Source organism: Paramisgurnus dabryanus, chromosome 5 (genome assembly GCF_030506205.2).
Source record: "Paramisgurnus dabryanus chromosome 5, PD_genome_1.1, whole genome shotgun sequence".
NCBI lineage: Eukaryota > Metazoa > Chordata > Actinopteri > Cypriniformes > Cobitidae > Paramisgurnus > Paramisgurnus dabryanus.
The window spans coordinates 46,639,364-46,927,721 of record NC_133341.1 but is presented as its reverse complement, the minus strand read 5'-3'; the positions used below and the strand labels follow the sequence as shown (position 1 = coordinate 46,927,721).

At 38.5% G+C, this 288,358-nt stretch overlaps 8 protein-coding genes across 13 annotated transcripts; 3 read left to right on the top strand and 5 right to left on the bottom strand.

The window, feature by feature from the left end:
- Positions 1-32,453: 32,453 nt before the first annotated feature.
- On the bottom strand, positions 32,454-40,153 carry slc14a2 (solute carrier family 14 member 2). Of its 6 annotated transcripts, none has more exons than XM_065284501.2 (11): positions 39,756-40,153; positions 38,931-39,064; positions 37,713-37,787; positions 37,425-37,584; positions 36,404-36,593; positions 36,196-36,324; positions 34,294-34,486; positions 33,879-34,026; positions 33,666-33,800; positions 33,394-33,443; positions 32,454-33,313 (listed from the first exon to the last, which is right to left on the bottom strand). In XM_065284501.2, exons 2-11 carry the CDS (start codon positions 38,946-38,948, stop codon positions 32,990-32,992), a joined length of 1,422 nt encoding a protein of 473 aa, XP_065140573.1. In that variant the 5' UTR covers positions 38,949-39,064; positions 39,756-40,153; the 3' UTR covers positions 32,454-32,989. The 6 variants fall into 6 exon arrangements, with proteins under 6 accessions (XP_065140573.1, XP_065140575.1, XP_065140572.1 ...); XM_065284503.1 differs by having other exon boundaries at positions 37,425-37,542; XM_065284500.1 differs by having other exon boundaries at positions 37,713-37,784; positions 38,925-39,064; positions 39,749-40,152.
- A 23,819-nt stretch (positions 40,154-63,972) lies between these two features.
- setbp1 (SET binding protein 1) lies at positions 63,973-160,382 on the bottom strand. The gene is made up of 4 exons (XM_065284497.1): positions 159,848-160,382; positions 119,635-120,246; positions 71,881-75,205; positions 63,973-67,418 (listed from the first exon to the last, which is right to left on the bottom strand). Exons 2-4 carry the CDS (start codon positions 120,103-120,105, stop codon positions 66,925-66,927), a joined length of 4,290 nt encoding a protein of 1,429 aa, XP_065140569.1. The 5' UTR covers positions 120,106-120,246; positions 159,848-160,382; the 3' UTR covers positions 63,973-66,924.
- Positions 160,383-165,023: 4,641 nt separating this feature from the next.
- On the top strand, positions 165,024-170,274 carry cdk7 (cyclin-dependent kinase 7). Its single transcript, XM_065284684.1, has 12 exons — positions 165,024-165,153; positions 165,300-165,359; positions 165,568-165,601; positions 165,695-165,762; positions 165,850-165,918; positions 168,308-168,418; positions 168,511-168,629; positions 168,717-168,816; positions 168,893-168,979; positions 169,071-169,220; positions 169,475-169,619; positions 170,122-170,274. The coding sequence occupies exons 1-12, from the start codon at positions 165,088-165,090 to the stop codon at positions 170,148-170,150; spliced, it is 1,038 nt and encodes a 345-aa protein (XP_065140756.1). The 5' UTR covers positions 165,024-165,087; the 3' UTR covers positions 170,151-170,274.
- A 740-nt stretch (positions 170,275-171,014) lies between these two features.
- On the top strand, positions 171,015-205,644 carry serinc5 (serine incorporator 5). Its single transcript, XM_065284496.2, has 12 exons — positions 171,015-171,301; positions 178,416-178,583; positions 186,965-187,143; positions 188,042-188,124; positions 190,160-190,253; positions 194,093-194,304; positions 198,213-198,305; positions 198,531-198,657; positions 199,939-200,008; positions 200,094-200,130; positions 200,237-200,381; positions 202,090-205,644. The coding sequence occupies exons 1-12, from the start codon at positions 171,275-171,277 to the stop codon at positions 202,232-202,234; spliced, it is 1,380 nt and encodes a 459-aa protein (XP_065140568.1). The 5' UTR covers positions 171,015-171,274; the 3' UTR covers positions 202,235-205,644.
- Positions 205,645-205,700: 56 nt separating this feature from the next.
- thbs4a (thrombospondin 4a) lies at positions 205,701-221,116 on the bottom strand. Its single transcript, XM_065284495.2, has 21 exons — positions 220,850-221,116; positions 219,899-220,096; positions 219,545-219,792; positions 218,993-219,140; positions 218,798-218,880; positions 218,624-218,678; positions 218,141-218,301; positions 217,542-217,679; positions 217,349-217,423; positions 217,048-217,230; positions 216,845-216,949; positions 216,660-216,767; positions 216,084-216,243; positions 215,253-215,371; positions 214,435-214,487; positions 214,183-214,364; positions 213,436-213,663; positions 211,368-211,564; positions 210,613-210,785; positions 210,388-210,527; positions 205,701-206,227 (listed from the first exon to the last, which is right to left on the bottom strand). Exons 1-21 carry the CDS (start codon positions 220,926-220,928, stop codon positions 206,175-206,177), a joined length of 2,886 nt encoding a protein of 961 aa, XP_065140567.1. The 5' UTR covers positions 220,929-221,116; the 3' UTR covers positions 205,701-206,174.
- Positions 221,117-223,215: 2,099 nt separating this feature from the next.
- On the top strand, positions 223,216-227,592 carry kmt5ab (lysine methyltransferase 5Ab). The gene is made up of 8 exons (XM_065284493.2): positions 223,216-223,308; positions 223,450-223,553; positions 223,899-224,025; positions 224,630-224,777; positions 224,875-224,965; positions 226,484-226,543; positions 226,733-226,923; positions 227,119-227,592. Exons 1-8 carry the CDS (start codon positions 223,299-223,301, stop codon positions 227,327-227,329), a joined length of 942 nt encoding a protein of 313 aa, XP_065140565.1. The 5' UTR covers positions 223,216-223,298; the 3' UTR covers positions 227,330-227,592.
- Positions 227,593-227,801: 209 nt separating this feature from the next.
- rilpl2 (Rab interacting lysosomal protein-like 2) lies at positions 227,802-232,127 on the bottom strand. The gene is made up of 4 exons (XM_065284494.2): positions 231,673-232,127; positions 230,591-230,742; positions 230,324-230,443; positions 227,802-228,422 (listed from the first exon to the last, which is right to left on the bottom strand). Exons 1-4 carry the CDS (start codon positions 231,958-231,960, stop codon positions 228,401-228,403), a joined length of 582 nt encoding a protein of 193 aa, XP_065140566.1. The 5' UTR covers positions 231,961-232,127; the 3' UTR covers positions 227,802-228,400.
- Positions 232,128-233,879: 1,752 nt separating this feature from the next.
- hip1rb (huntingtin interacting protein 1 related b) lies at positions 233,880-288,095 on the bottom strand. The gene is made up of 33 exons (XM_065284491.2): positions 287,979-288,095; positions 287,318-287,560; positions 260,605-260,668; positions 259,989-260,131; positions 255,910-255,966; positions 255,738-255,824; positions 254,943-255,019; positions 254,082-254,143; positions 251,464-251,604; positions 250,393-250,450; positions 250,191-250,266; positions 249,940-250,092; positions 249,747-249,799; positions 249,553-249,625; positions 247,368-247,551; positions 247,200-247,288; positions 246,325-246,441; positions 246,134-246,235; positions 242,880-243,074; positions 242,377-242,524; positions 241,362-241,448; positions 241,152-241,259; positions 240,226-240,362; positions 239,704-239,814; positions 239,156-239,214; positions 238,984-239,014; positions 238,642-238,704; positions 237,120-237,220; positions 236,828-236,933; positions 235,227-235,350; positions 235,033-235,094; positions 234,666-234,896; positions 233,880-234,551 (listed from the first exon to the last, which is right to left on the bottom strand). Exons 2-33 carry the CDS (start codon positions 287,408-287,410, stop codon positions 234,522-234,524), a joined length of 3,222 nt encoding a protein of 1,073 aa, XP_065140563.1. The 5' UTR covers positions 287,411-287,560; positions 287,979-288,095; the 3' UTR covers positions 233,880-234,521.
- Positions 288,096-288,358: the final 263 nt, after the last annotated feature.

Below are 288,358 nucleotides of genomic sequence, written 5' to 3'. Positions count from 1 at the left end.
CAACAAACAACGAAGAGGTTCCATTTAAGCGTGTAAGCCTGTCTCGTAGACAGCGCTTCCGCTGCAGCGATAGTGTTAGATACCTCTTGCGGTAAATCACTTAGAACCTCCGCGCCCCATCCAGAGAAGATTTGCTTTGCCGAAACGTTTCCAAATCAGCTGTACCGACAGGGGATGGAGACGCCATTCGCCGAGACGTGCAGCTCGTGAGAACGCATCTGCGGCTGTGTTGAGTGAGCCTAGGATGTGAATGGCACAAAGAGACCTCAGATTCTTCTGACTGCAAAGGAGGAGATGCTGGGCAAGATGCGACAGGTGACGAGAGTGTAAACCACCTTGGCGATTGATATATGCAACAGTCACAGTGTTGTCTGTGCGCACTAATACGTCATTGCCCGGTAACTTGTTGCTAAAATGGACAAGCACAAGATATACAGCCCACATTTCTCTGCAGTTAATGTGCCAATGCAGCTGGGGTGTTGTCCAGACCCCCGAAGCCACACGCCCATCGTACGTGGCCCCCCACCCCATATTGGAGGCATCTGTGCATACTATTGCATATCTGGAGACCTGTCTCATAGGCACACTGGCCCGGAGAAACGAGCGGTCTATCCACGGAGTGAAAGCGCGAGACATGCAGGTGTAATGATAAATATACACAGGGCTCGGAACTTGGTCGTGAAGCCAACGCTAAAGTGGTCTCATATGGAGCAGCTCGAGCGGTGTCACGAGAGCTGCTGCTGCCATATGCCCCAGGAGCTTCTGAAATATTTTCAGCGCGCACTTGCTCTTGAATGTATTCAGGCAAGTCAGTATTGACTGTGCACGTGCATCTGTTAGACGTGCCATTAAATCAGTCCAGTTCCATACCGAGAAAATAGATTCTCTGCACGGGGCAGAGTTTGCTCTTTTCCAAATTGACCCGAAGACCCAAACGAGCAAGGTGTTTGAGAGTTAAGTCACTGTGATCGCACAGCATCTGACGTGATTGAGCTTTTATGAGCCAATCATCTAGATATGCGAGAATGCGCACACCTTTCTCTTTCAGAAGTTTTAAAGCCCCCACCACTAGGGGTGTGCCGGTTTCAGAATTGGTGATGACGGTTATGACGTGATTCAAATGTGACGGTTCGTAACATAACCGTCTGTTTGGGGCGTTTTGCTCGTTTAAATGCTTGTGGATTGACGCGAAAGTGTCATTTTACCATAAAATCATGAATGTGATGCCAAGTGTGTTTTAAACAGTAATGATTTCAAGCAATTTAACAGAAAGCAATGAAATATTTAAAAACACACTGTTGACAGAAGACTGCGCTGTCACTCTCTGCTCAGCATAAATGAATCCTCTCTCATCTATTTTGATAATCTTCAGAGAAACAGATTTAATTGTGTCTATATCTGTCATTACGTGGACCAGAATGTGGGTTAAAAAGCGTCTTGAAGAGGTTTTGCTCATAATGCATGTAAAGTAAAGTAATATGAACTTGAGATTTTTATACTGTTATTAAACTGCACAGTATGCGCTGCAAACGCAGCCGACAATGGCCACGTGCGGCAAACGCTCTCCACATACAGTACGCGCTGTTCAGTGCTCACAATTGCGAAGTAAACCGGCGTTTGAATAAACAAGACACTGATTAGCTACTTACTCTACGTTTATTTAAAATTAACAGCAAGACAAGCAGTGAATGTGCTTTCAGGAGAGTTAGTAGATTAGCATGGGAGGATTTAAACTTGAAAAGCGGAGTGTACTGACGCCTTTCCAAGGTTAAAACAACATTCCTTCTTATGGTCATTCATTTTTATTTGATGCTATAAATTAACTAGAAGAAAGAGATGATTTGAAAGGTGAGACTTTGTTTAATACGTTTAATCTCAAAAGTAACCGAAAAGTAACCTGGTCTGTCCTGTATGTCAGCGCGTTGTCAGTGTCTGCTCCGCTCTGTATTTTTCACTGCGTGAGAACATGGTGAGGCGTATAACACAGACTGTTAACAATTGTTTTAAATAGTATTTAAAAATTCTTTATGATAAAAATGTTTTTTAAATATTTTAATAACACGGTTTTGCCGGTTATAGAGTTCTAATGACGGTGTTCAACTATAACCGTCGGTCTCACGGTTATATAATGACCGTCACAGCCCTACCCCCACTACTGTGGTGAATACACGGGGCGAGAGAGAGAGCCCGAATGGGAGAACTTTATACTGGTATGCTCGCCCCTCGAACGCAAAGCGAAGAAACGGCCTGTGTCGGGGGAGAATCGATACATGAAAGTACGCGTTTGGACGAATGCATTGAAATATGCGTTTGGCCATCAGCATTTTGAACGGCATTTTGCATTCAGAGTATGCAGGTCCAGGATCTGTCGCAACCCTCCGCTTTTCTTGGGTACAATAAAGTAAGGGCTGTAAAACCCTAACCTCATCTCGCCTGGAAGGACCGGGTCACTCGCGTCCTTCGCCAATAGGACATTGATCTCCGCACAAAGTATGTGCACATTGGCAGCTTTCAAAGTAGTGAAACGAACGCTTGAGAATTTTGGGGGGTGCTGGAAGAACTGAATCGCATAGCCAAGACAAAAGCCAACGCGACAGGCTGGGAAGCTGTTTCCACGTCCCCATATTCCGTGCGAGAGGGACTAAAAGCATGACCGGTGTACCCGCGGTGAGAGAAGGTGATTCTGGTGTGTGCGTATCGGCCACACAGATAGCAGTGTTGTGTGTAGTAACACTCAACTGAGTCCGCTGATGGGTGGATGAGAAGGTGAGACTCTGTTGAGGATGTCCTAAGCCGCTCGATGCATCTGCTGGCAAAAGAGGAGGAGGACAATGGTTTATGAGCCTGTACGTGTCTCCAATGCTCCTCTGGAGAGCTGGAGAAAGAGGATGGATTATGAACCCGGGTGTTTCTCCAGCATTTCTATGAAGAGGTGGAGGACAAGAAGGGGTTATGAGCCCCAGGGCCGGATTAACAAATTCTGGGCCCCTGGGCACAAAGGAATCATGGGCCCCTCCCACCCCTCTTCCTATCAACTCAACCTCAGCTAGTTATATATTTAAAACTTTGTCGGTCACAAAATGCAATTGATTGTTCAGTAGGCTACAGCAGCCAATGAAAAATGAACAACACACCATCTATAAATGTAATTAAAGGGATAGTTCACCCAAAAATGAAAATTCTGTCATCATTTACTCACCCTTATGTTGTTACAAACCTGTATAAATTTCTTTGTTCTGATGAACACAACATAAGATATTGTGAGAAATGTTAGTAACCAAACAGTTTGTGGACCCCATTTACTTTCATAGTTTTCTTTTTTCATACTATGGAAGTGAATAGGATCCACTAATGGTTTGGTTACAAACATTTCTCACAATATCTTATGTTGTGTTCATCAGAACAAAGAAATTTATACAGGTTTGTAACGACATGAGAGTGAGTAAATGATGACCGAATTTTTATTTTGGGGTGAACTATCCCTTTAAATCATACACACCAGTAGCAAGCATAATAGCATGTAATAATAAATAAATGTCACAAGGTGACGATCTTTTCAGGGGCGGAACCAAAAATTTGGGGAAGTTTGGTTCCGCCCGGAAGTTTCCACCCGGACCGGGAAAGATTTCCGGTAGCGCCGCGAGGGAAGAAATCAACAAATCGAGCGCAGCTGTGTGCAGTTAGGAGGAGCGGCTGGCGATTGGAGGACACGCTATACAGGGCAGTACTTAAGACCAGTGTAAATCACAGTTTGGGGTTGAGTTTTTGGTGTGTTGAAGCGCTGTGTTGTGCTCGTCTGGTGCGCCGCTGGTGGCTGTCTAACTCTCTCTCTCTCAGGCTGAAGTTGCATGTTGGTGAGGACCTCGTGAACCTTAAAGGTTGAGGAACGATCGGAACACGTTGTACACAGAGACAAAACAAAGGAGAAGAAAACGGCGTTGATGTGAGTACATACCTGTGGAAAGAGTGTGAGTACCGGAAGTTGCAGTATAACCCGGTCGGGGGAAAGAGTCGCCCTGTCAGTGAGGTTGGTGTGTTTACAGCGTGAACTGAAGCAGAGAATAGTGGGACGAAGAAATTGAAATCAGCCCAATTCTTTATGATAAAAATGTTTTTTAAATATTTTAATAACACGGTTTTGCCGGTTATAGAGTTCTAATGACGGTGTTCAACTATAACCGTCGGTCTCACGGTTATATAATGACCGTCACAGCCCTACCCCCACTACTGTGGTGAATACACGGGGCGAGAGAGAGAGCCCGAATGGGAGAACTTTATACTGGTATGCTCGCCCCTCGAACGCAAAGCGAAGAAACGGCCTGTGTCGGGGGAGAATCGATACATGAAAGTACGCGTTTGGACGAATGCATTGAAATATGCGTTTGGCCATCAGCATTTTGAACGGCATTTTGCATTCAGAGTATGCAGGTCCAGGATCTGTCGCAACCCTCCGCTTTTCTTGGGTACAATAAAGTAAGGGCTGTAAAACCCTAACCTCATCTCGCCTGGAAGGACCGGGTCACTCGCGTCCTTCGCCAATAGGACATTGATCTCCGCACAAAGTATGTGCACATTGGCAGCTTTCAAAGTAGTGAAACGAACGCTTGAGAATTTTGGGGGGTGCTGGAAGAACTGAATCGCATAGCCAAGACAAAAGCCAACGCGACAGGCTGGGAAGCTGTTTCCACGTCCCCATATTCCGTGCGAGAGGGACTAAAAGCATGACCGGTGTACCCGCGGTGAGAGAAGGTGATTCTGGTGTGTGCGTATCGGCCACACAGATAGCAGTGTTGTGTGTAGTAACACTCAACTGAGTCCGCTGATGGGTGGATGAGAAGGTGAGACTCTGTTGAGGATGTCCTAAGCCGCTCGATGCATCTGCTGGCAAAAGAGGAGGAGGACAATGGTTTATGAGCCTGTACGTGTCTCCAATGCTCCTCTGGAGAGCTGGAGAAAGAGGATGGATTATGAACCCGGGTGTTTCTCCAGCATTTCTATGAAGAGGTGGAGGACAAGAAGGGGTTATGAGCCCCAGGGCCGGATTAACAAATTCTGGGCCCCTGGGCACAAAGGAATCATGGGCCCCTCCCACCCCTCTTCCTATCAACTCAACCTCAGCTAGTTATATATTTAAAACTTTGTCGGTCACAAAATGCAATTGATTGTTCAGTAGGCTACAGCAGCCAATGAAAAATGAACAACACACCATCTATAAATGTAATTAAAGGGATAGTTCACCCAAAAATGAAAATTCTGTCATCATTTACTCACCCTTATGTTGTTACAAACCTGTATAAATTTCTTTGTTCTGATGAACACAACATAAGATATTGTGAGAAATGTTAGTAACCAAACAGTTTGTGGACCCCATTTACTTTCATAGTTTTCTTTTTTCATACTATGGAAGTGAATAGGATCCACTAATGGTTTGGTTACAAACATTTCTCACAATATCTTATGTTGTGTTCATCAGAACAAAGAAATTTATACAGGTTTGTAACGACATGAGAGTGAGTAAATGATGACCGAATTTTTATTTTGGGGTGAACTATCCCTTTAAATCATACACACCAGTAGCAAGCATAATAGCATGTAATAATAAATAAATGTCACAAGGTGACGATCTTTTCAGGGGCGGAACCAAAAATTTGGGGAAGTTTGGTTCCGCCCGGAAGTTTCCACCCGGACCGGGAAAGATTTCCGGTAGCGCCGCGAGGGAAGAAATCAACAAATCGAGCGCAGCTGTGTGCAGTTAGGAGGAGCGGCTGGCGATTGGAGGACACGCTATACAGGGCAGTACTTAAGACCAGTGTAAATCACATTTTGGGGTTGAGTTTTTGGTGTGTTGAAGCGCTGTGTTGTGCTCGTCTGGTGCGCCGCTGGTGGCTGTCTAACTCTCTCTCTCTCAGGCTGAAGTTGCATGTTGGTGAGGACCTCGTGAACCTTAAAGGTTGAGGAACGATCGGAACACGTTGTACACCGAGACAAAACAAAGGAGAAGAAAACGGCGTTGATGTGAGTACATACCTGTGGAAAGAGTGTGAGTACCGGAAGTTGCAGTATAACCCGGTCGGGGGAAAGAGTCGCCCTGTCAGTGAGGTTGGTGTGTTTACAGCGTGAACTGAAGCAGAGAATAGTGGGACGAAGAAATTGAAATCAGCCGTGAGTACCAGTATTCTATTGAAAACGTATTGTATACTAACTTGAATTTATACGGAATACCTCCAGGAGAGGGAGGGCGGCCCTACCCCTAAGCTAGTGTGGTGGGTGAGTCCTTGTGCTGTAGTAACTTTCACTTTGACGTGGTGCTGTGTATTGCTGTGGATTGCTGTGCATTGCTGTGTGTCTTGTTAGACGAACCCCCGCCTTCACTCACTTCGTCGAGGAAGGACGAAGAGGCTATCGGTCCTAGAGAAACTAGTACATATATGTTGTGAACGTGCTTCAGGCCCTAAAGTAACGGTGTGGTGCCCCGGAACGACTTCCCGTCGGAACATTGGGCGGATTGGAGAGTGGCGGTGAAGAACAGGAAAATTGGCAGTTGTGTGAGTACGATCAGGGGCCACTATAGACCCTTTTACTGTTTGTACACAATGATGACGTGGCAGCGTATGCGCGCGCATTTAGGCAACGGAAGTATCGTAAGAATCAACAGTGAAGCAACACAAACAGTAAGTTATTTAAAAAAAAATGACTTTATCAACATTTTCAACACAGCTACCAGATCCGTGTACTATAGTGGAGTGGATAAAAGACGTTAGCAGATGGCCAAAAATAAAGTTGCCAGATACATATATACGTATATTAGTATATTATATTAGTGCAACCAAACGCAACAACTGGACATTTTGATGTTGAGAAACCGTTTTAATAAACTTTCTGAGTTGCTACCACATTAGAACCAATGGGGAATAACACCACTTCTGTTGCCCAAATGCGCGCGCAGGCTATTTGATCACGTGAGCTGTAAAAGGGTCTATTGTTGATGCTTTATCTGTGTCGTATTTACTGTTGCTGAGAGAGAAAGGTGTAGGAACTCCGCCGTCCCGAGGTCTCTACAAAGGGGCGCCCCGTCCAGTGTTCGATCACCCAACGGGTAGCGAGGAGAGGGCAGCGCTCGACCCGGTGAGACGGTGTGACGTCCGCCCCTCTGCAACCATCGAGCTCGCCAAGAGGGTTCGCCCCGGCGCCACATAAGAACTGCTGCCCCATCTGACACATCGTAAAGACCAATTGTTGTTAGTCCGCCACCTTGAAAATTCGTATACTAACCCCCTTTAAGCCGTTGATTGACAGAGACGGAGAACGCGCTGTACACGACTGGCACGTGAGGAGCACCACGAGAGGAACCACTATTGCTAATCCCGTACTTACTGTACGTTGCACCTAGCGAAGAGGTGAGAGCCATCCAAGTCAGATTAACTGTGTCTTTGTGTCCCAGCCGCTGCCTGTGGAGAAAGAGAGTAAGCACCAAGAGAACGAACTGTGTGAAACCTGTACTTACCGGGAGCTGTAGCCAGCGAAGAGGTGATAGCCATCCAAGTCAGATTAACTGTGTCTTTGTGTCCTAGCCGCTGCCTGTGGAGAAAGAGCAAGAGAGTAAGCACCAAGAGAACGAACTGTGTGCAGCCTGTACTTACCGGGAGCTGTAGCCAGCGAAGAGGTGGGAGCCATCCCAGTCAGATTACCGTGTCTTTGTGTCCCAGCCGCTGCCTGTGGAGAAGGAGAGAGAGAAAGAGAATAAGCACCAAGAGGACAAACTGTGTGAAGCCTGTACTTACCGGGAGCTGTAGCCAGCGAAGAGGTGAAAGCCATCCCAGTCAGATAACTGTGTCTTTGTGTCCGCAGCCGCTGCCTGTGGAGAAAGAGAAAAGAAGAGTGAACGACACGATAGGGAACTGTAAAAGCACGTGCAGTGAAGTCCCCACGAGGAGACATCCAGGTACGCAGACAGGAAAATAACTTCGACACTCATACTGCTTTTAACTCTGCCTCCAGGAAAGAAAAGGAGGGCGCCACGGATAGAAGGGACAGGCAGGAGCCTGATTTCTGCCCCCCCCCCTTGGTCTAAAGTGCCCTGGACCCCCGTTGCCCCCCCTCCTTCTGTCACTCCCTTGGCCGCAGCCTACCTGGAGGGCAGAGCTGGAGATCTTAGTTTTTATTACTGTAGCTGCCATCAAAGCAATTCATATCTCATTTTAATATAGTTCATAGTTAAAAAATATAAGGTTAAAATTCATATGATTAAATCATGTTTTATAGTCAATAAATAATAATTTCATGTTCATTTCTTTTTGTTAAAATACTTGTGTAAAAAGGGGGGAACTCATTTTTTGGTTCCGTGTGGAATTTGTTATTAGGGTGACGTTATTTTTGGGTGCACTCACTGTGATTAGAGAGACATCTGCTGTGGCTTGCCAGCCTGTTGTTTGAAAGCTTAAGGAAAGGTGTAAAGCTGAGTACAAGTTGTCCTAAGGTGTGAAGATGAATATCCCTTAAGTTATTCTCTCGGGTTCATGCGGCCAATGAGGTATTTGATCTGTCTTTGTGATTTATTTGTGTTGTGTGCTGTGTTTGTAACAAGCCAATTATGATGTAATTTTACATGGCATAAATGTATGTTTGTTTATTTAGTTTCTATGTAATTTTGTCTTAATATTGTCTGCAAGTATGTTTATAATTTAAGGTTAATGTATGTTTTTGTGCTTTGTTTATACCAGTTCTGACGGCAATTAAGTATTAAAAGGGACACGTGAAGACATGTTTGAAGATTCTGTCATCAAATAAATGCCCGTTAAAACCCAGGAACGACTTGAGCCTTTATTTAAACTCGAGAGGAGTAACAGTCAGAACTCAGCCTGCTTCGTGCTGGAGGAGAAGAGCAACGGAGCCATTAACGAGCGGCTCGTTACATCGTTAACTACGCTAACAAGCATCAAAGACAGACAACACAAACTGCATGCACGGAAAACCCGACAAGTGGCAAACGGAGTCCAGAGTGTGGTGGGGTCAAGCTACAAAGAAGTAACACATTTAAACAAGTTAAATGTTAAGAAGTAGTTTAATCCTGCTAACTTAAAGGGACAGTAAAGTGTCAAAAGAGGTTGAAGTGTATGTTTCTTGCAATTCAAATTTGAGTTTAAGTGTATGTTTATATTTTGTAAGGTGATTATTGCAAAACTAGTTGTAAGACTAATCACAAGTAATTTTCTAAGTTAAAGGTGCCCTAAGGTATTTTTAAAGAGCAAGTTATATTGGGTTTCTTTGATATTGAATGCCTTTTCTTTATTTCATACAAGGTGAAAACAGTTCATAATTAGCTTAAGGTGTTTTTAACACATCTAACTTAATTTACAAGTTCATAATTACAATTAAAGTATATTATATTCCATAGTTCATTACAATAATTTAGGTCATCTTACAAATTCACAAGTAATTTGATCTTAAGTCAATACATATACATCAGCTCAAGTAGTGAAATGACTGAGCCTGACCAAGGAAGTGAAGCTGTGCAGTTGCATGAGCAAGTAAGCCCGGATGAAGAATCTGTAGACTCAAGTTCACAGCAAGAGGCAAATTCAAGTCAAGCAGCTGAAGATGTTGGTTTGAGGAAAAGTCAAAGAACCAGAAAGCTTACTAAAAAGGGCCAAGCTCTACATGAAGAAAGGATGAATAAGCTTCAGTGTCGCTTTAAGACCAAATATGACAAATGGAAATCTATGGCCAAACAAGCTAAGAAAGCACTTGATGCACCTAGTACTGCAAGTTTACAGGATCACATTGTAAAGGTCCAGAGTGCTTCAGAAGAAGTAAAGCAAATCTATCACGAGTTGCGCAGGTACGACACTCCTGAGAGTGATACTCGTCGTAGAGTAGACACATGTCATGCTGTTTCGTTAAGGATAATAGAACAAGCAACAGAGTTTCTTAAAGAAGAGGAAAGTGGTAAATACCCAGCTAAAAGATCCATTCACTGGAGTGAGGCTGGCTCTGTGTTCCAATCAGCAGCATCTTTCAGGTCCAAAAGTGTGGGTAGCGCAATTACACGTTCAAGCCATTCAAGTAAGTCCTCTGTGAAGAAACAAGAAGCAGCAGCAGAACTGGCTGCAACTGAAGCCACTTTGAAAGTGATGCAAGAAATGGAAAGTGAGCAAAGGGAACTTGAAAATCTTGAAGCTGAAAGCAGAAAACGACTTGCACAACAAGAAGCAGAGAATGCTGAAACGCAAAGGAAATTAGAAGAAAAGCGAAGGCAGATAGAACGCTTTGAAACTGTCAAGAAAATGGAAGCCGCCAAAGCACGTCTGAAAGTCTACAAACAAGAATCAACTTCAGATGAAGAAATATCAGAATTTCTGCACAGTGAGTCCAAGCCTAAGAAAGCAGTACCCTACATGGTTAGTTTGCCTGAATCTCATCTTGGACCACCTGCTGCTAACTTACAACAACGCATTGTGCCACAAGAGGTCACAAGCCGGCAACATGTAACCAATACTTCACAAGAAGATAACACTACTGCATTAGCTAGAGCGTTAGCAGAATCAATTAACATAAGCCGTTTACCAGTACCAGAACCTTCAGTCTTTATTGGAGACCCCCTCAGGTACAAAGATTGGGAAATGTCCTTTCAAACCCTGATAGACAGGAAGAACATCCCAGCAAATGAAAACTCTACTACCTCCGCAAATATATTGGTGGGCCAGCAAAGAAAGCAATTGAGAGCTATTTTCTGTTGGGGACTGACACAGCGTATCTTGCAGCATGGAACATTCTGGAGGAAAGGTATGGAAACTGATTTGTAATCGCCAAAGCGTTCAGGGATAAGCTTACATCATGGCCAAGGATAGGACCAAAGGACAGTGCTGAATTACGAGAGTTCTCAGACTTCCTCAGAGGCTGTGAAGCAGCAATGTTCCAGATTAAAAATCTTGAAGTTCTCAACGACTGCTGTGAAAATCAGAAAATGCTCAGCAAGCTTCCTGATTGGTTAATAGCAAGCTGGAATAGAAAGGTAATTGAGATTCAAGAGCAAAGCGGGTCATTTCCAACATTCAGCAACTTTGTCAACTTCATTACAAGAGAGGCCAAGATAGCTTGTAATCCAGTAACATCGCTTCATGCACTAAAGGCAAGTGATTCTGAAAAAATGAAGAACCCAAAGATACGAAGTGTTGGTGCAAAGGTGCTAGCAAGCAGTTCAGAAGAGAAACCAGACATTAAGAGGTGTATATTCTGTGAAAGGCCAAACCATGGAATTCATGTTTGCAGAAAGTTTATGGACAAGTCAATTACTGAACGAGTTAAGTTTGTACAAACAAAAGGCTTGTGTTTTGGATGTCTCAGCCCTGGACACTATTCAAGGAAATGTGAAAGTAGAAGTGTTTGTAACACATGCAAAGGAAAGCATCCAACATGTTTACATCAGGAACGTGACAGGGAAGTCAAAAGGACAAAGGATACTGACAAGGAACAAAAGGACACCAGGGACACCAAACAACCAAGTACAGAAACACCAAACAAGGCAATATCCAATCGTGTTGTACAAAATATTAACTGTGATTTCACATCCACAATCAATCCAGTTTGGTTATCCACAACAAGTGATCCAGAACATGAGGTTCTTGTCTATGCCCTTCAGGACAGTCAGAGCGACACCACATTCATTCTTCAAGAAAAGGCGGATGCTCTAGTCACAGAAAGGGAGCAAGTACAGTTGAAGCTTTCCACGCTGACATCCAGGGACACAGTCATTCCAAGTCAAAAGCTCTTTGGGCTACAAGTTAGAGGCTTTTACACATCCAAGAGAATCCCTCTCCCAACGACATACACAAGAGACTTTATCCCTGTCAATTTAAGTCATATTCCCACACCTAAGATAGCAAGAGCATGGCCTCACTTAGAGCACCTTGCTGAAGAGATCGCTCCCATGATAGAGTGTGATGTCGGCCTGCTTATAGGGTACAACTGTTCGCAAGCTTTGATACCCAGACAAGTGGTGTTGGGAAAGGACAATGAACCATTCGCTCAAAGAACAGACCTTGGCTGGACTATAGTCGGAGGTATTGACCCCTGTGTGGATTATGGTGATGCTATAGGAAGTAGCTATAGAGTCATAGTTAAAGAAGTGACACCTTCTGTTCAGTCACCAACTCCCTTAACAAATGAAGTCATGTATGTCTGTCGTACACAAGTCAAAGAGCTAGTCACACCATTTGATGTGATCAAAGTTTTGGAGTCCGATTTCAATGAACGCCGCATGGAGGAGACTCATTTCTCCCAGGAGGATTTGCGTTTCATTTCCATAATGGAGGAAGGAGTGAAAATGAAAGCAAATGGTCATTGTGAGTTGCCTTTGCCCTTTAAGAAGGATAGACCAAATCTGCCAGACAATAAAATCTGTGCCGTACATAGACTTAAATGTCTAAAGAAAAGATTTGAGAAAGACACGCAATACCACAAAGACTACACAACATTCATGAATGAAACAATAACCCGTGGAGATGCGGAAAAGGTTCCATTTGACGAACTGGACAAAAGTCCCTCCTGGTACATCCCTCACCATGGTGTTTACCACCCCCAGAAACCTGGAAAAATAAGAATTGTGTTTGACTGCTCGGCAAAGTATGAAGGTGTGTCATTAAATGACTTCCTGCTCACTGGGCCAGAGTTGACCAACAGCCTGGTAGGTGTTCTATGTCGGTTTCGTAAGGGTCAAATAGCGGTGATGTGTGACATAGAACGCATGTTTCATCAATTCCATGTCAAGCCAGAAGATCAAGACTACTTCCGCTTTCTGTGGTGGGATAATGGAGACTTCTGTTCCAACGCCTCTGTCTATCGTATGCGTGTTCATCTTTTTGGAGCTGCTTCATCACCCGGCTGTGCAAATTACGGTCTCAATTACATCGCAGCTCAAGGGCAAGGTCATTTCAGTGAAGCTACAATCAGTTTCATTGAGAGAAATTTCTATGTGGATGATGGCCTAATAAGTGTCCAATCAGAAGAAGAGGCTATCCAGTTGGTAAACAAAGTAAGACAACTCTGCAGTACAGGCAAGTTGCGACTTCATAAGTTCATATCAAACAGCCAACAAGTATTGGCATCCCTACAAAAGGAAGACTGTGCAGAGACAGTAATGAAACGAGACCTAGCTCTTGGCGAACAACAAATTGAGAGGGCTTTGGGCGTCAAATGGTGTGTTGCCTCAGACCATTTTCAGTTTCGAGAAGTCGTAAATGAGCGCCCTCCCTCCAGAAGAGGAGTTTTGTCCACAGTTGCCTCGTTCTTCGATCCACTTGGCTTTGTGGCACCTTTCATCTTACTTGGGAAACAAATACTTCAACAAATGTGTCGTGAGAAGGTCAGCTGGGATGAGCCACTGTCAAATGAGTTAAGGCCACGGTGGGAGTCCTGGCTACTGGATCTACAAAACTTAGCCAATGTCAAGATTGAGCGATGCTACCTACCAGATGATTTCAAGACAGTTCACAAGTATGAAGTCCATCATTTTTCAGACGCAAGTGTCAATGGGTATGGAGTCTGTACCTATCTAAGAGCAATCAGCACAACAGGAAAGATACACTGTGTCTTAGTAATAGCTAAATCCAGAGTATCCCCCACAAAGGTAACCACGGTGCCAAGACTCGAGCTGTCTGCAGCAGTGGTAGCAGTACGCACAAGTGACATGCTCAGAGGAGAATTGGAGCTTGAAAACGTCCAAGAGTTCTTCTGGACCGATTCAAATGTTGTCTTAGGATACATCAACAATGATGCAAAACGATTTCATATCTATGTAGCCAACCGCATACAGCGCATCAAGGAAAGTACAAACCCAACCCAGTGGAAATATGTGACATCAGAAGACAATCCCGCTGATCATGCGTCATGAGGGCTTAAGGCAAAGGAGCTCATTGCTTCCAATTGGTTTAGTGGCCCAGATTTTCTCTGGCAGGAAGAACTTCCAGGTGGTGAGGTAAAGGTGGGAGAAATTGATGCCAAAGATCCAGAAGTGCGCAGAGTCATTGTGCACCAGACCTCAACCACAAAGGATTTACTAACTAATCGTTTCCTTAAGTTTTCAAGCTGGACAAGACTAGTGAAAGCAGTTGCCAGACTTCAAAGATTTGTCAAGGAGTTTAAGGGTACAATACAGAGAACCAATGAAGCCACAAGTCTTGAGGAAAGACAGGAGGTAGAGCTTACCATCATGCTCATGGTACAAAGGGAAGTCTTCTCCAAGGAGATCAATGATCTTGAATCACAAAGGGAGATGACCAAAGACAAAACCAGTAGGTTGTACCGACTCAATCCCTTTTTGGACCACAGGGGTATCCTTAGAGTGGGAGGTCGATTCGAACATGCTGCCATGCATTCACATATCAAACATCCAGTCATTTTACCAAAAAACAGTCACATAACAAGATTACTGATCGATCACTATCACAGACAAGTGCAACATCAAGGGCGTGGCATGACCATAAATGAGTTGAGATCAAATGGTATTTGGATCCTTGGATGTAGTCAAGCTGTGTCATCAGTCATCTACCACTGCGTTAAGTGCAGACGATTCAGACGTAATACAGAAGAGCAGAAAATGGCAGACCTGTCACGTGAGAGAATGGAGACAACTTCTCCCTTCACGTATTGTGGGATGGATTGTTTCGGTCCATTTTACATCAAAGAAGGTCGAAAGGAGTTGAAACGTTATGGACTATTGTTCACATGCTTGTGCTCTCGTGCAGTGCACATAGAGTTACTTGATGATCTTTCAACCGATGCATTCATCAGCTCACTTCGTGCCTTCATTGCCCTACGTGGAAATGTTCGTCAACTGCAATCAGATCAGGGCACCAATTTTGTTGGAGCGAGGCGTGAATTCCTAGAAGCAGTGAAGGAAATGAATCAAGAATGCCTTAAACAATAAGCTGTGAGTTTGTGATGAACCCTCCTTCTGCTAGCCATATGGGCGGAGTTTGGGAAAGACAAATCCGGACCATCAGAAGTGTATTAACATCTATACTAGATCAGTCATCCCGAACACTCGACAGTTCATCCTTAGGGACCTATCTTTATGAAGTGATGGCCATCATAAACAGCCGACCTATGACAACACACTTGCTCAACGACCCAACAGGTCCTCAGCCTCTCACGCCCAACCTGCTTCTGACAATGAAGTCCTCAATAATATTGCCTCCACCTGGAAACTTTGTGAAGGAAGACCTTTACCTCCGCAAGAGATGGCGTAAGGTCCAATACCTTGCCAATGAGTTTTGGCACAGATGGAAAAGGGAGTACCTACTGAGTTTACAACAAAGACAGAAATGGCAAAAGACAAAAAGAAATGCAAAAGTCAATGACATAGTAATTGTACAAGACGATACCGCACCCAGAAACGAATGGAAGCTGGCTAAAGTTGCCAACGTGTATCCAGCTGAAGATGGATGTGTGCGGAAGGTTCAGTTGCTGATCAGCAACTCTGCATTAGATGAACAAGGAAAGAGACTCAGCAAGCCAGTCTATTTGGAGAGACCTATTCACAAGACAGTCACATTACTTGAAGCTGACTAAAATAATTTTAACTTGCAGTAATCGCTCACACATAGTTAATTGGTTAAAATCACAAGTGATTTGGTGGGAGTGTAGCTGCCATCAAAGCAATTCATATCTCATTTTAATATAGTTCATAGTTAAAAAATATAAGGTTAAAATTCATATGATTAAATCATGTTTTATAGTCAATAAATAATAATTTCATGTTCATTTCTTTTTGTTAAAATACTTGTGTAAAAAGGGGGGAACTTATTTTTTGGTTCCGTGTGGAATTTGTTATTAGGGTGACGTTATTTTTGGGTGCACTCACTGTGATTAGAGAGACATCTGCTGTGGCTTGCCAGCCTGTTGTTTGAAAGCTTAAGGAAAGGTGTAAAGCTGAGTACAAGTTGTCCTAAGGTGTGAAGATGAATATCCCTTAAGTTATTCTCTCGGGTTCATGCGGCCAATGAGGTATTTGATCTGTCTTTGTGATTTATTTGTGTTGTGTGCTGTGTTTGTAACAAGCCAATTATGATGTAATTTTACATGGCATAAATGTATGTTTGTTTATTTAGTTTCTATGTAATTTTGTCTTAATATTGTCTGCAAGTATGTTTATAATTTAAGGTTAATGTATGTTTTTGTGCTTTGTTTATACCAGTTCTGACGGCAATTTAGTATTAAAAGGGACACGTGAAGACATGTTTGAAGATTCTGTCATCAAATAAATGCCCGTTAAAACCCAGGAACGACTTGAGCCTTTATTTAACCCTTGTATTGTGTTCGATTTTTGTGACGATTTTGATGGAGCGGGTCAAATTGACCCGCATTGGATTCAATGCAATTCCTTAAATATCACATTATGAAAAACAAGAAGGAATTAGGTATGAACAAAACCATTTTAGTATCAGTCTTTGTCACACATTACAAACATTTAAAATTAAAAAGTATGATTTTAAAAAAATGCATTTAACCACAATTTTTAACATGTTTGTTTTAACAAATGTTGCACAAAAACTGTTGCAACATTTAACATTTTAAATTTTATTTCAACATGTTTTTTTTAACATACCTATGTTTAAGACATCCTAAATGAACTATTTAATATTGCTTTGAAATGAAATGAAGCTTTTCTTTTTCTAAATAGGCTCATCTTTTGTTCTTGAGGCTCATTGTACAAATTCAAGAAATCACTGTTTACATGATCTGCATACATGAAGCATGTGCTTTCTGACTTCTTGCATTTTACACAAATGGTGCTTATTTTGGTGTCATGTTTTATGGGGCACAGCTAGCATCACCTGTATTCACCTCTGGATTTTCTGTGGGTCTGAATTCATCAGCTATACATAGTATTTCATTTACATTGAAAATAGAAATGATAGTTTACATTTACTTTTCTGTGTCTGAGGAAGTCTTTATCAGTAAAAAAAAAGTGGGAAAAGCTCACTTTTCCCTTTCCAGGGTAGTAAAACACCAAAATATATGCAATAAATGTATTTAATTTGTGTCTGTACAGTTGCCTTGGAACAAACAAATATGGGTCAAATTGACCCGCGAACATCAAAATCGTACCAAAAATCATTATTTATGCTAAAAAAAACCACTTCAAAACACATCAGTGTATCCTAACTTTGCATGTATGTTCATGGCCCTAAATGAGAAAAAGTGACAAAATTTCTGGAAGAAAACTTTAACTTAAGTAGTATTTCATATAAATTGTAAATAGAAATTATAGCTCACTTTTACCATCTGTGTCTGTAAAAGTCTTTTTCAGTACTCAAAATAGTGAGGAAAAGCATTTTTACCCCCATTTTAGGGTAGGTAAACACCAATATAACAACAAACACTAAAAATATATATTTAATTTAGGTCTATACAGTTGCTTTGGCGCAAAACAAAATGCGGGTCAAATTGACCCGCGAACCTCAAAATCGTTACAAAATTATTTTGGTACACTTCAAAACATATCAGCATGTCTAAACTTTGCATGCATGTTCATGGCCATAAATGAGAAAAAGTCACAAAATTTCAAGAATAGAATCACAGGTTAACTGGTTTATCCGACAGCTTAAAAATCAAAACGGGTCAAATTGACCCGGAACATAATATGAGGGTTAAACTCGAGAGGAGTAACAATTACCCTTTCCCCATTTCCCCAAGTCATTTTAAATATTTAAATAAATAAAGATTATTTTTATACTTACCTATCCTCATTGTTGTCTGGTCATTGGGTTGGCTTTGGGGACCTCCTCAAGGTGGAAGTTGAAAAGGGGCATGGCTCTAGCCAAACCATAGCCAGCCCCTGGGTGGGACATAAACATGCCTAACCTTAGAAGATTGGCCTCTTTCTTGATTTCTTCCTTGAGAATTCAGTCACCACGTCATCAAAGTCCAGTTCTCTGACAAGTTCAGACTCAATAGCCATCAATGAAAGCGCACTAAGGCGTTTCTGACACATACTTGTTCTGAGTTCATTTTTAATTCTTGCCATTTGCGAAAAGGATCGTTCACCCTCACAATTAGTTACAGGTAGAGTCAAAAAAAGTCTTAGGGCAACAAACACGTTTGGAAAGGTTGATTGTAGGCCATTTCTTAACACAATCTGCAAAAGTTTTGAGGGTGAATTTTTCTGCTCATCTCTTACAAAGAATTTAAATTGAATGAGCTCGTCTGCAAAGCTCTGATCCAAATCAGTTGGGTAAGCAGAGGAAAGTGTATTGGCAGGCTTACGAATATCACTGGTGTCAGACTCCTTGCCATCAAACAGAACTCCAAAGCAATCATTTAGAGGCCTGTATGCATCCAGTCGTTGATTGAGACAGCTGAGTAACTGATCAATAATCACGTTGAAAGTCTCAACTTGAAATTTGTGGCTCCCCTCAATTGTGACTTCATGCTCCCTGGTTTCATCTGCAAATGCTTTCCGTTTCCTTAACCGATGAAGGTCATGCTGATAGGTCTGGCACACATCTCTTACACCCATGGCAGTCTTTTCAAAGTCTGAAAACTGATCCCTAAGTGATGCCACAAATGAAAGCAAAGACTCCAGTAGTCACACCGCAGTCTTTAAATCAATGTCACTTTTCTGCAACAGCTCACTTGTCATCTTAAACCTGTGTAGGACGGCATCCCAGAAATGGGCCATGAAGGCTGTTTCCAAGCGTTCCATTTTGTCACACAACGAAGCTGCCTCACGTTGTGTATCAAAAGCTTCATGCATGTCACCTGACAAACTGATCAAAGCATCCCTTATTGAGCTGTAGTTCTTCCAAAGTGCTGATGTTGAGTCAGCACGACAGCTCCATCGCGTGCTTGATAGGGATTTCAGAGTCATATTTACTTTGATGTCAGCATTGTGAAAAACTTTATTCCACCGGTGAGTTGACGCAGCGCAAAAACTGTACATGGACTGCAGTATACCAAAAAAATTTCTAGCCTCTTGACAGCTGTTTTCAATGGTATTGACACCAACCAAATTCAAAGAATGTGCAGCGCACGGTATGTAATGAATTAAATGGGCCTGAAGACCATTGTATCGGCCGGACATGTTACTGGCATTATCATATGATTGGCCACGACAATTATAGAGATCCAAGCCCAGGTCACTGATCATTGCAAGTACACTTTCAGCCAGGCTCACTCCAGTATGGCTTTCAATAGGCTCGAAACCAATAAATCGTTCAACAACGTTCCCCTCATTATTGACAAACCTGAAAATAAAAGTAAGCTGGTCCACATGAGATAGGTCCGGGGTTGAATCAACAATCACTGAAAAATATTTGGCATGCTGCAGCTCGGCTGCAATGACCCGCTTTATTTTCTCCCCCATTAGCACAATGAATTCCTCGCATATTGTAGAAGACAAATAAGAGGTACTGCCTCTACCCTTCTGACCATATTTCTGAATGTGATCAGCCAAAAAGGGATCAAACTGTGAAATCAGCTCCAAAATCCCCAAATAGTTTCCATTGTGCGCTGACCCTAGAAGCTCATCGTCGCCACGGAATGGTAGGCCTCTCTCACTTAAAAACTTTATCACGGCAACAACGCGCCTCAGCACCTCTTTCCAATACTTGCTCTCTCCCTCCACTTGCCGCACAAGTGATGCATCAACAGTACCAGTTGCATTACATCGCTGTGATAATGCAATCATGTTGGTTCTATGCTGTAAGCTCTTCTCATGTTCAGTTATACGATCAGAGTGTTTCCAATCGCTAAATCCTGTTGTAAACACATTTGTTTTTGTAGACAAAACCTTGCAGGCAAAGCAGAACACATGTCCAGTACTAGGTGAGTAAATTAGCCAATCCCTTGAAACTATTTCTCCATTTTGTAAGTGGCAAGAAAATAAATCATTAGTTAGTGAACGTGTCCTACCGCCAGCAACGTCCCGTGTTGACGCTGGATATTTGGCCGCTCTGTTTTGGAAGGCAGACACCCCGCTTTCAATTAACACTGTTCGAAGTCTCTCGTCCATCGTGCCCCACAAAGACGGGTCATTTATATTTCCACGGGTTGTGCTTGAGCTGGTTGCACTAACCTCTGTGTCGTGTGTAGCATTGCTTGGTCCAGGTGGTGGCGAGAGCGTCTCCGGCGGTGGCGAGAGACTCTCCGGCGGCGGCGAGAGACAGTCCGGCGGCTCGGGCTCGCAAGCGGGACTGGTGGTCTGACTGGTCTCACAATCAGCCTCATTGCTTACATTAGCCACAGGTGCCTTGTCTAACGAGCAACTAGCAGCAACCTCCTTTTTAAAAAAGCTGTCGATAGACGGCACACTTTGTAAAAGAGCTGCTCCTCTCGCGTCTTTCTCCTTTTTTTGCTTTCTCTTAATATATCCGCTAGGAGTGCGTCGATCCATTTTTTTTCTAGCTACGTTTGTTTCTTAATTTAGTCAAGAATTGACATTAAACCCGCCCTCCCTTACGATTGTACCAATCGTAAAGGGCATGTCTTCTGGTAGAAAATATTCACACTATTTAATTGGTCAATTTGTCACGCTTATACAGTGACTCACTGTCAGTGAGTGTGTAAACATTAGACTGTTGACATGCACGTTTAATTTATTTTAGTGACATAAATGCACATTACATCAAAATATGTTTTATGTACAAAATGTGTTTTTTGTATTTGATGTCGTTGTGCAAAAAAAGCATGTTACATGACATGTCGTCGAGGGCCCCCTGGTGGCCAGAGGCCCTGGGGCAACTGCCCCAGTTGCCCGTATGGTAATCCGGCCATGATGAGCCCGCTTGAAATTCCGGTTCTCTTCTGAGGATGAAGGTAGAATTTGCACTTTTTGTGACTGAGTGGGTGCCGGCCATCTCCAGGTCTCCCCATTTTCCACCTCTAGAGGCGGGCTGAGCAGGTGGGGCGGGCTGCTGGCGACGGTTCCTTGCTTCTTTGTAAATAAGCCCCGGGGAGGAACGGAGCTAGCCGCTGCAGCTGAAGCGTCGACGTCGAGGGGGCAGGAGCGGAGCGCTTCCAATGCGGCATGATGTGGCTGATGCTTCTGGACTGCAGAGAATTGCTGGGAAAACTCCTCGACCGACTCCCCGAACAGGCCGGCCTGGAAAACCAGAGCATTCAGTAGTCAGGCTTTATCGGCGTCCCTCATGTCCGCCAGGCACAGCCAGAGATGGCATTCCTGGACCACAAGGGTGGACCTAGCATCAGAGGCGCACCTTGTCAACAGAGCCCCGAGCCACTAGAGGGCCCCCGAGTTTGTTTCTCGGATGGCCAGCTACACCCGGTAGATGAACAACATGACTGCATATCAAAATTCCGATTGGATGGAATGTTGATTGACATTGGCTTAGCCCAGTCAAAATCCAACCCAGGTGGATAACTTGCCAGTTTCGAAAATGAACGTAGCGAATGGGTGACGTTGTATCGTTCAGTCGTGATGTCGCTGACTGTATGGATCACAACCCACGGTTTGGCTCGCATGTGATTGCCAGATTAATACGCAAATTTAAATAGGAAAAGTTTATCATTTGCACGTGTTTCAAAGGCTTGCAAATGCTAAACTCAAGTGATTTAAAACAATTTAACCGCATATAAAAGGCGCTAAAGTGAGCAGCCCTCTGTACCCACATGTGGTTTAATGTGCCCGGTCCAGCTCCAGTCAGGCACGTGCCCAAGTGTAAATCTCAAGTTAAAATTTTAACGGTTAACTAGTGCAATCCTTTACAAAGACAATCGCGGCAAAAACGGATATATGCAATGTAGTTACCCAATTTACGCTTGTAAAAGCGAAGCAGTCGCAATGACGCGTGCACGCACGTATTGATGTCCGCGCGCGTCTGTGCGTTCATTCGCGCACAACCGCATTCAAAAGACGCCACGCGAGTGAGTTAGCTTATGAAAACATGACGAGACTAAAGGAAGTTTCTAAATAACAATGCTAATCTTATTTTGACTCGATCATTATTGGCTTCTGTAGATATACATCAGAAATGTTTTGTGCAAAGCATGGAAAGGGAAGCAGAAAGGAGAGATGATGAGTTCATTAAGGGAGGTAAGACAAACTACATCCTCATCCTGTCAGGTCTCAAACATTAACAAACAAATCTCTGGAAAACCTTTTGTCAAGTCGGTAGAATTGCATTGTTGCTGAGAAAATCAATAGATGTATGTGTTATACTGTTCTGTATTTTCAGATATGAAATTAATATTTAGTTTACTAATATTTAACTGGACACTAACTTACATAACAGTTAGCAGTAACTATGACTGAGATTATTTAGTAGCAGTCATAAAATGACTGGTTTCTTAAAATATTCTTGTAAAAATAAGTTATTAATCATTGCTATCATTGTATAATGTAGAAAATATTTCTCTGCTGTCATTATTTCCAAACATGTTATGCCATTTATGCATCCAAACATGTTAATAGTGTTAGGTATGATGAGGATTATATGTATCTTTCGCAGTAACTATTGCACTGTAGAATAGTGGCTTAAGCAAAGGATATTGTATAGAAGTATTGCACACTTCTTGCACACAGGGAATTTTCTGCTTGGGGCCCCCATAGACCCTAGAATCGCCTCTGCATAGCATGACCAACGGCACGTGTGGTGACTTTGTTCACACGAAGCGCCAAGTCGGTGGCCGCACAGAGATCGGTGAAGGCCGGTTGGTCGTGACCTCCCTCATGCAGATCCCTCAGAGCCTTAGCCTGGTAAACCTGCACAAATGCCATAACATGCAGGGCTGAAGCTGCCTCCCCACAGGTAAGCAGCTCCGGTAAGCAGCTGTGGTCAGACCAGAGGACTGCTTACAAGCCTGTGAGGGGATAGTTGGCTGATCCCTGTAGGAGGAAGCGACACCAGGCTGGACACAACTCGAGAGAGGTGAGTGGTCAGTACTGATATGGCCGGTTCCGCCCGAGCACCCCCGAAGTACCAGTCAATGAGGTGGGATGGTTCAGGTGGCGGAGATTCAGTCCACTCCAAGCCGACCGCCGGCGCCGCCTGAGCGAGCATGGCTGTCATCTCGGGGTCGAACCCAGGCTCCACAACTCTAACCAAAGGAGGTTGACAGCCCCCCCTCCAATGTTACGGTGGACAACATGTCAGGTGGAGGCCCAACAGAGAGCCAGGACACTGTAGACTACCGGCCACTAATCTCCATCGGAACCTCCGCTGACAATGGATCAGGGCACTGATGGCCGCTGGACAAACCAGCGGACCGATTCAGCACCGTTATACGGAGGTCATCCTTCGCAAGCCTCGTTGCTGCACCCTTGGCAGCACTTGACTTGGAAGGCAGGAGCCGTTCCCGGAGAAACGACACCCTTCTCCGCAAATCCAACATAGACATATTTTAGCCACTAAATATTGACATCTGAGATATCGGTATGGTTAAAAACTTTGGTAAAAACAGTTTTTTCATGGTAAGGTTGACATTTGCATGATATTTCCTCATTTCCATTGCAGATGCAAATTTTCTTTTACATTTTTATCAGCAAACAGGTGCAAGCAATATTATTGTGCATTTCTTTCTAACTTGCTGTCTTCTTCAATAATATTTGCTGATCCAATAGTCTCAGCAAAGAGTCTGTAAGTTGCCTGGCAATGCACATTCTTTTAATAGTCTCAATTTCAATATTTATTTATAAGAGATTTTTTTATATTAGCTTGGCATCTTTTATGTATGTTAACATTTTAAACAATGATGAAACATATCAAGTAACATAAAATAAAATCAACAAGTAAAACAATTTTTTTTTAAGTATACTATATCAAAAAAGTAGCCCTTGCTCACAAAAAGATTGAAGACCCCTATTCTGATCAATATCACACACAATTTTTACTGGTTCACAAACCCTCAAGAGTACAACAATTGATACTCCGTTCATTTATTTGGCTAGGCTACTATGTTATGTCATTGGCATTTGTAAGGAATAACACGAGATCACTGACTTTTCTAGGTTTTTCTACCAGAATCTGACAACATAATCATAAAAACTGTTTTCGTGTGAGAATGTGAGAAACATTGATCAAAGATTGCCAAAAACGATGGCTATGTAAAAGAATCACAATGACTGGAATGACTGAAATGAAATCATTTTCTGTAGGAGGGGTGTTTTAAAGATTATGTAATCATTGCATGTGTGCAAAAAACAATAAGTAGAATTTACCTAATTTTTTTTTTTGCAAGTTTTTGCACTAATATTTTCCAAGTAAATTTCACATATATGGAATTTATGTAAATCTACTTGTCTAAGTAAAATTATACTCTAAAAATATGTAATATTTAAATTGGTAACAATATTATACATAATATTTTAATTACTTTTTAAAGGCAGGTTGCATGATTTTTTAAAATAAGTGTCAGGCAGAGTACAAAAAACACACTTGTAGCCAATCAGCAGTAAGATGAATGTCTACTTACTGACATCATTGCCTGGGTGGGTTGCGTATGTGTGGGGCGGGTCTAACAAAAGAAGGTCAAGATTCTATTGGGGTAAGGGCATGTTTGTTTAGGTGATTTCAAATATCAACATTGGCTTTCAAAGATCATGCACCCCACCTTTAAGTCTTACCTTTTAATGGAATCTTCCTGATTTAATCATGTACAATTACCGCTTTCTTTACATATTTATATCACATTATGATAAGCAAGTAAGAAGAGACTGATCTCAGAAGTGGCATTAGCACAATTATTGCTCATTGAGTGAATTAACACACACCATGATTTTTATTGTGTCACTAAGAGTCTAAAAACAAGCACCACTCTTCTGAACAAAGGTAATACAAAACTTTTCTAAATCTCAAAGATAAGTCTTTCTTTTTTGGTTAATAAACACATAAAATAGTGTTTAATTTCAAATTATACTCTCCAAATGCAGTCCCATGCAAAGCATGCTGCACTACAAGTACACTGCCAAGTTAGTTATGTCTACAAAAATCAATCATGTAGTCGACACAAAATGTTTATGGTATTTTAACTAAAATTTTGGATAAAAACAAGAAATCTATTTTTTTTTATATTGACAGTTTCATCGGAAAAACGTGCGATGGCGCGATTACGCGTCGGTTGGAACTTTACTTCCGGTTTCTGTTTGTTTAATGGTTTGAATAGTTGCTAAGCTGAACTCTTGAACAAATACCTCGTCGGAAAAAAAATAAAAAAATTGTATGTTTATGTTATATAAATAAACTACTTTAAAATTACTTTGTTGTTATTTATTCTTAGCAAGTTTATCGGAAGTTACGTGTGTTCCACGAAAGCTGCTTGTTTATGTTGTTACTGCTGAAACCATCTATAGTTTACTCATTTTATTTTGTTACATCTACTAAGGCACCTAATTATTTTTACAGTGCAGAAATCCCAACAGTACATGATTTAAAGCACTTCACCATCATATATTTTGTTATAAGTATGCTTTGGTACTACTGCCCCTGACATTCACCTTAATGGAGATGGTTTTGCAAGAGATCTTCTGATAAATACTCTGCGATAAAACAAAGCGTTCGTAATTGTTTTCCTAACATGATACAATTATTTGGTTTGGTATGTAGGCAGTGACACCTTAAAGTCACAAAGAAAAGGTTGTAATGAGGACAGGCTGTTGTGACTGTGCCATTTGAAAGTGAATTTAAGGCGACTCTAAAATGTAACAACTCCCCTTTTACCAAATACATTACAGGGTTGTTTTCCGGACAGGGTTTAGTTTAATCCAAGACAAGGCGTTAGTTATATAAGGATATTAAAGTAGTTTAGTAGTTAAAAACCTTAAAAAACAATACTGGGCTTAAGACAAAATAATGGCAGTGATATACGGCATGGTAAGATATGTCATTGCAAGATGTTTTAAGTTAAGGCAGCTCAAACATGCATTTTAGTCTGGGTCTAGGATAAGTCCTGTCTGGGACACTGCCTCTACATGAATGCCCCTCTTTGTTGGATTATTTCTTAGTACAGACTAACAGATATTTATTAGTAACTTTAAGTCAAACATTCAAATGATACAGCATGATAAAATACCTAATAATAACTAATTAGGTTCTGCTATCTTATATTACTTATAAGAATGTTTGAAATCTATATTAATCTAAACTTACTTTCATGCATTTGACAGATGCCTTTATTCAAAGTGATTTACAGTGCATTACAGTTATTTTTGTTTACTAAGAATCAAACCTACGATAACTTTAAATATGGAGTGTATGCAGATGCTACAAGAGTACATAATGAGAATATATTGCTTTCAGTTTTGCCATTGTGAAATTTGTCAGTCATCCTAATTAGCCCACACTAATTAAACTTCTGTAAACACTGACATCAATAGACAAAACGCATGCACACACGGAATGTAACAAACTCAGTGCACACACCCTCATCTTTGAAAAAACAAATCATATAGACTACAGAAAACAGGTTTCGAAAATGACTGAAGGGGTCAGAGACACGTAAGAGATGAGGATGGATCAAGTGAATATAGCGGTTTCAAAGACATGATACCCGATACAGGTCTTTAACCCCGAAATAAACATCATGCCATTATTTACTCACCCTTATGTTGTTCCCAAACATTACTTTTATTTGTTAGATCAGGAATAAACTTTATGACGATATTCAAAGTGGGATACTCCCCAAAAAGCACGACTGAGGAACATTTGGTACATTTGTTTGCCTCGGTATGCCTTAAGGAATCTAACAAGGCCACTCTCATGTTTTTTGATCAAAGTTTGCAAGTTACAAGCAAAAATAGCAATGTACACTCCTTGTGTATATATGGGTACCACCTGGTGTAGATTTAACACAGGTGATTTTGCTGTGTAGGTGGCAATGTAAGAAAACTGCATGCAACCTCGCATTAAGTGTTTCTCAATGTCAAGAAAGGATCCTCGGAAGCCAGAATTTTGAACAGGCTAGCAAGTGCACATCATTGCATCATTACGTCAGTAAAAAGGTGTGCAATCCTGTAAAATCTAGAAAAACGGCATGGCGTAGACCATGAAGCCACTGCACAGATATCAGGTGCTGCCACACTCAAAAAAGTAGCCACACTCCTGGTAGAGTGAGCCCTTGTACCTGGAGGGACCGGTATCCCCTGAGCCCTATAAGCGTGGGAAATAACCTCCACCAGCCAATAAGACAGCCTTTGTTTGTTAAGCGTCAGTCCCTGCCTTGCCGCCCTGTAACAGACAAACAGTTGTGGGTGTGTTCTTCTCAAAGACTGTGTACGGGTCTTTAAGGCCCTGACTGGGCACAACGTGAGCAACTTGTTTTGGTCTGCCTGTAAGGCAGAGGAAGGCTGGAATTGGTCCAGCTCCAAACCCTTGTTTATGGACTGCTGATCAAGAATTTTTGGCAAGAAAGCTGGATTTGGCCAAAGTGACACGCCAGTGCCCCCCATCTGCCACCTTAGACAGTCGTCACTAACGGAGAGAGCACATAGCTCCCCGACCCGTTTGGCTGAACAGAGAGCCAAGAGGAATGCAGTCTTAAGAGACAAAGACCATAGATCTGCGTCTGAAATAGGCTCATAAGGACCTTCAGTGAGAGATGATAGTACTGTAGGCAGGTCCCAGCTCTGTGCCCCGCAAGGTGCGACCTGGATGTAACCGGCGGGCTCCCTTCAAGAACTGGCTAATCAGAGGGTGTTTACTCAGGGATGTGTTGTCTGCACCCTGGAGAAAGGCTGAAATGACCGAAGCATAGACCTTTATCATACTGACTGCCTTTCCTTGATCAAAATGGGACAGCAAGAAGCATAAGACTTGTGGCACAGGGCAGACTGCTGACTCAAGACCCCTGCCAGAACACCACTTTGAAAAGATCCTCCATCTGAGTGTTTAGCCAGCTCTAGTAGATGGAGCCCTGGCATTATTGTGTGTCTCTTGTACAGCCTTATCTAGCTGCCCATTGATGGACTCTGCAGGGGCCAAACCCATAGACGCAGGGCTCCCGGGTTTGTATGCCAAATCCGCCTGTCTGCTTGCAACAGAAGATCCACGCTGCAAAGTAACAGCCATGGCTGATCCTGCAGCAGCTGAAGAAGTTCCAGGAACCAAGGCCTCGCCGGCCACCGTGGCGCAATCAGCAGGACTGAGTGGTGGCCCTCTCTGATCCGCCGGAGGACCTGAGCTATATGAGGGAGTGGAGGAAAAGCGTATAACAAGCCTGTTGGCCAGTCTTGTGACAAAGCATCCAGGCCCAAACTGCCCTCTTGCCCCTTGAGGGAGTACCATTCTGGGCAGTGTGTTGTCTCCTCTGACACAAAGAGATCCATCTGGGCCACACCGTACCGCATCCAGATCTGGCCGATTACGTCAGTGTGTTCAATCTCCATTCTCCTAGGAGTGGCCCCGTCCTGGAGAGAATATCGGACGCCCTGTTCTCCACACCTGGGATGTGCACTGCCCTCAGATACACCGTTATGATACACCACTAAGGTGGTATCTGTTCTCACAAGAACATGTAGGTCTTGCAACACCGGCAGGAATCTCCAAAGGGCAAGATGTATGGCCTTTAACTCAAGGACATTTATGTGCTCCTTCATCCACAGGGCTGCCATGTGCCCATCACCAACTGTCCTTCCCAGACAGCACCCCAGCCTGTCAGGGATGCGTCCGTCAAGACAACCTGTCTCTTGTGGGGAAGGCCCCCCAGTAGGACACCTTGTAGAAGGAACTCCCGGTCGTTCCAAGAACGTAGGGCTTGGATACAGGCCCGAGATACAAGCAGCCTCACCTGCCTGTCATCTCTGGGATGGAGACAGAAAGCATTGAACCAGCACTGTAGGGGGGCATGCCCTCAGCTGGCCAAGAGGAATCACTGCTGCTGCTGCAGCCCTTAAGCCCAGCAGCTTCTGAACTCTGTGAGCTGTAACAAGGCTGCATAAGTGGAAATGCTTCGTCATCTTGATCAAGCTGTCCACTCTTTGTGGAGTGAGAATTACGTCTTGCCGACTGTGTCCAGAAGGATGCCGAGGAACTCTGCCTGTTGGCGGGGTTAGCAGGTTGCTCTTTTTGTGGTTGACAGTGAAGTCTAGGAGTTGAATTTCGGCCAGAAGTCTGTCTGCGTCGCGCACTACCTGCTTCCGAGAGGGGGCGCAAATGAGCCATTCGGGCAAGATTTGTAATCCTCGAGTCTGGAAGGGGGACATTGCAGCTTACACCACTCGAGTAAAGACTCTTGGGGCCAGAGAAAGGCCAAAAGGAAGGACCTGGAACTGGAACACCCTACCTCGAAAGGCAAAGCGCAGGAAGAAATATGCATCTTTCAGTCCAGGGATGTGTACCACTCCCCCTGTTGGATAGACTGCATCACCACTCTTGTGTGGACCATCTTGAAAGGCAGCACCTTGAGGTATCGGTTCAAGGGCCTGAGGTCTAGAACAGGGCGATAGGACAGTAGTTATTTACAGCATAAAGGTTACATGGGTTAAAAACAATAACCAGGAATGTTTTATGAACATCATCGTCTACCTCCATGTTTAAACTAAAGAGATATATCGAAGAGAGTAGTCAGGAGATTAGTTATGATGACAGCATGTAGGATGTCTGTGCCATGAATAGTGTGAGTACCAAGCAACATCTCCAGGTGCTCCTTTGAGAACAAGGAAAAAAATGTATGTGCACCCCTGTTGCATTTTAATACAGTTAAGTTTTGCGAAGATACAGCTGTATTAGTGTAGACCCATCACCTGTTTTGTGTGTCCTCAGACTGTGCCCATAAATCAGCATGTCAAATCTGGTGAACATATTTCATTTTGTTTAGGAAATGTAAATGTATTTTTCGGCCACTTGCAATGAAAATTTTGACATTACCGTATTGTAAAGTATCTTTGATTTCATGTTTTTTATAATGGTTTAGTCATGATCGGAGTAATGCTCGCAGAGATATTCGTGAATGTTTTTTTGTTTGTTATTGTTGATCTCGGCAATGTTTCAGGAATCTTAGAAAACAACTCCCATGACAATATATCAAATGAAGGCTATGCCTATAAACCAAAGTTATAGGCATGTAAATCATTTGACAAAACCTAAGGCACCCTGAGGTCAGAAACAGTTTGTGCGTGCTCGACATCAGATTCGTTGGCGTGGCATATGAGAACAAATTGAGTTAATCGCAATTGAATCGTCATAAGCCACTGGGAAGAAAAAATAATTTAGGTTTTATTACTGATCAGAAGCTTTGAACTGGTGACACCAGAGGGTTTGAGATAGACTCCAAATCTGGCGTGTAACTATTTGGACTGTCAAACTGTTACCATTAGTGAGCCAAATTTCATAACTTTCCCTATGTATGATTCTATGGGCTGCCATAGACTGCAAATGGCAGAAGAAAGACACCTTCAGTGCATGGCCCTTAAAAATAGGTTTAAAAAAATGGTTTTATTAGAGTTTGTAATTGTTTTTTTACTGGACTGTCTCTAGATGCTTTGCAACAAATTTTAAGCAAATCAGACAACCCTCTAGGAGGAGTTTATTAAAGTACGTTTTTATTTTAATTTAAAACGGCAAACAAGAAGTAGTCCTGACTGTCATATTTGATACCATCATATTCAGTCAAAAAATAAACATGGTGATGTCTGATGAAAACGTGGCAACTATTAATGCTATAAGCATTTAAATTATGGATTTAGTTGTATCCCTTGACCACTAGGGGGCATTGGCCTAAAACTGCAAGTGGTTTTGTTTGTAGCCAGTTTTGTAGTGATATGTTGTTGCATTGTAAAACACTGCACTTAACAACAAAATTCAAAATGGCCGATGCCTCAAAATGGCAGAGTTTAGTATTGTTCAACTCTGCATGCCTAAAGAAATCTAAGAAGGCCACTCATGATTTTAGGCTGTTTTAGTATGTTTGCACTTTACAGTAGTTATAAGCAAAAATTGCAATTGTTCAAATCTCAAGACCACTGGGTGGCACTGTGATGAAGCCGTGCATGGGCCCTTAAAGGGTTAGTTCACCCCAAAATGATAATTTGATCATAAATCACTTACCCCTGTGTTGTTCCAAACCACCAAGTGCTCAGATTGTCTTCAAAACACGTTTTTAGATATTTTTTATTAAAACGGGGAGGCTTTTGTCTGTCACGCTGACTTTGACAGTAACTGTGCATTCACACCGTCACCGGCGAGAGCGTCAATAAAAGCTCTGGCTGCCCTGCCAACGACACTAAAGAAAAGGTGTAGTGGACGCTCAGATGCTCGAATGCATTCTCTGAACTCCTCTCAGGCGGAGGTTTCCACCTTCTCATTGGTTGCCGCCGAACATTTCCGCCTTCCGATTGGTTGCCGCCGAACTGCGTCATATCTCATTACAATAAAGTTGAGCTGATTTCAACTCTCCTCGACGCTCACACTGTACATGACGCGACGCACCGCTGCTCGCCGGAGCTCGTCGCCGGCTCTCATTGAAAATGAATGACTTCCAGCCACTTTGACGCTCTCGCCGGTGGCGGTCTGAATGCACAGTTAGAGTCACAATCCATTTCCCAGAAAAGAATGAAAGACATCATCAAACAGGTCCATGTTCCATCAGTCGTTCAATAATAATATTATGAAGTAACAAGAACATTTTTGTGCTCAAAGGAAACAAAACAAACAATTTGTTTCAACAACTTGTTCTTCTCCTTGATTGTTCAGAGCGCGTTCGCGACCAGATTACAGCACATACCGTAGCAAGTAATTTGCGCATTTATACGGGCTGATTACATAATGCCTTAAAAAAGCGGCAAAAAATATTAAAACATTGGCAACTACGTCATGTCTGTGATGACATAGACCAAGTTTCGAGTCATTACACAAAACTTTGGAACCCCTGGTGGTTGCAGGGGATTCACGAGTTGATGAGAAATAATTACAATCAAATCATAAAATGTTAATTAAAAAAATAAATGATCTGAATGAAACATTATTTACACAAAATATATATTTTAATTGTTTAATTTGAATGTTGTGTGACCAGTTCACACCACTACAATATCAGAAACCTAAAAACTCAAATAGGAATATTACCAGATGAAGGTCCAATAACAGCTAAAAATAACAATAACTATGTAAAATACTACTGATAGAAACTTTGAAACGTATGAAAATAAATGTTTTGAAGTTAAACATGCAAATGTGCTATTAAATTATTGAAATATTTAATTAAAATCTCAGGGGGTACTTCCAGTAAATAATATAGATCAAGGGGGTTCTACTGACAAAAAAGTTTGAAACCCTCTACTCTACATAATACATAATATATTTCATACAAATGGGACAAAAACTTGGAGAAAAATTCAAAATGGGGGGATATATGATGAGAAAATGTGGTGCATGACCAAAACTGGTGTGGTAGCTATTTGGACTGTCCTTTATTTGTGTGCCAAATTTAATAAATTTGTATTATGTGGTTTTATGGGCTGCCAGACGCAATGGAAAAATAATCATAAAAATAATCATAAAAATATAAAAATAATAATAAGAAAACTAACAAATACAATAGGGGTCTTTACAGATGATAAAACATTGATCTTAGCAGACCAGCCATCATATTGAAAATCATCATCTATTTTTGTATCTTCATTACGGTTAAAAAATAAGCTTGTATCGGGTAAGGCATTAAAAAATCAAGTATTCTTCATCCCAACAGGTTACAGACCTGCATCTGTCTCTCCCTGCCTGCAAGCTAAATATGTGAAATACTCTCATGCTTTTGTTATACAAAAAATTAATGCCAGTTTGTGAAGCATCAATCAAAATGATAGGATTGGACCATATCCAAAGAACATTCCTAGATGAAATATGGACAATAAATCATTGTAAATTCCTAGTTTATGTGCAAACTTTCTTAATTTAATTATTGTTTTAGATTGTACACAAACATAATGCTTATATAAAGGAAAAACTGTTGGATCCTTGAAAAATAAATGTGGTAAATATCAAAAAATATATATATTATACATTAACTTTCATAATAATGAGACTTATACTCAAGTTAAATGAAATCACATCTGGTCTGTTAGATTTTCTCTCTTAGCATCGACCTCTTCCTGTACGGCCACAGTGCAAATGTCCGGTTTATCCTTCTCCATTGTAACCAATATTTCCTCGTCTTTCTTTATCTGCGAGTCTAACTGCATTTTCTCTTGTTTTTTCTTTTCTTTAGCGGCCCTCTCCTCTTTCTTCATCTTCCAGAAATATATCAGGTTTTTTTCAGGGTAGGTAACCTTAGCAAGAGGCAATTTATAAATGCCTTTTGTCTCCGTAGTGATCAAAAGAAACGTAAGGGCGGACAGGCAGAAGGGCCAGGTGCATGCTGGGAGCCCAAACTGTTAAAAAAACAAATAAAAAAATTAAATTGACTTTTTTACACACTTGTATGTTATTTTGAGTGTATGATACTACTTACATTAGACATCACATTTGCTATTGCCGAGCCCAGGTATGCACAGAAGAACGCTAAAATAAAAATAAACACCATTAGTGTAGTTTTTTCACAACTGTGTTAAAGGAACCTGGAAATGTAGCTGACGCCAAACATAACATTTACATTTATGGATTTGGCACATCCTTTTATCTCACAGTGCATTCAAGGTATATTTTTAACATATTCTGAACCTGCAAAGCCACAATCTTTGTGTTGTAAACATGCTCTACCAATCAAATTACAGGAACACTTACCGCATGCCACAGCCAGAAGATGCGTCTGCCATGTAAGGGCGTAAAACATCCCACCGATCGCGATGCATGCCAACACGCAATTATAACCCCACAGACCAAAGTAGATGTTCTCAAACGGTGCGGCAAGAGCAAGACCTGAAATTTACGAAAACTTAATCAGCTTAAAAATGATTGCAATATTTTTTAGCACTGATTCAATGTTCAATGTCTCACCTGACACCATACCAATGGCCGAACCAATGGTAGCATGTGCACACGTTACGGGTGAGGAGATGAACAAGGCGATCATGAAGATCCCACCCGTCCAAGGATTGTCACAGCCGTATACCTGTCCGATTCCCACCGGGATCGAGCGGAAGAGCTGGATGAAAAATACAAGAAGGTGTTTTTTTTGCTTTCTGGAACTTTAGGTGAATGGTATGTGATGCAGGTAAGTCTAGCATTTCTCGCTCGATTGAATTCCACGTTGACAGTTGCAGTATCTTCTCTGTGTGACCTGCTCTGCAATGTGACCTCAATGTCGAAGACATCGCGCTCTTACACAATCACCCTTCGTCTGAACTCTAAATAAATAACACCATCCTTTTTTGAACTTTCGAGAAGCTTCCTTCAATTTTTCAATTTTTACCTTTGCGTAATCCATCTCAGACCAGGTGATGTTAGGCAAGGATGTGCGTGGCTGGATGAGAACTTGAGGGAAGTAATGATTGTAATGGCCTGTGGCCACCATGTGTAGACACACAAGGATGTTAAACGGCAGGGTGAATACAGGAAGATCCCACCTACTGTTGATAGAAGCCAAAGCACTTGACACTATAGGGCTACAGAAATAAAACAATGGTAATTGGTCACTTTTGCAAATTCAGCACTAAATCTAGCACAGTGATTCTTAACCAAGAGCCGAAGGCCACCTGAAAAAATACAAATGTAGGCCACCCATGTCATACGCAGTATAAGATATGAGGATGTACATCAGTGTGCAACCTAATAAGGATTTCTAACAAAATAACAAAACAGATAACTTAAATAAGTGCAAATATAGATTTTCACTGAACAACAGCCAGTTGCAAAACACACAAAACTTTTAAAAGTTCAATCTTTAAATGTTATATAAACGTTACATAATATAATTCAACATTGAGTTTTTAGATACTGTACTGTTTAAATATATAAATCAAAACAATGGCATTAAGCCATAACTTAAGAATCATTGTTTAAAGCCTCGTGCAATTACTGATGACAAACTAATACAATAATAGCCTAATAAAATATTACATTTTTTAATTAAAAAATTGTTACATAACAAAAAAATGAAATTGTTAAAAAGTTTTTTTTTTTAAGCTTTAAATGCTTTCACAACTTCTCGTCTTGCACTAGCCCTGTGATGCGCGTCCTTGACCTTACGTATACGTGATCCTGTCGAAAGGTCACGAATGATGTATGCGAAATGCACACCTTCGGACCATTTTAAACAATAAACTGACACAAAGACATTAGTGTCATTCCACATACAACAACTTGAGCGATAGACACTGGAGCGGTAGTTTCCCATGCGTCATCCATGACCTTCAATGTGATTGCGTAAGGTCGCGCACGCACATCACAGGGCTAGTGCAAGATGTAAAGTTGTGGTTAAAAAGTACATATTTTTCATTTCTGGTGAAAATGACGATCGATTTGCTAGACAACAAGACCTTTATGCCTTGGTTAGGATCAGTTAGAGCTGCATTGAAACTACAATTTGGACCTTCAAACCGTTGGGTTCAATTGAAGTCCACTATATGTAGAAAATTTCTGGAATGTTTTCCTCAAAAGAGTTTCCTAAAAAAATCCTGGAATGTTTTCCTCAAAAGAGTTTTCCTCAAAAGACCTGATAATTGACTAACCCCCATGTCATCTCGAGTGAAGAAAGAAATATATAAACATCTTGGATGACACGGGGGTTAGTCAATTATCAGGAAATGTTCTTATATAAAAGTGGATTAATCCTTTAAATTACTTTTTGTCTCCATTTTTAATGAAGATATTATGGTACAGCATAACAAAGATAATAAATGTATCATTCCCAGAACAGCATTGTATTTGTGTTTTCTATACTGTAATAAATCGCAGGTCTGTAATGCTTCTGACAGGTCTGTAATTACTGCAATAAATCGTAGGTCTATAATTTCTGTAATGCTTGCTGTAATGCGTCCCTTCTCCCAGTTGGGTATTGAAAACAAATTGATTTACAACAGCGCAAAAAAGATGGGGATTTTGGTACCGTAATGAGAAAATGCCGGCAGCGCTAGTCTTAATGTTCCCACAAAGTAAATCAGGTAGCGATATGACAATACACTAAAATGTCTTATTAAAAAACATCTTAATAGACTGAGAAAGGATTAGGATAAAAGCAGCGCTCATCTGGCGAGATTTTGGCCGCTGTTGTATACCTCCTAGCCACAAACCTATAAAAATGACAAGCAGCTGGTGTGGAAAGTAAGGATGAATCGTGTTAGTTAAAGAACCAGGACAAACTCTCAAAACTCACCAAGCCATTGACATGAAGATGTTTGGAAAAAGAAGCCACCAATACCAATCTCCTGCATTAGAGAAAACGGCCATCAGAAGTCCAACCAGGATCCCATTATATCCATAAAGACCCGCTGCGATAGCGCCTCTGAGGATGATATAATACATTAAAATTGGAACACCAACATGTAAATGCACCGTTCAAGTTCATGACCTACAACAAATACCTGTTTTGACAGAGGATGAGAGCAGAGATCGTAGCGAACAACGTGCCGACAAAACCATTCAGTGCCCACCATCTGTTCTGGAGGATGAGTCCGGCGAATATGATGAGTCCACTGAGAGGATTGTTTACAAACATCACTTGAGCCGCACCACGTAATACCCAATCTATAATCTGTAGTAATATAAACTGTCCTACGTGAAAAAAGTATGATATTGTTTTATGTTGGTAAAACAAAAAATGTAAGCGACGACAAATGAAACAAAATAACATTTTCTATAGTTTTAAAATATCGATCCAATAAATAAAATCTGTTAAAAGATCAATAGACTGTTTTATTGGACGAACGCGCAAACAAAGGTGCATTGTGTGATCTCTCGACAGAAATGCAATATAACATACATATCTATATTATTAGTGATGTATAAAGAACTTACAAAATAAACTGTGTTGTTTTTATCTACATACACCGGGATTCCCTTACATGGACGTCAACATTTTGTGCCGCCATGTTTCTACAGTAGCCCTATGCGGACATACTGATCTGTAGAGCGCGTTTCATCTCTACGTTGACTTATACGGTGACGTGTTTGTCCTGTGGCGGGTACCGTAGCTTCTCTATGCGTTTCGAAAAGGAGGGTGAACTTTGGAAAGAGCCATTGGTTGCAATTCACTAGATGCCGCTTAAAATCTACACAGTGTAATGGTTATGCTTTAGATATGATTTGAACTGAGGTAATTTATTTGTTATTTATTTTGCATGTTATCAGAAATAATCTACTCTACAGGGTCTGTGTTGTTATTGATCTTATGCGGAAGTCTACTGGAAGTTAAGTTTGAGATGCAAAAGGCGTTTGTTTATGTTGTTGCCGTCTATAGATTCAGCTCTGTTCAAGCATGTTTGTTTTTTTGGGGGGTGTGGATCACACATTATTTAGATATAAATAGTCTTGGTATCTACACAAATCACGTAGATGTATCAAACTCATTATTGCATACTGCATTATTTTGGCTTAATCACATACTTTTCATCCATTTACCAAACGCAGTCATGTCACCAGCGATATAAGAGACCCAACGGATGAGCTTTCTTTTCATTTTCTGATGTGAAGGTGACTGTTCCGGACGCTGTGCGTCATTTTCCTGTTGATCAGAGAGTGGATTGGCCATGAGTGGTAGAAGCTCCTGTACATTCAACAGAAGACTGAAAATTAATAAAGGCTTACAAATAAAACTCTTTGCAAGATTTAAGGATCGTTTGTCTTTCCGACGCAAGCATTTGCTTATCATAAGAGAAACAGATATGATCTCACTTTTATATTTTGAGTGCTGGAACACAGAGACGTCGATGTTCTGGAGAGATGTGTGGTGGTCTGAGAAATAGCCTTAATGTGAAGAAAACCATTTACATACGTCAGAATCTGATTTATTGATTACACTTTACAATAAGGTTGTATTTGTTATCAACTAGTAAATGCTTTATCTGACATGATCATGTTAACTTATATGTATTTTTGTACTGATGTCTATATGTTTTTAGCTTTGATTTTATGTTATTGTCTTAATTGATGGAGCTTGTATTGCAAGAAATATTTCCGTGTACACGGACAAAAAAGTGCTACCTAACTTTAGCATGTGCTAATAATTTTTTTTTTTTTATACTGTTAATGCACCCTGAACTAACATGAACATTTGTATTGACATAACTAAGATTAACAAATGCCGAAAAACATTGTTCATTGTTAGTTCATGCTAGTTAATTCATTTACTAATGTTTACTAATACAGTTTTATTGTAAAGTGTCAATAATTCATTCAGTAAATGTGCATACATACACGGGACATTTGTTTTGGTTTCAGGAGTTCAGGGTACTTTCATAACATACAGCACAGTGTATACATATACAAAAGAAGTAATAAATTATATATGTAGATTCTAACTACAATAATATACAAAAGTCTGAGAGATCATTTTATTGACATGCATGATAAGGAGTGCATATTACAACTGTAAAAAAATAAAACAAGTATTTACAACCCTATACTTAACTTAGTATTTACAACCCTTTAACCCCATGTGTATAGTACTGCAACACAGAATATTGCTCTTTACATTACAGTACATTTACAGTATGTATTTGGCAATATATATATATATATATATATATATATATATGCATACATTTTAAAATTTAATCAATTTGAATTTACTGGTCATTTTAACTTTCTTGACTAGTAAGAAGTTGCTCTAAATTATAAAAATAAAGTTGAATCAGCTGAAGTTATTACAACTTTATTTCTATAATTTATAGCAACTCCTCACTATTCAAGAAATTTGAAATAAATTGTAAATTCAACTTAAAAATTTAAGTGCAACAAGGAATTTTATATTTATTGTATTTATTGATTATTTCACTATTCCGCCAATATTATTATGTGTGTATGAAATGCCATAAAACAAAATTACACAACATCTTAACTGATGTACTAACTTGATGTAGTGAGAAAGATGAAAAGATGATTTACCTTGGTGATTTGTGTTCCAGGCATAAATGAGACAAATGTTGTTAAAATCTTCTGTAAACCAGCAGCCTTCAAGGCATCCAGAGTCAGACCACTTCGCTGTTAAGTTTTTATACCAATGTAAAGCATGCATCGCTCCACCCCTGTTCATGAATAATTAACACTGATAAATGACTGATAAAACTTTCTCTCAACATACCTTTAACATACAGTCCTGACCTTTACGCTTGAGAAGGTTTTACAGATTATGTAGCTGTTAAAAGCAGTATTTTCTGGTTTCTAGTACCGCACTGTTAAATACTAACTGATATCTTTTAATATCTTGCAATAGTTAAAAAAGTAAACACTTTTAAAAGCAGATCAAATAGAATGTTCAGGCTGTCAAACAGCCACTGTTGTCATTACTGTAACTACTGTATTCACAAATGCAGTCCAACAGGAGATTTGCAGACCAACAAATCTCTTTATATTTAAGGGGTTACTATTAAATAAGAGTCTAATCAAATACTTTTATCAGAAACCTGTATTTTAAACACATCTATAATTTCGTTATAGTATTATATATACGTTTTTGTGACAACCATTTAGGTATATATAAGGGCTGTCAAAAGATTAATCGCATACAATTTTTTTTTGCATAATATTATGTGTGAGCACTTTATGTAATTATTATTGAAATACACACACATTCATGCATACATTTAAGAATATACATATACATATATACATAATTTTTTTCTTAAATTCATAAATATACTAATTATTAATATATTAATCATAATAATATACTATCAAACTCTTATTCAAATTAGTTTTTATATTTATACCTCCTACCGGTTCATCGTTGTTCTTAGTGATGCTTTCCATCATCTCGTCGATTTGTTTTTACAGTTAAAAAGTTACGTTTTACGTTTACTATAAAAGTATTACTCAAGTCCCGGATGTCTGTAATAAAGTGGTAACTGTTTCTGTCGCCAGTTACGGTGCCTTTCTTAAATAAAGTGTACCGTATGAAACACAAGAGGCTAAAGTAGATCCTGTCAGAACGACAGCACAGAGATTGGTGCGTTGCGCGGACAACGGTCCCAATACTGACCACTGAATGATGACACTGGCCAATAAGAATCATGCATTCCAGAGAGCACGTGGGCTGTAAGGAACATAAGTCTCCAAATGCTTTTTTTCTCAACAAATGCACACGCTGAGCTTTCTTCATCAGGGTGCTGCTGGGAACAAGCTTGTTTGTTCAGGATCTTCCGGGGAAAAACAGCGTGTTATGTAACTGCAGCACTATGAATGTCCCAGTTTTTCTACTAAAAATGACTTTAAAAGTTTTTGGCTTTGGCTCCATCATTAAAAAAAATATTTAAGCTAGATTAATATATTTTTACACAATCAAATCACATCTCTGCAACAGATGAACAATGTAAGTTTGTTTGTGGGACCTACCGTTATCAAAAAATACACGAAAGACAGTTACAGTGCAAATTACTCCAGAGGTGGGGCTAATTACAAACAGAGAATTTGTTGTTGTGCTAAAAAAAGTGTTATTTAAACACAAATAATTTAATAAAATTCTGTCTATGTAATAAAAGTTTAAATTGTTTATACACCATGTTTCAATTATTGTGCATATGCCATTTTTATTTATTTTCCAATAAAGTCTGTAAGTTTACAAATTTTGTTTTACCCTCAGCAGTTATATGAGTGTGGATATTATTATATTTAAATGAAAAAAAAATGTCAAAAGATACTTTAATACTTTGAAAAATATGCAAATTATGCTTTTCCCAATTATTAAGCAAGTTCTAATACCATTTGGGTAAGAAAAAAGATCTTTCTAAAGACAAAAAAGTGTGCATTATCTTAAAAAAGATAATTATTTCCTATAAAATGTATATTTGATGGACCTAAACAGAAATCATTGAACTATTATAAGATAGTGCAAAAAGATTGGACTATTTAAAGGCTTTTTAAAATATTTTTATATATATTATTTTTAGGAAAATATTAGACAAAGGCATCAATAAAAAGCCCAGTTAAGAAGCAAACTTGTATTTAAACCTGCTGGTGTCTCTGGAATCCAGAACCCCTCAATACAGGATCCTTCAGTGCATAATGTTGTATTTTTACCCCTCTACCAAACCAAAACTTGCAAAACATTAAACATTTGCTGTGAGCTCAGAATACAAGAAGACTATTTTCAAACAGATTTATTCATTGCCATGCCATAATACACTGAATAGTAGAGATAAATGTCATTCTGGATTGTTGGTGAATAGCCACTATGTTTAAACAAGACTGTAACATCATCATGTCTTCTGAAGTAAATGTACTTTCATGCAGGATAATACACCATCCCATGCTGCAAAAAAGCACCACTGACTATTTTAATTCATATGGGCATAAAATAAGAAAGAAATCAATGTGTGACCACCATCATCCTCTGACCTTAGTCCTTTTAAGAGCCTGTGGAGCATCTTTATATGAAAGATCTTTGAGGTGGACAGCACTATAATTCAAACATCAACTTATGGATGCAATACTAAATAAATACAAAATCTATACCTGTATACTGTACGTACAAATGAATGGGAGAGTTAAAGGCATGTCAAAGATATGCTCATTTATTACACGGCTCTCTGGAATGCTTGATTCTGATTGGTCAGTTGAGACATTTGCAGGTTCGTTCTTTTCAAATAATAACCGCTCCAAAATAATAACGCATAGCCGGACTACTTTCACGAGTAAAATCGCTCCGCGCCAATATAGATCAATAAAGATTACTGTCTGTTTGGCGCCATCTTGTGACAAACACTCGACAACCACGACAAGACACAGAGAGCTTACTGAGACTGAACTTGACAAAATAGAGCATGACAGCTACGAAGCCAACACACAAAAAAATACAGAATGGGCATTAAAACTTCTCAAAGACTGGCTAAAAGAGAAAAAATGGAGACAAGTATGAAGCAGAGGATCTTAATAAGGTATTACGATCATTTTATGCATCTGTGCAAAGTTTCGCGGAAGGATAAAAATGTTAATTTAAAACAAATATGCCAATAAAATGTTTCAAATTCATATTCATGTCCAGTTTTTTTTTCTTATGTGGCAAGTAGCCGTGTAATAAGCGGGATAATGTAGAGGCAGCCGGTAGTTATTGGGAAATAAGCCCCTTCAGTGTGATACAAGACCCTCCGCTTCGCGTCGGGTCCTGATCACACTGTCGGGGCTTATTTCCCGATAACTACCGGCTGCCTCTACATTATCCCTTACATATTATTATGTAACTTGTGTAAATACCTTATTTATTTTACTATGGGACAATTTCCCAGACAGGGATTAGACTAGTCCTAGACTAAAATGAATGTAAGAGCATGTCCAAACTAAAAACAACTTGCACCGACATATCTTGGTTGTAGTGCCCTTTGTTTTGCCTCAAAAAGGGGACAAAAGTAATGTTTTTAGTAAGGCATGTTTGTTAAAACTAGTTATAAGGTGTAGTCCTAGCTTTCGAAAACCCCTGTCCGGGAAACCACCCCATCGTGAGTTTTTTGTTGTTGTTGTTTTGGGAAAAAAATCCATCTATGCAGCACATTTGACAGATATCTGTTTTTGGATCATTTTAATCCATTATATCATTATAAATGTGGTTAAAATGCATCATGCATAATAATTTGGAACAGCATATTTTGCATATTTTTCAAAGTATTAAAGTATCTTTTGACATTTCTATTTCTTTTAAATAGATTAACATCCACATTTTCATATAACTGTTGAGGGTAAAATAACATTTGTAAACTTACTGACTGTATTGGAAAAATAAACAAAAATGGCATGTGCATAATAATTTGGATATCATAATAGTTATTTTCCCTGATTTTATATTAACAGTTATCATTTTGATTAGGATTTACATTGCTTTCATTATCATTGTAATACCTGAGGCTTAATTGTAACACTGTGTTACAACTAACCTCACTGTGTAAAAATGTTTTCAATCCCAGCTATCAGTTACTAGGAGTTGTTGATATCAAAATGTTTTTATGTTTTAGGTAACAAGACTGTGATAGAAATAATATAAGGTTGGAGTTGGTGACTTACACACCCAAATCAGAAATCAAAGAAGAAAAAAAACATAAGATGATGAAGAAATTTACTTTCATGCTTCCAAAACACTCTTTGTCAATATCTTAATGAAAACACATCAAAACTTTTTAAAAATTCACAGGAGATCATCTTCTGACAGTAAGAGAAAAAGACCAAAAGCAGATTGCTCGGCCCTGTAGAAATAGGCAAAGTAGCCGTGTCACAATTAACCCTCGGTTAGTTTCTGCCCCTCTTACCCCTACATATTTCTATTATTACTCAGAACTTAATAATAATGATAATTATAAAATAAAACAAAGTGTAACCATGGTATTTATTTTGAAGACTGTTACACAACCAGTATAAACAATTCCACTTTTCTTGTTTTAATGTATTGTGTACATTAATATCAAGCTGCATCTCTCCCATATTCATCTTAAAGTACAATTCCTTGACCAATTGTATACCCTGCCTCTGCCTGGACCCCAAAACCAGTCATAAGGACCAAAAAGTTTTTGAAATTGAGATTTATACATAATATGAAAGTTGAATAAATAAGCTTTCCATTGATGTATGGTTTGTTAGGATAAGACAATATTTGGCTGAGATACAATTTGAAAATCTAAGGGTGCAAAAAAAAATAATGAGAAGATCGCCTTTAAAGTCTCCTTTATTTTTTTCTTTCTTTTAAACAAGAGGCATGGCTCCACCTACTGGTGGGTAATAAAAATTTAAATCCAGCAAAGGGAATACTGGACACATTTAAACACTAGAGGTCAGAAAAGATTCACTGATCGTGTAGAGTATGCAAACTTAAGTACAAATAAACTAAAAGAACTCGTTGCATTTCTATCTAGACAGATCTTAAAGAAAGATCTGCACTTTCTCTTTAACTTTCGATTCAATCTCCTGAGACCTGGATGTCTACATATGTGGACATCACTTTTTTTGTTGTTTGCACCATAACACTTAATTCTAAAAAAAATTGGTTATTATTTTTATTGGTTCTTCCTAACCCCAAAATAGCTGGTAGAAATCTGGAAAAAAAACGAACCTCGGGTCTTAGGAGGTTAATGATGCATTTGAGCATTTGGTCACATACAGTACAGATCTGTGGGTCAGCAGTACTCACTATAAACCCCTCCATCTGTGTTTTTCAATCCAACCAGAAACAACTGAATTTGATACATGGTGACACTCAACAGGAATGCAAGTTTTTATTTTTTGAAAGGCTTTGGCAGACGACATGATGAGATTTCCATGTGGAAGTTCAGCTTTAAAAGCAAATGCAATATTCTGTCCAGACAATTATACTGTATGCAAACAACGGCTGATTGTGGTTAATTCATTACTAACTGACTTGCTCTTTTGGGGGTTTTCATGTATACTGGATTTACCAACCAATCAATTGTCTCCACTATCTGACTCATGCTTAAAATCAATTCTTCGTAGAAAACGCCAGATTTTTATGTGCACGGCACCATTAAAGTTAACTGGATTAAAAACACATGTTGTGTAAAAGGCTGCTTTGCCGAATTTCTAACAGGCATCGTGAAATGGATGCACTCAACATGCAGTTGTTTTCAATAGCATGGATTAGAACAGCTATTTGCTCACTTTAAATAACAAATTATTATTTTAAATTGTATAGGAAATGTGGTTGTAAATTCTGACACTTGTGTTATGTTTGCAAAATGGAAGTGCCCTTCAAAAAGTGAACTCCTCTAGCATGTGTAATGGATTGTTACGTTGCAGACAGTTAGACCACCTGCGCAAACATTTATGTTTTGCTCTGAATTGCATGGGTAAGCAGTTGAGCTGACAGCTCTGGAGAATGTACAATCCCCAAATGGATAGCTTTTATGTTTATGGGCAAAATTCTGCCATTGCATTGAAGTTTCAGGTAGTAATGGTCGCTTCACAGCAATGCTGTAGAAGAACCATTTTTTGATCACATAACCCCAATTTAAGCTTTTTAACACTGGTTACTAATTAAAGGGCACCTATTATGCAAAATCTACTTTGGTAATGTGTTTGGACATACATGTGTTGGTAGTGTGTAAACACACCCAGTATATATAAAATAATCACCCTATCCTTTTTATTTCCCATTGAACAAAAGCAGTTTCATTAGACGTGCTGTTTTAATTCTCCTTTAAATGTGATGTCACACTGATAAAGCCCCGCCCAGGGCCAGTGAGTTGCTTTCTGCCATATCTCAATAGTGAGGTACTAGTGTCTCAGACTGTATTCACAGGAATCAAATCTATTTTAACTCTTTTAGAGGAGCTGTCGCTTATTTGCATTTAAAGGTACAGACACGAAAACAGAACAATTTTTTTGCTCCCACCCAGGGGCGGCCGGTGACTTCTTTTTTCGAGGGGGCGCGATGCGAAGTTCATCACAACATGTATGTAGATCCTGTGTGTATCACGTGTTTTGTCAAAATAAGTGCCGCTTAATAAATAAGAGACTTTCGTGTTTGCCAGATACTCACATAATCTAATGCGTAATCAGAGTTTACTGTTAAGGGAGTGTCTTGCATGTATTTTGTGAACGTGAGCGTCTCTTTTATCATAAACGGTTTTGACGCGTGTGCAGCAGGCACTTATTTTTAACAAACCGTGATGCACAAAGAATCTCTCAACGCGCAAAAAACACATAATTTGAAAAAAGGAACCACACACATGACACTCAGAACACTGTTGACCTCTGCTCTAATTGGATGTTTCACAAGCAGCACCTTTAGTATATCTGTGTGTGTGTGTGTGTGTGTGTGTGTGTGTAAACATACCTTATGTTTGAGCCTGTATCAGACGAAGATACAGAATAATCAATAGCTTTTTGATTGTTAATGAACGTTTCTGAGTGGTAAGTTTGTTTGTTTTTTCAGCATGGACTTGCCAATGTAATATCAATAGTAGAACTTCAGCCTAAACACTAGCATATAGCATTAACTAGCATAAAGTGCTAACTCAGCAGTCCTAGGGCCTCATGAAATCTGTTTTATTTTTCCCAAATTCCGTATTATTTATTCTCAAATTCCGTTTTACCTCAGTAATCAAAACCATATCTTATAAACTGAAAACATTAAACGAATACAATTTAACAACAATTTATTGAAAGTTTTTTATTACATAGGCAGATGTATTTTGGCTGTCATTACAACAAGTTGCTACTGACAAGCAATCAAATGTTTAGTTTTTCCTTTTAATCATAAGACTCAGTCTACTCATCTTGTTTTACTTTTCATGACATCTGTATTAATGTAAATATATAAGATATGAAATTTTCTGTCAACATTCTATGATTTAAAGCGGACATTTCACAATTTTTTACATTTAAAATAAATCTTTGCTGTCCCCAGAATACATATTTGAAGTTTTAACTCAAAATATCATATAGATAATTTAGTATAGCATGTTAAAATTGCCACTTTGTAAGTCTGAGCCAAATGTGCGGTTTTTGGTTGTGTCCTTTTAAATGCAAATGAGCTGATCTCTCCTGTAAATGGCAGTGCCGTGGTTGGATAGTGCAGATTAAGGGGCGGTATTATCCACTTCTGACATCACAGGGGGAGCCAAATTTCAATTACCTATTTTTCACATGCTTGCAAAGAATGGTTAAAAAGAACAACCCAGTAACTTAGTTTTGGTTTTTACATTTTCTAGGTTTATTAGGTTTATTCTAGCCTGCCTATTAATGTGAGGCTTGCTCCTTCGATTATATGTTTTAAATCTGCTCTTAAATTTCATTTTTATTCTTTAGCATTTTATTAAGTTTTGTTGTCTTGTTGTAATTGTGTCGTTTGCCTTGTTTTAAATGTACAGCACTTTGGTGCAACGTTGTTGCTTTTGAATCTGCCTTAAAAATAAAAATGACTTAACGTGTATGTGTTGCAAGTAAATAGATGTCAAGAGCATCGCACACTCATACAGTATATTCACTGCAGTAGTAAATCCACTACTTTTCTTCATAATTTGTTAATGTCTTGTTAATATACGTTCAAAACTGTGCAGACGTTGAAAGAAAGTATACTGTACCACTTTTGGCTGCCGTGTTACGGGCTTTAACAAAACCTGCTTGCGCTCTGATGGGGCGCTTGTCATTGTTTGCAATGCATGACGAGAAACAGACGTACCTTTCTTTAAAGGTGCAGTTTGTAAATTTTAAAAAGATCTATTGACAAAATTTTTTATATAATATAGATTATGTTTTCAGTGGTGTATAAAGACCTTGCATAATAAACTGCTATGGTTTTATTACACTAAAATGAGCTGTTTTTATCTATATACACGGCGGGTCCCCTTACATGGAAGTCGCCATTTTGCACCACCATGTTTCTACAATAGCCCTTAAAGGAGCATTTCACCCGTAGAAACATTAATCTTTATTGAAAGTGTGTCATATTTGTAGTTGAAATGTAACATACATTTAGAATTTGGTGCCTATTTGACAGAGAAAAGGGGTGTTTGCAGTCTCACTCCCTCAACAAAGACATTGCACTTCCTTCTTTCAATGATGCAAAATGATGATTTTTACATCATTGAAAGAAGGAAGTGCAACACTGAAATCTGTATTTCTCCTGTCTCAGCGGCAACTGAGGAAATGATGCATGACCATTCAAAAACATGACTGGGGTTCTAACTATACAACGCTTAATGCAAATGGGTGAAGTGTCCCTTTAAGTTTCGTCACTAAATTGTCTCAGATGACGACATGTTTGTCCTGTGGTGACTACCGTAGATTCTCAATATGCTTTGAAAGGGAAGGGTCAGCGGCGGAACTGAGCTGTTGGTTGCAGTTCACAACCTCACCACCAGATTCCGCTAAAATCTACACACTGCACCTTTAAGTCCAATAGGATATGTTTCTGCTTATTTCTGTTTTCTTTGTTTTTTTGCCGAAAAATGAGTTGTTATGGGTTTTAAAAATGACTTAATCTAAAATATTTGCCAAATTCCGTGACATTCGGCGTTGTTATCGCATTGCGGAAATCATAGCGCCCTACAGTCACAACTTTGTTTTTAGCATTGTAACAACATTCAATCAATTGAATGTGCAATTTGATGTTGGGGGGCGTACATCTCGACTGTAACGTCACAGTCGGTGTAATATTGAGATTGGCCTGTTTTTCAGTGGTGTTTTGTATGCACAAGATTTACATTAGAAGGAGGAAACAATGCATTTAAGGCTCACTATATGTCATTCCCATGTACAGAGCTCTTATTATTCATCTATTCCTAGGTAAAAATACAGTTTTACATTCTACGGCACCTTTAAACAAGGTTCTTTAAGGTCAAATCCAGAAGATTAAACCACAAGTGCCTGTTCTCAAAAGCGTACACCCCTGCGGTTCTTCACAGTCGTGATCGAGACCCCTACCAACATTCGAGCAATTTATTATAATTGATGGATCCGTCGAGTCATTTACTTGATGTCCAGGATAAAGTGAAAGAGATCTTGTCCCCGTCTACACCACTGTCCCCACATTCCATATACAATAGGTTGGCTATATATGGCCAAGTGCCTAACGCCGTGATGCAGACAGCCAAAGAAGCAGAAGTGGTTTCCAGATGTTGACATAGACAGACAGTAATTGGAGTTTGTGATGGCTTCCAGCTGCAGTGGAACACAGCCAGTGAATTCTCTGAAGGGAGTGAATGTTCAGTGCCATAACTCACACAGCAAGGTTTACAATAATAATAACAACATACTTTGCCATCTTGTGGGGGAAAATGACATCGTGATTGTGATATATATGTATGTATGTATGTTTGTATGTATGTATATATACCTAGTTTTTCTACAGCCCAAGAGAGATGACTTACAAGAGTCAATGCTGATCGACATGTAGAAACTGGTTCAGGTTTGAGGTGAGCTATTACTGTACAGTATATACACTCTGGGTAATTTTCGACTCATAATAGGGAAATATTAGACAGAATACATGTTGGGTTAAAAATGACCCAACATTGGGTTGTTGTTATGCAACCATGGGGTATAATACCCAGGAATTGGGTTAAAACAAACCAGCATCGGGTCAATTTTAACCCAGCTGTGTGTTCTGTCCAATATTTATTCATTATGGGTCAAAAATAACCCAGACATTTTTAGAGTGTATGATAAACACTATCAGTCATTTTACCACCAATATAACAGTCATTATTCTTGAACAATATTGTGTACTTACATTATCCTAAAAGTTCCCAAGGATTTGTTAATCCAGAGAAATCCTTTTTTAAATAATGCCTCACTTTTAATTGTCACCCTGTCTTCAATTTTTGGTTGGAGAAACTGGCAGCCCAAGTGGACAAACACGGAAGTGGTGGTTATACAGCATCTAACATGCAGCTGTTGTGCGTCGCAGCTGTGATTAAACACACAGGTAATGAAACATTAATTATTACATTATCTGTGAACATAATTAGCAAATTCAATGCATCTCTGGATGGTGAAAAAAAAATCTCCCATCTTTCCACTCTCCTTCATGTCATCAAACGTTTTGCTTTTGTTATTGTGTAATAGCAACCTCTAGTGGTGAAAATCTCACATATTGTGACTTTAAACAAAACAATGAACATTCAACAAACATTCGTTCACACACATTCGAGTGAATGCAATTCTTGTCGCTCATTTGGTAGAGCATTGCATTAGCAGTTCAAGGGTCCCGAAAATAGTCCTCTTCTATTGAAAGTTACTAAGGGAACTATTTTCGGCTGCTGCGTATTCCGTAATAGGGACTTTAAGCAACAGCCTCTGGTGGAACGGCAACGGCATTCTGGCGTTGTATTGCGCATTCGCGAATTTAACTGCTACTTTGCAACGTTCTACTGTAACGGTCTACTACGGGAGAACAGCTGATTTGCCGTAGTCGGTACAACGTGAGAGTTTGTGTAAATAAATGTTATGTTTTATGGCATATGACATTGTAATTGCATCAGTTTATGATTGTACCACATGTCTTTTATATAATATCTGTTAAAATATTTTAAATTTAAGCTAATTTTAAAGTTTTTTAAGTATTCAATGTTTTCAAGTATTGCTTAAATCTAGGTTTTTAGACTTATTTACATCATACAATAGTAAAAACTCATCTTCTGACAAAAGATTCTCCAACCCTTCTCTTGCTTTTTTAAATGACATTTTTTTGTTTCTCAATAAATGAATTAATACCGCGTTGCGCTGTCCTGTTTACGGTTGCTTAGTGATTTTTACATTCTTGGCTACGCGGCGTGACAGCATACTTCCGGTCTCCGTAGCCGTTCCATTCCCAGCTGTTGCTTAAAGTCCCTATTATCATTGCGCCTCCTGCAGTTATGTTACAGCAGCAAAGTTCTAAATTATTACGCCAAAATGAGAGTATAGTTCCAAGCCATATCTACCTAGAAAATCGCAACTTTTAATTTTCCGTCGGTGTTAGTGCACAATGTAACTACAGAAGAGTCAAGTTTAAATAATAAAAATATAGAAACTCTGGCTATTTTTGAGCACGATGCTAATGATCTAATCAGATTCAATGGGTTGTGCTACGCTATGCTAAAAGTGGTAGATCGGAGATCGGCTAAATGGATTCCAAAACGGTAAAAATCTAATATTTACCTCTACAGGAGCTGGAAAATAAGAATACTTTTTTAAAAAGTGGAGTGTCCCTTTAAATTTCTGACACACAAACCTATAAATCGAGTAGGCTAAGTAAAATTGTTTAGTAAAAACTAGGGCTGCACGATAAATCGCATTCGATTGTCACACGTATTTCGTCAGTAAAGCCGGTTCCTTGATCAGTAATAAATCGCCATTACCTGATTTCATATGGAGCGGCGTTTACTACACAGAGCCGTAGTTTACTGAAAAGCTAGGCAATATTGCATTCATAATCACAGACAATTAGTTCGCGATCATGAATGCGATATTTCCCAACTTGTCAGTGAACTACGGCTCAAGGGTGCGTTTCCCAACGACGTAACTCGCTGCTAAACCACCATAGTATGATGCATAGTTGGATAAACTAACTACCTTGTCACTGTTTCCTGAAAGCATAGTAACTTTGTCGCACATTCGTCGTTTAAACCATGTTGGTTTAACAACATAGTTGATGATGTCACGTGGGAGGTGAAGAACTAATTAATCTGTGCAAATTGATTTGATGTCAGATTACTGCTGTAAATAACATATATTGCATCGGAAGACTGATTTTGTTATCGTGATTTAGTTATCTGTTGTTTATTTTCAAGATATTAAATTCATGCACACGTTCCCTCTTATGTCACTCCTCCAAGGGATTCCCCAGGGTCTTAAAGCTCATCGGACTGCGCACATGCGCAGGTTTCAAATGCAGCACTTTAATTCTGTTTACAAACTTAAAGACGTAAGATAAAATGTTTATATATTTAGAATGATGGATATAGAATGTACCACATGCTTATTTTGTTCAAAAGCATGATCAACGCAAGTCTAAATATTACAATAACAAGGAACTATGCTTCTAACGACAGGTGAAGAAATGTCGTTCAAACCACACAAGTAAGTTTGCGATGCAGCTTTGGAATGTTCGTTTGAACTATGGTTTCGGGAAACCCCAAATCCTTGACCTTCGTCAGTAACGACGTAACTTAAGACAGTAGTTGGCTAATGATTCTTTTAGGAAACGCACCCCTGTGTAGTAAATGCTGCTTCATCTGAAAGCTGGTGATTTACCACTAACCAAGGAACCGGCTTTACCGACGAAATGCGTGTGTTAATCGTGTGCGATTAATCGTGCAGCCCTAGTAAAAACTCACCAAAAATCGTCTTTTTACATCTACTCATAAACAAAGAAAAAAGGCCATATGAAATTTGTAAAATACATGGCAATGAATGACTAATATTCTTCATAGACAAGTGTTTGCAATATAATGTGAGCCTGAAATATGTAGTGCCTTTATGGATGGCATGAAACATTTTTAAAAGCAGATCCAAGATTTGTTGAGCGTTTGTCTTCTTAAATCTTAAAAGTTTATGATTGCAAATTGCACCTGACCTCCTATCTCCATCCCTACATGTACATTTATGCATTTGGTAGACGCTTTTATCCAAAGCGATTTACAGTGCATTATTTTTTATCAGTATGTGTAAACCCATGACCTTTGGCGCTACTAATGTAATGTTCTACCAATGTAGCCTGCTTGTATTTTTCTTACTCCTAGGCAACATTTATTCGTTTTTGCAGAATAATAAACACTGTGACCAAATTTGCAAAACCGACTTTTTTTGATCTTCGTAGCCATTTGGGTCATCATAACATGTAAATGTGTGATTAATATCTGCTTACAGTACCATAACACCTTGTGATTGGGGACGCTCTAGATTGCGCTGAGAACCGGGGCCCTCACGATTAAAGCCGGGCCCCCGATTAATCACAAAAACCTGCTTTGTATCCCGAGTCCTGGCAGCTGAGTCCAGTTTGAGGGGCCATGGCAAGAAACCCTTAACGCTGACATAGACCAGATGTTGGCTACATCCCCAGTTTTAGTCGAAATGAAATGGCGGCAAACAGCCAACAACCTGAGCCGCTTTCACTATGAAATTATATGTTTACAATAATGTGCTATTGCTGGGGCACAGGGGTGCAGTTTCTCAAGGAGAGGGAAAACGAAAACAGCTGCGAAGAGTCAGAACCAGTTTGGGTACGGATGAAAAATCGGAGGTACTGACGGGTGGAAAGAAGACGCTTTCATTAAAGTCGTCAGTGTCGAATCTTTATGGATGTAGCTTGCATTAGTTTTGCGTGTTTGTTTGTTTGTTTGTTGCACGTTTGGTTTCCTTTGTGATGTGTTTCTGGTGGCATTAAGTGAAATAAAAGTGTATGAACAAATCCAGAGGGTTATATAATGGATTAGATCAGAGAGCTTTTGAATCCCAAACAATAAAGAGAAGCACACAGTGCCCTGAAGTGGAGAGAATACAATAAAATCAACACTCATCACTGTGATGGAACATACGCAATATAAACAGCAACATATTACCTTCCTCAATGTCTGACTTCAATACCATTACATAACCTTACAGCTATCCACCGTTTCAAATTCGATTAATTCTCCAGAGCCACTGAAAAGCCTGTAGTCTCACGAAACCTCTCCAAAAAACCGAACCTGCAACTTTTGTCTTAATAGCCTGCGTGTAATAAGGGATAGCTCACCCGAAATAAATCATTTTGTCATCATTTACTCACCTTCATGTCATTCGAAGCATGCAATGAATTAACAGAAAAAACATTTTTATTGTGTATGATGTAATGACAATGCATAGTGATCACATCTGTCAATAATGTTCGTCTGAGACTGTCGCTCGATGGGCAGAGCATTGCATTTGCACTGTAAAGGTCATGGGTTTGATTTCTAGGAAACAAAAGATGCTAAAATAAATGCACTGTTAGTCATTTTGGATAAAAATATCTGCCAAATGCATAAAGAGAAATCAGTTTAAATCAGTTTAATCTGAAAACAAGCATGACTGATTCATAAGAAGAAAATGGTAACACCTGTTGTATTAGCTTGCATAAACAATATTTTTTAGCAAAGTCCTGGAAGAAAAATGTGAAACGACCATGAATTACAATCAAACATTTGTCCCTTGTGAGTACTTGGACCTGAATACAACCTAAATGCTAGGGGTGTGCATTGGCGCTGCCCTCACAATTCAATTCAATTACGATTCACCAGGTAACGATTCAATTCAATTCGATTCTACGATGCATTGCAATGCATCAGAATTCTACTGTACACAACAAGGCACATTTTTTATAAGTCAAGTAGTAAACTCAAGTGCAACTATTCTCAACAAAAACGAAAGCTGACCAGGGCTCGCAAAATTTTAAAAATCCCTGGTAGCCCTTCGGGCAGACACTCTTTAATTTTTGGTAGCCCGAAATGAAAATAAGTAGCCCGAATAAAAAAAAATACACTGTTTAATGTAGAATATTGATAAATCCTGGATTTCCATGTAAGCCAAATATTCCTGCCCATCCCCAGCTAACAATTTGGTTCCCAAAACGTTCCCCTATTTTCCAAGGTTTGTGGTTAGCTAGGAATGTTTTCTTTAAGAAAATAAACATTCCCCTAATGTTATTTTTAGGTTATTTTAACGTTCCCCTAACGTTAGAATAATTTAATTGTTATATTACTGAAATATTATATGAATGTATTATAACACAGGTTATTTTTTATAAAAAATACCTCAACACATCACACATTGTATTTAGATAACATGGTATTTTATCAAATATATAAACAACCAGTGACTTTAACACAATTTAGAAGACTTAAAGCAACACTATGTAGTTTCCATGTAAAAATGACTTACAGCTCCCCCATGTGGTTGAAAAGCGCAACAGTGCCTGGTATCAGACACTCTTCTGCAGGCAGGGGGAGGGGCGGGGCTGTGTTTCCTACCCTCCACCGCCACTTTCAGAGTGTGCTTGTAGCAGCTAGGAGGCTGCTCAGGTTGCAGCAACAGTACAATTTGTCTAGTTAAAAGTTATTCTATCACTGAAATAATTTTAGAGACATTATTTAAAGGTAAAAAAAACTACATAGTGTTGCTTTAAAGCAGATATTTCTAGGTCTGGCAACTCTTCACACAAACGGCTCAATGCAAGGGGCGGGATATAAGGTTGTCCCTCAAAATGCCTCTGCACGCAATAGGATAGCGCTATGACGGATCAGAGCAACGAAGAAGGTGACGTAGTTACCGTAACCAGTCGGCAAAACTCCAAACACATCTTTCTTGCTTAAAAAGGACTTCAGTAGGGTTTATTTGCTCTTCTCTCAAAGAAAAACATAAGTCTAAGTCCTCCAGAGTCACGGCCAAAGCCGCTTCAAAAGAAAGCTGTTCGCCAGCAGCAGCAGCCATTCTCTGTTTTCAAGTAGGAACCGTTGCAGCTCTGTCGTCATCATGTTAAGCCCGCCCCACAGACGCTACACACGATGTGATTGGCCTGACCAAATTTTGGTTTTTGGACCGGTTAAGTGTATTGTGAGTGCCTAGACTAAACCCTGGCAGCAAATATATTTTGCGGCCGCTAGGGTGCGTCTAGATTTCTAGGCTACTAATGTTAGACTCTGAGGTAAAACGAAATGACAAACACACATTCTATTCGCTTTAGGTAAACATATCTTACCACTGCTGTTTAGTCACCTATCAGCTTGTAATATCATACTCTCAATAGCCTAGACGTAAATCACTCAAACATATTTTCCTTCTCACATTTAAGTTACTAACTGAAGAAAGAAAAAAAATACGATAAAACAATGTCGTTATTTTATTAAATGACTTGAGTTCGCGCAAGCAGGTGCTCGTGAAGAATCTAGCCGGTAGAAGTGCGTGCAGAGGGTCGCGCGCATATATCAGACGTGCACATTAGAGGATGAGTTTATTTATGCTTTCACTTCATTTCCTGACAGTTTCACTTGGTACGTGAGGATAATGACTGACAAGAGGACACCGAAATACATACACTATAATTACCTAACTAAAACTGAGACATAGCAAAAACATTAAAATATTATTTCCTCCCCAAGATAGCCCGACAGGCAGGGTGGAGATACATTTTGGTACCCCGACAGGAATTCACAATAGAAACGAGACGTCGGGCTAGCGATTTTGCGAGCCCTGCCCGAGATGAGAATTTTAACACACAGCGTAAGTCTTGTTCCCCATTAACTTCATAGAATCCGAAATGTGCTCATATGTCCACTTTCCATGGAAAAGGGTGCGTTTTTATTTACCCGTCTATCACGGTCATCTCCAGAAAATAAACAGTGACATAAACGATTATGGCATTTGCTGCATCGATGCTGAATCGTGCATGTGCGCATTGCGATGCATTGCCGAATCGATTATTGTTGACACCTCTACTAAATGCAGCCATATGCATAACAGCGCCACCTAATGTGTGCTTCTGTTTTTTCATTTTTACCTTTTTAATTTCATCCTTTGTAATGTTTCTAGTTGCTCTATTGGTTTTGCAATTGTTTACTGTGTCTTGGATGCACTTTGAGGGTTTTGCAGGAAAAGACCGTCAAATTTTTAAATAAATAATGCTGTAAAAGTGTTGTTCATTGTTAGTTCATATTACCTAATGCAATAACTGACGTTAACAAATACAACCTTATTCTATGTGTTACTAAAAACGTAATTCAGACCGATCTATTCTCAAAGTTATTCTCTAGCTTCATGAGAATAGAAGTCATATGGCCCTTATTGATGATACTTTAATGCTTTCATGGAGCTTGACTGATGCAGTTTCCACGAACTGTCATGTAAAACACAAGTGCATGAAATTTCTCCTTATGATCCATGAATCCATGGAAAAATCGCAGAAAGGTTTGGAGCGACATGAAATGAGCAAAGGAGGACAGATTTTTGAGTGAACTAACCTTTTAAACATTATTATTAGCGGACTTTGAGATAGCACTGAGCAACTTTAGCAAAGTCATTGTTAAAAAATACAAATTTCCCCTGCAAAAGTCTAAAAAGCCAAAAAAGAGAGGGGGGTTTCCAAAACAAAACAGACACGCGACACTACCAAAACACCGTAGTTATAATGTTTTAAGAGCTGTGCCATAGGAAAAATGTCTCACCTCAGCGTCTGAGGACCTACACAAGCTTTCAGATCCTCCCTGTATGTTTGGAAAGTGAGAGCGGCAGAAGGAGACTTGCGTGTCTCGGGTTAGCCTCACTAATTACTGGGAATAAAAGCGCCTTTTTACTAAACAGTAACCTGAGAGCTCCGTTGGGAGAGCTTTCCTGTAAGACCCGGAGAAACAAAGAACGAGAAAAAGTTACAAGAAAGTAAATCTCAAGTTCAAGTGACTATGTCATGCAGGAAAAATTGTCGAAGGAAAAGAGGTGAAGGTTTGATTGATGAGTTTCCTTTACGGCAGCAGAGCGAGGGAGGGATGAGGGATGCGCTCAGCATCCACATCCAAACGCTCCAGCTTGGCTGCTAACTACATCAAATAAATAACCAGTGTGGTCTTTAATCATGAAAGCGACAAACCATCTGGAAATCTTATTGTTCAAATCATTATTAAACCGGTTCGTTTGATTGTGTCTATTGAGCCATACATTTATTTTATGGTATTATATATTATTAATATCATTTAGGCCTTTTAGGAAGCATAAATATAGTTTACTAACCTTGAATGAGTACATTTAGGAAATCCTGTACATTCCTACTGTACTGTAAGTATCTGAGGGCCACAGGCCAGGTGATGTTTTCATCACTAACAAACACAAATGTTTTTACAACCATAAATTTGTACTATATATAGTTATCAGTGGAGTTAGTGTAGACGCACACCCAAACAGTTTTGACATATGTGCGAACAGAAAGACTTGTTTGTTGTCATGAATTAAGCTGCTGTTACTGTATGTACTGACAGTCTCAATGATGGCTTATCCCTCTAATAGACCTCAAATAAGTTTTTAAAGAGCGGGGCTAGTTGTCACATCATTTCTCAGGTTTATTTCTTTACTGGCTATTAAACATTTTCAGGTTTTTGCCAAACATAAAGTTTATTTCTTTACCGGAACACATGTTCACATTTTCAGAATATAAAAGAATACATTTCATATTTTTTATTTCTGTATGGTTTAGGGTAGGGTTATGGTGGTAACGTTTGTCGATAAAAACACGAAAATATACAGCAATCTTTATGATATGAAAGATTTGTAAATATTTTATGAATTTGTAGCTGTAAAAACGTAATAATGCTACAATTAAATGTTGCAAATATGCACACTCCAGAGTCTATTCAAACAGAAGTTTTGTTGAAAGTTAAGTAGAAAGTTAAGTAATAACAGTGAGACAAGGCTGGTTGGTCGAGCATTGTGTTAGCAACACTTAGTTCAGGGGTTCGATCCCTGGAGCCCAATCTCATTAAGTGCATATTAATAGCACGTAGTGTGAAAAGTCGTGCAATACATACGAAATTCCAATTTTGCATGCATATGATATGCCAGTCCGTCCCGTTCACCTAACACGGCGGATCTTTTTGTTTCATCATGTATTGGTTTTTCAAAATTTTCAGTTTTTTTAACTATTGTCGCTTGGTTTTGGGGTAAGAACGACTTTTTGTTACATACAATATAGGCCTGTCGATTAATTGCGATTAATAGCATACAAAATAAATGTTTTTGTATAATATATATGTATGCACTGTGTGTGTAATTATTTTGTATATATAACTACACCCACATGCATATATGTATTTAAAAAATTATTACATGTATATAAATATTTATTTAGATTTTAATATATTTTATATTATATACAATTCTTAAATGTATACATGATTGTGTGTATTTATATACGGTATGATAATTATACACAATACACACACAAATATATTTTGTGCAAACAAACTTTTATTTTGTATGCGATTATTCGCGATTATTCGTTTGACAGCCCTTATAAAATTACATCCTAACCCAAACCCTAATTCTAACCCCAGAAAGGGGTTGAAAGATTTGTTAATATTTTTCGTTTTTCTACTATTGTCACTCGGGTTTGGGGTTAGAACGACTTTTTGTAACATAAATTTACATCCTATCCCAAACCCCAATTCTAACCCCAACTTGAATCGACCATGGTTTAAAAATAGACAAAAACACGTAGAAACCTATATATTAAATGACATCCTAAAACAAATCCCAAATCTAACCCCAAATCCAGGTAACAATAATAAAAGAACTGAAAAAATATGAATTTTCTTTCACATCCTGAATATATGCCAGTTGCTTTAGCTGGAAATTTTCTATTTTAGTTCAATTTAAACTTTTGTGTGGAAGACAACAATTAATAAAGATTAGGGTTGTGACGAGATCTCGCGAGATTAAATATGTATCATGAAATTAATTATGTCATGAGATTTCTCATGGAGGTGAATTGCTGGCCGTTTCTCAAACAAAAGGCTGCATCCTTTGGAGGTCGCATTTGTAGACTGCATACGTCATAAAGTCTTATTACAGAATATAAAGACAATTATGAAGTTTAATATTATTTTAAGTTTATCGTAAATTGACTTGACTTGCCATGACTTGTCAATGTAATGCTCGGTAACTGAAATAAACCAGGCTTGATGACGTATGCTGTCTGAATATGTGACCTCCGGAGGATGGAGCTTTCTGTTTGAGAAATGGCCATTGTCCTAATATCAGCACAAAGTTAAGTTTCTGGCTAAACCTTTTCCAGTGCAATGTGCACGTATTATATTCTGTCTTTTATTGCGTGTGCTTTTTTATTTGGGTTTCCAATAATGTTCGTCTGAGACGCGTTGTGTTTGTCTGTGGATCAGTGAAGCGTCTCAGCAGATGAAACCCTCACGATTTTATCTTTGCATGTTCTTGCTCAAGAATAACAGTGGCTTTATCATTTCTATTGCAAAGAATTATACACATATTAAAGATTTAAATGGATTTAAACATTATTCGGCTAAAAGTAAGCATCTAAAGTGAAAGTAACAGATGCGGGTCCATTAGCGCCCCCTACAGGCATTTGTTGTAATACATTATGCTGTTTTTTATTACAAAGGCTACATACACTCACCTTAAGGATTATTGGGAACACCTGTTCAATTTCTCATTAATGCAATTATTGAATCAACCAATCGCATGGCAGTTCCTTCAATGCATTTAGGGGTGTGGTCCTGGTCAAGACAATCTCCTGAACTCCAAACTAAATGTCAGAATGGGAAAGAAAGTTGATTTAAGCAATTTTGAGTGTGGCATGGTTGTTGGTGCCAGACGGGCCGGTCTGAGTATTTCACAATCTGCTCAGTTACTGGGATTTTCACGCACAACCATTTCTAGGGTTTACAAAGAATGGTGTGAAAAGGGAAAAACATCCAGTATGCGGCAGTCCTGTGGGCAAAAATGCCTTGTTGATGCTAGAGGTCAGAGGAGAATGGACCGACTGATTCAAGCTGATAGAAGGGCAACTTTGACTGAAATAACCACTCGTTACAATCGAGGTATGCAGCAAAGCATTTGTGAAGCCACAACACGCACAACCTTGATGGGCTACAACAGCAGAAGACCCCACCAGGTACCACTCATCTCCACTATAAATAGGAAAAAGAGGCTACAATTTGCACAAGCTCACCAAAATTGGACCGTGAAAGACTGGAAAAATTTTGCCTGGCTGGATGAGTCTCGATTTCTGTTGAGATATTCAGATGGTAGAGAAAGAATTTGCCGTAAACAGAATGAGAACATGGAACCATCATTGCATCGTCATTATTATGTCATTTTAGGTTATTGCTTACTGGTTCTATTTTTATTACCAAAAATATCAAAATACTTCATTATCAATTAGCAAAATAATTGTTAGGGACAGTCCTAGATTAGTTTAAAGATTTCAAAATAATGTGATTTCAGTTTTCCATTCATTTATTTTATCATTGAGGATAAAAAAAAAAAGTAAAAATCCTGTCTTGTTCTCGTGAACCTAATCTCATGTCTTGTCTTGTGGATTAAGTGTCTCTTCACACCCCTAATTGAGATTAAATCAATTTAAGACTATCTGAAATTAACACCAGTGCGAAAAATAACACTTCTGTAATAGACCTATCAACTCACAGTCCCTGCAGAAAAAGCCCAAGTGACACTTTAACAATGTTTGGGTTACTAACCCCCATCTCTTTAGTCATGCATTACAATTAGATGTCCATGAACTCCACCAACAAGTTTTACCCTAATACCCCACAAGCTAAATCTTGTTTCTCTGGTGAACTTGCAACCTTCGATTTCACACGTTATCTGTCATCTGCATGGGTTTGTGTAGAAGCAGTCATTTTAAGCATTCACCCCTATAAATAAGGATTTCTCTGGTCTTATTTTCTCTATGCTCTGCCATGTAAATCACAAATTCTTCTGCTGACATATTCTGGAGCAAGCGCGTTTTAAAACCCCCATCACGTAGTCTGCAAAACACTAACAGCTTCATTCGCTAACCAAATTGGTGTGACTCGGGCTGTCACCGTAGCAACTGCAGCCCTGCCAGTTGCCAATCATAGAGAACAGCATCCTTTGCGACGTATACGCACAGACATATCCTAAATTGTAAATGGTGCTTCAGAGCAATGGCTGGGTTTATTACATGCTGAGGTATATCAGATGCCTGAAGAGGAAACAATTAAATATTTGTTCTTTATTGAAGGATTTTGATGCAATGTGCATCTTAAATCTTTAGAAATTTAAATTTGAACAACATGAAGTAAATAAATCAGTATTTAGGCTTTGGTTGCAGCCGAAAGGCAATGACACATCTGAGAATCATTGGACACCAGTGAAAGTCTTGGCTGTCATCCCAAAAATAATGACAGGCTGTGGTTACAAACACCGAACTAGTACTCTAGAGTATGTCTGCAGTGTTAAGGGATTCAAAGAGTGAAGGTAAGGTTGATAGTTAACAGTGTTTAGGATGACAGATTAATATTCAGTAGATATTACAGTGCCAACAGCAGATGAATATCAGTGAAGAACAACTAGAGAAGTAATTTATCTGTTTGTAGGAACGTCGAAACCGACATGGAGGATTCATTTCATGTCTGTGATAAACACAAAAAGCCGCATTCTCATCTGCACCCCATTATCTGTAAACAGCCAGACTTTTGTCATCTGCTCTTATTTCCAAGCAAAACCTCCCATTTTCGGCAGAAATTACAGCCTCAGATTTTCCGCCCTACGCACGTTGCGATGTCATACGTGCTCGCATTCACCAGACTGACTCGAGATATTTTATTCAAGCCAAGTGGAGCACTGGAGTATTTGGGCAGTTCCTCCAGCTGCCATGGCAACAGGAATTTTACAGAGGCACAGGCCTATGGTTAGACGCTTTTCACTTTGCCTTCACCAACCAATGGCTGGGACTCCGGCCAATCCGTTTATCTCTGCTGTGCAGTGTTGTGGTAATGCAGTGAATGCCACTATATGCACAGGAATGCCCTTAACTACACTACACACTGCTAAATGATGATATACACAAAATCTGCGCAAAATTTGCAACTCAAAAGAGAGAGAGACAGGGAGAGATTTTTTTTTGCATTTAAAAAATAAACACGTACACATGACAGCAGTGCTGTCAAAAACATCAGTGTTTATGAAATATGCTAAAAAGGCATGCATTATGCATGCCAGGCCAGTAGATGGCAATGTCGCTTTTTAAAGAAACACTATACGCCTGCGCACAGCACATACAAATAGACGTGCTGAGTCCCAATTCGCCTACTTATACTACGACCTAAAATTATGTACTGTTTTTGTGAGGAAAATGTACATACTTTTGAATGTGTAGCAAAAGAGTATGCACGTTCTGGGACGTACTTCGATGACGTCATGCAAAGTGAACGAAAACGTGGTTGCCTAGTTACGCACACCACGACTGTTAACAATATTTCATTCATTCTTATAACTTATGTCAAATATAATTTTATTTACTATTCCCATCTTTATTTCTCATCGTTTTTTTCACAATACATTTTACAATCTGTTCTACCAAGTTAAGGAGTGAAGCAGAGCGTCATTAGAACCAAACGCAGGTCGTTTGTGAGGCTGCTGGTTCTGTCGTTCATGTGCAATGTGTGTAACAAAAGCTACTTATTTTAAAGTCCAAATATTAAAAAGTTTATAGTATAACTATTGTTTAACGTATTTTATACTTACATATAACTCAAAAATACTCAGATGAAAATGAACCATGCTTTTACTACAGTAAAAGTGTAGTAACCATGTTTCTTTCGCTGGACTGATAAAGTTAACAATTCTACAGCCACAGTATTACTACAAATAAGCAAGAGGGTCGGTGTGGTTAAGCTCCTCCCTCCCGCACGCAATGGGTTGTGGGCATTATTAGCCGTTAGAGTGTGCATTGATCTGCATTCTAACCGGAAATAGTAGACCATCCGGGTATCTTTGGGATACTCATTTCAACATACTACGATTTGGGACGTACTAATTCTAGTTTCGAATACTATTTCGGACGGATAGTATGCGAATTGGGACTCAGCAACGGTTTCATCGGACGCACGTGCTGTGACGCGATTACGCGTCTGTTCAGAACTTTACTTCCGGTTTCATCTTTTTTTATGGTCTGACTAGTTGCTAAACTGAACTCTTTAAGAAATACACTTAATCGAAAATAACAAATGTTTTGGTTTCCTAGGTAATCTACGTGTTGTTTATTTTGCTTGTTATAGAAATAAACTATTTTAAAAGGACTTTGTTGTTATTTATTCTTAGCAGAGTTTATCGGAAGTTACGTTGACCACCATAGCCACTTGTTTATGTTGTTACTGCTATACAGAGTGATAGGTACAAAAAATCAAGATGGGGAAAACACCTAGCAGTTTTGTTTTGGACAGAAAATAAGGAAGGTTTATTACTATGTGACCCTTGACAAAATGTGTAAACTTTTTTGGAGAAGCGTATATAAACTATTTATCTTGAACAGCACAAAATACAGCCGCCATTGTTGTTTTGGTTATACTCATGCATGCCTATAAACTGAATTAACATGTGTGCTTAACGTCACAGTTATTCACGGTTACATAATTTTTACAGCAATGACAAGGTGTCATGTTCACAAACTTGCACTTTGAAACCTGTCATCAAAAGTTTGCTTTTAGGACCCCCAAAAACATTACTGAGTAAATGTGTAAACAAACTAAATAAAATGTTTTTCATTTTTAGTTAAAAACTTAGAGAGAGACAGAGATAGAAATAGATAGACAGACAGACAGACAGATAAACTAAATACTACATTTGTATAAAAAACTATTATAGTAGTATAGCAGCAATATAATAAATATTTGCGCAAAAAATTGTGCAAAACTTTTTTATGTATAAATGTATAAGGGTTTAAATATTAGGACTTAAATATCAACACAAATACACAAAAAAGACAAACGATAAACCGATGTGTGTTCTCGATAAATTCATTTATTATTTTTTTGCACAATAAATGACATGAACAAGATCGACTGTATTTTAAGCTCGCAAGACTGCTCACCAGCAACGGTGCACAACATGAGCTTAACAGTAAGGGAAAGAGAAATAAAAAAATAAAACTACAAGATCATGAACGGCAAACGTGACCAAACACATGCAAGCTTACATGTATGTACATATGTACAGTGCGGTATTATAAACACGTCTGTATACACCGTTACACGACACACAAATGTGTATACATACATTCTATGTACAATGCATATGTTTGTGTGTACATCAGGTATTTATTCTTTTGTATATACGTCCATTATTTGCTGTTTTTAATATCCATACAATGTACAAAATGCTTTATGAATTTAAAATCCATTACAAAAAACCATATCAAACAATGTATAAGATCGTATCTAAATCGAAATATTTGACTTCTCCAAAATGTGTTCGCATACAATCAAACAGGGCATGCAGATACAGAAATCAAATTATCAAAATGGTCATAACACCATGTACTGTAGGTACGAATTAAAAATTTTAATATCGATAAGAGCATGTGTTGTGTCCTTATTAGGAGTATTACTTTTCGATTAACACTTTGCGTCTACACAAATCAAAATATGATACTAGTGACAATATTGGAGTGGATAACGTTCTCTCTCTCTCTCTGTGTGTGATCTTGGTAATATTTACTTGACACAAACAGCGTGTAATGGAATCGCTATGGTAGTTTAAGAACATAAAAAATAAACCTTCAACTTCACAAGGCACCACTTATCAGCTGGTGGAGAAAATCTATCTGGCGTTACGAAATCACAGAAGCCAAGCTGCCAGGCTTTGTTCCCAAAGCCACTTTTTGACTACTATCTATAATCATGTTTCTGAAAACTGCTACGGTGTACATTTTCTTTCAAAACATCGATTTTGTCTTTTGGTGCTTCAAGCACGGACAAAAGGTCAACATTTTTTGGCAACGTTTCAAGGTGGTTAGCAAAACCAGTTCGAGGCAAATAGCTGCCAGCATATGATGATTTTTTTAGCTTAAATGCGAGATCACGTGGACAGAACGGTTCGTAACACCGAGCCACTGCATGTCTGGCTTTGGACAACTGTGAATTAAACATACAGCATCGACGCGATTCTTAGGAATAATCCATGCAGCTTTACGGCAATCCAGAGACGGTAGACTATTTACAAGGAAAAACTTGTCGAATTTAACATTTGCATAAGGCTGCACTGCTTAGAGGTCAATTTTCCTCTTTAGACAATGATTAGAACTGATAGTCAGTTTTAGCACAATGACAAACTACTAGATATTGTAACTTTTAAGATTTCAGTAAGACCACTTTATTGTTTAAACCGTTTAAACAGAAAACGCAAAGCTGACGAAATAGTCGATACGCGTCAACAATCTGATGCATAGTAAATAAGCATTTCGAAAACCCTCGCTGGGTTCAGTTATAGACATATCTCTTATGGGTATTTAGTCGTGTGCTATATGTGCTGTCTGGTCACTGAATTGTTACGGAGTATAAATCGAGTATATGCATGTATAGTTAAAATGAAGCCGATTAGAATAAAACAACCGACCTGTGAAGATTTATTGAAATATTAAACACGTTACGACCATGACAGCGAACAAGATTATTGTTTATGTACACTCTTGATTAATATCTCGCCGTTAAGCTTTCCTTGTACCTGAACATGTTATGGATTTATAGACAAACGTAAGGCACATATGAAAAACTGAGAAATCAATAACAAATGGAAAGCTATTCAAATTAGGACCACATTCAACTCGTTTCTAATGCAGAAAAACCTATTTTCGACTATGTATGTGACGTCATAAATTGTCTTCTGTGTACATTCTGGTTTCTATTTCCAACCGATCCAAATAAGAGATTAATAAACAGATAAGCACACTGTCACACTCAGTATCCATTCATAGTAATATACACAAGCAGCTACACCGAAACCGATCTATCCTATGACGCACAACTACACTGATACTTTGGTCATGTAAATATCTAATACTGACAGGTATATAGACATACTAAATTATTGTTTAATTGACAAGAGCAGGCACATTCTCAAAATTACTCTGGAGAAGGCGATTTCGAAAATATTCTCCAGACGTTCGCTGATATTTAAAGCAAAAACCAACACCAACATTGTAAAATCCCATCCCATCCCAAATAAAGAGAAAAGAAATAAGTGCTTTGTTGGTTTAAAATGCAACCGTAGCATTTTTCATCTGGCCTGGTCTCCGGTTGACTGGGTTTTATTTTTTATTTACTCTGTACCGTGTCTTTATTAACCCTGCAGTGATTCAGGATTACGTCACTAAATAAGTGTACCAACTCCAACACGAGGTTGCGTATGTCACATCTATTTCTATTTGGTTAAAACAAAATAGCATTATATGGTTTTTGACTCGATATGAAGACGGTATAGGTAGATCTAAAATACTTTGAAAAGTTAGAATATGTTGATATGTACAGTGAAACTACAGGGTTTAATTGGAAAGTATTGCCATTAGTTCGTGCCTGAAACACACCTGAGCACAGGCGAATGAGTTGTGTGAGCAATTGGGTTACCTGTTGTTCAAAATCGATTTCAGTCAGACGATCTGTGCTTTGTGCTCGAGCGAAACAAAAGAAAAATACAAATAAAAAAGTGCACGGTACCGTAATTAGTTCATTTACATGTGCTGGTAGATTTCGGCTAAAGCCGCCGTTTCGATCCTCCCTGTTATGGGCTTTGGGAGATTTGGGAGAAGTTCAATTGGTCTCCTCGAGAGGAAAGTATGTGATAGTATCTTGGTTCTCAGTGAATGCCCATTAGAATATGTCAGTAGAATTAAGATCAAAACAAAAACTGAGAAACGATACAAAGACCCAAGCACAAGGCTGACTCACAGTGGACTATTTTAATGAGGAGCTTCATCTCGCCTGTTTCCTCTGCCTTTCCGGTTAGGAGACTCTATTTGGAGCTCCGGCTGAACTTTGTGCCAGTACTTCCCTCCCTGTGTCGATGGTGGGTTGAATTGGGATCTGGCCATGTGTACCACTGACTCGATAGCGTCTGTGATAGAGTCGTGATTGGAGAACTCAAGCTGAGCGGGGACGAGGCCGGTGTGAAGGCTCCTTTTGCCGGGAAGATCCACGCACTTTTCCAGAACTGGCATCTGACCCGTCGATCCGTCCTCGAGAGGAAGCGGGCACTTCCTCGGCCTCCCTCTGCGTCGCTTCACCATGTTGTTCCCCGTCTTGGCTTGCCTCTGAAGCCTCTTGACTTTCAGAATCTTGTTGACGTGATCCAGGTTCTTCTTGGTGGTGAGAACTTTGGAGTAGGCGCACGTTGGCTGCTCATCATCCTCCTGCATTTCGACGGGCTTGTGCCTCCTCCTGTAGAAACCGGGATCTGAAAGGAAACCAAAATGCATAAGAACAATGTTAATTGTGAAAAAGTAGTGCAGTAAACATCTTGCTGACGCAATTGATTTGCACATCATCGCGCTTGGTGAAAGCAGTGATACTTCTAAAGTAAACAAAGCCTACACAGCCAGATAGAAAGAGATGAACGTTCTTCTTGTGGTTAATGATGTGACAATCCAATGTGTCGACAAGCTAATTTGTATTAGCTGGTGTGTAAATATTCCCGCTATAGAGAACCAATCGTAATTGATACAGGCCAGCTTGCTGGGTGCTTGTCACTCTAACAGAGCGAACTATTAATAAACCGACACGAGATCCTGAAGCAACAGCTCAGTTAACACTCGACATGTGCAGAACGTGCATAACAAGGAAACATCGGGAACCTCCCACTTAACAACGAATACAGTCCGTATTCACATTCACAGTGAATAGATGCGTCTGGAATTAAGAGTAATAAACTACGAGGCCTCTGATACATTTGTGATTAATTTACTGTCTCTATACTTCACGTCGGAGCTTTGGAGGGAAGCCCAGAGCGGAGGAAATGCTGGCTTTCTGGCAGACGCTTTTGAAATGAGTTCAGACAGCACAAAGCTGCCTAAAAATGTGTGTTCCACATCTAAGATCTCTTCTCGTATCTCTAGAGAGGTCTCTTTTCACTCCATCTGGTAGGTTTCCATGAAAACAAACAAGAGCTGTAATTGTGGATGATGTTTGGAGCTGGATCGCGATCAGGAGCATTCTATGGATTTCTAGGTTTCTCCTAAGGCTCGGCAGAGATCGCACCTGTGCAAACTTCAAAACAGGATATGCTCCGTGATTGCGAGCCATAAATCATATCTGCTTAATCTGCTCATTATGGTATTACAATGAAGTAAGGTGCACAGTGTTTTTTAAGTGAAAAAGCGAATATAGAAAGAATTGAAAAGTCCTTTAAAAAAGTCATATACACATTCACTCAGAATAAAAAGGTGTGTGCACAAGTGGTATGTTCTGACAGGGCAAAAAAAACAAAAACTTACCAGTCTTTCAACTATAAACCCTGTTTAAGGCGGGCTTGAACTTAAAGAGAGTTACCCCTTAATTAACTCACCCTTAAGCCATCATCAATGTATATGATTATCTTTATCAGATTAACACAATTGGAATTATATTAGAAAAAATATTGTCCTGGCTCTTCCAAGCTTTATGCAGGGTTCACACCAGATGCAGTAGACATGGCAAGCGCGAGTGATTTACATGTAAAGTCAATGCAAAGACGCGATTAGGCATCTCGTGGCGCGGTACACGCGGTAAGCTCGGCGCGAATGGGGCGTTCCCCGAGAATTAATAGTTGCCGCGGGAAAAGCGCAAGTTGAAAAATCTGGACTTTGCTGTTGTAGTGACGTGATTACAGGAAACGAGCGAAGTGGCGGAGTCTCAGTGGAGTGGCAGAAGTCCCTCCGATGACGCGAATTTCCGCGTCAATGTCTTGAATGCCTAGAAATTCCCGCACGGCTTTCATGTGCGAATGAAGCGAGTGAACTCAAATGTTCAAGCGTCCAACTTCGCGCGAATAGCGCGTTTTGGGCACCTCTACCACGGCTGGTGGGAATGCACCAATATAATGTTAGTGAATGGTGCTTCTGATTTAAAGCCCAAAATAGTCAGGTAAAAACCGACGTGTGTTTACAAAAGCATGCATTTCCAGTGTATGGTGTAGTGTTCGAGACGTAGTGGGAGAAGTGATGAACATGGAAAAAATCCCTGTTTCTACTATTTCCTGACTAGTGTTTTGTTTTGTTCTCTGCACTTCCGCGTTCGCCACTACACCACTACTTCTCGTAGGCTACATCCTACATCATACGCTGGAATTGCACCCCTTCGTTAACACGCATTGGTCGTTACCGGAAGCTAGTTATTTTATTTGGTAAAGTTTTAAATATTGATATTTTTCTTGCAAAATTGCTTCGATTGCCCTCAGAAGGCCTTTATTAACCCCTTGGAGATGTGTGGAATACTTTTGTGAAGGATGGATGAACTTTTTTGGGCTTCAAATTAAAAGCACCATTTACTATCATTATAAAGCTTGGAATAGTCAGGACATTTTCTAATATAACTTCAATTGTGTTTGGCTGAAAAAAGATAATCATATACATCGAGGATGGCTGGAGGGTGAGTAAAAAATGGGGTAATTTTTATTTTTGGCTGAACTATCCCTTTAAGAGGATTTTCCTGTCATCGAGTTCACTTGTATACAGTATAGAGAGAGATCTTTGACGTATATTGTATTATGCTTGTTTATATTGTATATGATTGTATTGTGCTTGTTTATATTTTACTATTATAATTTTCATTCTGCATCAATGCAAACATTTTCATGACACTTATATGTACCAGTAAATTAACTTTTAACAATCACACCTTGCAAGCAATGTGTTTCAGTTTTAACAAGAACAATTATCATTCAGTTGCAAAACACCTGCGCAGGTTCGGATCCGACTTAATCTAAACAAAAGGAAAAAAACACGCATGGGTCACTAACCAGCTGTGCATGGGCTCCTTCAGCCCATTTGGTTTTAATAAAGTGATACGTGTGCTTGGCTAAACATGAGCCCTTCCCTCTCTGGCCTCAGTTTATCACAGGAAAAACTTGCAGATTCTTCCCAAGTGCCAACAAATCATTGGACAGGGACATTCGTTTTCAAAGAAAGCGTCACAACTCATTTATTCCCTGAAATCTCTACCTGCATCCTGCGCACAATGTTTTCATTAGAGGCAGCAATTTATGGACTCGCCTCGCCGCCGTCGCCACAGCTCGACACAGCGCGCCAATGGAGGCCTACTTCCTGTTGTCATAGCAACCGAATTCCACAGTTCAAAGGTAAACGATTTAGAAAACAAAACAATTACGGTGGCGTAAGAGCGCTTTTGTCAAGGCAAGCTAATAATTTAATGCATGAAATCCATGTTAGGTAGGCATTTCTGTAGACCTGCTTAAACATTAACTGGTATACCATTAGCAAAATTCATAGGGGTTTCCCTGCTTGCTACAGTGCAGAACTTTAAGGAAACATCAAACTGTATACCAGTTAGCTCCATCAAAGGGAATTCCTCTTGTGCCAGCAAAAAAGTGGCAATGAGTTTTAAGTTAAAGCCAGCCTTAGTTACACAGAGCTTAGAGAGCTGAAAGACCTGTATGTTAAGTGCCCCATCAGATTTTCAATCCACACCACATGTGCTCACTAATGTATGATGAATTACTTTCAAGGGCCTTTCAGGGGTGATATTTCTCGTGTCGATATTCAAAACACTAAATTCGCCTGCAAGAACCAGCACATGAGCTCTAAATGCTTTAATCTTTATCATGCTAAAATAACAGAATATTATGAAAAGCATTTGCAGATTTGCTGTGTATAGGTAGTTGATGTTTCACATGGATTTTAGGTTAAACTGTAAGCTTGTATGTATAAAACGTGTTTCACAACAACTTTCCTTAAAATATTGCATAGCCATATATGCATTTAACGTTTAAAACTTGCCAACACAAAAACCTTATACAACAATAGCTACCCAGCATTATATAATGGCAGATTTATATGTTTTAGGATAACAATATATGCCAAAACATCAACCCCCAACTAGACATTCTCATCATAATGATTAACAGTCTAATTACAAAATGTAAATCCGTAGCAAATAAATCGAATTAATTATAAATGAGATGTGACCTTAAATGCAAATGTCCGCATATAAAAGTGTAACTTTACTGTAATGTATTGCACAACATCCATTACCAACAGCAAAACATGCAGCTGTCATAAAAACGCAATTCTGTCAAAGCAAGCTTATCTAAAGCCATGCTTTGAAATCAACACAGATGCTCGCTTAGGTGGGATATATGTCATATTTCACTGTTTAAGTACAACAAACTAGCTCTTTGAAGCGTCTAGTTAATTCATGAAGGTGGGTGGCAGCAGGCAGAATGTGAGTCATCCTCATAGTTTCCCTAGGGGAGTGAAAATGTAATCTAACTGTGCCTAGGGCTTGCAATTCCCCTTCAGTGGAGTAGACTGGATTCATTAAACCTCCTGGCTTCTCTCCAGCTCTTTTAACAAGAGGCAAGGTTTTTTATTGCATGTCTGTAGAATATAAATCAAAATGTGTGAATATATCTCTAAGAAAAACCACTGGCAAGCAGGGCCGAAAAGGGAGGAGAGAGAAAATTGTGAGTTATTGTTGTCTCCATCCATGCATTACGCTCCCTTGGCCAGATGTACTGAGAACTGAATATAAAGTGTTTGGAAATGGCTTTTGCTCCTCTAGCTTTTGTGCATAAGAGCTGATTTACCAGAGGATCGATCTGGTAAACCACACTTCAACACAATTTCTAATTCAGAGGTAATCTAACTAAATAACTAAGCAAATATTTTGTATGGAACTTGCACTTATAAATATTCAGTTTTTACCTGCCACAGCTGTGTCTGAGCACTGGTATACATGCTCTGCCCTTTCTTCCCTACTTCCTTGAAAAGATGCCAGGCTTCCCCCTCTGTATGTTGCGAAGTCCTCCAAGCTATGCCTCCTGCCGTGTATGCTAGAATCATTCTCCCCTAAGTGCTGGTCCCTAAACGAGTCCAGTGCCTGGTCCTGGCTGGCTCGTAGGCGTTCGTGTGGTTGTCTAGTGCAGATATTCAGGAAGTTATTGAGTGTCTCCCCTCGAGTGCGTTTACAATGCTGAGAGTCAGATAAGGATAATGACGAGAGAGTGTCTACTTCAAAGTAGTTTCTGGGAGCTTTCGGCGAAGCGTCTGTGCTTAGCTTGCCTCTTTGCTTGTCCTTCATTTTGGACAGAGAGTTTTTGTCCAGTCTGAGAAAGGCAGGACCCTGGGTTCCGCTGAAGAGTCCACCAAGGTCCTCCCTTTGTGGGATGCACTGATCTTCCTTGTGTTTGTGCTTGTACTTGTGTTTGCGTTTGTGGAGACAGACACTTGCCAAACAGCTGTTCGATGGGTGATGGGAGTCGCCTATCCTTGACGGCATTTCATGCGGCATAGTTTTTGCTCTATGCCTGTTAGTAGCAAGAAGACCAGAAGATGCGCTGGGGTGGAACTTTGGTGGAGGGACTGGTGGCCTCATGAGAGGAGAGCCTGAGGATCCAAGTGCATGAGATAAGTACAAGGGTGAAGGGTACTGACCATAATAGCCCATGTTTAGCATACTTGTGGCAAGAGGCATGGATGTGTAAGGCATTGCGTAGGATGCATAGTAACTGCCACCAGGCACTGGGCAGCCAAACCCTTGAATAAAAGGCATCTTAGATATAGGCTCGTTTGATTTGGCCGGCCTACCGCGCCTCCTCTTTGACTTTTCAGAGCTCCTGCGAAGATGCACAGGGTGCACAGGGTCATAGGGATAGTACGACATGGGATAGTAGTGGTCAAAGTTGAGACGGAAGATGCTGGGATACGAATTCTCATGGTAGAATTTGTAACTACGATGGGAAATCCTTAAGACCTGGAATTTGCTAACAAGCTCCTCCAGGTCGTCTATGAATTGCAGATCATCCCGGCTCTGGAGGCCCTTGCGCTTTCTCCGATGCTTCTGCTTTTTCAGATTCTCTTGAGCGAAGAAGTTTTCCACAGCAACCGTGGTGGTGCGTTTCTGGTAGTGTCCCCTTGCAGCTTTCCCCTTAGCCTCTACACCAGCAGCCTCTGTGGCATCAAAACTGCAAAGATCAAAGGAGTATCTTCTGCGAGATGCTGGACCTTTCTCAGCCTGGTCTGATGTGCTGTTGTTATCAGTGCCAATTCCACTATCACTGGGGATTGTCTCTTCACTGTGGGACTCGCTAATTGGAGACAGAGTAACTTCTTTGATAGAAGCCACTTCAGACAGGTGAGATGGTGAGTTGGCCATTAGTCTTGGGGGAGAAAGCTTCCAGTTACTACCGAGCAAGCCCTTATGTGTTTTTGTGGGCAATGCACTGATAGGCTGTAGATTTGGCATTGTCTTCAGGTCGTGCTGGCTGGTGTCTGTGGTGGCAGGGTGAGCCATTCCACCTGCTGCAGAGTGAGCAGGGAGAGAATGCATAACCCTGGGAGAAGGCATTCCAGGTGCGGACAATGTATTAGAAGGCACTAGAGGGTTCTCAAATGGACTGGAAATAGGCAACGAGTGCTTATCACTGGCTTTGTGCTCATTTTGCTGGGCTTGCAGATCGACTCTGGGTTTCCTTCCCCGCTTTTTGCCTATGTAAATAGTCCCGCGCTTGCTTACGTTGATTTGCTTGCCAAAGCGGGCCTCGATTGTCGATGCCATAGTTGACATGGCATTTGAAACCGGTACATTTGACTTCAAGGCAAGATTGCCGGTACTAGAAGTAGACAAAAGTTCATTCAAAATGCTCTGCATCTTTACCAGTTTCATTCTTTTGACTGCCCTCTTTTTAAGGACACCTTCTTGACCTGATTTCTTGACTTTTAACTGCTGTGCCGAAGGGGATTTGTTTATGGCCAACTGTACCAGTTTTGACATATTGTGTTTTTTCCTTCTCTTTGAAGTGCTTGTTGAATCTTGGGCAATAGGGCTAACGGGGCTTGTTGCTGTGCCTTCGTGAATTGTCTCCACAGTGAGCAACGGCTGCTTTTTGGGCCTGCCACGTTTCTTCTTTACAGGACTGATGACTGTCAAACTGTTTGTGTTTGTGTAGAGTGGGCTGGATGGGGTAATCGGAAAGGCGGAGGGCGGCTCTTCGATGGACAGAGATTGATTTACGTCTGTACGAAGAGCAGAGTTCTGGGACTTTAAATAAGACCACCTGTCCTTGACCTTTAATTGCCTCCCATCTGTTTGCTTGTCAGCATCAATCACTGATCTCGGTCTCCCAGCTGGGACTTTCCTCGGTCTATTCGGAAACATCTCAACATCATTAGTCACTGTTTCAGCACGGTCTTCCTGTAAATTCACACCAAATTGGTTTGGTGCACTAAATTCTGTTTTCTTTGTCATTTTAGGTCTTGTGCTACCTTGGTCACATTTATCAGTCATTTCGACATGCTGTGTGGTTTGTGCATCATCTAACAAAATGTTTTCTCCAGCTACTTGTCTATTTCTTTTCTTTTTACTTCTAGATTCATCTATTTGATGGGCCCCACCAATTGATATTGTCTTATACTCATCATCTGTGCTATTCCTTGACTTCTCAGGCTCCTCTTTCTCAAATTCACTTTTATCCGTGTTGTATGATTGTTTCTCCTTCTCCTTACTGCCTTGATTTTCAGTATCCTTGTCCATCTTTTTGGCCCAATGAAAGTCAAAATTGTTGGTGGCCAAAGCCTTTGTTGACTCTTTCCTTCCATATTTCCGTTTGATGTTTCCAAACACTTGCTCGGTGACTTCCTGCAAACCCTTGTCTTTGTTGAAAGATGAATGTGTCAAAACAATTGACTCAGTTGGGGGACTCGCTGTTACATCAGCTGGAGATGATGCTATGGCAGGGGAAAAGAGATTTCCAGAAGAACCCTCCGTGACTTTTTTTACTTGCATTTTGGAGAATGTGGCACCGGACTCTGATAAAGAGTTCCGGTGGCATGTCGATTCTCGTTTTGATTCCGGTTCTTTCCCCTGTTGCTCTTGAGATGCTTTGTCTCCTACAGTATCCAATGACTTTGTCCAGTCAAGATGGTGAATGTCGTTGCTTTTAGACTCATGCTTTGGTTTTGTGCTCTCCCCAGGGACATCCATCATCACACTGTCCATTTTATCCACAAGTTTATAAGGCCTCTCATAGGTCTGAAAATGGAAGAGAAAATAAACAATTTAGAAACTGAAACAAAACTACATTATACTCGCTCATACACTTAAAGATTAAGAGAATAAACTTAAACATCATTTTGCATTAAGTAGCCTGGCAGAGAAAAACATTCACACCTCATATAAAAAATTACAACTAGGAACCTACATGCTGTTACTGATAACAACTACTGTTTTACTGCCAAGTTCTCAGCTAGTGGGCCACACCCACAGAAGAGCATATAATACCATATACCATTGTGCAACCCTTTGAGACTTGTGGTTTAGTCTGTTAGAAATAACGTATTGCAAGATCAGCACTTGATACTAGGATATGTTCTGTAAAGCCATCCTGTTTTCAAAGCCAACAGCTACAGGCGGTAATGAAGTTTAACCACAGTTTTGTTTTTCGGCAGGTCAACTTCCATTTCAGAGCTCTGCAGCTGAGGCTAAGACAGTCTATGCTGCGGTTTCAGATTAGTTTACATCTGGGGTCTCACATCAGGCATTCAACAGACCAAATGCACAATGTACGGTAAAAATTGAGAAAAGACTAATTGTACTTATGTTACTGTGTAAAATGGCAGTTAAAAAAAAAATAAAACATTCAAATTAAAGTCTTTAGAGGTTTTAAGCTTAGACGCGCTTTAAAGGAAGAGGTGGGAATATGTTTCTTTGGCATCAACACGACTGATTACATCATCTAAAGATCATTTGGTCTCCTGGAGTCTGGTTTGTTTGGGTCAGAGCATAGCGAATGAAAATATTTTAACATTAACAAAGTAATGTGTGGAAAGACAAACGTGGAAAGAAACAAAATAGACTACGAGTTTATGTAAGTGCCCATGAAAATGCCATGCTAGAGTCAAGAAAACTCGGACTCCAGTCAAAAAATGTGCTTAACTTAACTGAACAACATTGAGTAAAATAAAAGCATCTCACACTTAATAAACCCGGGAGACTTAGGTCTGATGCTTTTAGAAAAAGCAGCATTTCTTCGATTTTTTTTAACTAGGTCCACTGTCTAAGCCAATGCCATGCAGTCGATTTGACATATTTAGCCTGGTACTCCCCCTAAGTCAATGGGACTTCAAACTTGGCTTGCAACTTTCCTCTGTACCCTATCGTTTCCTTCTCTGCACTAGTATGACCACATACAGTATATGAAAAAAATGTTATCAGACACAAGAACTGCCATCGGTTGCAGTTTAATTTAAAACCAATTTAAAAACCACAAGAGCTACCCATGACAGGTTCAATGACCGCAGACAATTATGCAGTCTAATGGCACACCTTATAATGGTGACCTGTCTTCCTCTCACACTATTTCAAATTGTCTTTTTGTTCTTCCTCTAATCAGCCAAGAGTAATGCCTCACTTAACTCCACACCATCTTCTGAATGAACCCGTTTTATCTGCTGTGCACAGCCTTCACCCACAACATCTCAGCGTTGCATGTGTATTTCAAGAGTCATTTCTCGGTCTAATCCTTTTCAATATCATTCAATCAGTGGTTTTTAATTAAAGGGAAGCAGACATTAATAAGGGATCGCTCCTCTGCCAAGCTTGTCCTTTTTATTTCCCGCATCTGTGAGAAACTGCATCACCTTTCAGATTCCTAATCCTGTAATCCTATGAGGAATTTGTGGTCTCCCTCGGCCCACAGGATACAGTCTCCGCTCTTGAATGCCAAGTCTCCCGGCCACCCTTTAATTTGCCTAAACGGCATTATATTCCCACCTCCCATCACCAAAACGATATTTGAGGGATATGGCATTAACTCGGCATTGAGCATGTCAACGCCACTCTTCAAACTCATTATTAAACTCTTAAATTTCTGTATGGGAAAGTGACAGAGAACTGCTTTCCCAAAACCATAAACTGTCATCCATTTCTTATTCCTTTTATTAGAAGAAAAACATTTCCAATTTCTTCTACTTAATAAAGTTACTTTGAAAATACCATGTCAAATATGTAAGAAAAAAAATCATACGGTGTCCAGGGAATTTGTTTACAGAGACATTTCTGAGTTCACATTCTGATGTGTTAAAGCGTTTGAGGGGTGTAAATTTAAGTGACAGCAGTCCTCTGTCCTCAATGTAAATACACCACAACATACTGCGTAAATGTGTTGACAGCGAGTCCCTCACCAGATAATAAAAATCTCTGCAGTCATAAATGAGTTATGAGTCCTCTAATGAGCGCTTCCTATCTGCTGTAAACAGAAAAGCAGTTCTGGCAGGGCTGCTGGGCAGCCTGGCGCTATAGGCATCGAATCCAGGCGGACACCATTTCACTCAAAAGCCCAGAACTGCAGGAGATGAGCCGGTCTCAGACCAGATAAACAGACAGCTGAGATTACAGAGTCCTATGCATGATAATAAGCTAAGTTTGGCATCCACACGGAGCCCTCGATACCCCTTTTTTCGACCCTCTTGCATTTTTTTGCTAGCTCTTCTTGTTCTCTTCGTTTTTTCCCTCCATCACCGTCATGGTAATTGGCCAGCCAAAGCGTCATTGGCCTCTTGTGTGTTTGGTAACCATGGGATACCGTGAGTCAGAGCTACCGAAAATAGACAGAAACACAGTGAGCCAAACATGCAACTTCGCCCAACTGATACCCAGCCAAACTGGCGTTACCCTGCACTAAATTCTGCCTGTCCTGGTGCAAGAGCTCAGTGTTTGCCTTTTAGACTGACAGATGAGCACTCCACAAGTCTGATGTTGAATCAACACAGCTTGGCGTGACGCCGAAGTTCGGACATTGATAAAAGATGCAAACACTAGAGCAGCTTGAAGACGAAGAGATGCTACCAAAAATGCGACTGCCACACAACAAATGTGGTAAGTGTTGGAAAAAATTCAAAATACGTCCCCCAGCTGTCACTGGGGCAGTACCCTTTGAAAAGGCCCTAATACGTACCATTAGTAACAGATATGTATACATTTGAAACAAATATATACCATTGAGATACATGATACATAAGACAGGGTTAGGGTAACTCAAATTGGCTTGAAGCCATTTCTGATATTGACCTCTTGTAGGAGGGTCTCAGAGCTATTTCAACATTCAAAAAAGCTATTATTTACCTTATAAAACTTAAAAAAATATAAATATTGGTTTCTATCTTTTTAATGTACACTTACATTTTTATTAGCCCCCTGCATACATTTATCTTTTGCACGTTTTTCCTAATCTCTCCTAACATGGCCACCTGATAGCTTAAGCCTCTTTTCCTCATTCGCTCACCCTCCCTATGAGGTGTCACCAGGATTTTCCCACAGCACTTTGCAGTTCGGGCGGCCAGCCTAAAGGGCTCGTTATAGTCGTGCGTAAGTCCTACGGCGTAGGCGCGACGGCGTAGGTTCCGCGTCGGTTTTCATTTATACTTTTGCGTCGTCCTCCGCGTCGACGTGCAAACACACCCGCAAACCGCTGGTAGGCAGTATCCACGCGTGTAACCACAGTAGCAGCGCGACCGTCAGAGAAAAAGAAGCTTGGCAAGTTAACCCACAAACGAAGAAGAAATAGCAAATTGTTTTGTATAATTTGAGAAGACCACCTGATTAATGATGGAAGTAAATAAACAGCGACTTTTGTTGCAGTTTGAGTTAAATCACTCCTCAACTTGGCTCATCTTTGTTTTTACCGTCACAAACGGAAATACCTATGACGCAGTTTTTTTTACCTGACGGGAGGGGTTCTGGTGGACCAATCACAGCGCTTGTGGTCCGCGTAGATCTGACGTGCTGTTAAATTTTTTGTGAGGTGCGCGTCAGGCTTCGCAGAGCTACGCACAGGCTACGGATAGCTACGGCGTAGAACCCACGCACGACTAGAAATCGCCCTTTAGCTGGGAAAACCTACCGCCTTAACTAGGTCGTTAAAAACAAATTAGCCGAAATGAGATAAAGACATGGTCCGTTATGTCTGGAGGATAGCCAGTTGAAAAAACACGTGTCCGTGAGAACTGTAAGTGGACTTATGTTTCAGGATTATTTAAGCCTGTTATTGTATTAGTCTATAGTTCTTGCAAATTCAAAGTTAGTTAGCTGGTGATTTTGTAGTTTGAGCAACCTGCTCGATAGGTTTCACATGCCTGTTGATTAGATACAATTGTTGAGCGCTCTTGCTCACTTTATGTTCATTATTTACATGCTACAGTAGTTACACTCCTTTAAGATAATGTAATTAATAGTGGGAAATAATCAGTTTTTACCATTTTTTCGCTATCTATCATCATTCGCCAGACATTGTACATGATCACACAACCAGTTTTTCCTTGACATCAGGGACAGCTCGGCTCATGGTTGCTTTGCAATGAAAGATGCCTCCCGAGTGCTTTGGAAAGGAAAAAGCGGCATTTTTAAACATGTGAACGGGCCCCTTAAAAGTTTAAATATATTATCAAACAAAAGTAAATTAAAATTATTTATAGGATTGTGTTAATATTTGGCAGCTAATGCGGACCACAGAGAGGGCTGCAAATGGCCCCAGGTCAGCAGTTTGATACCTGGGTCAGGGACTTAAATGAACTCTTTAGGTGCAAAGCTGTACTTCTTGAAAGGGTACAGCCCCAGTGACAGCTGTATTTTTTTTGACAGTGTACCTTGAGGGCCCATTCTTTCCTTTTTGATGTCTTCCTTACGATTGAACACACTTTTATAAATCGATTAGCATGACGGCAGTAAAGCTTTGTTTTCTAACCAAACGACAGAGCTCTAGCCACAGGCTAATTGGTCAAATTACAGGCTTTGTAACACGGTCTCACTAACACTTTCAGAATTGGTTAGTGAAAGCCAGTGCCGACTCGTTCGACAGCCCTTGTGCTGTGATGGCCGTGGGTAATCTGACACGAGTTGAGGACACACACACCTGGATAGTGTGTCACTCACCTGATCTGGAAAATCTAGATCTAGTTACAAAGCTTGAAGCATCTTTACATCCGTCTTAGTACAGACAGCATGACCAGATGGACCAAATGGATAAACAAGGGGCTTTTTAGTGTAAAATGTTACAATGTGCTTGATTATTAAAATCATTATTTTTATTAACAACCAACTATCATATAAACCTCATCAAAAATCCACAAACATCAAATATAACTTCAAGCAACAAGGCGTTTCCCTTTATTCAAAGATTAGGAATTTATTACTCTTAAATCCATTCAAGGTGACAGTGACCCCCAAAATGTCTTATCTGTTCAGTTTCGTTAATATGGCTTGAACTATAATCCATTGCATTTTACTATCCATAATCTCTGCGAGATGTAACTTTAAAAGTAATGTCCTGTGTTAAGCTCTATAGACATCATCCATTACTTTTTTATGGTTACAGTGATCCATTTATAATGGAAGTATATGGGGTAATAAATGTTAAAGTGCAGACTTTAAACAAGTTTGGAAGAATTGCTAACCATGCCCATTTAAAAAAAAATGGAATAATTAAAAACATCTACTTAAAACAAAGCTAATTGTTTGGACCATTGTAATAATAGTTTTTAGAAATTTATATTAAAAGACAATGTTAATTAGATGCTTTTTGGCACAATTAATTTCTCTACAGTAATGGATGTTATTCCACAAATGCTGTGAATAAATTTAGTATGGAACCCTGACATTACAATCTTGTTATCAGGTGAGAAACGGTTTACGTTTAACTTAATTCTCATTTATCCATGCTCTTTTCGACCACATTAAAATTAGCATGAAAAAGAGCTCTTTAACAAAGGAAACAAACACCAGGCATTTCAATTTCGCACTCTCGCAGTCTAATGCTTTTAATGAGGAATTAGATTGATTGGACGAGAGGGTCAAACGCAAACAAGCCCTTCTCTCTCATTGGCTACGCTGCCGTACTCTCTCATCTCTTAATTTGCCTTTTATTACTATTAGCCCCCGTAATCACCGCAATTGGCTTTAAAGTTCCAGTCACGCTGTGTGTTTGTTAGCGTGGGGAATAATTAATTATGAGAAGTCCCACCAGGCTCTGTGAACTCATGCGCCCTGCTTGAACTGACTGATTAACAGACTGTAGGCAGCAGTCACGGCGTTCTCAATCTACTGCTAACCCATGAAAGATGAACCGTGCTGTCGACCGCCAGCGTCGCCGGAGAGATAGTAAACGATTGTGAAAAGCATCCCGGTCACCCTCCTTCCTAGAGCGTCGACACAACATCAACAAAGTAATATTTGTCCCTCTTCACAATATGTGCGCATTCTTCAATCTTGAATGGAGACCCATCTGGATCACGGTCATTCACGGGCCAGGATGAAGGGGGAAAAATGAGCTCTTTCTGATGGCCATTAAAAAACGTCAACGGATACATTAAGGCACGGCTCGCAAAACGCATTTGGCACAAACAGAATAGAGCACTCAGTTCGTTCCAGAGACGCTGTGTCAATATGTGAACAGAAAATGAAACATTTGCGGCAGTTCAGTGGCTGAATAGAGGACGCTAGATGCCAACTCAAGATGCTTAGATTCTAGAAACATCTGTGTTGTATAACATCGGCTTTTTAAAGCAATTCACTCAGAACAGCAGCTTAAGTGATGATAAGAAATCCACAGGGCTCTACTTTACTAGCTTATGGCCATTGTGTGGAGAGGCAGAGTCGAGGTCTTGTCAAGTCCAAGAAATGTACCCGACCCAAAATGATCCAAATCACTTTTTACCCAGACCCAACATGTATAAATAATTTTTCTTAAAGAAAGACCCAACCCAAGAAAATTAGTCCTGAGTCCGACCTGAACCAGTGTCAATTATTTTTACCGACTGGACCGAATGTAAACGGCACCGATGTGTATGCAGTCTGCAGCCCTGCACGCACCAGTCAGACAGAAAAAACCCTGATGGCCTTGCAACAAATCTGGCCCGCTGCTCCATTTATTTTAATTTGTTATCTGATGATGACACCAAGGTTACGCCTAAAATGTAAATTTAAATTGATTGACAGGTATGTGTGTGTCTCAACGAAAATTAACCGAACGCCAGCCACACAATGTCGCAAGCGCTCTTGGCAAATAGAGGAGGGGTTTAAAAAGGACATCGACACACACAATAAAGTTTGGGTCGTCTCGGGTCTGTTCTGCAAAAACACATTCATTTTAAATTACCCGAGACCTGATGCTGCTAATATTATACCCGACCCATGGCGGAGGCACACGTGTAACTTTTAAACCCCAAAACTTGGAACTAAGGCCGCATTTACACTGCCCTTTAAAGTGGCCCAATTCCTTTTTTTTCTGATATTCTCCAATCGGTTACTGGCCTCATTCATATGTGGAAATAGATCAGATATTAATCAAATACATGCATTCGCGTTAGGGTTGTGCCAATGGACGATATAGAGACACCATCGTGATGCCACGCCCCGCCCCACTCCGCTGCGAGTCGACACACACTAACTCTCTTTCTTAGACTATAGTTAACGTAAAATCTTTGCAAGAGTTGGTCTATAAATTACATTTAAAATATGACTAATGCATATATGCTATTTTAAATACTGTAGTCTATGCCAGAGACATGACGTGAGTTAGTCTGTGAAAATATCCTGTCAGGCATTTGATCTTGACATTGTTAGAATCTTGCCTTTTGACATGTTGTACATTTAACTTAAAATATTTAATTTTGTACAAAATACAGCCCATACTAATACATTATTAGTAGCCTATTGTAGTGTCTCGAGAGATTGTGCTCATTGTTACATATGTCTGTGGCTATACTGCACTGAAGCGGCAGTTTAAAGGTGCTCTAAGCGAATTCACGCGTTTTAGACCATAAAACATTTTTTGTTACATACAGCAAACATCTCCTCACTATCTGCTTGCTGCCTGTCCGCTGATCAAACTGTAAAAAAACGCGATCTCTGTAGACAGCCCAGGCTTCGCAAACTGCAATAAAAACACAGAGGCCAAACCTAGCACCACGAAACAAAACAAAGTGTTCCAGCCAATAAATGACAAGAAGGATTTGGGGGTGGGGGTTGAACGCGTTCATGAAAGCACAGAAGGGAGGGGGAGGAGTTAGCTACGCTCCATTTGTTTGAAAACGGTTCAAACATCAACAAAAAGTGACTTCTCACAGAATCGCTGAGAACGCCTTTAAGATATAAACCCAGAATTCAGCGAACGTCAAGAACAAGAAAACGGGAACAATGCGGGATTTACATACACAGACCATGTTTAAATTTCGATGTTTTTGGCCAGAAAAACCAACTTGTTCACTTTGTCTGGTTTTAATAAACTGCGTATTGTAGTGCTGGCTGCTCCCCGCGGTGCTGAAGACCCGCTCTGATGGAGTACTGGTGGCACATATGCACAGAAATTTACGTGCAACCTATTGGAAAGCACGGAGGAGTCATTTGGTTAGTAAAATAAGGAATTATAGCTTTTAAATCGAAGAAAAAATTTTTTATGTAAAGAGATATTTTAAAAAGTGCACAACTCTTCTTAAGTGGAATAAATCTACCTTTTCCCCTTATGTGCATCCTATTGTAAAGAGTCATTAGTTGGGTTAGTGAAAGAACGAAATTATAGCTTTTAAGTACAAAAAAGTGTTTATATAAAGATATATATTTAAAAAAGGTGCACAACTTCTTAAGTGAAAGTAATGAAGTAAAATAACGAATAATAATTATATAGTAACGAATAAATATAAAAAAAACAAACGGCTAAAGATATCATCATCCATCGCAATGGTTTAACCTAACCATCGTCAACTGCCAATATAGGGGACATCGACCAACCCTAATTCCCATCCGCAATGTAAGCGGAGAGATCGGATATTCCAATGTGTAAGACATGTCCTGCATCACTGAAAATGTTTTTTTACATTTTACTTCTGTGGTTTAAGCTGTGTGGGGTCAGTATGTCTACCTTGAATCGTTTTGTCAAGTGAAAATGCATATATCGAATACGAGTCGCTTTCAAAAGATGATGCAAGCGGGTCGTCAAAAAATCGCATACAGACAACAAATCGGAATTGGGCATCAAGATATGCAATATAAAACCAAGCCTAAGTGGAGCCGTGAAGACCTCTAAGACAGTCATTTATTAAGTAGCGGCCTGCTTAAAACTCTTTACAGTAAGGTTTCAGTATACTCGTTTATAATTGTTACTAAGACAGCAAGAATTAGGAAGGCCTTCTAACAACCTTATCGAAACAGACAGGCGACACAGCACTGGTAGTGTGCATGCAGCATATTTGATTATTGTTTGTTCACTGTGCATAAACTAATGAATTTTTAAAATGTGTTTGTAAATGCTGAAATGAACGTGTAATGAGATAAATAATGCTGTACAAGTATAGTTTCATTATTAGTTAATATTAATGTAATGTAAGGTCAAATTGAACCTAATTGTAAAATAATACCAAAAAAAAAAAACAAAGAATCTTTAGCTGTTATGTTAAATCTGTTCACCCATCAAGGTCAAGCTGAGTTGTTGGCTTGTTATAGAAAAATTTTAAAATAAACTATAAACGGTTTCATCAGACGCACATGCGGTGATGCAATACGCGTCCACACTTTACTTCCGGTTTCAGTTTTTTTTTATGGTCTGATAGTTGCTAAACTGAACTCTTGAACAAATACCTAGTCAAAAATAACAAATGTTTTGGTTTCCTAGTTAATCTACATGTTGTTTATTTTGCTTGTTATATAAATAAACTATGTTTAAAGTACTTTGTTGTTATTTATTCTTAGCGGAGTTTACCGGAAGTTACGTGTTGACCACGACAGCCGGTTGTTTATGTTGTTACTGCTGAAACCGTCTATACCAGGTTGCAGGGCTCAAAATTAACTTTTTTATTTGGTAGCACTGGTGCTCCCAACTTTAAAGAGTTAGGAGCACCAGCAAAAATGTAGGCGCATCCATCAAAAAAATTTAAAAGCACCGCAACTACAATGTAAATGTTAATAGATTTATTTTATTAAAAATAAAACACCACCACCGGGCTTTACACGTCCTATGGCCAGCATTTAAAAGTTGGTCTTCTATTTTATTTTATTTTATTTTTTGCTGCATAAATTCCTAAATTAATACCCAAATGCTGTTGAAATAGTATTGCAGCAATAATCATTTAATAATTACAGGTAACATGATTAAGATTACATAGAAAATCTAGCAAACACGTAAAACACTGATTAATTGTGACATAACAAAAGTGACCCTAATATAGAAGGCTAATATATATTGGTATTGATAACTGCATTACCAGGATGCTTTTACTACTAAATAGGCAATGTTTTAAAAAATACAACAAAAACATACCATCAGCATTGTCGTGTTCCACAGCAACATGGACCACAAGGATGTTTGTCGAATGTCCAATCACCAGCGCATGCGCACATACACCATCAAACACACTTTGACAGACACCTCGGTGTCTCCATCAATAATAAACACATTTGTCATGACACGTCTTGTATTTTTGGCACTTTCGCCATGTTTAAGCAAGGTACGTCTGGCGCTTAAAATGTTTTGATTCCGCCATTAACGCCGTTTTACAGGATTTACAGTAAACACAGTAAGTTACATTTTCATAGCGGAGACACTCGAAATCTTTAAGCAACTCACTCTGAAAGGTTTAACGTCAACTCGTATTTTCCGGTGGTGGAGTTACATTTGAATCCAGATCATCGTCAAAAAATACAGTAATAACCTTGGCTGTAATCAGCTCGCTCTCGTCATGCTCGCGACGCGTTCGTCTTTTCACATTTCCGCGCTTCACGGCAACAAGGAATGACTGACGCTCATATTAGCCAATCTGCGGTCTTCATTAAACGCAAGAACTTGATGGTGAAATTTGATTGGTTATGTATCGTTGGAGAGAACACTGAACCTGGGACAGCGCCAGCACGCAGGATCACAATCAACTCGCGTCACAACAAAATGGGCAGTCGCACAAATGCTCCCAAATATATTTTAAGGTCGCACAGATTAAATTTCGGTCGCATATGCGACCAAAATGGTCGCAATTTCGAGCCCTGAGGTTGGCCAGACTGGAAGACCAGTTTAAACCAGCTAAAACCAGCAAACCATCTTAGGCCAGCTGAAGCAGTTCCTTTCAGCGGGATATTGCCCGACATCTATCATCTTCTGCTAGAAACTTGTATGTTTTTACAAACTTCAGATTCATTGCTTCTGTATGAATGCAACCGAGAAATGCAGAACTGCTAATTGAAATCTAAATATTTACAGAGAGGAAGGGCCTTTGAGTCCATTCCTAAAAAATGAGGCAACATGTTGAGCAGGACGTCAGTGAAATGAAGTATCCTCCACCTGCACTAATGGTTGCAGTCAGCAGGGGTCATTAGCAGAAGTCATACAGCTATGTGACTAATATCTTCCCACAGCTGTGTTCACTCGCCATGATTCTTTTGAAAAAGTTTATGACTAATTTTAAATTTGTGACATAACGCCAACAACAACAAAGATGTTTGTTTGGTGCTCAAGTTAATGAAATATGCTTTACAGTAACATGGCAAATTAATGAAACCGAAGAAGGCAGTCTGTAAATTTAATATTTAAATGTCTTAAATGCTTTTAAATGAATGTACTGCATTTACTACTACCATGTTGCACTTGTTTGCTAGGGTGTTGCTATGCTTCTCAATGAATTATGGTGAAATGCCACTACATCCAAAAGCCAGAGGGCACTTTCATGCAAAAACTCAATATGTGCTGCAGAAGAAGTACCATTTACACACGCAGCTCCAGGAAATGCCTATAAGCATATTTATATTGCTGTTCTTTAAATGTTTTCTTTTATTTTTTATGATAATAAAGAATATATGAAATGATTATGTTTGATTTTTGCTTTTTCAAAACCATGTTATAAAAGACTCAAGCAGCTCACAATGATTTTAGATTGATAAGGACTTCCTACTGATCAAAGAGCTGTAATACATAAGAGCTGTGCCTAAAATATCGCATAATATACACACATACACTCACCTAAAGGATTATTAGGAACACCATACTAATACTGTGTTTGATGCCCTTTCGCCTTCAGAATCAGAACCGCCTTAATTCTACGTGGCATTGATTCAACAAGGTGCTGAAAGCATTCTTTAGAAATGTTGGCCCGTATTGATAGGATAGCATCTTGCAGTTGATGGAGATTTGTGGGATGCACATCCAGGGCACGAAGCTCCCGTTCCACCACATCCCAAAGATGCTCTATTGGGTTGAGATCTGGTGACTGTGGGGGCCATTTTAGTACAGTAAACTCATTGCCATGTTCAAGAAACCAATTTGAAATGATTTAAACTTTGTGACATGGTGCATTATCCTGCTGGAAGTAGCCATCAGAGGATGTGTACATGGTGGTCATAAAGCGATGGACATGGTCAGAAACAATGCTCAGGTAGGCTGTGGCATTTAAACAATGCCCAATTGGCACCAAAGGGCCTAAAGTGTGCCAAGATAACATCCCCCACACCATTACACCGCCACCACCAGCCTGCACTGGGGTAACAAGGCATGATGGATCCATGTTCTCATTCTGTTTACGCCAAATTCTGACTCTACCATCTGAATGTCTCAACAGAAATCGAGACTCAGCAGACCAGGCAACATTTTTCCAGTCTTCAACTGTCCAATTTTGGTGAGCTTGTGCAAATTCTAGCATCTTTTTCCTATTTGTAGTGGAGATGAGTGGTAGTGGGATCTTCTGCTGTTGTAGCCCATCCGCCTCAAGTGTGTGCATGTTGTGGCTTCACAAATGCTTTGCTGCATACCTCGGTTGTAACGAGTGGTTATTTCAGTTAAAGTTGCTCTTCTATCGGCTTGAATCAGTCGGCCCATTCTCCTCTGACCTCTAGCATCAACAAGGCATTTTCGCCCACAGTACTGCCGCATACTAGATGTTTTTCCCTTTTCACACCATTCTTTGTAAACCATAGAAATGGTTGTGCGTGAAAATCCCAGTAACTGTGCAGATTGTGAAATACTCAGACCGGCCCGTCTGGCACCAACAATCATGCCACGCTCAAAATTGCTTAAATCACCTTTCTTTCCCATTCTGACATTCAGTTTGGAGTTCAGGAGATTGTCTCGACCACCCCTAATTGCATTGGCAACTGCCATGTGATTGGTTAATTAGATAATTGCATTAATGAGAAATTTAACAGTTGTTCCTAATAATCCTTTAGGTTAGTATATAGACAGGTATTATTAGTGTGTGTATCGCAAATAATCGTTACACCCCTATATCTTATCTTTACCAGTTTGCTTAGACTTAAGTATTATATCATGTAAAGAAATTATGTCAATAAAAACATTACTTCCCGACTGCTACCGCCTTTAACTCTTCTCGCCAGCAAATTTTTTTATCATATCTTCATTCGTTCTCTTTTTTATCACCTCTCAAATATGTTTTTTTAAATACCAAATTTTTATTTTTAGATAATAAAATTTTTGTGAAGGACTTTTGTTAAAGATCAGATTCAGAGCGTAGATCAAAACATACACAAGAGTTTTTACTGTTTTGCCTTAGAGGATGCTTCAGTGTTTTATAAGTTGGGTAAGAGTGCCACCTGGTGGATAATAGCGTAAATATGAATTGCTGTAAAAACTCGTCATTGGCAGGGAAGCGTTTTCTCTTAATTGACGAGTTAACTTCATATACGTACTCTGGGGACACCAAAGATTTGACATCTAAAAAAAGTCTAGCGAAATGTCCCCTTTAAGTCTATGAAATCTGTTGTTTGTTTGGTAACTTTATAATAAGGTTGTATTTATTAACATATTTATCCATTCATTAGCCAACATGAACTAATAATGAACAATACCTTTTTTTATTTATCAAACAAATATTTACTTATCTTATTCATTATTTTTTTATTAAAGGAATAGTCTACCCTTTTGCCATATTAAACTAAGTTATTACCTCAACCTAGACGAATTAATACATACCTATCTTTTTTCAATGTGTGCACTGTACAGCGTGTTGTGAATGTGTTAGCATTTAGCCTAGCCCCATTCATTCCTATGGTACCAAAAAAAAGTTTTATTTTGTGGCACCATACTTACTGGTATAACTCCTCATGTAACAGTCTTTAAATAGGTGGCTTCCCTGTTTGGTACCATAGGAATGAATGGGGCTAGGCTAAATGCTAACACATTCACAACATACTGTACAGTGCACGCATTGAAAAAAGATAGGTATGTATTAATTTGTCTAGGTTGAGGTAATAACATAGTTTAATATGGCAAAAGGGTAGACTATTCCTTTAATCTTGGAAAATGATGAAAATTTTAAACTAACATTTAAGGCATTCTTCATCTTCATAATGTGATTTAGTGACATGATGTATTGTAAACAGTCTGAAATTGATGTATTGTATTTAGAAGTTGTAACTCTTAAAGGGATAGAGACCCAAAAATGTTGTATTACGTTCGTCACTACGTCTCGTATGTCACCTTCTTACGTCTTACGTTGCAAACGAACTCTCTCTTGTGAACGTGAGTCGGTCATTACCGAAAGCTATTTTTTTTTAGTTTGTAAAGTTTAAAATATTGATATTTTTCTAAGAAAATCGCATCGATTGCCCTCAGAAGGCCTTTATTTTTGGGTGACTTATCCCTCTAACATTAGTCATGCACAATGAACTAACTTGAACAATTGTACTGGCATTTACCCTCATCAACGAAATACTCCTAAATCTAATCGCTTTGAAAGGTAACAGCACACAATTTCTAAACATTGATGAATTAAATATATCTATATCAGAAATCAGGACAGTTGACACACCAAATATAAACATTTAGAAATTCCCCCCAGTATACTAGAGATAAAAGCAGTGGTGATAGTGAGTCTTGCCTTAAAGCACCACTATTTAAAGCACAAACAGCCATGAAAGTGGTTTCACAGTGATGACCTTTCATGTACACATACTTCAGCATCACATAGTGTACACTCTGCGGCATATGGCCAGAGGTCATGATGTCATCATCCCAGTGCGTTAAGAAAATCCATCAATTTCAGACTGTTTACAATACATCACGTCACTAAATCCCATTATCCAGATGAAGAATTCCACCATTTGGCATTTTCTGTGTTTGTGGAACGCACTGCAGGAATGAGGGAACGTGCAACAGAGGTCTCAGGGGTGAAAATGCTTTACATTTATAATGCAGGCCTTGACGTTTACTGTAAGCGGCGGTTTTGTGCTAATTTGAGTTGGCTTTAGTTTGTAATCTGGTTAGGTGAAAGGTTCTCGATCAGCACAGACAGATGCTCTCCGCACCTGCCTGATCTGATACAGTCAGACTAAACATCATTAACAAAAGAGATTAGTAATCACCAACTCCAGCCAGGCAGAACGACAGAAATTATAATGTTTATTTTTGACTATCACAAAGTTATATGTAAAGACAGACATGTAGCAGAAAAACTCTCTTTAAACAAAACGTGATGAGTGTTTCCGCTGAAAAGGCAACTGTTTATTGTTATTGAAAAATTTACGCAATGAAGTAGTCAATGAAATTTTTAACGCCAGATCACACAAGTTTATTTTGAGCCGACTTCTTTTATGATTTAGAATCTTTGCGTTTGTTACCCGCCCTTTGAATTGTAGGAAAATAGAGACGTTGCTTCTCCAAAAATGAATAAAATAAATAAACCACCGATTTGATAGAATAAAGGCGCCCTTGACATCTTTCTGTCTCGCACACTCATGCGTGCAGAAACACGCAGACTACCCTTCAAATTCTTTTTTCTGGCGAGAAGCCTGGTGGCTAGAGTGTTTTTTATTTTCCTGCGTATGGGTCTGGGCAGATGTCCAGAAAGGCCTCGGCACAAAGAGGGTGAGTGAGAAGAGAAAGAGAGAGAGACATAGTAAGGGGGAAAGACAGAGACAGAAACATTGAGAAGAACCCCCCTCCCCCAAAAAGTCCCCTTTTCTTTCATAACTCTTCCCTCCAAAAACTGCAGTGTTTGATATGAGCCTTGGCTTTGATACAACCGTACACCCCCCCCCTTCTCACCCGGCATACTGTGGCCCTGTCCTTGCACCTCCCCCCTTCTCCGGAGGACCACCCTACCCTGTGGGAACAGCGTTCGGTCAAAGACGTCCCCCTCCTTCTCTTCGCCAGACCCCCTCGGGTTCCATTGAGAGCCGGGCAGCCCTCTCTGATGTGGCCTGCTTTGTGTGACAGGCTGACAGGTCCAGAGCAAACAAACAAAATGAATACTAACACCCCTTTGTGTCCGCTTCCCAACGAGAGGCACTTAAGGATCGGGGGGTGGTGGTGGTGGTAAGTGCAGCCCCGGGAGTGATGACAAAAGCGGGGAGAAATAAGAAACTCTGGACTCTGATACTACATAGACAAAAATAGCCCCCACCCCTCCAAGAGAATAAAGAGCTCCATTTAGCGAACCCGCGAGCCACAGGGTCTTAAGGTGCATCTGGCCTGGTGCGTGTCACAGCGGTGGGCCAATAGCGGGCCGGTGAGCCTGATCCCTGAACTACACCAGTGCACAATCACAACCTCTCCATTCATGACCTCACGAGTGATGCGATTTCATTCAAGGGTTTGGAGCCAGAGTAAGACGTTACACGCCTAAAGCTTGGGCTGTGTGATAAGTTTATTTTCAAGGTCAGAAAATTACACAATTTAACTTTGACCTCAAACAAAAAAATGCTGTTTAGAGCCAGAAGTACAGCTACCACAGGTACGCTCCTAAAAATAAAGGTGCTTAAAGGGTTCTTGACAGCCACTTTTGGTTCCTCAACAATTAAGTAAAAAAAAACGTTTTTACACATTTCTATAATCTAAGGAATTATAGAAAAGAAGGTTCGGCATCTTCTTTCATGGCATCGTGAAGCACCTTTATACATAAGAGTGTACATAAAATATAAACACTGACAACATATAAATGTCTGCTTCTGGAGCAAGAATTGCATTTACCGCACATTTGAGCTACACATACTGCAGGCATCAATTCAAAACGGCACATGATTGGTGGAAATGCATATAATGAAACATTTCGCTTCTTTTGTATGTGAAATTACCTCAATTTTCTAGCAATAATGCGGATAATAATACGTTCAGCTGTCACTGGCTCATTTCACCTGGGTCATAATGGTTTTGCATTTAAATGACCCAAGCAGATGTTCTGAGAGAAATGCTCAATGCCAAAGACCGTGACAGACTACCAGGCACGATGAAGGCAATGATTGTTGTAGAAAAATCAAGCCACGGTCTCTATTAACATGACTTGATGCTGACCAAACAAAACCTGAGCTTCAGTTCCTCAGCATAAAGCTATAGATGTAATGTTTAAAAAAAAGCCAAGCCATGGATCATTTAATCTTGATATGTTTTTGGGGTGGATAACTTCATAAACTAAAAGGATTTGCCCGACGTACAAAAAAAATTGTATGCTCAAGTGAATTCTGTAGGATGTACATTTCTTAAAAGTCATTTAACCACAAGCCATAAAATCTAGAAAGTGAAAAGGCCAGGCTGCCATTTTAAGGAAAGGAAATTATCCGAAGCAGGAGAGATTCTGGGTTATTTCAGTTTGTGGAAATGCTCCGGGCACCAAAATGTCAAGATAAAACACACACAAGCACAGACCTGATGAAATGTGTTTCTCACCACAAGCCAAACCCTCTGTGTAATTAACACAATGTGATTGCTGAAGTATCATAGAGAGCCATTTAAAGCTAAAGTCTTTTTTGCCAAGTATTGCTCCTGTGGGATCATTTTAGTCAGAGTGAGAGAATAATGAGAACATCCATTTCTGAAGGTAAGATTCTGTCTCAATCAAAGACTGGCATAACCCATTTCTGGATAGACTTTCAGTTCCACAGGGTTGTGTCTGATGACACAGATACCCCAGGGCAAATGTAAGCTTGTATTACAACTTTTTGAATCTTTGCATTATGTTTAGATGTGCTCAAAAAAGACATTAGTAAGTAAATACTACAGTACAGCACAGTAATATTTACAGTTATGTACAGTTGGTCCAAGAAGAACACAGTTTCGTTTCGCTGTGTACAGGCTGTATAGCAGTGGTTTTCAAACCCTGGGTCGCGACCCTCTGGTGGGTCGCGGAAATTAAAAACTGGGTCGCCACTCGCCAGAAAGATTTCAAAATCATTTTACTCAAATAATTTATTCAATTTTATTATAAAAACTATAATAATTACAACACACTTGAATAAAAGCACAGTAAAATATCTTTTAAATACACTAAATAAAAAAATACTCCACCACTGTGTCACATGACCCATGTGCGTGCGCAGCTTACTGTATTAAATTCATAGACAGCAGATTAAATTGCGCACGGGGTCACAGCCATTTTTTAAATGATGCAAGGGGAAATAAAAACTCCTAAATAAAAATAAAAATGTGTTTGGTCTGATTTAACAAAATATATATTTTTAATGTATTTGATTGGTTTGTCGAAAGTGAGCGCGGAAATGTTTAGTTGTTTGCTAAGCAAAGCGCCACCGTTACGACTAGGGATGCTAAACAATTAATCGCGATTAATCGTTAGCAGAATAAAAGTTTTTGTTTACATCACATATGTGTGTGAACTGTGTATAATAAATATGTATATATATAAATATGAACACATTCATGTATAATTTTAAGAAAAAAAAATGTATATATTAAGTATTTATATTTATAGAGAATATTAATTATACATAAATATACAAATGTATATACACATGTAAACATTTCTAAAACATATACATGCATGTGTGTACATTTATTTATACAAATTTAATAAACACAGTTCACACACATATATGATGTAAACAAAAACTTTTATTCTGCTAACGATTAATCGCGATTAATTGTTTAGCATCCCTAGTTACGACACGGTTGAGTTTTGCAGTAAGACTGACACGTTATGGTTCTGCTGTTATCTTTGAACTATTTTCGCTGCTGAAACCACAAAAACAGTCAACATTGCGTCTAAAATGTAAGTGGCTTAATATTAATTACTTGTTTAGTGAACTGTCATGAAATCTGTCACATTTTCAACCGTGATGTGATGCTGCTTAACTGTATCATGTTATTAAAAACTTCACATTTTTACCGCAGTATGTTTAACCCACTTTGTCAGTGTTAACTCACTTTGTGTTTGCTGCACTTATTTGTTTAACTTAGCGTTATTACATTATGCACTTTCGGTTGTCATTGAGACTAATGGATGCAGAATCATTAGCGTGTTTTGGTGATTGTTATTGGCGTTTTAATCTAACGTTACTTGTCCCTGATAAGCGGACAAGTGTTGATGTAGAGCCCTGCGACGTGTTTTTAGACTGCTAGGTCCAATCTTTAAGACTCCTCCGTTGTGTTGCGTATGTCAGTTCTTCCTCGTTTTTTGCCCATTTTCATAATTAATGATATTATGAATTGCAGTGAGGTTGATCTCATTTGTGCCCCCCGAAAAAATGAAATGCCCATCCGTGAATTTGTGTCTGGCGTCGGGTCTGCTCATTAGGTAAGTTATATATACATACAGATGCGCGCGTGCACGTTTCACCGGGCTCCCTCCACTATGACGGCTTTCGGCCCCGCCCTGCTTCATGCTACGGGGGGGGGATGTAGAGTGTGGGTCGCATAATTTTTATTTTTTTAAATTAGGGTCTCTCCTAAAAAGGTTTGAAAACCACTGCTGTATAGAGCTGATATCAAAATAATGACAATGATACACACTTTACACTAGTTTCAAAAGTGACAACCGATTTAAATGCGGGAGTGATTCCCCTAAATGTATGTTCCTGGTCTGTACAGAACAAGTCTCACTACCTAAAATGCGATCATTGACAGAGAGGTAACACCAGGAACGTTCTGCCGTCTCACATGATTAACAATCAACAGTTTTGACCAAAATAATATTACAATGTTACGTTCTGCAATTTTTTGTTTGTTTTTATGTGCAAGATCTGGCAACACATGCAAGTAAAAGATCGTACCTCTGCGATTTTCTGCACTGCGCATACAGAAGACTTTTTCCCCATCTAATCATTCATTTTTAAAGAAGAGAGACCTGTCATCTCCATTATGCACGTTTAAATACTTCAACATCAACAACTAGGAGGCTGTTTACACTTGGCATTAACATGCATTTTCGTCGATCGGATCACAAGTGGACGACGTTAATGCCAGAGGTAGTCGAAACCACTTTCGATCGGATCGCTTTGGATTTGCGGAACGCAATGTGGTTAAATGTGTTCGAACAGCCACACGCGCCCGCCTTCTCTCCGCCCATTTATCTAATCTGAGGTATTAAACACAAATTTTACGTCTCTTTTTGACTTCTGGCGTAAACATACGGTGAACAGCGCTATTTTTAGCCTTTCATTGATAAAACTACTGCGGGTGTTCTCCGTAGTTTCGTTTTGAAAGCGTGAAAGTTGCGCGATCCTATTTCATCAATTGCGCCGAAAATTCAGAGAAAGCTCCAACATATACACGTACAAAACACTGTGCAGCATGTATACTTGCTAAACAACCAGCGGACTCCGACATAATATTAGTTTTCGTCCATAATAAACTAATAATTACTCCCGCTCGGGTTTGAATGACAGCAGAGAGACTCGCCCACCGTCTCACAGACCACCCCCTCACAGTATTCAGGACAGAAGCGTTCGAAAGTGGACAAAAGAGACGGATTTAAATACCAGGTGTAAACGTGATGTGTCTCTCTCGTCCACTTGTGATCCGATCGATGAAAACACATCTTAATACCAAGTGTAAACAGCCCCTAGTTGTTCAAGTTCGGCTCCATACACACACTATCTAGAGTTTCTGTAAATGCGGCTGTCAACTACCTGCATTTTGCAGAAGTTAATTCGGTAGTAAAAAGCAGTTGTAATTTCCGTAACTTAGTGAACTGTGTGTCTACAAAGCAGTATTAAGCAATTTAAAGGTTAAGTTACAACCGAATTTAGCTCCAGTGTGGACAAGGCCTATGACTCTTACTTACATTCCTTATGTCCAATTAAAAGATCAGATCAGGTCGAAATGTTTTTGCATGCTGGACCAAGCTGAGTCTTGCTCGTGTGGTGGTGATCATGTTGTTTTACCCCAAACAACAAATGCCCAGACACCAGTTTTGTATGATGAAGTTGGTTGTCCATGAGCAGTTTGCTATTCAAGCTCATTGAAAAAAGTTTAGTTACTAACCAAAGAGCAGGACATGATGCTAACCAACATCCAAAACACAACGTATGCTAGTAACCAGAAATGCTGTTCTTGGTTTAGGAGATGACTTCAGGTTTGTTTTGAAGTTCTTAAAAAAACAGATTGTTCTTTAAATGTTTATGCAATCCACATCTGCTCCTCACTGGCAGAGTTTCAATTTGGCACATGGTTTTGGTAAAGATAGCATGACTTGTACTTTCGATAAGGCAGAAAATTGGTGAATCCAGCTGGTCTTAATTCATATTTATCTTTATGCATTTGGCAGATGCTTTTATCCAAAGTGATTTACTTTTTTTGATTTCTTGAAAATCGAACCAACCACCCTTGCATTGCTGACGCAATGCTTTATGAATCTACATAAACAGTGTCTGGTCAAAGACACTTCAATGGATTTTCGATAACTGCCGAGCTCCAGACAAACACAACACTTTTACTAATGCCCTCAACATAGTACTCCTTAAAAACAAGACGACTGAAAAAAGCTGTAGTACAAAAGTTTAAACCAATAAAAAGGATGGCTTGGTTTCAATCCCTCAGTTACCAAACAATGGCTGCATTGTGGCAGCGAGCACTTGACTCCCAGGCAGCTGTTTTTCCACTCGATATCGATCTAACTCAAAAAAAAAAGAAAACACCTGTGTATTGGTGTACCGGACACGAGGAGAAATGCATAAGCCATTTCTTTAATTTGCATCCACAAAAACATGATCCTGCCAATTCTATGCAAGCATTAATGCTCTGCAAGTGTAAGATGTTAAAGTGTCACTTTGTGATAAAACCCAATGAGCTCACCTTCTCAAAAGCGACTCAGCACAGTACTGCACGAGGCGATCGATGCAAAATCTGCTCAGTCATAGTTTAAGTGCCTTTAAATGATGACCCAACTGCTCATCGTGTTTCATAATCGTGTTTCCAGAGAATGAATAGAGAGTGCGAGTTGACACATGCCATGGAAATAACCTTGAAATGCAGTGATGCCATATGACACTACGCAGGACTTGAATTTCAGGCCCAACTGGACTTTTGACCATCAGCATGATATCTGGTCCACTTTGACCACTGGGGAGCTTATACTAGCCAAAAACTATATATATATACCCTATAACGCTTGCTACCAAGTGCCTCAGCAAAAAATTTAAAATAATATCCGTCAAAGATCTCATGCTTCAAACCTGGCACAGATAGAATCTGTGACATCGGGAGCTGTGCTCAGTCAATCAAATCTGAACCAGTGATTTCAGGAGCTCTGGCCGGTTTAACGTGTAACATGCATCAGACAGTTGGTGAAGGGACAGTGGGTGGTCTGTGGGCATGCTGTCTAGGACTGAGACTATTTTGAGCTCAACATTAGTTTAGTAAGCTGGATCTTCACTTGTTTGTTGTCACTTGTGTTCCATGTAAGGAAAGCTGCAAATAATACCCCCCTTTTCCAGCCATTTAATGGATAAAGTCAATAATTACTAGATTTTCAGTTTGTGTTACTTATAAACTGTCAAACCTAATAAAACAGATTCCAGATCTCAAATGTTTTCAACAAAAAAATAAATAAATAACTTAGTTAACCTTGGTGAGTAAATTCTCCTTCAGGAAAGCTAGAACTATGATATTTTGTAAAGCGTCAGCTTAAACCACAAGCTGTTCAAACTTAATATACTCTGATGATTATTGCTACAATGATGATGATGATGATGATTATCATTTCCTTCCCACTAAACACAGATAGTTAAAACATCAGGTTAAGAGCATGACAATGGTGAACTGTACTTTAACCTGGACACACATTCACGACCAACAACCCACTTCCCATTACACACGTCTGCACACACATATACATGTTTCCCCCACCCCCCTAAATTGCGCGTGTGGATGAAAGGTAATGTTAAAATAGCATTCCACAGAGAGTAGGACACAGCACTGTGAAGAGAAGAGAGTGGGAAATAGGGTTTAGTGTCTCTAATCCCACATGGGATTGAAGGATTTGAAAAGACACCTACACCCTTCCCAGTGAAAAGGTATGGTTAGGAGTCACCTTCAGATATCATGTGTACTTGTGTAGATAAATATTATACTAGAATGGAATAATATCATCTTTATTTATCATTTATTTGATTGTTTGCATCTTTGTTTGTTATGTCCACCATGTCGCATATTATAGCTACTTTTTATGTGGATTACATTTTTTTTTACAAATATATAGTAAGCCTAAAGCCTTTAAATCAAAATCAATTTCTCAAAAAAGCTCTAAGATTCAATCTTTAACTATTTTGGTAAAAAAAATTATAAACTATAAGTGGAGCTGTCAAAAGCTGCTAAATGCTACTTTAACGTCAAAAAAACTTCACGGGTTTTGCATCTGACTTCTTTATGTAGATTTTCCATGAGTTTGTGTTGTTCAAAAACAGCGTAACTTTGATGACCGCGAGTCCAGGTTCACAGGCACGGCCACAGTTTCTCATGAGCAGAGCGCGGCCTTTGGAATAAAGGGGGTCTTTCATGGCTCCGGGCTGCTGGAGAGGGCCGCTGCATTGGTTTGCTCTCCCCGTTTTATCCTCACAATTAGACTGACACTGAATACTCAGAAGGGTCACTCTTGGTGTCACGCTCACAAAATACCCAACACAAACACTATTCTCTTCATTTGTTCAGCGTGATTTTGCCCCTTCTCAGGCCTTCACGGTAATTGTTCATCTTTGAGGACAACTTCTGCATATTAAGTAGTTCAATGAGAGTATTCGTTTTCATCTAGCCAAAAGAAAGACTGCTGCTGTAGACAAGTCCAAAACGTCTCACATTTTGAGTACATGTACTGCTGTCACTAGAAATTAGCACATAGTGATAATATCATACATATTTTGGGAAAGTATGTCTGTCTGTGCTATTAACAATATTAGCAAAAAGCAAAAGTCCGATAAGAAGTATGGCACTATACTAGCATACTACGATAACAGTATCAAAACACACCACAGTATACCATGTAAATATTGTAAGACATGAATATGGTAATCATGGTATCGATGTACCACTGTATTACCATATGAAACCATAACCATACTGTAGTATCACCCTTGTAATTCTAATAAATTAGATCAATTTAATAAAGCACATTTCATTTTGGCAGAACGTCCATGTACTCAGCCTAAGATGACACAGCCTGGCACAATTAATTACAAGATTTCCAAGGTCTGTTAAGCTGGGAGAGTGAAAAGTGAGAGAGAGGAGAGAGAGAGAGAGAGAGAGAGAGAGAGAGATTGGAAATTAAGAGATGCTTTGTGAAAAAGTATCTGTGTCCGCCAACATCTCGGTAGCAGGGACGATCTCCAGCGGACAGCTGATGGGTCCGATCGCATTTCACTGACAAACTCAATTGCGCTTCGAGTGAGATCGAATGAAAGTCAATATGCCACATGGCCCCCGCGGCTATACTGTCACCCGCCAAGACCCGATATCTTTCATTTATTCAGTATATTTCCAACTGTACCACCATGCCAGGTTTTGGGTTGCCAAGTGAAAACCTTCTCAGGTGACAGTGCTTCAGTGTAAATTTAACCACTTTAAAGACAATGAACCTTGAAAAATTTGCATGTTAATATCAAATGCACAACTTTAGCTGGAACCTCATATTTTACATTTGTCAAAGAAGTTTCTGTTGAAAAAACACAAACCTAAAGCTGTTGAATATAATAAGTTTTACAATGCATGAGCATACAATGCTAATGTAAACAATTACTGCATTGATGCATAAAAACAAATAATCGATTATTAAAAAGCAGTGCTCTCGCTCTGTCTCTCTATCTCGCGCATGCTGCACACTTTGTAAATAATACAGGTTTTACACTTTTTAACTTGGACCGCTGTTGAATGTACTTTAGGATGTAAAGTGCTCAATGCGGTTTTAATGCGAGGCGTTGACAAGAAAGATGTGAAAGAGTCACAAGAGTACAAGTGTGAGGGAGACAGACTTACCTGTGCAGTAATATAAAAAATTGAGGATGCAACGAGTGTTAAATCGAATCGCTGACATGATAATTAAATTGAACCGTGAGACCAATGAGGATTTACACCATCATTAAGCAACTGGATCGCATCTATGATAAAAAGCATAATGTTTTGTTCAACTTCAAAATGTACAAATTCATTTAACATGCAATTATGCCATAGGGTCACAGATGATAAAAAGAGAAACAAAACCCCAAAAGCTCTTTAAATTTGTTACACATAGGACAAAAAAAGTACAAACCGTTACGTTCAAGCTAACCAGACGTGAGGTTTCCCAAACCTTCATAATCCTAACCAGTACACACAAGAGAGGCTCTCTGAAATCACTAAGCTCACTTTATTGACCAAATCAAAGGCTCTCGCACGAGAACCTGCGGTTAGCAAAGCCAGCTGCCCTGCAGGCATCAGTACAAGCAGGAAACACACTTTCACAACACACAGTCGTCTGCTTCATACTGAGGACCCAATTAACAAACCCCTGTTACGCTTACATTCACTACATGATCGTCTGCTAATGTTTTCTGTCCTATTTAGTCCTTTCTGCAGGATGGTGATGATTGAAAATATCAGCAATGTGTCTGTAAAATGACATAGGCTACTAAACCAATATACTGACAAATGTTAATTTAATGTAATGAGTTCATGTAGTTTAACTGCCAGAGTTTACTAGCAGCAACGCCAAGAATTGATTTCCAGTGTTGGGCATACTGATATATTGTATACTTTTTTATTTAAGTCGCTCTGAATGAATACGCAATACATGTCTTTAATACTAACACTTGAGCTCATAAACCAGTTGAGCGGTAGTTTGTCGATAAGAATGATTTGCGCTAGTTACATCTTAACCACAGACCACACAAAGTCCCTACTGACCATCTGAAACATTAAGTAATATTATTTTTCAGTTTCACATTATGTCTGTATGATGATTATTACTTGTCAGTTTTGAAAATGCAATTAAAAATATATGAATTTATGCATTGATTATTATTATCATTACTGCGAAGTGAACTCTGGATGGAACTCTACTAGCAGCTATTACCAAACTGAGGGTCACATTCATGGGACGACCCAGAATACTGACACGGTTTTGTTTTTCAAAATCTATTTCAGATCCTGGTGTGCTGAGCTATGAGGTCAGGCATAGACGCTCACAGAGTCAATGATGCTAAAATGATCGAGCGAGACTTCAGACATCAAATCCCCAGCTGTAAGTCAGAACGATCTCCTGACACCAGCTGACGGTCCAAATATCTTTAGTTTAGTACGGTTGCCACTATTTTTATATCAACTAATCTATCGATTAATTTATCGATTAATCGATTATTCTCAATCAATAATTTACCACCAAAAATCAACAAACATTCAATCAAACACTCTTAAATCCTAATGTTCTTTTAACGTGGCATACTCTTTTTATATTGTATATAAATACTATTTATTTACATCATGGGCTCCTTTTGATCTTGTCATAAACTATAATGGACACGAGTGGTTTTAAGAGAAAAATCACAGATAATAAGCTAACTTCAGACGCTGTGGAAAAACCTACCAAATGCAGGACTTTAAATATGTTGTGTGTCTTTATGGGATCTTTAGGGTATGTGTGTGAATGCACGCAGATAATGTAATGCATAGATAATACAATACAATGTATAGTGTTATAAATCAATATACAAAAATAAAAAAAATATTATTAAAAAAATTATAAAATAAAATGTTTTTTAGGATTTACGGTACTGATGAAAGTTGTAATCAAAGTCTTGTAAAGAGTTACAGTAGGTTACATTAAATCTGAACATAAACAAACGCAGGCACAGATCAATCGAAACAATTAATCAATTCCAGTCCTCGCGACCATCTTCTTTAAAAAGGTTTTAAAAGTTCAGCCTAAAAGGATAAGTTAATAAAAAAACGTATGGTAGCTTTGCCTTTTCTGGCGGCTCATCATCCTGAATAGCCCCAGTATTTTTTCTCTTCAGATGTTCACGCATCAAGCTGGTACTGTTGTGATATGCTAACGAAACCTTACGGAGTTTACCAGCCTTTTATTACCAGCTAATCTGAAGTACTTCCATACTTTAGACCAGGGGTCTTCAACGTTTTTCGGGGCGGTGACCCCTTAGATGAGAGAGGCATGGAGCAGGAATCCACTGATACTGAATGTGTAAAACAGAGATAATTAATAAGCAGTAAGGTACGAGAGGCTAGGGCTGTGACGATAACCGCGTCACCGCATCACCGCAGTAATGAGATGCCAACCGCGGTGCTGAGTTCATCATCTTCATCACCGCAATTTTTTATATTTTCTTTATTTTGCTGGTGAAAGTTACAGAAGTCATATGGTGTATGATATGAACTATACACAAAAGTCATTGTTAATCATAATTTACTGTCTTCCATCCTGTGTTCAAGGGTTCTAGAGAAAAAACTGCTTTCCGCACAAGGGGGAGGGACGGTGCATTAAACATATATAGGGGTTTATTATGTGCGCATGTCTTATAATTGTTATTTAATTACTTAAGTTTCAGTACTTAAATACACACAATAGCCTACTGTCACGGGCGCAATCTTCTTAAACATGAAGCCATTAATTTAAGCGCGTCATGCCCATGTGCTCTGATATTTATTGCATGCCATGGAACTGTACCAACTCACTCACTGCGCGAATAACAAAATCTCAAGTGCAAGGAAATCTCACAGCCACGCGCATTACATTATTCAGGCGCAAGAAGGTCACCGGGCAGCACGAAATGCGCGTTGGTACTGATAATAATAGCATAATTATTTAAAACTATAATGGTCAAACAAGCCAACTATAGTTATGAAGGCTAGCGCGGTCGGCTGTAGACCTATATGTCTGACTATCGTAGCGAGGAAATGCCACTATCTTAAATCACATCTTGTGATGATTAACTTTCATGTGGCGTTTGTCGGACTTGGGAGCACCAAACATACCTTTAGTAAAGCATAAAACTTCAGCCCAGCAACAACAGTTGGAAATCTCCAAGACTTTTGCGAGAGAGGAGCAAAGTACCATAGTGACATCAGTCAGGCAGGTGAGGGCTTACTGACCGCGTGACCCGTTAATGCTGTAAACTAATTTCTCCAGCTCGGGATCAAAAAAGTTTTATTATCTTCTTGATTATGTAAATGGACAGCAGTAATTTAAAGCATTGATTGGAGTATCCATAAGTTTTGCGCAGTTATTTACGGGATGATGCAATACGTTATTTCGTTTCGTATCTGCTTTGAAAAATAATAATTAAACATATTAACTATAGTAACATGAAATAGTATTTATTTTCGTTTCTTTTGAGTTTAATATGAATTATGGAACAGTTTTTGTCATTGTTTGTAACCCATTTTATTGTGCAATAAATTATTTAACGTTCAACCCGTTGCGTTTGGAGGAGTGCGTTATATCCACGGAGTGTTACCCGAAAAACACTCTAAAAATGTCTAAAGAAATTGGAATCAAGGTTTTGCTTACAAGAAACAATGTTAAGCTCGGCATGTTCTTTCTAGTTTTTTTCAGGTTGCTATTGTATGAAATGTATTGTACAAAATGGGTTATAAACGATGACAAAAAATTATATAATTATTATATATATTATATATAAAAATATATATATGTATTGCTATATATATATATATATTATACCTATGGAAATAAATATTATTTTATGTTGTTATTGCTAATATAATTTGTTGTTTTAATAATAAATAAGAAGACGTTTCCGATGCTTTGCGGGGGTGGGGGGTTGTGCTTTTGGGCTTTGGGGGTTACTGTTGTGCGGTTAACCGCATAACCGCATGATTTTTTTTATGCTTCACCGCGGTGAGAAAATATCCTAACCGTCACAGCCCTACGAGAGGCTGCCTTTTCTTATTAGGCACAACTATTGACCAATCAGAATCAAGGACTGGAACTGTTTTATAAATAGAAACAAATATAGCCATACTATATCAAACAGTACATTAGCACTATTATGCTGTTGTTGTACATGCATAATTTTCTTTTTTTTTTGTTTGTTAAAGTAAATTTAGTTTAAATATTATTTCAAGGTATTTGCAGTGTAATACATTTTAATTTAACTGTGAAATGGACAATTACACCAGAACCTGGGCTTTCAGTTTATAAAGATGACTGATCATGGTGAATGGGACAAAGACTGCCTATTCTGGTGGGGATAGAAGTTGAGCAACTTTATAATTCAGAGGATTGTTGCCTTTCTCGTGGATCATTATTGTCACGAGTTTAAGTAATGCAGGTTTATTTTCTGCATAGCTTCATATCAGACTCAGGAGAACAACATGCAAGGAGTCTGAGCGCATCTCTTTGGGGCAACTTTTTGAGAGGCGGATTTCAAACTAAATATTAATCTTGCACAAAGCATCATTACGGCACGCGTTTCATAAATTTTTAAATGTGAGCAATATTTTTGTCAAAGTTTATAATGCAATGAATTAGCGCTTTTAAATCTGAACAGCGTGAAACAGCGTGCAAGTTCAGAAATATAGATGAGTCAACATGTCGCACTAATTCTAAAATAACATTCTGAAAGAAAGACACACATGCCTATAAGATTTACCTGTTTTATGATGCCTTTTCTGTCGCTACTGCTGCTTCCTGGGTGGACATTTATAATCTTCAGATATTTTATTTTGGTCCGCTGACTAAACTGAACGCGCCTTCAAGCCTTTGCTGCGCGCACGTGCGCGACTTAAAGGGGACATGTACAAGTAACAATTTGTACATATATTTTACGTTTTTAGCAAAAATAGCTTGTGGTTAAACATCATTTGGCGGACCCCCTGTGGGCCGCAGACCCTTGGTTGAAGACCCATGCTTTAGACCCCTTCGGCCTTTGAAAAGTTTTGCAAACTAACTAGTTTGATTTTGCACTCGCCCCCGCTTCATCCTTCATCTTTGAAAATGGAGGACTGATGGAGACGGTGATAGACATAAGGTTCTCACCTAACTAGTGGTGTGGTGGAAACGATTGTTATTTTAGCGTAAGAACAAAATTTAAAAAGTAAAATTATGGAATCTATTAAAAAATATTGATGTCAGACATTAGGTTAATTAGTAGAGCATTGCATTAGCAACGCAAAGGTCATGGGTTCGACTTAAGGATACACACAAAGTAAAAAACGAAAAATGTTGAAGACCCCTGGTCTAAAGTATGGAAGTACTTGAAGTCGCTTTGGATAAAAACCTCCTATGCCAATTCAGATATTGATAATATTCACCATGTAACAAGCTGCTGCTAATCCTAGTTCCTAGCAGGAAAACCAGGGCTCCAGATTGCCACCAAATGGTGGCATTTTGCCACCAAAATTTAAGAGTGTGCCACTGAATTTTACATCTAGTCGCACATGTGCAACCAGTAAATTTGCCTTCTTTTTGTTATGTGAAACTGAATTTGAAACAGCACATTTTACTTTCTGCATCTATCATCAAAGTATTTATTAGTAAGACAGTGTAAAATATTAGAAATGTGAATATTTGGTTAGCATGTTGATTTATGGTATGTGCCCCTAAATTTTCTGGTTGCGCCCCTAAAATTTTTAGTTGGGGGCCACTGTGCTCCTAGTGAAAAAAGTTAGTCTGGAGCCCTGAAAACCTACTAGTATCCAGCAATACAGAGTTGGCAACATTCAGCTATAACGTCAGTGTGGACAATTACAGACACTACAATGCTAAATCTGGTCAAACTGCTAATATTTTCCATTCCGATGCTTTTATTTTGAGACCTCAAATACTTCGACGTGAGATAAGCCCCCTTCATAACAAGCTCAAAGTTCTCTCAGAGCAAAGTTTGATGTGAAAAGCTTTATAAGCTGTCTGACATCAGGAGATTACAGGGTTCAAGACTGGATCAGAATCAATGAAGTGGACTTTAATCTCAAGTGACCCAAGTGAGTGTAGGGCACTTGAGTGTGCTGGTTTAGTAGGATGGAGAAGCTTTTCCACAGTGATCCTTAACAGCCGGTTCAGACTCGGTAGAAATCGCCACATTAACAGGCAACACCGTCAACGTGGATCTTTGTATAGTCTAGATTCACAATCGCACGTGCACGGCATAGCTCTCCGAAGATATTAGCGGGTTCATGAGTTAACTTCCCTTTATTCGACAGGATGTACAGCTAGTTTCATTTGTTAATATAAAATCCGTTGGCCATAACCAGTGTGAAAAGTGCAGTTCTGTGTAAAATAAATCCACTCCTCCTGGGAAGGCCAATAACATAAGAGTCCGTAAGCCTGTGCCCTCCCACATTCCATGGGCATTTCTCTGGTCCCAAAACTGTAATTTGACATCTGGGCAATATTAACAGAAACTGTGGCTAAACACACATTTTTGTTCCATGAGGTAGTGATAATAAACAGCGCTGTGCAATGTAGTGTGGGCAACATCTAACCCTTATTGTCTATAAGTAACTGAACAGTTAAATATGCACGATAATGACATCACATAATGTGCGCTCTTTCATTTCAAGTGATTTATCATTTTGTTAAATGAAAATAGTTTCATTTTAGTAAACCTTTTTTATTACCCACATGTGTTGTTTTTAGTCTAAATCTTTTGTTCTGTGAAAAACAAAGAGACATTTTAATATTATAAGTGTTTGCGAGAAGAATAAACCAAACGTTTGTCATTATTTACTGAAATGAACTTGATAGCTGTTGGTCACAATACACTACCTGACAAATACAATAAAATTAGTTTTGAAGGCGAAGTTAAGTCAACCTGCATGCAATTCATAGAGCACAAAGATCATCTGTCCTAATTTGTTGGTAATGGTCGTATGGCAAATGCATAAACAGACCTCTATTTCCAATCCATCAGACCAGAAGCATAATTTAAATGCACCTTACTTAATAAACAAAACTTACCAACTTATCAGATTTTACAATGGCATCAAAAATTATTTAGAACATACAGAAAAATTGTCTATACTATTTCAAAAAAGACCTGCAACCTAGTTTTGGTTCTTCCCCCATCAGTAAGAACCCTGATATAAAACAATCCAAAGCAATCACAATCTACATAAATCTAACCTAATTATGACCTGAAACCGGTACTTAATTCTTAAAATGAATTTTAGGCATAAAACTTAAGCATTCGTATGAAATTGCAGAATGATGATGTGGTGTAAAGTGAAGCTTGCTTATGTTTTCTGAAGAATATATGCAAACAGTTCACCCACAGGACTGGCATACACACAACAGAAGGTCTGTGAGTGGTCACCAGAGGCCTTGAAATGCACTCCTGTGTACAGATTTGACTAAATGATATTCATTGTGCTTGCGTGAGGCGCGGCGCTCGTAACAGAAATATTTACGGATTAGATGTGGCTAACAAGAGACCGTTTATAGAAACCACCAAACCAAAATGTAAAGATCTCACCAGGGGGAGATTCCAGTTGAGTAAACGGTGACCTACGTCTGCCATTCACAGTCAACATAGTTTACCAGTCTGACTGTACAGTATGGGGTTTCAGAACTGCCAAAGCAATCATGCACTTGCATAATACAGGTGTATGAAAGAAAGGAAAGATGTTAAAGAAAGAGACACATGGTATGCATACTTCTAATAGGACATTTGGTAGCGCACTGTGCAAAGTGATATGTTTTTGTGATATGTTTCAGTACAATTCCCATATTAAAAAATAATGTAGTATAATTCAGTTGTTATTGTGTTCACTCTGTACAAAGACAAGAGTGAACATAGGATTGGCATTTGATTCTTGATATAAATATCAGTGGTGACATCTTATTTTAATTAGCACATCACCGGAAAATAAGTCATCAAGTGTCCCAATCTATAGTGAGCCACTGTGCTTAACATTGCCTGAGTGACTGTACATGATATACTGATTCATGACCTAGGGAGCTAGGGAACTGATGGAGACACACAGATAGATGAGCCATTTGCGCCCAGTTTGCCGCTTGGTATTAAAACCTCTATTCTTCTTGTCTTGGTCTCCTTGGTTGGGTTAGTAACCCCAGCTAACTATCGTCACATTACTATTTTGAGTCTAGTTGTTTGTTGCGTTGTGACGGGTGTCTTCAAGTAAGAAAGCAGCTGAACATAATTTATAAAAAGTAACCCGCCAAATTGGCTAGTGATTTGACAATGTTTCCCGCCACAGCTGATTTTTTACTTGCATTTAGCGGGTTGGCGGGTGTTCATTTTAAACCTTGATCAAAGTATACTACAGTACTGTAAGTACAGTTAGTCTACTTACTACTGTTTATATTAAAGGCGCTATAAGCGAATCTGTGTGTCGTCACTTCTTGTTGACGTTCAAAGTGTTTTCAAACAAAACATAGCGTCGCTAACTCCTTCCCCTCCCTTCCGTGCTTTCTGAAAGAGTCATGAACGCCCCCAACCCCCACTCCCAAATCCTTCTTGTCGTTTATTGGCTGGAACATGTTTGTTATGTTTCGTGGTGGTAGGTTTGACCACTGTGTTTTTGTTGCAGTTTGCGGAGCATGGGCTGTCTACAGAGACCACGTTTTTTTACAGTGTGTTTAGAGGACAAGCAGCTAGCAGATAGTGAGGAGATGTTTACTGTATGAAACAAAAAATGTTTTATGGCATAAAACGTGTGAATTCGCTTAGAGCACCTTTAAACAATACCAAAGTATACATTAACAAAGTGTAGTAATTAAGGTTTTTTCAAGCTCCAACTTTTTTTTGGTTAATAAAAATACAATTATTTTGTAAGCTGATAATAATGAGCTGTCAGATTGGATTTCACAGAAATTATTTTTTTCACGTAAAGTGTAGTGCAGAAAGTAACCTGCAACTGTATGTTTCAAACACAGAGGGTTATAGAGAAGCAAATGTTATATTTGCATTTAGTATTTAAAATTTTATATTTAAAAAGCAGCCCTAATATACAACAGTGTACTACAATTTCTTACAGTTTACTATAGTAAAAACTACAGTATTTTTAAAAGTTCAAGTATTTTTAAAAGGTTTGGTTCTGGACCTAGCTGGTGTGGCTTTGTCAGCCAAATGGGCCAGTTACTTTCATGCAAGGTTTTTGGTTGATTCATGCTGTCATGTAATGTTCACCAAAGAGCCACGTTTATCTGTAAACATAAAATTTTGTATAGTATCATGGTTTTGTCCATACAGATTCACGATTTTGGGAGCCTAAAACCGCTATTTTTTTAAACCGGGTCCTAGAGTGGATAAATCTGACAACAACACCATTGCGCTTTTTTAATGTACAGACATATTTTGTGATATTTTTCCAAAACTAAAGAAATCAAAGATTGGATAGAGAAAACTCTGGCTTTGTGTGGATGTGGACTTAAATTGGTCTTTTTGTCTTTTTTCTCTCCCCCTAACATACACCCAACCCCTCCCCCAGTGTCCTACCTACCCCACAGTTCAACCCAGGTCAAATTATGGCATTCTTCTCAATAGTTATTCTTCATATAGACACACACACCATTAAAACTCAACTTCTGCTCTCTTAGTTAAAATCTTAATAGTGATATCTTATTCAAATCTGGTATTGATGTCCACCATCTTTGGGTCTGGTATGAACACAAGCAATGGCAGGGAGCCTGAGCTGGCTGAGGAGGAGGAGGAGGGTCGGTCTGAACAGAGAGGGGCAGCTGGTCCTTCAGCTGTAGTAAATCATAACGACTCAGTCCAAACCCAACCCCCATACCTCTCCAAAAGAAAAAAAACACAGTCCTTCCAGTCCAATGGCCCAAAAAACAAAGACAGGGACCACTGGCTGACAGCTCCTGAGAAGTCATTTCAGATCAAAACCGGCACAGTGGGAAATCCCAAACCGTCCAAAGTCAAAAAACACCAGGAACAAGAGGTTAATAAATAATGTGTTCTTTAAAGTGCTAAACAGAGTTGCAGTTAAAAATCTATATTTCACTTTATTGAAGATAAAAACCTCTTGATTTTCCCCTTCCTTTAAAACAAATGCAAAGTTTGTGGTTCATTATTCTTTTTTTAAAGAAAACACAAAAATAATACAATGACAAACTTGCTTATATTAAAGAAAGAAATTAAACTTTTATTACCAAGCTTTTTCTTTCTTTTTTAAACATTCTGTCAATAATTGTACAGTTTTGCTGTCATTACACAACTCTGGGCTGCAACTCAAGTATCAAGTATAAACATTGCTTAGGGACACAACGCATTTTAATATTCCGCTACTTTTCCATTGTTTTTCTATGTAAACGCGCTAAACGTTTGATTGTTGCACTCATGTCTTGAGCATTATTTTGCACACAAGCAGCATCTCATACCTGAGTGACGTGCTTTATAGCCAAAGGTATACTAGGGACGTCCATGTATGCGCGCCATCCGCATGACGTCATTTTCGTCATCAGGAGGGTCCGCGGTCGTCTGCGCGGACCGTCCGCTTGCGCCCCAAAATTTGAGACCGCGCGGACAGTGGGCGTACAGTCAGCGCACAACCGGCATGCGTATGAAAATTTTGAGACAGGACACTCCACAACAAACAATTATGCAAAGGAAATAGACAGCATTTGCGCACACACTATCGTTTTTCTTCTTTAATCTTTACTTCTTCCAAAAACAGAAAGCTGTGCAGCAGGTTCGTCACCATAATGTTTAATTCCTGTTCCTTTATTCTTGTTGTTTGTCCTAACTGTGTTTGCAATGGTGGATCGGCTACTTTTCTTCACTTATCCTAAATGTTTTAATGTACTGTAAATGTCGCCAAATCAGTGCTGCCCTAACAGCCTGGTACAGTAATAATTTAAATAAGAAATTATTTGTATTGCGTACACGCCGAACACGGCCATCCGTGCGTAGACGCAATAAGTATACTTTGAAAATGTGTGCGCAGAAAAATGACGTCGCATTTAAATAAATTATTGAAGAAAGAAAAATGTCTGAAGACAAGCTTTTTTTACCGTAGCAAGTTGGCATGGCAGGAGAGGCAGAAAACACACCTCGAGACCCTCGTGTTTTGCACAATGCTTTTTAAAATTATCCACTCCTACCAGTATGCCGGGGTTTGTTTAACCCAGTTAACTGTTATATCTGGTATATCACCCAGAACGAATACGCAGTTGTAAAGGTGTTTGTGATAGTTGGTAGATTGTTGCAAGGGTTTGTAATCTAACCCAGAAGACCATGTTGCTGCCTTTAGATTAAATATTGAATTACAAATTCCAAGCTTATGAACAACCAAACAAAGTCGTATTTACCAGTCTTAAACTCTGGATTATATGTGAACCTGGAACACAAAACCAGTTTTGAAATTTAAATTTCTACATAATCTGAAAGTTGAATAAAGCTTTATATAGGGCTGCAACAACTAATCAGTAATGAAATAGATAAAACAGGATAACTTGTTTAGGCAATGTAAACAACAGCCTTGATTTTACTCATAAGTCGAAAACTGCTATTCTAAAAACTCATTCGAAATACCTTAAAGAACTTATAGTTCCAAGTTTAGGACTACATAACTGAACATCTCTATAGTATTAATAATGCTTGTCTACGATAAAAAATTATAAAACATTAAATATTAAATCACGTTAGGAGAAACATGCTGCACCAGATCAAAAACTGAATCAGATTAGCCTCTCTGAAATGAAAAACAGTAGCCAAATAAAGGAAGTGGAACCACATTTAGGGACTTTTTTCTTGCTCTGACAATTTCCTACACACAGAGGTCACTTTTATTTGACTGCTGAACTGCCCACAATTTCCTCCCCGGTCACCAGCAACACTCCCCCAATGACAAATAGCTTGTTATAAATACCTCACATCAAGAGGCCAAGGGAGTCTCCTATCGACTTGATGTAAAATTAATTTTCTGGTGAATACACTGGACAGGCTCCCAATGATTACAGTCCTATATGAAAGGATGACTCCACGGGTGCTGGGTAATGAAGCTTTAGGAGCACAGGTTGTGTGACACTCAGATAAGAGATTGGCCAATGCCATTAGTACATAAAAACCCGCACCCAATAGGAGGGCTGGGTTTTGGAACCACTTAAAAAGGGCTTCTTATCGCACCTCACAGGGCCTTAAATGGATTTAAACCCAAAATTGGTTTTCTGACGATGTCTTGAACTATGTAATATGGAAAGAGAAAGTAATTCTGGCAGAAACAAAACAAACAGAAAACATGCACCTGTTAGTTCAGGCCAGTATAATATAGTCTACATTTCTGCTGATATGACAATTGTTAACTATATCAATGGTAACTATGGTTTAGACTCACAGGCCAAAAAATATGATACATGTGTCAGCAGGAGCGAAGCATGGCAGTAGATCACCGAAGTCAGCTATGTGTTTAGGATTGAAGGCCAGACTTTTGGCGGGTGGACGAATGCTTGTGTACACAGAGGCACAGAGTTGATGGGCTGTGACCCTGAGTGATGAGCCCATGTGTATTTGTGTGGATGTTAAGGTGCTACAGTGAAGCATACTGAAAGAGTAAGAAGTCTCACTGGAGGGTTAACCCTCACTTTATTATTGGCCTAACGCACGAATGCAAACACTCATGCAAACACACACATGCAAACACAAACACTTCGGCTTGATCCAGCTTTGACTAGACATGAAAACACCACAATAATCTACATAAAGACAAACACATTGCACATCCTTCAGTTCTCTCTACGAAGATATCACTTGGTTGTGTTTGTGTGAGAGGGGAAGTAATGGTTAATATTAGGGTCGAATTTTCGAATATTTGATCTTCAGTAATAATTTGAATAAACAAAAAATGCTATTCAAATGTTTGTTGTTTTGAATGTGCTTACGACTTATTTAATGCTTATTCAGTTCATCTAGGCTGTCTTTTACAGACTTTAATGTAAAATATACAGTACATGAAAATTTATTTGTACGCATTTCTGATTGTTTCGCTATTCAGATTGCAGTATTATTTTGACGTGCTTCTCTGCCGCATAAGCGCATCGAGAGATTTGTAAGCTTTCTGTTATAGAGCCTTCTTTATTTCGTTATTGACGACACGGAGAACGAAATGAAACGAAGAACTTTTATTATATGCGGCACTCTTTATAAAATAAAGAAGATAAATAAATAAATAAAATAAAAAATAATAATAAATTAAATATTGCTGCAAAGTTCTGATTACGCATTCCGTTATTCTCGCTGTCAAGCGCGGCTCATGATTGCGTAGCAACGAAAGACGTGCAACCTCTCTTACGTTTAACACACGCTTTTAGACGCGACACGTAAGCGGCCCCGTAAACGTTTACATCAATAATCAAACGAATTTACAACTAAGTTAATAAAAATCTTTCTGCGGGCCAAATTATGTTATTTGTTTGACAGAAGACTTGCACTGAACGCAGAGACTTCCGCCACTTAATATGTTTGTGTGGAAACACAAAAATTGACCTATGTTCCGCACACAAAAGATTGCATTCGGCCATTCGGTGCACATGTGCACCGTGCCGAAAGCCCTGTACCGAAACGGTCCGGTACGAATACACGTACCGTTAAACTCCAAAAACTAGTATTATTTCACCAAAATGCAACACAAGAATATAGTTCAAGTATGGCTGCAATATATTGACATTATTAGAATATTGCAAATGTGCATACTGCAGTATGCGTATCACAATAGTTTGCAACAACTATGTATGTCGAGTGAATGTTAATGGAGATTTTTCCCAGAAAGAATAAAATATAGTTTATGTATATTGCATTTTCTTCAATTTGGGCAGCCATTAAGCCATCAAGGTATCGCCACCTGTTCAGCATGGTAGACCACATGTGTTTTTTTTTATAGTACGAGTCTTTTCCAAGGGAACATCGCAATATTATCGGATCCAGGCCCAAAACAGTAATATAATATCGTTTCACCCATTCAAAGATTTGTTTAAGTAAAAGATTGCAGTATTGTAATTGTGACTAAACAAATTAGTGCAATATTATAAAATCTCAGGCCAAATACCAATGTAATATCGATTTGCCCCATCTATGCCAACTTACACCTCTAACGTCGCTACTAAAGAGCGCCTCCTCAAATCCTGAACCCACATTTATTAAGGAGACGGTAGCACCTAATGAAGGCCTAAACACAGATGCTAACATTGAAAAAATAATCACGCCCGACTGAGCAAAACCAGCAGAAAGTACAGCAGTGTTGTCCGATGCTGACGGCAGGTCTTCCGAAAAATATGTTGTCGCTCACAAAGGCTCAGTGGCGAAGTCAAGTCCTTCCCTTAATTACCTGCTATTGTATCACACATCTCTGGCCCATCCCCCTCCGCAGTAGGGTCCCATTTTAACCAGGCTCCCCATATGCCCTGGCTCACTTGTTGGCCTTTCCTCTTTGCCACCATCTGGCATATTAGTTCAGCCAAAATGAAAAAAGAAAGAGCCAGACACAATGAGACAGAGAGCTCGCCCATCTGCTCCCTGCCAGACTCCCCAATCATTACTACACAAAAGCTGCATTTACCCTGCTACACAATCCACCGTTTTAAAACCTCTTATCCTCACCGCCATCTTTGCCTGAAGAGGAAGTCGCCGTTCATCTGACTGCGGACCTGTTTTCTTTACTAAACTATCACGTACGAGATGTCAGGTTCAAGCCAACGAGCAGGGTGAGACTGGATAAACGATTTCACTCAGCCCCCTTGTCGAGCGGACGTTTAAGTCGGCGAACCCTCGCCCGTTCTCTCCCCCGACGAACGCGCACCGATGAGCATGCCCACTCCGGCGGAAATGGCTGACAATCAAAGTGTTGTCGTCAAACACGAACCGGTGACGGGGCAAAGATCGCAGCCGTCTGCCCCTCAGAGAGCACCCGCTCACGCATTGATCTGGTTTCTATCTGGCTTGTCATCACAATGAACTCACTACTGTGTTAAACCACAGGGGTGATACTGGATACAAATACATAGGCTTCAAGTCAAGTGGGCTTTAGAGGATGAGCATGCTGCGGCCCACGCAATATTAGGTTTCACTTAAAGCGCTTTCGTTTTTTTTTAAACAATCCAAAACTTGTGTAATGTCCAAACCTCTATGATGTTTCAGGACTGTTTTAATGCAATTCCAAGGCATTCAGATTTGAATATCAGCACACAACATGTACAGATCATTTCTGTGACAATTTTCTTGTGTTCTTTGTGTTTTTTGAAACCTTGAAAGCTTTAGTCCCCATTCAGTGTGATTGCATGAAAACCAGCAATCAGACTTCAAAACATCTCCATTTGTGCCTCAAGTGTGATGTCACACAAATCCACAATGATGCATTACGGTAGAAATTTCAGTTTGCACTTCATCTGCACTTTTCTACTAGCTTTTTAGGTAGGTTTGGAGCATTTCAGTGTGTGAATATATGTGATTTATAATGAACATGCCAAAGAAGAAGAAAAATATAAAAACCTTTTGCAAAACCTTTTGGTTAAGTCCTAATGGAAACGCCAAACACGGCATGTCCCGACCTCTGCATATTCAGTCTAATTGCACATCCAGACTCTGTGCTTTTACAATGCCGTCGATCTATTCCTGGCTGCGCGCTCATGCTATTGTGTGGGTGAGGAAAACTTGCTGCATTAAACAAATTTTCCATCGCCTCAACCCACGACATCACTTAGCCTGACTTGAAGTGCAGAACAGATCATCAGCCGAAGTGAGAGAAAGTCTAATCCACGCTAGTAGGAGAATTATTAAGTGGTTCTTAAACTGGGGGGCATGAGAAGGTGCCAGGGGGACTTTTTTTTTTAAATACATTTATTTATCATTCATTCTGCACAATAAAATAAGGCTACTAACCAAGAGCACTGAATTGTATAGTGTAATATTTTTAGTTTAATTCAAAGTCTAAAGGGATGCACCCCTACATAAGGGGGGTGCACACCAAAAAGTTAATTCATCAAAGCAATCGGTTCATCTAAACCGCAATGGCACCGGCATTCTGATTACATTAACAGGGGGAAGAAAGGTTGTTGCCACGAATGGAGGACGCATCGAGCAGCTGTCGTAGTCCGAGCGGTCTGATGTAAGCCTCTATTTTCAGCAAATCCTGTCTGGTTTCAATTACGCACTAACCCCTGACCCCACGCCGCTTGTAACCGAGAGATGACAAGAGGTGCTGGGCTTGACGCCTGAGCTCCAAACGGACAGGACAGAATGGGATTTGGTGCCTTTAAATGGGGAGTTTGTGGTCCTATCCCTTCTTAAAGTGAATGACATTCCATCTGTGGAGTGTGTGAGTGTATGGGGGAAGGGAGTTGCTTTTCTTTGGCCCTTTGGAGATGTTTTCTATAGACACGGCTACACTTTAGACAGCGGCGTGAGGCACCTCTTCTGTTCTCCTCTCTGCCCCTTTTGACACCGCGTCTGTGGTCAATGCGGAGAATGCCAGCAAGAGACAGCTGCGCTTTAGCTTCCCGCCTCCGTTTACCGCCACCCTCTTTTATGTTCCCCTGATTTCACCATCACCCTTTCTTCTGCTAACTGCTGCTTCAGAGGCACTCATCTCTGTGGCTCTGAGCTTTAATTCCCAGCCCAAAATCAAGAGAAACTGTAGACGCTCGGCTGTGGCCGCACAGCACCGTTGTCCTTCCTCTCCGGGCTAAGAGAAATCCCAGGGGAAATCAGATAACATCCAGCCGCATACAAAATTCAAGGCTGATAATCAAACCGTCAATTGTTGGGATCAAGTCAAATGCGCTTGGCAGACGCGGATGGGCTTTTAAGCGTGCATCTCACGAAACTGCGGGAGTCAGTCTTCCATTGCAGTACAAATAATTTATACCCTGAGAGATTACCGTAAAGATTAAAAGACATTTCAATGCCAGATATGTCTAGAGAAAAAAACACGGCGATCAATCGGTGCCTGCGGTGCATTTGCTGAAAGATGCTGATGCTGGTCGTTCCCCTCTGATGCAGTGAGCTCATATTTTCTCCCTAATTATGGTCAAATTACAGACTCTTACTGTGGTACAATCAGCCTCTCCTCCCATTCTTTCCCACAGCCCTTTTTTTGACTGCAAGAGGACGGTGACGTATCAGGTTTTAAAAAGAACGACTGTATTAACAAAATATAATTTCAAATGACATTATTTTATTCCAAACGTATATGTCACTCATTATGTCTAATAAAAAATTAGGAGTTCAAATGCAAAACGCTCTAAGGGCATCCATCAAGTTTTCTTGTAAATAAATAAGCATTTTTTTAATTCATGCCAAGAGTATTTGGTTAATATCATCATCTCATTTAAAAAAAAGAAGTGCCACTTAGCAGCTTTCGCATCTAAGCTCCTCAAATGTAAACATATGCTGTAATTTGTTGCACGACACTGGAAATAGCGTATCAGGATAAAATGTACGAAAAAGACTTGACACTCAGTAAGACACTTGGAGCACATGTAAGTCAATAAACTCACTGAGTCTAAATGTCACAAAAGGTTAATGACTAGCTGTTACGTTGCTCAACAGAGCACACTGGACACACTTCATCTGACAGGCAGCCAAAGAACCAACGGCCCAGAAAATGCAAGTGTGTCATCAAGGCCCAGCATAAATCTGGTGTTTTTAAGAAAATAAGATGCATCGAAGCTAGGACAGAATATCAATAAGAAAGGCCACGTCAGAAATGATGTCCCGAAAATGTCAACTAAAAGCGTATAATTACATTGAAACTGAAAAAAATCTGTATTTTTTACTGGCTTTCTAGTAAAAGTATCTAAAAATTCTTAAATGTACTTAAGAAGCAAAATAACCAAAGATGTCTTGTTTCCCAAACAAACATCCTAAAATAAACCATCCTCGATGTATATGATTATCTTTTTTTGGACAAACACAATCAGAGTTATATTAGAAAATGTCCTGCCGTTTCCAAGCTTTATAGTGGTAGTAAAAATCATAGATATGTATATAAAGGCTAGATGGCTCGTCCGCGCTGATGGCCAATTGAGTGGAACGTCCGCATTTTGGCGGCCATCTTAGGACAGGGCGCTCGCTCACTCGTAGCATTGAGTTTTAATGATGCAGGTACTTTTAAATGACCATAACTTGCTTAATTTTTTACCGATTTTCAAACGGATTGGTTTGTTATAAACGTCAAAGATGTACCTATGACACTGAATACGTATACTAAAAATAAATAAAAAATTCATGAAACATGTTAAAGCATCCAGAATTATAGCCACGTTAATAACGTTTGAAAAAAAACAAACCGTTTGTAAATCCGTCAAGAATTCAGCAAGTTACGAGCATTTTAGTTGGCGTATGTCACTCACCTTCCGTCCACAGCAGCAGGGAGCAGCACTATGGCAGCACTGACCTAAGATGGCCGCCAAGTGACGACACAGCTGACTCCGCCTTGAGCCATCTAGCCTTTATATACATATCTATGGTAAAAATGGTCCATCCTTTACAACAGTAATCCGCACGGCTGCAGTGGGTTAATAAAAGTCTTCTGAGGGCAATCGAAAATCAGTATTTAAAACTTACGAACTAAAATAACAAATAACTTCTGGTTAACAACTGACGAGCGTTCACGGGAGAAAGAATGTGTTTCCAGGGTATGATGTAGCACATAGCATGTTGACTCCTCTCCATTACGTCTCGCATGGTACACCCTAAATCATACACTGAAAACACACTCTCTAGTAAACGTGCCTTGGTCGTTACCAGAATCAGAAGTCAAAAGCACCATTTACTACCATTATAAAGCTTGGAACAGCCAGTACCCAATTGTGGTGTTTTAAAAAGAATAACGATATACATTGAGGATGGCTTGAGGGTAAGTAAATCATGGTGCCATTTCCATTTTTGGTTGAACAATCCCTTTAATATCTTAGGTAATTTTGCATCTCAAGTAAATGTATCTCAATTTGAAAATTTTCACAATGGAAAACATTTTTATAGTGTAAAAGTCAGAGCAGAACCTTTCCGCTTAGAAAACAAGGTTGCAATGTTTATAGTAGAAGCATTAAAAGGGAAACATACGTAAATCGTTCCTTAATAACCTGCTGCATGCAGTTTATGCCAAAAAGTTTTTTTTACTTTTTACAAACACAATCTGTCTATGTTCTAAGGTGCTTGAAACCATTAAGTTTTTAAAAATGTAAGAAAAGGAGTACATGGCATGCATGTCCAACATGTTGGGCGGATTTTAATCCCTGACTACCAGAAAACTGAAAAAAGCTTGTCTGAGGTCTATAACTGCATCAACACAACAAAGACAGAACAGGAAAACAGCAGCGTATAAAAACATTGATGGTGACACTCACCCTTTTTCTGGGCGGCCCTTTATCTTCCTCTTTTCCTCCCCTGCTGCTCCTGCCATGTTTGGTGGTCTTCTGCTCCCCAGGTTGCTTAATAGTAATACGGATCTCAGGAGGACAAATGTAGTTCTCCAAGTTCTTGGGAGGCTTCTTGGCCCGCTTGGTAGTTTGAATCTTTAATTTTAGACTGCCTTCTGAAAAACTGGCTTCCTTGATGGAGAACTCCTGCTCATCCAGCCCGTCTCCGTGTGCCCATCTCTCGCTGTCTGCGTTGGAGGTGGCATCCATGTCCTTCCCCAGACCGAGGTCCTCATCCTCGTCATGGTCCTGTTGCTCGCCAGGTATAGAGAGGCTCTTTATGGGACTGGCCAGAAGACCGACCTCACTGAGGTCTGCTCTATTGATGGTGGTTACGGTGGAGAAGAACTCCTCATTGCCTTTGGGCCGGGACGTACGGTTAAGCTCTCTTTGCTCCATTAAGGATCTTGAAGAATCAAGAGGCAGGGGGACACGGGTCTCGGTGATTAAGTTTAATCAGAGATGGATGTGATGGCTTTTGGCTCTATTGCTTCCAGAACCTTATAAATCTGGCAAAGGCGGTGTATATCCCAGGTGAAACTGGAAAGGGAGTAAAAAATATATATATGTTAGCTGATTTAAATTTCAATACACGCACCAAACATATCCTGGGACAAATGCATTCATAAATCAAATGAATACATAATTAATTTAAAAGAATTTAATACATTAACAACATCACAGGAAATTATAAACCTGGGCTGGGTAATAAACCTACAATTTGTCATCTCGATTTCTTTCCAAATTATGGTGGTACTCAATATATAACTGTAGGGGTGCATTGGGCAAAAACTAACACGGGGTTAGTTGTAATATGGACTGTTTACATTGTTGCACAAGGTTGAGCGTTTTGTTTTTCCTGTATTTTTTTCACGCTGCCAAAAGACAATCTCCCGCAAATGATTGGAAATGTATAATGTTTTTCCAGAGAGTTATTGATTAACGAGTTATTTGGTGTCATGTAAGTAAATTTTTGATGTTTTTTTCGGTTTTGTAAGTTGGGTAAGTTTGGTGTAAGATACCAAATCCAATGCTATGTCGTATTAATCAGTGTCTTGTAGTGTTGGGCGATATGCCCCATTTTGAGATCGTCCTATCGTCAGCCTGTGAGATCGGCGATACACGATAGTATCGGGGGGCGGGGCAGTAGTTTACTCATTTATTTATTTGTTCATTTATGACAAGACTTGATTGGTGGAAAAAAGAACAAGAGCAACACCGTCATGAATGCATCTTTCTTAAAACTAATGCCATTAATCTGAGTGCGTCATTAAAGCCCAGACACTCTTTGCGTGCCAGAGAGCGAGAACAGGACACGCGCTGGTTTTAACCCTCTGCGCGCTAACAACCTCTCTAGTGCAAGGAAATGTCAGAGATAGGGCTGCTCAATTATGGGAAAAATCATAATCCTGATTTTTAACACGATTACTTAATGACTGTAAAAACATGCACCTGCGCAGACACACGCAGCGCACATAAAAATAATTAAATGCATTTGTTTAGTGCTGTTGCAGAAGGTTACACGTGTCAAGCAGTGGTGCTCTCAGAGGTGCCTTTTTAAACACACTGGTCCAGCGGAACACAATCATATTTTAAACACGAGGGATGTATTGCTAAAACTCCTTGAAAAGCATATCATAAACAGGATTACTATCTGACTTCAAGTTCAGACAGAGCGCAGCTCTCTGCACGTACGCGAGAGTGGCGCCAATATGCAGCGGGTTATATTTTAAACAAAAGGAATAGTTTGCCTCAGCTCGCATGAAACGCATTAAACCGCACAAATACATAAGGATTACTACTTCAGTTTATGTTTAGACTTCGGACAGATGCGAGAGCGCGTGCATGTGAGACAGAGGGAAGCGTAGCTGCTCATCCACGCGCTGGATTTAGGTGCTAGAACGAGTCCGAGACGCGCGCATTAAGTGCATCTGCGTGCAAGAAGGAACTCTCTACAAGCTCTCCGCGTAAAGTGAAGCACAAACCCTCATGCGAGGAAAAGCATGCAAAACTATGATGATGATGATAATAACAACCATTCGCCAACTATCGTCATGACTATCGCCATGAAAGCCTGCCATTGGCGATATGTCGGACGATCGTCGATACACGATACTATCGTCTATCGGCACAACACTAGTGTCTTGTTGACTTAAACATCGTTTTGAAATATGTCTGCAGCTCTTAGCAACTATTTTGGTGGGCTTGAAAATATTTTGACCCAGCGGGGTTAATTGTAACGCTGTGTTACAACTAACCCCTCAGCACTTACGATATGAAAACCGCTAATGTTTGCGTAATTCTTGCAGTTGTTTTAAATAGTCTACATACGAATGATTGCTGGCTGCCAACAAAATAAATGTGCCTGTCTTATCAAAAATCGTGTGTCAAATTGTTTTTGTTCATATCTTTAATATTGATTGAATAAGGTCACGTCAAAGATTGAAATCATAATGAAATGAATGGCTAAAATCAGACTTTGATGCTCATTCTCTCAGAATTTGATTTTGAAACTGTAGTATGGTTATTACAGACTGGGTCACATATATAAAAATGTTTTGTCAATTGTGCTGCTTTTCCTCACATATTAAGACATTTGTATGCATTTATGATTGAATGGAAGAATGAATACAGTGTGGATACCTGTCTATTATAGACAGATATATAAACAATATCCACTTCCAAGTATATAGACAAAATAGTATTGAAATATTTGCCTACAAACTTGATTTTTAGCAAGTGTTACATCTAACCCCCTGCCTGTTACAATTAACCCCACCTATGGGGTAAGTTGTAACATTTGCACTTCTGTCACGTTTGGTGTAATTGTCCAAGAAGGTTAAGTACTAGAAACAAACTTCAAATGTTCATTTGTAGCATAGATGTGTGTGTTGCTTGTGTAAAAATATAATTAATCAGACTCAAATATTTTTTGAATGATTGAGCCAAAACTAAAAAGCGTTAGGTTGTGCCCCGCTCTCCCCTTTATATGTCAATATTTTTAGGGATGCACCGAATCCAGATTTTTTAGGTTCGGCCGAATCCCGAATCCACCGTTTAAGATTCGGCCGAATCCGAAACCGAATACCGAATCCTACTCGCATCCTTATTCCATTAACACAGTAAAACACATTAATGAATTATACAACGTCCACAGCATGTATTTTTCATTTTATTTAATTTTAACTGTACATTATGCCAGGATGACAAGTTGGAAAACTATTTTGACAATTACCATAAGCCTATGCATAATGAAAGCGATGCGTTGCGACACGCTTGTTTTTCCAATAAGCAAGCAGCTCCGCGCTGAAAACAATATTTAAAGGAACAGTATGTAAGAAATTTATATCAGTTAATCATAAAATGGCCTTGATATGTCACTAGACATTAATAAATAATTTTCATTTCAAATACTTATATTACTGACAACAGTGGTCTGGCCAGGATATTGTCATTTAAAAAGTGGAGTTGCAGCCCTCAACTGATGTTTATGTTGTCATTTTGTGTATTGGCCACCAGTTGTGTGATTGCAGTACCAGTTTTAGCCACAAGTTTTGTGATTGCAATACCAGTTTTGGCCACAATCCTACATACTGTTCCTTTAACTTTGAGTGAGAAGCTCTGCTCGTCAATGTCAGTTTTCACACGGCCGTCCAATTACAATGGAGGAGGGGCGGGACATTACCACAGCAACCAACCGGCTCACAGCTGAAGCATCACAGCTACCAAGCGCTCGGCTGAAAAACAGCTGGCATTTGGTGTCCTCAAGGCGTTTTCAGCCGTGTTTAAAAGTTTTGGTGTGTCCAGCCCCTAAAGCTCACCGAAAGAAAAAGCTCATCTCCACGTCAGCACCCGATGTGTGTAATCAACGGCCGCGTGACGTCGACCAGCGTAGCGCAAGCCTAGGATTCGGTTCGGTGGAAAAAAAATCTAGGATTCGGCCGAACCCGAACCCCGTCAAAAAGCCCAGTATTCGGCCGAATCCGAATCCGAATCCTGGATTCGGTGCATCCCTAAATATTTTAGCTTTTCCCTCAATAAAAAAGCATGGTTTAAATACAACATTAAAATATAGCTGCAAGCAGCAATTGCCGGGTTTCGAGCTTTAAGGCAACGTCAAAAACCTCACACTTCGCTTACCAGGCGGAGCAGTTAAACCCGAACACAGCCACAATGAATGTTAGACCACCTCGCTTCAGAAAATGAAAGAGATGGTCAAAAAAGGATCATACAGACTATGTATGCTTACACACAGGTGCACCTATAAGACAAACATGTAATGTCCTTAATGTGACGTTATGAGGATAATTTGTTAAGGAGAATTAGTTTTTCAGATTTATAACGTAACATACAATTCAGAAATGGCCGTGTTTAGTTGAACTACAAGGCCATTGAGTCGTGGTATGGTGCAATGGTGCAAACAGACTGCACAAGTGTACATAACGCCTGTTTCACACCGCATGCGTGAGCAACGCGTATGCGTAGCGTGAGCAGCGCGTGAGGAGAGCGTTTGCTGAGCGTGGCCATTGTGCTTTCACACCGGCTGCGTTTGCAGCACATACTGTGCAGTTTAAATAACAGTATAAAAATCTCAAGTTCACATTACTTTATTTTACATGCATTTATGAGCAAAACCTCTTTAAGACGCTTTTTGAAGGTCAGTGTAATTTATATAATTATATAATTTGTTTAATCCACATTGTTTTCGTGCTGTTCTGGTCGGTGTAATGACAGATATAGACACAAAACACAATTATAGACATAAAAAGCCCATGGCACATTATAAAATCTGTTTCTCTGAAGTTTTACGATAAAATAAAGAATTCACTCAGTGATTGACGGCATATAGCAGTCGATCGTGTTTCCCTTCAACAGTTTAAGCATAAGATTTAAATGTATAGATTAATCTATTTCTCTGAAGATTATTAAGATAGATGAGGACTCATTTGCTGGGCAGAAAGTGAATGAACACAGTCTTCTGGCAACAGTGTGTTAATATTTCATTGCTTTCTTTTAAATTGCTCAAAGTCATGACTGTTTCAAACACACTTAGCTTCACATTCGTGATTTTATTGTAAAATTACCCTTTTTCGCGTCAATCCACGACCATTTAAACTATAAACAATGCCCTGTCACTTTAATTGAGCGTGAGCAGCGCAGCAAAAATAGAGCCGACGCCGAAACGATAGCAGCACTGCTGCTTCAGCGACGCTCCTGCCACGCAGGTACGCGCTGCTCACGCGTGCGGTGTACATGCTTTAACTTGTTAACATGGGCGCCGAAAAAAACACGCGCTGCTTACGCGCTGCTCACGCATGCGGTGTGAAACCGGCGTAAGAAACAAACACAGCAGCGCAGCAGACCGCAAGGACCTACAGTGAACATCAAACACAGCTGGAAAGATAATGCTTGACTTATTTAATGTCCTCCTGAATTGTGTTATGATAACCCCAGGCAGGGCCGCCTTAACCTAATGTGAGGCCCCGGGGCTAAGAGGTTTTGTAGGCCCCCCTTCCCCTCGATTTATAGTCTAATTTTTTTTTTAAGTGTAATATCTAGGTACATCACAAAATGCATTTGTTTCTTTCGAGACATACAACAGTGAGTTTTCCCTCTTTGAGCCAGAAAACACCATAATATTGTTATTAACATATCACTGAGCCCACTTGAGCATAAACACAAGACACTTTATTTAACAACCACACACAGCAACATGTGGTGATAATAAAACCAAAATGTGTGAAAGTATATATGTTTATAACAGACCTGCAAACTCCTCAGAGTAAAAAAAGGTGACAGTGTCGCACGCACGGGGGGGGGGGGGGGGGGGTGGGTGGGTTAGGGTTACCCCAGCTCTATATTTTTGTGATTTTAATATGATTCTGAGCGTGACTTAACAAAAATCAGCATACTTTAATCAAAAAACATTGTTAAAACATCCTTGAAGCTTAAAGAGAATGACACATTTAATATTTTACAAATGTTTTTATTAACAACTCACGGAAACGCCTGGAAGTGTTGTGAAGCATGACACTGAAATAAAAAACAACAAGAGACAGACAGAAATTAAAAAAATATATTTTGCTGATGTTCGTGAAAGCTTCGTGCGACAGAGCCACTTTGTCCTCAGCCGGCGTCTGTGCAAGGTTGACGATGACGGGCCATTGTGAATGGCAGTGAGTGCTCCACCAAAGTGCCCAGAACCATTGCCTGAAAGTAAATTAAAATCATTAAAATATAACCTTGCAAACTATCATACATAGGACTAATATGATAAAACAACGTGTCTCCATACTGTATGGCTGATATGCAGTGAATATCAACATACATTTCTGTTCAATAATTATAATAATAATGCATTTTATATGTAGGGCTCCTTACATTGAATAAACAATCTCAAAGTGCTAGTGTTCATAATGTAAATTCAACTAACAATACAATGTAAAGATTTCATTGACAGACTTCAAAATGTAGCCCTTTATTATACAGAAATTGGTTGTTGGTGTATTATCCTAGGACAACACGCTCGCCAGATTGTTTTATCTAAAAAGCCCTATGTTGTTAAAAATTACTGTTTACCAGGTATACAGCCACCAGGAATGTATGGGGCTAGGCTAAATCCTAAAACATTCACAACGCGATGTAGAAAGATTAAGTGCATGCATTGAAAAAAAAATAGGTATGTATTAATTAGTCTAAGTTGAGGTAAAAACATAGGAAAATGTTGAAAAAGGGTGGGTTTTCCTTTAACATTACTCTCGCATCAGCTGTTGTGTAAACAGTCACATTTACCCACACCACGAACGACTGCCTGCGCAAGCGCGCACCACAGCCACCATAATGAATAAGTTACTCAGGGTAACGTTAGCTCAGAATTCGATTAGTAGCCGTATATCTCGGAACTCCGGGCAGAACACCCGGGTAACGAATCCTAGCTAACATTCGTCCTGCTAAGTTAGCTAACATTAGTCATTTTGCTCGAAGCATAGGCAAACTTTATGCAAGGTCTACGTTTGTGCATTACTCGGCGTTGACTCGTTCCTAAAAATACAATATAAGCGGTAGCTAATGCTAATTAAATCAAGCAAACAACTAGTTGTCGTTTTTGGTCCAAAAAAGTTGACTTACCTCAAATAAGATGGTTCCTTCACGTTAAAAGTGTCCATCAGACTCGCGTGGTAGAGGTGTGTCTCTCATCCAAAGGACCGCGCTGTCTTCAAGATTCTGAAGGAAGTGCTAAGATTCCGATTGGCCCAGAGGAAAGCATGCTAAGATTCCGATTGGCCCAGAGAAATGTCAAGTATAAGAATTATCCAATAATGTTTGGCAATTCTAGCCCGCATTGCATTCAGATAAAGGGCAGCCTTCCGACCCCCCCCCCCCACACACCCAAAAAAATAACTCTCCGGTTCTATGCGATTCACGTGAATGACCCAATTGACCAAGAAAACGGCGATTGTCGCCGAAAAGCGACAAGTTTGCAGGTCTGTTATAAGCTTTATATTTATATAGTTTTTGGAAAATACAAATTTGCAGAAAATTGCCACTCACAACTAAATGCTCACCACAGTTTTAAAAATATAATAAGTTAAAGTTAGTTTTAAAGTGAAAATGCATTAATGATAACAAAAGATAAGTCTTTATAGACAGAATCTTGTTAAATGCATTAATGATAACAAAAGATAAGTCTTTAGACAGAATCTTGTTTTTTAATCAGTTATTTATTTTGTAGGCTATTGAAGATATAGTATGCATTGTATTTAGTATTTATGCATACATAAGCATGTAAAACGACCAAGTATGAATATGCACAAGACAGACAGGGAACATACCTGTATATAAGATCTTAAGATAATGAGATTATAATGGTGCTATCAGGGGATGATCATTTGAGATGGTCTAGTCGCTCTTTACTTTCTTAGACTTGCACCTTTACCGTTGCGTCTCTTTCTCGTCTTTCTAAACCAACAGATGTGTGTACTGTGAGCTAACGTCGCGTCAAACATCGCTCCAGCTGCGCACGCGTCACTGATATAAACGCGAGTAAACTTAAACTTTATAACAATTAACAGCATTATGTGCGGGAACTCCTTTCTTAATTTAGCGGCACAGTTTCTTGTGCACGTTTGGAGAGACTTCTGCATGCCAGAGACTCAGACAGCTGCACGAGCACAGAGAGAGCAAACAAGCGAGCGCGCGCGCGAAAGAGAGAGAGACCTGCACCTCAGTGCTTATTATGAAATTTCAGAAATTACTCTTTCATTTGTTGGTGGATTATTTCCCGTTTCTCTGTCACACTCAGTCTAACATGCAGGAATGTCAAGTTGACAACGCGCACATAATTACATCACGCGGAATAAAAAATATGTTACGTCTAACATTTTATTTCACGTTAAGTTACAACGGACCAATCAGCAGCCATGTAACTTGCAATTAGAGTGATTGACAGAAAACCTGACAAGTTACAAAACAATATGACCTTTTCAGCTCATCATGAACGCAAACTTGGGAGGCCCTTGAACTTGGGAGGCCCCTGGGCTTCAGCCCAGGTAAGCCCGTGCATTAAGGCGGCCTTGACCCCAGGACTAAGCACAAGGCAAAACCGGGCATGTTTGGTATCGTTGGACTCTGCAACAATTCAGGACTCCTGTGAAAAAAGTCCCATGAAAATACGGTGACTGCAGCCAAAGTTGTAGGCATGTAAAATATGCGTCCGAAACTGCAGGCTCCCTCAGGTCCTGACTGCCATCAGAATTACCGAGTACAATGTCATTACGCATACGTTTGGTGAAGATACAACCTTAAATACATTAGTTATCAGCAAGAAAACGGCTCTCATTCAGTGAAATCTCTCCGCTCTCTACTCACTTCTAAGTGAAAATAACAAATAAGCACAGGGTGGCGCTACGACAAAATTGTGCATGCAACGTCAGGTCATACCTTTGTTACATCTAGCTAGTATCATGGCTAAACACTTCAGTTTAGTGAAAAAACTGTTGTAAGACCATTGGGCTCGCTCAATGTCAAAGGTTTTGTTCAATTATGAGGCCAACTAGTGGTGCAGGCATATTATTTTTTGGGTATTGCCTCAGACTCTGCTCAGACATCAGTGTATCAAATCTGGTGAAAAAATGTCATTTCGTTGCAGAGGTATAACCATTTATGTGTAAAAACGACAAATTTTGGGGTAATTTTTCGTTTTTTGTAATTTTCGGCCATTTCTGATAAAAATTTTAACATAACGCCAATAGACTTTTTTGTTCAGAAGGTAATGCAATGTTCTTCCTATGGTCGTTTCGAGTCGATCGGAATAACCCTCGCGGAGTTATTCACGCCTGTTTTTTAAGCGCTATTTTCCTGTGCAGAACTAACTGTAAGGCGAAACCTGGCATGCTTGGTATCGTAGGACTCGGAAACAATTCAGGATGCTAAAAAAAACAACTCCCATGAAAATCTCTTGACCACAGATAAAGTTATAGGCGTGAAAGTTGGAACCATTGCATAATCACAGTATTTAGTGCCATTTTCCCCGTTATAGCGCCATCTAGTGTCCGATCGACGAGATTTTTATATCACGACCTTAGACCGATGGCCTACACATATGATTCAAGCCCTATGATGATATCTCAAACGCCTCTCGAGTTATGGCCGTTTAAATGTTTTAAGCTCCGCCCAGTTCGGTTTTTGGCCACTCCTTGCATGTTTGAATACAAATTTCAACTTTTTTTCGATAATTATTCATATTCACACTCCACAGAATCAATCAGCCTTGGTTAGGTTCGGATCGGGCAAAAAACCTAGGACTAGTTCGCAAAAGTATATTTGAATGTTATCGTCAATAACTAACGAACCGTTTGATTGACAGCAATGCTTCAAGAGGCAAAGTTTTTCGTCATGAGCCGATCTATCATATGATGTCATGTTTGTGTGTGTATGTCAAACGTCACGTGATACAGGCACCGAAATACGGTATTACGCCCCCTAGTGGCCAAATTACACCACAAATCTTACAGGCCTTCAGGAGCAGTACACAAAGAAGCACAGTGCATTTCTTTCCGATCAACCTCCGTTAACCCTGTCAAATCAGTCCTCAACATTCATTGGCTGATGACGGCCATGTTTTTGGAGAAACACCAATGTTCTTCTAGACCCTCATGGTACATTGCACAAAGACACACCATACAAAATATTAAGTGTATCGGGCTAACGGTTGTGTAGTAATAGCCATTCCCGAGCTCAAGCCTGTTATAGCGCCACCTAGTGGCCAAAATCTGCATCTTTTTTACTGTGACCCCGGACTGAGCTAGTACACATGTGTACCAAACCTCGTTAAAATATCTCAAACCGTTCACCAGTTATAGCCATTTCATTGATGGTAGGCTACTTCCTGTATGGAGTTTTGGCGCCCTTTAGTGACCCTAAAGCGTAATTTCAAATTCTGTTCGATAATTATTTACCTACTCACTCCACAGATTTATCCTGCATTGGAACGGTTCCGATCGGGCGAAAAACCTAGGACTAGTTCATTTTGGCTTGAAATGTATATTATGCAAATTAGCGGAAAAATTTGCATACCGGAAATGAAATCGGAGATATACATTTTTTAAGTTTGGAGCCAGGGATTACAATGAGACCAAACACTTGAGTGTATGATGTCCGGTTTAGGAGTTATGAGCCCCAACACGTCGAGCATTGCTATAGCGCCACCTATGGGCCGATTTGGCTAATTCACTGTATCTGAGTAGCCTGCTAATATACAACCAGTTGACCAAGTGGCAAGTTTCTACGACTTACGGTTTGGCCTGGGCAACGCGTTTTACCGTGGAAAAATAATAAATAATAATAATAATAAAACAGACAAATACAATAGGTTTTTAAGCACTTCGTGCTCAAAACCCTAAGAAAGAAAAAAGTAAGGATGCACCAATAGGATTTTTTGGGCCGATACCGATTTAAACAGACAACTTCTGGCCGATACCGATACCGGTATTAAACACTTGTATACAATACTATACAGCTGGTCTATAAGCTAGTTTATTTCTGCATCAAATTATTTTTACTGAACATGGATTGGATCTAATTAACATTTAACTGACCAACATAATAAGAGAGGCAGAAATTAAGCTAAAAGTAATATAATAAGACAGCATGACAACCTTAAAAGGTGGTTTTTGCTTTTCAGCATATATTTTATTAACAACATTAACTCATTTTTTTTTTTACATATAATGGATTTCTTTATGCAGTTAATTAATAAACAATCGGTATCGGCCTTTCTCGTGCTATTGCTGATATGCCGATGGTTTCAAATTCATCAAAAATCGGCCGATAAATATCGGCAGCCAATACATCGGTGCATCACTAGAAAAAAGCCCTAACCTTAATTTTTGTATTAAATGAAAACATATAAATATTGTTTGAGGTCATGTAAGAGATTGTTTGATTTAACTTGATTTAAAGTTATCTTGTTGCCTTAAAATTTTGAGTTTATTAAACTCAAAATTATGAGTTGACACAATTGGTAAAAACTTATAAAACTATTATCAAAAACTTTTTTGAGTCAACATTTTTTTAAGTTAAATCATCTTTTTAAGGCAACCAGGTAACTTTTTGATTTTTCTCTCTTTTTACAACCTTGTAAAAGCTTGGTGTTGCCATTTTGATAATGCCGAGTTATGTTTTGCATACTTATATGATGTAAAGGACAAATTTAATTGTCTGTTATTGCTGTATTTAGCACATAAATCAAACATTTGCAATCCTCAATATTCAGAATATTCTGTAATAACCACTATATTATAGCATGTTTGACTGTATTTTCTATATTCAGATTATTTGTTGCTGGAAATTTAGCTAAGAATCTTGTAAGTACTTCTATAGCACATCAAACCCATCGCAGTGATGATGGACTTCTCTGTACCATGTTTCTGCACTGTAGGCAACCTGAAACTGAACAAGACAAATGCGCCTATGTTAAACCACCAATTAATCAGGATGTAAGCGCACAGCCTTCAACCTGCAACAGCTACACCACTGGATCCCGGCAAATAACCCCGACACCATAATTACACTGCTGACCAGCTCATTTACTTTGGTGGTCAGCTGAGTAACCCCAGTCACAGTGTGAAAGTCAATAAATGAGCCCGCCGGCCCAGTGATAAACACTTTCAAGACATCAAATAGACCACAACCTGAGTGGCCACAGACCTGGAAAACCCCAATTAGGGTTAATATGACATCTCTCTAACAGTGAGATGTATAGCATCAAACAGGGCTTTTGAATGAAACTAGTATGATGACAAAAACGCTACTAGGTTTCAGAGTTAGTTATTTTAGTCCGATCTAAACTATGACTAACAGTTAACTGACACAATATGTCCATTACACAACCAGTTATAAAATAATTTTAATTGCTAACACTGGTGACATATCCAAGGCCCATATGAAGGCCCCATTGAATTGAACGGATGAGAGAGATACATTACCATACACACCTGGTGTTTTAATTTGTTTCTTTTGTCTAATTTCGACAGCTACTGTACTGATTACTTTGAGGGCACAGTCTATGGGTGACTCCCTCTGCTGTCGTTAAAACATGAGAAATTAAGTTGACGTGCATTAATATTATCAGTCCCTCCAGAAAAACTCGATTAAAACTACCACTCGGATTTAAAATAAAAAAGCGCTCATAACGCAACAACACTGATGAGAAGAGCAACATCAGTACAGCCTCAATGTAAATGTATGATGATTTTGTCAGATGATGACGTGTTTTTAGCAGCAGTTAACGAAAGAGCTGATTGGATGAAACAAGGAGTTACTGGGTCGTGGGTTGTTACCGGGTCCTGTTTAGACACTATTTTATAGACAACAGAACAAATAATATGTAAAAATAACATTCAGTTGTGTTAAAATGCAATATAATGTGACAGACGCAATGATGCCACATATATGCTAATCGGCGTGTGACGTCATCACCCCCACAGTCTCTCAAAATCCTATGGGAAACACTGCATGATTCAACGCATAATCAGTCAAAGCCCGCATATTTATGCGTCTGACGCATTTTTTCAAATACGCCACACTTTCGCAACATAAATCTCATATATCTTAGCAGAAAGTTAAAAAATGTTGCATTTACCTCACACAAGGGCAGCCATGTCCCCTGTTGCCATGGGAACGTTATGAAATGACGTGATTATGTGACGTGAACATCATTGAAAAGCTGCAAAAGCTGCAAACAGTTTTTGCAAGTTCCTGCAATTTTTGCAAGTTCCCGCAGTTGCAGCGCATAAAATTCCATAAATATCCCGCAAATTCCATCGCATTTTTTAAGAAAACGTTTTGCCCGCAACAAACACAAAAAAATGCTGTATTATGTCAGTGGGCCGCTGCTATGTATATGGGGCTTTCACAGATATTTTTCAGAGCAATTGATGAAATAAGCTCACAAAACTTTCACAAACAAACAAAAATGAGAAAGGTGGAGAGCAGTCGCTTTCATTTTAGTAATGATTAAAATAAAAAATTGCGCTGAACACATTGGGTTCACACTGGCAGCATTTTTGTCAAATCAACATATATTTTATGTTACTTTCAACTTGACAAGTTATGTCAACTTTTTACAAGCGAAAACCTAAAATAGTAGGTTGAACTGACTACATTCTTTTTTATAGTGTAGGTGAGTAGGTGGTCTTGAGTTGTGGCGTGCTCAAACACATTTGACCGCATGAGTTTCTAAAGCAATCCGGTCTAATGTGTTTTCGACTACCTCTGAATCTGGGCGAATGTGAACAGGCTCAAAAGTTTCACACCTCGTTTACATTTATATTTAGCGTCTTAATACGTAATACCAGGTTAAACTGGCCCGAACTGATGTCATATCCGGATGAAATAATGTTGACAACAGCCCGGACAGGCATCTATGGTGATCTTTAACACACAACCATGAAATAACTCCTATTTTTGAGACGTGATCATAGCTAACGCATCATTCCCCGAACATGGTGCGATGTCAGTATTGATGTATAGCAACTCAGAGTTCGAAGAGATGAGCTCAGTCCCTCATCTGCTGTTGGCCTGTTGTCAGACAACGCTCAGTGTCATTTACCCTTTCAACTGCCAGACAGGTGACAGATGAGAGGCTACTGAAAACAACTGCAGCTATCGTAAGCCAGACTAGATCCAAGCTAGACTAAACAGCTCTATCTATCCATCATGGTATGACAGTCAAAATGGCATGATTCTCATTCCAATCCATGCTGACTCAAATACAGCCATTCATAAATCTTCCATGACACCGACTATGCTTAAAATTTGTAGCATAGTTTCCTGATGCATCTTGGGTGTTTTTTGTGAACCAGGTAAACACTTACATTTACATTATGCATTTGGTGGATGCTTTTATGCAAAGCGACTTGCAGTGCATTACAAGGTACACACTTTTTTGTACAAGTGATCCTTAGGGATCGAACCCATGTTATTTTGGGAAGTAAAAACTACATTTCACAACCAATTTCACAACCTAACATTACATGCAACTAAATATGATTAAATAATATAGTTAGAGGTCGACCGATATGGCTTTTTCTCTGGCCGATGCCGATATTTAGAAATCAGGGCAGCCGATGGCTGATATGTTTGGCCGATTTTCTATATGTACATAATAATCAAAATGTTCTCATCATTAGCATGTTAAATGTAAAAATGTCACTATTTAAGTCTATTTAAAAACATTATGACTGTCTTTCTGAAGAGTTTTACAACCTCCTCTGCAACATGCATTTATCAGACACAGATATTACCTGACACTCTGCTGTCATCATCTTTGATCAGTTTTTTACCATTGCTTTTATTGCTTTGTAGGATAAAATCCTTATTTGGTAGACCTGATAAATTATTTATTCATCATAAAGTTAACATAGTAAATGTGTATATTTTTTAGTTGAGACTGTTATTTAGGGCAAACTTTCTAAACACATTTACATTCTCATTTCTGAGGAGCTATAAGTGACTGATTGTGCTGACAGTGACGTCTTGTGAGTTTAGTGTTGGGACAGATCTGTTGTTTCAACCGTTCATTCAAACGAATCCGTTCAAAGTAGTCAGTTCGCGAATCGCACGCGTGGTGTTGTAATCCAGGCTGAGTAGCGCAAAACTGTAAACAAAGTGTTACTGTAACAACAGAAAAAACATTTCCTCAGTGGATATTCGGCCTTCCGACCTTTCGCCATCGAGTCAGTTTTGTTTTGTGTAATAAAAGCAGGGAGACTCACGGCTCTGCTCTCCATATCACGCAGACAAAGATCATCATCACTCATAAATCACATGAAATGAGCCTAATCTTTGCACGGACAGTGCACCGCAAGACATAAGCCCGTCGCGCTGTTGTACTGGCTGATTAATTTGCGCGATCCCGCCATCGTTTACTAAAGCTGTTTGTGAACAAGACACGGCTGCACACACAAGGGATCTGCTTGCAGCAAGAAGCAGCGTCACGAGTTCTACAACAGCGCTTAGGTGCCCTCAGATGTGCCTGCATATTAATCTGCCTAATTTTGAAGCTAAATCAGCCAAAGCCGATTTTTTTAAATATGCCAAAAATCGGCCAATTAATCGGCCAGCCGATAAATTGGTCGACCTCTTATTATAGTAGTGTCTACAGAAACAAACTGAACCGGCTAGTGGTCCCTTGCTGCTAATATAAGCATTAGGGATGGGCATGATTAATCGACGATAGATAATTCATCGTTAAGAATTTCGTCGATGACGTTAATTTGTTATTGATTAATCAAATTTTTTATATAATGCAGGTTGCGTTGCCTAGCGTTGTGTGTGTCTTAAGGCAATTAAATGAATTTCACTGTGTGGCAGCAATTCAACATTTTACCACCAGGGGTTGGTAAATATTTGAACCATATCCGTTATCTGTGACCTTCCGTTTTGATTTCAAAAAAATAACTATGAAGAGGTCATGATTTTTTGGAACAAATGAGGTCTCTGTTTAAGAATGCGGCTCGCAGCTGCAGGTTCCGCTGCTTTAGAGCACCGCATATTCAAGCGCATATATGTTCCGTTTGTCTAACTAAATGTAGTTTAACTGTCTGCCACAAATTAATCTTGTAATAAAGGTCTCAAAGAGAAAAACACGCTGTATTTTTGTATTCAAAATGTTTTAATTATAAAAGTTAAATAATTATTTTTTATTATAAAACTATTAATGATTAATCGATAGTCAATCGTTAATTCTCCCGACAATCAACTAAAAAAATTTAATCGAATGCCCATCCCTAATAAGCAGCACTATCTCTATTGGACATACTTTGGATTAAGAATTTGAAGTATTTGTTTACTACTTTGGCATGTAAAACCATTGTACTATTTTAAGAACAAATAAATGTAGTTACATTTGTGTAAACACATCACAAATGCTAGTAAATAAAAAATTCAGCATCAACTAAAACTGTCAAGACCGATAACCACCTTTTAAAATATTGCACAGCACACATTTAAGTACAAATACTAAGTGTACTTTGAAGTTTGAACATAACATTTTCTTCACAGAGGCTGCCAGTCAGTTCCATTACAAAAAAAGTGCAGAACATGTGGGATTGCAACTTGGCTAAAATAAGAGGAATTGTATATATTTTATCCAGCGTTCAGATGAGGTTTTTAAACCCCTCTTTTGTTTTTGATCACTACATAAAATTTTTTTAGATATCTCATGATGACTTCATGAGGTCTTTCATATGGTGTAACAGCTGCAAACAACTCTTAAATTGTACTTTGCTGATTCTTGTTACTAGAGTGTCACTGGCAGCCTCTTCGGTTGACTTTTCTAGCAATGCACTCCTCATAAATCCACCTGTGGTGCTTTTTTAAGTGCTGGTGGAGATTTGTTGTATTACCAGGCTTTGTGGCAATACTTCTACGACAGGTCTTGCAAATTACCTTTCTTTCATTAGGTGTCTGTCACCTTGAATCTGAAATAATCCCAATTTACAGATGTGCTGTTTTCTTTGGTATTAATTCACCTAACACTTGATCTGGCTCAAAAGACGCCATTATCACACCCGCATATTCCTGTTGTTGTTGTTTTAAAGGCGGAGTGCACAATGTTTGAAAGCTACTGTTGATATTTGAAATCACCTAAACATACACGCCCCTACCCCAATAGAATCTAGACCTTCTTTTGATAGACCCGCCCCACACATACGCAACCCCGGCAAGGATGTCGGTTAGTAGACATGCTGCTTACTGCTGATTTGCTACAAGTGTGTTTTGGTAGTCGGCCCGACTCCCTTTTCCAAAGTGCTTTTCAAACATTGTGCACTCCGCCTTTAAGGTGGGCATTTACATAGTTGATTATGGCAGTGCTGATTGAACGCTTACTCAGTTAAAGGTGCGCTCACTTAATTGGTTAGTAAGACAAAAAAAGGACAGTCACTTGCCATCAGACAAACTTGCTGAATATGTTTGATATCGCGTTCACATTGCAGCATTTTGCAATCAGCAAATCGCAATCAGCAATTCCCAATGTTTCAAAAAACCTAACCCTAACTTGAGATTAGATTTCGATTAATCATTCAGCCCTAATATGTAATATAGGCAAGTGTGTTTAAAAGTTTAAAGGTCACATTCTTCTTCCTGATCCCATTTTTCAAACTTTAGTTAGTGTGTAATGTTGCTGTTAGAGCATAAATAATACCTGCAAAATTATAAAGCTCAAAGTTCACTGCCAGGCGATATATTTTCTTTAACAGAATTCCCCTTTCAAAGCCTACAGCGAAAGGTCGGTTTTGGCCTACAGCCCTCTACTTCCTGGTTGAATGACGTCAATATTAGAGTTTTTGACTAAACTCCACCCACAGGAATATGTCAGTCACCAGCTAAGCTCAAACGGCACTGCTAAGCTGAGCTGCTGTTATATTACAACTAGGGCTTTCACTTTTCGTTCGAAAATCGATTGCACAAACGATCGGACCAACCAAAAAAAGTTTCGAAAACGAAAATAGGCAATCGATTTTAACCAAATATGTACACTATTAATTTTAAAAGAATTAAACAGTTAAAAATATAGATGTAACAAAACTCACAAACAAGCAGAAAAAGAAAATAAAGAATTCCGAAAGTGCAGTAGGTGTGCGAAAGCTAGAAAGAAAATACCCAGCAATTTTAAACCTATAGTTTCACGCTTTCAATCGCTGCATCTAGTGTTTTGCAAAGAAAATGGAGGACAACGTCAATAAACCTGTGCAACACGAGAGAGCGTTGAAATTGTGACCTTACAGGAGATGATGAGTTATGACAAGGAGCCAACCTTGCGAGCTGACAGCGACCCGCTTTTGTGATGGAAGATTGGCAGTACGAAATACGCAGCTGGCAACGAAGTACCCGAGTTTCTCTGGGACATCAGTGCGGTCGGAGTGCGTCTTCTCAACAGATGGACATATAGTGAATGAAAAGCGCTTTGCTCTTGACCCCTAAAATGTTGTTTGACTTGTTTTCCTGACCAATAATTTGTAATGGCCCGAGTCTTTTTGCGCATTTCATTATGCCTGCCTAGTGCCGCCTAAGTGTCGGTTACTTTTAATAAAAAAACACACAGCATGTTCTCAACTTCATTTTTGAACAGTTGTTTGAAATGGATCGAATCATTATTTAAAATAAATTTTGAATTGCCTAAATCATAAAAGCAGCCGGTTGAAGCCCGCAGTAATGTTTTTCATTTATGGCAGCAGTTTACTCTGCATATTTTTTTAGAGAAAGTTGCACTACTGTTGCTGCTTTTAATTCTGCACGAAACTTAATGACAATGAATAAGATTGCTGACTTGTGCGTTTCAGGCGCTCTCTTTACATTTGTCTGTTATTTGGCGTTGAAAACGTCTTTTTTAGACATGGAAAATCGATTTTACAATCGATTCAATGAACACTTATATATTAAAAATCGAAAATGATTTTTTTCACAAAAGTGACAGCCCTAATTACAACACACCAAACCAGGGGTCCCCAAACCTGTTTCTGGAGGGTCGGCGTCCTGCAGAGTTTAGCTCCAACTTGCCTCAGCACCTTAATAAGCTGCTTCAGGTGTGTTTGATTAGGGTTGGAGCTAAACTCTGCAGAGACACCGGCCCTCCAGGAGCAGGATTGGTGATCCCTGCACTAAACAAACTACACAATAGAACAAGAACTTGTTACGGATTTCTGAAGAAGGGACTTCATAGAACAAGGAAGACATCAGCCCGTTTAAGGACAGTGACAACAGCGTTATAGAGATAAGTACATTGTTTGAAAAATACCACGTTTTTTAAACGTGAAATATGAACACATGTTATATTGCACACTGTAAACACAATCAAAGCTTCAAAAACACAGGAAGAACGGGACCTTTATCAATAAACTTTATTGTCCAAAATGAGTCTGATATCAGTGCCCTAAACATTAAACTGCACTTAATATAAATAACTTTAAAACACAAATAGAACAAAATATATATATATAACTTCAATCGTCGGCAGTAGGGGTGGGCGATAAACCGTGAGACATGATTAACCGGTAGAAATTTGTCAACCGGTAGAGATTTTGGACTATCGTCTCTATTGGGGTTACGAGCCCACGTCACGCTCTTGTGCACGTGGTCACGAGAACATAACGTTTGTACACGTATTTTTAAAACAGCATCGCAGTTTTAAAACAAGTTATTTTAAGCCATTGAAACAAACAACAGATCTATATGCGTGCGCTCTTTCTCTGTGTGAGGAGTGCGCAAGACACGCAACTGCTGCTCTTTTACTGTCTGTCAGGAGCGCGCAAGTCGCGCAACCGCTGCTCATTAAGCTTGTGAGCATTTTTCCCACTTTATTAGTCTTACATACACATATGCGTCATTCCCGTCTTTGCAAGTATCCACCGACCATTTAGGGCTTAAGAGAAAGTGAACAGCTAAAAGAGAAAACGCATGTGTAATAGGGCTGCAACAACGAATCGATTAAATCGATAAAAATCGATTACTAAAAGTGTTGGCAACGAATTTCATAATCGATTCGTTGTGTCGCGTGACGCAGAGACGTTTATTAAAAAAAAGGAAAAACTTCAGTTAAGCGCGGAGCGAAGTGAACACACTCGCACTGCGTCCCAAACCGCCTAATTCCATACTATATAGTAGGCAAAGAGTACGAGAAGTAGTGCTTTTCGCCTACTATATAGTATGGAAGTATGAGGTTTGGGACGGAGCGTCGGTCTCTCTCGCGCACTGTTGCTTGCAGAGTTCGGCGCCTCATAGACAAAGCGGAGAAATGACAGGGCGGCGGAGAAAAGATAAAAAACAGCAAAGGTAGAGGAAAACCACATGTCAGTGTTTTACTCCTCCCAAACGTAAGCGTGTCACATGGCAGTTATAGCCGGCAAAGAGGTAAACAAACAAAGACGACACGCTTATGCTTTATGGAGCGACGTCAGCGCGTAAAAAAAGTTTCTAGAATGAATTAAAAACTCCAATGATATTAAACAAAGAAATAAAACGTTGAGAGAGAGTTGTATGAACGTTTTTCCCCGTCATGGACCTGTATGTTAATCATCGCGCCGTCACTCTCCTGCTGTTCTGTACTGCGCGCTCCATCTCATGCCGAGCAAGGAGACGCGCGTGCCCGGCCCAACATACAGTACAACATACAGTAAGTGCCGCCTTTTGTTGCATAAACATCGTCTTACATTTTTTAAGGCGAAGTAATGAATGGTGTATTTGCATTTTGCGCGGGAGTAGAAGACGCATTTTCCGTTTTCACAAGACGCATTTATGTGGCCAAATGTAAATGGAACAGTTTTAACAAATGAGATAGCTATCCGATACGAGAAAACACAGAGTCAAATATAAGGTACAAAGCTGTCACTGGGGCAGTACACTTTATAAAAGGTCCTAATATGTACAATTTAGGTACAAATATGTATCTTTGAACTGCCAATATGTACTTTTGAAGTACTAATATGCACTTTTTGGGTACAAAGGTGTACCTTTTTGAAAGGGTACTGTCCAGTGACAACTTTTGTACTTTTATTTCTGAGAGTGTACTCATATACTATCTTTTTGATCCCATCAAGAGAGGCTTCTTGATGGGAAATGCATCATAAAAAGTCTATATTTTTAACAGATATAAAGCATACATGTGTATTTTTTGTGTTAGTCCATTTTAATTTTATTTTATTATTATTGTAACAGCTCAGGTGTGTTCAAGGAGCAACATGTTTGTGCAATTTCTAAAGATTTTAGTTCTGTTTTGAATATGGGGTTGGAAATGAATGCTTTTCTTGTATTTTGTTTTTTTATCCGATTCATCGATTAATCGAACAAATAATCGACAGATTAATCGATTATTAAAATAATCGTTAGTTGCAGCCCTAATGTGTAACATTAGGTCCGGACTTTGCTCTTAAAGGGGAAGTTACCAAATTTTGCTCCTGTCTGTCACTCATGTTTATGAAACAGCATAAAGAGAAAATCTCTCACGGATCTTGACTAAATCACTTTTCTACCTTAAATAAAAAATATATTATATTATATATACATACATACATATATAATGATTTATTATCATTCCTTTATCATTGACTGTTTATCTTCAGAGAGCTTGAGTTTTGTTTGTTTTTATCTTCTTTTTATGCTTGTATAAGGTTTTTGTGAGAATTATGAACATTTCTATGGTATTAAAGATTTTAATAACAGAAAAACCTTATTAAAACATGAAAAACCTCTACCGTGATACATATAGTTATCATGATATAAAATGAATCCTATCGTGACAGAAGATTTTGGTCATATCGCCCACCCCTAGTTGGCAGTGTTGACGAGAATAATGTTATATTGGACTAAAAAGGTTGAAAAGTTGAAACTTATGAAGTCATTGTTTATTAGCTTTACAATAAGTTATGTATTTCACATAGTAGTTAGCAACTTACTGTTAAAAAGACAATGCTTGACTGACAACATACTGATCTAATGTGTATTGTCCCCCACGTTTTTGTAACGCGAACTCGCAGTGTTCTGTGTGAACTTTAGACTTTTATAAAACTAAATCATCTGCTCTCCGCCTTTTTAAGTTGCGTGATGCTGTACTCTCACATACTGTATTAGTGCACTACTGCACGTCAGTTTAAACGTGTCATTTCTCCATCTCGCATAATTTCTCCATCTCGTGTCATTTCTCCCACTTGCGTTTAAAAACACGCAAGTGGACAAAAGAGATGGATTAAAAACACGTCCAAACCAATCGACCAAAGCGGGTCTTTATACCAGGTGTTAAAATGTCGTGAAGGCACCGCTTAACTGTTGCCGCCTGAACAAGAGACCCACTAACTGAAGTGAAGGGGGTTGGCTGATCTTACTACAGTTAGTGACCTGGGTTGCCAGTAGCAACCAATGAAGTGCGCTCTGCTGGACAAACAAGTACTTACAGTAGTCAAAAGCATTTCTTTGTTCTGTAAAATACGTTCATATCAGCTGCATATCTACGCTTATACACTGATACAGATACATATGCGACAGGCTCATATCGGCCAATAAAAGCGGCAAAACGATAAATCGGTCGGGCTTTAGTAATCACGATAACGCTAATTTATCTATTCAAACTTAAAGCATTTTTCTATTGCATTTCGGGGTTTTTTTTTTTATCGCATAACCCAATTCGCCTCAATATTGTGTAGCCCTAATGAGAAACCACCATATCTTGGGTCAAGAATATCAAAGGGAATAGTTGTGGACTCTCTGGATTTGGACAACCCCTTAGCAACACCTCAGAAACCACATAATGCACTAAAAATCATTTAGAACAACATAGAAACATCTGCGCAACCACCCATAAAAGCTTCAGCTACTTCAAAAACTTTGGGGTGACCCATTCACAAACAAGAGATTTCTTGAATATCCTTAAAATTCTTAATATCTAGTAGAGTATGATGCGTTATGATTTTCAAATCATGTAGTGTGCACATGTTTAAGATTTAAGAGAAGAAAATCCTCCAAGATTCTCATTACAGTATTTGCCCTGACCAGGATTTTAAAAATCCAGTAGTGTGAGCCCGGCCTAAGTCTAATCCATACACCCACAAAACTAATGCTCTTACTATTTTTTCCCCTCACACACAGTAGCCTACTAAACAGCCCGTTTATGTAACAGAAAATACAGTGTTTGGCAAAGTGGGCACGCTAACTGCACGCTAATTGTATAAGAAAACAGTCCGCTCATGGATATTAATACATCAGCAAATACGCTTCAGGCAGAGCATGGGTTCTCCTGCTGAATGACTCAAAGCAGTTCTATGTCAGCAGCACCGCCTGTGGCAGACGCAAAGGGGGGATATATTCATACACTTGTCCTCGAGGGGCTTTACATACTGCCCTCCTTTTAATGCATCTCAATTAAGATGATCACAGCATCGGGGAGCAAGTATCTGATCAAAATGATCTTACTACATAAAATGAGCTCCACTGGATTATTGATGATATCATAACCAAAGAAATCAATCATGTGCATGACTTTTTACTTCAGTGAAGCAAATGAATTATACTTGACTCATTCTAAGTTTGGATTTGGTCAAATATTAATCACTGAATATGTGTTGGCCTAATGCTACGGTATGTTTTTCTATCTCATAGACTCTGAATGACATTCAATCACATTAGAGTTTAAATTGTTGCCTTTTCCAACCCCTAATAAAATGTTAATAAAATTTACACTTGAGGCTTCTTTAAAGACTTTTTAAGACTTGGTTCCAAGCGGTCATTAAGGTAGTTCCTTTAAAAGGGATAGTTCACCCAAAAATGAAAGTTTTTCAATGGGTACCGTCAAGTGTGTGCTTCCCATCTAAGATCAAATGGTCTTCTTTAATGTTATAAAAATAATGCAAATAATGTCAGAATTTTTATTTTGGGGTGAACTATCCTTTTAAAAAGGTCTTAATGTGTACCATTTAGGTACAGATATGTATACTTGGTACCAATATATAATATAATAACATCATTAGTAGGGCCCTATAATTTCCGCGATCACGGAATCGCGGACGGAATCGCGGAATTGGCAAATTAACACGTTATCTAGTATTAACGCGGAATTTCGCGGAATTTTACATATTTTGAATAAAATTATGTTTTTGTGTGGGAGACGAACGTATGTCTGGGGTAAATGCAGACCAGGGGAAGTAGATCTGGGCGACACACCCCCTCCCGTCGTTTCAGACCCCCTCCAAAACACTAAAACCATGTGGAAGCGGCTCTCCACGATTTGCTTTCGTCAGCGAAAAAATTAAGAAATTCGACGCTAAGCAATTAGTTCTGAGCAGTTCTCACATCACTTTTATGTGACCGGAGAACGTCTCGGTTACGGATGTAACCCTCGTTCCCTGAAGGAGGGAACGGAGACGTCACGTCGTGACCGACGAATTGGGAACTCGCTTAGAGAGACCAATCTGCTTCGAATACTACTAAAACGCCAATGAACTTGGCATTGAGATATTTGCATAATGCTGGCGCCGCCCCGCCAGGTGCGTATATAAGCAGCAGGTGCAAATAGGGAAATTAGCTTCTTATTCGCTGAGAAAGCCGGAAAGTGTGACCGGCCGTAACAGCAGGTGGCAGCACCTGTGGCGACGGGACGTGACGTCTCCGTTCCCTCCTTCAGGGAACGAGGGTTACATCCGTAACCGAGACGTTCCCTTTCAGTCGGTCACTACGACGTCACGTCGTGACCGACGAATTGGGAATCCCTATCAAAACGCCACTAGGGGCTGACCTCTTCCAGTGTCTGCGTAAAGCCCTCCGGTTCCACTTAAGGATAAGGAGAATTAGGTTTTAAGGCAGAAGGCCGGGCACTAGATGTTCCTTTAACCCCACAGAAGTGCCAGCGACTGGGAAGCGCCCTACCTGAGCGGGATAGGAACGCTGCGGAAGCCACCGCCCCTCTTAAGGGCTAATGGTGGGCGAAAGTCAACCGTAGTTGAGGTAAAATGACAGCCGTGGCTGTGTAAGCAAAGCAGTGCTCTGCTAAGGGAAACGTGGGCTAGTAGGATTAACCCCACGGAAAAATACTCACAAAGGAACCCGGTGGGACACAATGTGGAGCCCGAGCCAACACGTAGGTTCGCGAGGATGCAGCTAGTGAAGGCTGACAGCCAATGCTCCGCAACAAAGGCTGCCAAGGCAGCGGAGGAAGAGCAATTCAAACCATTACGCATTTTTGCTCTGAAGGCCTTCCATACTGACACAGTTATGAAGCATCAGTTGGAGGCTGCAAGCCGACCTGCGAGTCTGCTCTCCGTGCCCTCCCTGGTGAGGAAAGAACACGAGAGGATACAGGCTCGATACGAACACTGTAAAATCTAATGAACGTATTAGGTGTCGCCCAACCAGCAGCTCTACAGATGTCTGTTAGCGAGGAACCACGAGCTAGAGCCCAAGATGAGGCAACGCTCCGTGTGGAGTGCGCTCTCAAATTAAAGGGGCAAGGAATACCCTGAAGATTATAAGCCAGGGCGATAGTATCAACTATCCAATGAGACATCCTCTGCTTAGTGACAGCTTTCCCTTTCTGCTGGCCACCATAACAAACAAAGAGCTGGTCTGAGGTCCTGAGGCTTTGCGTGCGATCCACGTAGAGTCGCAGTGCGCGTACGGGGCACAACAAAGCCATGGTTGGGTCTGCGTCCTCCGGGGGCAGCGCTTGCAAGCTCACCACCTTATCTCTGAAAGGAGTGGTGGGAACTTTGGGCACGTAGCCTGGTCTGGGCCTCAATGTTACACTCGAGGCAGCAGGACCAAACTGAAGGCACGAATCGTCAACAGAGAATGCATATAAATCCCCTACTCTCTTCACTGAGGCCAAAGCTAGCAGGGTCAGAGCTTTCATTGATAAAAGCTTCAGACTCGCAGACTGCAAAGGCTCGAACGGGGGGGCCTGAAGGGCTTTCAGCACCATGGACAGGTCCCAAGGAGGAATAGAAGGAGGGCGCGAGGGGTTTAGCCTGCGAGCGCCTCTTATAGTGTAATAACCAAATCATGCTGGCCAACTGATCTGCCGTTGATAAGTGAGTGAGTGACGAGCAGAAATAGCGGCGATATCAACTTTAATGGCGAAGGGACAGCCTACCATCTAACCTATGTTGAAGATATAAAGCACAATGTTAATGGGGCATTCTCTGGGGTCCTCGCATTGCAAAGAGCACCGGGTGACGAAAAAGGTTTCATTAAGCGCGTAAGCCCGTCTTGTGGACGGTGCTCGAACCGCGTCGATGGTGTTAGATACCGTTTGCGATAAATCACCTAAACCTTGCGCGCGCTCAACGACCATACATGGAGATCCCACGGGTCGGGGCGCGAGTGCCAATGTGCCCCTTCCTAAGAAAGAAAGTCCTTCCTCAGGGGAATCCGCCAGGGAGGGCTGTCGCGAGGAGCATTAAATATGAAAAACCAATTCCCAGTCGTCCAGTACGGACGATTAATAAAAGGCTCTCCTCGTCCTGCCTGACTCTGCACAGTGTCTGTGCGATTAAGCTCACTGGAAGGAATGCGTATTTGCGCATCCCCCGAGGCCAGCTGTGTGCCAACGCATCCACGCCGAGGCTGCCCTCGGTTAGTGAATAAAATAGGCGACAGTGGGTATCGTCCGGCGACGCAAACAGATCTATCTACGCACAACCGAACTTCTTCCAAATTAGCTGGACCGTCTGGGGGTGGAGTCGCCATTCGCCGGGGCGCGCAGCTCGAGAAGCGCGTCCGCTGCTGTATTGAGCGAGCCCGGAATGTGAATGGCACGAAGGGACCTCAGATGCTTCTGACTCCAAAGGAGGAGATGACGAGCGAGATGCGACAGGTGACGAGAGCGCAAAACCGCCTTAACGGTAAATAACGCAACAGTCGCAATGTTATTGGTGTCGGCTAATACATCCTTCCCTCGCATCTCCAAAGCGGAGCGTACAAGTCCCAGATATACAGCGCACCGCTCGCGGCAGTTGGGGTGCTATGCACACCCCTGAGACTGCAAGCCCGTCATACGTGGCGATCATCCCGTGCTAAGGGCATACATGCTACAGAATGCCAGGAGACCTTTCAGGGGCGCATTGTCTATCGGCAATGCCGGGTCTACCACGGGGAAGTTGGAATGACACGCAGGTGTAATGTTTACACGGTGTATGCCGGTGCGCCACGCTCTCCTCGAGACTCGATCGTAAGCCAACGCTGAAGCGGTCTCATATGAAGCAGCTCGGGCGGTGTCACAACCGCAGCATGCTGTCATATGTCCAGGAGCTTCTGAAATTGTTTCAGAGGGACCGCGTACTTCCCTCGAATTAAACCGAGGCAAGTCAGAACTGACTGGTTGCGCGCTCTTGTAAAACACGCCCTTTAGTCGATCGAGTCTAGTTTCCATACTGAGAAAAGGATCCTCTGCACGGGGCAAAGTACTCTTTCCCAGTCGACCTGAAGACATAGACGAGCGAGATGCCGAAGCATTAACTCTGTGTTCGCGCACGTCTGCCAAGAACGGGCTATTATAAGTCGACGTACATAAAGCAGAATGCGAACAACCCTCTCTCTGATATTTCAAAGCCGTGACTAGCATATGGAGACACGGAGAGAGAGAGACAGCTCGAATGATGTACTTAGTATTAATATGCCCACCCCACGACGCAGAGCGAAAAACGGTCTAAAGCGAGGGGAGATGGACACATAAAGTACACGTCTTACAGGTCTAAGGCTGCAAACGATCTGAATATTGAAATACGAGCCTCGGCGTTATCGTCCAAAAGAACCCCTTTGTAGAGCCGGTGCGTAAATCAAATCGATCGTAACCCGCCGCGTATTTTGGGTACTATGAGATAAAGGCTGGAAAACCCTATCATCATCATCATCTCGGTAAGAGGGACCGGCTTTTTGGGGGTGCCGGATTCGTGACCGAGGCGGATCGTGCGTAAAACCCAACGAAACGGGCTGGGAACTGAAGCCAAGCACCCAGGCACCGTACGAGGAGAAATAACGACACTACCGAAGTACCCGCGGTGGGGCAGCGAAGCGAGACAGGTGGGACTGCCGGTGCGTCTGCTGTGACAGCATAAGCATCTACAGTATGTGTGTGTGACACTGACCTGAGCCCGCTGAGGGTGACGGTCGTCTGGTCTCCTCAGCGGAGAGCACAGACTCCGAAGAGGGTGCTGGTGGTCCCGTCTCCTCAGCGGAGAGCTGGAACTCCTCAGGACACCCGCTGGCGATAGAGGAGAGGGAGGAAGAGCACGTAAATGCCCGCTCACATCTCTCTCGATCCTCTGGAGACCTGGAGAAGGAATAGGAATGCACTCTTTTTGTGGTTTTGTGGGTGCCGGCTGAGAAGCCGGCGGAACAGAACAAAACGAAACCAAAGATTCTCCACCCGGCCCTCTACCGGTGGAGGGAGCGATGCCATCACCGTCTCCCGTAGAGTGATCCCATCCGTATCCAAGTCGCCCGTCTCAGGGCCGCTTCGATTTCCGTTTACCACGGGAAGCGGGTGGGGCGGGCGGGGCGGGCTGCCGACGGCTGTTCCCCCTCCGTGGCCTGGAAGATGTTCTAGTGGGGGGGGTGGAGGCAGCCGCCGCAGGGCGCCCTCGGCGAGGAGCAGACGGGGCCGCCGGCGCTGGAGGGCGAGATGCAGGTCGCTTGCGCCGGGGCATGATCTGAGCGATCGCCTCCGTCTGCTTCTGGGCGGCGGAGAACTGCTGGGCAAAAGACTCCACCGACTCACCGAAGAGACCAGCCTGGGACACGGGAGCGTCTAAGAACTTGTTCTTCTCCGCATCCGACATGTCCGCCAGACATAGCCATAAGTGGCGTTCCTGGACCACCATCGTGGACATGGCACGACCAATCGCCTGCGCTGTCACCTTCGTAGCGCGAAGAGCCAGATCAGTGGCAGCCCGGAGCTCCGAAAGGACAGGCGAGTCGTGTCCTCCCTCGTGCAGATCCCTCAAGGCCTTCGCTTGATGAACCTGCAGCAACGCCATTGCGTGCAGGGCTGAAGCCGCCTCTCCACATGCCTGGTGGGCAGCGCCCGTTAAACCGGAGGACTGTCTGCAGGCACGAGAGGGGAGGGTTGGGCGGTCCTTCCAAGAGGGAGCGTGTGCCGGACACAGTTGCATCGCGACAGCACGCTCCACGGGAGGGATCCCCGTATAACCCTTAGCGGCTCCGCTGGTGAGGGAGGTGAGGGGGGAGGGCTGAAACGGCCGTAATCTCGTGGAAAACGGCGACTTCCAGGTTCTAGTCAGCTCCTCGTGCACCTCGGGGAAGAAAGGCACCGGTGGAGAGGGTTGTGAAACCCGGGCAGCTCCAAAGAACCAATCATCCAGGCGGGACGGTTCGGGCTGAGGGGGGGGAACCCACTCTAACCCTACGGTCTCCGCCGCTCGAGCGAGCACGGCCACCATCTCTGGATCGAACTCCGGCGTCCCAACCCGACCAGAGGGAGGAAGGGCGTCGGGGTCCACGTCAGGGGGAGGAGGCCCACCCTCGGATGCTGCGGCGTCGGTGGACCCGGAGGGCGGCACGATGGATTCTAGAGACATCGTAGAACACGACGCTGAAGTCTCCATCGGCACATCAACCGGCTGTGGATGAGGAGGCTGGGAGCCTGAGGACGAATCCCCCGCTCGGCTCAGCACAGTGATGCGCAGGTCGTCCTTTGAGAGCTTCACAGCCGCACCGTGGCGGCGTTCAGCACTCGCATGACGAGGGTTGCGCTTTTCCCGGAGGAAAGACAACCGTCTGCGCAAATCCACAAGGGACATGCTCTCGCAGTGAGAACACTTACCCCCAGCGAACGCTGCCTCTGCGTGCTCGATGCCCAAACACGAAAGACAACGCTCGTGACCGTCCTTCGGACCCATGTATTTGCCGCACCCAAGATCGCACGGACGAAAAGCCATCCTGAAAAGGACGCTGATGTCCGGATATACGAGAGAGTGGCTGCCTTTAACAAGGCACAAAGCTCTCTCGTATCACTCTTTTAGGGAAATTCACTCAGATGCTTAGTTGATGAGCGCACAGGGAAAGGCAACGCACACACTAAACTCAAAAACAACAAACAGATGTAGAGCCGTGGAATAAGCGAAGCGTCCGCTGTGGTACTGCTAGTACAACCAACTTCAGCAATCAGATCCCAACAGAGTAGAGTAGCTTCTCAGTAGCAGATACTGCAGGCTTTCGAAGCGAATAAAAGCTAATTTCCCTATTTGCACCTGCTGCTTATATACGCACCTGGCGGGGCGGCGCCAGCATTATGCAAATATCTCAATGCCAAGTTCATTGGCGTTTTAGTAGTATTCGAAGCAGATTGGTCTCTCTAAGCGAGTTCCCAATTCGTCGGTCACGACGTGACGTCGTAGTGACCGACTGAAAGGGAACTGTTATGTTGTAAGTTTTGTCAACATTCTGTTCACGGTGAGCGCAAAGATACATGCACTCTCTCATCCACGTCTGTCTCACTGCACTTCTCTCACGTGCACACGCTCTCGCATCTGTCCGAAGTCCGAACACAAATCCTCATGTATTTGTTCAGTTTTATGCATTTCAAGCGAGCTGAGGCAAACTAACTATCCCCTCGCATTTAAAATATAATCATCTGCACGTGCAAAGAGCTGCGCGCTCATGCTGTCCTAAGTCAGATCACTATCCTGTGTATGTTTGTAAAGTTATATGCATTTTAAGCGATCGTGTATAAAATATGGATCGATGTGTTTAAGGCACTTCTGAAGGCACCACTGCTTTGACACCTTGTTGTAGCCTTCTGCAACAACACTAAACAATGCATTGAATTGAATTGAGTTGTGTGTGCGCGCGCGCGTGTGTCTTAATGCATGTTTTACAGTCATTAAGTAATCGTGTTATCCAGTTTTTCCCCAAATCATTTACATTTTAATCATTAACATTAAAGGCACACTCTTTTTATGACTAAAATAACAGTAAAGGGTAAAAAAAATAATTGCCAAAAAATAAAACGGATAAAACGGAATTTGCAAAAATTAAAACGGAGAAAACGGAATTTAGGAAAAAATTAAACGGAATTTGGGAGAGAAAAAAAAGGAATTTGGGAAAAAATAAAACGGATTTTATAGGGCCCTACATTAGGTGCAAAAGTGCAGTGTTTAAAAGGGTAAGCCACAGTGGCAGGCAGCAAGAGACCATTTTTTCTGACAGTGTATGGACGGCTGAGTGAATATAGACGTACGGCTTTATTAAACTGACAGGATCTATAGCTGGTGTCTGCTGTGTTAAGAGGATTTCTTCCTGCCTCAGTCCCTTTTAAGGCTGTAAACAGAGAACAGGCTTGAGGTAGACTCAAATGCAGCCCCGCTAAAACACCATGTGTTCACATTTTGTTGAGTTACTGTGGTAAACAGAGGAAACTCCAAGTTGTCGTGTCATCAGTCTTCTGAGAAATCTTATATAAGATACCATAATGCAGACTTTTAAATAGTAATAAACGTACTTTTCTTTAATAGTTAGTGATAACCGAGTTAATACGCTTCCTGGTTTTATGAGGTCACAAAAATCTTTTTCAGAATGTTACTGCTATTCGTGTCTCTAAATGGTTACATATGCTGCAAAAATTAGCAATGCTGTGGCACACAAAGCCGTCTGGTCTCAAATCAGGAACTGATACTATCAGGAATAATGTTTGCACCAAAGTTTTTAGGAAAACAATTAAATGATGCAGTTTAAGGGGTTTATTTTCTAAAAAATGACCCAAGCCGGATTCAAACTTGGTCACCAGCACAGTGGGCACAGTTGGTCTGCCACGCAACGCATCCCACAAAGTGACCCACAACCTGTCCTGCAGGGCCCATTGACCCACGTCTCAACAGAGCAAAGCATTGAACTGGCTGTACAATGCCTCACAGCTTCAATTTCAGTCATGTTAAATTAAATAAGTAGTCTACTTAGACTAACATCACAGCTGACACATGCCTAGCAGTTCTAAAGGAAATTTCACCATCCCGGTCACATATTTTCAACGTAGACATCAATTGTCATGACACGGCTGGACTACACACTATATGTACCGTAGCTTTGGGCAGCTATACAAAGTATATTGCAAACCAGAGGTGGAACATACATAAATACTCACTGCTGGCACAACCTCCCCAATTTGTGTTTAATCTGTAAAATTTTCCATCGTTTCGAACCAACAACATCAGGAATAGTGAAATGGAAGACATGATGTTGATGTGAAGGCCAGTCTAGTTTCTCAAACAAAAAAAACGCCACAACAGGCGATTGTTATAAGATAAGGTGCTGAAGAGAAACGAAACGCATAAGTTGTTAAATGGCCTGAAATTATCTTTACAGTCCAATTACACCAAATACAAACAACAGAATGAATGAATCCACAAAAAACGTATTTTCAGCTCCCATTGCATTCTTTAAAGTGAAGACTTGCAATTTCTTGTGACTTGTTTGCTTCTGTTGCGTAAGGTTGTGGGTTTCATGCCAAGGAAACACACATACAGATCAAATGTATAGCTTTGAATCACTGTGCAAAACATGACACAACTTAGTTTAGTGGTATTCCTGTGGTACCACCTGCTAGATTGTAGTTTTCATATAACCTACTACAGATGAGGACTGTTGCTGTGGTTACAATGTGATTTTCTGCCCTTTTGCATATACCCTTCATATGTTAAAAAGTGTAACATGTTTATCATATCGCAGTTTACAACGTCAAAGTGTGTAATATTGATTGACACATAAATAAAAACCAGTGCAGACCATCCTAAAAACCAACCACTTGCATCGAATCTTTCAAATGCGCAGTCGATCCCACTTGAATTCGTCGAAGACTAACTGCCCCTGTCTTGTTTTCCTCCATGACAAAAGCAAATGGATTACTGCCAACATGCACATTTCAAACCGAGGAGAGATAGGAATTTCAACCGCAGTGAAAACAAAATGGCTGTAGTCAAAAAACGAAACTGCCCACCTCCCCCTTTAGCTTGCTGCCAAAAGGTGTTCTTGTTCTGATATTTGGTTTGGAACGGCTGCCAAAAATTAGATATGTCCTTGGATATCTCCTTTTTTCCTTTGTCTCCTGTCAGGACTTGGCCGTCTTCCAGTGTAACCAGCCATAGCCAGAAACAGAGGGAGACCTATTCACACACATAAACATCACTTTGGATTTATTCTTTTCTCAAATACTGTGGTTCTTTTGTGTAATCGTATACTCTATATATGGATATAAAAGATTTTGTGGAATCTTTTTGTGGGCGAGCACTCCATAATCTAGATATGTTTACGTTTTGATAAATACAATCAGTCTCCCCATCTGACCTGGGTTTTTCCACTGGCCTTCCGTGAAACCATGAAGGCCTACAAACAGTTCTTCATCCATTTTGAAATACCTCTACAGGCGGAGGTGAAACCATTGGGCTCAAATCAAGATGCTTAAACAATGTCATCAGTACTTACTCACCCAAGCAGTCTTTTTTCACGTTGTCCCACAACTCATAATCCTTCTAAGCACTAAACAGTTTCATTTGGTCTTAAAAGATTTCATAAGACCCTGGTTTACATTTCATCAGGGTCCTTATGGACTTCTGTGATTTCTGTTGAATTTAATAGCAGACTTCTTACGCAACATCAGTGATATTTTATTTAGTCTAAACTGTAAAAGTTCAGTAAAAAAATAGCATGAGCAGTGTTTCCCACAGGAATTTGGGGAGACTGTGGGGGTGATGACGTCACCCGCTTATTAGCATATATATGACGTCATCATGTTGTGTTTGAGTTTGATCTAGTGTTGGCACCTGAAATATGTTTCACTTCTACTCTTTGATCTTTATCTGTATTTGATCTGTATTATATATCAAATTATATTTTAAGCCGAATTAAGCTGTTTAAAATGGTGAAATAAAAATGTAAATGGGAATCATGAAAATTCTATTTGTGGGGGCCAGTGTTGATTCTGTGGTGGGCCACCACAAATAAATCAATGTATGGGAAACACTGCATGAGCTTGCATAACTTTAGTTCCAAGTCAAAGAGGGTGTTTACACCTGGTATTAAGATGTGTCTTGGTCAATTGGATCACAAGTGGACGAGAGAGATACATTCAACGTTAACACCTGGTATTTTAATCCATTTCTTTTCTCCACTTTCGTCCACTTCTGTTCTTATTACTGATAGGGCTGGGTATTGGCAAGGGCCTTCCGATACGGTATGTATCGCGATACATGGGTCATGATACGTTAAATATTATGATACAATACAATTCGTTGCATTTTGCAATACATTGCGATACCTTTTCTTTTTTTATCAAAAATGTAAACAAATAAAGCTGAACACCTGCAGCTCTTTGAAGGCTGCAGGTGTTTTTAAATTTCCGACCATTTTCTCATTCCCTCTAACTTCTGAGACATTGGCCGAATGGCCGTATATGGCAGACAACTGGACAGTGACAACTACAACAGCGGCGGAGGAGGTTGTTTGAAGCACACAGTAGGGTTGTTGCGGTGACAGAATTTTCCCACCGGTTAATCAGCACGTGACAAACCCTGTGATACCTGTTTCACCGGGTGGGAGGGGCTTATAAATGCACATACAGACGTGCGCATTTTACTCTCACTTTTGAATTAGATGCAACTGTTGTTTAAATCCAGTGCTTGCGTACGCTGCGTTAAATCGCTAATTTGCGTGCAATTGTGAGTGCAACAGCTGGTTTAAGTGCTTGAGTCAATGTGCACAGGCACTTCTGACAGAAACCCGCCAGTCCCAAGCAGAGCAACCGGCTATTCCTCCATAAAGCGCTGCTTGAATGATGGGTTTATTATTATTCTTAATGAAAAACACAACAACAAAATGATCTCGCTTATATTTAACATCATATATGTATATAATAACAAAAATGAGTAAGCACGCGGCTTCTGCCATGACCGTCTGGTCAGTCAGCTCGCCGCAGTCTGACAGAAATAAATGAAATCTGACACCCACAGCCGCTTCTCTGTGATGACACGCGTTCAGCTCCGCTGAATTTAGGCAGCAGACACATTCAGTTCTTAGTGTTTGCTCTCTCTAACGAAACTAAATGATTTAATTACAAGAAAATATCAAAACGACTGTGAAAGACGGTGTCGCGGTGGGCAAGTGATCCAACCAGTGAGAGGCTGAAGCACCGGTAATCACAGTTTCACCGACTACCGCAACAAGCCTAGCCACAGAGGGATTTGATGGTTTTTTTAAATATCCATAGTAGAGATTTAAATATCGATACACTATCGATACAGCTAACTATCACGGTAGTTAGCTGTATCGATATTTTTGCACAGCCCTAATTACTGAGGGGATGGTCTGGGGGCGAGTCCCTCTGCTTTCGTTTAAACGCAAGCTGAAGAAATGAAGGATTTAAATTAACGCAAACTAATATTATGTTCGAGTCCGCTGCTTGTGGTGTTAGTAAGCAAACTGCACAGAGTTTTGTACAAATGTAAGAGCTTTCTCTGATATTTCAGAGCAATTGATGAAATAATAGGGATGCACCGAAATGAAAATTCTTGGCCGAAACCGAAAACCGAAAATGAGGAAACCAAGGCCGAAAAACCGAAACCGAAACACTGAAATAAATTATTATGCCAATTATTAGTACAAATGCATTTATGGCTATCACTGTGTACTAACTTTACTAGGGGTGTGTGACAGATCACAAAACTCACGGTTCAGATCACATTACAGTTTTTGAGGCACGGACCGGAGTATTTTTCAGATCAGCAAAAAGAGGGTGGGGAAAATCTAATAACAAATAAAGAAATTACAAACATTTATAAAAAAGAACAAAGCTGCACATTAATAAGGGCTTACATTAGGTACAGAAATCGAATTAAATGAGTCATAATACTGTCTTTATTGTATAAATTAAATATATTATTATTTTTAGAGCTATTTGTCTCTTTGTTAGACTTAAGTAGGTTAATTGAGGTTACTGTCTCTTTAAATAAGCACAGACTGGTTTATGACTGTAATCTATACATACACTTAAGACATAAACAAATGTTTTTATTAGAAAAAGAATACTTTGGAGATAATTTTGTTTATATGTGCCCTGTCAATAACAGAAAGATTTTATGTTCTCTTGTTTGCGTCTCACTCGTGTGTGCACTATTGAGGGCACTTAAACGCACGCGCACACAGAGAACAAAGGCGAATCCCAAACAGCGCAGCATAAAAACGTTACGTTGTTTTTCATTGCTTTATTCGGTACATGTATGTTAATGGACTATACAGTATGAGACACATTTGCGCGACTCTCTCTAAAGTTTACACATCAAGAGTTCTGAACTTTGAAGGGCGTACTCACTGTGATGATCACGTCTGGACCGGACACAACCGCATGTGCCTCTGTGCATACTTTAACGCCTATTTGCGGTTAAATACATCCATGCCGCATACATGTTGCTTCAGACAAGCACGTGCAGGTCGCGGTTACTGTTTGCGTCATCACAACATTTCGGCCGTATTGTTTCGGTGATAAAAGTCTTTCGGCCAAAAGCCGAAAATGCTCTTTTGGGCCATTTTCGGCCGAAAATTTTCGGTGGCCGAATATTCGGTGCATTCCTATGAAATAAGCTTGTGCAACTTTCACACATTGTTTAAATTAACAATCAATTAATCGAATAATCAATAACTGTAGTACTGCAGTGGCATCCAATAAGATAAATGGCAATCAAAACGCCAGCTTCCTTACATAAATTAAAAGATTTTTATCTTTTTATAACATGCTAGTGGGATTATAAAATGAGTCAATGTAGTCAGTGTTTTGATAAAATCATCAATTTAAACTTATCTCGTAATGAAATATAATGACTAATAGACACAGTGTATAACTTGCACTCTGGCAACAGTCGCTTGAAAGTCCATATCACCATGTCAGAATAAAAGTTTCATTATCAACAAGTCTTATTTTTACCTCACTTACCGAGTTGTTGAGACAATGTTTGTTGTAATTATATCCAAGAAGCCTATGAAGGGCACTTTTCCTTTACTTATATTATGGAGATAGCAACTAGGGACCAAATCCTTTAACGTCCTTACGTAATGACGTCATTCATATCTTATTCTATCATCCAGGAAGGTAAAATACACTAAAATGTGTTTAAGTGAAGTTGTGTATCCCATTGTTGGTTTATATATTATTTTATAAAATCATCTATTATCATTTAGTTGTTCAACTAAAGCACCTTCAATAACTTTTAACAGAAATCATGATCAAGCTCAAAACTTAAAATACAATCTGCACACACAAGTTGCACACACCTAACATTACACACGTTTTAGTCAAAACACCGGCATCCGCAAAATTATATGTATGTTTTATAGTAATATTAAATAACCTTACTTTTTGTCTGTCAATCATACGTGTTCATAGTATTATTACCACAACAACTCACTGATATCCAACATGTGAAGTGTTTGACTGACGCATGTTCAGTATCCACAGTTCTTTGATTCTCAGTTCTTCAGATGCGTTCTCAAATAAGTGCACAGTTAACTCCATAAATGTAGCAACCAGTTTCTGACTCGAGAATCACTGTATCGTCCTGTTCGGTAAACACATGCGCAGTATTAACGGCTTATTGAGTCAGATGTGTCCGATATAAACTGTTCTCAAATCATTGAACTGGTGAATCGGGAATTCCAGTTTGTGTACTGCACATGCTCAGTATCAATAAAGTTCACCAGGTCTCGGTTCAAACAGTGTAATGTTGGGGAGAGCTCCTATAAAGTGTTGATACAGATTATTCCCTCTTATTTTGAATCGGAATGACTGTCGAGCACATCTGAAAGTGAGTAACTTGTGAATCATTGCTGTCTCGAGATGCAAACTCTTTTAAATGATACAGTCCGATTTGGTGCACTGATTCAACTCTAGGGCTGTGCAAAAATATCGATACAGCCAAATATCGTGATATGTTTTTCACGATAGTGTATCGATATTTCGATCTCTACTATCGATATTTAAAACAACTTAATATCCCCTCTGTGTGCGTCAAACGACTTCCTCTGCCGCTGCTGTAGTTGTCGCTGTCCAGTTGTCTGTCATATACGGCTAATGTCTCAGAAGTTAACGGGAGTGAAAAAATGGCAGAAAATTTAAAAACACCTGCAGCTTTCGTGTGGACGCACTTTGGCTTTAAAAAAGAAAAAAAACAGCTCTATTTTTTACATTTCTGATAAAAACAAAAAAGCATTGCAATGTATTGTATTGTATCACGATACATTGTACCACGGCTCATGTATCGTGATATGTATCATATCGTGAGGCCCTTGCCAATACCCAGCCCTAACTCGTTCACTGAAAAGAACCGGTTCAAAAGAACAATTCGTTCACAAACCGGACATCATTCACTACAGTGCCATACAGCAGTTGCGGGCTTTCAGAGGGTTATGACAATCAGTTACAGTAGGATTACCGTATTTGCATTTCCTGTATCGAACCCTATTAGATCGACTGCGGATGCCATTTCGTTGCATTGGCAGCCAGCCTCGTCTCGCATGACGTCAAAATGCCCAGGTGTGTGTTTGGCATTGAGCATCGTTGCGATCATGGCTAGTTTAGTCCTGCACACTCGCTTCATTTTTGTTTCTCCTGCTGTATGTGTTTTGCGCAAGAGAGCTTGTAACGCGCCAGGATTCCTTCTCGCATGCACCTGGACTTAATGCGATCAAGTCACCAATCAAGTGACTTGTCATAATTGAGTACAAAATGATCAAATAAATTGGTAAACCATTGCCCCGCCCCCCCAATAGTATCATGTATCGGCACTCTCACAGGCTGACAATAGGATGATCTCAAAATGGGGCATATCACCCAACACTACTGCATAGCCTGACGCGCACACCTTTGCAAAATTTTAACAACACGTCAATTCTACGTGGACCACAAACGATTGGTCCACTAGAACCCCTCCCGTCAGGTAAAAAAATCTTCTGTGTCATATTTCTTCATAGGCATTTCCGATTGTGACAGTAAGAACGATGCCGCAGGAAGTTTATATAAAAACCTATGAGCCCTTTACACCCGGTTTACACCTGTCTTGAGCATCCTACACTTGTGATCCAATCAACCAAAACACATTTTAATAGCAGGTGTAAACGGCCTCAAAGATGCTGAGACAACCTTTCCAGAACTCCTCCCCTTTCTGGAATTGAGCAAAGGATTTCAACCAATCAAATGAAACGTACAACACTAATAAGCGCTAATCTATGATCTGACAGGCTTTGAATCCCCCTTAACATAATTTAAATATTATCTGATTGTGGTAAATGTCAGAAGATGTGAATTTGACAAAGCAACCTAATAAAAAGACAGATCTCCTCTAATGGGAAACGAAGCACTTGAGTCAAAATTTTCATTGCATGCAAAACCATCAAACCTAGAGCACTGCGTACTTGACAGCATTTTTAGGCAAGAAAGCCCGCTCGCAAGAACGTGGCCGAGATGCTCAAATGCTGTCTAGGTGGGCATCTGGCTGGGTTTTACCACACATGCGACGTCTATGAGTAAAAAAACGAGTGACATGGAAAGCAGCCTACACAGTGGCTTATAGTGGAAATTACTATAGGCGCTTGACAGTGCAAACACACGCCTACTCTCAATCAGCGGGAAACCGATGCATGGCCACGATTACCGTAAATCACGCTAAATACCCAATTGAATATAACACGACATTAGGACATACAGCAAACGGTATTCTTTCAGTGTAACGTTTGCCTACTCTTGGCAAACACTGCTGTTTATCAGAATGAGTTAAATTAACATCTATTTTCTGCAACTGGGTTGTGTGACAATTATATTCTTAAGTTACCGGTGGGTATGTGGATTTGTTTTTAAGGTGAACTGTATAAATGTAAGTCGTGCAAAGGCGCACTGGCGACTGTCCACTTTTAAAGATGGAGCGCTGCAGAAGTTCTTTACCAAACGGGCTCGAGATGTCATTTTTAATCAAATACTACTGATCTTTTTAATGCTTTTAGTCTGCATCTTCATTGGTATGTATATAAATTACAATCTATATAAAATAGCATTCTGCTTTGGTAAATGTAGTAACTCGTCGTTGAAAGGACGCTGAGGTAAACTCACCCATTTCTGAAGCGGCTGCTGCTGCTGCTGAAGTCTACGCGAGTAAATCCATCCACTTACATCGAGATGGCAAGCACTTTACAATCCCTCAAACTCAAGAAAACGGAGTTTAACGCGTAAAAAATGAATTTGATTTCTTCACAAAAAAGCACACAAAAACCCAAACGAGTAGAAAATAGATTGGTTTATAATCGATGCGCGTGGAGAACGCAGGCGCGCGTGTGCCGATTGAGATTGAATGCGGATTCAAGCAGGAATCTGGTGAGCTGCAGTCACTCAGAGCGCTGCATCGCTTCCCTCTCAAATCATCAGACTCGGGGGTGGATCGAGCCTTCCCACTGCGGACAAAACAAATCTGCGATCCTTAATAAAATCCAAAGTCCCGCTTTAAAGGACACACCGGATGGCCGCGGGGGACAAATATCCAGGAATAAACCGACACTGACGTTCCCGCGCGTTTAAACGCGTTTGATCGGACTTCAACGCGAGTGTGATGTGACTCTTGTCGGACTCCCGCAGTAGTTTCTGATAATGATCGGTGTGCTGTGCTCTTAGCAAATGCACTGACTGGTCCCGACCACTCACAGACGCCCCCTACCGATCAACACGCGCATTATTTACTTATATACATTATACATTTACTTATTGTAATGTATGTAATGTTTGATATGTTTGCTATAATACTCTAAATATATTTTTGTTTGTTTTTTTATTTAAAAAAAGTATTTTTCCAACACAGTTACATTATTATTTATTTATTTATTTATTTTCTTGCCAAAACTCATATTATTTTTGTTTATTTATTAATTTATTGTAATTTAATACATTAAATGACATTTATTTCTGTAGGTTTACCTTAGATTTTTTATATCCATGCAATTCAAATGGAGTGCTGGGTGTAACTAACTATAAGTGTAATTTAATTACTTTCCCTAATGAATTACTCTTATTTTTCCTTTAATTTTATTACAGTGACTTTGAATGTAACTAAATACTGTGTATAGACTGTACAGAACAATACTATATACTGTAATACAATAGTATTATAACATCAAAACTTAAAGTCTAGGTTAAAATGTTTTTTATGCATGCTTCTCACTTTAGATATATACTTTGGTAAGTTAATAAGATTAATGGTAACACTCTAATTTCTAATTCTCACTTTTAACTGGTTGTTTAATAGAATTAATATTACTGAGATGTTGGCTGTTTATTAGTACTTAAATGTATGTAGCACATATTAATGCCTTATTCTGCAAAACCATATTCTATACCCTCCCCATTTCTACCAATACTTAAAATTAACAACTACTTTACTAAGTATTAATAAGCAAAGTTGGAGTATTTAGCCAAAAGTAGTTAATAGTTAACCCTAAAGTGGGACCATAATATTTATTTGAGCCTATCCTTGTATCATTTACTATATGGAATTTAGAAAGTAATTAGTAATAAGTAATAAAATACTTTTTAGAGAGAGTAATTTGTGCAGTAATCTAATTACACGATTGAAGATGTAATTAGTAACTAGTAATGAATTCCTTTTTAATAACTTTAATAACTTTTTATGAAACAGGCAGTTCACATACATCATGGGGTGGCTTGCCAGACAGGGCTTATCCTAGTCCCAGACTAAAATGCATGTTTAAGATGCTCTAATATAAAAACATCTTGTACTGAAATATCTTAACATATACCAGTGTCACTGTTTTGTCTCAAAATGCACACCAATTATGTTTTTATAAGATATGTTTGTAAAACTACTTAAATGTCCTAGTATATCTAAGGTCTAGTCCTGGCTTAACCTAAATCCTGCCCGGGAAACCGCCCCAATGATTTAAAGCAGTTTCATGAAGATAATTCAATCAGGGTGAAACGCCGGTTGATTTACATTTTACTTCACATTTATCCATCTCAATGTGAACTGTTGTGACTGTATAGTCCTCCTAAAATATTATTGCAGTTGGCAAAGCTTCGCTTGCACATCTTGCCAACTCTCATATAAAAGTAAATGGAAGCCAATACTAGGACTATATTGGATTTAAACAAAACATATTTAATACTGACCTGTCATCGCTCATCCACCCCACATTATTTACCTCTTCTATCCTTTTAGACAGGTCGAGTGTTTGTATTTGAGCGGTGTATTGATCGAGAAAGAATGTAATGACACCCTTAGACCTCTTCAATATAGAGGTCAGAATTTGCTCCCTTGACGGGCAGTCAATGCCTTGACTGTGTTAGTAAATACTTCTCATTGGCCACCCTTGAAAATCAATGACACTGGCGATTATTCAAAGAGCTTCAATGATTTTTCTTGTGGATAAAGTTGCCATGGATACCATATGTAAGAAGTTAGATGTGGACTACCACAATCTGTTTTCAATGAAAACTACAGTATCTAATGACCTAGATATTGATATACTTGTATCAGTTTTGTGAAGAGCCTTATGTATATAGATGCACCGATATTTTTTATTTGTTCAGTTATCAGGGACATTGCACATTAATTAAACATTTCTGTAAATGCACCCGTAGGGCATATATATAATATCAGCCAATAATCACTATCGGCTGGTAAGATCACATTTTCACAGTTTAAAAATAACCGGCCGATTATTTCTCTCAATGAAAAGTGGCAGGAAATGCATTGCAAATTGTGTGTAAAGGAAGTGTTACGAATCATCACCAGCTTGATTTTTAGTATTGATAGTAATTAACTGAATGTTATTAGTTCATAGAACTTAAGAAACGCTATTTTAATATTTAGAATTTACTAACAGGTTTACTTATAACTAAAACTGATTATTTTGAAGTAAACTGTTGAAATAGAGAAAATAAAAGTTTTATTGGCATTTCTTACAAAACTGTGCCATTAATTATCATTAATTTAAAAGCACTTATTAAAGGTAAAACCACCAAATTATCAGTAATCTGTATTGGCAGACATCACTCCTAATACTTGGTTATCGGCAGAGAAGTTTCCTGATCTTAAAGACCAAAAGTGATATTAAATTTTGAGTTGGTCTTCAGATCTGTTAAGCAACTGATAGGTGAGAGGTTTTCATGTACAGTTTGTTGCTCACACTAATATGTGGTTTGGGTGTAAGATCTACCCACAGAACATGAGCAGACGCAACATATCAAGATGCATGAGGCATTTGTTGCAGAATACTGCAAAACGCTTGTCCAGCATTTTTTGTGATGTGGCTTATGAGCTGATAATTTAAAATACTGAAGTCTTTATAAAACCACAGGCAACTTACCTATAAATGTCAATATTATCCCTTCTAAATAAAATCTTAAAAGTAGTTTTGCATGCTTTTTTACTTGTGTGTCTTGACTAAGAATGTTGATATAACTAGTAGATGCTCATATTGACTCATCATGTCCTCAGTAGTTTTGCATACTCACCAATAGGTTGTGAAATGAATCATCTTATGAGCTACAGAAAACAAACATGAGACCACAATAGACTTGATTACGGTTTTAAATGGGGAACAGCATTTACTGAGTATCAAATGCCAAGAGTTAAATATTTATTTAAAAAACAATTACTTGCAAAAATATACAAATGAGGGTGTGGTTATTATGGTATACTTAACTACCAAAAATGATAATTTCACCTGCATTAAGAAAAATTATGCAATGAAAGGCTCAGTTTTATTATTCAGTATGTTTGAAGCTGATTTCCTAAATTTGGCTGCAAATTCAAAAAGCATATTTGTTTCCTATGAATTTTTTTATGCACATTTGCACCAAACCTCTGTGTATTTTTCATTGTAACACAAAATAAACAATGCAAACATGTTGCACCTCTCATTTGAAATGAGGCTAATCTTACTAATCATTATTGTTTTGTCAAAATTACTTAACCGAAACTCACTTCTGAACTACACTAGATTGGCCTTAAATCCTGTTTTGTATTGCGAAATCACCCAGAAATCATTCTGTAATTTGGGGACATGGGTTTAACAGCAGTTAAGAAAATTTATCTGATGGGGTTTGTGCACAAAACCACAAATGTGTTTATCAAAGTCAGAGGAAGTGGGCGTCTTCATAAGAACAGAGCTTGTGCTAACCACTTCCTGTTGAGATGGGAAACTTCTGATGGAGATAGAAAGGCGTACAGTAAACAAGTCAAACAAAAAGGTATCAAAGGGGAAACGTGCTTTAAAGGAACAATTGTATAATAATTGTGTAATCGTTTATAATGGTTCTGTCAAGTAAAGTATAATCCTGTCACTACTGTTATATAAAAATCTATATGTAATGCCTATTGTTATTTGCATGCTTGTTCCCGAATAAAGTATTATGATGAGTATTTTACTGGTTTAAGTCTGAAATGTCAACATGTTTTGTTACTGATTTTATCCTGACACTAAATGCATCCATTAGTGTGCTCATATCTATGTATGAAGCTTTAATCTGCTACCTGTAATGCACCTGTCAGATTAATCTACTAAAGATAGCAGATTACATCTTAAAGGGATTTGAAAAGTGCAATTCAACCACTGTTCATTTAAATATTGCAATAACGCAAAAAAGGAGTTAAATAAATTGTTGTTTCATTTGATATTCACCCAGAATATATCAAAGCCAGCTCACCTGTATATTTTCAAAAATTAATGAGCTGTTAAGAAAGGTAGACGCTCATGGATTTCCATTGACAACAGCGCCCCCTGCAGCAAGAAGTGATTTATTGCATCAAATAAGTCAGGAGATTAAAGTTACCAAATAAGACTTTAAAGTAAACACACGTGAAATGTGAATCAAAAAGTGGCTTCGGGAACATTTTAGAAAATTTACAATATTGCATGCAGAAATGTAACGGGATTTCGTATAATTTCTTGTTTGAGTTCTAATGAGCATTGTGAACTGGGCTTAGACAGAGAAACACATACACATTCGACAACAACGACAAAAAAGAATAAAATTACTTATGTTTTTACAAATATCCATCTTAATAAAAAAATAAATACAAAAACAACTACGTCCCTTTATGTTTAATCGAGCAGAACTTTTGTTCTGCAATAACTTAAATAATTGTATATTCGTCTAATATGTTATTATCCAATATTTATATAAATTAACTTAAAGAAATATTTTAACTAAATATTTTTGTGAAGCTCCAAAAATGTCCGGTTAACCTCGTGGGACTTTTATTTAAACCGGAAGTGTTTATTGCTCTTTAACAAAGCAGGAAGTGTGGTTTCACAAAGAGCAGTTCTTCAGTTGATATCATGGCATTAGATGTGAAAACAAGAGCGAAGCGCTATGAAAAGCTGGACTTTTTGGGAGAAGGACAGGTAGACGATTTTACTTTGATACTTCTGTCCTGTCTGGTTTTCAGGCGCTTCTGTATTGTTTATGTATTCGTGCAGCATCTTCTTCTGTAGGTGCATTTTAAATATTCTCAATTTAACAAAGATAATCTTGTGTCATTTCTTTGCAGTTTGCAACTGTGTACAAGGCCAGGGACAAAACCACAAACACCATTGTTGCTATCAAAAAGGTAAAAAAATCCAGCTAAACACATCACTGAATCCGAAATTTAGGCTATCTATCACATATAGTTTTTTTTGTCACTTTTTACCACGTTCTCATCTTTTGCTATTTTGTATGAGGTAGTTTACTGTAGTACATTTGTATTTTCTTTCACATTGCTATCATTATGTTAATTAGATTTTTTTTAATGCAAACTTTATTTAACTTGTTTGCAGATTAAAGTGGGACACAGAACGGAGGCCAAAGATGGTGTGTGCTTCACTTTTTTTCTTTTCTTTGATTTTAGCTTTATTTCATAATCTGTTTTGTTCAAGGCTTCCACTTAATTTTTTTGTCTTCTAGGCATCAACAGAACAGCTCTACGAGAGATTAAATTGTTACAAGAACTAAGTCATCCAAACATTATTGGGGTAAGTGATGTGTCTCGTGCAAATCTGATGCACTGTTAAATGCATTCTAATACTGACACAGAGAAACTTTTTTTGTTTGTGTCAAAGCTCCTGGATGCGTTCGGTCATAAATCTAACATCAGTCTCGTCTTTGACTTCATGGAGACGGATCTGGAGGTAAGATTAAAACTGCATTTATTTGTAGTGTCCTCCTGTGTAACTGTCTAATAACATTTACTGTTCACTCCAACAAAATTTCAATAACTAAACAAATAATTTCTAGCTATTAAGAGGAAAAACTTGATTGTTATTGCTGGTCTAGCTACCAAAAGTCCACAAATGTGATCATGATGTTTTTGTTTGAAGGTGTGTATGTATTTCAGTCCTAATAGCCCTGTGTTCCAGTTCGTTTTTTTAGGACCTTCCCTTGCTAACTACCCTCAGTCTTGTTCACCCGGATGTACGTCATTGCTTACGTTATACGAGTGCCCACTACTGCTGGAACACTTGAAGTATGTTCAAATAGATTGCTCTAAGCCAGGGCTATTCAAATCTTACCCTGGAGGGCCGGAGCACTGCATAGTTTAGCTCCAACCCTAATAAAACTTAACCACCTGTGATTGTCTAGTGATCATGAAGACCTTAGCCGTTTCTCAAAACCAAGTACGCCGAACTCGGACTTGTGTCCTTCGTAGTTCGAACTTTGCAAGTTCAGACTCGGAAGAACGAACTCCTGACGTGAAATGCATTCTGGGAAACTTCGCTGTCATAAGTCCACACAAGTCTCCTCTGATGCATCCTCGATAAAATGGGCGGATCAAGAACACATCCGGGGATTTTATGTGAACTTGGGCTTGATGCTAGCTTTGAATTGGAACAGTACTTGGGCCGCGACTGATGACGTTTCACAAGTCCACAAGAACACAAGTACAGACAAGAACACATATTGAGAAACGGCTCTTGATTAGCTTGCTCAGGTGTGTTTGATCAGGGTTGGAGCTAAACTATGCAGTGCTCTGGCCCTCCAGGGTAAGATTTGAATAGCCCTGCTCTAAGCCTTTGATCACATGGAAAGTGGAGACTGCCCCCTCCATAATTGGAACTGTGCAAAGCATGAGTTGCTGAAGTGATGTGACATTTGTGGGAAGTTGCATTGTGGGATATGGAGCTGCCTGAAGTGTACATATGAAGTAGACTCGCTCCCTTGGTCAAAATCGAGGGAGCGAGGGTCTTTCCATACATACTTCCTTCGTCCACTTGACGAAGTGGAACGCACTTTAAAATGGCGACAGGGATTTCCCCGAGGGGAAGTGTTGAGGAAAGTTTGCAAGTGCGTGTCTAAAACTGGAGTGGAACGCAGCCTAAATGCCCCAAAATGCATCACGATTGTGACGTCACTTCAGCAACTCGCGCTTTGCACATGGAGGGGGCAGTCTCCACTTTCCATGTGATCAAGGGCTAAGGGCGATCCATTTGAACCTACTTCAAGTGTTTCAGCAGTAGTGGGCACTCATACATCCGAGTGAACGAGACTGAGTGAAGTTAGCGATGGAAGGTCATAAAAAAAACTGGGACGCAGGGCCAGTCTTATTCAGTCCGCTGCCATGTTGATTCCAAACTAAGGCTGTGAGGGATGGACATCCAGAGAATGCACTTTAGTTTAAACCTATTGTTTTGTATCAGGACGCTGGTAATTCATCCATCAAAACACAGAACATACATCGTTTTACAAATTTCCACAGGACAAAGAACCTCAGAAAACGTGGACTGTTAAAATGAGAAGGGACATATTACCTAATTTGAGATGAGAATAGCGCATTGTGCACATAATATCTGTTTTGGATATTAGCCTGTTGGCTAATTGGTAATTTCTCATGTTGTAAGCAGGTTTCATTTTCTTTAAAACACCAATATAATGCAACAATACAATACTTTATGACAACAACTAACTTGGGTATACATCTCCAGTTTGTATAGAACATAAGAGTATGTCCCATGTATTTTTTCCAAGACATGGACTGAATAAGGGATATGGTTCAGTAATTGTAAACTTTTATACTTTGAAATGAATAATTTAATATTAACATGAAAGACCTATAAATAGACATTTGCAATTAATATGCTTTTGCATCTGAGTTTATATTTATATTTTGTTCACATGTGTTCTTGCATCATACCTAATGTATTCAGAATTTAAAGAATTGTCACTTGTCAATGGCTTCACATCCAGGCTTTCCTCAGTTTTCATATTTGCTTCCGTTAAACCATAGTTGTGTTTGACTTTGTGACACTGTGCCTGACTTTGTGACATTGATCTTACGCTGATCAGTCTGTGCATGTTGATAGTGATTACTACCATGCCACTTCTATGAAGCCACGCTACGGGCTTATGTTATAATCGAACCGTAGTAAAACTTTATTTTCTAACATCCATGTACATGATTTCTGAGCCTGTAAGATCAATTTCAGCATCATCAAGCTCTACAGCCGTTGTTTAGCAACCTCTAGTGGCGATAAGACTGTAATACAGCACCAGTTGTTAAACTGCACTATGATCTGTTTTCAGGTGATCATTAAGGACACCAGTCTGGTGTTGACACCGGCTAACATCAAGGCGTACATTCTGATGACACTACAGGGTTTGGAGTACATGCACAGTTACTGGATATTGCACAGGGTGAGCTTCACTTATGTCTTTGGGGTCATGATGTCCTGTAGTCTCAAAACGACAATATATAGAGATCACTGTGATCCTTTCTTTCATTTTAGGATCTTAAACCCAATAACTTGCTGCTGGATGAAAATGGAGTCTTAAAGCTTGCTGATTTCGGATTGGCTAAAGCATTTGGAAGTCCAAACAGAGTATATACACATCAAGTAGTAACAAGGTTTGTAAAGGCCAACAGTCTTGTTGTTGTTGTTTTCGATTATTTTCATTAACAAAATAATAACAAATGCTTTTTGGTGTTTCTCAGATGGTACCGTTCCCCAGAGCTGCTCTTCGGTGCCAGGATGTACGGTGTGGGTGTAGATATGTGGGCAGTTGGCTGCATTCTTGCTGAGCTTTTACTCCGAGTAAGTGTTTAGAAAACCACTTTAAATCTGGCTTTTCTTAATACCCATGCATACATTGTTGTTGGTTTTTGTTCAGGTACCATTTTTAGCTGGTGATTCAGACTTGGACCAACTGACAAAGATATTTGAAGCTTTAGGAACACCAACAGAGGAGACATGGCCTGTAAGCTTCATCTACTCGTTATTTGTTTTTGTTTTTATTTGTTTATTTGGTGCATTGGGTATCTGTGATTTAACACGTGCTGGTCTTTCAGGGGATGTCCAGTCTCCCGGACTATGTCTCATTTAAATTGTTTCCTGGCACTCCATTGGAGCACATCTTCAGCGCAGCGGGCGATGATCTTCTGGAGCTCCTCCAGGGTTTATTCACCTTTAACCCCTGCACACGCACCACAGCTACACAGGTGATTTATAATCAGTAGAGCCATCTACACTGAGGGTACAACAAATGTGCGTTCATATGCAGCATAAACCACTGATTGTGTGGTTATAAAGTGAGAATCTGGAGTTGTTGTTGTTTTTTTTGTAATTTTAGGGTTGTAAATAATATAAAACAAAGAACTGTTATAATGTCAAAGAAAAAAATTGGTCAAAGACTAAGCTGAGATCACGCTGTATATACAGTAAGTGTTTGAATGAAAGGATGATTCTGTTTCAGGCTTTGAAGATGAAGTATTTCAGCAATAAACCAGGACCAACTCCAGGACCTCAGCTTCCCAGACCAAACTCTTCAGCAGAGGCCCTAAAAGAGAAAGAAAACCTGATGATAGGAATTAAGAGAAAACGTGATGTCATTGATCAAGGTGAAAAACATGCCTGATAGCGTGTCACTTCAAAATCTTAAAGGTGCAATGTGTACATTTTAAGAGGATCTATTGACAGAATACAATGTAATATACATATTATCAGTGGTGTATAAAGACCTTACATGCCGACCCATTATGGTTTAATTTTCTTAGAATGAGACGTTTTTATCTATATACACCACGGGTCCCCTTACATGGAGGTCACTGTCATGTTTCTAAAGTGCCCCTAAAGAGACAAACTGCTCTACAGTTCGTGTTTTGTCACTACATTGTCTCAGAGGATGACATGTTTGTCCTGTGGTGGCTACCGTAGCTTCTCTATGCGTTTTGAAAGGGAGGGCTAAGCTGTGGACTGAGCTGTTGGTTGCAATTTGCAACCTTGCCACTAGATGCCGCTAAAATCTACATAGTGCACCTTAAATGAATGGTATGTTGGATTGTTAAATATACTGTAAATTAAGCTGAACTGATCATTTTTATATATCTGTTTTTGTCTCAGGTACTCTTAAAAAGAAGTTGGTGTTCTGAGTGATCTGGATGTTTTCTTTTTTTCAACCGTGCATGTAACAGTTACAGTATGAGCTTATTTATGTGATAATTTGAATTATTTTTTTATGTACTATGAAAATTAAATTATAGAAAACTGTGTAAATGCCTGTTGTTTTTGTGTTTTCATTATGCAAACCACCTGTTTGTTAGCGTAACCCAAAGTAATATGCATATACATCATATGTAGAGTGTAGTTGGACCATCTGTCTATTTAGGGTTTTAACTTAGTGATTTATGTTCTTATGTCTTTTTGCATCAATGGTCCTGTGAGAGGTGCTGTTGTCACAGTCTTGTCACCAGCTTGTGTCTGATAGATAAATAGTTGGTTAGAGAGCTAGTTAGTTTGCTGTTTAGCACATGCAATGACAGCCTTTCTCCCCCGAAAATGTCCCTTCCCACAATGCACCTCCAAATGATGTCATCACACAGGAGCTTTTCTGAAGTCTACAGGAGAGAAAAAATGTGTATTATATTAACTATAGTGAACTGATACATTTGTGAATACTGAAGTAGTCTATACTTTAATATTAACTATAAGGTAAAAATGGTTATAGTATAATACGGTTATGGTAATATAGGGATTTTACTAGTTTACTATTGTAAACATACAATAAAAAATACTAGGCATATATGGTGTAACATCTAAATCACCAGGGCTAAATTAAATATTTACCTTTTGTTGTGAGGTAGTAAATTGATGAATGTAACGTACACAGGTAGGCTACTGTACATAGCTTTTATGTTTGTTTATTGTCATCGTGGTCGAGGGAAATTTGAAACCTCATATCATGACGACAGCGGAAGTCACGAGCTGTGAGGGTTTATTCCATTTGAAAATTAGATACGAAATGTATTTTGATAGTAAGCCATCACTGTAACCCACCACAGCACCGTGACTTTAGATTTATCTCGGTCTTGATCTAAGGAAGCATCACAAACGTCCACGCGCAGGCCGAGCAGGATCGCGCGTGCACGTCGTCAGTCTATTGTGAGCGGCGCTCGCGAGGGAAGCTGTGGACGCCGAGGCACGATCGCGCGAATAAAAAAACTCGCATTTGGATTGGGTCAGCGTGTGTAAAATAGGATTTTACCCCACTGTCACCATGTGTACCCCGTGTTGTGTGTCTCAGGTGAGTGATATATTGACTGTACAGTACGTCATGTATTAACCGTCAGTGATTCATGTACGATCCGCGCGCATCTCTCGCTTTCTGTGACTTAAAAATCTTACCTCTTAATGTTCATGTGTACATATTCATCATATTTAAGGGAAAAGTTTTATAAATGCCTTTTCTTTTCAAACCTTTGATTTTTAAAGAAGAAGTATCAGTTAAGTAGTACACAGGCAGCTTGGTGTCATTCTTCTTTTTCTGTCAGTCATTGGTTAGCATTAACTGTTAAACGTGTTTTGATGTGCTGTTTATCGTCAGTTTTCGTTGAAACAGTAAATAAAATATTCCTAAATCACACAAAACTCTGTGTTTCAAACCCTATGTGACTTTAGAAAAAGTAGAGACATCAATGCTTTTAATTTAGATTAGATAAGCAACACGCTGTTTCTATCTAGTACTGTATGTTATTGTGAATTACGTCATCATCTCTATGACTGACTTTCACACCCCTTATGTTGTATTCTGGGTTAAAGTGTCCCTGTCTGACATTGTTTTAATGTGCTTGCAATAAAACCCCATACAGCATACAAAACCAAAAACTGGATCAGCACAGGAATCATTCTGGTCTGGATCTGATGAACACAATTGTCAACATTGTCCTCTTTACGTATTCAGTGGTCTTATTTCTGTCCTTAAGTCACAACACAACTCAGTGTTGTAGTCCTTTTGTATGTAGTGGGCGTCTGCGGGTGGTCCCTTTATTTCCTGTTGGGGTCCATGTGGTTGCTTGTTTGCATAAGATTAGCCCTGGAAATGGAGATCTTTCAGCCAGTGTTCAGCCTCAATAGTGTTGTCTCATTAGCGTTAAGCTTGTCAGGAGCCCGCGGCCCCACAAATGCATGAAGTTGGTGGGAGTTTGGCATTGCGCTATGGCTATGTAGTCTCCAATCCATGTTTGTTAACTAATTACTATCATTAGATAGCACATTTGCTTTAACTTTTAATTGGATATTGACAGTAATTTTAACTCTCTGTATGTTGGTGACATTCAGATACATATGTAGATTCTTTATCCAAATGGACAACACAATATTTAGTGTGTTTTGGGTAATTGGTCAATATGGTGATGCCTTCTAATGTCAATTCGAATAAACTTTCATATGGACAATTCATAATGCGCAAAGGATATCAGATTTCTGCGGTTGTCTCCATCTTTTTGTTTTCTTTAAGACAAAAACGTCCATTGACTTAAGGGCATGTGATGTCAGAATTGTTAGTTTATGATATTGCATGTTAACAGAATTTTTAGATGCTATATTTATACATTGATATTTTAATTTACCTACTACATTCATTTTGTATTTTGATAGCCTTCTGTAATTGGTTATTTATAGGAGCTCTAGTACTTCCTGTATATGCATGTGGTTTAAATGCAAAAATTTTTTTGTGAATTTTCCGTAATGTCTGTGTGAAAGGGCTTTATGTCTGATATCACCATCGGTTGTCTGGGTTTGAGTAATAAGAGAGACTGACGTATGATTCAGCCCTGATGATGTATTCTCTATCAAAATGGAAGGTTTTGTCATCCTATTATTGTCCAAACACATAGACATTTTGGATTTTCACACAACAGTGTTTTGAAGAATAAAGTTTACCATCCACAGTAGTTTTTCTGCTGAGCAGAATCCTCCTGGGTGAAAAGATCTTCATTATTGACTTTATGGGTGGTCGTGACTCGGTCAGACTTCCTCGCCCCTGTCATTTTCACACAGCCGGCACTTAAATTACGCATCCCTCTCACTGGCTTCTCGCAGGGTGTTTACTTTTGACCCACAAGCCTTTGCGTTGTTCTGTATTTGAATTTCCTGTCAAGTGATTACCATTAAAACCCCATTTTCAGGTCCAGCAAGGAAAGTTTGACTCTTCAGTGTTACTATGGTACATTTCAGACTGGACAAAAGAGCACTTTTTAGTGTATACTTCAAACAGTGAAGTAATGCATTTTTCTTCCAGCTTCACAATTGCCTGGCTAACAGACCCAGAAAGAAACCATTCATGACATGGGAACTATAGATTAATTGTCTGCACAGTTTCACTTTAGTGAGATGTCAGATAGCTCAATGTCCTCATGTAGAGGAGCATTCAGCGTTAAATACAGTTAAAGGAGTAGTTCCAGATATGAGAAAATATTTAGGAGCGCTTTTTTTACCATCATTCAACCGTTCTAAGAAGGGTAAGGAACAGTTACAGTTATGTTTCCAGCTGGGCCTGGTTCGGCGCGGCACGATTACAAACTGTTCTAGGCCCGATATTCTCAGCACGGTTGTCTGAATTGTTACAACAATGGTTGTACCTTTTTTGCTATCCCCAAATCCTTTACAGCCAACAGACCCTCTGCTTTCCAACAAAAAAAAAAAAACGTTTCATCCTACCTTCAGTAGTTCTTTTGTAATCAGCTTTTGAATATGGGTAGGTTTCTGCAAAAACACCACATTTTGAGCAAAAAGCAGAGATAATTCCATTTTTGTGACAGACTTTTCATAGAGATCCCATTCAGAGCGATCTTTAAAACAGACACGGACATGCAGCCGCTTGCCATAGGGCAACACTTCCATGTTTAAAAAGTTGCGGAAGGAACACCTGGTGGATAAAAACGGTATTGCGGAAAGCCGGAAATACTCGTCATTGGCAGGGAAGCATTTTCTCTTGATTGACGAGATATCTCGTCAATGGTGGCGAAATAGTTAAAAACCACTGTGTTACATGACAAGAACGGTTTGGTATGACGTTGGAAAGCGCTCTAGGATTTTGTACTCACCCTCTTGCCATACCATGTGTGTGACTTTGCTGAACCACCAAACAAATAATTTTATATTAAAATGCTGTCATGTTTTCTTCTTTTATGGGGGCTTACATGGCAAAGCTATAATACATCCATTAATAAACCTAATAATACCAGTAGATTAATGAATGTTTCTGTAGCAAAACAATACTTTAGTGAGGTAAAACAAATAATATTTTCTTTTCTTTTTCGTGATCAATATGTTGTGTATTATTGTTAGCATACAGAGTATTGTGAGAATTCAATTATGGCAGCATGTCGATAACATTGAATTTCATGGGTTCTTGTGTGTCTTGTGATAGTTGTCATATTCATGTTATATCATGAGACGTGCAAGAACCAATGATATTTGACATTATCAATTGCGTTTTAGTATATAATAATAATTTGTGTTTAACCAAAGAATAGAAGACACGTGCATGTCATATGTCAATAAGGTGAGGGGATTCTGAAAAAAATGTCATATTTAAATGAGCTATTACTTTAGTACCATCAGCAGAATCTGTATTTGCATAATTTTGAATGTTTCAGAAAATGGCCAGGGTGTCCCGCAGCATATTTCAGTTAAGGCGGCCCGCCTAAGCTTGGAAACCCTACCACCTTAACTAACTTGTCCAAAAAAAAAAGAAAAATTGCTACACAAAAGGCCGTCATGTTCATCTCGGAGATAGTGCGTACGCGCATCACACCGCATGCGGGGACGCGCGCCACACGGACGAAATGAGAAGACGTGGTCCGGACCGTCACTGTCTGGAGGATAACTAGCCAGTTGATAAAACATCTTCGAGGATAGCGCAGATGCGCGTCACAACATCTGCTTTAGTTTGTGTTTATTAACCCTTTAGTTTCACTTCATCACGCAGCTATTCCCATTAGAGGTATCTGTTAACTCTTTCACCGCCAGCGTTTTTAAAAAAAGTTGCCAGCCAGCGCCAGCGTTTTTCATGATTTTCACCAAAGTTTAATGCCTTCCAGAAAATGTTCTTCTTTAAATATATAAACATACAATATACCAAATGAAAGAACAGACCCTCTGCTTTCAAACAAAAACAACCGTTTCATCCTACCTTTAGTGGTTCTTTTGCAATCAGCTTTTGAATATGGGTAGGTTTTTGCAAAAACACCATATTTTGAGCAAAAAGCAGATATAATTCCATTTTTATGACGGACTTTTCATAGAGATCCCATTCAGCGCGATCTTTAAAACAGACACGGACATGCAGCTGCTTGCCATAGGGCAATACTTCCGGTTTTAAAAAGTTGCGGAAGGGCGCCACCTGGTGGATAATAGCGGTATTGCAGAAAGACGGAAAATCTCGTCATTGGCGGGGAAGCGTTTTCTCTTAATTGACGAGATATCTCGTCAATGGCGGGGAAAGAGTTAAAAACATTAAAATTCATTAATAATCTAGTATGTGTTCATTTTTTGTCATAGTTTCTTCAAAATTAAGTTTTATTTGAGTGTTTTAAAAATAAATATTTTATTTATTTATTTTATTAAAATATTTTAATTTTCATCATGACGCATACGCCCCGCCCCTTTGATTGCCACACCCTTTGGCCCCATCCACCCACCCAACCCTACCACCTTGACTAACAAATTTTCTGCGGGAAACCCTGATGGCCCTGTGTCTTTCACTGTAGATATCTGTTTGTCCTGTGTGTTTAAGGAACTTGTTTTGAACTCTATAAAGTTTTTCTCCTTGAGGCACAGTTGGTCTAAAATGGGATATTTTTGGTCTGGAAAACTTCTTGTACTGTACTTAAGTTTGATATTTCCCAAAAGTACTGTATATTTTGTTTTTGTGTGGTCATTGAAATTCAAACACTTTTTGCAGAACTAGGGTACTCTCACTTACTGTTGTTTTGTTGCTAAAGGAAGTAACTTGTTTTAGCACTTTAAAATTAATCTACACTGTCTAGTTTTGGTCCACTTCTCTGTGGCTGTAATTATAGTGAAATTCTTTAATTTATAGGTCAGCATACAAAACAAAAGTTTTGAAGAGCTTGACAGGAACATGACTATTGTCCTAACCCCAAATTTGTCACCTTTCACCCTGACCCCTGCTGGTCTCAGGAGAGGGTATGAGAAGGGCTCTTTGTAGGGTGGTTGAGGAGCATCAAAAGTCCTTTTCACACATAAGGGCTTTTCACTCTTAAAATTATTCTAAATCCCACGTTAATGGAATCATGGCTTATCTGTTTCACATTTTTATGCTTAACACATAACCATAGGTTAAGAGATGTGAATTCATTTGTATAACCATGTGTATTGAATTCATATCTGATGTTTCACATTGTGCATTCCTGTGCATGGGGGTTGGTCTGTTTGGTGAAAGGATCTAAACTGAGGTGTTTGACCATGGAGTGAGTGGGACTCCATGGTGCCGTGGAGGAATGAAGCTGTTGTCTCAGGGTCATGTCGGCTGACCACCTGTTGTCTGGGTGGGTGATGGAGAAGTGCTTTTGTTAATGTAGCTGAGGTCATGGGGTCAGGTTTTTCCTAAGGGGCTGTCCACACGGAGACGCGAATCACTGTATACGTATACATTTTTTATCGTATTGGCGTTTCGTCCACACGGATGCAGCGTTTTGGGAGACTGGAACCGCAATTTTTTGAAACCGGGTCCTAAAGTGGATAAATCTGAATTCGACACCCTTGCAGTTTCATGTGTACAGCCAATCCATATATTTTGTGAAGCGAAAACGTCATCACATCATGTGTCGGCAGCATCACACGTAACAGCAACAACAATAATGGCGGACTACATGATTGTGTTCGTGCTACAGAAGCTACTAAGCCTACTAGCTTTATTACATCAAAATCTATTGCTTCTATGCAATTGTGGTGAGCAACAAGCGATAATGGACAACACCATACGCCACATGCTCTTAGATCCACCACGGAACCAAGAGAAAGACTCCGCTTTTGCTCTTGAAGTTGTTGCATTTGCCATCACCACTTCCTCTTGGTTCGTATACAGCGCGTAAGGTTATGCACATGCTCAAAGTCTTCTTCTCCCTGTATAGTGTATATCTGTGGCAGAATTACAGCGCCCCATACTGGTCTGGCATACATACTACACCGCTTTCAGTCAGTTTCAGTGGTTTCGTGTGTGCGCAGATATTTCTTGAGACGACGCCGTGTTTACGGATTATTTTTTTAGAACGAGGAAAAAAAATTATCGGATAGGGAATGCACCGGCTTCGTGTGGACTAAGCCTAAATGTGGTACTCTTTATTTGATGTGGTATTTAGCAACAAATGGATAAACATTTTGTCCTGATGTTGTTTACAGTGCTGTAAATTGTTTTAGATAATCAGAGGGGTTTCAGGATTGTGTCTTTGGGTTGCTAAAATGAATTGCCCCATTAAATATTTGTGACCCTGGTTGTAAGGTAATAAATAAATAAATAAGTTTTCCATTGATGTATGGTTTGTTAGGATAGGACACTATTTGGCTGGGATACAACTACTTGATAATCTAAAAGGATTTTTGGCATAAAATTTATTGGTATCGAATTAATTTAATTACTTTAGTGTTTTTACAGATCATACTAAAAAGAATACATTTTTTATTCATTCCAAACTTTTGATATTAGTACTTTTAGAAACTATATCTCATTGTTGCTTAATATATATCAAATTAATTTGTGACATAATGTAATTTTACATAACCTATGAAAATAGCATAAAGTACAACGCACAAGTGATAGAAACCTGCATATGGTCAAATATATTTTAAGACTGTTTTATATTTTAATTCACATTTTATGCATTTGTGACATTGTATGAAGATAAAACTCAACCATTCATCTACTTTGTTTCATGTTTTTTGGAACATTCTTGTTTAGAAACCCTAGATGAAAAGATTAAGAGATTGTCACAGATGTTTGGACTGAATCTGTATCTGCTCAATCGGATCTCATTGCCTCATGTTATGTCTGGGTCTTGCATCATGTGATTCAAACTGCTTCATAGTAACAGCACAGATTTACTATTTCTTACAGCCAATAGGAATGAGCCATTTTTGCTGCTACAGGTGAAAACAGCCAATAAGAAGTCCCTTATCCCCCCAATGCTTTTCAACAGTACATTTTAGTTTTACTTGACTACATTTTATACTTACAGATGTAATACTCACGAAAAGGGTTTATTTAGAAATATATATACATTAAATCATTTCCCCTTAAATACAAATAGACAAATTTACAGATCATTTGTATTATTTGTTAATCATCAAAATGTCACATAAAGTGTTATTAAAAAGACATGCATGCTCTTTTGCAGCTGGCATGCTGTTGTGGCTCGGCCGCCTGCTCTCTCTGTTGCGGCTGCTGTCCAAAGATCAAACAGTCCACGTCTACCCGCTTCATGTACACCCTATTCTTCATGCTGGTCACCGTCACCTGTGTCATCATGATGTCACCCACTGTGGAGCAGGGAATGCGAAAACATGTAAGTCTATAAAAGTTAATTTCTAACTCGAATCAAACGTGCCTACAAGTTAGTAGGCAGATTGTGGATGCTCTAATTCAAAGTGACTTGACGTGTGTTGTTTGCAGTCAGTTTAGTTTTTCACCAAATATATTGTAAAGTTAACAAGACATGTTTCTAAATGTACCAAAGAATTGCTTGTTTAGCCTAATAGAGGAAAAAAAGTTTGGTTAGGCACAGTATTAAAGCATTCTTTCTTTAAAGAAAAGGTCTGTAGACACATCAGGGCTTTATTTACGATCAGCTGGTCTTTGTTATTCAGAAAAACACAAAAGACAGGCACTCAGCACTTCTGCTTCAAAACACTTGAGGAATGTAGGACAGCATATTTGCGATCCTTAGTATCATTTAGCTCAGGAATCGTTGCACAGTGTTTTTCAGAGTATGTATTAAAACGTAAGTGAAACTGCATATTAGTTTTATAGTTAACAAAAATGGTAACTGAACAGCGATTGAATGAACTGAAACGCTGCAGGCGTGTAACATGAGCCCAGCCTTTCTTTCCAAACCACAATGAACCCTAACTGTGTAAATGCCACGAGTATAAAAAAACACATTTACAAAACCCTTCTTCTTGGTACGGCACAAAAGATCTGCCATTCAGGTGCCCAAAACCTAAAGATTTACAGATGCTGTTGAATGGCTTTTTCAAGTAGTTTCAGCTAAATGCCTATTAAATCCCCACCTGGTGGTTTTGTGCAGTTACAACACGGGATGGGAATTGTTTTTGCATTGCTGGCACAGAAACACTTTAATAACTGTTAATGATAATAAATATTAAATGATTATCTGCAGTATAATAGCACTGTCAGCTTTATGGCAGGATTACATAATGCAGAATGTGAGGAGCCTGAACATATTTTCGAAAATACCCAACAGTTCAACCAGCTTTCATGCCAGTAACCACAAAAGAGAGTAAAAAAACTGGTTTGATCTCTATATACTTCTTGTAGTAGCTGATTCTTGTCCTCCTTAAAAATTGAAGTGCACTTACAAAACAGTAATACTCCAATGCCATGTTTTAAAAATTGTACCACAGTAATACCATGGTTGTTTAGGCATTTATATTTGGCAGATGCTTTTATCCAAAAAGTTGAAAGGTTTAAATAAATTGATTTCCATCCAAGATTATCTGTTAAAAAAGTTTAAGGCCTTCAAAAGGTTTACCGATATAGCTGATAGAATTGCTTATTATTGTTTAAGCTTAAGTTTAGCAAATGTCAAAAAACAAACTGATTTTCTGTTTAAGTTTAGCGCATAAATGCAATGTTGATACCTCAAATGCCTAGTTTGACACAAAAAAACTAGTTTGGAAATACATTTGCCGAATAAAGAACTTTTACGCAAATAAATGTAATGTCACATGATAGATTTTCATCACATGCAACCTCCGAAGGGATTAAGGGCACACTCACATTATCCAAACCAAACCATGCCCCAGCGCGATTGTCACCCCTCCCTACTCCCCCAGATGCACGCACTCACACTGTACTTCTAATCGATCCGAGTCCGGGCGCGCTTTCGTCATTAATGGCCCTTTTCCATTGCATAGTACCCCACGGTTTAGTTTAGTTTGGGTCGGGTCAGCTCACCTCACTTTGGCGTGGTTAGCTTTTCCATCGAGTTTAGTATCACTTCGGAGTGGGAGGGATTATAGGCGTGTCGTTATATTTACGCTGCCTACTGCTGTGACATCATACACGTGAGAGCGTTGTTGTACATTCCCATACATTCATTTATTTCTCAGTCTGCCACAAAATTAAAATTGGCCACCGCAAATAGATGTTTGCACATCGCGTTTATAACTACCTCTGTCTCACATGACAGTTTCTGTTCAAACACCGACCCGTGGCGTCAGTCGACGGCGCTCCGCTGAGCCTCATTCAAGTTGCATTTAAGCATATATAATGCGGACGGGCACGTCGCGAATGTGCCGCCACAAACTGCAAGTCTGGAAAAAACTGTTATGGTGTCCCGGATTCTCAACCTGCGGATGTTTTTTATCGCTAAAAGGGTGTTTAGAAACTTATAGCAGAACACAGATAACAACATGCTTGAGACAGCGCAAGCTAGCAGTAAGCTAAAGCTAATATTTACATTATAGCGATGACGTGACGATTCTCTCAGACCAATCAGTGATCTACAGTGTTTTCGCGTCACGTTTGGTATCAGCTCGGGTTGCTTGGAACCCCAACCGAGGTGGTACGAAAAAAAGTATTGGGTACTACGTACTGCACCCAATGGAAAAGCTCGCAAAAGTAAGCTGACCCGACCCAAACTAAACTAAACCGTGGGGTACTATGCAATGGAAAAGCGCCATAAGATGCGATTGTTTTGAAAAAAGCAGGAAGTAACGCTCTCTCTTAACACTGGAACCCACCGTAATGATAAGTCTGTGTTTTTTATTCTGAGTCATTTGGTGCGCGATTACAGACAGCCCTCTCACATGTCATCATATTGCTTAGTTGATCCGTCACGTGTGCAGCTCGGACATTCACGTTACCCCGCTGCTCGCAGCAAAAGGTTTTTACGGAGGCAGATGAACGTGAGTGGTCGCGCAACTGACGTCTTCACCTTTTGAATCGCGCTCAGGCGCGATTGCGCTCACACCACAGCCTTCCGCGCCTGAGCCCAAGTGAACCGCGCTCCGGCCCACCTCTGCAACCCGGCCGCGACGCGATTAAACAATCCGCGCCCGGGCACGGATCAGAGCGATCACACTAGTCAATCAAACCAGGCTTTGGGGGTTAAACGCGCCCGAGCGTGGTTTGGTTTGGATAGTGTGAGTGCGCCCTAACAGCATCTTAAAAGCTGAAAACTTGAGTACAAAACATTTGTATTGCTGCTTTGTTCATTTTCATTTATTTCTTTACCTAATCAGTGTTATTATGATTTACTAAACTTAGAACTATTAAAACTATTAAATCAAATCAAATAATTATCTGAATATTATTTGATAAACTAAACAAAAATTTTAATTGTTGCCTTAGTAATAAACTGAAATGGGTTTGTAGTTGAGGCAGTAAAATTTATGTATAAAATATATAAAATTATATAACAATGTCATCAAAATCAAAATAAACTTATGTAGCAATTTAGAAAATACACAAATGATAAAATGACAAAATCACACTAAACTAAAATTAAATTACCATGAAAACTAAAGCACATATATAATTTTCTTTTTTTAAATAATTTTAATAAAACCTCAATTAAGCTTAAAACTATAAAAACTTTTGTCCCAAAGAAGCATTGTAGTACAGCGAGAGACATTGCTTCATAGATGTTATGATGTTTATTGTGTGCAAGGTAATTTTGTTTATTTTTTACATGCGTTTTCCAAAAATGCATTTTTCATGAAAATGCAGTCAAGTATGCGCTAAACTGCTTGAGCCCCTGTCTCTTCTTGAAGTGCTGAAATGTCAATCACTTATTCATAAAATAATTAAGGTTTATTTTCTTAATTATTTAATAGTATTCTGCTCATAATCTGGTCCATTCAGTTAAACAAAATCACATTTATTTTAAGTTATGGGGGACCACAAATATCAGATTTTTTAATGTTGTCTTCAGATGTTTTGTATTTGCAATTTATTTTGTAAAATTTAAATAACAGCTGTCAAATTTCCATAAACTCTTTGAAGATCCTCTAATTTTTTGGGAAGCAGCACAATGTCAGATTTTTTGCGACACACCTAAACTTATGCGCCAATTACAGTGATGTCACCACCCAAATTACTCTTACTGGTAAAAGATCATTTGAATGGATATGATTAACATACAGTAGTATCTTCTGATACCGCCACAGTGCTAATGTAAAGAGATTGTCATGATAACAGCTTTACTATCAGTCTCCCGCTAGTCTGATGTATCAGCCAGCCTGTTTTTTAGCTTTGTCAGCAGATAAGGCTGGATTCAGGCACCTTACAGTTTGATTGCAGTGAGTCACAAAGTAATTCATACAAAATGATTCTTGATACATGTCAGCTTACTTATTTAACCCTCAAGAGTTCCTTTAAAAAACTTCCTTAAGTGTTCCTTAGGCCACAAAATGACACCTTCACAAAAACTGCTCTAAAAATATCATACGTCTATATTTTTTTTCATTTTAAACGATGCAGTCTTTTAGAACTACTTCTGCCCGAAACATAGATATCAAATATTGATTAAATTTGTGGAAATTTTAACCATTTATATGCCTGTTTGTTTACATTAGCCCATGTTTTTTTGGTAGCACTTTATTTTACAGTACGTGTATTTACCTTGTACATATATGGTAAATAAGTTGTACTTACCCGCAAATGTGTGGAACTTACTTTTAGGTATCTACATGGTAATTCATTGGTATCATTACTGTACTTACTAGTGGTACATACTTGGTAGTTATTATGTAACTCAAGTACTGGGTAATAACAGATACATACATAGTGTATGTATACTGTAACTAACCAGAAACACTACTGTACTTACAAATTGTATATACATGATAAGTGTGTGGTACCTGTAGGCCAGTGTAAGCTAATGACCGGTACATATGGTGTATGTATACTGTAACTAACAAGAAACACTACTGTACTTACAAATAAGTGTGTGGTAAGTTATACTTATACCATACTTATACCATACGTATATTATAACTAAGAACAAACATTACTGATATGCCATTTTGGTACTCAGTATATTTGTCCTTTTAACCAAGCATTAAATAACCGTATGCATTAACTACTGGTTACATTCAGTAGTTTGTCCATGGTTACTTCATGGAAACAGGACTGTAAAATAAAGTGTTGCTTTTTACACAGTTATTACATAGGACCAACCACCTAAGATATAGCATCATATACATGTCACTGTGAGGTAAACCCAACTATTGACTATAATACGCATTAACTACTGGGTACATTCACTAGTACATCCATGGTACCTGTATGGATACAGGACTGTAAAATAAAGTGTTGCTTTTTAAACAGTTATTACATAGGACCTACCACCTAGGATATAGCATCATATACATGTCACTGTGAGGCAAACCCAACCATTGACTATAATACGCATTAACTAATGGGTACATTCACTAGTACATCCATGGTAACTGCATGGAAACAGGACTGTAAAATAAAGTGTTGCTTTTTACACAGTTATTACATAGGACCTACCATCTAAGATATAGCATCATATACATGTCACTGTGAGGCAAACCCAACTATTGACTATCATATGCATTAACTACTGGGTACATTCACTAGTACACACTTATTGTGTATATACAATTTTTAAGTACAGTAGTGTTTGATATTAGTTATCATATATGTACACTATAAATACCTGTCATTTACCCTAACTTGCCAGTAAATACTAAATACTTGTATTGTACATTTATTTGTAAGTACAGTAATGTTCCCGTTAGTTACAGTATACCTACACTATAAGTATGTATCTGTTATTACCCAGTACTTATCTAGATTTACATAATAACTACCAAGTATGTACCACTGGTAAGTACAGTAATGATACCAATTAATTACCATGTAGATACCTAAAAGTAAGTACCACACATTTGTCGGTAAGTACAACTTATTTACCATATATGTACAAGGTAAGTACACGTACTGTAAAATAAAGTGCTACCGTTTTTTTTAACAGAAAAAACAAAAAAACTAAATATTTTCCAAAAAATACATTTGAACCACCATGTGATTATTATTATTATTATTATACCCTGAGATGGGTCAAAGATTGGTAGCAACATTGATTTTCATGCATTGTTATTTTTTGAACAAGGTCAGATTTTATAAAAAACTTCCTTAAGTGTTCCTAAGGCCACAAAATGACACCTTCCCAAAAATTGCTCTAAAAATATCATACGTCAATATTTTTTTTCATTTTAAACGATGCAGTCTTTTAGAACTACTTCTGCCTGAAACATAGATATCAAATATTAATTAAATTTGTGGAAATTTTAACCCTTTATATGCCTGTTTGCTTACATTAGCCCATGTTTTTTTACAGAAAAAAACAAAAAAAACAAAATATTTTCCAAAAAATACATTTGAACCACCATGTGATTATTATTACTATTATACCCTAGGATGGGTCAAAGATTGATAGCAACATTGATTTTCATGCATTGTTATTTTTTGAACAAGGTCAGATTTTATAAAAAACTTCCTTAAGTGTTCCTAAGGCCACAAAATGACACCTTCCCAAAAATTGCTCTAAAATATCATATGTCAATATTTTTTTTCCACTTTAAACGATTCAGTCTTTTAGAACTACTTCTGCCTGAAACATACATATGAAATATTAATATAATTTGTGGAAATTTTTACCCTTTACATGCCAGTTTGTTTACATTAACCCATGTTTTTTAACAGAAAAAACAAAAAAACTAAATATTTTCCCCAAAAAAAACATTTGAACTACCATTTGATTATAATTATTATTAGACCCTAGGATGGGTCAAAGATTGGTAGCAACATTGATTTTGATGCATTGTTATTTTTTGAACAGGGTCAGATTTTATACAAAACTCACACTTCTTAAGGCCAAAATGATCCTAAGGCCAAAATGACACCTTCCCAAAAACTGCTCTAAAAATATCATACATCAATAATTTTTTCCACTTTAAACTATTAAATGTTTTAACACTACTTCTTCCTGAAACATGTATGTGAAATATTAATAAAAATTTTGGAAATTTTAACTCTTTAAATGCCAATATGTTAACATTAATCGAACCACAGTGTTTGGCTGAAGTCGTGAAACCTTTTGTGGGACATCGTAGCCCAGATAGTGACCTGTCCTGATTTCTCACTCCAGAGACTGAGGGCTGATTCATTTTTTATCTGTAAACACCGGCCAGAATGAGAAGCCCCACATAAGCCTGCAGTTTCTCTGTCTCTAGATCTCTCCAGTCTATGACTGTCTCCCATGTAGGTTTGTCATGGCCCCAATATGCTACAGGATTTCCTGCATCAGCATCAATTAAAAGCTTGAAGTCAGGGCACTGATTCGGGCAGTGGCATAGTGTGTGAGCCCTGGGATCAAATCTCTGGCTGCTGGGAAGTAGCGGAGCATCTCCATGTTTGTGGGAGACCAGAAGATTTTTCCATATTTGACGTCCATCCTGCCGCCACTTCATCCATCTCCTCTCCGCTCTCACCTTCTGACAAGTCTTCTGAAGATCCCTCTAATGAATTAGACTCCAGCTGGTCTACTTCCACCTCTGAGGCCTCCGTGTAGACCTCAGAATCCTCGGAGGAAGATGAGGAGCCATCCTCGCTCTTGAAGTGCATGATTATTTCAGGAGCCTTATGTGTGCTGTAATGCCTTGCCATTTTCACTACTTCTGCTATACTGTTCATACTTATAGCAGTGTACTTGCATAAACAACATGAGCGAGAAACAAAATGAACATTGATTTTGTTTTGGTTCTTGCCTCTTATTGTTTTTATTACTGAATTAGTTTATAACGCAGAATGTGCCCTTCAAAAGGGAGAAGAATTTGGATATGTTGAATATGCCCCCCTGCCCCACTCAATACCGACTCCACCCCAACATCACCACCACCCCCTTACCACTCAGACACACTTATTTTACTCACACACCAATTTTCAACATTAAAGGTTTATCTTTTCAGCAGCTATGCGGTCCGCAGAAAACAGCAAAAATTGTGACATTTTGATGAATGCATGAAATGGTAAAAAGTAGCGCCACCTGGTGGACAAGTATAAAAATTAAAACTTCAAGGCCAGTAGTTTAAAATGATATATTGACATAAAGGTTTGTATTAGTTTAATTTAAGATAAATGGGGGGTCAAAAATGGTAGTTATAATGGTTGTCAATGGGGCAGTTTTTGTCCTTAGGAACACATTAGTCGGTTTTTGCGTAGCTTAGCCATTTTAAGCTAATTTAAAAAACTGAAACCAAAATTCTAAAATGTATCAAAAATTATTAACCTTTGGCAAGTTTGGGCAATATTCAACCATCACAGTCAAGATGGTTTAAAAATCAAAATCAAAATGGCACAAAATGTCCCTAGGAACTCTTAAGGGTTAAACAATCTAGATATCACCAGTCGCCATAAAACAACCAAAATTGATAAACGACTTAAGTTGTTACATAGCTTCATTCAGTGCTATATATTCAACTACCGTATATATGACCCTTTCACTTTGGTAAACCACAGTAGGTCCTTATCAAAAAAAAACTTTGTACGGCTTGACTTTCAGTTGTGACATACACTATAGGGATGTCAGTTTAACTTTAGCCTCCGGGCAAATGTATGTATTCTGTTCCTCAATGTGACCTTATTCCTCTTTTGTTTTCTGCTTTTTCACAGATTCCATTTTATGAAGATATGTGTCTCCAGCTGAACGCTGGGGAGAACTGCAGCACGCTTGTGGGATATTCAGCCGTGTATAAAGTCTGTTTCGGCATGGCCTGCTTTTTCTTATTCTTTGCCTTGTTCACCATTCGGGTGCGAACCAGCACAGAATGCCGGGCGGCCGTCCACAACGGGTATGTGATCCACCCCGGCACTTTTGAAGTGGTATTTACACTGGAAAGAGTGCAGGCTCCTCCTCTGTTTTCTCAATGGTCCCTCAGCCGGGTCCACGGTAGGGATAGAGACCACCATGCTTTGTTTGGACTGTACGCCCCCCAGATTCTCCTTTATTTAGCACAACCAAAGTGTGGTCCAGAAAAATAGTGTTTGAAGACAAACTTCACCCCTGCAAACACACTGGTTTAGCCCCAGATCTTCCTGTTGCTGTACAGATCTTTGTATACAGAAATGCAAAGTGAGGAAGTATAAGTCAGGGCAGCCTGGAGCTAATACATTTTAAAAACAGACAGGTACAAAATCCCTCCATAAAACACTTCTGACCTGTTTCCACTAGGGATGTTGATTTTCCCAATCAAGAAACACACCTTATTAAATGTTTTCCTGGTCTTGCAACCAAAGTTAGCTGTTAAACTTTTTTAAAAATTGGATGAAAAATGAACAAAATATAACAAAATTATAATAATCCCATTGTAATGTCAGAAGGGGATAATACCGCCCCTTTATCTGGACTATTCAACCACAGCACTGCCATTTAGTGCATAGATCAGCTCATTCGCATTTTAAAGGACACACCCAAAAACGCACATTTTTGCTCACATCTACAAAGTGGCAATTTAACATGCTATAATATATTATCTATATAGTATTTTGAGATAAAACTTCACATGCGTACTCTGGGGACACCAAATATTTATATTACATCTTAAAAATGCTTGTGAAATGTGCCCTTCAAGTATTTGCACACAGCTGTCACTATCGCACTTTGTTGTGTAGCCCTGTGATAACAGCTGCAGTGAGACGTGCAGTGCGGTGCATCCCTTAAATGTAGCAATTTCTTATCTTTCTTTGCAGATTTTGGTTCTTTAAGTTTGTGGCTCTGCTGGGCTGCTGTGCCGGTGGATTCTTTCTCCCAAACCAAGAGAAGTTTTTAGAAGGTGAAGTATAATCCGTTTTCTGATGCCAAACGTTTTTTATCTAGTTGTACAGGCTTGTTATTTTTCATTGATGTGTTTTATTGAGAAAATCAAAATCGGTTGTGGGAAAGTTTTATTATTATTATTTTTTTTAAGTCTTTCCCCACCAGCATTTTTTATGATTTTCACAAAAGTTTAATGCCTCCCAGAAAATGCTCTTCTTTAAATATGGGTAGGTTTCTTCAAAAACACAAAATTTTGGAGATGGTCCTCACTGCGGAACACAACATCCAGGGGGCGGGGTTGGATCTAGATCCAACTCCTCCCACTTTATATACTTTGTTCCACCAAATGAACCAGTAGTATTATTTATTAATACTACTTATTTATTTATTTACTTATTTATTTATTATTTATTTATTTATTATTTATTAATTAGTTGCAACCTATGGTCGCCAACGTTTGCTCTTATCAATTTAAGTGTACGTTTGATTAATAATATAGTTGAGAAAGATTCATAATTTAGAAAGTATCACAGTTAGGTGTAAGGGGAGGTACGGACACGTTCCCGACAGTTTGATATCACTGAAGGGATTTATTTGTACATTATCCCACTTATTACACAGCTATTCCTATACGAGTAAATATAAAAACAAATTTATTTGATATCTTTTATTAGCAAATAAAAAAAAGTAAACCATCTATGAGGGAAACCTGTTTCCTAATGGCTGTAAGCAAAGACGCGTTAAAACAAGTTCAAAGTCCATACGAGATAAACATTCAATTTATTAATTTCTAAAAAACATGCCATAGCCTATATATTTTAATAATTATGCATATTCATACTGTATCCATTAATAGGTCTTAAACTGCATGTGGTAAGATCGTAGTAGGCTTACCCGAAATGTTTTACTCCAAAACATTATAGCAAAAAACTTACATTTCACCCTAAAGCCACTACTTTTATTGTAGTCATAAGTAAAGTTAGTTTTTATGTCAAAATAAATAAACTTAATTTAGTTACGACTTAATGCGGAACTGGTAACGCAGCAACACGTGTATGACGTGTCTTGTGGTAAAACTGCCGACCAATGGGATCTCTGGATCGGGATCCAGCTCCGCCCCTGGATCTAAATCCAATCCCGCCCCCTGGATGTCGCGTTCTGCAGTGAGGCGCTACTGAAATTTTGAGCAAAGAGCTGAGATCATTTTTGTAAAGGACATTTGATAGAGATCAGTTTCAGAGCGGTCCTCAAAACTTAGATGGACATACAGCTGTTTGCCCTAGGGCGATAATTTTTTAAGTTGCGGAAGTGCTGTATATAATTGCGGTATTGTGGATTGATGAGATAACTCATTAGTGGCCGGGAAAGAGTTAACAGTGTTGAGTTTAAAAACATTATATCCACTCAAGGTCATCTGTCCGGTTCAGACTGTGCTCACAACATCCTTTATCACTGACCTTGTGATTGGAGGATTGCATGAGCACTTTTTCTATTGTGTTACTCTGGACTCTTTAGTTTTATCAGAAAAAAACAGATTTTTTTCAAATAAGCCTGAGCTCCTGGAGGAATACAGCAGATGGAGCGAGCCACGAGCAAGCAAAACACACAAAACATTTTCCCATTATCTAAATAACTTATGATTCCCTACATGTTCGTGTCATTTATATTATATGCACTTACCGACTGCCAACAAAACAGTTTTATGAGGTAAAGATATCAAAAATTATATTTTTACAGAATTTTCTTTACATTAATGTGGGAACTTGAGTTTATGTAGAAATCAGTAAATCACAAAAAAATACTTTAGCTAGGTTTAGTATATAGTCCAAAATGCAATGATACTTGTTTTGGTTAGTGAACATTTAAAGGCGGAGGATGACCTACACTTTAATTTACATAATATCTCAATCCAAACTTTGTAATATCTCAAACATTTAATGGTGTGCTTGGCAGTTAGAAGAAAGCAGTCTATATTTTAAAGACCCTTGACTGTGACTCATGTCGCTCTCTCTCTCTCTCTTTCTACCTCTCTCTCTATGTCTCTCTTTCAGTGTGGCGTTATGTGGGGGCCGCTGGCGGGTTTCTCTTCCTTCTCATCCAGCTAATGCTTCTCGTCCAGTTTGCCCACAGATGGAATCAGAACTGGTGAGCTCAATCTCAACGCTTTCCACAGAGCATTTTTCTCTGTCTTGACTTTATTCATTTACAGAATGGAAAACTTATTAGGCCGTTGGAGAACAATTTCCAATACTTTCCATCATCGTGTCCAACTGTTCCCTGGTAACTCCAACTCGCGCAACTGGAAATCATTAGGTCTGGGAAGAAAGACTGTAGTATTATCTGACTGCCTTTAATTTCCACTGTCAGAGAGAGGTTACATGGTTGCCAGGCAGGGTGGTCCAAAAAACGTGCACACAAATGTGGACTTTAAAATAACTAGGTTGAAATAATTTTGGGAAAGTTTTAGCCCAAGTGCAGCTTATTTTAGGCACTACGGGAAATCAAGTGCGATGCACAAATCACATGGATATTTGAAGTAAAGTTACCACCAAAGTTTCAATACCAAACTCAGCAGGATCATACCAGTTCTAGTAAAACCATTTGTAGTTTTCTCATTGCTAGTTTGAAAGTCATGAAACACTTCAGATGAAGATTGAAAGAGAAAACTAATTTTCTGGTTGTCTTGAGCAGAGCGCTCGCTCTCCATAAATATTGTATGGTGCTGTGGTTGACTACGCCTGTGTGGTGTTGACATTATAGGGAGGGAAAGAAAGAACAAGAAAGCGACTCTTGGCTGCTGTCCAGTCTGTAGACAGGAAACTAACATCAGCATCAGAGTTTCCTCTCCTCTCTCTCTCTTTGTAAACAAATGAAGACTTTAGCACAAAAGAAAACTGTCCTAGACTGGCAGCAGGGATTTCATAACACCTTACATCTTCCCTTTATCACTTGCAAAACTAAAAAAAGATATTTTATGTAAGTCTGAGACGAAAAAATTTGGGCAACTTGATGCAAATTTAAACTTTATCATGAAAAGTAAAGTTTTTAACCATACTGATATCTCAGATGGTTTAAATAACCATGCAATGTCTATTAAAGTTTTTAAAGCATTTCTTAATTCTTTTTCATAGTCTAAATTGTTACATCCATAACAGAGAAATGTCACATCCATAGTGTTGTTTCTTCCTCATAAATGCTCATACAAAACTTTAAAAAAGTAAATATTATTTGTTCTTTGAAGAGCCGTCCCTTCTCCATTATTTGGGTGTTATTGCTTCTGGTTCTGGTGCCTTTAACTTAAGTATGTTGCCTCCTTTTTTGTCACATCCATAACGCGTGCATGTTTCCCTTATCTAAAATGGGTGTAGACTGATATTTTTCTAATGTCTGTACTCTATCATCAGGGCTTTAGGAAAATATAAATGGATTTACTGCTTAAAACATAAAAATTTAAGTCACTTTATGCACTTTGTTTGTTGGGAAACAAATTACATTTTCTGCGAAATTTGACTTGACAACTCAACTTATAAATCATTATTATAAGCTTATTAGTGTGAATTAGGGGTGGGCGATATGAAAAAAAATTATATCACAATAGGATATGTGACAGACAGGAGCAAAATTAGGTTTTCCCCTTTAAGACTTAAGTCCAGATTCAATATATTGTTACACTTGCTTTTTCTCTTTCAGCCATTAACTTTCTCTTAAGATCTAAATGGACGTGTTTATGGGAATAATTTTAACGCAGACCAAATAAGCGGCAGAATTGCTCACAAGCTTAATGAGCAGCGGATGCACGACTTGCATGCTCCTTTGACACAAAAACAGCACTATTGTTTGTATTTGTATTTGTTAGTATTGTTTTAATGGCTTAAAATGTTTTAAATAGGGATGCACGATATATTGGCCGACATATCGTTATCGGCCGATAACTGCTTATTTTTAATATTATCGGTTATCGGTCTGATAGCAAAATTAGGCCGATAAATGTAAGCCGATAAATGATGGATTATTTCGGTTTGTTGAACCACTTCACTTGCTCATTGCTGGCCATGTGGAGTTTTGATTGGTGCTTTCTGTGACATAGCACGAAGATGACACATGTTGCGGGCTCAAGAAGAGTATGCTAGTCTAGCTCAAAGACAAGATGTCCGCTGTCTGGGAGTTTTTCATTGTGAAATTAATAAGATTATTTATCGGCCTATATATATATATATATATATATATATCGGTTATCGGCCCCCAAATAAAAAGAGTTATCGGTATCGGCCAAAATTTCCATATCGGTGCATCCCTAGTTTTAAAACTTCGGTGCTTAAATACATCTACAAACGTACATTTTTCGTGACCACGCACACAGCAACATTACGTGGGTGTGTAACGTTGATACAGACTATAGTCCAAAATCTCTACTGGTTAACAAATATTTACCGGTTTGTTATATCTACCGGTTTATCGTCCACCCCTAATGTGAATCTTAAAAAATATAAGGAGATTGATAGGGGTGTCACAATTCTCCAAATCCTCGATTCGATTACATTTTCGATTCTAAGGTCGCGATTCGGTTCGATTCTCGGTTTTTACTTTTTTCGAATGACAAATAATGCTATGCCATTATTATTTATTACTATTATAGTTTCACATTAACATGCACATTGCGTGCTTTTCCTCGCATGGGGGTTTGTGGGCTTCACTTTACGCGAGAGAGCTTGTAGAGAGAGGATTCCTTCTTGGATGCACCTGCACCTAATGCACGCGTCTTGAACTCCTAGCATCTAAAAATAAAACCAGCCGGTCATAAGCAGCTGCGCTTCTCTCTGTGTCACGTGCACGCACTCTCGCATCTGTCCGAACCCTAAACAAACTAAAATAGTAATCTTTACGTATTTGTTCAGTTTTATGCGTGTCATGTGAACTGAGGCAAACTATCCATTTTGTGAAAAATATTACCCGCTGCATCTTGGCGCTTCTCTCACTCTCGCGCACGTGCAGAGATCTGTGCTCTGTCCGAAGTAAGAGCACTAGGTTGTAATCCTGTTTATGATATGCATTTTAAGGAGTTGTTGCAATACATCCCTTGTGTTTAAAATATTTTTTTCCCCCGCTTGGCAAGCCGACCGGACGTGACATGGGGGCGTAGCAGCATCGATAATCCCATTTTTTTAATTCGAAGTTCGAGGTTGTGACTTAATTTCGATCGATTTCGAAATCGTGACACCCTTATGGTTTGAACACTTGATTGTTTGGGTATTTTCTCAATAATTGTTTATGCTTTATTTTTAACCAAAAAAGTTACATATTTCAGCTTTAAAATGAATTGGATATTTGTTAGGTTTTTTTTTTCTTATTAAACCAGATTGTCGTCGTCAAATAAGCTCAATTAATTTTACCATTAATTTGAACTCTTCAACCATTTCCCCTTTTAAAAAAATTTAATTGCTCCTAAAAGTTCTATTGTCTATTTATTAAGGTTTATTGCTGTAATTTCTAGCTTTCGTCACTGCTGTTTTTCTATTTAATGTACTCACAACACAGTAATGAATTAATAATTGCAATTTATTGAAAGCTATTTATTTTCTGGTAAAAAACTGATACCTTGCACTTGATGATAGCACATTGTGTTACAATTTGATAGTAAAAAAAAACTTTTTGCTTAAGGTTCTAAAGGGTTAACTTTAGAGATTCCACAATATTGTGCAAAACCGGGTGATTCGTTTATTGCAGCATGATTTGACATTTTTCCAAGTGAGGATTTTTCAGGACAAGCAAACTGTTCTGACCTTTTATGCCACAATTTACCATGGTCAGTCAATATGGTCAAGTTGCGTATTTGATTAGCGACTCAAAATCGTAAATTTGTCAAAATCTTCAAATTGTCATTTTCAGAATAAAACCCTGTTTTCAATCCCATGTGTTTGCAAGAATGTCTGAATGTTTGAAGTGCCTTTGTTTTGTTTAACCACTTCCTCTGTATCTGTCCGCAGGAGTTCGGGGGCCGATTATAATAAAATGTGGTACGCAGCATTGGCTCTGGTCACTCTGGTGCTGTTCTCCATAGCGGTGGGAGCCATGGTCTTTATGATCATATTTTACACTCACCCTGAGGCCTGCTTCCTAAACAAACTCTTTCTGGGAGTCAACTGCGGCCTGTGCTTCATAGTCTCCCTGCTGGCCATCTCACCCTGTATACAGACCTGTGAGTTTACACAGCTGAAGGTCTTTCTTCACTGACCTACTTTTTGTACTTACAAGCAGATGTTTGTTTGATATTAAACAGCAAAGTTTATTCATAGTGCCTGAAGCTGGAAGATATCCTATGTGTGAGGCAGTTTTATACAATGAATAAATACAAAAATGCAGTCTGCACACTGAAAAATACTGCTCCATACAAAAGTTTATTTAATTAATTAAAAAGCAACGTTTCGACCCTCAGGTCTTCATCAGGCACAATCTCAATAAGTGAGGAACACCTTTAAATACATAACAGGTGCTCACCTTAATTAGACTTCCTCACTTAGAAGTCATGTGACAGAAACAAATCATGTGACAGAGACAAATCATATGACAAACACTCAAAATACACCATCATATAACTTGAAAAGAAAAAGACAAACATTTAAAAAATTATTATAGAAATGGCTTGATATCAAAATCCTCATTCAACCCTAATGGTGACAAAGTATTTAGAGAATAAATCCAAAAACATTCTCTCTGTAATAATTTTCCAATAATACCCATTATATATACTCTGCCTAAGGTTCACAAAGGATTAGACACCCCTTTAAAAGGTCGTCCAATAGTGAGTGGCATTGGTAGTCTTACTGAAAACATCTCCTCTTATGTGGATTATTTTATAAAACCTTTTGTACCTATGTTGTCTTCCTATGTCAGAGACTCTATGGATTTTATTGAATCACTATTTTGTGTTGATTTAGCTATAGATGATGTGCTCTTGGCCACCTTTGATGTTCAGAGTTTATATACAAATATTCCTCACATTGAAGGTTTAGGTGCTTTAGAACATTTTCTAACAAAAAGACCTGCAGATGAAAAACCCAGCACAGCATGTTTATTGGATTTAGCGAACATTGTCTTAACTAAGAACTTTTTTCGTTTTCAGGATGATTTTTATTTACAAATTAAAGGTACTGCAATGGGTAGTAAAATGGCACCAAACTATGCTTGCTTGTATATGGGCATTTTCGAAAATGATTTTATTTTGAATGAGTCAAATTCCTTTTTTCCTAATATTTTGTTCTACAAACGGTATATTGATGACATTTTTATGATTACCAAGGCTACACCTGCAGAGATGATGTTATTTCTAAATTATCTTAATTCCAGGAATGAGCATGTGAATTTCACTATGGAATATGACTCTGTTAGCATCAGTTTTCTTGATGTTAGAGTATACAAATGTGACGGCAAACTTCATACCGATCTATATCGTAAACCTACGGATCGAAATACCATTTTGAGAGTGGATAGTTTCCATCCTAGACCTTTAGTTAAGAGTTTGCCTATTAGTCAGTTTAAACGTGTGCGTAGAGTGTGCAGCACGGATGAATCTTACACTTACCAATCTAATCAGTTAACTAAAAGATTTCTGAATCGTGGTTACCGTATGGAATGGATAGAAAATGCCAAACAGAAGTTGAATGATACATCTCAAATGCAGTGTTTCCAGAACAAACGTAACAACAAAACGCAAGCCTTCAATGCTCCCATTTGCACAACGAAGTACTTATCTCTGGGTGCGGAGTTTCGTAGAATTTAAAAAAAAACACTGGCATATTATTTCTAGTGATCCTAGTTTGTCTGGCGTTTTTAAAAACAATCCTAAATTAGTTTTTAAACGACAAATTAACCTCCGTGATTGGTTGGTAAAATCTGAATATCCTGCACGCATGAAAGGTATTCCATCTCTCCCTCCAGGTAACTACAGGTGTGGCAATTGTGCTCAGTGCGCTTTCACACACAAATGTAATTCTTTTAGTCATCCACGCACTGGTCGCGACATTCCGATACGGGGCACTATCACATGTGCTTCAACCCATGTTATCTATTTAATTCGCTGCCCGTGTGGTCTTGCCTACGTGGGTAAAACATCCAGACAATTACGTATTCGTATTTGTGAACATCGCAGTAACATTAGGACCGGTGATATGCGTAGTCCCATTGCGTCTCATTTTAGGCAAATGGGTCATAATGTCAGTGTGTTAAAGTACATCGGCATAGAAAAGGTAACTAAACCATCAAGAGGTGGAGACTATGAGAAGAAATTATTACAGAGAGAATGTTTTTGGATTTATTCTCTAAATACTTTGTCACCATTAGGGTTGAATGAGGATTTTGATATCAAGCCATTTCTATAATAATTTTTAAATGTTTGTCTTTTCTTTTCAAGTTATATGATGGTGTATTTTGAGTGTTTGTCATATGATTTGTCTCTGTCACATGATTTGTTTCTGTCACATGACTTCTAAGTGAGGAAGTCTAATTAAGGTGAGCACCTGTTATGTATTTAAAGGTGTTCCTCACTTATTGAGATTGTGCCTGATGAAGACCTGAGGGTCGAAACGTTGCTTTTTAATTAATTAAATAAACTTTTGTATGGAGCAGTATTTTTCAGTGTGCAGACTGCATTTTTGTATTTATTGATTGCATATCCAGTTGTCTTGCACCTGGCCCAAATTTGGGTTTAGTTGATGTGCACACCACTTCTGTGTGTTCTGATTCTTCAGTTTTATACAATGATCATAAATAGTCAAACATTTATGAGGATATTGTTTAAAGCAGTCATTGTGGATGTCTGGAAAATTTTAGGGGAATTTTTGCGGTTTTATCTATATGTGATCTAATGTGTTATGGCTGTACTTCTAAAACAGCCTAAGTTTAAGGTTTTCTACTTGTTCGTTTTTTATAAAGTTAATTTCATGGTAAAATTGCTGCCTGCAGTAAACAATACAATGCTGTCTTCAGACGTAAAAGCTGCAATCCATAACTCGACTCTCTGTCGCCAACTCTGTTTGAAAATAAAATTGCAAGTAACTAGTTATTTACTTTGGATGGGTTAAAGGGATAGCTTACCCAGAAGTGAAAATTACTCGCCCTCAAACCATCCTCGATGTATATGATTATCTTTTTTTCTCACATAAACACAATTAGAGTTATATTAGAAAATTTCCTGGCTGTTACAAGCTTTATAATGGTAGTAAATGGTGCTTCTGATTTGAAGCCCAAAAAACTCTATCCATCAATAATCCTTCACAAAAGTAATCCACTTTTCGTTCCCAATATTCAACAGTTTGTTCCTTGGAATTAATTATTATAGTATTTCGTAATTACTATTACAATTATTATTACTTCAAATTATGAATTTGCCTAGTAAAACATGTGGATGTCGTGGAAACAAATTGTTAATTTGAATTATATTCGGAGCTCCGTATCAAACTGGATCTAAGATACAGCTAACAAACAACTGTATGTAAATACAGAACAACACACTACAAAAGTTATAACATCATTTAAAAATATTATTTTAAAAAAACTTAACCGAACCATTAAGCAGACATAGAATTTAGATGTAGGCTAATAATAATAATAATAATAAATTATTATTGTTCTAAATATCAATAAGCGTCATTAATAATAAAAATAATAATAAGAATATTACAAATTGTCATCCAATTATAAATGTGTCTTTAATCCCGCTCTTTAAACTCCCAAATAAAAAATTTTGTTTCTTTCCACTTCCCTGGTTTCTCTTCTTTGCCGTCTTTCGTGTGTCAATGGCATAAAATGAGGGCGTGGGGGAGGCGGAGACTTGAATTTATATGGACGTGTTATTCAAATGACGATCGTTTTCAGCCGCGGCATTTATGAAGGGCAGGTATTGCGTACACCTGAATATCAAAGGTACGCACAGTTTCATAAATCAGGCGGTGAGAGGAGTGTAAGCATAATCTTACGCCAACATTTACGCCCGTTTCTACGCAAGAATGATAAATGAGGGCCAATGTGTTTATGGCTTGTAACCCATTGTGAACTCAAAATGTGGTTTAAAATCTGAGAACTGTGCCATTTCCTCTTTTGTCCACACAGTTCAGCCTACCTCAGGTCTACTGCAGCCTGCGGTCATCACCGTCTACGTCATGTACCTCACGTTCTCAGCTCTCGCCAGCAAACCCATTGAAAGTAAGTGACGTTTGGACTCTATAGCTCTCACTTTTGTCTGTCTGTCTGTCACACTTTTTCTCTGTAAATGTGTGGCCTGTGGTTCATCTTACAGATTGTTAGCTGTTAACTATTCAGTTAATGCATGACCACGATAGCTTCCTAATGAATTAAATTCACCACATCACCCATTGCAGTTCTCTTATACTGCTTTATTAAAATGCTTTCTCCCTTTTTTTTTTGTAGCGGTGCTGGAAAACGGCAACAACGTCACCGTCTGCGTCTTTCCCCTCAACTCAGGACTGCAGAGCGACACCACCATAGTAAAGGGTGTCGGGACGGCCATACTGTTCGGCTGTATACTGTACTCTTGGTATGAGCTATGAAACTATAGTTTTTGCACCACATCTTAAAGGGAAACTTCACTCTTTTTGAAAATATGCTCATTTTCCAGCTCCCCTAGAGTTAAACATTACATTTTTACCATTTCCATTCAGCTGATCTCTGAGTCTGGCGGTACCACTTTTAGCATAGCTTAGCATAGTCCATTGAATCTGATTAGACCATTAGCATCACGCAAAAAAATAACCAAAGAGTTTGTGATATTACGCACTGCCCGAAAATAGTCCCCTTGGTTACTTTCAATAGAAGGGGACTTTTTCAGGCGCTGTGTGATATAATTTTTTTATGTGATGTTAATGGTCTGATCAGATTCAATGAATTATGCTAAGCTATGCTAAAAATGGTGGTGCCAGACACGGAGATCAGCTGAATGGATTCCAAAACGGTAAAAATCAAATGTTTAAGTCTAGTGGAGCTGGAAAATGAGCATATTTTCAAAAAAATGGCAGTCCCTTTAAAGGAACATGACCCCAAAAAGACAAGTCTGTCAATTATTTGATAACTCTCATGTTGTTCCAAACAACATCTGTGAATAAAATCTAAAACTGCTGTTTTAAATACAACAAGACTGGAGGGTAATTCACACTGCCAGTTTTCGAAAAGAGCTATAAAAACATCCATAAAAGTACCATAAAGTATTTCATGCGACTATATTCCAAGTCTTCTCAATTCACAGAATGTGAGGAAAATGAAGTCTCCATGTGCTGAAAATCTTCCCGCCTGCGGTCACTCATAAATCCTGTTCTCCAAAAAAAAGATCATTTTTAAACCCTCTCAAAACCATCGTCTTTTGTGTTGCATGGAGTAAAGAAAGTCATAAAGGTTTGACATGACTGTGAATAATAATTTTAGGGTGAACTGTTCCTTAAACTAACTGCAGATATTCTTGGCCTGGGCGCAGGTCCCTCTAACATGTTATTTAGATGGGTGATCCCGAAAAAATCCTCGGAGAATGTAAACGTGTAATTTTCCAGCTTTGACAAGATGTTAATTTAGACTTAAAAGCAGGTAGTCTTGTAGGAATGAAGTGAAGATTAAAAGCTCACTTACTGCGAGGAGTTAAACTTGCATGTGTTTATCATTAAATGCAGACATGTCTGCTGAGGCAATGCTTTTTAGAGATGTTCCTTCCCACCAAGGGCGTATTTACACATGCATCAGCTGTCAGTTTCATGATTCATGGCAGTGCTTGTAAATCAAATCGAGGTTTCATGAGGCTAAATACATTTTTTTGTGATTTTTTTTCTTACAGTCTGACCTCCACCACCAAGAGAAGCACAGCAGCTTTACGTGTTTACAGGAACGATATGCCAGAAAATGAGGTGAAGACCTGCTGTGCTTTATCGGAGTAACATTCTGTTCATGTAGATGATTAATCAATCTTTTTTGTTTGTTTGTTTTTTTCAGAGAGCACGCTGCTGCTTCTGTTGTGTCGATGATACAGGTTAGATATTTACTTAAAACAAGCACAAAAATTATGCATTGGCACATTACCACAAAACAGTGGCGCCTCCTTGTGGATTATTTAAAAAAAAATGTATTTCCTACAGAGGATTACGATGATGAGAAGACTGCAGGAGGACAGAACGTCATGTATGATGAGAAAGAGGGAACCATCTATTGCTACTGCTACTTTCATTTCGTCTTCTTCCTCGGCTCACTTTACGTCATGATGACTGTAACCAACTGGTTTCAGTAAGTGGATAACAACATAGTTTCATGTGTACTGTTGTCTTACAGTGTAAGGGCAGGGACACCAAAAAGTGCCAATGAATAAGCACAGACAGTGAGGTCAGCTCATATTGCTAGTTGTCTGCGCCTGCGTGAGGTGAGATGAGATAATGTTCCATACCAGCGGGTGGCAGTAGTCAGTGTTCATTACTTAAAACGGGAACAAAAACATAAGCAAAGGAGAGCTTACTTACCAAAAATTTCTTTAAAAAAAAAATCCCAATAATTTACTCACCACCATGTCATCCAAAATGTTGATGTCTTTCTTTGTTCAGTCGAGAAGAACTTATGTTTTTTGAGGAAAACATTCCAGGATTTTCCCATTTTAATGGACCCCAACACTTACGTTTCAAAGGACTCTAAACGATCCCAAACGAGGCATAGGGGTCTTATCTAGTAAAATGATTGTCATTTTTGACAAGAAAATAAAAAAATTGCACTTTTAAACAACAACTTCTCGTCTATCTTCGGTCCTGTGATGCGCCAGCGCGACCTCATGTAATTGCGCAGTGACGTCGAAATGTCACGTGTTACATATATGAAACGCACATTTGCGGACCATTTTAAACAATAAACTGACACAAAGACATTAATTAGTATCATTCCACATACAACAAAGTGGGAACGGTCCTCATTCTTCACACTTGTAAACACTGGGGCGTAGTTTCGCATACATCATCCGTGACCTCTTGACATGATGACGTATTGCGTGAGGTCGCGCTTTATCTTTATCTCAGTTTATCTTTTCATGCACTGGTTGTTTATGCCGAACAGCCAATCAGAATGATCCTACTCCCAGAGGAGCTCCACGGCTGATTCGACATACTGAATTGGCCCAATACAAAGGCAAAGGTGACTTACTAAGGGGGCGTGTACACCAAGCTCCGCGCTTTAAAAAAATACCAGCAGCTGGTGGTTTTATCCATACTTTGCTTAGCATTTTTACGTGTTCAAAAAATTTTCAACTGTGGGTGAAACGCTCAGTTGGTCAATGTCACTTTTCACCCAGCCATCCAATCACAGTGGAGGAGGGGCGGGACAAATGCCACCACAACCAACCAGCGCATCATTAAACGACTGATAAACAACAGAAATATCATACCAACCAAAGCGCTAGCTAAAGAAACGCTGTCTGGCATTTTTAGCCGCGTTTAAACGCCTTGGAGTACACACCCCCTTATGCCCTGTACACATTACAAGCGACTTTGTCGATGTGTGTCGCTTGTCTATTTTATTGAGGTCGTTAGACGTTTCTAATTCTGATTGTCATAAACAAAAAGTTTCATCACTCAATTTCTGCCTCTTGTTAAACCTGTCTTAATTTTGTCTCGTCTCTGGACATGCCTATCGGTCGCCAACGGTCACTGTCGCCAGAAGTCACCAGGCTTCCATTAAAATAAATGAGATTATGTCGCTCTGCTACTGCTGGTAGTCTGAACTGGGCATTGGGTCTGGTCATGTCTTCTTTCTGCTAACCCTCGTCTAGTGCCTGTTTAGTTACATTTACCACTAGAGGTGTCCCAAATCAAGTTTTTTTTTTTTTAAAGCAACCTGTAGTTCATTTAGTTGTTCAGACATTAGTTGTGCATAAAAACTACACCACACTTATTCATCATATGTGATTTGTTATTTATTTGTATTTATAATGAGCAATGATCTTGTATGTCTGCAGTTATGACAACGCGAAGATCGAGAGGCTGTTGGATGGGAGCTGGTCTGTGTTCTGGATCAAGATGGCGTCCTGTTGGGTCTGTCTTTTTCTCTACATGTGGACCCTGATAGCACCCATGCTCTTCCCAAAAAGATTTTTAGCCTAGACAACATTCAGAACGAAATCCACTATCACCACTGTCCAACTACTGTGTGTGCGTGTGTGAGAGAGAGAGACTTTTGTATTTTGATATTGCAAGTTTTTATTTGTTTAGAATTTTTAGTATAAGCTTTTAATGGCCGTTGTTTTTATGGAGAATTGTTACAGAAATCATGTTACATGCTGGTGTACGACTCCTATTTCTTTACTGACATGAAGGTATAAAACCGAACGCATCGCTCAGGCTCACGCCTCACCTGTACGTGTCTCGCTTTTAATGCTTTTCTTTTCGGTGGCTGAGAAATTCTATGCAAATCAACAAAGCATCTGTGATTTTCATCTGTGAGTTTTTCTGCCTCTCTTGATGATGCGTTTCGTGACAGTGTAGTGTATTGATTCACTAAATAAGGCATCAAGTATGCTCATACGAAAGCATTTACATTAAAATATGTACAGTTACAGTCGGCTTACCCTTATGAAAACGTTGAGGTGATGTAACGTGCAGGGTCACCGAGCAAACATATCTGCCAGTCAACCAATCAGATTGTAGGATTGGGTTTAGGGTCAGTGTTAGGTTTAGGAGCTTGTTATGCCATTGTGATCAACCTATTATTTACCTCTGTAGGCTTGCTAAATCGTGAGTAGGGTTAAGGTTTGGAGTTTACAAAAATGCCATTCCAACTTCCAAGACCAATAAAAGTTCAAGGAACACTTGGCAAAATGAAAGCGAGATAAATGATTCCAGAGAAACATTCCCTTGCATTACAATAAATAAAGGTCTTTCCACTGCCGTCATTTCAATTGGCACGCTTCTTTGGTTTTCTGGATAAATAATAAAGGTTATATTTCTCACTAATGTCATTTTGTAGAAATGCTTTTAGACCAATTTAATGCGCAATTTAAACATTTGCAAATAAAAGGATTGTTGCCTGTTTATGCAGCAAATCTGTAAAGTTAAGATTTGGAGGCTGTGTGCGTGTCCTGTAAACACTTCCTGTGCATGTATATGAGTACATGAGGTCTAAACTAACTTATTGACAAAGTCATAACTTTATTGTGAAACCATACAACAATTAACCCTAATTAAAAATGCAAAGATCCATTAACTTTCCCAAATATATGTTATTAAATCTAAATGATACTGTAGGCTTTGGATGTCCTATAAGGTTTTTATATAATTCATGCTATGCTTTAAAGTCCCCCTGTGGTGAAAATCTAATTTTATTGTTGTTTATATGTCGTGTTTATAATATGCTTTAAGACGCACCATCAATCAACACCATTTCTGAGTATTTTCTCCATAAAATTTGAGTTTTTCAAAGACAATCTCATTTCTGCAGTTTAAAATCGCCTCACTAATCCTGTATAACCAATCACATTAACACGTTTGAACAAGTGGATCAGTAGTTCGAGCCGTAGATATTATGTATGGATGCATAGACTCTGCACCGAAATAATCACAGCACTGCGACTTCTGTGACGCGAGCACGTGCTACTTGCAAGTTTTAACTTCAATACTGAAAAAAATATAAAAACGCATGCATTGTGCCTGCAAGTTTTAACATCAATACTGAAAAAAGTATAAAAACGTATTCATTGTGTGAAACCGGACATAGCAGCTATTTGTCTGAAACTGCTGAATGTAGCATCTATGCACTTATATATCTATGGCCCGAGCCTACGGCATAAAGTTCTGCATTGGTTTTCATTTATACTTTACGTCGTCGTCCACGTCGATGTGCAAACACACTGGTAGGCAGTATCCACGCGTGTAATCACAGTAGAAGCGTGACTGTCAAAGAAGAAGAAGCTTGGCAAGTTAACCCACAAATGCAGAAGAAACAGCAACTTGTTGTGTATGATTTGAGAAGACCAGCAATGAAGGAAGTAAATTTTTTTACCTGACGGGAGGGGTTCTGATGAACCAATCACAGCGTTTGCAGTCCGCGTAGAACTGACACGCTGTTAAAAATTTTGTAAGGTGCACGTCAGGCTACTGATAACCTACCGCGTAGAGCTTACGCACGACTATAAATCGGGCTTTACATTGAAGCATGAAGAAAAACTTGTGGTGCTTTGATGCTCAAAGATGAGTTTTAAAGGGATAGTGCACCTAAAAAATATATATTTGTCATCATTTACTCACTCTCATAGTGTTACAAACTTAAAAATAATTTCTTTGTTTATACACAAAGTAGATATTTTAAGCAATGTTTGTAAACAGACCATTTTTGAGCACCATTGACTTCCATAGTATTTTTCTTTCCTACCATGGAAGTCAATAGTGCTTCTGTTTCCTGCTTGATTATAATTATCTTCCTGTGTGTTCAGTCGAACAAAGAAATGAATACAGGTTTGTAACAACATGAGGGTTGAGTACATGTTGACCCATTGTTTATTTTTGGGTGAACTATCCCTTTAAATCATCAAATTAACTACAGGAGACTTTAAAGCATACTGTATGTAAAAAAAACACATCATCTTTAGAGATGTAATTAAGCTTAAAGGTTTTTGTTGACATAAATGCATGTTTATATTCTTGTACTGATCGATCATTTAAAAGTTTTTTATTTGTGGTGATGATCGATAGTTTCAAATTCTGCCTGTATGTTAGACGTAATGGAGCATCATTGGTGCCGCCGGTATATTATGAAGTGGTTGACTTTATAGTCTGTATAGGAACTGGAATTGCTTGCTATTTATGTTTTTTGCCTGTGTAGCAGTCGTCACATCATGCTTTCTGAGGGACACGTCAGTGTTTTTGACCGAACTACAGACAAACCAAAATCTCATCAATGTGAATCTCAAATTAGAGCCGGTATCTCTGTGAAGTAAACAACATGTTAAATTGCCAGTAGAATCAGTTTTCTGCTCTTTTCTTTGGGATCAGGTTTGTTTGTAACAATCGTTTAATAAAAGGTTATGGATTGCCTTAAACATCATCATGTGCTACAACTGACTTAACCAGTTTACTCTGTTTCTTTACATGAAGAAAGTCAAATGAAGTCAAAGATTTACTCCTTTCCTCTTAGTTTTACCTGGTGCTCATTGTTTGTTTTTATGTGGGTTTAACTTTATGCTTTTTATGCTGCTTTCATTTGCAAATATATGATGAACAACATAAATATATGTGCTTTACTGTAAATAGTCAATGCTAAAGATGAAACTAGTTGAGCTTATACTATTACAAACTATTTTATTCTTGTGCCGTGTGTCGCTAAACATGCATGAAGACATTTTTTTCCAAAAATATCATAAGCTGTCTGTTCTCATTTGTGTCGATTTCTTTTTATATATTTGTTTTTCATTATTTCAAAAACTTTCCATACAGAGTCATAAGTTTGAAATTCAAACCCCAATGTCCTTTATAGTGTTTTTATTGATATCAAAGGTTCTTTCAATAAAAAAGACAAATCAGTTAAAAAGTACAGTATGTTTTTTTTTGTGCACGATAAAAATTAAAAGGTTTAAAAAAAAAGAGAGATTATTATCTGTTATTCATCTTCAGACAGAAGCCATTGGTTATGAGTTTTTTATGGCAGACTGCCCTTGTTTTAAAAAACAAATGAAAATACATAGAAATACAGTTGTCTCTGCATTATATAAGCTGAAATAGTATAAAATATTTCAACTGCGCAAATTACACCATTCACCCTTGTTGAAGTGCATTAAAATAATACGAACAGTCTTCTCGTCACCACATTTTGTTCTTTTCGTGTCCAGGTCTTTAGACTGTCTGGCTAAACACACATTTACTCTGCTTATATAAATTTATGCAGAAACATAACATTAAAGCTCATTTCTGTTTGTTAAGCCCTACTGCAGGAGTAAATACAGCACAACTATATTTTCAGAGTCAGTATATGATCCAGACTTCATGGTTTTCTGCTGTTATGTGTTGTTCTTACGTTTGTAATGAATGCGTTTTGCTTTTGTTTCCTCTTGCTCTAATTTGTTAACTGCTTGGCTCTGTACTCAGTGTAGTCTTCAGGGATTGTGTCTGGAAATGTGAAAAGATATACATTATTACATATAGTATGCACTTAAAGGAGACATTTTACAAGACTTTTTAAGATGTAAAATTAATCTTTGGTGTCCCAGAGTACATATGTGAAGTTCTAGCTCAAAATACCATATAGATCATTTATTATAGCATGTTAAAATTGCCACTTTGTAGGTGTGAGCAAAAATGTGCAGTTTTGGGTTGTGTCCTTTTAAATGCAAATGAGCTGATCTCTGCACTAAATGGCAGTGTCGTGGTTGGAAAGTGCAGATTAAGGGGCGATTTTATCCCCTTTTGACATCACAAGGGGGGGCACATTTTAATGACCTATTTTTTCACATGCTTGCAGAGGATAGTTTACCAAAACTAAGTTACTGGGTTGATCTTTTGTCACATTTTTGAGGACTGGGGACCCAATTATAACACTTTAATATGGAAAAAGTCAGATTTTCATGATATGTCCCCTTTAAATTTAATATGAAAGAGTTTAACAGTGCAGTCCACCCAGCAAAATCATTTCATTTTCATGGCATTTCAAAAACACAAGACTTATGTATGTATGTATTTGACATGTACGCACATCTTTTGTGCTTTAAGAAAAGAAAAAATATCTCACTGGGACGGTACACTGTAAAACCAAACAGTAAAACTAACTTATAATAGAAAGTACCTGGTACTCAAAATGTGCCAAAAGGTTTAGCTAACTATTATTTTTGAGTTCATTCAACATCTATCATAGATTTAAGTTAAAGGAACAGTATGTAAGAAATTTATATCAATTAATCATTAAATGGCCCTGAAATGTCACTAGACATTAAGAAATCATTTTCATTTAAAATACTTATATCACTGACAACAGTGGTCCGGCCAGGATATTGTCATTTAAAAAGTGGAGTTGCAGCCCTCAACTGATGTTTATGTTGTCGTTTGGTATATTGGCCACCAGCTGTGTGATTGCAGTACCAGTTTTAGCCACACGTTTTGTGATTGCAATACCAGTTTTGGCCACAATCCTACATACTGTTCCTTTAACAGTAAATTTTTTTTTTTTTTTTTTGAGTTTTTACAACTACACCAAAGGTAAAGAGTTTAGGGAACTTGAAAAGTAGATTCAACCATAATTAAATATTTTAAGTCAAAAGCCCTCTAGTGGCGGTTTTTACCAAAAAGTGACGTCCTCATTGAAAGGCCACTCAGACGTGTTTTAAATGGATGAATTTGCTCTTGGATGCAAATAATTACAAACTTTTGGTGGTTGTGATGAGTTAAATTTGCCAGGTAAGCTAAGAAAGAGTCTGTCACTGCAAATTTACTTCATTTAAAGTTAAATCAACACCATTGGTTCAGGAGGTTCAGTTCCCAGCATGCTTTGAATGAGCCCGCAAAACGAGAGCATTTTTTTAAATTAAGTGATATTTCATGTGGTTTTTAGTAAACAAAAAGACTCAGTAGTGTTAAACATTTATTTATGTTGGAGATTTATTTTTGTTTTGTTTTGTGCTTACCATTGTTCAGAAGTGTAGTGCCTGTGCTTAGGCTTTAGGTCAATAATGTGTTGCTCTATCATATAAATAATACCTATGTAAAGTCAGCACTGAGCTCAGTCTCAACACACTTTCACTACTATCAAATTTTCATGAGTCACATGTTATGTTTCTGTGATTTGTGAACAAAATTAAATGGTAGTTAGTTTACTTGAATATTTTGAGTACTCTGAACTTGTCGGGTTTTACAGTGTTCTGTTAAGTTGTAAAATGTAGATATTTGAGTACAGGAAACTTAAGAAAAACAAGGCAATCAGTATAACTACTACTACAATTTAAGTTACATAAATAATATAATTTAATTTATATAAAACTTTATCTAAGTTTAGATAAATACAATTTTTTGTTTGAATTGAAGTTGTCAGTACTCAAAACTTTTAAGTTGGCAAACTTAGAAAAATAATGGCAATCAGTTGCCTCAATTTTTTGAGTTAGTAGAACTTATCCGGGTTTACAGTGTACCCTAAAATGAAAAGGTCCTAATATGAACCATTAAGGGAGAGATATGAACCTTTGAGGTACTAATACGTATACTTTACGTACAAATGTGTACTTTTTGTATACCAAAATGTCCCTTTTGTGTTGTTATTGAAACAAAATGTTCCTTTTGTGTTCCACAGACAAAAAAAGTCAAACAAGTTTAAAAAAAATTCAACTTAAAGGGATAGTTCACCCAAAAATGAAAATTCTGTCAACCTTTTCTCATTCTCATGTTGTTTTCAACCTGTATGAATTTCTTTTTACTGATAAAAGATATTTTAATAAATGATTGTAAGCTCACAGCTAATTGTGACTATTGACTTCTATAGTAGGAAAAACAAATACGATGGAATTCAATGGGTACCGTCAACTGTGTGCTTACTATTGTGGGAAAATAATTTAAGGCGTTGGCTTTACGTTATTGTACATATATGTTCATCATGTTTGAGAGCAAAACTAAGTAACACTGTCCTCTAAATGATAATGTGGGTTCCTGCAAGTTCCTATCTCATCTTAATATGAAAGAAATTGCCCAGGTAACTGTGGGCCTGGTACCTTTTGTTCCATTTGTTTAAGTTGGTGGCCATTTGCTTATGCTTGGGCCAAAAGTCTGAGTCAAAGGTGTGAAGCCATTTCCATGATTATAAAATGGTCTGAGTGAGACAGTGGGTGAGATGGAAATGTTGATGGGATTAAGGGTTTGTTTAACTGAAGGATTGGAAGTGGCAGGGTTACTTCTTTTCAATGTTTTGTTTAAAGTTGAGTGCTTTGTTTTCCATTTAGGGGACTGCCCCCTAAAATGTGTATAAATGCAATGTAGGGCTACTGTAAGGTTACTGCAGTGCCCAGGCTCTATGCTCCAATTTAAAGACTTATGGCGCTTTTCCATTGCATAGTACTCCACGGTTAAGTTTAGTTTGGGTCGGGTCAGCTCACCTCACTTTGGCGTGGTTAGCTTTTCCATCAAGTTTAGTATCACCATGCAGTGGGAGGGATAATGGCATGTCGTTATATTTGCGCTGCATACAGCTGTGACATCATACAAGTGAGAGTGTCCTTGTACATTCCCATACATTTATTTATTTCTTAATCCGCCACAAAATTAAAATTGGCCACCACAAATAGATGTTTGCACATCGCGTTTATCACTACCTCTGTCTCACATAACAGTTTCTGTTAAAACACCCGTGACGTCAGTCGACGGCGCTCTGCTAAGCCTCATTGAAGTTGCATTTAAGCATATAATGCTGACGTGCTCGTCGCGAATGTTCAGCCACAAACTGCAAGTTTGGAAAAAACTGTTATGGTGTTCCTGATTCTAAACCTGTGGATGTTTTTCATCGCTAAAAGGGAGTTTGGGAACTTACAGCAGAGCACAGATGACAACATGTTTGCTCGAGACAGCGCAAGCTAGCACAGGTAAAGCTAATCTACATTATAGCGATGACGCTGTAGTGACGATATTAGGGTGACCATACGTGCCATTCTTCCCAGACGCATCCCGCCCAGGATTTCGGTGCGTCTTCCGGAAGTCGTATTTGTTGACCGCATATACCATTCAGTTAAAAACATAAGATATACAATCGTAGTTTCATTCTTACCTTAAAAATGTAACGGTTGCTTTTCTGTAATAATAATAATAATCCTCTATGACGTATATGCGGTCAACAAATACGACTTCCGAAAGACGAACACAAAATCCTGGACGGGATGCGTCCGGGAAGAATGGCACGTATGGTCACCATAGACGATATTCTCAGACCAATCAGTGATCTACAGTGTTTTCGCGTCATGTTTGGTATCAGCTCGGGTCGCTTGGAACCCCAACCGAGGTGGTACGAAAAAAAGTATCGGGTACAACGTACTGCACCCAATGTAAAAGCTCCCAAAAGTAACCTGACCCGACCCAAACTAAACCAAACCGTGGGGTACTACGCAATGGAAAAGCGTCATTATGCTCATGACTATCTGCAATAAAGGCTACTGCTCTAGGAAAAAGGTTCATCAGAAAAAAGAAATTCATACAGGTTTAGACCAACATGAGGATGAAAAAACAATGACAGAATTTTTAGGTGAACTATCCCTTTAACCTAATTCTTTAGAAATGAATCTTCAAAAGTGTCCCACACTAACCGTTACAACGATATCTCAGGTTGGACCAGATGATGTTCTCCTGTGAAAAACAGAAAACCCCCAGACGTCCTCCTCTCATGCTGGTGTCGATAACAACTCCAGAGTCCGCCACCAAATCTGTACCTTCATAGAACTTCACTCTGTGCCAAAACAAAGCAAAATCCTCTGCTTCAGTGGACTCCTCAGTATTTATTAGTTGTGTGAGTAGCACTTTTAATGCCTGACCTCATATATCCCTCTTGAGGCCTGTGTTTCAGGTTCCAGCGGTAGGACACCTTGTCCTTCCAGCCCACGTTACGGGGATCTTTCCATAGCAAGCGCACCTGGTTGGTCGTATCTCCGGTGTGCCAAAGAGAATTCCTCAGAAACTCCCCAGGACCCGTTTTAGATTTTACAGCCTACGAATGTGCAGAAAAAAGTGCATGTTAATCAGGATCATGTTCGGCAGACATTTTGGTAAATAAATTGATTTATTCAAGCTAAAAAAAATTGTTTTCCCTAGAAATCAGACACATGACCTTTTGAGCTGCTATTGCAATGCTATACAAGTTAAATCACAGCTATAAACTTTTAATAATAAAGCTGCTACAAACGAGTCTTCACAGTGATGTCATAGAAGAACCATTTAGTCAAACCTTTCTTAATAGTCTAAAAAAAATTTACTACAAATAACTATTTATCTTTAAACATGATATGGTATCGCCTAGACCCTTTATTTTTAAGAGATCAGCTGGTGAATTGCTTAAATAAATGAGTAGCAAACATTTCCCTGGTCACTGGTTTAGGAAAAGATACCCCCGCCCCTCATTCGTCCAGTTGGTTGACACAACGAGGCCGTTGGGGCTTCTCAAACAGAGTACTTAAGTAGTTTAGCACGTTTCATACTTCAGCTGAAAATACATTTGTAAAGTCACTGAATCAGCAGAACTGCTGTGATGATGATGATGATGATAAAAGCACATGCATTAACGTTAAGAGACCTTCAGCTGAATGCCAGGCTCGGCCACAGCTCTGAATGGCACAGCCTGCCAGTACGTCTGCTCTGTCTGCTTCCACATCACCACATAGAAACTGGAAGAATCCTGATAACCGAAGATGAAGCCTGCATAGTCGTCATCAGTCAACGTGTTCACATGGAAGGTGCCCTCAAAATCCACACCACTGAATGCCGTGTATCCTGTGTGAAATGATCAAAAGGTAAGTAAGTAAAATGTATTTATATAGCACCTTTCATAGACAAGGAAAGGTCGCAAAGTGCTGCACAATAAAATAAACAATAAGATCAAATAACAACTAATACAGCTCCACAACTGTATTACCATTAAAATGCCATAAAAATCTAAGGAGTATGGATATGTAATAAATCCTGCACAAAAGGGTGCTTGACCATGCAAGGCTCTGAAAGTAATGACCAAAATACTCTAAAATCGACAGGAAGCAAGTGAAGTACAACTTGCAGTCAATCAATAGAAGATTTGTTCAAGCAAGTGTACAGCGCATTGCAATAGTCCAACGAAAAGAAATAATAGTATGAACAAGCATCTCCATCTCTTTTTTGAAACCATAGTTCTCACCTTAGCAATGTTCCTGAGATGGAAAAAACATGTGTGAACCACAGAATTAACATGACTATTAAAACACATCGATCTGTCATGACACCCAGATTTCTCATGTCAGTGCAATCAGATGAAGATAGACCCCCAAAGGCCTGCATAATTTTAGTTATGTTGTCTGGGGCAAAAATCATCACCTCTGTTTTATCTGTATTAAGTTGCAGAAAGTTCTCAGCCATCCATCTATTAATGGAGACTAACCAGTTCAGAAAAAGGGACAGTTTGTCTAATCTATCTGGACTAAATGAAATATATAACTGGATGTTATCTGCATTAAAATAAGTAATAAGATAACTGTTTAAAAACCACTAATAATTTTGCTAAGGGGAAGCATATACAGACTAAACAACAGGGGGCCAAGCACAGAACCCTGTGGTACACCACAGGACAAAGGAACAGAATCTAACATAAAAGATCTTGAGGACACTAAAAAACTCCTACCAGAGATGTAAAAGAAAAAAATAATCCAAAGCAGATCCAGAAATGCCCACTAGAGAGTTCAGTCTATCAGAGTGCAGTGATCAACAGTGTCATAAACTCCACTGAGCTCGGTACCATCTAGTGGATAGGGCTGTGCAAAACTATCGATACAGTTAACTATCGTGATACATTTTTCTACGATAGTGTATTGATATTTCAATCTCTACTATCAATATTTTTACAAAAACATCAAATCCCTCTGTGTGCATCAAACGACCTCATCTGCTGCTGCTGCTGTAGTTGTCGCTGTCATATACAGCCATTCGGCCAATGTCTAAGAAGTTAGCGGAAGTGAGAAAATAGCATATTGTAGCGTACCGTAGCGTATCGTGAACCATGTACCGTGATTTGTATCGTATGCCCTTGCCAATACCCAGCCCTACTAGTGGATAATAGTGGAAATACAGATTACTGTAAAAACTCATCAGGAAAGTGTCACTGGCAGGGAAAAGTTTTCTCTTTATTGACGAGATAACTTGTCAATGGCGGGGAAAGAGTTAAGATCACATCAGTATGAAAATCCATGCTGGTGTGGACTGATTTATATTCGTCCATTTTGAAAGAAGCTTTTATCCAAAGCAACTTACAGGGCATTCAGGCATCATTTTTTTCAAAATGCGTGTACTTTGGGACCAAACCAACAGACACACGATTCACAAACAAGATTTAGCTAATGGACCTTCTGGTTAATCTATGAAGTCTTACTGATGATTAGACTAGTTCAGAAGCCAGCAAATATCGACTCCTAACAAGCAGTACTTTTGGGCAATGGTTAGACGTCTATTATTTTCATGGACAGCCCAAATTTTTGCCTAGACGTCTGGGCTGTGTTTGGACGGCTATTAGGCTTTCAAAGCAAAATTGCTTGCTGGCATATAAGCAAAATGGAAACACTTACTATGGTTTTCCTGTATTTAAATAATTTTGGGGCGACCTGTCAAATAAGCAGACTCACCTACAGCTAATCCTGGGTCACTGTTCATGGTCTGGACAATCTCCATACCCTGATTCAGAACGACCCAGTTGGGGTCAATCTGAGCTTCGCCCTCTGGATCCAGAACCACAGTCTGATAGGCTCTGAAGTCTGTAAGAGTAACCTCTGCATTCTCAGGGCACGTGTCGATCGTGTCGATAACATGATCTTTGTCGAAGTCTCCAGTGCAGGCATCACCCACACCATCATCTGTCATGAAGTAAATAACAAAAGATTTCTCATTTTCTATCAGCTTTTGAATGGAGTAGAGATTTTTAAAGCACATGAAAGCTTATAAACAGTATTCAGCACTTAAAGGTGCACTATGTAACTTTTTAGGAGGATCTCTTGACAGAAATGCAGTATAAAATACATAACTATATTTTCAGTGCTGTATAAAGACCTTACATAATGAACCGTGTTATTTTTATTACCTTATAAATTAGCTGGTCATGGAAGTCACTGCCATGTTTCTACAGTAGCCCTAAACAAACAAATTGTTGTCCTTTGACAGCTACCGTAGCTTCTCTATGCATTTCGAAAGGGAGGGGTGAGTGGTGGACTCAGAGGTTGGTTGCAATTCACAATTTCACCACTATGCTGTTAAAATCTGCACCTTTAAGCATCCTAATACTTTCTGGGATGCGCATACTACAGGGTTGAATTTTAAAATATAGACCACAAGCATTTTATTGGTCTTATTATGTAAATGATGTAATGTGTCCATACTGTTTGTATCCTTCTGGTCTTGGTTAACCACCAGTCTGCAGTTATCTTGATCATCTACAATGCCGTCATTGTCGTCGTCATCATCGCACTCGTCCCCGAGTCCGTCCTTATCTGTGTCCAGCTGAGAGCTGTTGATGATGTTGGGACAATTGTCTTTGCTGTTCTGAGTTCCGTCTCCATCGCTGCAACAAAGGCCGGCGTTAAATCCCCAAATCTCATTTTATGCTGTCAAGCTAAAATCAAACGTTGTACCTGTCGATGTTTGTGTCGCACGTGTCACCCACAAGATCATCGTCAACATCAGACTTGTTAACAAGAAAAGACATAAAGCATCTTTTAAAGAAATGAAAAATTGTGAGATAAATACCTTGTAACTTGTTTATATATTTATATTAAATGTATTTATTAATTTAATCCAAAGTGACTTACAGCGCATTACAAGGTACAGTATGTGTGTTTTCTTGGTGTAGCTTATGTAGTGCTCTACCAGTTAAAGGGGGGTGCATGATCTCTGAAAGCCGATGTTGACATTTGAACACCTAAACAAACACGCCCCTACCCCAATAGAATCTGGACCTTCTTTTGCTAGACCCGCCCCACACATACGCAACCCAGGCAACGTTGTCGGTTGGTAGACACGCCCCTTACTGCTAATTGGTCACAAGTGGGTTTTGATACTCGGCCCGACTCCCTTTTGTTTTTCAAAAATCATGCACCCCACCTCTAAAGGGATAGTTTAACAAAAAGTGTTGTTGTGACAGACCTGTATACATTTCTTTTTAAAGAATGTTTGTAACTTAACAGATCTGGGGCACTATTCACTTACATAGCATTATTTTTTCCTACTATTTAAGTCACTGGTGACTCAGATCTGCTTTGTTCCAAACATTCTTCAAAATATCTCTGTTTGTGTTTATATATTTATATAGGTTTGAGGTTGAGGAATTTATGACAAAACATTTTTGGGTGAACTATACCTTTAAGCTAAAGGATATGTGTAAATTATGCTCTTTAAATGTAAAGGATAGTTCCTGTAACTCGATGGAGGGAATTGTAAATGTTGTTGGCACCTGGTTGGGGTTTGCAACCTCAGGACAGCTGTCGCATGCATCACCAACACCATCATTATCAGTGTCCTTCTGGTCAGGGTTTGGAACTTTCTGACAGTTATCCAGAATGTTTTTCAGACCTAAAAAATGAAACAGAAAGCACACTCTTTGTGTCGTCAATAAATACCAATGAGGTAAAGGAAAGTATCGAACAAATAGTTACAGTGGAGTGCAGTCTAAAATGTCAGTGAATGGAGCAATATGGTCCATGGCATGGAGATAATATGGGCACAGTGATAGCTTTGTGCGGTGATGGCTGGATTGCGTCACAAGGTGGCGGTGTTTCGGACAGACGTCTGAAATAGTTTCCACTGGTGAGCAGCTCCTGGCATGGAGCTCTCGGTGGAAATGCGGTCGCTCAGAGGAGACATAAGCAAAGCCTGAAATATCAAGTCAAGTGTCTGGATTCCTGCCGTAAAGAACGCAGCGTAAATGTCAAACGCTGCCTGGACTCGCCTGATGATTTTAGACTGGAACAAATAATTGATCTGCATCGTAAAGGTCATAACACTTTTACGTGACATGAGCTCGCCGAAGCGGCCTCTAATTTCAGCTTTATAAACACATAGGCTTCTGTTTAACCGCATAAAAATGACCTAAGCGCAGGAACATCTCGATAAAAACACATGCCTGTAGGCCGAAAGACATATTTTAAACATAACACCCCTTTTTCTGCTACTCAAAAAGTGTTTATTGCCATGCAGTAGCCAGATGTCACGCTAAATACTAGCACAGATGTGAGGAAAGTGCGAAGATGTTTGTCTTTAACAATGTGAGATGAGATTCAATTACCATCTCCATCTATGTCATCATCACAGGCGTCTCCCAGTCCGTCCTTATCTGTGTCGAGCTGGTCTGGATTCTCTACGTATTTGCAGTTATCACAAGCATCACCGTGCAGGTCTTTGTCATTGTTTTTCTGGTCTATGTTGGGTGTCAGCCAGCAGTTGTCCTGTGAGATATATATATATGTTTTTTTTTTAGTAAGGTAATGGTTGACAGTTTCATTTAATATGAAGTCTCCAGATAAAAGTTGTGAAACAACTACATTTTTCACTATAAACTATTATGGCTAAATATTTTAGACTTATAATTAAAAAAAAGGTGCAAGGTTGACACTGGGTGTATTGTGTAACTTTAAGGAGGATTTCTTGACAGTGATTCAATGTAATATAAACAACGATGTTGTCTGAGACGATCACATGTTTGTCCTGTGGTGTCTAACATAACTTGTCGAAATGAAGGGGTGAGTGGGGGACTGAGCCGTTCATTGCAATTCACATTCTCACTGCTAGATACCACTAACACCTATACAGTGAACCTTTAGCAAATTATTAGCTATTAATTATAATAATGTCTCATCTGCACCTGATTATTGATGATCCCATCACTGTCTGCATCGTCATCACAAGCGTCTCCTTTCCCATCTCTGTCTGCATCTTCTTGGCCCGAATTGGGAACAAATACGCAGTTATCCTGCAAAGATACGTGAGGTGCACTACTGTTATTTTTATATCAAACCTCTAATATCAACATACACATTAATATATCACCTTTCCGCAATTTGCATCTCTGCACTGAAGTTTGTTGTCTGGATAGGCATCAATATCTGTGTCCTTGCCACAGACGTAACCGTTTCCAGCATAGCCAATGCCGCACTGAAACGGAAAATGAAAACACAACAGGATATCACTGGCACAGAATTACAATAACCAAAACTGACTCCTGCACTGTTAAATGATGCTCGACATCTCACCACACAAGAAATGCTGCCGTCTCTCTCCACAACACATTCTGCATTGATGTCACAAGGATTCGGCTGGCCGTTTCCACATAGCCTATCAGGACCAGCATGAACATGACTGGGTCCGATCTTCGTGCAGCCGCTCGTCTGATCTCCCGTATATCCAGACATGCAATTTCCACAGTGGAAGGCACCCTGTAAGAAACCCAAGATACGACAACTACATTTAACGAACTTTGTATTAATGTAGAGTTTAAAACCATTTGAATTCATTTTGTGGTGGGTAATGTGGGCAAATATTGAGACACCTTACCACAGTGTTATGGCAGTATGAGTTGGGTGTGCAACCACCGTTATCCACCTGGCACTCATCCATGTCATTACACATCTGATAAACAAAGAGAATATACAATTTGCAGATGTGATGTCGATAAAGACAAACCTCTTTTCAATCTAATCTTTTCAATTTTATCTCAATACATTATATTGTTGTCCCGAGTACACACTTGTTTGTTGGACTGAACATACTGAATGCCAACACCCTGGATCTCTGGACCGATGAAACCCAGCGGACACTTCTCACATCTGAACCCCGGCACAGTGTTGATACAGCGCACACCAGAGAAGCACGGGTTAAACTGACACTGCAATCACAACCACTAACATGTTAGGTAACAGAACATGCATGGTATATTGATGATGTGACAACATTTCTATAAAACCACAGGAGAGTCACGTTAAAATGCATCTTGGTTACACGTAATGGCTGTTGTATTGAACTGCTCCAATAAAACCTGAATTTAAAAAACGTAAAAAATCATTATGTGCTCATTTTATTGTACATCTATTAAGTAAAACACAGTCACATGTTTAATCTAATCTAGACAATTCAACACATTCCAGCGGAATGGAAAATAAAAAACTTTTTTACGAGTGTTCCTATTCTGTCATGATTGCAAAGTGTGAGAGAATTAAACAGAAAAACATTGACTTAAACTGACAAAAACTTACGTAATGTGCAACAGAAACTCGCATAGTAAAACTTTGAGTATAGTTTAGGTGGTTACATTATGGTCATCTATATCATCAAATGTTTAAGTCTAACCTCATCAACATCATCACACTGAATCCCATCTCCGGTGTAACCTTCAGGACAGGGTGCACACTCCACTCCATCCACTGTTTCTGTACACATGCTCGGTTCAAAACAGACCCCCGGTCCACACCTTGAACTATTATCGTGTGGTTTTCCTGTTCCATCCAGGCCTGTTTTTGATAGATTTCAATGTTAACAGAGTTCAGAGACTTTAGCAAGCTGATGATCAACTTCATATATTAAGCAACGTTTCTTAGAATAATTAACCAATATATTTTATAGGGACGCACAATACGAAATTGCTATGCCGGAACAGATATTTTAAAAACTTAGAAATAGAGTCACAAAATAATCAGACAGTATGAGTACAGCTGCGTTTGATTCCCAGAAAATAATCTGCCCTGATCATTGGCTGTTTTAAAACAATTTTCCGAAAGTGGGAAAAAATGCTTTTATCTGCCCAGTTTAGACCTTTTTAACAAATAATCTTACCGTTACATGGAACACACACCAAGATAGTCTTCTTCAGGTCAGCCATCTCCTTGGTCTGTTGTGAAAGCACATTGTGAAACGTTCTCAAGAAGAACATTTTTTATAACATTATTAAAATTATATGAACTGATCCATAAAAGAATTGTTGTCTTTCATTTTTAAGATCACCATTACCTGCTTGTCAACTTTCTCTTTCAGCTCCTGGATCATCCGCATGAGCTCAAACATCGGACCAGCTTCCAATTTCGAGGTCGATCCTACAAATATGAGACATAACAAATATTGCAGATTTATTTAATACCATCAAAATAAAAAAACAAGACTTTATTGATGGATCTACCAGTTCAAATTGAGAAGGCACAGCCTCACCCAGCAGCTGCAGTGTTTCTCGCTGTAGTTCTTTGTTGGCTTTGTAAATGTTCTGCTCAGCCTGTGAACCTTCTGGATTGCAGTCCTGAAGCTCCACAACATTATCAATAGACTCATCCAGCACAAGTTTTAGGTCCAACAGTTTATCCTGTAACATAGGTGCATGTTCTTCAATGAGCTGCTGATGGAAAAAGTTGGTAGATGCTTTGCTAAGAAGGTTTGCTGGTCTGAACTGGTTCAAGATGGTCACACAGGTGTCTAAAGAGTCTAAACCCAGCCGGAAGACCAGATAATACTAGCAAACCAGCTTGGAAAGCTTGCCATGTTTGAGTAAATTATGGAAAAACCCAATTGCTGAGTTAATTTAACTTAGAAATTGTCCATATTTGACCCAACCAAGAGTTGAAACTCAACATTTTTGGATGAAACAACCCAGCATGTGTTCATTTAAACCCAACAGTTGGGTTTGTCTATATTTGACCCAGTCATGGGTTAAAACAACCCAACATTTTTGTAAGTGTGTGGAGGAAATCTTTAGTTATATTGGTTTACCTGGGATGAGGTTTGAAGGGTCTTCAGCGTCACACGTTTGGATCCTGGAGGCAAAGATTTGAAGGCTACAGGTACATCATTGACTCTCTCCACTAGACTGCAGTCCACGTAAAGCGTAGTAGTCGGGTTTCCCTGCTGTAGTCCGCTAAAGTGAAGCATTATGTAATGCTTGCGACCGTCTGCCAGATGCACTTTGGAAAAGTTGTTTGTCCCTTGTTTTCCATTGCTCTTCAAATATTTTAAAATGACTGCCAAGGAACAAGAGACTGTGTGTGAGAGAGATCTAACGCACATATTTATCTATTTGCATTTTTGTTGGTAGTAGTATACCATATCACCTAGCTTTGAGCAAACCTTTGTTAAGTTTCCCCTGTACTGTGAAATCAAAATAGTCGGTGTTATCGAGAGAGTTGAAAATACGAAAGAGTCGCGTTGGAGCTTTGTTCTGCATCTGAAGGGTTGCCAGGATGAAAGCGTTGTCCATGTTTTTTGCTTTTATTCCTCCCTGCAGAAGATCAGGTAGGCAATCCGGTGATACCAGGAGATCATACACTGCAACGTTCACATCGTCAATTGAATAGATATGCTACAGGGACTGTATAAGTCTTTATTAAATATAATATACACACAGATGCTTTTCGGTAATACATGACATTTAACTATACTCTACATTTTTCTAGTTTTTCTCAAGCAGAACACATATGTAAACAAATAATTATCGGCATTTCTATGAAAATGTCAACCATATCATAAAAAATAAAAATTTTAACCAAAGTTTTGAAACATATTGATATCTACGATGGTAATTTTTTGTGATTTTAATACCCATGCAAATGTAATAAACTTTACTTTTTCATTTTTTTTGTCAAATCCATAACACATATTTTTCTGATGTCTGGGCTCGATCATCATGTGTTTATGAAAATAAATAATAATAAATGCAGTCTCTGAAAAATTATATTTCAGGTTTTGACTGTAGATGTCACATCCAAAACGTTGATATTGCTCAAATGTTTCTTTGAGGAATTATTAGACATGACAGTTTTTAATCTTTTAATGCACATTTACAAAAGATAATTAAGATATTAGTAAAACATTGTGAATCTTTAGAGTCAATAATACAAGTTAAATGCCAATAACCATAACATACGACAGAAAACCTGTCTGTGGAATCTAGACTAAAGTTTCGTAATCTTATAATGAGATGATAAGCATTAAAGTTTGATTTAACTCATTGATTTTTAGTCTATGAAATGATCAATATTCAAGTTCTTTACATTATGTAGATAAACAGATCAGACTTACCAATTCCCTGTGCTTTCACTGTGACCGAAAGCAATACAATAAACTGTAAACTCAACACAATTCTTGTCCAAACACCCATTGCTGATGTATTTTAGATGATTAATCCAGATGAAGTCTTCCCCGATCGGTTCTGACCCGTGATTCTGCAGTGCTGCAGACGAATGAGAGCAGACTGAAGCTCACTTGATTTATGTTCCTCACATGTCTTTTATATATAAGGTGTGAGCAAAGCACCTCCTCCAGGATGCTTCTGATCATTTATAGTAAATGGCCACATTTACTGTAGAACATCCCAAAACCTTAAATACCAAACAGAAGGTTGTCTTTGTTATTCATAGTGAATATTAGAAAGATTTGCTTGCTTTGGCTTTCAGTCAATCATCCTGATGTGCCTCCATACTTCATTTTAAATGACTGCTTCTGAAAAACAAACCCAGAGTCCTTATTTTTCCCTTATTATATCATTTGTTTGTAGTTAAACGTCATTACATTTATTAAAGCTTTTTTCCCAGAATTTTTCAGTCCAGAAACTCACAAGTTTTTTGCATTTTGCCAAAACATTTACAGGAATAACCTGGCCTGCCTAATACTTGCCGGTTCAAGTGTAAAGACAGATGAGTTACGGAAAATCAAATGAACCAGGAGCTTCATACGAAATTATCCTTGTTAACTCTATAACTGCTTATCAGGATTGTAAAGTTATGACTAACAAACAACTTTTTTATTGGATTTAATTAATTTCTTAAAAAATGTAACTAAACCTTGTTGGAACAACCAGGTTAGGTTGGTGTTTGTAATATGATTTGTTTCTTATTTGTGGCTGATTAGTTATTGGCAGTGTTGTAGTCAAGAAGACCACCTAAACCAAGACCAAGGCCAGAGGGTGTCGAGACCAAGACTTTGAGGGGCAGAGACCAAGACAAGACCGAGACCAGAGGGTGTTGAGACCAAGGGCCCTATTTTAACAATCTAATGGTCTAAAAAGGTGTCTTAATCAACTTTTGCTAATTTACCGATGGGAAAATGGTTTGTGCGCCTAGAGCACAGTCTAAAAGGGTTGTTACTATTATTGTAATGAGTTATGGGTGTGTTTCGGGCATAACGCTCAATAAACCAATAAGAGTCTCATCCCCTATAAAAGCAAGTTGTGCTCGCGCCATGCCGATTCCCTATTTAGATGGTGGAATTTGTACACTCTTAGAACTAATGTGTTAAAAACAACACATTAGTGTTGATTGTGGGACGACACACTAAATGCGTTGTCCCAGAATTCACCCATCACTGTGTTATTATTGAAACAACACATTTTGTGTTACTTTTAACACAATTTGTGTTATATTTTAACACAAAATCAACACAAAATGACACATAATGTGTTAAAATTACACATAATGTGTTAAAAGCTTAACGCACAAAGATGTGTAAAACGTAGTTTTGGTAAACCATTCTCTGCAAGCAGTGAAAAAATAGAAAATTGAAATTTGGCTCCCCTTGTGATGTCAGAAAAGGATTATACCACCCCTTAATCTGCACTCTAACCATGGCACTGCCATTTAGTGCAGAGAACAGCTCATTTGCATTTTAAAGGACACACCCAAAAATGGCACATTTTGCTCACACCTACAAAGTGGCTATTTTAACATGCTATATGGGGTATTTTGAGATAGAACTTCACTTACGTACTCTGGAGACACCAAAGATTTATTTGACATATTAAAAATGTCTTGTGAAATGCACGCTTTAAAAAAGGATCTCATCTCACCATATCCACAGGTATAAAGTCATCATATACAATAAATCTGTGAGGGTAGCAATCTTTTATTTTGAAAGCGTGCTTGAAATGACCTTTGTAGACAAAAATATTATTAGAAATACTACAAAATAATTCAGAATTAATATATAATAGAATTTCATAAATAATAAAACAACATAATTATAAAAAATAATTACACATTTTATTTTTAAAAAAATATTATGAATGACTTTATACTGAAGATCTTCTATCAACATTGTCATACATGCACATATCTTTTCCATTAAACTGACACATCCTCAATTAAAAATGTATATAAAAGTATACTACATACCTACAGTTTATCATTTGATGAATACTATTGAATACTGTATTAGGTTTAACATTAACAACGTTTAGTAATATTTACTACAGTATTTTCCATGTTGGTTGTTGTACCAGCAGATGTCCTCCGTGTGCAGTAGTATATCATCGTCTACATACTATATAGTAGGCAAGTGTGCGTGTAGGTACGGTACGAACGCGGCCGCAGTTCTGTTGACGGGCTGTGTTATGTGACGTCACTCGCGTTTGGCCAATGAATGGTAAGGTGGATTTTTAAAACTCGGGAAGTCTGTCATGTAGTTGTTGTTTATCAGAGCACGCTGCACAGTACACGGAGCTTTAAACCGGCACTTTTTTGTTAAGAAAACCAAGATGGGAAAAGGTAACACAATGTAGCCGCGTATTTTACAGACTTAATTAAGTTGAAATAGTGAACTTGTTAATGAAATAAAAATCGAAACTTGCATATTTTTTGTTTTTGTGTGCATGAACACATAGGCAAGCTTTGTTTTTTTGTCCTTAGGGAAACGGAAAACGGTCATTTCTACCAAACCAAAACTTGGAGATGCCAGTGTAAGCGAACATGCTGAGAAAGACGCAAAAGAAAACAAACATGGACAGCTTGTGGTAGGAGAGATGCTTTTACATTTTTAATTTTCCTTATGGCTTGTTGTTGTTGTTTGATATTGTTTAATTGATCATTTAAATAATATTTTGTAAAATCATAGTTTAGAGTTTGTTTGGAGCAGAAATAAAAATTAAGACCTCATAAAGCGATGACATCAAAGTACCGCGAGAGCGATGCGCAATTGTGGATTCTCTGTGTTGTTGCGTCGTTCTCGCGGTACTTTGATGTCGTGCTCCCATCAGTCCGCGCAGCGTCGCATGAAGTCGAATTTTTTTATCTTTAACATTTTCGCTTCGTGTGCGTGTGTGTAAGATTTTAATTAAATCTCTACTTTTCTCTCTCAGGCTTCCCATGGACAGTTAACAATAACCAGTTGTCTAAATAAGCTCCGCTCTCCTCTGAAGAATTCCCCTCTTGCCCCATTACATGAGAACAATTCAGCAACGAGCACTAATGAGACCAATAAACAGGGTAAAGATTAGAAAAATACATCAATACTTAATGTACAAATGTCATCATGGTGGTCTAGATTTACATTTATGCATTTGGCAGGTGCATAAATGTAATGTTGGCAACGGTTTGTGTTTATTTAGCTTCGTGGTAGAGCAAACGGCGCCAAAGGTTTGTGGGTTTGATACAAGTGAACACCCATATTGAGAAAAATGTATACCTTGTAAGCACTGTAATCGCTTATTTGGATAAAAGCATCTGCCAAAGCCATAAATGTAACATAAATGAAGAATGGGATTCAAACTCAAGACCTTTGTGTTGCGAATACAATACTTTGCATTTGAGTTACATACAGGAACACTACAGTTTGTCCTCTGTAGTAATAAAACACTGGTGTATTTTTATATGCAGTGCTCAAATGTTTTTTACACAATTAAAGTCATACACTTTACCATGCCGGACTCTGTTTTTAATGGTCTGCGGTGCATTTTGCAGCATGTATTTTTTGTTGACGTGTATAAAGTGGATGTCACCCTAAATGATACATTTTTTACTGTACAGTGCTGTACTGATGCAGAAGCCGCTAATTCACATGATGCTGACTGATTTCCTTTTATTGTCAAAGGTGCAGCTGAGTTAAACCCACCTAAACAAGTTAAAAATACACAGAGTGAATCATCTAATGATCAAACTGCTGTGCCCCGGGATTCTGAGACGAGAAAACAAACACAATCTGGACAAAGAATTAACAGCAAAAAGTCAAAAGGCAAAAAGTAAGTCGTCTTGTTATGTCCATCTTTAAATATCAAATCTTAGTATCTCCATATGCAAAAAAATGTATTTGTGTCTCCTGTTGTGTTTTATTTTAAGAGTAAAAGTCAACGCTTCTGAACAGAATCAAAAGGTCACAGATTATTTTCCTATTAGACGAAGTTGCAGGAAAAGCAAAGCTGAGCTGACGGTTTGTAAACATCTCCAAAATTTCTAGTGCTGTCGAAAACAAACTTTGTTTGTTCTAGTTAGTGTTTTGATGACATCATATTGTATTGAAAAACATTAAATATTTAAAGGTGCACTAGGGTTGCTCGAGTATTAATTATATAGCCGTGGACTGAGCCGTTGGTTGCAATTCACCATCTACCTAGCCTGGCTCCGCCCTCCTACGTGCTTCCGCTTATTTTTCATTTCGCTTCAGCAGTACATCTGGGATGGCTCTATAGTGTTTTGTTTTCTCCTGCAAAAATCTGCAGGACCAATCAGCGAACAGATGGGGGTGGCTAATGCTGAGTTTACACCAAACGCGGTTTGGGCGTCAAAATCGCGTCTACCGCGCGTGGTTTGCCGCTTGAACAATTTGGATGCATTCGCGCGTGTAGAGCGGAGTAGACGCGCGGAAAAAGCAAGCATTTGACGCGCGTCCGAAGCAAAATCCGCTTCTTGTGGGAGGGGCAACTGCTGTGCGAGTGTCTGTTTGCAAGATGACTGATGTTACTTGTGCATTTATCAAGAGAGTTACCAGTTTTGTATTGGGTAACCTTACTATGGGGAAAAATAAACGGCGCGGGTAGATAAACGTCACATGACTCAAAATGAAGCGTGTATTACAACTTACCAAGTTGCCCAAAGTCCTTACTGACACTCTTCCAAGCGAGGTCCTTTTTATTCTTGTCTCCTCTATAGAAATAACAACTTGTGTCATATAGCTTCGAGTGACTGCTTGAGTGAGTGACTCCGGGCGGGGCTGCCACCACAGCAGCAAGCAGGCTCCTGATAGGTTAATGCGGCGCGAAATTCCGCCAAAGTTCAAATTTTTCAACTCTGGCGTCAGCCGCAAAGTCGCATGAACCGCAAGATGCACAAAAAGCACCATTCGCGCTTACCGCGCGTACCGCGCACAACGCTCAATTCGCGCCTTTCGCCCGAGCTTCACGCGCGAAAGAGGCGGATACGCGTCTTCTGCGCCGAACGCCTCTTCCGCGCCGCGGGACCTCCTGATGCGCGTCAACGCGTCTTCACATTGACTTAACATTGAAATCACTCGCGCTTCACGCCCTTACCGCGGTTGGTGTAAATGCAGCATAAGAACGATCACGTTGAGGTCGTGCGTCAGTTTGAGTTGTAGTTCAGTAATGGCAGCGGAGAAAGACGTGAGAAAAGCTATTCGGTCCGTTGTTGCCGAATATACAGAAGTTAAAGCTGGTTAGCGATTGGCTTTGGCAGATCCTGAGTGACTCTGGGCATATCCAATAGTTTTAAACTTCAACAATGGACCCTCCTTAATGGAAGTAACGCTTTGCAATGGAGCCTGGCCAGACTCTCTGTACAAATGAAATGAATGTACGAGAGTCTGGTTATACCAGGCTACCATCTACCTGCTAGATGCCACTAAAAATCTATATAGTGCACCTTTAAATTATTTTGAAGCTACTATAATTTGTATTTGATCAAGACCTAACCATGTGTGTCTTGTGTTGTTCAGTGTGAAAAACAACGACACATTGATGACCTCATCAAAAACAATGTGGAAGAGGGGCTTAAGGTAAAAATTTAATTGGGATCTACATAAACCCTTATGCATAATGCATACACTTACAGTAATTATGGTACTTTATATCACGTTGTTTCTTGTACACTAAACCTTTGGCCAACGTGTACTACCTGTTGAGCTACAATATCTGTCTGCCATTTTTGATCATAAGGTTTATTAAACTTGTGTTTGTCTAATTAGGTGAAATATATCGAAGGAAAAGGACGAGGGATTTTTGCAGACAGAGAGTTTCCGCGAGGTCAGTTTGTAGTGGAGTATCACGGTGATTTGCTGGAAATCGCCGACGCTAAGGCGAAAGAATCTCAGTATGCTCAAGACCCCAACACGGGCTGCTATATGTTTTATTTCCGTCACATCGACAAAACCTACTGGTGAGTGACTTTTGCTGTGTATTTTCAACTTATTAGCTTCCAACATAAAGGTCTATTCACTCTAGGAGGAAAAATGACCGTGTAAACGGCATCTTATGTGTAAAAATGCTTTAACACTTAATTGTGGAATTAAGCTTTGAATTTGCTTCAGAAATGCTTTAAAATGTAATTATTTGTGTTCATGAAATTTCCTAGTGTGGATGCGACTAAAGAAACCAGTCGACTGGGCCGACTGATCAATCACAGTAAGAATGGCAACCTTCAGCCCAAATTGCATGAGATAAATGGAGTTCCTCACCTTATCCTGCTGGCTTCAAGAGACATTAAAGTAGACGAGGAGCTGCTGTACGATTATGGAGATCGCAGTAAAGAAGCAACTGAAGCTCATCCGTGGCTTAAGCAGTAACTCGATGTAATTAATGTATGGATGTGTCACATGATCTGTGTTGCCTAATTGTTTTAAAGTCCACTGTTACAGATTTTTGTACTGTAAAATGAACTATATGAAAATGGTATAAGATTCCTATTGATTGCAACTTTTTTTTAAAGTGTTATTACATCATAAGATGAGTGTGATGATGATCTTCCACTTTTGTTTTTGTCAATTTGGATGTTCTTGAAACGTGATTAAGGATGAAAGCCCTTAGTTTTATTGAATCACTTTTATCTTTTAAGATGTGCTTAAATGCATTAAAAGTACATGACTTGGAAATGCATACAAGTTGCTTGGATTTCTTGTAACAACATTGTCGTTTCAGATGAGCTGTCAAGTGACTTGAAATGAGGGAGCATTTACTCAATTGCAATAAGAAAAACTTTAATACAATACTTCAAATTAATACAAATCATTATTGATTCACAACTGATTGCTTGTTAAAATACAATAACATGGTGTTGTTGAAAAGTTCATTAAAGGCTATAGCAAACTGTGAAGGCCAAGTGAACTTTAAAAATGTAGTTTTAAGTTAATACACATTTAGAGGTTATACACTCACCATATGATCACTTCATATACCAGATATTTAGTGCATTCGTTTTAGTACTAATGCTTTTAATATAAAGCTAACATACAATTAAAACACTGAAAATAAAGTAAAATCAATACCCCAATGCAGGACCGTACCATAAAATATCCTGCTTACGTGCTGCCAGGTATAAATGTGGACATGAAATATCGATTTAGGTAGAAAACATTTTGTAGTCCTGCTTGTGAATGATCTTCCACTTAATGATTCATTTCAGTGTAGAAATAAACTGGCTGAACAACAAAAACACTGTCAAGATGGGCGGCACAGGTTCAAACCCTACCTGAATCAGATATTTCAGACCACTGTGTTTGTTGACTATTTGGTCTCTTGTGTCTTGAACCATGATCTATAGTTTGTTAAACTGAGGAACAAGATGCTGGTTTTATTTCTGTGCCTTGACTTCACACTCGACAAGAGGTGCCGCGTTTACATTTGGTTTTGCCAACAGGCTATTTTTGTCGAAATGAAAACCTGAAAAAGACAACAAACAATTTTCTCAAACATTAAAATGAGAAACTAATTTGATAATATTGAAAAACCTGTAGAGTTAACTATTTTTATATTTTATGATTATAACAGCTATCAAAGTTAACAGTACAAAGTAACCACTAGCAATACATTAAATATAAATGACATAATTTTTTTACATTAACACATTTATTCAAATCATTTAATTATTCTAACATTGTACCTGCTTGACTTTGTTCTTTGTGATTTCTTAGGGTGTTTTCACATATAGTCCATTTTAAAAGATCCAAACCCAGTTCACTTAAAGTGAACCAGAAAAGGAACTAGCCGAATGTGATCTCAGTCCTTTTGGGGTTCACAATATAGTGGACTCAAAAGAGGACCCAGTTCTTTTTTTGGTCCTCTTCAGAACTGAAGTGATCTCAGACCTTTTCTTGTTCACATCACAACTTCATAAGAACTCAGACCCCAGCTTTCTGTGCAGCAGTTGATTTTGATACAATGTCAAAACAACATGCGAACCGGACCTCATTGATTTCACATCTCAAAAAGAAATTGAACCACAAAAAGAACCAAAAAGCGGGGTCCCTTTTGGGTCCTTTTAGGGGGGTCTGAGTTCACTTGGTTTGTTCACATATACACCCTGAACTGGTCTGAGAGCGTTTGGAGGACTCAAACGAACTAGGTGTGAAAACACCCTTAATCTAACTAAAGGAACATTCAGTGTCATATTTACATAACCAGTGTCTCATTTTAAAGGCTGCATCCTTCGGAGGTCACATTTGCATGCGGAATACTTTATCTTGCAGTATAGTTTGCTTTTTACGTGTGCGCGAACGCACAAGCAAAATAAATAACAAGTACATTACTTTAGTTAAAACATAGCTAAAGCGTATCAACAACTACAATGAGCTAACAATACTGTGTAAAATTAATGTATACAATGTTATTTTTAAAGATCGGCAGCCAAACCTCCCTTCATATAGCAGTGATCCATGATCGCCGTCTCACCTTGTCTTTAGGAAACCAAAACATTGGTTATTTTCCACCAGGTTATTTGTTTAGTTTAGCCACTAGTACAGAGACAGGAAGTTAAGTTCTGTCCAGACCACTGATCTATATAAATGACTGGATTGCGCATAGAACGCTTGACGTAACTGCGTGAGGTGAAGCCAGCGCAGAGTTCGAGCCAAAATCTTGGTATACCCAACCGGCAGAGAGCGTCATTGACTTCCATTCAAAATCATGATCAAAATTTACCCCCTTTACAGCGTATCAGTTACACAGGGTTAATTTTTAGGATATGTGTACGTTAATTATTTGTTAATTCTGGTGTTATTTGCGATGTTTATGTTTTAATCGGGCAGGATAATGGATTTATAAACAAACGTTAAGGTGAGTGTGTCTGTTGCATTTGTTAATGACATGGGTATAAATAAAGGTTTTTTTGACATTCAGCTACACTGTGACGGTCAGCGTTATTTCTCTAAATAAGTTTAGGTTACTTGTAAGTTAAGATATAAAAACGAAGACGAGTAAAGTGATGTTTTATCATTAAAATCTGATAACGTCCATTGACTTAATAGAACGTTTGGGTATACCAACATGGCGGCGCGGTGGCTTCACAAGTGTGACGTCATGCACAATCCAGTCATTTATATAGATCAGTGGTCCAGACGCGTAACTGCAACAACAGTGTAACAACAGTGTGTGTTACAACACGCATGCATCCGATAGCTTTAGCCATCACATTTCAAGTAAAAAGCCATTTTAAAATTAACATTTATTTTCTTGTGAAGCGTAATCACAATTTTTTTTCTTTTTTTCTCACGACGTATGCAACCTCAAGAGGACGCAGTCTTCCAAATGAGTTTGGAAGTGTGAAGGTAATTTTAATGACTCACAGTTTCTGAATGGTGCTCTTCTCCTTGTTGTCCTCTACAGTGTTTGTTGGTGAGGGTTCTGAAGGTGAAGGGGTGTCCAGGTTTATTTCCACCATGGTTTGTTCTGAGCTCAGGACTCCACTGCAAGCACATGACACACGCTGACGTCAACAACAAATATTATCTTTTTAAAGCCTGTACCCAGGAAATGACTAAAGGTGGCTCTCAAACTTCTACCATCTATTTAGTTACACTACTCAGTCGAGTGTATTATGAACAGTTGTTCACCTCTTATAAAGCTGAAGTTCCTCTTGGGCCACCATTAGCTGAGCTTTAAGATGGTTCCTCTCTTGAAGAACCTCCTTTAACTCCTGCATGGTAAAGCGCGGTCGGTTCGGGTCCTTCAAGTCCACAATAAGCTTGTTTGGACCGATGTTCTCCTAAAATAAATTGAACACATTTTTAAAATGACTGAGTTACTAATCCGGAAACCTGTCAAATGTTTGATACAACTAACTTGAAACCAAAACACTAATTAGTAATTACTAAGACCTTAGTATGAACTTTAAGGTCAATTTAAATAAAATACTACAAAAAAGCAGCAGGTTCGGACCCCTGGTGAAGTTTGTTGACCTGAGGCCTCCTTTTAAACGGTAACCATAGTTACCACCAAACTAACTGTGATTACTCCTATTTAACTTTGTAAAAGAACTAAAACAAGTCAAACTGTTTTATTATAGTGTAATAAACATGTTTTATTGGCAGACTGATTACCATTGCTTTTACTATTACTATAGTTTTTCCTACAAATAGGTTAAGCTGTTAAAATTGTGGTTTCCATAGTTTTACAACAAATGCCATAGGTAAACTATAGTTACTGTAGTGAAAACATTGTTAATTTCCATAAGGATATTTTGTATTTTCTTTATTTATATGACATTGTTGGCTAAAACCCGGTTACCACAGTTTTACTGTAGTAACAATGTAGTTACTATAGTAATTATAAAATCGCTAGACTTTTTGACAAAACCGTAGACATTTACACGTCACATGACATTACACAGTAGGCTAGTATACTTTAGAATTTTACTAACGTTACAGTAAATCTTTAGTGTCTTGAACTTTACCATAGTAAATGTTAAACTGTATACTGCAGTATTTAATACAGCTTATCAACGTAATACTACAGTATAACGTTACTGTAGTAGTATACATTAACAATATGCGTTAATGACCATAACATACTATAATATACAACAATTTACTGAAAAGTATGCTTCAGTGTTTTTTCATGTTGCATATGCTGTATTTTAGTATGTGTGTTTATTTATTGCGTATTAAACGCTATCACAGCATATAAAAGCATTCACCTGACTAGTTGATCCCTCAGATGTAACACTATCGAGCTCTCTCTTCAGATTATCTCTCTCCATCCTCAGCTCCTCCAGAGACAGGTTGTACTTGTTCACCATCATCTCAAACATCTCCAGCACACGGACGATCTTAAACTGTAAATCTGATAATTCCCGACCACCTGTGTTCACTTTTAACAGATCCCTGCCGATCACGTAAGAGATATCGTAGACATCTTCAACTGTAAGATCCAGCGCGTCCTTCTCGAAAGCCTGCAGGGGTGAACTGTCCTCCCGCTCTACCATCTTCGTCTAAAAACAGCTTTTTCGTCTACATACAACACCCCGGATCAATGAAAGTGTTTATTTACAAAGATTCGGCGAGTTTGAGCTCACCGGCAATGCGCAATCACAACTTTACCAGGAACTTCCTCTTTCAGATTGGCTTTCGGTATGTTAGACTTCATAAAGCGCTGCGCAGACCGATCGTAGTATGACGTTTAAGTACCGCGAGAGCACACATTTAATATCGTCACTAGTCCGAGGCGTGAACCATACTGGAACTCCTTGTATGGAAAGAGGTTTGGAAAAAATATTGTCTCACGAATAAGGTTAAAGAAATTACTTATAAATTGGTTCGTTGAATTTATTCAGTGAAAGATTCTTAAGAGATATGGAGGTTACTTGTATTTTTTGTCATTTGGAAGTAGAATTTATTATTATTTATTTATTTATTTTATCAATGTATATTTACTCAATCTTTTTGGATTGATGTGGAATACTTGATATTTAAACTCACAAAATAAAAAATTCGGTTATCTGGTAAGGATATATTTTTGTATTATAAAAGTAACTGTGTGGAGAAAGACTTGTTAATCAACTTATTGATTATATATGGAAAATTTCACATCCATAAACAAAAATGTGCAAACAATAAACCCGACAGCATTTATTTAGATGGAATTAAGAAATTATTTTGAACCTATTAAAAGTCTAAAAAATAAAAAAGCAAAGCGAATATATAACATTTTTGAAACCTTTTCTTTTATTTAATTATTGTAGAATATCCCCATGTTGTTGTTAATTAAAAATTTTTATTATTTTATTTGATCCATTGTTATTTTGAATGTTAAATAAGCACATTGTAATCCTCTTGTATGTATGCAATGTTCTTGTTCTTTGAATGAATAAAAAAAAGAAAAGATCCAAAAAAATATCATCACTAGTATAAAAAGCACATCACTGGTATAAACACGCTGCATATTTATAACTATAAAAGGTTATAAAAGTGTAACTATAGGTACGGGCGCGCTAGTGTAGACATACACAACTTTAAGCAAAACGAGACAATTAAATCGATAAAGGGACTCTTTGCGCATGCGCAATGACTAGAGCAAGCTAAGGTAGCAAGCTAGAAAAGGCTGTTTTAAGCGCAAAAATATAATTTATTGTAGTGTTTATTTCAGATAAAATGGTTGATTGGAAATACAAAAAAATAATTGTAACTAATCCAGCGATTTTAGAGATATTTGTCTTTTCCTATTCAATTAGGACTGTATGACTGAAATAATTGCCGGGTGGTAATGCAAATATGGTAATACATAAGCCTACAATTTATCAGCTTTAATAAATAATAGTTTTTTAATCAATAATAAAGTTTTAACATAGCTATGCAACTATGTACAGTATTATGCTTTGCAGTAAACGTCACATTTGAGGAAATGAAGCGAGTTGTCTGGGTATCAACAAGCATATTATGCATCCTGCTAAAATAGTATGGGTAGTTGGTGCAATATGGTTTTAAGGAACACAGTCATGGTCGTGTAGTCACCTGAGACAGGTGAAATCACGCTTACATCACGAGGGCACATTAATGTATCTTCAGCTTTCTTAAGTTAGTGACTAACTTAACTGGGTTTTCCAGTAAACAGCTCTGTAATAAATCCACTGGAACTATTGTTTACAATAATAGGCAAAATCTTCATTTATCTTGTAATATGCATTAACAAAAACAAGAATAAAGTTCATTCACCGACTGAAATAGATGAAACAAGAAAATAAAGCAAAATAAATCTATATTTGTTGATATTTGTGGTTCTTGGATCGAACCCTATGACCTTGCTCTGCTATGTGAGCTACAAGAAAATAGTACTTCGTATATATTTTTAATACAAAATGTGTGAAATCACTACAAACTACTAAAATAATAGTAAAATACACAAAGACTTTTAATGATGAATTATTCTTTCTTTAATCAAATGTAAATTTAAACATATCCACTTTGCTATCCACACATTCAACATTTATTAATCATTTTACATTTATTACAAGGAAACGTCAAACATGACTAAAATATAATCTATATAGATGTGGACTTTATCAAGAAAAAGACATTTCACCCTGATTCAATGAAAAACCTCCCGATTAAAAAGGCTCGACATATACAGTACTCTATAGATATACACATAGTGTTACTTTATTCATCTCCTACCATGATATAACCCTTAAGTTTATTGTAACATGAAGACGTTTTAAACATATTATAGTCATCATAGATACAAAATAATGTATGCATGTTCACTCACAAATTAAAAATGCACTGTAATAATGTTATCTCTGACCTGAGGTTAGCAAGCTCCTCACTATTTTCTCTATTATATTCTACGTTTTACTTAAATAAAACAGTTATTTAAAAACAGAAAGATTTGGAATACATGAAGAACACCTAATACTGTAGCTTCACATAAAAAACAACCTTCAGGAAACCGATGAGAGTTTGACCTTGAAGCTACAGCAGGAAGTAACTTAAGAGTCGTGGATCATAAGAGGACGTTGAAAATGATGCATGTTGATTCTAGACACGTCCTTCAAATATCTTGACCCAGATGTGATCTATACTGTAAGAAACAGAAAAGATAGCAATAGTTTATGCAATGTGATATAAAGTTATGTATCACCATAGCCGACTCCTAAAATCTGTATAAATTCAGGCTGCAAAATGTCCATCTTACTGTGGTTTTGGGAGGGATGTTGGGTTTTTGGGCAAGCGTTGGTTTCTTCATTACACCGGGTTTAGATGGTTTGGGAGAGGACGGGGCAGTCATTTGAAAAGGGCTCTGTAGTCCATTATTCTGCTCCATCTGCTCCAGTGGGACGCCTGCGATCTCGTAATGCTTCTTCCTGAGCTCACCCAAACGCAGGCGCTCATTATCCAACATGGACTCCAGCTCCAGAACCTTCACCTGAGAGTTGAAACGATATGCATCATATCAGGTTTACTTCACACAGAAGTGCTGTTTGGTTTATCTTCATACATGTACTACGTTTCGTGTTTCATTATACATTTATTCATTAGTGTAAATCTTTGACAAATCGAACCTGCGACTCCATTTCTTCTTTTCTAAGCTTGATCAGAGACATGCCAGAGAAATCAAAGGTGTCTAAATATCCACACAAGAACAAAAAGAAAAAAAAACTTGTTTATTTTGTGAATGATCTCGGTGTTATAGCATCACCCTGTGTTTATTACTGAAATGAAAACAGTAGATATGACCCAGTGACATCACACTGACCCTTGTCCTCAATCTGGTCCAGTCCCGTTTTGGTGGATGCCACCACATTAGCAGCCTTCTCATTAACAGTACGTGAGGCCTGTTGAAGAACACCCAGCTTCCTACTACCTGAGTCTGCTTTAACCTACAGACACACACACACAAAAAAAATGGTTTTCATGATTGTATTTTATCAGATTACTAGTAATTAACATTTACACTTACTACAATAAGCATATTATTTTATAATTAAGTCATTATTTATATTTTTCAAATTATAAAATATTATAAACCGGGGAGTTCTGGTTCTTTATTCTGATTGGTTGAAACTCGTTCTAAGCCGTGATAAAATACCCCGGTAAACCCACGGTTCAGACTGCATTACATAAGTATCACTGCGCCACTGTTGCTGCGTACTGAATTATGAAAATAAATGTTTAATTTGTCTACAATTGCACAATTAAAGGCGATATCCAGATAAATGTCAATAAATATTGTTGAGTCATCTCATCAATAAAGAGAAAACGTTCGCTGAAGAGTTTATACCTCAAATTCATATTTCTGCTATCCACTGGGTGGCGATCTTACCCAACTTAAACACTGACGCATTCACTCAACACTAAAAACAGTGTATTTTGATCAGGCTCTGAATCTGATCTCTTACAAAAGTTATTCACATAAATGGAATTATCTCCGCTTTTAGCTGAAAATTTGAGAGGTGATAAAAGAACAAAAAATAAAGGCTTTTTTAGAAAGGCAGGGCATAGAGGAGGAACATTAACTCTTTCCCCGCCACTGACGAGATATCTCGTCAATTAAGAGAAAACGCTTCCCCGCCAATGACGAGATTTTCCGTCTTTACGCAATACCGCTATTATCCACCAGGTGGCGCCCTTCCGCAACTTTTTAAACCGGAAGTATTGCCCTATGGCAAGCTGCTGCATGTCCGTGTCTGTTTTAAAGATCGCTCTGAATGAGATCTATATGAAAAGTCCGTCATAAAAATGGAATTATCTCTGCTTTTTGCTCAAAATATGGTGTTTTTGCAAAAACCTACCCATATTCAAAAGCTGATTACAAAAGAACCACTAAAGGTAGGATGAAACGTTTTTTTTTTTTTTGAAAGCAGAGGGTCTGTTCATTTGGTATATCGTATGTTTATATATTTAAAGAAGAACATTTTCTGGAAGGCATTATACTTTGGTGAAAATCATGAAAAACGCTGGCGCTGGCTGGCAACTTTTTTTAAAAACGCTGGCGGTGAAAGAGTTAATGTAAGGTATGTAGATTTTTTTTTCCATAAACCGGGTAAACACATCGCATTACACCAAATACATAAAATAATGTCATATGACCCCTTTAAGTAAATGAGCTGTTGTATAAAATCAAACTAAGCGTCATGCACAAAACCTGCTAAACCTCACAGAAAAAAAAATACTAGTTATTTAGATTATTTCTTTTCTAATAAAGGAAGTTAATGTGAAATAAATGGGAGATGAATGGTGATGCACACAAAAGGCAAAACATGTTTACACAGACACACAAACACACACATTATATGTATTATTATAAGAGCACTGGATTATGATAAAATCATTGACATTTAAGTATAAAAGTGAAACCTTGGAGGCTGCAACAAGCTGTGCGGTGCTGGCAGCGATCTCATGAGAGCAAACGATCAGCTCTTCATATTTCCCTGTGTGTAACACCACCCTATCTGCAGAATCACTGTGAGGAAACAGATTTATTACATATCACTTTGCAACAAATTATTTCAAACTCAAATATTAAATTGTACAATAACAAAATCAAACCTCATAACAAATATGCATTAAGGTGGGTTTAACAAAACACTTAAATGTCACATAGATATAAAATAGAACAGATATCTGTAATATCTGATAATATACATACACCATCTGTGTCGCACCCCATCCAACAGCTTTAGAGGCAGATATAAGACCTTCAGTCCAGCGAGAGTTACGAGCGTAAAACTCTTTAATCGATGCTGCACCCTAAAAACCAAAAGGTCAGACCGATAATGAATGCTTAATTTCATGAACATACATTTCTATTTAAGTCATGTCAAATAATAGTTTTACTAAACGGCCAGATTTACTAAACGGGGCAAATTAGCGTGATGGCGCAATTCCAAAAAAGCGCAGATGGGAGTGTTAATATCTGTGGATTATTTACCAAAAACGCGCAAATTAAATAACACAGACGCAACAGGGGATTTCCATAATTACCAATGCAATCTACTAAGAGCAGTGCAAATTAGTTCAGGTTGGCAAATAAGCAGAGCCGATGAGTTGCGCATGATCTACTAACGCCTGATGCGCTTGAGTTCAGCACCATGGACATCACAGCAACAAAGCCGTGGGACACTGAAAAGTGAAGGTTGGTTTACAATAAGTTTTGAAACACCTGGTATTGTGCGATTTCTTCTAGTGACTTTCCAGCAAATAAAAAATGGCTTGGCAAACAATATTGTCGAAAAATATGGTCCTTGTGCATTCCAAATAACCTGTTACGTGTTAAAACAATCCTCTGCCTTGCACCACGCGCTCTCTGATGCCTCTTCTATCAGCTACAATTTCAGCCATTTCAAGCCCGCACAAAGTAATATCATACGCACAAACATTAGTAAATCGCGCTGCGTAAATCATTTAAATTATCTCGTCCCATAAATTTTGCATCTGATAGGGAAACTCCTAGAAATGCATATCCAATAAGATCAGTCGCAAAAACAACTAGACCACACCTTTTCAACGCTAATTATCTACTGCGCGTCTTTAGTAAATCCCGACAGTCGTTATTTAACAACAAAATGATGGTTTACGCTGGCGCAAGCTGTTAGTAAATCTGGCCCCAAGTCAAGAGAAACTCAAATGCAAAAGCCGCTAAACGTCACCTCCACCAAAAATTTGATATGATAATAACTGAAAGCTCTTGGCATGTGTTATACATTCATCAAATATTTTCACTTCAAATTTGCTTAATTCCAGACACACTTAAGAGGGTTTTGCATCTGAGCTATTCAAATAAAAAATTACATAGCAAGTACAGACACAATTATAGAAACATACATATAACATTTTAAAACTTAAATGTGACCTTGGACCACAAAAAAGTTTGTGTATATTTGTATTAATTTTTTTATGCCAAAAAAATCACTAGAATATCAAGTAAAGATCATGTTCCATGAAGATATTTAGTAAATTTACTACTGTAAATATATCAAAACTTTATTTATTCTTAGTAATAATTGCTAAGGACTTAATTTGGACAACATGCTGATTTTCTCAATATTTTGACATTACTTTTTTAATAAAAAGAATAAAAAAGCATTTTTCACAATATCGTCACTATTAACATTTAGTATAAATGTATAAACAGAAATTACACGGATTATAGAATAAAATCAAAACTTTACCCTTCCACCTTCCACAATCTCTTTCTGTAGATCTGTTGATGCCAACACCAGCAGACGTATGGCCTGAATAAAATATTAAGACGTTATTCATCTGATGTTATAATAATATATGTTTTATTCAATAAACATATCACCTCAAGTATATAGATTTATATTTCAGGATTTAATCATTAGAGCTCAATAGACATAAGAATAAAGTTTTGAGTAAGATCTATCCTGTTTTATCTGATAATGCCCATCCGCTTCCATCAATCCGTTTTTTAAAACTACCTTTAAATAAGCTTTACATTTTTATTTATTTGTTGTTTTTTATGTATTGTGCTACTGTAGAAATAATCATACCTTCATTAGATCAGTGCAGCTATACAAAATTCTGGAAGAAAAATAACAAAAAGTACAAAACTGTGATGTATTTTAGAAATATGGTTCAATGCAAATAAAATAAATAAAACTAACATTTTGCATATGAAACATTGTTTGAGTGTCTACAACCCAATAACATAAAACCACTTACCTCTCATTGACCTCCAGCTTTACTCCTGATGTGTCCTTCCTTGCTTGATTCATCATCTCCTACAAACCACAAATCACATCAGGGTCAAAACAGCAAGGCTGTATATGTCCACCAAACGTTTTTTTTACCAAGCCCAGTGCATTTTTTCAAAAAGTTTGCTATAGGAGTGCCACATTAAAAACAAACACTGGGCTTGTCAATAACACTTTTTACTCAGTCATCCAATCACAGTAGAGTATAGGTGGGAAAATACCACATCAAACCGGTGCATTGTACAACAAAGTCGCGTTTAAATGCTTTGGAGGACACACCTCCTATATGCCAAAAAATGCAATGCCTAACAATGATGCAATTACAAATTAACCACTTAATGAAGTTTACGCTTGTAGATGCCTTTAATTCAGAATATTTGCTGACAACATTCATCAGTAAATAATATAGCACTTAATGACATCTCATGTGATTTATTTGGTGTGGCCATTGCACAGCAATGCTAAAGGTTTGAACAGTTTGTGTGTATCCTGTAAAATAATCAGGCCTGTACTCACATCCATTCTCCTAACAGCTTCTTCAATTGCAGCAGATGTAGCAGCCATTTCCTTATCCACCATATCACCCAACTCATCTTTCCCAACATCCATTCCTTTCGGCCTCAAATCCTTAAGCACGCAGAGATGAAAAGATTAAAAAAAAGTTAGAGACACCACTTGCACTGGTGTAAGCCACAAAGTCTAATGTTCAAAGTACAAAAACAATAAATGGATTTATAATTAAAAATATTTGGCATAGGACCCCAAAGAAAACTACTAACACACAAAAAAGTGTGTGAAATTTGCATACAGATTTTTCATGAACAAATAATCATCTTGCAACAAAAACCTTCGTACAAAAATGTCTTCTAAATGTATGAAAAATAATCACAATATTAACAATGCAACAGTCACCGTATGCTATTGGATATACGCACTGAAATTTTCTGTGAGAAGTTCAAATACGAAAACGTACACAATTATTATTGAATGAGACCTATTCGTTTCTGTGTAGCATTTCATATACTTCACATTTCTCACCTGTGCTATTCTGAGGATCTTCTGTACAGCTGCTCGAATGGAGGCTGGATCGGCTCTATTCAAAGATGCTTTTGATTTTAGATCTCGAAGAAACTGCAGACTCTGGGTGGCACAAGCCTTACAATTTTCCGTCAAACCTGCAGATGTACACACAAATGTACATCAGACAACACTTTCAACAAAATAAACAATATTCACAGTTAGTACCAGTAGTTTAGGATTAAATGTGACCTTCAAAATCTTCAACATACTTAGATTATAGTTTCAATGACTTTATTATTATTTTAAAGGCACAATATGTAAGTTTGCCACTAGAGGTCACCAAACCAAAAAAATTACAAAGGTCTTAGCTTGAGGATGTTAAGAGGAAACATGCAATAATGGGAGTTGTAGTCTTTACCTGCACTGCCAATTGGAAATCAGTTTGACGGGACTCACAAAATATTAATGGATGATGTAATGAAGTAAAGTTTAAAAACATTACATTATAATTTAAGCCGACAGAGTGTAGAAACAACAGAGTATTGTGCTAGACGCTACAACTACTTGTGTATGCAGTCGATAGTACTGCTTTTGGATCACCCTTGCAATCCTATATTGTCATGCCGTTCGGCCTGCACAACGCAGCACGAAGATGAACATATTTATGTTTTCTACTGCAGTAAAAGCAAGTAACCCTATAAATAGCACTGAATTAACTTTCATACTAACTAACAATTAAAACATATTTGAAAATATTTGAGATAACGCAAGTATACATGTAAACAAAATGTAGAAATAGTTTAAACATGTTAGCAGTTTTTGAATGCAAAAAACTTACATATTGTGCCTTTACCATGGGCACTACCACGTGAACTAGCAATAAGAATAAGAATGAGCAAGTCTGTCTAGAGGTTTAGGTCTATGGTGTAAGTGTGTGTATTTACGGTCAGCGTGGTCAGTAGGAGCCATGTTTGCCGTTGCACTTCCATTGGCTATTGTGTCAGCGGTGAGATGAGAGAACTGAGTAAGAGCCCTAACCAGACCACCAGCATCTACACCACAAACAGAGAGTAAACATGAATTAGCATACCTGAAAGATAACATGTACATACAAATGCATATAAACAAGCAGAATGTAGGAGTGAAAAAATTACCCCTCATATTCTTCACAAACTCTGAGTGGCCGATCTGGACTTTATCAATGGAACCAAGCGTGGCCTCAGCCCGGCTGATGAGGTAATCTGAAGAACAATGTTGGTCAAGTTTAGGAAATTATACTTGTAAAACGTAAAGTGCCAGTCAGATCCAGTATCGAAAATTACCTTTATTGCAGTGTGTCATGTAGCTTTCCATTAATGTAAACGTGTGCAAAGTTGCTAACCCAAAAAGTGCACAATAAATAAAGCTATCTATATTCTAAAGAAGGAAGTCGACGCTGAACCGCATTAAAGAGTCCTCCAGCCTGTTGTTTGTCTACGTACGAAGGCAATACTTTGCATATTCTCTGCATAATGTCTTGCCCGCTAGAAAAAACGTGACCCACAGACACTTCTGCTAGTAAGTGTGCGGTTAACATCATGTCGATAAGACACAGTGTTTTGAGCTGTAAAGGCAAGTTTGTATTGTTTTTACTACCAAAGGATGAAGATGTGACGAATCAGTGGTTAAAATGATTTTTCCACGATTCCAAAGCAGTAACGTTACAACAAAACCCTTTTGTTGTGTTCCCGTCATTTTACTGATGGTTGCTTCTCTAATCTCATCAAGTTCAACGCGGGATTTTCTAAAGATTTGGCCATGAAAGATGGTTCAGTACCTACTTTATTTGGACCAACATGCATCTCCTAACCACAACCTGTAAGTATGATTATAACATTATGTGTTTATAATGTCTTATCAGGAAGTCACGTTGTCACTAGGTCAATGCATGTTGCACTTCTGTTTACTGTGTGATAACAATCAAGTGACTGGCTACCGAGTGGTGGATTTTAGGCATCTTTGAACGGCTTTGTGCGAATCATGAGCTAATATTAAATTTATTCATTGAGAAAATGACACGGTTTTTTGACCTTGCATGCATTTAAACCTGTTAACAATATTAGGAAGCTTAGAAATTGGACCTGACTTGTACTTTAATGGGGATAAAGTTGAGTTGGGTCACTACTGTACCTGGAGAGCTGGTACATCGGATGTGCAGCGGATCGTCAAGTTTAGCCACGGCGTCCTGTATGATGTTTTCAGCTTCGGTGACTGTAGCCTGCAGTAGAGCGAACTGTTCCTCTAATAACTTCTGCTGGAGCTGCTCCTCACGACTCGCCTGCAAACACACAGAAATACAAATACATCATCTGCTTTATGAGTATAAAGGTAAGCTGGACTAATAGCATTTAAGCCACATTCAAAATATTCAACAAAATAATTTTGGTATGGTACTGGTTAACATTTAGGTACGTTAACCAGTGCTTTTCAATTCTTAAATTTGAGTCGAGTGGTTATCCAGTGGATCAGCAGAGTGTAAAATAAACCCTAGACATCCAAAATTGTCAAATCTGTCCCTTAACAAGTGTTATTTTGGATTCGGCACATAACCTTGACCCTGTAGATTCATCATGTCTTTCGTTTGCATTAAAAATAAACATAAGAACAAATGTAATTCAGTTCTTTCATTGTACCTTCTCTCTGAGTTTGTCCTGTAATTCTCCCAGCTCTCGAATGCTCTTTTCTCTCTCATGCAGAAGAGACGACTCCTTCAGCTGAGCCGTTTGTTTCAGGGACGACAGTTCTGCATCTCTCTCGCTCACAGAGCGCATTAATCTCTCTTTCTCTGCCTGAAGTGCAGTCATAGAGCTGTTCAGAGACTCTCCAGCCTGAAAGAAAGAAACACGACACACCTAAGACTTGAGCTCTCTGCCCCGTTTACACCCGTGATCCAATCGCAAAGGGACAGCAAGTGTAAATGGAGTTTAAAATAGTTTGATCGCTATTAGTAGCTTCAGAGTCGATCAGATACAAGCATCATATATTTGTGGCATGAATGTCGGCACTTTTTAAAGCAAAATGTAAAACAACAGAAAATTATCCATGTAATACACATTCATTGTGCCGCAAAAATGGTGTTCATAAAAATGTATGTGAATAATTTGGAAAAGCCAAAATGTTCACAAGATGTGTACACAACACCTTTTATGGTTTACTTGCAATGACAGACCACATGTGATTGGCTATACAGAATAAATGCAGAATACAGGATTTATATTACATAAAAATAATAATAATAATGATAATATAAACCTTATTCATGTTCTTGATTTAGTCTGTGTTATCTCTAGCACTGAGTTAAGATGTGTTAAAAGCTGTCAGTAGCTGTTGACAAAAAAAACTACCATATTTTCCGGACTAAAACGCGCACTGGAGTATAAGCCGCATCATTCAAAAATGCGTCATTAAGATGAAATAACATATATAAGTCCCAGTGGACTATACGTCGCGTTTACTTAAAAAATTATCTCACAAAATCCAAGCCGAAGAACAGACATTTCACCCGGAAAGGCAAGTTATTCAACTAAACGATAGCAGACAGAACAGCAGGCTGAATAGATGTCCGCACGTTAAAAGTAATATTATCAGTTATTTAAACGATAAACCATAGCATACAGAACTTACCTAGAAGGTTGAATAGTCTAAATTAACCGTACAAGCCAACTAGCGTGAAGTTCGCAGACTCGTCATTCCACATCACTGAATCTATTGAATTACATTAATACAGAAGCAGCATATAGCGGACTCTTGCGGCTGTAGACGGTAATGTTGTCTCTTGCCTCATAAATGTCAAAATTAATTCATACTGACTACGCACCTGACTATAAGATGCAGCATCAGCCAAGTTATGAAAAAAAACGTGGCTTATAATCCGAAAAATACGGTATTGCGAAAGGACACCGTTTCCATTTACCGATGTTATGCGACTAAAATGTAATTCAGTTGTATTGCCAAAGTAATTACAAAAATCATAGTGACAAGTGTGTTCAACTTCATACTTCAAATGCCATGTTTCCATTGGGCGCACTTTCAACTCGCTGTTTCAATTTGCGCAAAAAACAGCTACTGTGTTGACATATTTTGATTCTTCAGTTTGCCCCCTTACATGAAGTTAGCAACAAAGCAAGTCACTCCCAGACAACTGGACATATACTTACTGACTTGCACCGTAATTATTATTCAATTTAATGCATCTTTGTTAAATTAAAGTATCACTTCTAATTAGGGGTGACCCCGAATAGTCGAAGATTCGATGCATCGATAGGAGAAGCCTGATTCGACTACCAATATCACAGTCGAATCGTCGCAGATGTGTTATGAAATGAGGATCATTCAATTTTGGCCGTATATGGGTGCACACATTATCTGATTTCACATATAACAGCTTTCTCACAATATATTAATATACTGCATATTATGATAATGCTGCAAATAATATGTGAAGTAGCAGCTTTTAATAAATATTTTTAAAATGCGTTTATAAATCCAACAACCCCTGTGTCCGGGCTACACGTGCATAAGAGGTTTCTATGTTAATAAACCATTTCCTCTTTGTTTCTACATTTAAAAGACAAAGCTGGCAAATTATATTATGCCTTTTGTTCTTTTAATAATTTCATTATTTTATTTTATTTATAAATCACTTTGGGTTATCAGAATTAACTATTTGGCTTGTGCTTTGTTTCCGTGCACTTGAGGCATTTTGCATATTTGTTCTACACTTTGTTACTTCTGACCTAATTTATTAAAAAAATTTTTTATTTTTTATAAACGTAAATTCTGATCTAATTTAAGTCTGTAAATTTTGGATAACTTTTCGTTGTATCGATGTTGCGCTGTTGCGTGCTGGATATGCTTGCGCATGTAATTTAGCCGAACGGACTAGGTGCTCTGCTTCTCATATTTAGGAGTTCATCAAACTAAACATTAAAAAACGGATGTTTTCGCAGAGTATACGTTTTTAAAATGTATTTAAAACAGAGGTGTTATCTTGTCAAAAGTTAAACTACAAAACAGGTAAGCCGTTTTTTTTTTTTCGGTGATAAAACGGAAACTAGTATCTGCAACGAACCTATTTCTGCCTGACACGAATGTCTTTCTTGTGATTTAATATTATGGCCGGGCGGTGTTCACTTTCAAATGATAGCAAAGAGATTCCTAAAATAAATAATATCATCCGGTCTTTCTGTATCTAAAGTGAATACAGAGATGATCAAAGTCAAAGCAAGCAAGCAGGTATTTCTGTGCTAAATAATAACGCGTAGTGTCTATAAAATCATTATTTTCAGTGTTTTTCTTGTTATAAATTAACTTTTAATGAATTGTATATAAAGCTTAGTTTTTATCATTTACAGTCACAATCACAAATTATTTGTCATTTCTCATTTGTCAGGTTTTTTTTGGTCATGACTGCTTTGACGCGCTATCTCCAAATTAAATAAAAACACTGAATTGTAGCCGGAGTTTCCAAGGCAGGATCACCTTTGTTATTTTTTTAGGTTTAGTTATCAAAATTGTTTTTTGTGTGATGTTCTGTAGATCGTGGCTTTAAAATGTTATGAGGAATAATTAAACAAATGTTACCTTACATTTTACCTTAAAAAATATATAAATGCATCATCAGCTTTGTCTAAATCCATTACTTGAAAGACAGTTTTGGTCACTTTATCAGAAAGTTGTTTATGTGTGCTGCTTGTGAAAGAAAATAAAAGTTACCAATTTGTACCTGGTCTGGCCCCCTCCCAACCCATGCACACAAACATAGATGATTTGACTATTGGTCGACTATGGAAAGATTCGACAATTCTGATTCGAATATGTAAATCCTTAGTCGAGGACACCCCTACTTCTAATATGTAATGTAAATTGAACATGAAATGTATTTTACCTTCTCAGTGGTCTGCAGTGAAGTCTTGACTCTTTGGATCTCTGAATTCTTCTCTTCCAGTTCTCGTCGCAGTCTGTCCATGTCAAACTTCTGCTCTTCCATCTAAACAAAAACACACATGCACAGAATATAAATCAAATCTCTGAACTGTTTTAGCGCAGATGAATTGAGATGTTTGTCTGTATTCTTACCTTCAAGTCCAATTCTTGTCTGACTCTTTCTACTTCAAATGCCAACTGTTGTTTAGTTCGTTCCACATCTTCTTGAGTCTGCTGTGTGGCTGACAGCATCTTTACTGTATCTGCACTCTTCACGAGACAAAAATAACACATTTACATCCATATATTCATATACTGTACATATGTAAAACCCAGCTAAAGTCTCTAGCAAAATTTTTTTTGTTTTCTACATAAAATCATGATGATGTAAAGAACATTGTGTGAAAAATCATCTTGATAACCTAATATAACATTGCCTATATTATATATCCAATATTATTTATATATAATATTGACCGAGTAAGGTTATGTCAAAGATTGATATCAATTTGAAATCAATGTTTGAAATCAAACTTTGATGCTCCTCATCATTAAATTAGATTATGAGACTTTAGTTTGGAGGTTACACATTTTTCCAAACTAGATCCAAACGAGGGCTGTCACAATATCAGACTTTCACGACATGGCTATGATTACCAAAAGTACTCACGATAACAAATATTATCTAAGTTTCTATTGGAATGTTTTTCAAAATGAAAAAAGAAAAGCTATCAGTCAAATTCTTTAGTATTGTTTATGTAGTTTTTGTCTTTTTTTCGGCCAGTGAATTATACTCTGTTTTTATGTTTGCGGTTTGAAGTGACATCCAATAATGTGATATTTATGCCAAAAATGCAGATTTCACCCTCGGAATGCAAGTTTTACCAGATACCCCCACCCCTTAAAATGCAATTGGGCTACTTTTGAAAAGCATTTGGGTGGATTGGGTGCTGAAAACCTGGCAACCCTAGACAAGTGTAAAGTCTAGTCGTGCGTAGGTTCTACATTGCTCTTTTGTATCCTCATACCTTTCTGAGAAGTTCAGCATGGTTGGCGACAAGTTCAGCGTGCTTCTCCTTCAGTTTATTGTAGCGCATCTCTGTTGCTTGGGCTTTCTCTGTGTGTAAAAACGTTAGGAGCATCAGTTGGGCTGTGTTTGTTAAATCAGTCATGTGTGTGTATGTATACAGACTCACTCTCAGCCTCTGTAAATGTGGCCTGCAGACTGTCATGTTCAAGACTGCGCTGGGAATAACTCTCCAGCTCTATACGCAGTTGTTCGTTCTCCACCAGCGTGCGCTGTTTCTGCAGGCGCTGCTCCTCCAGCTCGGCCTCCAGACTGTTAATCTGTGACTTCAGCTGTGTGATGTACCATTGAGCCTGAAACAGAAACAAAATAAAAGTTATTACACTCTTTAAAAAAGGTGCCATAAGTTGAAAAAATTTTGGTTCCCTAAAGAACATTCAGTCAAAGATCCCCCTGTGGTCAAAATCAAGTTTTTCTTATTGTTCATATATCTATGGGGTGTTTTTGATATACAAACCGTGTGCAAATTCATCATTAAACACCATTGCTGAGTTTTTTCTCCATAAGTTTTCCAAAGACAGGCTCATTCCCGTGATTTGAAAAATTGGCATGCAAACACGCAACCAATCAAATCAACACAGTTAAATGAGTGGAACAGTAGTTCGTGCCATAGATATTATGCATGGATGAAATGATTGCACCATAGCTGCTTTAGCTCAGCTTCTGTGATGCTCACACTTGCAGTGCGAATGCTCTAACCAGTTAACATCTGGGCTAAAAATATTAGTGCTGCGAACGCATAGCTCACGTATGCATTGTGTGAAACCAGACTAAGCATTTATGTTTCTGAAACTGCTGAAAATAGCATCTATAAACATATATATCTATAGTCTGAGGTGGTCGAAAAAATGAAGGTGGGGACTAATTCGCATATTCATTTATATGGTCCAAACTGTGTGACTGAGTAGAGGCGGGGAATCATTTGCATATTCATAGATCAGCGTATACTAAATGAGGCAAGGGTGTATATTTACATTCAAGCTGTTTTAAGGAAAAAAATAACTTTCACAGTATAAACTTTTACATATACTATTATGATGCTCAAAGGTCGGTGATAAAATTATCGACTACGGAGGACTAAACAATCCATTTCTTTCTTATTTTCCATAGTCTATATTAAATGGATCCATTACAAATGAAGAGTTTGGTTCCAAAACAATCAAAATATGTTTATTATTATGTTATCATGTGGTTTATTGTGCTACTTAGCTGTATTCTTTTAGTTATAAAGGCTTAAATCAAAACAAAACTGCAGTTTGACTGATATTTATTGGAATGCACAATCCAAAAAAAAAAAACTAAATCTTCAAATAATCTTTAATGCAACAAAAAGGTCCTGTGAATGTTTAAGGTTCTTTATGAAACCATATAGCCTGACAAAGTCTTAAATAACCTTTATTTTTTAAAACTGTACTGCAGTGAATGTGATGTATCATTCTTATATTTGAGCTTGTTTTTTATTGCTTTTATTAAATGGTTACCGGTAAAAAAATGGTCTCCTTCCGCTAGAAAAAAATAGTCCCTGATTGTGAGCAACAACGTTCCAATGTGTAATATGCATGAAAGTGCAAATAAAAACCACAAACCATTCTCAAATAGATACGTGTGGTTGCTAAGTGCGCCGTGATAAATAGAACCGTTGGGTGAAGCGGTTATAGCCATGTGAATAAAGCACAACGATTGACCAATCAGAATCAAGGATTGGAACTAACCATTTTACAAGCTTGGTTATCCTAGATTATCATTAAAAAATGTAAAGAGACATCAAATCATACCATATTTAATTATATTACCTCTATTAACCACAATATTGGAATAGTTAACCTAAAGCTTCAATCTCTAACGTTTCCCTCTCTATCGCCATCTCTGTTTAAAGCATACAATTACATGTTACTTGCAGAGTTATTTTCTTCATGTGGGCTCAAATGCAATCAAACAAAGGTCAAAATCGTACCAACAGCTCAAATGGCAAGTCTTATTATTAGCATACTGCTGCGGATCAGTATAAAAAAGACAGTTTCAAACACATATTTTTATACACTTCTACTCAAAAAATAAATAAATAAATAAATAGTACAGATTTCAGCTTTAAATATTATTTAGTTTATATGGTTGGTGTGGACCTGTAAAGACCTTCAAACAGATGAATGTCAACTTAAATGGTATGGACACTCAGGACACACGGGTCAGCAATCTTCTCAAACTCTTAACTAAACATTCAAATTCCTCACCCGAGTTGTAGGACAGAAGCGTTTTGAGGTCAAATCTCTGTACTTTGATTTTAAAAGTCTTACCTCTCCTTTGATTCTCTCAAGCTCAGCTTGTAGCATTTCGATTTCTTGCTTCAGACGGTCGATTTGGAGGTCCCTGTGAGGAAATAAAGCGTGTGAACAGTACACCTATTTGTAAATATAACTTTAACACAACATGTCATTCAATGTAATTATTTGCAACACAAACAATGTATTGCATTTTAATTTTTTCCTACCGATCATCGAATCCATTATTTGGTGGTCCAAATGCCTGATCAAATATGTCGACCTTAAAAGTATTAATATAGCACATAAAAAATTGTGAGACCTGTGATATATTCAACAGAAATGTCTATGTGAAGCTCTTTTTAAGTATTTCCATAATACATCTAAATATATCAATAATGACTGGATTTGTCAGGTCCGTACCGATTGCTGAGAGGACATTACAGGTATCGTCTCGCTGACATCTATCAAAGTCTCATCGTCCTCCTGTTCCTCCGGTTCATCTTCATCTGGGATGACAACCATAGGTTTCACATGCTCTGCCAGAGCAGAAGCCCGCAGGAAATTCGGTGGAGACTTGAAAAATAATTAAGAAAGTAAGTCAAGTAAAGACTCCTAACCAGTATGCTTACAAGGATTGAATAACAAGACATGAAGTAAAATGTGTTCCTTACATCGGGCAGTCTTGGGATCTGGATAAGTCTTTTGAAGTACATCATGTCTCGTGCTTTGTTCAGGAATGTTTTGAGGCTAGACAACAGTCAATATCAAAATACTTGATTCAATAACATGTTGCCAGTGGTTTACAATGTGCGAAATACAGAACAACGATTATCAGATCAAATTAAAAACTAACATGTAAATTCATGAGTGTACCTGTTAAATTGTTCATGAAAGCGATCGCGGTGTCCCTGTAGTGTGTCTGCTGGTAAACCTGCATTTAGAAAAACATTAGAGCTGATATATTCAATTGCACATATGATGCCCATTTTTACAAGATGTAATATAAGTCTTACGTGTGCCTAGAATGTGTCTGGATTAGCGGTACACTGTGCTAACAAACTCATTTATTAAAGGTGCAGTGTGTACATTTTTGCAGCATCTAGTGGTGAGGTTGCACATTGCAACCAACGGCTCAGTCCAATGCTCCACCCTCACTTTTGAAACGCATAGAGGAGCTACGTTAGCCGCCACCGGACAAACATGCCATCGTCGGAGACAACTTAGTAAAAAATTTTTGTCCGTTAAGGGCTTCTGTAGAAACATGGAGGCACAAAATGGCGACTTCCATGTAAGGGGAACCTCAGTGTATGTAGATAAAAACATCTCATTCTCAAGGTAATAAGAACATAACTGTGCATTATGAAAGGTCTTTATACACCCCTGATCATACGGTTTTGTATAATATTGTCAAGAGATCCTTCAAAAAATTACACACTGCACCTTTAAAGCTTTTTGGTAAAATTTACCAGTCAGTCAGTGGCTATGGGTGGGGCTTTGTTGGTGTGACATCAATTTAACAAGAGAATTAAAACGGCATGTCTAATTTGATTTAATAGGGATTAAAAAAGAAGCAGTGGGTGGATTTTTTCATAGTAGGGTGTTTGTGTTCACACAATGCCAACACACATTTATTCAAAACTTTTGCGTAATATACAACTTTAAACAACCTGATCCAGAAGTAAAGATGATGCAATTTAAGCATTTGAATCAATTCACACTGTATGTATTAGCTAACATGCACTAAATAACTTTCAGCATTTATTAAATTTTATAATGTCAATTTTTAATTTGATGTGTAAGTAAATGTTGAAATTAACATGACTAATGTTAACAAATACAATCTTATTGTATTTAGAGACATTCACAACCTGAATATTATCAGTTTAATAAGATTTATTAGCCTTGGCAGCGGTGTCATGATAGATCAAACACTGAAAGACTTACAGGCGTGTAGTTTGAAGAGCAGTTTGACAGTATAGTGATATAGATGACTGCAGTCCTGGATGACCTGGATAAGAGGAGCTAGTTTACACTGTCCTGACGTCAGTGTTGAGATGGCAATGGACATATTGAGCTGGCGAAGCACTAAAAATGAAGGACAGGAAATCAAATGACGTTCAAAATGCACAGGTTTTCCCAACATCAAACAAACACAAGATAGTGTTATCCATGAGATGCAGACTCAGCCGACAGACCTTGATTCATTCATTATTAATAACTGCACAGTACTTTCAGATCTGTTTACCACATTAGTTTCATTTCACTTTACCAAGTTATCTCAAACAGCTACTATAGCAAAAGAAGCAGAAAAAGATTGGCCAAGGAAAGCGAAATGGAAAGTAGCAAAATCCTCCACACCTGGGTCAATGACAAAACAAGCTCCTAGCTATTTTTAAATAATCTAAAACTCTTTTAAAAATGGATGTAATGCATTTTTATTGTCAGAAACCATGTGTTTTTAAACATTCGGTTTTTTGAACAACATTTCGGTATATTTTAATAATTTCTTTACAATATATTTGAAATCCAGATTTAAACAAATTTCAGGTGGTATAAACAATCATTGTCTATTTGCCAGATAAGTTTTAATGCACTTCCTGTCATGGTGATTGTTAATTTATGCGAACATTATAATAAGATATTTAAAATTAATATAATAAATAAAAATATAATAAAATTGTAATCCTAAAAATACACTCAGCTAAAGGATTATAAGGAACACCATACTAATACTGTGTTCGACCCCCTTTCGTCTTCTGAACTGCCTTAATTCTACGTGGCATTGATTCAACAAGGTGCTGAAAGCATTCTGGCCCATATTGATAGAATAGCATCTTGCAGTTGATGGAGATTTGTGGGATGCACATCAGGGCACGAAGCTTCCGTTCTACCACATCCCAAAGATGCTCTATTGGGTTGAGATCTGGTGACTGTGGGGGCCATTTTAGTACAGTGAACTCATTGTCATGTTCAAGAAACCAATTTGAAATGATTCAAGCTTTGTGACATGGTGCATTATCCTGCTGGAAGTAGCCATCAGAGGATGGGTACATGGTGTTCATAAAGGGATGGACATGGTCAGAAACAATGCTCAGGTAGGCCGTGGCATTTAAACGATGCCCAATTGGCACTAAGGGGCCTAAAGTGTGCCAAGAAAACATCCCCCACACCATTACACCACCACCAAGGGCCTGTACAGTGGTGACAAGGCATGATGGATCCATGTTCTCATTCTGTTTACGCCAAAGTCTGACTCTACCATCTGAATGTCTCAACAGAAATCGAGACTCATCTGACCAGGCAAAATTTTTCCAGTCTTCCAGTCTGGTACCCGATGGGGTCTTCTGCTGTTGTAGCCCATCCGCCTCAAGGTTGTGTGTGTTGTGGCTTCACAAATGCTTTACTGCATACCTCGGTTGTAACGAGTGTTTTTTTCAGTCAAAGCTGCTCTTCTATCAGCTTGAATCAGTCTGCCCAATTTCCTCTGACCTCTAGCATAAACAAGGCATTTTCACCCACAGAACTGCCGCATACTGGATGTTTTTCCCTTTTCACACCATTCTTTGTAAACCCTAGAAATGGTTGTGCATGAAAATCCCAGTAACTGAGCAGATTGTGAAATACTCAGACCGGCTCGTCTGGCACCAACAACCATGCCACTCTCAAAATTGCTTAAATCCCCTTTCTTTCCCATTCTGACATTCAGTTTGGAGTTCAGGAGATTGTCTTGACCAGGACCACACCCCTAAATGCATTGAAGCCACTGCCATGTGATTAGTTGATTAGATAATTGCATTAACGAGAAATTGAACAGGTGTTCCTAATAATCCTTTAGGTGAGTGCAGTTTGAAAGTGTAAAATAACTTTACCATAAAACTATTTTCAGAACTATACATTTAAGAACAATATTTATTTATTATATTTACTTATATAAATTATAAATTAATTACTTTTTTTAAATAATTATTCGGGGCATTCATACAGTAGTAGTTGCACCCTTTGACTTTCTGATTGCACCACTTGACCTCAGCAATGAATTTATATTTAACAGACATCAACTTGGATGCTATAAGCTTTTGCCTGTGATATCAAATTCATAAATACACTTTTTAAATACAATTAAAAATGTATCAAGTTATGTTTATAGTACATAATGCACAAAAATAATGCATATCATGTCACTGACCTACATGCTGACATTAATTATCCAACACTGCAAGTCCACATCATCAGTTTTAAAACAACACTTTAAGTATTATCAGTAGTTATTTTTAAACTAGAAATGTTTGCTTGGCCTCTTTCAAGAAGATATGAGATGAAGATGAAGTAAGGACTAAAACCCTGGTTCTGTATAAGCAGAATAACTCAAGACTCAAGACCAGTCAATTATTGATGAAATGAAACAGGCACTTTACTGTGCATTAGCACTTCAGGGTGCTTATTTTTTCTATTGATTACTACACAAATAGGGTATTAAAAATATAAACAACCGAAGATCCAGTGTGTATAATATTAACATAATAACGTTATAGGCTTTATAATAAAAGTTAAAGGATACGCACCTGCTTCTGCTAATCGAAGTTCTGTGTCCATATAATCAAACACTTCAACGGTGAGCTGAAACCTGCATGAACAAAGACACAAATTTAAAGGTTAATATCAGAATAATACATTCCTGGTAGATATGTTTTTTACATTTACAGGTTTAAAAGGATAGTTCACCCAAAAATAAAAATTGTGTCATCATTCACTCACCCTCATGTTGTTACAAACCTGTATACATTTCTTTGTTTTGATGAACACAAAGGAAGATATACTGAGGAATGTTTGTAACCAAACCTTTGATGAGCGCCATTCTCTTCCACAATATTATTTTTTCCTACTATGGAAGTGAACGGGGCTCATTTGGTTACAAACATTCCTCAAAATATTTTCCTTTGATTTAATCTGATCTATTTTAACTTTTAAGTCTATTCTAAAAAAAAAAAAGGTGAGGAGTAGTAGCTCATTTTCATTTAAAGGTACAGACACCCAAACAAGGCTCCCAACCAAACAAGGACATTTTGGAAAAATCTGTGGGGTATTTTTAGCTAAAAACGTAACAGACACATTCTACACACACACATGAAGTTTATATTACATATTGTAAAAATGGGCATAATAGGTGCCCTTAAAACTGTTACCCTGCTAATACACATTATGGATTTGTACACCTTCTGGCCAGCCATTAGTGCAACACATACATTGTTAATGTAATGACTTACATACTTAGTCACTTTGTAAGGACACCTGTTTTTCATACACTAAATTTTTAAATAAAATAATTGGTTTGTAAATGTTGTGTGTCTTTGGGATTTTTTATCTACTGCTGCTGAAATCTGAGACTGGAGAGATAAACGCAGAGTAAATGAGATGTAACGTACACATTATTAATGTCTGTTCCTGCCGTTCGCTCCAGGAGTTCATCTGATGCCTCCAGGCTGCCTGGGATATCAGTGTGCTGCAAAGTAAACATGTGGTAATATGATATCATGTTTTGTTTTAATATGAAAGAAAACACACACTGTTCTTGCATTATCACTGTTCAAAGTAATGGTGACATACTGGACAGCAATTTGTACTGTAGACTTTTGGAAAACTTTATCTAGTGCATTGTATATATAAATAGTTTTAACAATTTAAGGCAAAATCAATTATAACCAATAGTGTAAAAAATGGCAATGGTGGTAGGGCAGGTGCAGCACTGGGGCGGGGCTACATGTAGTCAGATGAGCCTTCAGACGTAATAAATGCATTGTGCTTGTTGGTCACTTTTATAAAAGACATCAGTGAATAGTTGCATTTGCTTTGATGTGCACTTGATTTTCCGGATGTTTGTGGTACAAGTGCAATATATTTCTGAATTTTTATAAAAAAATAGAATATCTACTGAATTTTCATGAAGATCCACACTTAAATAAACACATTCAACGTATTTTCCATATAAATGGGGGTAAAAAGTCTAACTGAAACCATACACAACAAAATCGAATCGCCAAACTGGTTGCAATACCCAGCCCTAAACACCAGACATAGGATGTCATATGGACATGTTATAGAGTATACTGGAAATGTACATTAAGTTGTTCAATAAAAAAGGATTAAGTTTCATCTGTATTGAATACAGAAACACAATAAGATACATTAAAATAATCAATATCAGAAATTTGATGATTTACCTTAGTGTGAAACTCCATTTTGGTACAGAGAAGCTTGCAATGTAATGAAACCAGCTGTCCATAGCCATGTCTGTCTCGTATGTTATTCTGAATACATCATATAAAAATATATATAAGGATATGGGACTTGCATAAGAAAAAATCATATGTGTGTTAATAAACTTCGACTTACCCAGAGTAACCCTGTTTCAGCGATGTTACTGTAATGTCTCATGCAGTCTTGTAAGCACTGAGGAGAAGAAATGAAATGATGAACAACATTGTTTCCTCCAAACCACACATTTATTCACTTCTGCTCAAGATTGTACATGGCATAATTTATTAAAGGGCACCTTTTATGACCAATTTTACAAGATGTAATATATGAAGGACCACAAGAGTCATGCAAAATGTAATAAAGATATTCAATATTTAATAACTACCTGGACAATAAAAATAGCAATTAATAGATTTGTTTAAAAATGCATTAATTAATCTATAAATAAATAGAAAAAGTTACAAAAAAATCATTATGTAACATTTTATTAGGCAATAAAAAGTGAGATTATAAAAATAATGTAGAAATGAAATATTAATCCATTAATAAATAGTTCAAATTAATATAACAATTTACAAAAACAACATAAAACGCTCAGTAAGTTCATCATTTTAAATTGCATTTACAAATTCTTAATTAAATAATGGAATTTCAAAATGTTTTTCAAAAAGAGATTTAAAAAGAGAAATAAATAACGGGATTTATAAATTGGACTACAAATACAGGTTTTAATTAGGCATTTAAAAGGGCATTTCCATTTAACATTTCTGTTGACATTTTCCCAATGGTTGTCCTTATTCTTTTCGCTATTTGATTTGCTTTTTGTTTTAACCTCTTTATTTAGCTTTTCCGTGACTCTTTGGGTCCTCATCCGAGCTCTATAAATCTGAGCCAATCAGCGAGCTTGTTACATCCACCTGGCCATAGCTAATTTGCATTTCTCATTTGACCATTTGCAAGGACCCAAAGAGTCACGGAAAAGCTAAATAGAGAGGCTAAAACGAAAAGCAAATCGAATAGCGAAAAGAATAAGGAGATGCCTGTATTGTTTAAATGCCTGTATTTGTAGTTCAATTTATGAATCCAGTTATTTATTTCTCTTTTTAAATCGCTTTTTGAAATACATTTTGAAATTCCATTATTTAATTAAGAATTTATAAATGCAATTTAAAATGATGAACTTATTGAGTGTTTTATATTGTTTTTGTAAATTGTTATATTAATTTGAACTATTTATTAACGGATTATTATTTCATTTCTACGTTAATTTTCTAATCTCACTTTTTATTCCCTAATAAAATGTTACATAATGATTTTTTTGTAACTTTGTCTATTTATTTATAGATTCATTAATTAATTTTTAAACAAATCTATTAATTGCTATTTTTACTGTCCAGGTAGTTATTAAATATTGAAGTTCTTTATTACATTTTGCATGACTCTTGTGGTCCTCCATAGTAATATAATCCTCATGTGGGCCAAGAATACGTATGTAAAGTTTAAGCTCAAAATACCCCACAAGTTATTTATTATAGGCTAGCATATCCAAAATGCCCCTATTTGAGTGGGAGCAAAAACACAGTTTTCGTGTTTGTACCTTTAAATGCAAATGAACCACAGCTCCTCACTCCCATACCAACAACCAGTGAGCACCTTTTTGTTAAAATAGATGTGACTCCTGTGAATACAGTCTGAGACAGTAATATCTCACTATTGATATATGGCATACAGCGTACAACTCGCTGAGGGCGGAAATTATGGTAATGCAGGACTGTCAGTCAGTGGCTTACATTGACAAGAGAATCAAAATAGCATGTCTAATGAGACGGCTTTGGTTTAATGGATTAAAAAAGAAGTAATGTGAATTTCTTTCATTGTAGAGTATGGTTGTGTTCACACACTGCCAATACACATTTATGTCCAAACACTTTGTAAAAGTGGATTTTGCATAAAAGGTGTCCTTTAAAGTAGGGACAGTCCCTAAAAACATGCACAAGGTTCACCAAACACTAAATGAGCAAATCACTGTATTCCAATTCTGCTCTGAAAAAGATTTATATATATTTGAGGCATCTCACAAGTCAGAAATAAATCAAGCGTAACATTGAACCATTAAAATTATTTTTCTATTAAGGACTGCAAGGAAAAAATGTAATTGAGCAAGAGGTACATTAAAATGCTGGTCTAATAAATGTGTTAAGCAGTGTAGATATCTATGACATAATCTGTCCTTTGCAAAAAGTTAAATTAGCATACAGTTTATCTATGTTGGTCTATTATTGTATCTATTAACCATAACCCTGCCCTTTAATGGCATTTAAAGAACTGGTTTAAAAGACAATGGCTTGTAAGTGAACTATGGTTTGATTTGAATGATGTGGGTGAATCACTTTTCACTGGAGATAATCTCAGTGACTGGTGGCCTCTTTTGTCTTCCACGTCACTGAAAATTGTATCTCTAGTCTAGCCAGGAAGACTAACATTTTTTATCATCTTTCATTATCATAATACCAGAACTTCACACACTAATGCATGCGTGCTTGCTGTTCAACGCAGAGTTAAACAAAACTATGAGGAACAAACTTAGGGCTAGCAAGGATCCCGATTTGAAAAACTGACCAGGTGACACAAAGTGAAACCAAAAACTAGTTTATCTGTATAAAAGAGATCGGAGCTCAGATGCAAAAACCTGTAAAACACCACTTCTGTCTAAAATGAAACCTTTGCTTCAAATCTGTTTAATCACAGTCTCAGGCTATTCAGAAATAACACTTTTTGGAAGAATACGCTTTTCAGCAAAGTCCTCTAAGTGCATGGAAGATAAACTGGATGGACGGCATGCAAAACATTTAAGCTTGGTTCCATCGTAAGTACTTGGACCACAATACAGCCCATATTTGGGTGATTCTCACGAAACCATTGAAACACCACGGCACTAATGATTTTAGCTATAAAATGTGTAATATAGAAATATTAAAAAGCATCAGAATTAACACAATACTGTGTTCTACCTTGCACAATGTGTGATTTCAACATAAGAATTTATAATTTGTCAATTTTATCTAATTTTCTGCTGAAATTCTCAATATCGTAATGTGTCCGGCTGTGTTTGAACATGCGTTATGTTGTAATTTAATCAAATTAACACAAAAATATTTAGAAAATAAATAAATGGATGTTTTGCTAGACTACTTTAGATGACAGAAAAATATTTACTGAATGTTCATGTATAATAATAATGAAGAAAAATTAGGAAAATTATGTGTCCATGCCTGATGTTCTCATCCTCCGCAACACTTTTTGAGAACAGTTTAAGCACACATACAGAATTTTAATAAAATTTGATTTTGAGTGACCAAGCACATGGACCAGTTACTTCAAGATGGCTACCAGGTAAGATCATTTTTTTACAGTTAATTTGAAATATTGTCTTGTCAGAATGCTTACACGACATTTTGATTATCATTACCGCAACAGATGCTTATTAAATGTTAATTTAATTAATAGAAGCATAATACTTTGATTTTAAATGCATGTGCAGAATCTCCAAATTATGTTCTTTCAGGTTTGTCATGTCATTTTGAAAATATGTCAGTGTTGATGTTTTCTGACTGTTGCGGTAATGAGATTTTTTAGGACAAATTTTTTTAATTATGTTACAAAAATTGTTAAATGATAAGTAAAAGTGTTCCCATTTACTCCAGACTTTGTTTTTCAATGTCTGGTGGGAAAAAAAGTAAATTTAAGCAATTTTTACATTTTCATGCTTGACCAAGTTTTCGTGAGAATCACCCATTTGGCAGTGACATGGATCACAGTGCCCCCTAATGTGTGCTTCATTAGCTAATTTTGTATTCTGACTTTCACCATTTGCAATGTTTCTAGTTGAATCAAGTAAGTCGCTTTAGACAAAAGCGTTTGCTAAATGACTTAATGTAAATGTAAATCTTTAGTGATTTTGAAACGGTTTATTGTATTTTTTTAGATGTGGAGGTTTCTGCCAAAAAAAAACTTGCATGCATGCACTTAGAGGGTTTTGCAGTGAAAGTCTAAACATAAGAACCTAAACATAAGAGCCTGATTAAAAAAATGCAAATTTACAAGAAAACATGTCAGACGAACTTCACATATCACATATAAAGGGTTTGATGAAGGACAGAAGTGAAAAAAGCATTGGTTCAATTTATTGGATACTGAAACATAAGCATGCTTACATTGCGATGCCCGTCGCGCAGGATTTTGTGTAATACGTGGCCGAACTTCCAGCTGACGATGGCATTACTGGACAGGGGCAAACCAATGGCATACGACCAGAAGGTGTGAGCCCCCTTCTCTCTGTGTGTCCCCAAAATAATTCCTGAACAAGTCGCTAAAGGAAATACTTTACACACCATTGATTATCACAATATACGCTCCATCAAAATTATCCCTTTTAATGTATTTTTATAATAAGTCAAAAATGGAGACGTTAAAGGTTTTTATTACTTTGCTTGTTAAGATGGCAAACAGCTTCATTTTGACTATTTTATATCATCCAGACATGCAATAGTATCACTAATAATATTATTAGTAATGCATTTATTTAAATAAAGCTGCTACAAAAGGTTCTTCACATGCAAGCGATGAATAATATTCATTAACATCATTTATTCTTCATTAGTCAATATTTTTATAATGTGTCATGGTTTTATTTAGACCTCAAGTCTTTATTGCAAACAGGTTCTACCAGTTTCATTATAAACCACTTACCAACAGTTTAGATGGGCCTACCTGATTAAGTAAAGAAAGTAAATAAACCTGAATGTGTCCGTGTTAAAGCATTAAGGATACTGCGTGCATGTTTCTCCTTCAGTGGGCTCTCTGTTGAATTGATGGCCTTACTGATACTGCTGAGCTATGGAGAGAAGCACAAGAGACAAACAGAAATACTGGGTCAGTACACAAGACTGTAACACATCATTGTAATGCCGGTGACTCAATCATAGATATTTTTATTATTTCTTAGATTTGTAGTGTGCATCACTTTCCTGTTAGTGATGGTTTTTGCCCAAGGTCAAAACGGTTTGACCCAAAAACACAATTGCTAGGATAAATTAATTCAGAAAGTTTTTAAGTGACCCAACCATGGGTTAAAACAACCCATATTATGTTAATTACAACCCAAATTAATTGGGTTTAGCCATTACTGACCTAACACTGGGTTGAAAATAACCCAGCATTTTTTAGAGTGTAAGATCAATAAGCCACAGGAGGAAACTTTTTAACAAAAAAATTATATCCTTACACTGCCAACCTTAAACTGTTGATTTAAAAAAAAAACTACTGTCAGGTTCTGTTTGTTTACTTCTAAAGGAGCAAATCCAGTACTATGGATGTGACATTTGCCGGCAAAGCTTGAAATATAATTTCTCAGAGAATGCATTTATTACCCTTGCATTTTTATATTTGGCAATCTATAAAAATTTTCCTAACCCCTGATGATCAGTCTATACTCATGTTTTGTCTTTAGATGAGGAAAACATGGATGCATGCAGTGACAAAGGACACAAGTTTTTGGAAGACAACATACTTTGAAGGAAATCTGTGAATTAAAATGCACATACCACAACCAAATACCCAACAAAGGGAGTAGCTTTAAAACAAATATTTATTTTATTTTAATTTTCGTTTGCGCATTTATGATTAAGAAACAACATTGTGAATGTGAAATTTCTCCATTATGGACGTAACCATTCTAAAATGTACACTCTCTTAACTACAGAAAATAATTTAAAAAAATGTTTTAACACTACCAGAGATTTGCATGGGTATTTTAACCAAATATTGACATCTGAGAAAAAAATGACATGAGACGGTCTAGCTTTTGGAGGATCCATAAATTGTGTCACCTGCTGTGCGCGCCCCTGGCGCCTGTCAGCAGGACACAGGGAGACGTTTCTGACTTTTTAAAAGAAATATGTAATCAGACAAATATTAATTTGAAGAGTTTGTTTCCAAAACGCAAGAAACTGCATTTTTTTTTTTTAGATGAGCTACCACCAAAATCAGTATTGCAGGGCTATTCAATTGGCGGCCCGCGGGCCAAACCCGGCCCCCAAGGTAAGTTGATCCGGCCCTTTATGTAGTCTATAAAAAAGACATCTCTAATAAATTTAGTAAGTTAGACAACGAGTGCGAGTGCATTTGTTTCATACATACAGCATGAGCTGAGCTGCAGAGCGCGAGTCACGTGACTGATGCGAGCAGCTGTGTCATGTGTTTATATTCGCGCTTTGGTCCACAAGTTCAACGCAATCGCCTTCCCAGCTGGCGTCTCAAGACGCGATGATAATGGTGAGTTAAGAGACCGGACTCTATGGCTGTTTTAACTTTATTTGTTGTATTTCCAGCTTAAAAACACTTCCTTTTCCGACAATTGTTGTCTGATATGTCAGCTCACTTATGACTTGCTTATCCACAATGACATTTACGTTAGAAGTCTTAATAAAGGAAACTTGTTGAAACGATTTTGTGAACTAGACAAAAAGATCCTGCCGTTTCTCCAAAATTCAAAGCAGACAAAGGCTCAAATATTATGCGAGTCATTGTTCTCACACAAGAATGCAATTAAAACGAGTAACAGTTAGTCGCCTATCGCTCACAGCCCAGCACCTGCACCTCTTGCTGACAAACATAGGCCTACACCTGATTTTACTGCTCTTGTGAAATCTAAAAGTATAATTTCTCTTATTAGAAGGTAGCCTAATGTTTGCCAATTATTAAGATGGCTGTTGTAGTTTAAATAGGGTTACTGTAATAATTAGCTTTGACAGAAAAACAGCATAAAACTATTATGTTTCATATTATACACTTTTTTTTAGGCGCACTGAAGTGAGTAAATGAGTTAAATTCTCAATGAGTGTGACATGGATCTTATTTACCCCTTTAAATGTAGAATAAAGCTTACTTGGGCATCTTACAATGCACTTATGTTGTTATGCAATTTTAAAATACAACATATGAACATGTCTGGATGTAGAAAAAGCCTACTTGGACATCTAACAATGCACTAATGTTGTTGAATGCAGTTTCAAAATACATGTTTGTAGAAAAAGCCTATTGTACAATGCACTGATTTTGTTTTTATGCCGTTTCAAAATATAACATTAGTAGGCTTAAATGTAGGAAAATATAGTCATCGTCACTGTTATATCTCCGGCCCCTCATTTGAGATGCTTTTCATAAACTGTCCCCCACGACAAACTAATTGAATAGCCCTGCAGTATTGTATCAGGTCAGTATTAAAAAGTAAATTCTTCATTTTACGCAAAATCCAATATCCGCCACGTTATTCTGTCATCTTTTCTACCAAAATACAATAAATGCCACTCCTTTTCTGCAGAATGCCATAAATACGCTCAACAAATCACAGCGCACCATTCCACGCATTGTAAACAAAATTTTTTTCCTCATCTTGTACTTCGTGATCAACAAACAAACAAAAACAAAATAATACTTTGTTGGCATTGCTAAACCTGTGGTGGTTTTCTGTGACGGGAAAGATCCATAAGCCATCAAAATCTTACGCCAGAGGCAATCGGGAGACGGGAAATGCAGGTTGTCTTCCCGACAGCATCAAGCTTCTGTCATGCTAACACATTGACCCCGGGGATCTTATGAAAAACGTTCTGTTTTTTTACACGAATCCAACAAAAAGCGAGCAGGAACAAAACATTTTACAGCTGATTGCTTTAAAAAAGCTTCAGTGGCGACGTCCCCAGTCCCCAAGTAAGTGTTGATTAATGCCATTAATGTTTATTTTTTTAATCAGTGTATACCACTAGTCAACTAAATGAATATAACATGGCAAAGATGAATGCACAAATTATGGATTTGAATTTATGTTTTTATAACCTAAAGATGCTATGTGAAAGTTATATGTGTAACAGAAATATGTGTTTTTCATCTTGTCACTTTCTTGGTATAGAAAACAAAATTTGTCAAAATGGATTTTTTGCATTTTGGAACCAAACTCTTCATTTATTTTCGAAAATATGACATGATGATGTGGATTCAACTAACCAACAGTATATACAATTAACCAACCTTAGAAATATATGCAACATACACAGAATACTATTTACTATAAAACATAACTTAATACTGATTTCTGTTAAATTCACACTTTTGTTTAATAAAGGTTTATTTTAAAATATCCAGCCATATATTGAGCTGTTACAGGCGCACAATGAATCTTGGGATAGCATAGGCTGTGAAGGATCAATTTTGCAGAACAGAGAAATAAATATGCATTTTGAGGACTCTTTTAAATCATCCATCAAATTGGGACGCTCTTACTAACCTTAGATGCACTGCTGTGACGCAATCTGTCTTAGAATACGTCCTTCGAAGGTCACAGCGTTTGAATTGGGACACAGCTTATTGTGCACACACACGCTGTTTAATTTGTCTCCTTTCGTGTGACGAAATGCTTTTTTTCTAATCAGACAACCATTCTTGACTTCACATTTATCTTGAGCTTTGTTACTTTAAATATGTTCACAAACAATGTACAGGTACGTACAGTACAACACACATCCTGATCTGATATGTACTGATGTACAATGTCATTCAGCTCCAATAAGGTTTCTGAAAGCCTGTTTTCGAGGAACACCAGACTAAAACCCATTACGCACACAATGGTTTCTTCAATGAATCTGTCAAAAAGACTTATCAGACTCAAGCACATAAGTTACTGGTTTATTGTCTCACTTACTCAGAGCTCAACATAAAAAACTCATCATAAAAGACCGATCAGGCCATTGCTTTGCATCAGTCACCAAAATATTTTTTCTGCCTGTGGCCATTTGTGTGTATGTATTCTTATGCAGAGTTACCATCAAGACACATTTTAAGGGTCGTAACCGTTAAATTGTGAGGAATGTCATGAGGTCTCTCCTGGTTGTGGATACTGTTGCGTGTGTTGCACTACGTCAGCTGGTAGAGCCAAGAGACCTTAAAATGGCGCCTGTGCCCTCTGATTGAGGCTAAACGGAAATTGTATTATTTTTGAAGCAGACATTTACTTGGGTAAAACGCAATGAAAGAAATGGTGTGATGTTTTTTCTCACAGTTTGCCATCATTTTCCAGGTAAAGCAGACAAGTCGGGAGCCTTTTTTGTTGGAACAAGCAACTACTGTAAACAAAACCCTGAAGCTCACGAGAAACAGGGGGGTGGCGATAACCCTTTATCTGGTCCACTGAACTTAATGGTGAGAGGTATGAATGAAGAGAATTTTAAGTGCATCAAGAGACATAAACACAGCATATTAATAACACTGTTTTATTAATATTGGTTCATTGTCTTCCTCACAACAAGATTCCTGTCTTATGTTCTACATTTCTGTGCACAGCTAATCCTGATATACCTGAAACGATTTACACTCATGAGAGTATTGTGAAGTGAAATTTCAGAGTTTACATTTAAAATTTTGATGCTAAAACCTTTTTTTTGGTGTGGCCATTGAACATTTTGGCAGGGCAAGTAAAAACCTGAACCACTGGCTCGACCGGGCCAGTATAAAAAATATTGTGTTGAGCCCCGTTAGAGAATCGGTTTGTAACAAGAACAGAAAGACAATCTCTCAAAAGTCTCCAGCAAGTAAATGCTACAATTTACTGACATATAGGAATGGTCAAAAATAAATTCAAACATCTAAATAAAAAAATAAATACAACAACACAAACAGAAAGAACACACACAGGATCAGTCAGTACAAGTCTACAAACATCTACAGGATATGTATTAATTTAGAGCCAGGAAAATCAATATGGATATCATCTCTTTTTGGACAAAAGTGGCGATGAATGATCATGTTGTTGTGTACCACACAGCATTGTAATGGGCAAAAGGTTTTTATAGCAAAACCTGGCCCACTAACTCAATCGCATTTCAAAGGGTGGGTTCTCTGGTAAAAATCACATTCAGAGAGTAAAATCTGTATTTTGCCATGGTTCATCTGCTGAATATCTCATTCCCGGAGCTAAATATCACATTATTGGGAACATGAAAAACAGCCCATGGCAACAGCATTAAGGCTCAATTCCGCAGAATAACCAACTTGGCAACCCTGGTACCACACACGTCCTGAGGAGTGAATCGAAAACATTTTGTACGTCTCCTGGTGGCTGGCTGCATTATAGGTCATAAAACCTCACCCTCTCCATGTAAATTTAAAAATTCAATTACACTTCAATTAAGTTTTTCCCAATGATGTTTCTGTTACTTGCGGTATCATGTTGATGTACTTTCAAGTGGTAATTTTTCTAATAAGTTTGTTTTAAGGGTGTTTTCAGATCAGGGGCCTGATGAATAAACGTTGCGTATGCACAAAATGGGCATAGGAATTTTCCACTCACATATCGGGATTTATAAAAATATACTTGCCGTGAATAAGTGCGCACCGTACGGTACGGATGCTCTCGACCGTGCATACGCAGTCTTTTTGAGCGGAGTGAAAGAACACAAACTCTTTTCTTGTTTTTATACACATTTAGTTTTAATATTCCTGTTTCATTCATGAAGATTAGCACTCAAATTGCATCTAGGAGTTGCATCTGCCTATGAGTATCGAATATTTAACAGATGAAAAGTATTGAAAAGACAAAGCCTCTACAGTTTATATGAGAAAAAGACTTAAAATTATTTAAACCCATTGGTTTTTATATTGTGGTCTCATCTGCTTATCTGTAAATAGTATGCTTTTTTAAGGTTTTTACAGAATTTTGTTTTTTAATATTTTAATGCCTTATGGTTGCGCTGTGTAAAACATCAGTCTTTCTGTTTTATTATGGGAAACACTTAACGCGAAACTTTTATACGCTGGGCTCGTCTACTTGCCTATACATAGCAGACTATTCTCTATGAGGTATGTAATATTGCAGTCTTAAGCCAATGTTAATGTTCATGCACTTGCCTCCTCAGACAGTATGTGCTCATTCTAAAGACGAACACGACCCGTAACAATCTCCACCATCTGCTTGTCAAAAACACCTGTCTGGCCATATGTGAAACCATGTACTGTAGTATCAACTTTGACAATCCCTGTGTTTGAACAGTGTTTGTATGATTTCATGAAAACCCATACAGCCAAAAAAAAAAATTATCTGGTCAAAAGTATTTTTTAAATATATGCTAAATAAATTAATTTAATAAAGTATATTTTTGAAGTTGAAACTATTTAATTTTACCTTTTTTAAAGGTAAAGGTTTACAGGTTCGTAACATAGTTTTTCTTCCAATGCGACGTGAATATATTCCCTTGAATTCAAATATATGAAGGGCTAAATATATTTTTAATGCTTTAAAATGTATTTACTTCTAAAATATGTTTCACAATATACAAAAATGGGCAAAAAATATATCGGTGAAAAATATATTTTGTAAACATTCCAAAATATGTATATTTATTTTGGGCAATTTTTTGTACATTTTGAAATATATTTAAAAGTATATTTTTAAATCTATATTTTTTGCCATATGGGTAAGTAGCGATTTTTTTTTTTTTAAATGACAGCGACGATATTTTCCTTGCGTTTTGTAACGTCATATGGATGGAAAATCCATATTCAAACGATATACAGACAACATTATGCCCAGTAAAATATATTTGCTTGTTTTGGGGAGGAGATGCACATTGTAGCCATTTAACCCCAGGTTTAGGAACAAAGCAATCGATCTACAGGTCTGAAAACACCCAAGATAGTTATTAGATGCTATTAAAAGGGGGGGGGGGGGGTGACAAATTGATGTGTGTATGCAATTTAGTCAAATGAGAAAATGGGTGGGGTTCGATACCGTGGTTCCACCTAACTATTATACTGTGCAGATTCTGGCTTCAAATGTGGTTATTTTTAAACTATTTTGGCTTCATCTTTACAATAGAAGTTTATGTTTTTAAAGTCATACGTGACAGGGGAAAAGTAAAAAACATGAAACTATGTGCCCTTTTAGTTCTTTCAACAGATTTCTGGGTGGTGTTAAAACGAAACTAGCTTCATTTCATGTTTAGGAGAGTCATACCCACTCAGCAAAAAACAGCCAGACTCAGGGTGTGACATCTTCGTGTTTGTAACATTGGCTCTATTTTTAGCAAAGCAGACTTAAGAAAGAAAACAAGTAAAACTGTCACCTAAAACAATTTATTGATGCAACGATAAATTCGGATATACACTAATAATACCTGCAGGGCTCCCAAAATTTCAAAATCTCTGGTAGCCCTTCGGGGAGGCACTCTTCAGTTTTTGGTAGCCCAAAATGAATGCAAGTAGCCCAAATAAAAAAGACATGTAGAATATTGAGACAAGACATCTATCAAAGCACAAAAAACAGAATCAAATTACAATCATAAATACAAATATTTGCTTTTAACTAAACTGAAATTTATATAAATTTCAGTTTCTGAATCTGAAATGTTTCTCAATTAGTTTTCACCACAGGCCAAAGTTTGCCAATACACAGCACTGTAAAAAAAATGTTGGCTGCCTTACATTTTTTTTGTTGAATCAACTCGACTAGATTTACGTCAGGTCAACTTATTATTATTTATCTTGACAAGAGATGAATACCTACAACTTATAAAATGAAGTTGACTTATAATTTGACTATATTTTATAAGCTATAACAACTCATCTGTAGTTAGAACAAGTCATCTCTAGTCAAAATAAATAATAGTAAGTTGAAATTACTTGTAAATTGAGTTGATTAAACAAAAACTTTAAACGCAGCAAATCATTTTTTACAGAGTATAGGGCCACTGACCACAATGATTGGTCTGCAAATCTTGTTTTTGATGCTGTTGTTTTTTTAACAAACAAAAACGTGGATTTCCATGCAAGCCTATTGTTCCTGCTCATCTCCACACTGGATATATTTACCATTTAATAGTGGTTTCAGTGGGTCACAAAACTCATAGTTTGGATCATATAATGTTTTTCCAGTTACAGATTCTTCCCGATCAGAAAAATAGGAGCTACTGTCGCTTTAAGAGTGAGTTGTGCACGGAGTCACATATACTGTAGCCTTTTTTCGCAATTCTCTTCACTGCACATGCAGTCTATCACACATTTAAGCTTGCTGTGGGAGATTTAATTTTTTCATGAGGATATTAATTACTGACAGGACGACGTTGGAGGAAATTTTTCATAACAGATCCAGATCGTCAATGACTAATCAGTACTTCTTGCTTCCTGTACAGTTCGTGGCTTTGTACGATCCCAAATGGAAAGTGAAGTAAAGCAAGCGCGCAATCAAACGCGATTTACATACCAGATGCCTGAATTACATACACCATAATTACCCATCCAAATCTGTTAGAAAATGCAAAAGCATTCAAATATATTATTCCTCTCTATAAGTCAAGATAGCCTGACGGGCAGGGCGGAGCCCTGACCAGGGGTGCGTTTCCCAAAAGCATCGTTAGCCAACGAACATCGTAAGTTTCATCGCTACCAACATCGTTCAACGATTTGGTATTTCTTGAAACCATCGATCAAACGAACATTCGCAAACTGCATCGCTAACTTTTGTCGTTGGAACGACAGTTCTTCACCTGTCGTTAGAAGCATCGTTCCTTGATCTTATTTTATGCAGACTTACGTTGATCATGCTTTTGAACAAAATAAGCAAAAAAAGATGTAGTACAGTCTATATCCATCATTCTAAATATATTACAATTTTATTTTACGTCTTTAAATTTGTAAACAGAATGAAAGCGCTGCATTTGAAAACTGTGCATGTGCGAGACTACAAGCTATAAGACCCTGGGGAATCCCTGTGGAGGAGTGACGTAAGAGGAAACTTGCGCGTGAATTAAATATCTTTAAAATATACAACAGATAACTAAATCACGATAACAAAATCAGTCTTCCGATGCAATATATGTTATTTACAGCAATAATCTGACATTAAATCGATTTGCACAGATTAATTAGTACTTCACCTCCCACGTGACATCTTCAACCTTGTTGTTAAACCAACATGGTTCAAACGACGAATGTGCGACAAAGTTACTATGCTTTCGGGAAACAGTCGTGACAAGGTAGTTTGTTTCTCCAACGATGCATCGTACTATGGTTGTTCAGCAACGAGTTACGTCATTGTTTGGGAAACGCACCCCTGGCCATTGTGTTAAGTCCACAAAAGCCATTGGTTTATGTTGTTGCTGCTGAAACAATCTATACACTGCTGATAATAAAGTTCACCGTTTCCAACACATTAACTTTACTTGGGTGAGCTGCCTAGGCATATTAACAACCCCCAAAGTAGGCTATATCTTGCATTAAATAAAGTATGTTTTTGTTCTTCCGTGATAATGACACTCTTTGATAATGACATTTTGCCTGCAAGCACATCGTGTCTCTCCCGATAAGTTCGGTGTGCGTTCGCATGCTCTCTGTTTCTCAAAGAATTGTGTGCACCGCGAAGCAAGCTCCATGTCACATTTGGCGCTTTTCCATTGCATAGTACCCCACGGTTTAGTTTAGTTTGGGTCGGGTCAGCTCACCTCACTTTGGCGTGGTTAGCTTTTCCATCGAGTTTAGTATCACTTCGGAGTGGGAGGGATTATAGGCGTGTCGTTATATTTACGCTGCCTACTGCTGTGACATCATACACGTGAGAGCGTTGTTGCACATTCCCATACATTCATTTATTTCTCAGTCTGCCACAAAATTAAAATTGGCCACCACAAATAGATGTTTGCACATCGCGTTTATCACTACCTCTGTCTCACATGACAGTTTCTGTTCAAACACCCGACCCGTGGCGTCAGTCGACGGCGCTCCGCTGAGCCTCATTCAAGTTGCATTTAAGCATATATAATGCGGACGTGCACGTCGCGAATGTGCCGCCACAAACTGCAAGTCTCGAAAAAACTGTTATGGTGTCCCGGATTCTCAGCATGCGGATGTTTTTCATCGCTAAAAGGGTGTTTGGAAACTTATAGCAGAACACAGATAACAACATGTTTGCTTGAGACAGCACAAGCTAGCAGTAAGCTAAAGCTAATATTTACATTAAAGCGATGACGTGACGATTCTCTCAGACCAATCAGTGATCTACAGTGTTTTCGCGTCACGTTTGGTATCAGCTCGGGTCGCTTGGAACCCCAACCGAGGTGGTACGAAAAAAAGTATCGGGTACTACGTACTGCACCCAATGGAAAAGCTCCCAAAAGTAAGCTGACCCGACCCAAACTAAACTAAACCGTGGGGTACTATGCAATGGAAAAGCGCCAATTGTATCCTTCTATGTTTCTGAACCTAAGCCGAGTTGTATGCATTAGAGGTATGAAGGTATATTTGGTGCAAAACAACTGCACACCTGTGACAGTGGAATTTGTATTTGTAGAGATTATCCACACATGTGTATCAGTAAATTTGAAGTCAGAGATGAAGAGTTGCAAACTTGTAGATTTTTTTTCTTTCCCTCAAATACAACACAACAGTTACACATTCACAAATCCTTCAGTGCAGCTGCACAAATCCCATTTTACAAATCACAGATTAAGAAACTCACAAGCTCACGTTTTTTGCTACAATTGCTGCAGTAAATATGGTGCATAACCTACTTGAACACCTGGATCAAAATATGTGAAGTCACACACAAATTTTGTACATTCGCAAATCAGTTTGTGCATTTGTGCGATGAGAGTTGCATGTGTGTACAATTTTTTTTCCACAAATATTTTTTACTTTTTTTTATATTTTCTAGCACAAACACAAGTACATAAATACAACTGCTTGAATCTGCTGCTACGAGTTTCAAACACTCTTTTTCATGTACTCTCTGTTTTGCACCAAATATCTCGAGATAAATGGTGCGAAAGTGATTTGTATACCTGTAGGCTATGGCGAGCACTGTTCAGCACTGCCCACCAGGTGGCGCCCGACACTCACTGAAGCAGAGTTTATTAATTACCACCAATGTTTCAGCAAGGTAAATCAAGGTATTATTTTCACCAAGTGGAGAACAATACAAATGGGAGTGCTAATTATACACAGATGAAGGTAATTACATACAATATTCCAATGATTCATTAGTAAACAAAATATAAGTTCCTTAAATCTCAAACCATCAATATAAGTAGATAAAAATACAAGCAGCAAATACACACATAGGCATTTATATAAATAAGATACCAAATGATGTAAGTCCCATTCATTTTTAATATCATAATACCTATAAAAACAACCCAAATCAAAATCTACTTTTAAACCATGTGTGGCCAATGTTCGCATTTAATATACCTTAAAGGCCTCCTGTCTAAGTAAAAATTGGTCCAACTCACCTCACCTTCTAGATGGAAATACCCTGTCAATTCCTATCTGGACACCCATCTGGCTCAGCTGCAGTAATGTTTCTATTACCTTGACAGTCACTGCGGTTTCATATTTCTCGTCATTAAACTGCTGTATGATAGCCAGCTTTTGACTAACCCTAAACCGAAGCGACAATGGTAAGAAAATAGGACAAAACAGTTGAGTAACCAATCCGTGAGAATGCCACGGAAAGAAAGTCTTTTTTTGCCAACAATCCTTAATGTTGAGCTCTGCTCTTTGAAGTAAGTTGGTTTATTATTGGTTTATTATGCAAGTTCAGCCTTGCATTATGTTTGTATCTTACAGTTAGTAAAATGCATGTAATGAATTCAGGGCAAGAAGAATATTTATCTAATATGGGGTAATGTGAAGTATTATAATACATATCGTTTTCTTTCATGGGATATGGACCCCCTAAAAAAGCCTTGGACACCCCATTTATAAAATTCTAGTTCTGCCACTGCAATATTGATCTTGTATTTCAGCATATTAAGTGTATAATGAGTCTGTGCATATTGTGAATGAATTTAATAAACAAATTCTTGATAGCCTTTAGTTAATTCACTAAAATTATCCTATATTCAGTTAGCCTATGTTTACTTTACTGACACAGCAGTGTGCCCAGGATGGTAAAATAATTATTTCAATGTATTACTAATAAACAACACAAGTCTTGTGCATACTGACATCTTTGTTTTTTTTCTGATGTGTTAGAAGTCATATGTAGAGCAGAGAAATAAGAAATTTTTTCCTGGGGTGCATGCCCTAGAAAAATACATATGGACCTTGGTATTTATAAAATCCTGCGTATGACCCTGCTCATGACAAAAAGAATCCACTCTCAATAGTGTATAACGAGCTGAAGGTTTTTTAATCGGATCCCTATATAAAAAATTACGAGCTACCCACAAGTCTAAAAAGCTGATTTGATTTGGGTTAGCATCCAAAGTAAATGTTAAGAAATCAGAACAACTGTTTAGATAATAATAAAAAGAATTTAGTTGTTCAGTAACCGGATTCAAAAAGACAGAAATAATCATCCAAATTAGTATATTAGAAGAAAAAGCATCTTATTTAAATGTAGGCCTATGTGTGTATTTGCTGCTTGTATTTTTTAATCTACTTATATTGATGGTTTGAAATTTATGGAATTTATATTTTGTTTACTAATGAATCATTGGAATATTGTATGTAATTACCTTCATCTGTGTATAATTAGCACTCCCATTTGTATTGTTATCCACTTGGTGAAAATAATACCTTGATTTACCTTGCTGAAACATTGGTGGTAATTAATAAACTCTGCTTCAGTGAGTGTCGGGCGCCACCTGGTGGGCAGTGCTGAACAGTGCTCGCCATAGCCTACAGGTATACAAATCACTTTCGCACCATTTATCTCGAGATATTTGGTGCAAAACAGAGAGCACACGAAAAAGAGTGTTTGAAACTCGTAGCAGCAGATTCAAGCAGTTGTATTTATGTAGTTGTGTTTGTGCTAGAAAATATTTAAAAAAAATTAAAAAATATTTGTGGAAAAAAAAAATGTACGCACATGCAACTCTCATCGCACAGATGCACAAACTGATTTGCGAATGTACAAAATTTGTGTGTGACTTCACATATTTTGATGCAGGTGTTCAAGTAGGTTTTGCACCATATTTACTGCAGCAATTGTAGCAAAAAACGTGAGCTTGTGAGTTTCTTAATCTGTGATTTGTAAAATGGGATTTGTGCAGCTGCACTGAAGGATTTGTGAATGTGTAACTGTTGTGTTGTATTTGAGGGAAAGACAAAAAATCTACAAGTTTGCAACTCTTCCTCTGTGACTTAAAATTTACTGATACACATGTGTGGATAATCTCTACAAATACAAATTTTACTGTCACAGGTGTGCAGTTGTTTTGCACCAAATATACCTTCATATAGAGGCCTCTACGGAAGGAAATGGGACACGTATGCTTCCAGGTCTATATTTTAAATGTTCAGTCGGGTCTGGGTCGGTCCCAGCTTAATTGCTTCAGGTCTGATTAACATTGTCTGTAAAACCAAAGCCGACCAAGAAACAAACTAGCTAAAGTGCCTGGGCAGTTTCAAGCACACCTCCGGTTTCTATGTGTATACGGGCTCTTGTTTTGAAAGTCAAGGCCATGTGCTGCACTCTCTTTCTCTTATTATTAATGAACTGTCTTTTTATATCTAAAATGTTTGCTCAGAAAGCACAAAAATGGTAGCAAATAGGCAATGCTAATGTCAAGCTCATTGCACTAAACAAGCAATTATAGCTCAAACGGGCAAAGAGTCCTTATTGGATAAGCTGACTCAAGATATAAAAATGCAAAGCTGTAAAGTCACCCATCACCAAGACAGCAAGTAGACTTCTGAATCTGAAATAATGAGTGAATTAAGTGCTTTTAATATGCACATGCAATATTAAGAGAGGAGAGGAGTAGAAAGAGAAACTTTTCCTGCTTCTGCTTAATCTAATAGAAAGTAAAGCTACATCACAATTTATAAACTATAGACCTATATTGTGCATCATATACTAGGGGTTTGAAACAGACATTTCATTACGATGTGATACAATATAAATTTTCTCCAACAGCGATTTTTGCCAATACATCAAACCCTTCTTCGATGCAATCACGATTCGATTAATTTATCTATATTTTTATTTTACGTGCCTAGTTAAGCAGTTACATTTTTAATAACTTACAAATGCAACCAAAATGTATAGCAAGAATGTTTAATTAAACTCTTTGAAAATTGCAGAATCTCTGTAATGATGAGGGGCAAAATGTCCCACAAAATCAAGCTTATGATGGCAACAGTCAAAGTCTTTCAGTATTTTGTGCCAAAATGTGCAATAGTGACAATCACAGAGGTAGTAGAAAAACAAATTAAAAAGAAAAAGAAATTAATACAAAAATAAAGCTGTTAAACTTAACCATTTGATCTCTCACACAACTTCAGATCTAACAGTAAAACAAGTGCAGCGGTGGTCTTTTTAGAGATTAAAAACATTATTTCACTGTAGAAAAGACACTGCGTTTTATAAGGAAAATTTTACCTGCAGGGCTAAAGACACACTTGTCTTCTGTCGCTTTCGCTGCTACGCCGCTTTGTTGCTGCTATCGCATTCATTTGCTGACACTAGCTGACGAAAATAAACGAAAATGCGTGCTTTGGTGGAAATGCATAGATGGACGTTACGCCAAGGTATGAGGACGTAGAGAGTGTCAAAAGAAAGGTACTTCATTTCAATATTTTACGTTGCACCCGATGCACCGTACCGTTAGAAATATAACCGATGTATCGATCCATATCGATGTATCATTACACCACTATCATATACATATTATTGTATTCAATAGTTTGAATCTTTGTGCACCTTTCATCATCTCCACAAGTATTGCTTCATATATCAGTGCAAAAACAGTATTTTTATGGTGCTTTTACAAACAGTGTCAGCTTTGTTCATGCCAAAAAGAAGACAAAGAGAGTTTGGGATGGTTGGATTTAGAAAATATAATGTAAAATGAATATACATTTTCAATAAATTGAAGTTTTGGGTTGTGTCACGCATTACTAGTAGTTTGTCACACGTATAGTAGATCATTTTTGTCGGTGGGTAATGACCATGACTGGCTACCACCACAAGTACAGTATATTTCAGATCTGTGGAAACCACTGTAGTTACAGTTCTGTCAATACAAGAGATCCTTCTTAAAAGTTACACAATGCACCTTTAAAACTAAACTAACCTAAATATTTACAACTGATAAAATAATAAAATGCAAGTAATGTGAGAGGAAATGAAAGAAATATAAAAAATGAATTTGCTTACATGTGTTACGTGTGCAACATGTGAAACAAAAATAGTTAATGTTTGAATCAAAATTGTATTTCTTTCTGTTACCATCTGATTGGCTCACTTGATCAGATGAGCTTAACAGACACTTTCACACTGTTACAACAAGCTTTTATGAAAAAAAATTATGTTAATGTGAACCTTCAAATAATACAAACAATGATGATATCACATTTATCATTAAATGCACATCAAAACAATTAACTCTTAATGCAACACACACACTTCACGGTAAACTACACTTACAATCTCCTTAAAATTATCTTAAGTTATCGAGTCGTCGGTTTTAAATCTCTGTGACAGCTGCAATTTCTCAAACTTGTTTAAATGTATTTAACTGCATAACTGACATTACTGACAGCGCTGGCATGCCGAGTCCGAAGGGTGCCAGACTGCAAACTCACTTATATGTAAGGATAGCGGAGGATACACAGTAACAAATGGAGTGAAGAAAATCAGGTAACGCATCGAGAAAAAGTAACGATCATTCATCTGAATCCAACAGCTGTCAGTCTTTGGTTCATTAATGTGCTGGTGAGATAGTGATGCTCGGCTACAGAACGGAGGAAACTGAATGAAAGCATGGGGCAACACAAAGAGCAGACTGTGCCCAGAGAGGACTGTCAGTAAATGGGCAGGAGCGCTGCCAAACACTGACACTGAATCATAGACAGATGGTCAACGAGTGCAAAATCTTATAATGTAGTTCAACGGAAAGAGTAAAAATAGACCGAATGCATATCAGCAGTGGGACAATTTGTACAAACCTGCATAAAAGGTTTAGATAAACATAGCCACACGTGCCATCCCTACTCTGTTAAACGTAGGTGATGAATTCAAAACCATGATGGTAAATAATTAAATTTTCTATTATATCTGATCACCATCTTGCAAGTGAAGACTGTGTGAGCCGTCTGTTTTTGCATTGGTGGCCTGTGAACTTTAACCTTACGGGAAACAAAACATTTACAGTAAATAAATACTATTTGTCTTAAAGGATTAGTCCATTTTCTTTAAAAAAATCCAGATAATTTTCACTCCTTAAAGTGCATTTCAAACTCTCCAGATTGAAACACTGGTTTATGTTTTAGGCATGTTTGTAACACAGAGCTTTCCATTTTACAATCTCAAATAATCCGCTGTCATTTTAAGTAACTTCTAGTTGCCATGGATGTCGAAATGTCAAGTTCAGAGTCTTTGTGGGTTATTGTGCGTTTGTCAGTTCGTTCTTAGTTTTGATGCGAGTCTCAGAGAATTCTGATATAACTGCTGCTAAAGCACATATACGAAGGGGAGCTGTGCAGCATTTTAAGTGTTTTAACCACATCGTCTACAGCAGAAGGCTGCACAATTTTGGCAATTAAACATTTAGTGCATCTGCTTGTATTATTATACAGTATATGTGCCTGTCTGACTAAGCATTGTGTGGGGTAGCTGTTTAAATGGTTTCGTTGTTACCTGCGCTCGCACCTAATGTCGTGCCCAGACTCGTCAAAAGTGTAATGACTTTTTAGACATTTACAGAGGCTTTTGTCCAAAGTGACTTACAAATGAGGTAAACAATAGAAGCAATTAGAGCAACACAACAACAGCAATACATAAGTGCAATAGAACTAGTTTCGTAAAGTCTAACACAGTATACATAGCCAAGGGTTAGTTAGTATTTTTTATTTTTTTACACAGGAAATGTACAGATAAAGATGAAAAATAGATAAAGATATTAAGCTCTGAATTAGTAAGTGAGGTGTTGGCGGAAGAGATTCTTAAAGACAGCTACAGAGTCAGCAGATCATATCATGACCGGTAGATCAATCCACAGATGTGGAACAGATCCAGAGAAGGTATGCAATTGTGATTTTTTCCCTTTTTGAGATGGCACCACAAGTCATCGCTTGGTGACAGAGCGCAGGGATCCAGAGGGTATGCAAGTCGGTATAAGTGAGTGAAGATAAGGGGGTGCTAACTCAGTGGTGGTTTTAAAGGCCAGGAGCAGAGCTTTGAATTTGATGCGAGCAGCTACAATATAGGAAACCAGTGTAATTTGACAAAGACAGGAGTGATGTGCGCCCTCTTTGGTTCATTGAAGACCACTCTTGGTCGCTGCATTCTGAATCATCTGTAGGGGTTTGATTGTGCAGGCTGGGAGTCCGGCCAGTAACACATTGCAATAGTCCAGTCTGGACAGGACAAGAACCTGGACTAGGACTTGCCTAGCATGCTCATTTAAGAAAGGTTTAATTTTCTTAATATTGTAGAGGATGAATCTACAAGAGCGGGCAATCAATGACCTCGGCCAGGTTTCTGGCTGTCCTGGAAGGTGTAATGGTCAAAGAACCTAGTTGAATGGAAAGGTTGTGATGAATCTTAGGGTCAGATGATATGACAAGCAGCCCCGTCTTTGCAAGGTTCAGCTGGAGATGGTGATCCTTTATTCAGAGTGAGATGTCCCTCAGGCATGCTGAGATGCGGGCAGAAACCGTGGGATCTTCAGGGTGGAATGACAAGTAGAGTTGTTTGTCATCTGCATAGCAGTGGTAGGAAAAGCCATGTTTCCGAATGACAGAACCCAGGGATGCCATGTATATCGAAAAGAGCAGTGGTCCAAGCACTGAGCCTTGAGGTACCCCGGTATTAAGACATTGGGGTTCAGAGACGTCACCTCTCCAGGATACCCTAAATGACCCACCTGAGAGGCAAGACTCGAACCACAGTAGTGCTGTACAAGAGACAGCCATACCCTTGAGGGTTGAAAGGAGGATGTGGTGATTGACAGTGTCAGAAGTGGCGTATAGCTCCAGTAGAACCCCTCCAGTCAGGTAAAAAAACTGTGTTGCATTGTTTAATAGGCATTTTCGTTTGCGATTGTGAGGACAAATGGTAAATCGACTGCATTTATATAGCACTTTTCATAGACCTATGGCCATCAAAAGCGCTTTACATACATTTCCTCACATTCACCCACTCACTCACACATTCATACACCAACGGCAGTGTCAGCCATACAAGGCGCCATCCAGCTCGTCGGGTGCAGCTTGGGTTAGGTGTCTTGCTCAAGGACACCTCAACACTTGGAACTGGGGATTGAACCACCAATCTTCCGATTTGTAGACTAGACAACCTACATGAACCTTTGAACCACTGCCACCCACAACAAAGATGGGCCAAGTTGAGTAAAATGCAACAAGTGTCACTGTCTTTTTACCTCCATCACTGTTCGTCTTCTCAAAACATACACAACAAGCTGCTGCTTCTTCTTTGTTTGTGGGTTTATGGGCAAAGCTGCTGCCTCTTTGGCTGTTTCTGTGGTTACATGCATGGATACTGCCTTCTAGCGATCTGCACGTGTAATTGCATGTCGATGCGGACAGTGATACAGAAGTATAAATGAAAACTGACGCTACGCCGTAAGACTTACGCACAACTATAATGAGCCCTTTACACTAATTTATTCACGAGTTAGCTGCCGTATGGTAAAGTGAATGCATTGCTTCTCGCTTACTGAATGGAGTAGACAGCGGTTCGCGTGTCTGCGTTTCAAATACAAAAGTCAAAGCAGGAGTGCGATTGTGTGTACTTATACAGTACGTGTTTGTGAAGTGCACATTGCTCATGAGCTTAAGCAAGGATGACAATGGACTGTGAATAATAGAGCAACAATGAAACAACAAGTTAGAGTAATTACATTTGAATAAAAATACAAATTTACTGTGAACTAGGGCTGCAATTAATCAAATGAATTAAAAACGAGTCAATTTCCGTACATTTTATTAGTATGTTTTGGCACCAAATTAGTAGGTTGACGTGTACTTCAGCCATTCATTTTGGATTTTTTACTAACAAAACTTCTATAATTATTTGTTATTTACATTATTTTATTTAGTTAAGGATTTTTTGAATTTTCTATGCAGGTGCTTCACAGAAAACATTCAAAACTTCAAAATAAAATCTATGAATTGGCAATAATAATCATCATAATTACAATATCAAGGTGATTAATCAATAAAGTTAGTTTAAAAAAAATGACGGCACAACATCAAATATCTGACTTTGGCGGGCCACTGTAGTCCAAGTAATAAATAGGAAACAGATAACAGATAAATGCTAAATCCACAGGCAGCTTTATCTCAAGTTGCATTTCTCTGTCTAGTTTGGATTTTGTATTATCCTCTACTTGAGCAAAACATGGTGCAATTGCACAACACTAATAATAGATCTAAAAAAACAAGTGTGTTTACACGGTACACTCCTATTAAAAAGGTCAATGTATATTGAAGTATATTCAAAGCTTTATTATATGGCTTATTTGATAAGAGATACAACAAACACAACTTCATGTTTCCCATCCCATCTGATGCATGTTAGCAAACCATAAAGTGGGTGTAAATCGGTGACTTGTATACTGCTTTAACAAAACGTGACGTGTCTGGTATTTGCTCTGTAAAAGTGACATTTGATCAGATACAGACAGAGGAAACTGCCAGAGAGAGAGAAAGAGAGAGATACTCTTATGACTTTGGTATCTCACTCACTTCTCCTTCAGGTGATACAAGACACCTTCCTCTACAGTACCTGCTCATTTTTACTCATCTGTGAGCATGTTGATCCCTGTCAGGTACATGTTTAAAGTGATAGATGTGACAGAGGAAATATGTCTGAAATCTGTTTCCAGTTTACTGTTGGTTTTTATCAGCTTAATTCAACAGACGGTCGCTACATTACACATGTGACGGTGAAGGTCATGGGAAAAACTCAAATGTGCTGGGTTCCTTCTGAAACTTCACAGAAACCACTAACACAAAGCACAAATATCACAAGTTGGGAAAGACACGAAAAACTATCCCTTAATGATTGCTGCGTTAGCATGGTCTCGGACTGTTGGCTGAACATTTGACGCATACGACACAATTAACTAGAAACACTTCAGCAGATTCGAAGTGGTTCTTTGATTGGTTAAAATATACAGGACTTCCACCATACGTGTGTGTTAGAAACAACACAGTCCACCTAGAAACAACACAAAGACATCTGATCGAATAAGAAAGCTCATGATTACATCGCTTACAGTATGCTTCATGATCAAGATTGAAAAAACGCAAAATTTAAAAGTATGCAGGGTTTACAGCATAAATAGTTTAAAAAGCCGTCCAAGAGTTTTGCTTGATGCAGTTAGTGGAATCTAAAAGAGATATTTTTATGTGTTTGCCATTGTTGTAAAAAACTTTAGATATGTTATTGCGGAGACAATTCCACGCTCCTTAAAGCAACACTAAAGAACTCTGGCTCTTTGCTCCCCCTACAGGTTAGAAGCGTAATTGTTCATTACCACTGTCATAAATACTGAGGCATAGCTGGCTCTGATTGGATTGTAGGTCTGCCGTAAAGCAAGTTTTTGTAGTATTCACTCGGACTACAGGACCACTACCCGACGTTTGGAAACTTCTTTAGTGCGGTTTTGGTCGATAGAGGGCTGCAAAGCGAATGTGAAAGTGCTGTTCACCCTGTTTAGAGTGGATGAACGACTGAAACTGTTTTGGAAGCGTTATTTTAAGGTAAAAAAAACTCTTTGGTGTTGCTTTAACATGACATGGCACAAAGAAAAACACAACTGGTTGCTTTACGTGTCAGTCATATGGTCTTTTAAAGCAGCCAATGTTACCAAACCTTAGTATAAAGTTCTAGCAACGCGAGACTAGCTTTAGCATGATAGCTGTCTGAACAAGTGAAGGACTTTCACCACATTTAAAGAAACAGTTCTCCAAAATATGAAAATTATCTCATAATGTACCAGCCTTCATGTTGTCCTAGATGTATACACTCTTTCAGAAATATATAACGACATTGTGATTGTGTAACTTGTACAGTGTGCTGTGATTCGACAACAATAGCTTAGTGCACGCTATCCGGAGCGGTAACGCCAGATTAAGGAAGCTGTCCTCAGCAAAGGCCAAACAAAGGAGATTTGACTCTAGGATGAAATAACAGCATCTCAATGGCAAGGCGACAAAAATATTATACTAATGCAACTTTTCGTCTTCTCTGTGAAAGCGCAACATGGTCACTGCCTTTTTTGGCGTATTCCTGTAGGCGGAGGTTAGTCAAAAATTCAGAATATTGTCTTCATCTAACTGGGAAGTAGAGGGCTGTAGTCCAAACCAGCTGTTTTCTGTAGTAAAACGAATTCTGTTAAAGAAAATATATCACCTGGCATCCAACTTTGAGCTTTATCATTTTGCAGGTAAAAGAGCAACATTACAAACTAACTAAAGTTTGAAAATTTAGATCACGAAAACGGCACCTTCAAAACTAGATCTGATTCCTGTAAGCCAGGGGTGGGAAACCCCGAGTCCTGGAGGGCTACTGTCCTTTCTAGCCATATGTGTCTAGAAAATCGCAACTTTTAATTTTCCGTCATCTTAGTATACAATGTTACCACAGAAGAGTCAAGTTTTAAATAGGCAAAATATTAAAACTCTTTGGTTATTTTTTTTGCGCGATGCTAATGGTCTAATCAGATTCAATGGATTGTGCTAAGCTATGCTAAAAGTGGTACCACCAGACCCAGAGATCAGCTGAATGGATTCCAAAATGGTAAAAATCTAATGTTTAATTCTAGGAGAGCTGGAAAATGAGCATAAAGTCGAGTGTCCTTTTAATAACAATAAGTATTCAACATCTAATCATGTATTGTGCTTTGGCACTTGCTTGTGAAAACGCAAAGGGTGCCTTGGCCAAAAATATAGACCAATTTCGTGTTTGCAAACAGAGATGACGTTTTTTGTGGGCGGAGCCAAACTGGTTGCAGAAAGTGACTGCTCCGCAGTAGGGTTGTGAAGTGTTTTAGCATTAAACCGTGATTTTTATGGATCCGGTGTTCTGTCGAAGTCTGATTCCTTTATGTTTCCCTTTAGTGCAATGTTTCTTATAGCGTTTTAATCACATTACGTTTATTTTTTTAGATAGATCAAAAGTTTAAATGGCTTGGCTACTGATATGCATGTATGTAATGTATATGTATTGTTCTTTTTTGCTAAATCAAATATTTTTACAGTCTGAATCGCTAAAGTACATGTAAAAGCAATTCTATTATGTATTATATATAATAACGTTTATTAAATATTTCATAATTTTCCTGTTTTTTATTATTTCTTCCTTATTAAATTATAATTGTAACGTGATAAAAACGCTATAAGAAACACATGGAGGGAACAGACTTCGACAGAACACCGGACATCTTCTCTACTTATTTTCTATTCTAATTATTAAAAGATTTCCAGATGATTTCCTTGCTCCATTCTGTCCGTTTAAGGGCTTATTGTAATCATAAACACCTACGTTTATCTTCAAATGATGTCTTTGACGATGGTATTCTATAAAAATGAAAGCCATCTTTTTTGGCATTCTTATTCTGACACTTAACAGCACAACATGACATTTTCCAGTGAGTTATCTTGCTCTTTTCACTGGTGTCTTAATCATTTCCACTGTTTTTCTGCAACCGCATTGCGCGCGCAGCTTGCAGTGACGTAACTGTGACGTCTACTCTAAATTGGTCTATAGAAACAAGTAAAATGTTCACTAAATAAAAACTACATGATATCAACTAATACTAAACCAATGATAAACTAATCAACTAAGTCTATATAAAATCAATGATCTCGCTTTGTTTCTTAAAAAAAAACTTATCTCCTGGTTTTATTTATCAGAATAACAAAATACGAAAGCCATTGCACACCGACAGAAACCTGAGCCAGGTCTGGTTTTGTCTTTCCTGTTCTCAGTGAAAGGGATGGCACGGTATGACCTACTGAATGAGAAAGGACGACCGTGTGAAACCGAGGGGTAAGATAAACCAAACTCTCTATTCGGTTTCATCTGACCTCTTCCTCCACATCTATAGCCAAGTTGCAAGACCAGTTTGTCATATTCTGGGCAGAAGAACAGGCTTTGTACTTTGAGAAATGAATTAGCCTACTACAACACCCGAGACCTATTACAATGAATCATTAAAACATTATGTATTGTGTAATGCTATTTGTTAATACTACTTCTACCACATAGACATAAGCAAATATGCATAAAACTTATGTGTATAAAAGCTGAAAAACTGAGGGAAGCGGGTAATTGATTTAATTAAGGAACACAAATGCCCGGTGACATTTCTCTATTTAGAAGCCATTGAGTAAAAAGTTAAGACGGACACAGGGTGTAATCTCTTCTGAAGTTGTCTGATAATACTGTATCTTTAAAAAGTTGAAATCACAAAATTTTCCAAAAATTCTTATCAACAAAAAGAAAATGATTCAGAAGATGTGACGTATAACGTGGAAGTATTCTAAGTAAGGGATATGTACAGGCAAACGGTTGTTATCTCAGAAATAAGCCCCGACAGCATGATCTTGTATCACACAGGGTTATTTCATAATAACAACCGGCTGCCTGTACACTATCCTGCTTATTACACAACTACTTACCTCATATGAAAGGTAAGGATCATTAAACATTGATTTTAAATATTTTATTTGCTTATTTAACAAATGCAGACCTTCCGCGAGAAAAAAACGGTTTACTTTCGGTTTTAAGATAAGACAAGACGTTCAAATGTCACAAACACATTGGGGTGGTTTCCCAGACAGGGATTAGCTTAAAACAGGACTAGACCTTAGTTTAGTTAGGAAATATAGCTAGTTTTAACAAACATGCTTTGCTAAAAACATTACTTGTGTGCATTTTGAGGCAAAACAGAGGGCACTGATGTATCCCTGTTCGGGAAACCGCCCTGTAATTTGGTTTAATAATTTATAAAAATAATAAAATGTGATATAATTATGTCTGTTAATAACATATATTTAAATTTGTGAAATATTAAACTCTACCTGTCAAAATGATCTGCAGCATCCTGGTTACTGTGTGTTATTAGTTTTGAGCGGTTGTAATCTGGGAATAACAAACCTGCAAATGCTGCGACTGGCCAATCGGACTCAAGTATTCCAACAAGCCGTGTAATAAATACCCATAAAAAACTGTTAGTGATCTGGCCAATCACAGACCCAATATCAAAAGCATTCATTTGACTGTCTATAGACCTGATATAGTCCAGCTATAAGTAACTCACTTCTTGCAGAAATAAACTTGAATTTCGTTACATGTTTTTTTTTTCCAAAATGTAAGCATGTAAGCAAAGTCAACAGTGATTACAACAGTGGTGTTTGCTTTCATGTATTTATTTATTGTTTTATGCTATGGTTAAACGTCTATAAAATTTTCACAGACAGTTCAAATGTTCCCTTGTTTTAGGTTTGGGCTGTGTTTGGTCAGCTATCAGATAGTTGATGTTGAAATCTGGAGAACATAAAAGCCTCTTATCTGCATGCACAGCGTCAAAAATGTCCATACCAACAGCCTACAGCCTTTGGACACTTGCTTTACACCGTGTGAACACAAAGGTAACGGGTTGCCTGGCAACATTCATCAATGCAGGGCGACCCAACACACGTGGGAGCTTACGACAAACCGACACCCAACACGCAGAGCTGTAAAGTAAACACACAACACTAGTATGTGGCATATTTGACCTTGCAGCTAGAAAAGCTAATATATTGCATTGCCTACAGGTTAAAATTATTTCTGCTGTGTTATGTGTAAGCATTTCATTTGCTTTCAAAACACTACAAATCCAGGTCAAATAGCCGGAATGCCTTAACGGTAGCGTAATGTATTCAAAAAAACTGATTTAATGTAACTTAAAAAAGATATGCGATACAACTACCATTATAACTTTCATAAAGGAAGCCCAACCCTTGATCATTTCAACAAAGATATGCATTGACAAGCGTACACACCACAGCTGAGGTAACAAGAACCTGCCAAACCAGGCTGATAGACCTGCGCAACCCTGAAACACAGAGACCTTTAAAGATCATGTGGCTTTTCTAATGATTTAATATATAATGATTCCTCTTCTCACATGGCCAATTTTATTTAAGCAGCCATAATAAAACTAGATTACTACAAACTGTCTTTTTCCAAATGCAATGTATATTATCTTGTTATCTTAATATAAAAATGTGCAGTTATCAGACCTATTAAACACATTGAAGTCAGCTGGTCATATCCCAGTTTACATACAGATATGTAAGCACTGGAGAATCAGCTGATATACATTTTACAATATGTTTATATTATAGCACTATAGCATCACTTTCACTTCATTTTTTCACTTCATATTGTGTTATGTTACTGTACGTGACATCCCAGATCAGCCCTTATGTACAAATAAAGTCTATTCAGTTAAACTATATAAAGGCCTGTACATCCTAAAACATGCCTACTATAGGACTCTTTATTATTAGGTAGGATAACTAGGAAGACCAAATCATAAGGGAATCAATGCTTTACAGTACAAAAGACAGTACTGAACAAACCACCGGTATAAAAACTTAACTGTTGTGATTTTTAGCAGAGTCATGTTACATTACACGAATTACTTATCGTCTAACAACATTGGCATTGGGATTTAAAGTGACAGTGACATCATTTTCTCAGTAAGCAAACGTCATATTTGTGATCCTCATCCTGTCAGTGAAATCCAAGGCTAAAGTCTTAATGTACGCTAATTATGAGATTGTGAGCATCAAAGTATGATTTCAGTCACTGAATTCAATTTTAGAAATTATTTTACACAGTCAATATTAAAGATATCAACGTTATTTCTCACAAAATGTTCTTCACTTTTTACGTAGAAAACGTAAAAATGACTTCAGCTGGGTTTTCAGAGGCACAGAGCGTCACATTTACAAATCTAAGAAGTATGTGTTTATAGTTATTACATCGCTTATTTATTTGACTTAAATCATAAAATTAGATAATCCTTACATATCAAGCGAAACGCATAAACAAACAAGTTTGGCTAATGGAAAAGGTCACTGTCGATTTGAATGAGTGCCGCTAAACATCCCTCGCGTGCAACTTTGTATCGGCGCAGGTGACGAAGTCTCGCGGACAGGTGTAACGAGTTCCGAATGCGACCTTATCTCGTGCCAAAACGAGTCTAACCGGTCGCTAAAGCTTGTTTCCGAAAGAAACTCAGTAATGTTAAATACGACAATGTTAGAAACAATAACAAAAACACTATAATACACTCGCAACGGCCGACATTTTCTGTCGATGCGCAATTGAGTTGCGTGTTTGTAATCGTGCATCCACAATGAGGACGCGCCGGTTTCACCAAATACCGTTTAATGTCGTTTAAACATCGCTACTGCTAGCATAGCAACATTCACACGATACTATTTCATTAAACATATCTAATAAACATACCTGCTGTTTCTCAAAATGCTCTCTCTCAGCTCCTAAAGTCGTTTCTGACATTCTGTTCTTCATCCTTGTTGGCACCCGTCGTATTGAATCCATCCTGAATAAACTCTCGTGCGTTTGCGTTCAATACGAGTGTGTTAGTCCAGATGTTTGTCCGAATTTAATAATCCAGTGTGCGTTTATTTTGTGAGGACACGCGGAGGGAGACAGCAGCACGGTGTTCTGTTGAGTCGCGTTACTGCAGCGCTGCTGAGAGAGAGAGAGAGAGAGAGAGAGAGAGAGAGAGAGAGAGAGAGAGAGAGAGAGAGAGAGAGAGAGAGAGAGAGAGAGAGAGAGAGAGAGAGAGAGAGAGAGAGAGAGAGAGAGAGAGAGAGAGAGAGAGAGAAAATCTGTACTCACTCTCACTGTTCACAACAATAAGGTGATGAAATACATTTTTAAATAGTTTGGGTTGTCTCAGCATTATTGTAACTGCAGACCTGCCCAAAATGTTAAATACGTATATGACAAAGATATCATAAACACACACATATTTACTCTATTGAACTTATATAAAAAAGTCAAACTTAAAAAAAACATTTAGAAAGCCATTTGACAAAAAAACCTTATACTGCTGCTTAATTGTCATATTCCTACATAAACTCAAATCCTAAGAATTTCTCACCTCAAATGTTTTCAGTCACAAACACTGAAGTGTCAAAGTCGCACTGGCCTAACAAAACTGCACACCTCATGGCAAACAGACTGGATAAACTGCATCATAAAAGCCTGCTAATAAAAACAAAACATCCCAGCTGTCCTACAAAATACAGTGTTCAATTAAGTGAAAGAATTAACATTAAAGGGTGTCAGGAAACAACCTATGGGCCTGGTTATGGTTAATGATTTACAGGCCTTGGATCAGATTATCAGTACGGGTGGGAAACTCCATATCAGGTTCATGGTGTAACCATTGCTGCAAGAATGATATAAGTGGACCTATAAGCCATTGTAAATTAATCTCCCTAGAGGTAAGAGATCAAATGGCAGTGATATTTGTAAATG

Bases quoted from the DNA above. Each gene is read 5' to 3' on its own strand.
- slc14a2 (XM_065284500.1), bottom strand. From the start codon at position 38,948: ATGCCTGGAACACAAATCACCAAG. The intron at 36,325-36,403 runs GTATTTGTTGTA...TATCATCCTCAG, and splicing joins CTCATCCTCTGTCAAAACAG to AGGCGCTATCGCAGCGGGTC. The intron at 34,027-34,293 runs GTAAAAATTGAA...TTTTTCATCCAG, and splicing joins CTGAGATGGATTACGCAAAG to CTCTTCCGCTCGATCCCGGT.
- setbp1 (XM_065284497.1), bottom strand. From the start codon at position 120,105: ATGGAGCAAAGAGAGCTTAACCGTACGTCCCGGCCCAAAGGCAATGAG. The intron at 75,206-119,634 runs GTGAGTGTCACC...TTCCATTTTCAG, and splicing joins AAGGGCCGCCCAGAAAAAGG to ACCTATGAGAGGCCTTATAA. The intron at 67,419-71,880 runs GTAAAAACTGAA...GTTTCCTTTCAG, and splicing joins CTCAGACACAGCTGTGGCAG to ATCCCGGTTTCTACAGGAGG.
- cdk7 (XM_065284684.1), top strand. From the start codon at position 165,088: ATGGCATTAGATGTGAAAACAAGAGCGAAGCGCTATGAAAAGCTGGAC. The intron at 168,817-168,892 runs GTAAGTGTTTAG...GTTTTTGTTCAG, and splicing joins TTGCTGAGCTTTTACTCCGA to GTACCATTTTTAGCTGGTGA. The intron at 169,221-169,474 runs GTGATTTATAAT...ATTCTGTTTCAG, and splicing joins CACGCACCACAGCTACACAG to GCTTTGAAGATGAAGTATTT.
- serinc5 (XM_065284496.2), top strand. From the start codon at position 171,275: ATGTGTACCCCGTGTTGTGTGTCTCAG. The intron at 188,125-190,159 runs GTGAAGTATAAT...TCTCTCTTTCAG, and splicing joins CCAAGAGAAGTTTTTAGAAG to TGTGGCGTTATGTGGGGGCC. The intron at 198,658-199,938 runs GTATGAGCTATG...TTTTTCTTACAG, and splicing joins GGCTGTATACTGTACTCTTG to TCTGACCTCCACCACCAAGA.
- thbs4a (XM_065284495.2), bottom strand. From the start codon at position 220,928: ATGGGTGTTTGGACAAGAATTGTGTTGAGTTTACAGTTTATTGTATTG. The intron at 218,881-218,992 runs GTGAGGCTGTGC...TCATATTTGTAG, and splicing joins AGAAACACTGCAGCTGCTGG to GATCGACCTCGAAATTGGAA. The intron at 210,528-210,612 runs GTCAGGCATTAA...GTTTTGGCACAG, and splicing joins CCTCAAGAGGGATATATGAG to AGTGAAGTTCTATGAAGGTA.
- kmt5ab (XM_065284493.2), top strand. The intron at 223,554-223,898 runs GTAGGAGAGATG...TTTCTCTCTCAG, and splicing joins ACAAACATGGACAGCTTGTG to GCTTCCCATGGACAGTTAAC. The intron at 226,544-226,732 runs GTAAAAATTTAA...TTGTCTAATTAG, and splicing joins ATGTGGAAGAGGGGCTTAAG to GTGAAATATATCGAAGGAAA.
- rilpl2 (XM_065284494.2), bottom strand. From the start codon at position 231,960: ATGGTAGAGCGGGAGGACAGTTCACCCCTGCAGGCTTTCGAGAAGGAC. The intron at 230,743-231,672 runs GTGAATGCTTTT...AATTTATTTTAG, and splicing joins CTGAGGGATCAACTAGTCAG to GAGAACATCGGTCCAAACAA. The intron at 228,423-230,323 runs GTGAGTCATTAA...TGTCTTTTTCAG, and splicing joins AAGAGCACCATTCAGAAACT to GTTTTCATTTCGACAAAAAT.
- hip1rb (XM_065284491.2), bottom strand. From the start codon at position 287,410: ATGGATTCAATACGACGGGTGCCAACAAGGATGAAGAACAGAATGTCA. The intron at 254,144-254,942 runs GTACGTTACATC...TTGTTCATGCAG, and splicing joins GGAACAGACATTAATAATGT to GTTTCAGCTCACCGTTGAAG. The intron at 235,095-235,226 runs GTCAGTGTGATG...GTGGATATTTAG, and splicing joins GGACCAGATTGAGGACAAGG to ACACCTTTGATTTCTCTGGC.